The sequence below is a fragment of the Pieris napi genome, chromosome 17, assembly GCF_905475465.1.
Source record: "Pieris napi chromosome 17, ilPieNapi1.2, whole genome shotgun sequence".
Classification (NCBI taxonomy): Eukaryota; Metazoa; Arthropoda; class Insecta; order Lepidoptera; family Pieridae; genus Pieris; species Pieris napi.
In genome coordinates, this window is record NC_062250.1 from 4,700,137 (window position 1) to 4,988,494 (window position 288,358).

General features: G+C 33.2%; 18 protein-coding genes across 21 annotated transcripts; 11 read left to right on the forward strand and 7 right to left on the reverse strand.

The window, feature by feature from the left end:
- Positions 1 to 4,929: 4,929 nt before the first annotated feature.
- On the reverse strand, positions 4,930 to 6,568 carry LOC125058115 (achaete-scute complex protein T3-like). Its single transcript, XM_047662155.1, has 2 exons — positions 6,512 to 6,568; positions 4,930 to 5,538 (listed from the first exon to the last, which is right to left on the reverse strand). Exons 1-2 carry the CDS (start codon positions 6,566 to 6,568, stop codon positions 4,930 to 4,932), a joined length of 666 nt encoding a protein of 221 aa, XP_047518111.1.
- A 44,725-nt stretch (positions 6,569 to 51,293) lies between these two features.
- On the forward strand, positions 51,294 to 58,567 carry LOC125057994 (protein yellow-like). The gene is given in 5 exon segments (XM_047661985.1): positions 51,294 to 51,415; positions 51,484 to 51,713; positions 56,984 to 57,172; positions 58,184 to 58,368; positions 58,371 to 58,567. Coding segments are annotated over 4 exon segments (684 nt in total). The 5' UTR covers positions 51,294 to 51,415; positions 51,484 to 51,487; the 3' UTR covers positions 58,455 to 58,567.
- Positions 58,568 to 60,931: 2,364 nt separating this feature from the next.
- Positions 60,932 to 76,738, forward strand: LOC125057884 (proton-coupled amino acid transporter-like protein pathetic). Its single transcript, XM_047661815.1, has 8 exons — positions 60,932 to 61,224; positions 64,284 to 64,434; positions 64,907 to 65,028; positions 66,080 to 66,164; positions 67,679 to 67,923; positions 68,552 to 68,764; positions 70,184 to 70,353; positions 76,444 to 76,738. Exons 1-8 carry the CDS (start codon positions 61,142 to 61,144, stop codon positions 76,695 to 76,697), a joined length of 1,323 nt encoding a protein of 440 aa, XP_047517771.1. The 5' UTR covers positions 60,932 to 61,141; the 3' UTR covers positions 76,698 to 76,738.
- Positions 76,739 to 78,856: 2,118 nt separating this feature from the next.
- On the forward strand, positions 78,857 to 86,560 carry LOC125057851 (proton-coupled amino acid transporter-like protein pathetic). The gene is made up of 8 exons (XM_047661769.1): positions 78,857 to 79,085; positions 80,015 to 80,165; positions 81,358 to 81,479; positions 81,937 to 82,021; positions 82,632 to 82,876; positions 83,787 to 83,999; positions 85,204 to 85,373; positions 86,292 to 86,560. The coding sequence occupies exons 1-8, from the start codon at positions 79,000 to 79,002 to the stop codon at positions 86,540 to 86,542; spliced, it is 1,323 nt and encodes a 440-aa protein (XP_047517725.1). The 5' UTR covers positions 78,857 to 78,999; the 3' UTR covers positions 86,543 to 86,560.
- Positions 86,561 to 91,478: 4,918 nt separating this feature from the next.
- LOC125057953 (proton-coupled amino acid transporter-like protein pathetic) lies at positions 91,479 to 112,118 on the forward strand. Its single transcript, XM_047661919.1, has 9 exons — positions 91,479 to 91,655; positions 101,744 to 101,878; positions 103,070 to 103,220; positions 103,955 to 104,076; positions 106,210 to 106,294; positions 107,662 to 107,906; positions 109,143 to 109,355; positions 110,095 to 110,264; positions 111,764 to 112,118. Exons 1-9 carry the CDS (start codon positions 91,618 to 91,620, stop codon positions 112,000 to 112,002), a joined length of 1,398 nt encoding a protein of 465 aa, XP_047517875.1. The 5' UTR covers positions 91,479 to 91,617; the 3' UTR covers positions 112,003 to 112,118.
- Positions 112,119 to 114,287: 2,169 nt separating this feature from the next.
- On the forward strand, positions 114,288 to 125,576 carry LOC125057893 (NADH-cytochrome b5 reductase 2). Of its 3 annotated transcripts, none has more exons than XM_047661831.1 (6): positions 114,288 to 114,602; positions 115,177 to 115,399; positions 115,901 to 116,019; positions 116,338 to 116,542; positions 122,497 to 122,691; positions 125,296 to 125,576. In XM_047661831.1, the coding sequence occupies exons 1-6, from the start codon at positions 114,585 to 114,587 to the stop codon at positions 125,466 to 125,468; spliced, it is 933 nt and encodes a 310-aa protein (XP_047517787.1). In that variant the 5' UTR covers positions 114,288 to 114,584; the 3' UTR covers positions 125,469 to 125,576. The 3 variants fall into 3 exon arrangements, with proteins under 3 accessions (XP_047517787.1, XP_047517788.1, XP_047517786.1); XM_047661832.1 differs by lacking the exon at positions 114,288 to 114,602 and adding an exon at positions 114,705 to 114,824; XM_047661830.1 differs by lacking the exon at positions 114,288 to 114,602 and adding an exon at positions 114,972 to 115,104.
- A 2,012-nt stretch (positions 125,577 to 127,588) lies between these two features.
- LOC125058009 lies at positions 127,589 to 132,837 on the forward strand. The gene is made up of 4 exons (XM_047662003.1): positions 127,589 to 128,621; positions 129,036 to 129,113; positions 129,595 to 129,748; positions 132,464 to 132,837. The coding sequence occupies exons 1-4, from the start codon at positions 127,827 to 127,829 to the stop codon at positions 132,625 to 132,627; spliced, it is 1,191 nt and encodes a 396-aa protein (XP_047517959.1). The 5' UTR covers positions 127,589 to 127,826; the 3' UTR covers positions 132,628 to 132,837.
- A 345-nt stretch (positions 132,838 to 133,182) lies between these two features.
- On the reverse strand, positions 133,183 to 135,591 carry LOC125058010. Its single transcript, XM_047662004.1, has 4 exons — positions 135,407 to 135,591; positions 134,954 to 135,094; positions 134,702 to 134,855; positions 133,183 to 134,046 (listed from the first exon to the last, which is right to left on the reverse strand). Exons 1-4 carry the CDS (start codon positions 135,462 to 135,464, stop codon positions 133,923 to 133,925), a joined length of 477 nt encoding a protein of 158 aa, XP_047517960.1. The 5' UTR covers positions 135,465 to 135,591; the 3' UTR covers positions 133,183 to 133,922.
- A 1,171-nt stretch (positions 135,592 to 136,762) lies between these two features.
- LOC125057944 lies at positions 136,763 to 138,581 on the reverse strand. The gene has a single exon (XM_047661907.1). It carries the CDS (start codon positions 138,312 to 138,314, stop codon positions 137,346 to 137,348), a length of 969 nt encoding a protein of 322 aa, XP_047517863.1. The 5' UTR covers positions 138,315 to 138,581; the 3' UTR covers positions 136,763 to 137,345.
- Positions 138,582 to 138,841: 260 nt separating this feature from the next.
- On the forward strand, positions 138,842 to 153,371 carry LOC125058092. Its single transcript, XM_047662130.1, has 5 exons — positions 138,842 to 139,043; positions 148,777 to 148,948; positions 149,739 to 149,852; positions 150,090 to 150,245; positions 153,133 to 153,371. The coding sequence occupies exons 1-5, from the start codon at positions 139,041 to 139,043 to the stop codon at positions 153,333 to 153,335; spliced, it is 648 nt and encodes a 215-aa protein (XP_047518086.1). The 5' UTR covers positions 138,842 to 139,040; the 3' UTR covers positions 153,336 to 153,371.
- Positions 153,372 to 155,539: 2,168 nt separating this feature from the next.
- On the reverse strand, positions 155,540 to 159,454 carry LOC125058095. The gene is made up of 4 exons (XM_047662134.1): positions 159,346 to 159,454; positions 157,892 to 158,014; positions 157,404 to 157,580; positions 155,540 to 156,719 (listed from the first exon to the last, which is right to left on the reverse strand). Exons 2-4 carry the CDS (start codon positions 157,950 to 157,952, stop codon positions 156,508 to 156,510), a joined length of 450 nt encoding a protein of 149 aa, XP_047518090.1. The 5' UTR covers positions 157,953 to 158,014; positions 159,346 to 159,454; the 3' UTR covers positions 155,540 to 156,507.
- Positions 159,455 to 160,547: 1,093 nt separating this feature from the next.
- On the forward strand, positions 160,548 to 162,835 carry LOC125058094 (protein lin-9 homolog). The gene is made up of 2 exons (XM_047662133.1): positions 160,548 to 160,749; positions 161,081 to 162,835. Exons 1-2 carry the CDS (start codon positions 160,731 to 160,733, stop codon positions 162,766 to 162,768), a joined length of 1,707 nt encoding a protein of 568 aa, XP_047518089.1. The 5' UTR covers positions 160,548 to 160,730; the 3' UTR covers positions 162,769 to 162,835.
- Positions 162,836 to 162,926: 91 nt separating this feature from the next.
- On the reverse strand, positions 162,927 to 166,541 carry LOC125058093 (nuclear pore complex protein Nup50). The gene is made up of 3 exons (XM_047662131.1): positions 166,406 to 166,541; positions 166,091 to 166,326; positions 162,927 to 165,949 (listed from the first exon to the last, which is right to left on the reverse strand). Exons 2-3 carry the CDS (start codon positions 166,253 to 166,255, stop codon positions 163,430 to 163,432), a joined length of 2,685 nt encoding a protein of 894 aa, XP_047518087.1. The 5' UTR covers positions 166,256 to 166,326; positions 166,406 to 166,541; the 3' UTR covers positions 162,927 to 163,429.
- A 9,502-nt stretch (positions 166,542 to 176,043) lies between these two features.
- Positions 176,044 to 189,152, forward strand: LOC125057682. The gene is made up of 12 exons (XM_047661479.1): positions 176,044 to 176,410; positions 176,496 to 176,528; positions 176,683 to 176,748; positions 176,827 to 177,221; positions 177,557 to 177,694; positions 180,149 to 180,272; positions 181,347 to 181,430; positions 182,053 to 182,107; positions 184,138 to 184,239; positions 185,012 to 185,170; positions 186,910 to 187,166; positions 187,819 to 189,152. Exons 1-11 carry the CDS (start codon positions 176,333 to 176,335, stop codon positions 187,164 to 187,166), a joined length of 1,491 nt encoding a protein of 496 aa, XP_047517435.1. The 5' UTR covers positions 176,044 to 176,332; the 3' UTR covers positions 187,819 to 189,152.
- Positions 189,000 to 190,246, reverse strand: LOC125057683 (malate dehydrogenase-like). Its single transcript, XM_047661481.1, has one exon. It carries the CDS (start codon positions 190,179 to 190,181, stop codon positions 189,189 to 189,191), a length of 993 nt encoding a protein of 330 aa, XP_047517437.1. The 5' UTR covers positions 190,182 to 190,246; the 3' UTR covers positions 189,000 to 189,188.
- Positions 190,247 to 190,374: 128 nt separating this feature from the next.
- On the forward strand, positions 190,375 to 191,723 carry LOC125057942 (malate dehydrogenase-like). The gene has a single exon (XM_047661902.1). It carries the CDS (start codon positions 190,423 to 190,425, stop codon positions 191,455 to 191,457), a length of 1,035 nt encoding a protein of 344 aa, XP_047517858.1. The 5' UTR covers positions 190,375 to 190,422; the 3' UTR covers positions 191,458 to 191,723.
- A 21,680-nt stretch (positions 191,724 to 213,403) lies between these two features.
- Positions 213,404 to 271,922, forward strand: LOC125057882 (LIM domain only protein 3). 2 transcript variants are annotated; one of them, XM_047661812.1, is made up of 6 exons: positions 213,404 to 213,643; positions 264,234 to 264,392; positions 265,093 to 265,265; positions 265,985 to 266,110; positions 270,469 to 270,619; positions 270,963 to 271,922. In XM_047661812.1, the coding sequence occupies exons 1-6, from the start codon at positions 213,638 to 213,640 to the stop codon at positions 271,098 to 271,100; spliced, it is 753 nt and encodes a 250-aa protein (XP_047517768.1). In that variant the 5' UTR covers positions 213,404 to 213,637; the 3' UTR covers positions 271,101 to 271,922. The 2 variants fall into 2 exon arrangements, with proteins under 2 accessions (XP_047517768.1, XP_047517769.1); XM_047661813.1 differs by lacking the exon at positions 213,404 to 213,643 and adding an exon at positions 254,078 to 254,138.
- Positions 271,923 to 277,753: 5,831 nt separating this feature from the next.
- On the reverse strand, positions 277,754 to 279,895 carry LOC125057628. The gene is made up of 6 exons (XM_047661399.1): positions 279,786 to 279,895; positions 279,652 to 279,719; positions 279,364 to 279,585; positions 278,952 to 279,122; positions 278,719 to 278,886; positions 277,754 to 278,418 (listed from the first exon to the last, which is right to left on the reverse strand). The coding sequence occupies exons 1-6, from the start codon at positions 279,814 to 279,816 to the stop codon at positions 277,849 to 277,851; spliced, it is 1,230 nt and encodes a 409-aa protein (XP_047517355.1). The 5' UTR covers positions 279,817 to 279,895; the 3' UTR covers positions 277,754 to 277,848.
- Positions 279,896 to 288,358: the final 8,463 nt, after the last annotated feature.

Consider the following 288,358-nt stretch of genomic DNA (forward strand, 5'->3'; position numbering starts at 1 on the left):
TTGGCCGGAATGGGGAAATTCATCATAATGATATTTCAATTTTTTTAAGTGATCGCAACGTATAGTCACTTATAATTTCAGAAACGCGATTGTTGTTGTTGATGTTTCATTGTTTGTTTTATACGATATGTAGGTATTGATAAATATAGCTCCTTCCAGAGCTAGGCTAGGCCAGTCAACGAGATGGAATTTTTAACTAACGCTTTCTCAAATAAACCGAGACTATTTATTTTATGAATATATAAAACAATATGAATATTCATATCCACGGAACACCAACAGAGTATATTGGCGTATCGCAATTAAAATTTACGACGTTCAGATAAAAGTTAAAGTTGCAATATTTGTGTATTAACGTGTTCTATCAAAGATATAAAAACGATCTAATGGAGTATAAAAACCAATGTCGGTTTACCTTTGATGATATTTAATAAAACTCAAGTACCCGCATGTGGTTAAATAATTTCTAATCTAACTAGTTGAAGCTGAATAGCAACGTTAAATATCGAGAAACCGACAATTTTAAAGCATAAAAAGCTTTAAAGGAAATAGAAAAAAATGTGGCAAACTGAGATAAGTGTTAAGTATTTGATGTTGTTCGTGCGGAAATCGTTCTCGAATTGCATCAAAAAGCGCTATCCGCTATTTTTTTGCTTAAATAAGGCATTTTGCTTAAAATATTATAACTAGCTTCCGAAATTTGTATCAGATATCAATATTTAATGGCTATCGTAAGACGATACTTTATGAATTTGCGGTCAAGTGAATCTTTTAGTAGTAATCAAAAATTATAATTGCAAGTATTTGTTCATGGCAGCTGCTAAAATTCTTAGAAACAATTCATTCAACAGATTCGTATAACTATGTTAGGTTTAAGAAGCAAATTGCTTATAATTTTTCATGTACGTATAACTTACAAAATCGAGTAAGAAAATAGGTTTTTAATATATTTCTAACTACATTTAGTTTCTAGAGAGACACACTTCAAATCTGCATATCTCTTGCAAGAAACAATAACTATTTAAACAAACCAAAATACATTTCAGCATTTTAAGCAAAAGAACCTCGATGGTGCACGATTCGTGCATTCACAAGTTAGTAAGTTCCATAAATTAAATTATTAGAATTAAAACATTTTACGTTCTCATACTCTAGGACATTTGATATAATGTAAAACCTTTGTACTATGTTGTAAGATCTCACCCGCATCTCAGAGCTGCCGGCGAAGGAAGCCGATATCCGACAATTATTTATGTTAGCAGGCCTGCTTCAATAAAGTTGCATCAATTGTTTGCACTAACTAGAACAGGCAACTACAAGCAATATACAGCGAACTGTGCGATTTCTCATACAAAAGAGTTCAACGCGAGCGCCGCTGCTTTATTTTTATTCGTATTGAACAATGATTTATTAGTACCACAGTTAAGTATATATAAATTGTATCATTGAATACTTTATTAAAATATTTTATATCACTTTTGTTGAACTGGTTTTCTAGAGCATTCTATCGAGTAAGTTAGTAAAGCCCAAATCTAAAATAGAATTTACGAAATTATTAATTAAAAATATGATTTTAAACATTAGTTTAAATCGTTCCATTATCGCTCCCATCTAACAAAACACGATTCTAAGTGAAAGTAAGAAATTAATTAAAATTTTACAAATGAATAAACCTATTGAACGCGTTAAGGCAGTTAATAGAATTAAAATAGGCCAGGTAACAGATATAAACAATAGAGAAAGCCGAACGATATTAGTTAACTTTTCGAGAATGTTTTTGGGAACATTTCACGTGTTCGTGATAATCTGTAGCAAGTATTGCCTTGAATGAAAACTAATTTGTATCAATAACCTTATTTTTTCAACATCATAGACAATATTATAAAAAATGACAAGGTTCAATATTAGAAATAATGAACCTGTCTTTGTCATGATGTATGTATGAAATCTTACTTTAATTATAATATATAACATTAATTTAAAATAATAATATAAAAGAATACATTAGTAGTTACTATGTTCGAAAAGGAGTGCTACGCAGCGTTTTCATTCTATAATATACTATATCTACTACAACTTTTTTATCATTACAATTATTAATCATCGATAATTTATCAGCATTAGGACTTTTTGCAATCCAAAAGAATCATGTATAACAACACATAGCAAGGAATTTAAGTGTAGCGTGTAAATTTTAGTAACATACTATTTATTAATTTAAACAATTATGAATGGTATTGAAACATCGCTATAAAACTTTATCGTTAAATTTTGCAGAAAATCACGAACGGAACAAAGCTCACGTGCGCCACAAAAAGCTTACGCCACAAAGCAAATCAAATTCGTTTCATTTTTAGTTTCCGGAATTTGGCAAACTACACGTTTTTGTTAACAAACAGGAAGCTCGAAGGAGGAAATAAGTGTTATTTGATTGAACCAATGTAATCTCAGGCTTACGTAGGTGATCACGATTTTAGAGAAATCAAAAGTGATACTTTTAGATAAGGTATTTTCTAGATACATTTTTTTTTAACTTTTAATTTATTTATTAAAGTTTACCATATCATAGTACTAAATCTACGGCATATTTATAAAATCTTCCATCTAAAATGTATGAAAATTGAAGTAAACATAAGTGTAACAAAAAAAATATTAAAAAATACAATTAAAATATATGTACAAGATAAAATAAGCATAGAATAACAACGTCCTGGTGGACAGAAAAACTGTGTCCAGTTTGAGTTTCCACCAGACCAACTTATTTTCTATTTAAGATCATGTATATAATAAATTTAAAAAAAAAGTTACTAGAAATTTTTGGTAAAGCAGAAAAAAAAATCATCAGCAAAACAGCGAATTAGGTTCAAGACAGGCACCCAACAATGTTTTCTCTAAAACCAATCATAACATCATACATTTGATAAGCAATGCCAATGAGATGAAAAATCAATATTTTTTAGCGTATATAAGTTCTAGAATAAAATTATCCTTTAATATCTGTTTTGGGGCAGATAGTGACCACATTGCTTTCCCATCTTTCTTATCTTCAGGCCACGTCCAATAGCTTGTGCTTCACCCACAACTGAGTCTCACCAGGATTGTTTACAGCGGTATTCTTTTTCCTGAGGAATCCAATTAAGTGCATCTAAAATAGGATATCAGAACATAATAATAGTCTATGTACTTAATGGTTTTCTTTAGTTAATTAATCCCAATTATACGATAGTAAACTGGACTACAAAAACACAGCCAATTGCACTCTTTTAACTAAATATCTCTTTTGTTTCTTTCTCTCAAATTGTGTTTATGCTCTGATGAAAAAAGACAAATTAGTAGTTAAAACAGTGCAATGAGACTGATTTATTTATTATGAATAAGGAACATGGTATTTCGTTTCGCAACCTATTCGATATATTCTAAGGTTTAACTATATAAAATTACCACACGAGATAGTAAAAAAAATCTTGATAATACGCAATAATTAGGCGCTTGAAGCTATGTTGTCACATCACGCTAATTCCTAATGTGTGCTGTCAAAATAATCAAAATCTAGTAGGCCAGATTTATGCCTAGAGCTTTCGATAAGCCGAAAACTTGAATCTAAAACTAAGTGTCACGTACACGGTGTCTCATTTTAAGTCTATTAAAAATGTGCTTTGCCAATATTCATATGCAGTAATATTTATTACAAAATTTTAAGGCATTTTTATTTATTACTATAACAATAATCTACATTTTTCTTAGGATTAAGTATTAGAAGAGAAACTTACAACATACTATATCGATACAATTTTATCCGAACTTGTTACTAACACTTATATTAACTTAACTAGAAATACTAGAACCTAGAGTGCTAGAAACAAAAAAGTCCATTGGTGTACAGTTGGGTTCGAACCTTAATATGTACGTGATTAAAAAATTTCTCCCACAGCCCGTAATTAAGATTAGGAATTATTTTTATACTGTCTTTGTTATAAAGAATAACTAACTGTAGTTACTTATAACTGTAACACAGCTTCCGTAAATCAACAATATTATTAGGCATAGCTTTAATAAGATAACATTTTTACTCTAACATTGAGCAATTTCTTTGTTTATTTCTAATATTACTACATCGCTTTCATAAGATCTTGGCGCTCGTATTTCGTAGTAATCAAGCCCATCGTTATCACTGACCGTTCTCACTCGATGCGAACTCCTTTGTCGCTTATCTGAACCTTTTATTCGCACATGTAAATGCATTTAGCTCCCACCTCTTATCTCAGTCGACACCATTAATCTTGTATAACAATGCATCCGCGGTGTGACCACGTCTTAATCAACCGCCACGTGATTACGTTTGCATATAAACCGATAATTCGATTGGCGTATAGGACACAGTTTCGTAGATCGAATCGAAATTTAAATTAAAGGTCCGTAGATTAAGATTAAAGATCAATAACAGATTCGCTTTGTTTCCTCTTAATTAGGATTTCGAATCTCAGGTTATCATTTATTTTAATGGTATATGTAGTGTGTACTTTAAAGTCATAAATTCAAAACTTTATACATCCACTAATAATCATAAACAAAATCTCAATCTGTCCTATGCTAAAAAGGAAAGTATTCTTATTATACAACAGTAGTTTAGTAAAATTGTAAGTTAAGTAGAAGTTATTATATCAAGTACCGTTAATATGTCAAATGGGAGAAACTAGTAGCCCACGACACAGGAACGATCTGTTTGAACTAAACATTATTTCTTATTATGTAAAATAAAGTTAATTTCTTATTAAATAAAAGTGTGCAAATAAATTTTATATTATTTATTTAATTCAGTTCATTCACCATAAATTATATTTACATAAGTTTTATACATTTGTTTACAGAATATATTACTCTTTTTTACAATATTAATATGACTAGATAACAATATATATTAGTTTATCCTCACTTCGCTTGCCACCACATTTCATCTATCACCCCACTGTCATTCATAACATATTCATTTTGATATGTCATTTGTGGAGCGTAGTATTCATTGTTAATTGAATATGCTGACGAAACACCTGATGAACACTCGGAATTCACTGGTGAAGGGATGGAGTCTGAATAGGGCGAGGTTCTTCCAGCGAAACCTTCATCAACATCATTCGAGATGGCGGCGTCCATTGGTGTGTTCGTAATCCCAAGCGAAGCATCACTATCTTCAATTAGGGTTTCTAGGTACCTGATGTATTCCACTACCATACGTAAAGTGTCAACTTTGCTAAGCTTCTTGCCGGTTCCACGCCGAGCGCCACCAGCTAGGGCGTTGATGACAGCAGCGGGCAGTCTCTTTCTCAAAGCGTTGAATCCGTCGTTCACTTGTTTCACTCTATTGCGTTCGCGAGCGTTTCTTCTAGCGATAGAAACCGCTTGGGGACCGGTGTACGGGTTGTTTTTATAGTTATATTTCCTTGGAACTCGATCTTCCATTGCGTCTAGGTCTTCTGAAGGCGCGATCGGAACGTATTTGGGGAAATCGTTCTTATAAGACACGTAAGACATATTAGAATTCTTAGTGAGGTAAGGTTATTCGATTGAAGCAACGTTGTGAATGAAATCCCTTGGAGAGAGCGCAGTTATATAAGGGTGCAATGCTCGAAAAAAATGAATAGATTCCCACCCCTATACCTTTTTTCTTATAAATTTACCTGGGATGGTAACAAAAAATGGTTCGATATGTTCAGAAATGTGCGCGTGCCCATTTATGACAGTGACCAGTACTTGAGATTTCAAAGGAAAAAATGTTGTGTGATTTGAATAATTATTATTGTTAATAACGTAGGAAAGTATTATGTGAGACTTCGTATTCGTTAAATTGAAAGAAAATAAGTTTGTGTGCAATCAATTTTTCTTTATCACATTCTATGATTGGAACTTTTAGATTACCGTAACTCAAAAATCAAGTTTATATCTATAACGGTGATGTTTATTTATTCACTTTGTTGCTTTATAACATAGCCTTATCGCTCTCCGCTTTTATTCGCTATCGGTTTACGAAGTTATTAATGTTCTTTTTCTATTCCTCTCAGTGCTAACCACTAGAGAATTTCATTTTGTGCCCGTAGCATTTAAAATCTCATTTTACCAAAAAATCTATTGAAATTCTAAAAGAGCGATGATCCGTGTTCTAAATATATATACATATATTGAAGACATATATTAAACGTCACAATTGATTAAGCAAAACGTTAGTGTTACTCATAGGCTTTTCGATCAAATTTTAGAAAATTGTATAAAGATATGTTGAATTAAAACCATTCGTTGATTGACTTTATCACACAGGTATATCTAAGATACTACCAACTGAGCATTCTGATCATATGAGTTGTTAAATGGCTGATTAAAGTATAAAATATTATTGTATATTACATTTATTTAAGCTTTCTGCCTCCGTATATTTCGAACACCTATTGTTTCGTGGTCCTTGAGAGCTCCATCCCACCAACGCAGCCTCGGTCTACCGGATTGTGAGTTCAGTAAGGACCTTGGGGTTCTGTCGTCCGCCATTCGGTGCACATGTCTCAACCACTTTGTATTTCATGAAGACAATATTGGCGTCAAGGAATACGCCAAACACCGTCGTATGTTTCTATCCACCCAAAATAATTATCATGCATGTTAATTACATATTATGAAAAATTACATGAAGATTCATAAAGTACACATTAAAATCAGCTGTTAAAGAACAGCTGACCGCACCTGACCAGGACTTTTTTCTATTCCAAAACCGTTTTCTTTTAGTAAAACAAGTGAAACCTTGCACAACACAGCTTTATTTATTACGGTCAACTTAGAATTAGACAAAGTATTTTTATTGTATTTTTACTTTGAACAAGAACCATAGCAAATTTTATTAAATATTTGAAAATTTAACTTTATACCTAAGTGCATAAGGTTTACATTATAATTTCGTGAATAACGTTTACATTATTTCAGACGCGATGGGCGGCAGAGCCTTCAGTGAATTTGAAGCGGTTACATTAATTTAGAACTAAGAGTATCGCACTTCAATGGTAAGGGCCTACTATTGTCATATCCCTCGTGACAATAGGACTATGGGCCTTGCCATTGAGACAGAAGAATGAATTGTTTAGAAGCCTTCAATCATTCCATTGACGGAGGCGCTAAACTCATTTTAATAGACTTCGTGTCGCCCTCAAGAAGCAATTCATATTTAATTTTGTCCCATTGATTCTCTTCGGTCTACCTGACATTGAATTTAAAAACCTTTAATAGTTTTTAATAGTGCGTGTGCCGAATTGATTTTTAAGATATATCTTTAGGGAAAAGAGAAGAGGTTTACATACATAGTATAGTAAATATTTCTAAAAAAAATAAACATTTTAAATTTGGAATTTCTAAAAATCAATAAAAAACAAAACAATATTAAAAACAAACAAGGTTAAGTTTTGAGATCAATAGATGTTGCTATTTATACATAATAATTAATACTGTAAATATTTAATTTTTGTAGGTCAAAGATAAAATTATGGAGTGCGTAGTGTAATAAAATATAAATATTCTTCCATCCATTATGATATCAATCCAAGGCTAGACCTATATTGTTTTAGAAAAGCTTGGTACACAAAGAACATATCAGAACAGTGTTATGGCATAATTACGTACAAGCGGAAATATATTTTTTATTTTTTAAGACTAATGAGGTTTCAAACGTGTCCAAGCAATCGTTTTGTGTTTTTTACTAGTATGATATCATGTGTATTAGAATATACTAAATCTCAGTCCGACGGCTAGTTACGAGTTTACTTTTAACGACCCTTCACACACACACATACTCATAAAAACAGTTAAAACATATCATAAGAATAACGCTAAATCTTCCTTTTAATTCTATGAATGTTCGTAATCTAAAAACATAAATTAATTCGGACTAAATTAAGGCAAAACACAAGCGTACACCTGCTACCACATAACTGTCGTTTGGTAATAGCTTTCGCCATCATTAATATGTTATGTTAAAGTTCGCGTTTAACATCCTAATCCTAATGTTATTAATGTCACGTTGATAAATTGTGCAAATTTTAAATCACTAGTCCAATTTACCAATTCGGTTTAGAACTATTTATTTACAGATATTTAAAAAAAACAACCCTTTAGGAGGCTAAGTCGCAGCGTTAGTACTCTGTAACTACCAATATTTATTAGCGATGTCTTTATATACAATTGCGATATAGTTGTCACAATATTCGTAACACTGATGTCGTAATTTTGGAATCGCTCGGGCCAAAACCTCAACAGTGATTGATTGCAATCGCTTTATTGAAATACAGAGTACCTAGGCATATTTTTGCATCTGTGTCATGTTCTTTATTAAAAAGTAAGAGCAGCTTGTGCCACACCTTGTCGATTTGAGCCGGTGGTATGCCGATTTCAGAATTGGTGGCGGGAATAGCAAGATTAGTATTGTTGATTATTAAACATATGGCTAACTCGTAAAATACATATATAAAACTATAGGATATCTAAAGACTAAACTAAAGAACTGTAAACTGTAACCGTTAATACTGTTTATAACGTATACGTCAAATAAGTTGAAAATAAATCATATAAAAATTAGTATTTTAAATATAGTAGAAATTAGTATATCCACTTCCAGTCACTTTTCGAGTGGCTTGATCCCTTGGCGTTGCGTAGAGATGTGGGATCTGTCTTCTAAATCTTAAAAGGCCGGCAACGCGCTTGCAAGCCTTCTGGCAGTTTCAGTCCATAGGCGGCGGAATCATATGATTTAACATCAGGTGAGCCTCCTGCCCATTTGCCTACTGTAACATAAAAATCCTACCTCACGCCAGATACAATTCATATTAATACAAAATAATGTCTCCCTAGAGCCGTATAAATTCTCACATGTTCCATATTCAATACCATCCATCATTTTAGCGTCTTCCTGCAAGTGAATTCACAAAATGTAACAAAATTGTGGGAGTGATATGTCAGGACAATGAATGGAATAAAAGCGCCACGGGAGTGCTCACAATAGTATCGTCAAATAACATTTAGCCCACACCTTAGAAAATCGCAAAATAGAGACATCTCAGACGTACAATGGGAAATAAAAGACCAACCTATAACCGAACGATAATTACAACCTTTGTAGTGATATTCAAAACCAACACAAAGAATAGGCGTTTTCAGTTTTCAGTATCTAATTACCTGTTACTTACTTGTTGCTTACAGTATTATAGAAACGTCAGAGAAATCTTATATTAATAGTTTAATTTAAATTAATTAATAAACTTATAGAACATTCATTATCGGGAATAGCTGGGTGGTTAGTTACATCATAATAAATTCTAACCAATGCAACTTTATCTGAAATCGATTTATATTACAACATTTTAACATAAATAACGTAAAGAATCTTTGCAAATATAACTGAACTACTACTCATTCAGACCTTGATATATTCGATAGTGCGCAGATAAATTGAAAAAAAACCTTGTTAAGTGTCTATCTAGTACATAATCCGCATTGTAAAATAAAAATTACTAGTAAAAACTACAATTCGAAGTGTAATATTTTTATTGTTAGTAAAATTTATGTACACCATAATTGTCATGTTTTTTAGAATAGATATCTTGTAACATCCTGTAGAAAATGCATTATATATTTAGTGTACTTTAAAAAATAAATAAAGGGACATTGTAAATTAGCATGAGTTTCAGTATTGCCCGACGCACACAGATCCAATCTGCATATGGGCAGTGAACTCGTAATAAACTCATACACAGGATTATAGACAAGAAGCGATCGCTTGACAGTTCCATTACTGGATCGATGTGTAGCTAATATTTATACACACACGATCCAGCAAATACTCAGCCTGGTGGTCCTTCAAGTACTGGAAATGTCTTTGATCGATAAAGTTGTAGGCTTAATTACTAAACTGGAACTGTAACGAGTTACAAAAGACACCGCGAAAGGATTATGGCTACGTATCTAGCGCTGGCTTTGGAGTTTTTATGAGGGACGATGTTTTTAAAGAAATTTTATTGATGTTTTATAGAACACCTTTCTACATAGAAACTAAAATGTTTCTATTAAAGAATTTGACTCAGACACGTGATTGCATATTGTTTAACATTGTATTATTTTCGAAATATATATATTTATTTTATACATATTTTGTATATATTTTTTTGACACGGCCCAACGCTACATTGAATTTCTTATTTATTGGCTTTTTGTTGTGGTTTAGATAAAACTAGATGAGAATTTAAAATTGTATTTATTTGCGAATTAGTCGTTTTTTAATTACGCTCTCATAATTTTGAGTATTGTTGTGTATGTTGAACTATTTCATTTAAAGTCAAAGTAGTTGTTAACAGCCTAACCTCCTTTTCCTTACTAGGATTGTCTGAAAGAGATCGCGTGTTAGCGATAAGGGTTTTTAATTTCTGATACCTAATGTACCAAATATGTAATACAATAAAGTTAATAAATGCATCTCTCTCATTCTTCCTACACTAATTCTTTTCAAGAATTGTGTGCCTTTTTCATTATTAAGTTCGAGTCAAGAATCGATATATGTACTCAGTGTCAACGGCTACCGAATCGTTGCCTGTGGTACAATAAATTATATTAGTAGAAAATCTTTGACTTAATATGCATCACACAGTAATGACATACACGAACCAAAAATGTTGTGTCTAGCTTAGTAAAAACTTACTATACAGAAATGTTCTAGAAATTGTAACTATATTAAATAAACGTACACACATCTAAGGGTGAAGAGCATAAAACCTATTTGGCACAAGCCATCCATGTATGTGAAAGAATACACACCTTGCCGACATGTGTGCAATCCTTTCGCATCTGCCGATCTTGCACTGATTTTTATTTATGAATAATATGACGAATTATGGCTACGCTTTTATCTACTACCACCTTTCCGGATGTAGATTGACATCCGACGTTTTTACTTGCAAATTCAAATTGCTGAGTCAACATATTGTAAGAAATTGTGTCGCCATTAAAGACTGGGTCTCAGATTTTTGTATGTTGCGTGATCATTTGTTTTCTTCTAATAGCAAGTAGGTGATCAGCCTGACACAAGCTGTGTGATTGTTTTATTAACATGAGTAGGTACTGTTACTATATATAATATCTTAAAAGTTACACAAACACAAGAAGGTTATTAATAAATTTTTCAAACCTAAAACCGTCCGTCCTAAAGCGCCCGAACCCCGACTATGAAAAATCTAGTGTCGCCACAACCTTTTTAGCTTTCTGTATCTGTTTTTTTTCTCAGGCAAGGCATGTAGGTGATAAGCCTTCTATGACCATCATTGTTTTGGGTCTAAGACATGCCGGTTTCCGAATGATATTTTCCTTCACCGCACGAGTGTTAATTGTGTACAAAAAAGTCTATTGGTCACAGCCAGGTTTGAATCTACGACATCAGGGATGAGAGTCGCACGCAAGTCACTAAGCCAAAGCTCCAAAGTGTATAATGGCAACGTATTGTAACCTAAGTAAATATTTGAATGCAATTTCGACTACTTTAGTAATGTGATTTAATATGCTTTGAAACCGCATAATGGCCGCACGCCACCTATCAATCCTCCGCGGGGATGCCTTAATAAGGTTACACGCATGACATTGCCCACATAATAACACATTGTTGTGCAACATTATGTCTCTATTGAGATGTACCATCGTTCATAGTGGCTATATTCTTGTCACTAATACATTTTTTTCACGACCCAAGTGGTATTAGAAAGTTGTAACAAAATGCCGGTTAATGAAAATTACTGATTAGGCCATAAATTGATTTTAAGTGTTAATTTTGTGCAGTTAACCTGCGTATCACTCCCTGCAGTGAGGAGCAAATTTGATTCCAATTAAACACGACTATAAAATCGAGTAACAAAATAAGGCACGAAACATGAGAAGTGGTAATTATGTCTTATTTCCTCGTTTGGAGTTTGATTTGTTAGGATTTTTTAATATATGCAAGTTTTGTATTCATATAAAATTTATTAAATAACAGTGTCTAAAAATATACAATGTACAGTTCTCTAAAAGCTTTTAGGGTTTCCTGAGTTAATCTTGGCTTTAAAAGTCTGTTTTTGCGCTTACAACCTTTTGATACTATAGCTATGAATGGGTTTTACCTAAAAGCTCGCTGTCGGCTTCAGGTCCGACCGTAAGTTCAATTACCGGCCAAATTCAGGTTCAACGCAGACGCTGATCACCTTCTGTCCGAAAAATATATAACCTAAGTATTCATATATGTTCGTAAAAATCACATCGAAAGCCTTAGCACGAAAAAACATATCATAATCGATAAATTTATTAAAAACGAATGCATGGCCATTAAAAAATTATTTACAGGTGTCTCGGTGGTAGGTTCTACACATTACAACGGAATTAAATACAAAATCAAGATATTAATATGTACAAATGTATTGACCGCTATGCGTTATTAATTCAAATTTTATGGGCACCAAATAGAATTGTGCTACCTGCAGGGTGGCCAAGCAATTTATAAATGTCGTTAAGAAAACTTACTATAGTGGCACTAATGAAAAATGATAATTAACATGAGAAACGGTAGAAGTTACTCAACCTTTTTCAATCTTTCTCCTATTCATGGTAATAACATCATAATTATAGAAATGGTACTCTATCGAATTTAACGTAATGAAATTACAATATTTTTAATATTAATTCGTTTCTATTTTGATGTTAGAGTAATATTATGTGCGTTTGCGTATTATTGGGATTTGCATCTGTGACTACTGGGTTTTTGATTAAATTTTTATTTTTTTATTTTTGAAGTTATACTTCTTTTGGTGCTTTAGAAAATGATGAAAGTAAATATTTACGATGCGCGCACACACCGGCACAATAAAACCGACACCCTAAAATTAGTATAGTCAACATTTTAAAATAAAAAATGTCCATTTCCGTAATTATGTAGTAATATTTTTTTGTGATATTTAAATAAACTTTATTAAACTAGATAATGCGTTATAATAAAACTTTCAATGTATTAATTAAAATACGTTTTTTCTATTGTTACACACTAACAATAGTTAACACTAACAATAGCTTCTTTCTTCAAAATAATATCTCCGTTACAAATAAAAACAAGTAACCAATTATTAGGTATGCAACTGGTGGCTTTATCGCTAACAATCGATCTCTCCCATGCAACCCTAGAAAATAACTAAAACAATAAATATAATGGGTAATGCAAGAAGTGCATTACCAAATCACCTATGATTTGACATCTCTATCTTGCAAGTCGTTAACTGTCTACCGAAGCCGAACATACACAAAATAGAGGGTAGGTACACGTTAAAAAAACCTCTTTTGAGTTAATCATAAATAATGATGCGATGCTTATAATTGATCTAAAATCTCTGCAAACTTCTCAATTTATTACACACAGGAACAATAATTCACGTCAAGCAATTAAACAAACAAAATTACTCGGTAAGTGTTGAGTCGCAATCAGTGCCGAAGTTTTCACACCAATACGTGTTAACGATATTATAATTAGCACCTACGCCTCGTGTTGATTTAGACAATTTACGAAGCCTTTAAAAACGAATGGTAATTACTCAAACTGAATAAAGACTTTAAGTTAACAATGTTCTTGTCCGTTTCGAAATGCATTTACTATGGAGCTGCTAAAATTTATTTTCAAAATAACGAAAAGTGAAAATTCATTTTTATAAGATTGTACAGGATCGCTTGAGAACGTTACTTATGATACGATTGAAGTCAAGACTCAGAGAGATTTGGCGATAACAGCTGTATTTAAAAAATACAATAACATATGACACTGGAACATAGAAATTAAAAACAAAGGAAAAAACACATAAAAGCAAGAAACAGAAACATAGGCAAACAGCAAAAATAAAACGTAAATTTAGAGAAAAAACTAAATAAGAACTTATTCATCATATTTATTATATTAAATTTGATTCAATATGTTTTGGCATCCCTTTCGTATGCTTAGCTGCTTTCACCCTAATCCTTAGCGTGGAGACTTGGCGCAACTATGATTACAGTATGTAAAAAATATCGTAGCTTTACTTGAAAGTTTCACTCAACGTCGTCCAATAAACGAAGATTAGCTCATCAACCGACGGAGCTTTTCCTAGATTCTCTTCTGTCTTAGACCCGCCATGGTTATTATCGCGATGTTTTCCTTCATCGTACGAACTATGTTAATTGCACATATTAAATAACTTATAAGCAGTAAATACTCGAAAGAACGCAACTAGACTTGCAACTATATAATGAAAGCACTGTAAAAACTACTTTAAAATAAAATCATGATTATTGCAGTGTTATAGGTGTTCCTCGAAGATTGATTCAACAAAAGTCATTCATAAAATGTCAAAGCAACTTCACGCATTCAATATTCATGTTCATGTAATGTGATTCTGATGAGCAAGAAATGTTAAGGGCACATAAGAAGACATGACACTCCATCTGTAACAAACTTTGGGCGATCAAACAATGGCTCGGGCCAACCCTGGTTTTTGCTCTCCATTGAAGATATGTCGGTCAGGTAATGTAGGTATTTTAATGAAACGGTTAATGAAACATATTGATTGGAATGTTATTGTATACATCTAAAATTTAAAAGCATACATGAGACGATTTTAAATTTGGAATTCATTATAAATATGCCGACAGATCTGTTTGATAAATAATTTTTACAGCGTCTACACGATATTTCACTTATTTAAAAATTTAAACAACATCGTTAAAATATTATAAGTATAGAACATCCAACTGCTATAGTATTGCATCGCTTAATCTATAAATAATAAAAGAAGAATAATAATTTAGCTATTCAAAGGGGGAATGCTGGCAGTATCTTCGGAACCTTGTGTAAAGGGACTCCTTTTAATAATATATTTTAGTTATTTTTTATTATTTTACACATATAATAAAATAATATATCTCTCTCTTTTAAATCAGCAGTTGAGCATCGTGGTCAGCAAGGCATCAGGAGCGGACTATCTGTTTCCACCGGTTTCTGTCAAGCGCCTCTCTCATACAGTGTACAGTTTTGAGGACGAAGAGTCTTTCAATTGATAGGTTCATCTGATTGGTGAACGGCCCCGTGATCTTTTGCCGACTGTGTTACTAACCACGATCAGTTTTTAAGTTCTCATTGCCTCTGCGCATTGTATAGATAAAAGTATATAAGAGTAAATAAATATAGTTTAAAAAAACTATAAAACACGCTTTTAAAGCACATCAAACTAAAAAGTGAAAAATAATTCCTTATTTAGGCTGAAAATGGTAATGAACAAAAAATACTGGTTTTATTGTGAAAAAGCGTGGGTTGCTCGATAGACGAAAAATGTGGCACAGGGCGCACAGGCCACGCTTTTTTTTTTACCATTTTCAGCCTAAATTAGGAATTACTTTTCACTTTTTAGTTTGTTGTGCTTTAAAAGCGTGTTTTATAGTTTTTTTAAACTATATTTATTTTCCACTTTTTAGTCCTAGCAGCAATACATGTTGTCTCAATTTAATCGTATTGCTTTGTGGACTTAAAAAAAATTTCATTGTTTTTTCGAGATAAGTTTACAAAGTTTGAATTAAATCTGTCCGTTTAAAGGGTCAAAATCAAGTCCGAAGGACACAGGTCGGTTACATACATACATACATAAATACATACATACAGGTGAAACTAATATAAAGCGTGTAAAAATGTTTGTCTTTTGCGCATAATACAAACGGACCAGACATGATAATCTTAATATGAAGTTTTTGACAATTACTATTAGTATTTAAAGTCTCCTTCTTATATATATAATTTTTAAAGCATCAGCCTTCTTTGTCTATCCAATATAGTTTTTGACAATCTATCCGCCATAAACTTACTTACACAAAGCTGAATTTTTTAAGTATGAGAGAAATGTGCTATTAATTGAATAACGATTTCACTGACATTACTTCCATACTTCTATTACAATATACCTCAACAATCATAACTCAATTATCCCCAAGCAAGTAAAAAATCACTTTTACTAGCGATGTAATTAGTTTCAGTAGAGTTCGTGTTTACATCTCATAACAAGCAAGAAGCTATTAACCTAAAGTATAGCAGGTACATTATTTACGCTTATACCTCGCGGCTGTTTGGATAGTAAATGATGTATCCATTTCAGTTCGGATCATCTCTCAGATATCAGATACGAAATTAGTGCTTTTAAAACAAACAGCCATTTGCATATCTGGATCAGCGCCGTTTCTTGATTTTAAAGGTGTGATACAATCTATTAGTTTTGATACTAGGCAACAAAGATTTGTTAAAATCACATTATATACTGTATGTAATTATTAGTATTTGGTAAACCAGCACTGAAGATTCCACTAAAATGCTGTGTACATATCTAATTGGACTTCAGGTTTACAAATAATGTTTGGTGTGTATAACTGTATGTATTTAACCAATCTGATGTCTGTTTCTGTACCTTAATTGTAAAAATAAAAAAAATAAAAAATATATAATATGTATATAGATTAGTACTTTTATAGCTAAAGGGTTGTAAGATCATTTTGATTATATCAGTACATTAGACCATATGATTATATTTTAGTAATGTTATATAGCAATGTTAATACGGGTGTAGGAATGGCTCCGTTGTTTCGGAGCCAAGAATCATCATAGACTGGTAATCAATCATAATTCTGAATTGTTAGACATAAGTAAAAATTGTGTGTTTACGTAAGAACTATAACTCTAAGTATAATTTTTTTACTAATTAAAAATAAATATAAATTAAGATAAGACGAGTTTATAAAAAATACAACTAAAATAGATGTACATTAAGTAAGTCGTGAGATTATAAATATTAGTTTATGTTGTTCAAGTTGAAGCATTTAAAATTACGTAAAATATATTTGTAAAATGTGTTTCAAAAGCCTAAACACGGATTAAGATAGAACGGTCGCGCAACACTGTTATTGTTTGCCAAAACAAGTAAGCTGGCAGGATAAATAATAGCTTAATTCTACGTTTCTCAGCTGAGGTGGCTGCTTTCTCAGCTTAATACACAAGGTAAGGTGGTTTTAAATGCGTGGTAATAACCACTTGTAATACAATAGCTCTTCACGTTCGATATTCAAATTTGTTGAATATACAATTTGAATTTCAATTAAAATGCACGAATAAGGTTTTATCGCTTTAAAAATATAAAGATCTTGAAAAATCTCTTGAATAGTTTTATGTTGTTTTTTTAAAAAAAAGTTATGTCATGTACACAGCGGCTAGAAACACCTGAAACAACTGCATTCAAACAGGCAATAATCACAGTACTTTAGCAAAACAAAAGAATAATTATTCCTAAGCCGCGATGTATCAAATTAAGACAATTTAAATGTATCAAAAAAATATATTTGTCTACGTCTTCACAAATTTAACATAAGAATTAATACCTAAAACTCTTATCCTAAATATATCTTGCCGTTAGGGAACCAGACACGAAATACGCACTAGTTTTTGGAATTAGTATTAGATTAAAATGTGCTTTTAGGGAAATTATAAAATACATAAAACCCTCATTCATAATCGTTATATAAACATTCCATAGCTACTGTAGCTTTATTCTTATGTCGTGGTATGCATGTATATGCTTTGTCATGTTATTAAATGACAAAACATTATGTATTTAAAGTTGTGTAATGTATAATCAACCTTGACTCTTTAGGAATATGTATTGTTTATTTATTTATTATGTGTATATATAAGTAAGTAAGTAATAAGTTGCTTCGTGTAACCCTCTCCAGTAACACTTTATAGTGTAGTGAAGACAGGGCCACCCATATAGCACCCCACGCGGTGGCCTCCTGGCCACTGTGACGGATTCCCGACACGCCCCTCATTTGTTATACAAATTTTATACTAACCTCCGAGCTAAAGACCGCGCAAACTGAATGTTTCAAAGAAACAATCGGTATTTCTCCGTTTTTTTAAGTTAAGATGAGCGATAAAGGCTGATAATCAGTTTACGTATTCATCTCATCCTATACGGTTGACCTATATTTTTAATTAGAACACTTATTTCGTATAAAAATCAGTGGCGCTACAACCTCTTTAAGTCTTGGCCTCAGATTTCTGAATCTGTTTCATGATCACTTTTAAATGTAATAGGCAAGTAGGTGATCAGCCAGTGCCTGACACACGCCGTCGACTTTTTTTTTGGGTCTAATACATGTCGGTTTCCTCACGATGTTTTCCTTCACCGTTCGAGCAAATGTTAAATGCGCACATAGAAAGAAAGTCCATTGGTGCACAGCCGGGGATGGAACCTTCGACCTCTGGTATGAGAGTTCAGCGTGCGACTAGGCCAACACTGCTCTACTTATTTCGTATGCAATGCATTTTTTTTAGATAGGTTTCCTGCTGTGAACTTACAATTCATACTTCGGGAGGTTTCTTTACTATCTTACAGTTTTTAACCTTTAAAGTAACAATTGCTAACTAAGTAGCCTTTATGGGTAATTAGTTGAAATATTTATCATATTACAATTAGTCTAAATAGAAATTTTAGCAGTATGGCCTAGTCTCTAGTATACTCCAGCTGCAATACGGCGCTTGACGCTCGTCTTAATGTTTGACAAAAAGATTGCCAATTTGAATCTTTAATCCAACAAATCCATTGGTTGGATCACATACTAAGCACACTGTTGAAATATTGAATCCAGCAAATTATTAGGAGTCAAGTGAAGAATTTCCATTTAATTTACTATCGCCCGAGGACAATAAGCAATTGTTTGGCGGCGACCAAGATTAAGACGCGAATGGATTGTATACTCCCTCAGGGTTTTGGCTACAGTCCTTGATTAAATAAACCTTCAAGTGAACGTCAGCCCGCCGGCTCAGTGCGTCACTCTGTGGCATATAGCACTTGTTCCACACTTTTATTTTATTCAATTTGTATGATATGAACTTCTGATTTTGTTGTTTTTCATTACAATGTTTGTTTTTAAGTACTGTAATATATCTTGTCGCCTACAAAATATATCTTAACAAATAAATTGTGAGTTTATCGATACTTAATGTATTTATAGGAGTTCATGGCATGGTAGTTCAAGGTGATGGGATGTCCTAAAAGCCATTGGGATCTCACCACCATAATTTGGGGCTTGAAGGAGTCTCCATGTGAGAAATTAACAAAGCAATATTCAAATCTGATTTATAACATTTTTTTTTAAAAAGACAATTCACACCAATTTTAGGTAAATTGGTGTGAATTGTCTTTTTCCCATGCTAAGCTAGTGAAGCTTGTATTATGGGTACTAGGCAACGGATATACATACATATTATAGATAGATAGACTACTAGATTTAAATACATATTTAAACACCCAAGACCTAAGCACAACACCAAATGCTCACATCGAGGTTTGTCTCAGCCGGGAATCGAACCTGGGACCCATGGATTCGCAGTCAGGGGTACTAACCACTAGACCAATGAGTCGTCAAATTTGTATTACAAACACTATTTTTACATATTCATACTTTATCACGTCAGCAGTGTCAGCGGTTGATCAATGTTCAATGACGTATAGACACAATTATGTATTAGTTTTGTATTCTCAGTAATAAACCCACTCAACCCACATAAACGTGGTGAACAGTCAGTAAATAGCTGATTATATTTAGACATTGAAACAAAAATAATTCTCCACTTCGAAATACTTAGCAATTTGTAAGACAGCAAGAGCTATTTGTCTATAAAGATCCACATTTATCAGCGATGCCGGTGCGCTTGATTCTTCAACTTCATTACAATTTACGATCCAATTGTTAAATGACCATTTTTTTACTATTTATAAGTTATTTCATATACGTACCTTGAATATCAATAAGCGTTAGCTATTTTCAAATATCGTAAGAAAATTAAGCTCATATTAGTTGCTGTAGACTAATATGAGCTTAATTAGAATCTAATATATAAAATTCTCGTGTCACAGTTTTCGTTGCCATACTCCTCCGAAACGGCTCGACCGATTCTCATGAAAATTTGTGTGCTTATTGGGTATGTCTGAGAATCGGACAACATCTATTTTTCATCCCCCTAAATGTTAAGGGTAGTCCACCCCTAAATATTTTATTTTTATTTTTAGATATTTTTTTCTGTTTTTATTTTTTTATGATACAGCATTAAAAAATACATACAACCCCTAACTTTCACCCCTCTACGATCAACCCCTATTTTTATACATGATATACATGGCAAAACGACGTTTGCCCGGTCAGCTAGTTATATTTTTAAAATTTAACAAAGGAATATCTCACATTCGTTATACTAAGGTCCGATTTCGTTCCACTAAAATTATGACTTAATAAAATGCAGCGTGCACCGTATTTCATTTAATTATAAAAGATTCAGTGACATCTGACCACCATTATATTTAAAACGCGACGTTATTAAAACTATTAAATGCTTTTAAAACTGGTCGTATCTGGTGAATAAAATTAATTACCTAACCGTTTTCCTAATCAAGTTTTAATTTCAATTAGTTTAGATAAAATTGATTTTATATGCACTTAGGAGAGCGTTTGAGGTAGCAACCTGTGATGAGCTTTAAGTAAAAAGCGTTTAGAATATAGATAACTGTACATTAATGTGACCATAATAGGTATTTAAAGTGGTTAATATCTCAAATTAGCTATTTTATCTTATATCAAAGTTCCCACAGCGTAAAAAGGTCAAACACGTTAAATCCAAAATGAATAAAAAATATGTACATTTTTATATATTACGTAGTGTTGCCCGCCACTTAAGTATACATTTATAACATGTGTGCTTATAAGCAGTAAATGACTCTTAATTATTTAAATCACTTAATGGCATATATAACGTATGTGTACTTCTGCGCCTTGCTATATTGCCACTTTTATAGTCCAGTCTACAATTTTGGGTCTGTCACACCTGTTTCCTCACGACATATTTCTTCAACATAAGGTAAACTAAATATGAAAGTTGTAGCACATAGCTTAACACTGGAACATAGCAGTGTTGGCCTAGTGGGTTCAGCGTGCGACTTTCATCCATGAGGTTGTAGGTTCGAACCCCGGTCTTATCTTGTGGAAGCCGGCGCGCCAGATCTAGAAACTTGACGGCGTGTCAGGCACAGAAAGCTTACCACCTACTTGCCTATTAGAAAAAAAACAAATGAACACGAAACAAATACACAAAGCTGTGGCCAAAAGCTTAAAAGTTTGTAGCGCCACTAGATTTTTTATAGTCCAGCTCGGATGCATAACGTAGGGTTTGGAATACTCACTTAATTTATAAGCTAACACATCTTGTGTTGCTATATATATTGTAACTACCTACTCATATTTTTAAAGAATCATATTACTGGTACAAAACTACTTCTATATGCACATATTAAATAATATCATTTTAATTTAACGGTTATTCGAGATGATGGTAAGTTCCATAGAAGCTGAACATCATAAATCTAATCGAAGTGTCGTTCGACAGAGTTGGAGACCATGAATGGGATGCGGTATGAGAGATGACCATACGCATGTCCAACCCTAACAGGACACATTGACAACCCATATATAAAATGATATATGGAAGCCAGAACTGAAATTGAATTGACTTTGAGCTTTGAATATGAAATGCGGTAACATAAATTTTGTCTCGTAATAACTCTGCTTATAGACAAGAACAATTATGATACATTATTTGATTCACTGCTTTGGAATGATTTGTTTACATGATATTATTGGAAGAAAGAGAACTACTGAATTTTTTTATTGTATATCTCGCTTCTGTCCCGTTCTGAAATTTTAAATGAGATTTGCAGGATTAACATTAATAATAAAAGCTCTGTATTTCATACACTAGTTAAAATGAAATACATTAATTATTTTATCATATGTCCTTGGTATCTGCCTGCCCTTTTTGGCTCCTTCAATCCTCTCTGTCATTTGCTGACAGGGTTTTATAAAACATAACTTAGTAAAGAAGAACACCAACTTTTAACAGACAAGGATCAATGGTTTTTCAGGTTCATTCAATAAATTAAATAATAAAATTAAAATAAGTATATGTGTACTATTTCTTTCGGAACGTAAATACAAATCTATATTTCGGAGCTATAAAAACAGAAAATAGATAACAATATAACGATCAGTTACGAAATACTCTTTGCGGATTAAATAATCGTCAAATATTCTGAACATACAGCAAATAAAAAATTCTTTTGTTTGGTATTTTCCCGAACGATGACAAAAATTAGGAATTCAATATTTTGAGTTGTCTTCGCACGGATCATTCAACGTCAATTTGAGAGTTTTAAAATCGATCTCCAGCTTTAAGGAAAAAATGACAATGGCATTAGGAAACTCTAATGATCTCCGAACATGGGCATTTTAATCTCGTCATACAATATTGATGTTTTTAGAATTTATAGCCGGGGCTTAGATGAATCTCAAAGTCGAAAGTTTATTAATGTGTGAAGTCACCTCGACATTCCCTCGTGCCATATTTTTATGTACCTTGTGTTCGTTAGCAAAATACTTTAGATTTCAACTTCAGAATACAATTGAATGATCCTCAATCTACTGATATTTGAAATAATGAATTCCTTTGAAATACACCTTAGCTCCATAAATTTGTGAGACAATTTTATAAACAGTGCATTGTTCCGTATACATTTATTAACGTAATTCAATAGTAATAGAAGAAAATAATACTGCAATGCTTGGCTAATATATTCAAATTAAAGTTTCACATTGTACTCAAAAAGGAGTCGACTCCTGTCAATGGTTTGTCTTTAACGTCAGCTAAAAAAGGCGCCATTCACAAACGGTTTCCAGACTTTTAAAAAATACTTTAAATATAAATGAGTCAGACTCAATAGTAGACACGTCCAAAATGACTTTAATCTGAGTAACGTCGTGCATTGGCTTCCAAAGCACGTTTTAGTTCGAATAAGATTTAATCTTAAGACTTAAGAATAGAATCTTCAATGTCTCGATAGCTGAATAATATACTGAAGTGTGTTCATTGTTACTTATGATCGCATGCTAAGAATATTTTGAAATCCCGCTGCGTTTTGTAAATGTGCCTAATTGTAATAAATCAAGATACAAATTATTCGATTGATTTAAACTTCCATAATGCGTAACAATAATAATCGGCGTATTTGATACATAATTAATTATAGTAAGCTATTAAAATAACAAAGTATTGATTGAATATTTGTGGTGCATGCAAATTCAATAAAGATGCCGTGCAACTTAAACATTTACGATACTTTAAGAGGCTGTTTTGCACCCGACCATTGTTTCTCATGAATCTCGAGAAAATTGGGCGTTTGCTACAGTTCCTTTTATTACAATTTATGAGTGTATTTCTTTTAATAAATGTATTTAGCGAATAACACGTGACGACAGCCGCTGCGGGGATGTTTCAGATGCAAATTATGGCAATCTTGACACCTACGAGGTGCTAACGGAGGTACAACCTACAATTTACGAAACGTGTGTTAGCACCAAAGGGCGCTGCCGGCGAATATTCCGACACTTATTTTATACACACTGTACTTATATACTTTTTCTTATTGCCCTTTCGTCGATCTCATTATACATGATAGCCTCTAATTTCCATTACGACTAAAAGGACTCAAAAATTTGATGGGATCAAAAAAGATTTTATCACAACGATATCTATTTGAAAGCGGCCGATCAAGGGACCGGGACGATGATACGCAACTGTGTGTAATACAGTCGAAGGTAGACTGGTACGCAAAACAATGGCCACAACAATGGGAAACGATTGATCGATTTCGAAATCAGCCCCGCAATCTCGGCTCGGCGTAATCTTGCAAATATTTATTATATGTCAAAACAATATGCCGAAATGGAGGGCTTATTGTAGTTTTTACAAATGTGTCTGGTTCGCTCGGAGCGCTCGTTAGTGTGAAGTACGAGGCATTGTGGGGGGACAATGGGGGGCGGAGAGAGCCCGCGGCGGCCAGCGCCTGCGCACCGCGTACTCGACTGTATATCCTATACGGTCTAAGAATCGCAATAACGCTATTTTATTGAACATCAATATACAGCTATAAACACACTTTTAAAAAATCATTTTACGCGAAAAATTTGCGAACACATACAATACAATGTAATAGTGGGAATCCCGAACGTATGTTTTGATAAACTTTTTCGTAATAGGATTTTTGTCAACATAATTAATAATGACATGAATCGCATACTATGACATTACGAGTACATTGCTGGGAACTTTATATAAAGGTTTTAGTTTGACAAAATTCGAGGTATTTATTATTTTTCTTAATAGTTGAAAATTCGTTATATAGCGGTTGTTCGGAAAAAATGGTCGTAATGTAAAGGTATATTTTACGTTGACTCTTATGGACAATTCAAGGGGATTACAAAAAATTTGTTAAATGGAGAAAGTCGATATATTTAGGCACATTATATTAAGGTTACACTGTATTAATATGTAAGCGTTTATACCACCATTTTCGTGTCACTGAATGTTGCATTTTACCAGTATCAAAATTATTAAAACGTTGTTAATAATATTAAATATTTGTTCAATTACACATAACAAGATTCGATCGAGAACTAATTGAACTGGAATGAATAAAACTTTTAATACCCAACGTAATCGTCGGCGAGGCACCGGTTAAATGGATAATATAAGGGACATACCTCGATTCGTTTTAATCGCAAGCGCATGTCGAGGGTGGATAAAGATATAATCATAATATTCAAGTACCGTTGGTTCCGATGGTAATAAAGACCACGCGTACAACCAGGATTTTACGACAAAATAATATTCTTTAATTATAATGGAGCTTCTTAAGACGTCACACGCGACGACTGTATTAAATTTTAATGGATTATATGTTGCACCTGCGCTTATCGGCTGCTTAGCCGATCACAGCGTTTGTGGAATCCGCAATCTTTCTAATTAAGGCATGATTACTTCTAAGAGAAGCTTACATTTGGTGGGCACTTGAAATTTCGAAATGTCAGTGTGAAATTAACTTATTACTAAACGGAAAGAGTGCATTTGTAACATTCGTAATTCATAATTGCAAGCAAAGAATCTTAACTCCAAGGGTACTGCAAACATTAATGTATATATGTAATTGATATAATACAGAAAAGCTTTCGTATTAACTACGGTAAGTAATTATGCTATTATGCACACCAATTGACCTAGTCCCATGCTAAGCTGGTGAAGCTTGTGTTATGGGTACTAGGCAACGGATATACATACATATTATAGATAGACATATAAATACATATTTAAACACCCAAGACCTAAGCACAACACCAAATGCTCATCACATCGATGTTCGTCTCAGCCGGGGATCGAACCCGGGACCCATGGATTCGCAGTCAGGGGTACTAACCACTAGACCAATGAGTCGTCAAGCTTGTTTGTGACCTATGAAAATATGATAACATTTTCATTACAGCCTAGGAATGTTTGTAATTCCTCAAATGATATATTTCTGTATTTTATGTTATGACAAAGAATTAGTCTAGCTAACGGTAACGCTGCCCAGTATCTTCGGAACCTTGCCTAAAGAAACTCTTTTTAATTATATATTATCATATTATATAGATAAGAAATGTACATAACTATTTAAGCTTGTTTAGTTAATGTAATTAAATAATAAAGCGTTATTTTCTGTAGCTTTTGAAGAAATCAGTTTTCTTGATTCATATATGCTTTTTCGTTGACACTGCTCTGTCGGAAATCGAAGCCACGCCCTGGGTTTTTTTATTAACATTAATTATTGCTAAGTACATATAAACTAAAAGTACAGAAAACACCAAAATTTACTAAGGGGTTTAACCTTGGTGCCTGAAGGGCTACATAGTACTAATTTAAATTCCTTATAAACTAAAGAGGTAAAAAGAAATACAATTAATAAAAAAAATTGGGTTACACTCCATTAGCTTACAAACTTATAGTACAGGTGTGTAATAAATTCGAAAAGTTTTGTCGATTTGTCAACAGGCAAATAAAAATGTAAATACTTACTGTCACTGATTTTATTAAAATTCATATCTTTTTTTTATAGAACAGGGGGCAAACGGGCAGGAGGCTCACCTGATGTTAAGTGATACCGCCGCCCATGGACACTCTCAATGCCAGAGGGCTCGCGAGTTCGTTGCCGGCCTTTTAAGAATTGGTACGCTCTTTTCTTGAAGGACCCTAAGTCGAATTGATTCGGAAATACTTCTATAAATTTCATAAACAAAATTACACACATTAGGAATCTATTTCTATTCCTGATATTGTTTTTTTTAAAGTCACGACAGGTAGTTGCGCAATTAAAACGTAGGTCATTATAACCGCCGCGAGGTCCATCTAGTTACCATCACTGTGTATAAATTATATAAAAATAAGCACGTCACGAAAAGGACAGTTATATCATGGTTATTGGGTATTAGAAAGTGATGGGTGTAGTGGCAAAGGCAGGTGTCACGAGACATCTGCTGGCGTTGAAGCACGTGTCTTAACCCTCTAAGTCCTCTCCTACTCTTAGACTTACTTAAACGTAGCGAAAACGTGGTAATTAGGTAATTTTACGATCGAATTTTCTAGATAATTACAATATGTGAGTAAAATTACATACTTTTCAGGCTAGGTGAAAGTCATACGACTTTAAATGACAGTCACAATTAAGTAACGCAAAATTATATAGCAAAACTTAGCTTCAATCCGTTAAAAAAAGTGTTTTCTTTAAATGTGTAAAAGTTATGTTAATAAAAGACAATATTATTTCGACATATTTTTTTATTATTTAAGAGGATAACCTTGCAATATAACGTATTTATATAAAAATATAATTTAACAGCGGTTAAAATTAAATATTCTATAATCCTTAATTAGCTATTGAATGTTTAAATCACGCTTGTGTCACTTTGCAAGTAAAGTGAGATTATCTTAATAACTTACTAAAACGTTTGTAATTCCTTAAAAATATCTTTAATAAATATTAGGATTATTTTTCTTATGAGCAATGTTGGTCTCTCAACCATCGTAAGTGTGAGCCCAAATGAGTGTGTAAAAGTGTACAATAGACACTACACACGAAAATAATACTTGCATAAACACCAATAAAAATATTGCATGGAAATCAGTACGTCTAAGATCCACAAATCAAAGTTTGTCAGGTTAATAAAAATTATTAATAACAAAGAAATCTGATATATTGACGATCCCAATTTACTAATTACATATAGTTACGATAAATTCAAATACATGATTAAAATTTCTTTGTTTTTACACAATCATTAACTGGCAGGTTAGTTAAATATTCTTCTTTAGGAGATAACAGTGGGAGCCAAGTATATATGACGTCAAAATACGTATCATTAATAAATAAGCCTTATAAAGCCACTGTTAAATGGTAGTCACTATAAATTTATACTCTGATCAATATCTAGGATCTTCGGTTTAAAGTTGGCTTTTTGTTGCAATTCCATATAAGTACTAAAATGGTCATTATAAGCATCAAGGCGTAGGACAAATTCGTGTTTATATTATTGTGGTATCTACTACCTCTAACTTACGAAGGTGAGGTGTCGATCAATAATAATGTTACACTACATACAATGTCTAGTTATGAGCATCTGGTTCATCAGTATAATACTCGAAACAGAAGTAATTTAAGCGTACAACCAACCAGGCTCCAGAAGATAAACCACTCCTTTTATGGAAATTGTATTCGTTTTACAACAAACTCCCAAGCGAAATTAGAGAATTATCACTAAATAAATTCAAAGCCCTCGTTAAACGGAAATTAATCAATAAAGCTTTTTATAAATTTGACGAATATTTATATGATCCTAATCCTTGGGATTGATTTGCTCCAGTTCAAACAATTTGAATGACTCAAAACTTAGCGATTAAAAAGAGTGGCGGAGAGTTTCTTGCCAGTTCTTCTTGCCCGCTCTACGTCCTTGACTTGCGAACTGGTAGTAAATGTAAACTCAAGTCAATTTAACATCTTTTCTGTTGACGTTCATAAGTGCACTTGTTTATCTATATGAATAAAGTTATTTTGAGTTTGAGTTTGGGCCCGGCAAATCAGGGGTCACTCTAAGGAATCACTCCCAGTCCCGGAAATTACTGGTTTACAGCTACAGGTCCACTGCCACTCATCTACACTCATCTCTCGTTAACAGCCAAGAGTGCAGGAAAGTAGCGGCTTCGGTGTACTATCATATGTTTTCTGTTGGAATACATGCTTCATATTAGCAAACTTTTAATAATATTAAGAGGAACAAACATCTCAAACAATTAACTCGAAATTATGAACATTATTTAGCATATGTATAAAATAATGCCTGATGTTTTTATTAGGGCAAATGTTTGATAGTAAAATTTAAATAAAATTTTGCATCAGGCGTTTTTTGTTATAGAAATATTTTCCTGCTAAGAATAATTATAAAGCAGTTTTTTTAATAGTTAAATATGTTCTTCCATGCATTTGTTACTCATGTATTTAAACGTAAAAGTATGGATACTATTATCATAAGTAATCTAATAACGAACAGTATTATTGGTATCAATTAATAAATTTTATAAAACATATTTCATACTTACAATCAAGTATACAGAATTTACAACTTTCTTAACCTAGAAAGTAATAAAATAATTAATTAATTATAGTAATTTTTCCTTTCCTTCCCTTTGGAGTAGAGACTCTTGGGCCGTGAGGTTCAAGTGTACAGGCGCTTATTAAAGATTTAAATTGACACCAAGTAGATAGTACCGGTGACCCCAGAGCTGGTTCTTTCCTGGCTCAACGAATAAGTATCGCAATACAGCGATTAAATGCTGCAAGCGTTAAAGGTACACCGCCACAGGGACCTTTTAAATTTTGTTTTGATTCTCTTTTAATTATTTTTATAATTGATATATATACGTATATATTTTAAACATCGAATAAGAAAATATTAAATTTTCATGTGTTTCCGGTTTGAATTCCCCAAAGTTCTTGCGTGTCAGGCACGCGTCTACAACATTCCAATCATGACAGGTTTCCGACTAAGGTTGAATTATTGAAAACAAGCTTTAATGTAATTCACAAATTCAATATCATTAAACTGAAAAAGGACATTGCTATAATTTAAATATGAGAATAAGTAAAAGTGCATCCTGTTTACGTTATTTTTTTGAGGTCGTCGTACAGATAACATATTATGAGTAAAACTTATACTTCTTTTCTTTTTACACGCTTTATGTATCACCTGTATGTATGTAACCGACTCCTTCGGACTCGATTTTGACCCACTTTTAACGGACAAATTTAATTCAAACTTTGCGCACCTGTCAAAGATCGATGACAATGCAATAATCCGAAAAAAAAATGAAAAAAATAAAAAAAATTAACTAAAAAATAAATAATAGTTAAAAAAAACTAAAAAACACGCTTTTAAAGCACATCAAACTGAAAAGTGAAAAATAATTCCTAATTTAGGCTGAAAATGGTAATGAACAAAAAATACTGGTATTATTGTGAAAAAGCGTGGGGCGCTCTGTGCCATATTTTTCGTCTATCGAGTTTTTTTAAACTATTATTTATTCTGACGAAATTCTATTTACAGTCAAAGCGAAAAAGACGAATTTAAAGAAGACTAGTTAAAGCAGTGCAACGTGAAATTAGTAAGGTGTAACCTTTAATAAATTATTGATGTCATATATTAACCAGGTCTTGTTGCAGCTGGCCGACGGCACATGGACTCGGCAAGCCCATGGAAGGGAACTTTGGAAGAGGTTGGAAGCGATATCATGGAGTTCCAAAACTTAAATCTAGAGTTAAGAATTTGTATTATAATTATTAATTTTTGTTACATTTTTGGAAATAAAAGCCTTTATTTTTATTATGAGAGCAATGTTGGCCTAGTGGCTTCAGCATGCGACTCACATCCTTAAGGTCGTGGGTTCGATCCCCGGCTGTGCACCAATGGACTTTCCATGTGCGCATTTAACATTCGCTCGAACGGTGAAGGAAATCAACGAGAGGAAACCGGCTTGTCTTAGACCAAAAAGTCGACGGCGGGTTTCAAGCACAGGAGGCTAATCACCAACTTGCCTATTAGACAAATTATCATGATACAGAAATAGAAATCTGAGGTCCAGCCCTAAAAAAGGTTGTAGTGCCACTGATTTATTTTTATTATTATTAAATACTAGCTGGCCTGGCGAACATCGTACCGCCTAACAGTCGATTCTTTATTTTTTTAAATACTTATTCTCCTATTCGGGACATCGGTCTAGCTAGGAAAAAAGAAGAAAGTTGATAAGACAACAAATACATTATGTCAAAAAATAATAATTTACCTAACCGGAACCCCTCCACTAACACTTGAACTTTATGATATAGTATTAAAGTTCAAATTGACTTTTAAGTATTATTACGAATATTATGTATGGGAATATAGAAAAGTGTTGTTTTTAGACTTTATCACTCAATTTTTTTAATTTTTCTCTCCGTAAGAACCATCCTCGTACTTCAAAGAATATTATAAAAAAAGAAATGGCCAAATCGGTCAAGCCGTTTTCATGTTATGTCGTGACAACGGAAAATGGGTTTCATTTTTATATATATATATATATAGATATTTAACCTATTTGGAACGACTTCAGTGGTCAAGTTCCTGATTTGGTAATGACTTAATCCCGACATCTTGGCAGTAACAAATATTATAACAAACTGATTATTTCTTGTACAATATAAACGTATACTAGAAATAAATAAATAAATAAGTAAATCTATATCGTCAATTGTTAAAGCAACTTTACAGATAATCTGTGTTTTTCGCAAGTTCAACATTGCTTGTAAAAATATTCCGTTGCGACTTAATTAATTGTGCAAAGGATATATATGTCAATTATATTTCGAGTAAGTGTATTTTTGACATTCTATAAATAAATATTTTACGCAATTAAATAAGTTAACAATTACGCGATAGTGGAACGGCTTAAATTAAAATATAATTTTATCTCCGGTAATCGATGATTACTGTCGAAAGACTTTAAGGTAAATTTGGTGTGAAGAAACAATTACGTCACAATATATTTCACAATCGAAATATATATTCCAATTTTTATACAATACTAGCAGACCGGCCAAGCGTTGCTGTGGCTAAGTTTTTTGTTATATTACATAGTGCTAAAGTATTCAATTGAAACAGTAGGACAACACCAGTCTTGGGGACCACCATGCTTTTTTGGTGGTTATGCCATTAAATTGTAGCTTATGTGAAACGTTGGTAATTTCAACACAGCGCCATCTGTTAGAATTGTGAGTATCAAATAATAAACAAAAGTTTGCAACAAAATAATATTGCGGGTATAAATTGAGATGTAAGCTATCCTATCTTTTAAGTTAGATCAAACTGCACACGGTGTGCAAATTTGATTGGAATCGGTTCGGTAGTTTAGGAGTCCATAGCGGACAAACAACGTGACACGTAATTTATATATATTAAGATATGAAACCCAAACATTTTTTTTTAACAACATACCAATGCGGCAACTATTTACATGACACACACAACAATGTATACATAGAAAAAAAGAACACAACATTAAACAGTAATAGATTAAGATTTTTACTAAAATACTACCTATTTTTTACAATAGGAACTGACATGAAGTAGTCCTTTTGTCAGTTCACTAAACAGACAATTTAAAATGTCTGTTAATCTACGCAGTTCATTAATTATTTTCATACATTATGTCATGTGTGCCTTTTTCGAGAGGTTAGTTTTTGCTGAACGAATAGTATCGGCTGTCGATGTCGCACCCTTACGTAACCATGAGGCACTCTGAATCAGGCACTGGAGTACTGCCGGATTGTTTTCTTTTACCTTCTTATTTGTAATTAGTTAACTAAATATATCTATGGTAGGTAATACAAGAGATAAAAAAATTGTCTGTAAAGTCGGTTTACGGGCGATAGTTTAAAGTGTCAACACTTTTATTGAATTATCAGTATTTTGTATGGATACCAAGAAGGAGTGGATCCTCAGACGCATAGGCCAATCAAGTGGAAGAGAGAAAGAGTCGACGCAAGCGTACGACGTTACGGGACAATGAGCGTAACGGGACAGTGAATCATGCTTTTTTCGTGCGTGCAGTCTGCGTTCATACGATTTATTAGATATCGCGTCAATAATTATCTAACGATATTACCTACCTACCTACCTTATTTGAAGAAATTGACGTTTTTGCGTTAAATATTTTGCAATATTTATCCGAAATTATTTATAACGTTATCGATAAAATTCTTTTATATTGTCCTAATAAGGCTAATCATACTCCGCGTAAAGGACTGTATGCTAATTTTGCATTTATGGTGCATCCAAATATGCAGCGTCATTCAATTGACATAATTTGCATTGACTGTGCGCCATTTTGTATGCCAGTGAGTGAAAAGTTATCTGTTACAAAGATCTTTTCGTAGTTGAAAGACAGTGCGTAGATGTACTGTATGCGTTACTAAGCTACCAATAATAAACCTTAGTTGTCACTAAATAAGGTCTAATTTTAAAAACCCTTTCAGCAAGGACGAATTAGTTCCAATTTCTACCACCTGCCAAAACAAATTTGTCGCGCTGTATTTATATTGATGGTTTGTCATCACTCAGTGCTAGGTGCCATACAAATGGGAATTTGCTCGCATTTTCAGCGACACTGTTTATTTTAACTTCTTTATGAGAATTCGAAACAATGGTGAGAGACCCTACATGGTATTGAATACTGCCTATTTTGTTGAAAATTGATGGTCGTATTCACAAGGCTGAAGATTTATAATGTGTTTCTGAAGCTATCTGTATCTGTTTTAAATTATTTATACTTGTTAGACTAATAGTTAATTATGGGGTTAAACACCGATGTGTCTTGGCCGGGTTAGCTTTAGCAAAAATATATTTTACTGGGTGTCAGCAATAAAGTCTTAATAATAATAATATAAAATAAAATCCATTACAATCCGATTTCTCATCAAGTCTAGGAAATATCGAACCCCGCAATTAGGGGAATATTCTGAGTCGAATACGCTAAGGATGACTCCTGTTTGTCAAAAACTTACTGTACACACCAATGTAATACATAGCTCTAAGGATGAGATTAAGTACAGACTTAACACTAAGTACGACTCCCGTTTGTAAAAAACATGTCATAATTCGTGTTAAGTTTTGTTCCTGAAGTGCCCACTCTGAATCACCTTTTAACCCAATATATTCACTATTCATGAAGTCCCTATGTACCATTTGTGTATTAGGGCCTGCAATGCACATCATATTAAAACGAAGCCTATAATGATTATTGCAGATAGCGAAGTTTATACCTATATATCAAATATATATAAAATTCACAATGTCACAATGTTCGTTCCCATACTCCTCCGAAACGGCTCGATCGATTCTTATGAAATTTTTTATGCATATTCAGTAAGTCTGAAAATTGGCTACTATCTATCTTTCAAACCCCTAAGTTAAATAAGATAAGGGGTGTCCATCCTATTTTATTTTTTTTTAAGAAAAAAAAAAATTGTTTTTATTTTTTTATGATACAACATACAAAAATACATACAACCCTTAATTTTCACCCCTTTACGATCAATCCCTATTTTTTATTATTGGAAATAGTTATTTTTATTGAACTAAAATAATGATTCCTATAAATAAAATACATGGCAAAACAACTTTTGCCGGAACAGCTAGTATATATATAATTATTACTTTATTTACTATTTTATTGTACCAAGGTTTTTAATTATACCAATATTGCTTTGTCAGTTAATCTACTATAAATATCCAAGTAAATTAACACTTATCACATTCATAAACATACATTTAAAACCGAAATTTCCTTTTTATATATATTAACCTCGGCTTATCTGGTCACTTCTGTAACTAATCTAAGCATGTTGTCTTTGTGATCTATAATTATGCTCTCTCGAAATGTACCACCTCAAAGATCGCGTCAACACTGCTCACCAGGACAAACCATATTATTTTTAGTCCACATTTCAAAATGGCCGTATTTGATTTACAACATCACTAATTGGACATTTATTTCTTATATTAAAACATTAGAACTCAATGAAACGTCTGAATGGCACGCGTACGTTTTTTAAATTTCAATTTCAAATAAGCACATATTATACGGTATGTGAATCCGCAAAGTTTAGGTTATAAAAACCGTTAATTGGTGTTTCGAGACTTCAAATGGATATTTTTTGGTGTCCCTAATCGTAAATTTAATCAAGGGCAAAACATTATGCTCTTGATTAGAAAGCAGGTGTTTGAACTAATGAGGAGCTTTTAAAATTGCTGAAATTTGGCTTTTAAACCAGCACACGTAACTTGACAGGAAAAGCTACTTTTTCCTTGTGAAAGAATAGAGGAGAGTGACCAAATATGGAATACCATTTTGATTTTTAGGCATAATTTCCACAAGTGTTATAAATAAAAAACTTTTTGTGGTAATTATTAACAATCATATATTTGCACTTAAGTTTGTAGTAAGTTTAGGTTTTATTGATTAGTTTAAGGTAAGAAAAAGTTTAAGAAACTAAATAACGATTTAGGTACCTAAATATGGAATAGGTACCCCAAATATGGAATACTATAAACACTATCAAAAATTAACCTTTAAAATACACGAAACTATTTGGAAACTTGGTATAATATAGAAAGGTACATAATTTTTTTAGAAAAATCACAAATCCAGGTCATCCATCCATCAAACTCTGGCACAGCGCAATCATTACATGCCCAGAGTCCACACATAAGATACTTGATCCATGTTTCCCCATGAGTATCATTCGAAAACAGCACACCACAGAAAATACACTCCGAATTTTCAGATTCTAGAGCTGTATATCCTATCAAGGCATCGGGTTCACTGTCAGCATCAAAAAGCATCACCTCCTCATCATCTAAATTAGGCTTAGTCTTCTGTTTTGGTTTTTTTCCTTTTGATATTTTCTCATTCTGTTTTTTGCCAACACGACAGTTTTCTTTCCGAGTGTAGTAGCTGCGGCTTCTCCTGGAGAAAATTAGTTTTTCTGACATAATCAAAACAAAGTAGATCTTGACACATCATAGTATTTTCCAGCTTTTAAATAACCCATTTGTTTCTCTCTTACTAATTACTATTACTTCCGCCATTTGCTCTGAATCCATTCTTTTCGCTTTTCTTTCGAGTTGACGCCCGCCATTTTGGTAAAACATTAAAAAAATATATAATTAACAAAATCATCATGTCAGCTGATACTTCAGAGAACCAATTATGGAATAGTCCATAATTGGATACTGTGATCTGTCCATATTTGGAATTTCCAACGATTTCAAACTGACATTCAGATTTTTATATTTAAGAAAGTAATATCATCTAATACCGCTAAAACATACAAAAGAACGTCTAAACGGTCTCTAAATGCTATAAAATCAGTAATGTGTGCACTTTCTTTACGAAAAATAGTAGCGACAAAACAAAAAACTGTCACAATGACGAAAGCACTTGCTCAACTGACATGCTACAACTTGTACGCGTAAACGGGAGTAAATAGAGACAGAAAATCATTGTTTATTGCGTATGTGAGTTTGCATTTGGGAGAAATAGGGGTATTCCATATTAGGGATACTATCCCATATTTGGTCACTTTCCTCTACTATTCTACGTATGAAAGTAGAAAATTGCTTCCTTCATTATTACGCTTTTGATACTACCGAAAGGGTATGCCTTTAGAAGGCCAACGGTACACTTTGAACTATTGATACGAAACACGTTTTATTAAACTACTAACATATTTTTAATTTAATCATGGATCTTTTTAGAAGGCTTGCTAAATGGAAGATCTTAGCTTAAATATTATGAAAGAAATAGAAAGAAGTGTTATGTCCCTATGAGCATGATTTAATTGGGCAGGTACACTAGTTTTTTTTTGTAATAAGGTGAAAATGCGCTGACGCAGGCCCGCGCCATAGTCGAGGATGACGCGGGGACTGTGGGACTAGGTCTACACTCAAAGCCCTCCGCTATTTAGAGGGTTAGCGAGACCCCACCAACTTAAAACACCTCAGCCCTTCACACGCCCTTAAGATGGGCCCGCCAGGTCCGCCAGGCATTTTACCCACGGGACCTGGGCTTATATCAGATATAGAAATTTTACAACCTTGAACCACCGGCCAGTCTACGGTCATCCCCAGACCTCTCCCTCAATCGTTCAGCAGCCTCCTTCAGTATTACATGCTCACAGAAGGAGACCATTGCACTCTAGGAGCTTCACTAGACTATGGTTCTACGTAACATAGTTTATACAGTAATAAGGTAAAATATCATAAATTAATCCATTACAGGGAATTAAACCGCAAATTTCACTTTACCAACAAAATTACTTCCACATTAGCTCTGATTAGTTTTACCAATTGATTTAACTGCACATTCAAATAAAACAGTTATCGCTAACCAGATACTGAGCCTCATGAAGTGACTCTTTATCCAACATCTAGATAAATTTGTGTGAACTGATGGATTATGCTTACTATACACACTATGTGGAACCACTGAAGAATTTCCGTTCAAGAAAAGAACGTACCAAAGTTTAAAGGCCGGTAACGCACTTGCGAGCAATGTGAGTGTCCATGGTCGGCGGTATGTATTAATGCATTTTTAAGTTCATTTAAATGTCATTTAAATAAAGTCTGAGAAATGTTCGGATAATTTCATATTGTTGAATAAATTCGACAATTAAAATAAAAATGTTTGTAAGTTATAACCTCTTGTCAATGTTATATTTTGAGTATTTCGCGTGGTATTGCATTTTTTAATTTAATTATTTGAAATAATTGCACTACCGCACGTAGGCGAGGCGTTCGATATTAATTAATAAACATCGGTAGCATGAGAAAAAACGCAAGTGATTACCATAAACCCGTCTTGTGGAACATGACCTCCGATACAATTGTAAAGAAACTCGTTTCACCGCAAAGGCAACGTTCGATAAGGTGCCACGCCCTGAAGATGTAATCAAATAGTATAATTACAACACTTTGGCCAGGCAACAAAATTAGTAATAATTAGAGCGCCACACGCCTGAATTACGTAAATAGAAGGTTTTACAGTTTCAGGTGAACAACAATTTTTATCACCATTGTCCAATGATAGGGACAATAACGGGCCAATGTCTACTTGATAAACATCTTTTTGTCCTAGGCGCGACAGATGTGCAGAGGCTGTTTCAGCACAGAGGAATCAGTCACCCACGTAGTTCTGGAATGCGAGGCTGTGCAACGTGCAGAAATCGAATCCATGAAGACTGCGAAGTACCCAGGAGAGCGTCTAAGTGTCTATTGAGAGTCTAAGTGCGGAACCTTAAACCATACTTATCACCATTGTCTTAAACAATTGCCATTCGCTATAAGCTAGAAATGGGTGTTAGGTTAGATCAGGGATAAAATTAAGTTAATTAATTTAAGTTAGTCGCTGACCTAGATATATTAGACAGTAGAAAACCTGACCTTTTTTTTTTAAACAGGGACCCTACATCCAAGCCTATCAGGCACTCAATCTCGCAGACATGTGACCGAGTGGCTAAGCAGAAGGGGAGTGTCGAAATCTCCCTTTTCTTAAAAAGGGGAGTGTCGAAATCTCCCTTTTATTAAAAAGGGACATTATAAACTTAAAGGGTTGGCGAAAACTACTCCGGAAATATCGTCATAAAATTTATGGGCGCTACCCGCGTTTCTTCTCGTGCTATTTTTAATGAGAGTTTAGTTTTTTTAATCAAATCAAATCAAAATCTATTCATATAGGTAACACCATGTACACTTACGTCAAAAAAGAAACACATATTAAATGCTTCTAATTTTATATTTGCTGCCTGTTCTTAAATCAAGGGCGTAGAACGGAAGAGAAGAACTGGCAATAAACTCTCCGCCACTCTTTTTAATCGCCAAGTTATTTGTTTTACACAATGTTTGTAAGGAGCTGCAACCATTACACCATGTTTCACATGACATATTAAGTAATTAATAGTTAATTAATAATAATAACAAAAATTAAAAACAAAGATTTGTCCTCTATCATATTACAAATAATAAACTTTGAATTGCTTACCATTTTTAAATTAAGTGGAATGTTGACGAAAAATATTAAACTATATAATGAGGCTATAAATAACCGTTACTCATTCAATTAAGAAAATAACAAAAACAAAATGAATTTCGTTTGTCGAAATTTCGCATAATAAATACCATAATTTAATTTTTTTCATCGATTTATATTTTTTCACCTTGGCGAATAGCCCTGAACTGAACAAACAGTGGGATAATTTCTGGTAATACAGAGCGTGAGAATTGATCTAAATAACTTAACAGAATGTTTTAATTTTCTTTAACAATAAATTGGACTGTCAAAAGTAAAGTAAAGCTGACCCGGCAAACGTTTGTTTTGCCATGTATATTATTTCTAGGAAACATTTTTTTAGTTCAATAAAAATAACTATCTACAATAATAAAAAATAGGGGTTGATCGTAAATGGGTAAAATTTAGGGGTTGTATGTATTTTTGTATGCTGTATCATAAAAAAAAAAATAATAATAAAATAAACAATATTTTTTTGGGGTGGACATCCCTTATCACTTAAAGGTTTGAAAGATAGATCGAGACGTTTCGGAGGAGTATGGTAACTAACATTGTAACACGAGATATATTTTATATATAAGATGATATTGTCTGTAACTTTAAGAAATGTAACTAGTAACCACACGCGAAAATACATTTTCTGAGACAGAATCGTGTGTGATAAATTTGATGTTTATAACATTAAAGGGTATTAATTAAATTTTCAGCAACAACGTAAAGATAGCATTTTTTACAAAGGTAAATGTTCGGAACGATAATAAAGATTAAGCAGATTGCTAAAATACGGAAAGGCGTATATCTCCGACAAGTGCACGGGGTTCGAACCTAAGACCTCCTAAATGAACGTCGCACTCAATATAAATATTTTCAACGAACGCAAATTGCCATTTTGATCTATTAATAATTCACAAATTTCTTGAAATTAAGAATTGATAATAATCAATTCAAATCGCCAACATGCCGCTGCGCATACGCATACGGCATTCCTATTAGGAGTTTTGATAAATTATAGTAGTAATAATCATTGATTTGCAAGAATATGGTACAAAAATTTTATGATGGTTTTAGTCATTAATCATGGTTTACTCAAAAACAATGATTCATTTTTAATGTATTATCAAGCTCATAATGTCCTACAGTTGGACAATTCGTTTTCATTCGTAAACAAAGGTAAATAGATATGTCAACAAGTCTCCAAGTACTGACCTTGTATTTTAAGTGGTCCACAGTTTTCTACTACCGTGTGATATTGTGAAACTTTCTAGGCATTGCAATCATTAGAAAATAGTTGATGTAACATGTCAACACGGGCATGTAACGAAGTTAGGCACTAATGGAATTTTGTCGGAATTTTTAAAACAGCAAGAAGGAGAACGTAGATGTCAGCCCTGGTACTCTGAAATCCCAATAGAATCACGACTTGGAACCACGTCGAAACACCAATTTATGGAGTCCCAATGTTGTTTTTGATTTGCTATTTGAAAAGAGTACCGAAAGTTTTTTACGCCGGCTTTTTCTCTCGGCCTACACCCTCTGTCTTCTTTGCCGATGAGTAGGGAAAATTCAAATTTAATGACGTGGAATAAGTGATACATGTATCTTATGTTCCATAATAAACATATTTTATTTTTATTTTACAGAGTGCGTATCACATATCTTTCTAAAGTAAAGCGGTCAATGAAAAATTCAACATAAATTCACACGCCGAAATTATTTTTTGTAGACAAGTGACTTGAATTTACAAACGTTAATTAGAATAAAATGAAGAGCTCGTTACGTCATACGCCTTAATTATTCATTTCATAGATAAAAATATAAAATATTTCGCGAATTATAATTAGACTTTGATAAGCTAATTGAATTGTTATGTAATCAAGCTGTTGTTTAAACAGACTTTGGTACCACGTTCGGGTGAGTTAAATATAATTTATATAATAATAACCGTTAGTACATAACAGTGTTTGAACTCTCTCTTTTAAAAACAATACAGAACAAAAAATAAAATAAATTAGTGGCGTTTCAAATTTTTTAGGTCTAAGCCTCATTTCTGTATATCTTTCATTATCATTTGTGAATCTAATAGGCAAGTAGGTAGGTGCGAAAAAATTCATTAGTGCACAGCCGAAGATCGAACTATCGACTCTAAACTTTTAAATTAATCGTGTAAGTACACAAAAGTATGTTTTATTATAAAATTGTCCCAACGTTGTCAATAGTTTTCCTTTTTAATAGAAGCGTTTTTAGCACTGTGACCGGATTTAATTTATTAAATTTTCTTTTCTTTTAACCATGAGATGCTTAAGCATACCAAAGACAATTAATGCTTAAAATTGTTAGAATTAATCAAAATAATTATAAATGTTTCTTTAACTTTACTAGAAGGTTATGGATGACCAGCTTACCACTTAATTGGTAAAATTACTAACAGCCCTGCGATTCTGTAACTCACTTTTCGAACTCACACAGCAATTCTTCTTTCTTATGAATTTGTTACCAGGTAAGCGATTTCCGTTAAAGTTTTTCTGCATTACTGGACGTGCGGTCTTACTTTAATGACATTTATATAAGTGAGAAATATTTTAATAATGTATCAGTAACTTTATCCAAAACTAGTGCATAGTTCGATTATGATTAATCATCCATCATAACTGAGTATGTCCTATTTATTTACATATTCAATTAGGAAAACATTACGAAAATTGACAAATTACAACCTCAACGGACAATGATGTATTACTATTAACTTGATAGATTAAACTAACGAATATTATAGTTAATTGAGGAAGAATGTTTACAACAAGGATATGAATGATCGAAAAAAATCTTACGGTTTAATTTCTTTAATTATTACATTTATACTATATTATTTTATATTTAGTTAAATTCAGGTTTAAAGAAACATTATTTAATTTATTCATTAATCATAGGTAAGCTACAGCCTTATAAATGTACGTATACTAAGCTTAAATTGGTAATAATTTATATTAATAAATGAATGGGTGTAATACGGACAATTTTGTTTTATACGGACTGAACAGAAGGGGACAGACGGATTGATAAGAAACGACGATCCAAATCGTGATCTGTTTATACGCTGAGTGCAAAATTTATTTATTTATTTACACTTCGTTGCAAATAAAAGAATCACAATACATAAAAATTATAAGGGATGCAACGGGCGGCCTTATCGCTAATAAGCGATCTCTTCCAGGCAACCCTAGTTAAGAGAAAAACTAAAAAAAAAAGAAACATGATGCGTGCGAGAAGTGCAGAATCCTTAATCTAAAGTAATACAAAAAAAAAGAAAAAATATTAATAACAAACTAAAAACTTAAAAGCTAATCTTACAAATACATGAACAGCGAATAGTGATGTAAAAGGAAACATAAGAATTCATCTTAGTTAAATTGTCTTTATTTTGTGTCGTTTTAAATGTACTAAAATAAACAAAATAATATATAAATAGATGATATACTACATAATATATTACCATAATAGATGACTACAACCTTTTATTCTGATTTTTGTATGTATTTATTAACCTAAAAACAATTTAGTTGTATTAGTTTATACGTATATTACATCCAAGTGTATTTATTTTAATTCAAATTCCCAATTATTCTTACTTACCGGTAGAATGCTACTGCCATCCGGTAGCACTCTGAGATGAGTTGGGTTGGATGTACCAGAAGTGGTATAGCAGAAAGTAATTCAGTTAAGTTAATACTCTTTATCAGTGTAACAATTTAACTCTTAAATGTAGAAGTACATCCAATGTTGGAAACCAATTTTAGCGCAACATAAGAGAGCCTACCTAATACAGATTTTTAAATTATTATGTATATATTATTGTGTATTTTCTGCTAATTTAGTATAGTAATAATTTATATTGATAGTGATAATGATTAACAAATACGATATAAATAAGAATTATGGTGTCCATTACAAGTAGGATGTATCAGTCGTATACGAATTATAGATTTTGGATAAATTATCTATGAATGTAGCAATTACGATTATTTTGAATATAAAATTTTGGTATAAATTTATTTAATGCCTAGAAACTATGTAATCACTTGCAAAGCCAGACCAATCAAGTAGTAATAATATATGTTAATTCTGTTGGAACTGGAACTGACCACTGAAGTATTTCCGAACCAATTCGACTTAGGGTCCTTCAAGAAAAGAGCGTACCCATTCTTAAAAGGCCGGCAACGCACTCGCGAGCCTTCTGGAATTAAGGGTGTTAATGGGCTGCGGTATCATTTATCATCAGATGCCTGCTGCCCGTTTGCTCTATAAAAAAAAGGGTGCGTGTACTTATGTACGCGCGTAAGAAGTTATACTACTGTGGCATTATTAAAAATAGTTTTTGATTGCATGCAAATAATTAATAAGAATGAAATAATCAAAGACTTCAAATAAATATTTATTATTATTCTCTTACATTAAGTGTAACATAAATTCTATTATTATTCGAGTGTTGTTTTTAAATTATGTCCAATGCATCATCTTTCGTGGGCAACTTCATTCTGTAAATTTTGTGTCACGGTGCGCGCGCATCGTAAATTTAACTCTCATCAATTTTTCCTAACGCGCCTAAAGAAGTATAACTTCAAAAATTCGGTAGTAAACAGATAAATGCTTATCGTTCCTGACTTGTTTATCCTCTTTTATTGTGAACGGCAATTTACTTAATACGTAGTGTAAGTAACTTTTGAGTAAACTGATGTAATATTGTTATTCTTTTAAAAATGCTTTACTATACACTTGATTACGAAAAATACCAGTGGCGCTACAACCTTTTACGTCTGGGAATATGTGTATCTGTTTCGTAATCTTTTGTTTTTTATCATGCAGATAGACAGCATTCTGGCACACACTGTTGACTTTGTGAGTCTACGGCATACCAGGTTTCGTTGGTATGTTATCCTTCACCGTACGTGCAAGTGGATATGACCAGAAAGAAACTTCATTGATAAATTTCTAAAGCTTTAGCGTACGGACAACACTTCTGCATACAACTCTTTGGTGACTTACATATACAATTAGTTTTTAAAACGCGCCATCGATTCCGCCTATTCAAGTTAAAGACATACAACCAACGGTACTGATCACACAAGTTTTGCCGCAGTGGATTCTTGTCGTATCTTAACAGGTTCAGGGTTAGACAAAGTGCTGCCTGTCCTTGTAGCAATACAACTTAAAAGACGGTGTTACATTTCCTGACCGACTGTCCAATGTATAGATACGACTGGTTGACACTGAACAAGCTATGGTAATAAAAGTAACAGAGACGAACTTAAAAGAAATAATTAACAATAGATTAAGAGGCATCTTTTTGGAATTTGCTGTAAGGGTCATACAAAAAGTTGTTAAAAGAAATAGGTAGTAGTCTTAATCATCTGGGTTACCAACACTATATACGTAAGTTATTGAATACTTCCGACGACAACATAGTCGGGGAATTAGCTAGAAAATATACGTACAATAAATACAAAAAAGAACTGCCTTGTGATTCTGTAACTCACTTTTCGAACTCGCACAGCGGTTTTCCCAAATCGCAATAAACAATAAACTACAAGCTCCCTCCTTATCAGATTGCCAAATCGTAAAATGACTGCTTCACGACTGATTTGAGCTCGACCGCCGCTGCAAAAACCGCTGTGCGAGTTCGTAAAGTGAGTTACAGAATCGCAAGGCTGCTCCACATAAAAATTGCCCTGCATGCCAGTTCACCTATTCTACATGAGATATAGTGAAAAATGAACTTCCGAAGAATATTCGAAAATGCACTGGCACATTAAGGTTTTAGTCAACGGGTAATGCAACCTCTGTGTTGCTATTAAAATGTAATTACAATTTGTACTTCAATTAATTAGTAATTAATATTGCCCTTTCAGTATAATGTATTTTTTCTGTCCTCAAAGTATTACAAATATAATCGAATAATGCTAACTAGTTAATTGATAAAGGCACAATTTAACCTCGATTGTGAGCATCGACCTTTGCTGCAATTGTAAAAGCTGTTTTCTGCAATTGATCACAAACTTATGGTAGAAGATTGAAAGGTATAGGGGGCATCGTTGACTTGTAGAACCATTGACTATCCGGGAAGTCCTTAAGTGGCTGAAATTAAGGAGTTTATACTATATATATATGTATATTATATCATCTTGTTTAGATTTCCGAGAATTAGAGGGAGAGAAAAAGGAAGATATGCAAGGAATTTAATGAATTTAATTATCATTAAAATATTAAGTGTCGAAAATTAATACAATTTTTTTTTTTAATTTATTTCTTCGGTTTCGTAAACAACTTGGCTTTACGAAATTTTAATTTTAAAAATAGAATTTGTATAAGGTAATTCGTCTCAATCGCTCTCTCCCTTTTCTTCGACAACGCTGCACATCTTCGTGACGCTAATATTATTTTGATTGCGTTTCATCCGTAAAATTTATCCTCAGGCGCCCAAATAAGTTTCATTTCAAAAATCATTCAAATTATTCAATCAAACAATTTTGTATACAAGCAAACATATAACCATTACAACGATTCATTTTTAAACATTTGATTGCACACAAAACCGCAAAATTAATGTTCTAAGCTCTCCAAAAATTCTGTATTACCACATATGTATTCGCAAATTTATTTTCCCAAACAATCTACAGGAAACCACTGAAATCAGATCTGCGTAAGTAGACATTTTAGCAATATGGTGCAATTAAATGGAATACCAATATTATGTACTTAATTATTAATGAATTCCGAATGTCCAATCAACTGCGCATGAAAATGGGTCAATTATATGTATGGAATGATATCAGTCGATTTTATAAACTTGTTATTGATCTGTTTACCATTTACCACATTAGAAATACTGATATATTATATATATGTATATTGAACAGGGCTACACGCTCTCTTCTAGACTGTTGGTGTCCATTTAAAAACGATTTAGCGAAAATAATGACTTCCGTATGTCAACATTTAATGCATTTTTCACGTCCATTCAGGCTTAGTGATTGTATCTTACATTTAGACTCAAAAACAGGTGGAGAGTGTGAGAATGCTGTCTAGTATACTACTACTACTAGTACTTGTCTACTATATAAAAATTAGTCGGGTTTTCCTTCCTGACGCTATAACTCCAGAACGCACGAACCGATTTCCACGGTTTTGCATTCGTTGGAAAGGTCTCGGGCTCCGTGAGGTTTATAGCAAAATTCAGGAAAAATTTCAACAGAAAAGCGGGATCATCAAACGAAATGTTACATAAAACGAAGCCATCTGGTGGCGAAACGGAGTTCGCCGAGTTTGCTAGTCTAGTATAAAATTACCAAAAAACATATCTGTTGTACTAGTTAATATAATTTTAAACCAATTTATTATAACACATTTTAATTATTTGTGAACTTTCCTTCAGACACTTCGATGGGTATTGCTTCCCTTAATTCTTTCCTAAAACAGTTTTTCAATTAAGGCTCTTAGTTTTCCAAAATTTATTGCTATAAGAGAAATTTACAAAAGATTTTCTCGGAACAAACAAACATATTTAATCAAAATAAATGAACATGACACATTCGGAATTGTACTCGTACTAATCCTTTAATATAAGAGCGTACCAATTCCTAAAAGGCCGGCAACGCGCTTGCGAGCCTTATAGGTTTTTGGCGATCGTCATTTGTCATGCGATGTGACCTTATTTGTCTGTCCTGTCATGTTGTCCATAGTGCTTTACTCGACTACCTTGCAGATAATACATTTCCTTTGCCATATCCCATAGCCTTGATAAAGTTTCATAAGGTTTTTAATTCACTTCAATTAACTCCAAACGAATATATTTACATATCAGCCTACGCAATTCGCTACATTAATAAATATTTCACGACATTTCCGTTTTAATTATTAAAACTTTTAAGGATTAGAGATAAATAAGTGTAACGCTTATCTAAGCGTGAGATTCTCAACGAAGGTCGTACTTTTGAATCCCGGCTATAAATTTGAATATGTGTAATTAACACTTGAAAGGTTTCTGGGGAGAAATGGATGAAGGAAGCAAATAATAGGTCCATATAGAAAGATCTGGAGGAAGTCTTTACACTAAAGGGGTTCATTCAAACACTAATGGAAATAATAATAACTAACCTGGACTAACTAACAGCCATTTGATTTGGAAATTTTATAGTATAAAATTAAAGTAGCTTTCTGATATCAATAAACACATGCTCGCGTTACGTACATATAACTTGGTTAAGTACATAAGATATAAACAATACCTATTTTTATTTCAGTAAATATTTTCAAGTCTTACTAATAGAATACAATCTAAATCATGGTATATTTGAACCACTGTGGTTTGTATTAATGTAACAATAGCAGTCATGTCAGGAGACCAACAAATACATATAAAAATAATTCTTTAACTTGTTTTTTATGTTACTAAACGTTGTAGCAAGTTACTGGTTTAACGCGAATATTAGTACCTATACCATGTCTCCTAAATATTATTAGGTAACAAGTAAGTACCTGTAAAATGTCTGGCTAATGTAGCTTTAATGTTGCAACATTAAATTATAGGGCGATTTCTAAATATTACTCCATATTTCTTTATACTGTTTAAACTAGTGCTTGTACATTGCCCTATATTCGCACCGTCCACGATCTGGAGCAACAAACACAGATAACAGTAGACTGTAATGATCTACAAGGCATCTTAACAAAGCACAGATCATGCCTGGAACGGTTCTGCTACAAGAGTATGAAGTATGTGAAGGAGGCAAACAAAAATGTAAGGCCGGATCTTGCAATTACGCCCCGGCTCGCCCATGAATATTGTTAATAATAATATTACCGATGTAGCTGAGGCGTATCTTGAGAGACACGCAACACGAAGTATGGTTTTAATTTATGTATCTTTATAGTAACAACATGGAAAAAGTCCCTGTAGACAATAGCAAGGTAACGAAAAATAAACTGTTTATACGAAATATGCAGTGTTGGCCTAGTGGCTTCAGCGTGCGACTCTCATACCTGAGGTCGTAGGTTCGAGCCCCGGCTGTGCACCATTAGACTTCCTCTCTATGTGCGCATTTAACATATGCTCGAACGGTGAAGAAAAACATCGTGAGGAAACCGAAATGTCTTAGACCCACAAAGTCGACGGCATGTGTCAGGCACTGGAGGCTGATCACCTACTTGCCTATTAGATTTAAAAATGATCATGAAACAGATTCAGAAATCTGAGGCCAAGACCTAAAGAGATTGTAGATTTATTTTTATTTTATTTTATACGAAATATGATAATCTTGTCGACTATAAAATACTATATCTCTTTAGCGGTATTGTCAAATATGATTATTTTGTATGTCAACGAATTTGTTCGACATATTAAAACCTAAGAGAGATACTTAATGACTAAAATCCACACTGAATTTATAATATATGTAAATAAAATCAACGAACTTAATATTCCAATAATTGATCTAAATACAGCATAATGATATATTTTCATAATGTATATTTGAACAAGTTCTGTATAAATCGATCAGTTTTGCGCACGATTATACGGTATTTCCGCTCTATTTCACCTACTTTGCGAAGGTCGCAGGAGTTTGACACATTCAGGTGACAAGGCGAGTTTCCTGTGAATAAAACAGCTGCAATCCTATCATAATCTTAATAAATATAAATTACGTGTAACGTTGTTTGTCCGCTATGGACTCCTAAACTACTTAACCGATTTCAATCAAATTTGCATACCGTGTGCAGTTGAACTAACTTAAAAGATAGGATAGCTTACATCTTCATTTATACCCGTAATATTTTTTTATTGCAAATTATTTGTTTATTATTTGACAGTCACAATTCTAACAGATGGCGCTGTGTTGAAAGTACCAACGTTTCACATAAGCTATAATTTAATGGCATAACTACCTAAAAAGCATGTTCCCCATGGGTCCCCATGACTGGTGTTCTCCTACCGTTTCCCTTAAATAGTTTACTACTATGTAATATAACAAAAACTTTAGCCACAGCAAAGCTTGGCCGCGTCTGCTAGTACACTTATAGTATTAATTCAATGACGGTTCTATCCTCTATAGTTCTTGGACTCATATTTCTGCATAGGTATGGAGCTTTCGATATTACCCTACATAAATATAACTATAGCGATTCCCACTACAATATTATGTTTTCGAATCAAGTTTCCAAGTTTGCGACATCAGCCTTGCGATTCTGTAACTCACTTTCGTACTCTCACAGCGGTTTTCGCAGCGGCGGTGGCGCTCAAATCAGTTGTGAAGCAGTCATTTTACGTTTTGGCATTCTGATAAGGAGGGAGCTTGTAGTTTATTGTATATCAGAATGCCAAATCGTAATATGACTGCTTTACGACTGATTTGAGCGCCACCGCGAAAACCGCTGTGAGAGTACGAAAAGTGAGTTACAGAATCGCAAGGCTGCACTTGCGAGAAGTTTAAAATTGGTTTTCCTTCAGGTATGGAAGAAGACAGTCCAAACCTTCTGGCAGTGTGAGAGCATTGGGCGGTATCATGTTCAGATGATCCTCCTGACCGTCAAACGAAGATAAGAAAAAAGTGTGTGGGTACCCTGACACACGTAACTACTTCCTTTTTAGGCGCTGTTTCCCTCAATATTTATTACTTACTGTTAGTGATAACTGCACTCAAAGAAAGAACTGCCTAATATTATGTAGTTATTATTATTAAAGCTTTATTAATCCATACAACAATTGGTTAGTTTACATTCCTTAGAAATTAGTATTAGTTAAGTTAGTATGAGTTTTAAACAAAATTTAAGTTAGATTTATTTTTATTTTTTTGGTGGTCTAGTTTTTGTATGGCCCCTTTTAGGGTAAAAGCCTCCTCCATATTTTTCCATTTCTCTTTGTCTTAAGCAACATTCATCCAGTTTTCGCCGGCTAGTTCTAGAATGTCATCTGTCCATCTTTTCCTTTGTCGTCATATACATCTCTTTCCAGTAGGTCCAGTCCATTTAGTTATTTCTAATGTCCATCTTTTATCCCGCGCTCTAGCAATATGACCTGCCCATTTCCATTTAAGCCTTAGAGCTTGTTCAAGTGCATCTGTAAGTTTGGTTTTTTTACGGATGTCAACATTTTTTATTTTGTTTATTCTCCTCACCTTTAGGATGCTTCTTTCCATTGCATGCTGGCAAGACAGGATTTTTCTAGTTGTTTTCATATTATGTAGTTATAGTATTGTAAATATATGTATGCCTTTATACCTAAATTAAAATATGTGATGTATAAAACATAATACATCTCAAATTTATTATGACGTAAAATCGAAGAACCTTTTTTGCCTCATGAGGAGGATAACAGTGTTGATGTATCAACAAGAACGAAAATCACTTAAACATCGCAATTAAAATAGACACATCAAACAAAATATTTGGGAAAACCCCACCATAATTGCTGGTTTAACCATTTATTAATTTGTGTAGATTAGGATTGGATCAAAGGAAACATTCGAAGAATAAAACGGAATAAATAAAGTTTTTTGGTATAATTGAAAAACGTTGTATGCAAACTTTTTTTTATAGAATAGGAAGCAAACGGGCAAGAGGCTCCCCTGATGTTAAGTGATGCCGCCGCCCATGGTCACTCAATGCCAGAGGGCTCGCCAGTGCGTTGCCGGCCTTTTAATTTTATTGCAATTTTTTTTTGTGTTTACAATAAAACAAGACTTGTGTGTTTACAATAAAACAAGACTTAGGTAAGATTCGGAAACAAGATCAAGTCAAGTCTCTTTTCTGAAAAACTTTTACTCTAATAGCTTTTACGTTTTTATTAAGGTACCAATTTACAAAATTTGCTGTTGCCACCATCAACGACATCAGTTTGATTAAGAGCAACTTTCCACTTCCATAAGATCAGAATTGTCACCACCTAGAAATGCCTGAAGATCAAGGTCCACAGATCAGGCGCAAGATACGTTAATGACATTAACAACTAGACAAAACGTTATGAATTAATGTTCTCCATAAATTAATCAAAGTAGGGACGCAAACCCCCAAAGTGAATAGGTATACACATTCCAAATTTGAACTCTGAACAGTATGTCATTAGGGTGCGTCCACATCTGGCGAATGCGCCGCGAATGTGCAGCTCGCGAGCCGTTTGCGTACTGCGCGCGTGCAGTCACGGCATATTCGCCAGATGTGGACGCACCCTTAGGCAAGCGATTTAACGTCTCGAGCGATTGGAGCGTGCTTGTAACACGTGGGTTCAAACAGTGAATGCCCAACCAGAGAGCTATGAATGCAAAAGACTCTTAATTCATGACAATAGAAAAAAATTGCCAGTGTATAAAACTATTAATTCTCAAATCCAAGTTTACATACAAATAAATAAATCAGTGGCGCTCCAACCTCTTTAGGTCTGGGCCTCAGATTTTTGAATCTGTTTCATGATCATTTTTCAATCTAATAGGCAAGTAGGTGATCAGCTTCCAGTGCCTGATACACGCTGTCGACTTTGGGTCTAAGACATGTCGGTTTCCTCACGATGTTTTCCTTCACCGTTCGAGCGAATGTTAAATGCGCAAATAGAAAGAAAGTCCATTGGTGCATAGCCGGGGATCGAACCTACGAAATCAGGGATGAGTGTCGCACGCTGAAGCCACTAGGCCAACGCCTGTTATATTATAATTTATAAAAAATCATTCCTATTCTTATTCCTAACCTTGGAAAGATAGTTATGTTTAAAGGGACCTATCTAGTTAGAAATAAACGTGAAAGTAATCACTTAATTCTTTGATTGATGAATGTTATTAGTTACCTAAGTGGTAGAAATCTACTCATCAAATTTGCACAACACAAAATCCTTTTTGCCAACGACAATATTGCTTTATTTCAAAACTCTCAACTCCATTATAAATTATTAAATGTCACAAGTAACAGGGATGCTGATGATCAGTTCTTATAATATATAATCAATTTACTATCATATTTGTAATGTTCAGTTTAATTAAATATATCTGCAAAAGTCCGAGCGTAAATATTTTTATTATATTATTGCCGATTGCGTAATAGCTCTGTGGATATTTCCTCGGCATTTCTACGCGCTGGTAGGAGAATTAACTTTTATAAAGCGGGGCTAATTCGTAGCGCTTTAGTTCATTTTAAACAGCTGAAGCTATTCGAGCTGTGTATATTGTACGTATTATAAAGTGCGTTCATAAGCGTAGTACTAGACGTTTTTTACAGTAAAACTTTGTTTACAGAAATATGTTGGCGCGTTTTCTTATACTCGGCTGCCTATTGGCCACAATTTCTGCTACTGTAAAACTGCGTGAACTGTACTCCTGGAATGTTTTGGACTGGAATTACCCTGATCCGTACTCGAAGCAGAGGGACCTTGAAAGTGGGGCCCTGAATCCTAAAAATGCCCTTCCAGTTGGTATCGAGAGATGGAGGAACAAGCTTTTCGTCAGTGTACCTAGATGGTTTCCAGGTATGTATTTACTGTGTTTCCTCCGTACATGTCTGACGGGTTTATGACCTGTCAAGTGACCAAACATTTTTGATTGATAAAAATTTAGTAAATAATATAATTCTTACTTAAATAACTGGTTTCATGTTAAGCAATACTGTCTATGTACAAAATGCCTGCATTTTAGTAGTTAATTTAAAATCCCTAATCAACAAAAATATAACTGACTCCAAAATTCACTAAAAATTATAAGAATATTATTTGATTTAATAAGCTTTATTACTAATAGAATTAAATATGTCCAGTGCCGTTTATTTATATAAATGGGGTATGAATTAGTATTAATTACCTAGAATCTATTAATCTCAGTACAAACCCTTTCTATAAAATCATGTCGCTGCAAATCCAGATCATTATCACCTCGTTCAACACCACAGCAGAACGGTTCACGAAACGAACCTCGTCCTTTCGTGTCTCGAAAGAATTAGTAAATTAAATTTTGTTGGATATCGTTACTATGTGATGAAATAAAAACAAAAATCCTGTTCCATATTATTAAATATTAGAATTAAGTTCTTACTAAAATAATATTTACTTGAAGTTTAAAAGGCAATTACAATTAATTTCATTACTTATTTTTGCCTAATTTGCATAAAAAAATATTATATAAATGTATTAAATATTATTTATGCAAATTATTATTCGCATGGATAACCCTCTGATGGGCCTTGGGCAGACACATTTCTAATTCTCAGGGTTAATCTTCCCTTAATATCTTTATAGACAGTATCATTAAATGTTATTTCATTATATACAAGTTACATAAAAGATAACTAAATATTTTTTGGCCTAAACAGTTGAGGTATCGACTGAAAACTAACGCAAGACAAGCCATATGCGTTGACCCTGCCAATAGCCCATGCCAAGCTCTCTTTGAATTTCCTATTTCTCTTTAGTAGTAACTCAATAGAATATATTTCTGCTTTTATCATTTAATATATAGAAACAATTAATATTTTGCAAAAGAATCAAACCTCCAAGTTCGCTCGAAAACCAGGCGTTGACCTGATTTGAATTATTAATTAGTTACGCGTTCTCAACCTCAGACACAAATTATATATTTATTAAATACGGAATTAAGATACTGATATGTATTATTTAATAACGAGATAACATCTATATAGGTGTTCAATAATTAATGTAAATAATGTAAATACGTATAAGGTAAAATAAGTTATTACGTACTGGACGAAAAAATTACATTCTTTTTTCAAATTTAAATTTCGAATATTATATAATTGTTAACGCCTGAATCCATTAAAGGAATTATTAAAGGAATTATCCATTAAAGGAATTAAGAACGATGTAATAGGGTGTATCAACAAAAGTATGATGTAATAGGGTGTATCCCTATGAAATAATTAGACATAGACATAACATTTATTACATATGAAAACACACACACATAAACACACAAAATAACAATACTCAAAGAAAAAATAAAATAAGACATATCAAAAACAATAAAAATAAAAATAAAAAATTCCCTTTTCCCATTCGGTTCGCTTCAAGTGTGCAATGTGTGTGTGCTGTTTGTTGTAATTAAAAATTAATGTTTTTAAATCTAATCAAAACTTTTCTAGAAAAATGTATATGGATCTGGTACAAAATTACACTTGGTGCTGCTTTTTTAGTTGGTGTGTTTAAAAACTTGAGGTTTCTTAAGATACTAAAATTTTATTGAAAATAAATAAGTTCAAACAATGCCGGCCCAGTGACTTCAGAGAGCGACTCTCATCCCTTAGGTCGCAGGTTCAATCCCCACTTTCTCTATATTGCACATTTAACAGTCACTCGTATTGCGAAGGAAAAAATGGTAATTTCCAATTATTCTCTAAACGTAAAAATAAAAAAAATAACTAATTTTACTTGGTTTTTGTAGTTTTATATATTCTAAAACCATAAGTGATTATGCCATTATACACTTTGCGTAACTGACACACTAAAGGAGCTAACTAGGTAATTAATTTACTCATTATACATAGGCATATATAAATTATGATTATAAATTTCTAAAGTACTGCGGCACTATTTCGTAAGATTCAAATCAAAATGTCTATTACGAACTTGTGACAAGCTTTCGACAAATACATGAGTCAGTAAATCTAGCGAACTGTTTAGAAAACCTTTACTATATAGCCCACTAACCGGTTTGATTTTCGGACAAAGGAGTAAGTGATACAGTAATCTAAGCACGAACAGTATGAAAGATTAAATGTATAGAACGGAATTCATTATTTTTTATATGGAAAATATGTTTGCACATTTGAAAAAAATATTGTACATGTTGTTAGCAACTAATATTTTTATTTTTAAATAATTACATAAATATACATTACTTACCTACTCTAAAATTTCTCGGTAAGTGAATTCTTTGAGAAATAAAGTATCTTTGAACCGAAAACTTAGGGCTCCGTGGGTCAAGCTGGAACTAAACATACTTGACGAAGCTAACCCTAATCTTATTTGATTAATGTTTGAATCAATTTTGGATAACTTAGCACAAGTATTTATGCGATAATGTTTTTTCATTGCTGGCTTCTAAATAAGGTCTAGGGATGGTGCCTTATACAGAATTCTGAGTAAGGAGGAATTGCCTAAAACAAAACAATCGTGACCCCTTGGATTCAGCAATGGTTCTTTTTTTTATTTATATAATAGGGGCAAACGTGCCTAAGTCAAAAAGAGATTTATTTTATCTTTTACATTACTCATATAAAATTGACGTTCTGCCGGAATTCTCTAAGGAATCTCCTTCCCGTTTTATGAACTAAATCCTCTGAAAGGTAAAATGATATTACTAAAATCTAAAATCATAATTATGTAATAATATTATACACATACTGTCTAGCATGTTTTAGGGTTTCTAAGTCCTTCCTTATCTGGTATAATAAATCTATTTTTTATATATGTATACAGTGGAATCCCGATAACTCGAATGTCAAGGGAACGACAAAATATCGAGTTAACGAGTTTTCGACTTAACAAGAACTTCTAGACATATGATTTAACTGCTGAAATTTCGACTTACGGATTTTCGATTTCTAAGTGTATTTTTCGATTTGCAGAGTCGAATTTGAATAACAATAAAACTTAAGTTTTGAAGGTTATATTTTTTATGAATGTATTCATTCATTGCGCGTGTACAAGACAAAAACAATATATTAGAAGCCAAGAACTCGAAGATTCATTTTGGATTTAATTGCTATTATTTTGGGGAATTCCCAGTATGACGTCATGATATATTTTACTTACTACGACTTACAGTCTCCTTTTTGAAATTCGAGTTATAGAGTATAAATATGTATTATCAATACTTCGTAGGAAAATAACGTCTTTTTCGAGTAACAAAGTCTAAATAATTCGAGATATCGTGTATCTAGGAGTTCAGCGGAAGGGAATGTCAATTTTTTTCGACTTACTGAGGATTTCCACTTAACGTGGTTCGAGTTAGTGCGATTCCACATATGGAAAAAAACCCACCATAACTGCTGGTTTAGCAATTTATTAATTTGTGTAGATTAGAAATGCAACATTCGAACAATAAAACAATAAATTTTAAAGTTTGTTGGTATAATTGATAACGGTTGTATGCACAACTTTTTTTTTTTAAAGCTAAGAAGGCAAACGGGCTGTAGGCTCCGCCAGGGACACATTTCTAGAAGGCTCACAAGTGCGTTGCCGTCCTTTTAAGAATTGGTACGCTCTTTTCTTAAAGTTATAGGTTATCATTACTTACGTAGAACAAGAATTTGGAATAAGAACTCCAAAGCAAAAACTGAGTACTGGATGCAATAAATATTATATATATCTGCCAATAGGTGTTACAGTAATCTGTACATGCTTAAATATAATCGAAAAACGTACTTTTATGCAAAAAACACATCAGAAATAAATAAAGTCGGGAATATGCATCGTTCGAATAAAATACGTTGTATGAAAAGCCGATATCTTGTACTAGCTGTCAAAAAATGAAATTATTGTATTGACGTATATGTACTTGATTTTTTCACAAAGGCCCTCTTAACTTCACGACTATGAAAAAATGTACACTTGCTAGTACTTAAAAGAAACTCAAAATGCAATCTAAGATTGTATTCGCGAATCGCACAAAAACCTAATCACGATTTGCCCAACCCAATAATTATAATAAACACACGCAATGCATATTTGCTTTAGAAAATTGCTAGAAGTGTTACAAAGTGGGTATACTGTCGATACCGGTAAACGCAATTATTATGTATATACATCGTAAATTGCCCGATTATTTCATCTGTATTATACGGGAAAAAATATTTTTGTTTGAAATAAACTATTTCACAAATTCTTTCATCATTAGAACGGTACCTACATTATCTCTGAATAACTAGGATAAATAAATATTTTGTTATATTTATATATTTATATATATATATATGTTATATATAAATATATAACAAAATATTAAAAAAGTCTTGCCGGAAGCTAGAACAGTTCGTTTAATTAAACATTTTAAAAGTTGCCTAAGCTTTAGAGGATTTGCAGACGAGTTGAAATAATAAATAAATGGCAAATTAATTATTGATTGATGACCTGATCGAATAGTAGAATGTTTTAAATTAATTAAAGGCCGACAACGCACTCGCGAGCCCTCTAGCAGTGTCCATGAGTATGGCGGTATTACAGAACATTAGATGACCCGTTTGCCCCTGTTCTATAAAAAAAAATGTGTTTTCTTTAAAAATATTAAGAATGCAAACTTATTGTTTTGGAAATGATTACTGAAATTTTTTGGCCAATTTAATTGTCATCAAAAATGCTTTTAACGTATTTAACTGTATTGAATAAATATGTACTCTTTATAGTGATTTGTGTATGTTGAAATAAGGATTTATAACTAATATAGATTTAAACTTGAAAGAATTTGTCCCTAATACATACTTTTGTTCGTTGACAACGTATTCGTATTTTCATTAGAATTTTACATAAGCGCTGAATATGCGCTGCGATGACAAGTCAACCGACAATCTTGAGACAACCTTCATTTTATTTTAACTAACTCCCTTATTCATAAAATTTCAGTCGAATAACACAATTTTAATTAAAATCTACAAAAACAGACAAATAGTTAAAAGAAAATTAATAAAAATGTAAAATGCAAATGCAAATAGACTGTTTTTATGGTTTATAAGTGTTTATCATCATTGTCGATACGAAACTAAAATTTTAAATAATTTTTATTCAATTTACAGGAATACCAGCCACATTGAATTACATATCTCTGGACGCACCATACGAACCATCACCAAAGTTGACACCATACCCAAGTTTTAAGGAAAATGAGCTTGGAAACTGTGAAACTGGTCTGACCACTGTGTACAGAATTAAGGCAGATAAATGCGATCGTTTATGGGTTTTAGATGTCGGTACCTACGGCTATGGTAAGGTTCTATGATTGCTATAATAATAAGCCTATTATTTACTCTAAAACTTTACAGTGAATTTACGTTTCACTGTTTATGAGTTTGTGGGAGCAGATTGGCCTTAAGCATGCGGCTCTCATCCCTGAGGTCGTAGGTTCGGTCCCCGGCTGTGCACCCGACTTTCTTTCTATGTGCGCATTTAAAATTTGCTCGAACGATAAAGAAAAACATCGTGAGGAAACCGGCTTGCCTTAGGCCGAAAAATTCGACGACGTCTGGCACAGGAGGCTGATCATCTACTTGCCTATGAGATTGAGAAATGATCATGAAACAGATACAGAAGTCTAGCGCCACCTTTTTTCTTCTTTATGGGTTTGTAATATTAGAAACTGACTTAAATTGCTTTAGATTAGAATAAATCCGACCGTGGGTAAGTGTCTCCTTCATTTCCTTTCAATGTTGTCTGTTTTGGGTTTGGTGCAGTAACTTTCTGCCAGCAATAACTACGAGATGATTGCTATATATTATTTAGTACTACAGTCAAAATCTATTATTACGACATCGAAGGGACCACTCATATTTGGTCGTAAAAACCGATAGTCGTAACAGCCGATGACGTTGTTATTAAGTACCTAATATATACTTATTATTGAATGTGTGATTAATATACTCATGCATAAAATAAAACTACATTTTATTTTTTCACATGAAAATTATAATAAAAAGATATTACGTACATATTATTATCATTTTTCTATAGTAACAAAATCTGTTTTTTTTTAAGGCGGTCTATAGAATTCAGCCGGGACCTTTGATTTTGGTCAATATAACCGGTATGTTGTTGACGATGTCATCATAAACGGTTTTGACTGTAGTCTTAATTTGTGTTAAGTTTCTTTGTATAGGTACATCATTGATGCTTGTTTGTTCTCGTATTTAGGCCATAAATTAAAGAATGTTGTGTCACGTATCTGTGAGACGTTTTAATCATCATTTCTAGCATAATTAATATTTTAAATTCTGTTTCAGATCCGAATGTTACCAATGTCTGCCCGTATGCGCTTAGCGTTTACGACTTACACACAAACCAAAGACTTAGAAGATACGTCTTCCGGCCTGAAGATATCGTACCAACGACCTTCATCGCCAACATAGCTTTAGACGAAGGTGACACCTGTGACGACTACTTCGCCTACTTTTCCGACGAACTGGGCTACGGTCTGATCACTTACTCTTGGGAACAAAACAAGTCGTGGCGATTCAGTCACGGATTTTTCCTGCCCGACCCCTTGGTTGGTGACTTCAATATCGCCGGCATGAACTTCCAATGGATCTCCGAAGGAATTTTCGGAATTTCCGCCTCACCAAAAGGACCCGATGGATTCAGAACTCTCTACTTCAGCCCGATAACGAGCAACACAGAATTTGCTGTATCAACGCGTATTCTTAGGGATGAAACTAAAGTGAAAGGCTCTTACAAAGATTTCAAAGTTATTGGATCAAGAGGTCCCGATACTCACACAACCGCTAAAGTAGTGGATGATACAGGTGTTCAGCTATACAATTTAATTGATCAAAATGCCATTGGGTGCTGGAACACGCAACTGCCAATGAAACCACAAAACACAGCTGTAGTTGATAGAGATGATGTTTCGATGATCTTCCCGTGCGATGTTAAAGTTGACGAAGGAAGAAACGTTTGGGTAATATCAGACCGGATGTCCATATTCTTAGAATCTGAATTGGACTACAGTGATATAAATTTCAGAATTTTCACTGCCAACTTCGATGATCTGGTGCGTGGAACTGTCTGTGACCCAAGTATTACAACATATCAACAACCAAACTATCCCAACACTATTCCTCTCTATAAAAACTTCCCTTCAAGTACACCACGAGTTAGAACAGGTTTTACATCTTCGCTAAACTCAGTAGGTCCACAGAAGTTTATAAATGATGCCAATCCAACTTTTAACAACTATAATCCCCAACAAAACCAGCCCTATTTATTCCCTACTGCAAAATCCCTGTCTACAACAAGGAACCCCTGGTGGATCACAAATAATTATTCATATTAAGTTTGATTCAAGATTTTCATATAACGATGAAAATGAATGAATTACACCTATGAAATGTCTGCGGAATATGGAGTTATAGTTCATATGAAATGTCTTTAAATGGTTTAAAGGTGTCAACCATAATGACACTTCACATGTTACGATAAGCTTAGTACTAATGTTGTTTTGTTTTTAAATTAATCTTTAGTAGTCCTTACCCTTTGGAGTAGAGACTCATAGGCCGTGAGGTTCAAGTGCACAGGTGACCCCAGAGCTGGTACTTTCGTCGCTCAACGAATAAGTATCGCAATACAGCGAGGAAATGCTGCCACGTTATAGGTACACTGCCACGGGGACCAAACTTTTTAAATTTGTTTTTATTTTCTTTAGTTGAAATTGATGTAAATACCAAAGACAGTAAAATGGGTTTTAAGTATCGTGAAGACCAGATATAGTATGAAAAAATTCAATTGACATTTTATATGAATTATAATTCCTTTTTGTTTGATTACATATTATTTATTTGTAGTACATATGCTATAAAAATATAGCAACAAATGTTACTATAAAATCCAAACTGCTTTTTGTAGATAGCAATTTTTATACATAAGAAATTTGTATATTTAATTATGATTGTAAGAAATATATAATTTATAGTGCACCCTGAGTTTTAAATACCTATCCCATATTCCTCCACATTGGGTAGAAACAATAATGTGTTAATTTTTTCATTATTCATTATTTTAATTGAACCCAGGAACAACTAAAATTGACCAAAAAAGATGAAATTTACTCTGATTATAAGATTCGGATACAATTTTCCTTGCCGCTCCAAGGTCATTAATTTTATCACTTGCAAACAAATTTTCGCTTCAGTCGATAAAATGTTATATTTATTATTTAAATTTCGAAATTTTTACCGTTTTAACATGTTTTTATTTTTTTATTTAAAAAAAAAAAGGAGCAATGTTGACATAGTGGCTTCAGCGTGCGACTCTCATATCTGAGGTCGTGGGTTCGATCCCCGGCTGTGCACCAATGGACTTTCTTTCTATGTGCGCATTTAACATTTCGAACGGCGAAGGAAAACATCGTGAGGAAACCGACATGTCTTAGACCCAAAAATTCGACGGCGTGTGTCAGGCACTGGAGGCTGATCACCTACTTGCCTATTACATTTAAAAATGTGTGATCATGAAACAGATTCAGAAATCTGAGGCCAAGACCTAAAGAGGTTGAAGCGCCACTGATTTATTTATTTTAACACGTTTTAAAAACGCACTGTACTGGTTTTTAAGGCACTGGAGTCCTCCTTAAAGAATTGAAAACATACTTAAACGTTTAAAACGAAGCAGGTTTAAGATACGTCTCATTAAGAATATATACACATATATGAGAAAATATAGTAACTAGTACTCGTAATACAATAATACATTGGGCATGCTTATAACTTATTAGATAGAAACACTAATACATATTTTTTTAATGAAGGTTATATAAATCAGAGATGTGAAATATCAAAAAACACGTATACTTCTAATGAAACCTTCAATCCTGCTATCTCGTAAAAACTTTATCAAAGCCATAATAACTTTATTGCCCCTTCTTAATATTTAATCCGCTGAATAAATCAAAACAACTTCAGCATACATTTCATAGATGTCATTGCTTGTTAAATAAAACGCAGACAGCGCTTGATAATTTGCTTGACGTTAGTCGCAGAATTTCTATACATACGTAGTGTCAAAGTTAGCGAGGAAACAACGTATTCTGTCAGCACATTATTGAATGAACACGTCAATTAACGTCGTTCCAAATTTAAATGAAATGATTATTACAATTAAAACCAAATCAGTCAAAGAGGTTTAAATTAATTTACCATAGTGATTATTACGTGTCTAATCACGGCTGTGAGGCTACAGAAAAAGAAATGAGTGAAAAAGTTAATATGTCCGAAACGAAGGAAGGTGAATATAATCCCTACGAACACAGGAAAGTCCTCAAGCCCAGTTCGTAAGTAATTTTGATGTTAATTTAATAAGTAATGTTAACCGTTGTACCTACCCGCAAATTAAAAAAAAATTAAAAATAGGGTATCCCGGTGTCGGAACAGGTACATCAATTGCCGATGGCTCTTTCAAACGGGTAATAAAAAGGGGCAGTCGTGGTCCCAATAGGCATAACTATGATCAGGACCTGGCCTTTGTTCTGTTTGCAGACACACGCTTGTCCAGTTCGTCTCCTGTACGATGTACTCGTAATCCCTGAAACCGGTTTTGAATATTTCACCAGTCCATAGATAAATTTCATTAATATAAAGTTCAATAATATTTATTTCATTAATACAAAATTCATTAATATAAATTTCATTAATTAAAAATTCATTAATACTTTTCCGTTTACACGCGAAGGAAATCAACAAAAAATATGTGTTTGAAATGTTTTGGAAATTGGATGACTAATTGTTGACCTCCATCAATGACATGAAACTCTTGAATATAATTTGTACGTTTTATCAAAAAACATAAGCATTGTGTCACCTAACCGCCAAATAGTATACCTATTCTCAATAAAGGTTTACACTATGGAGTATATATGCATGATATTCTAAAAGAATACAATTCCATAAACAATAAATTCTATTCCAAAGCTATTTCTAGTTCATGTTGCATTCGGACCTAAAATTATCATAACTATATAATCCATCAATGCATAACCTAAATACCTGTTAGGTACCCACTTATTTTTATCGAATGCCTTGAAAGTAAGCCTTGAAATATGTAAATTAATTAACCACAATATATAATAATGAATTTAAGGTTGCACTTTAACTATAACCACAACAGTATGAAATTAACTAGACTGCGCCAGCTAATTAGACTAACCAATTTATTTTGAATTTCATTGAGACATCAGTTTAAACTAAATAAAATTACTCGTTATACAAAATCGATATGCATATATTTAAACGTGCTTTCGTATCACATTTGACAGTTAGAGGTCATAGACGTTACATATTAGGGCTGGCCCTCAGCTAGTAACTAAGTAATGATGGTAATGCGCTAAGGACTCAAAAGCCGTATCAGCGTTCATGAACACTCTAAAAGCGAGGCAACCTTATTTTTTATTTATTTCGTAATCCTACAGCTAACATAAATTATATATAACTAAAAACAATTATACTAAAGATATAGCCAAATATGGAATACAATAAAAAATGATTAAATAATTTAACTAAGTAATACCAAATTCGGCTGTGTTGTGTGATGGTGTGAAAGTGAGGGATTGTACGTGAGGGTGTGTGTGTGAAGTGTGCTCATTATGCATAATGAGCACACTCCACACACACACATACACACACATAAATAACCTGCAGGTTATTTAGCGCTTTGGATATTCTTAATACCTACTCCTTTAAAGCATGTTCCGCGATAGCTTAAACAAATCAAGGCTTGAATAGTGGTCCTTGTATATCCGGGCTGCGCGATACAAAACTGAGTTTTCATTGGTGCCTTGTAGGACATGACTATAAGATCATTTTGTAAATATAATCTTTTTTTTTTTATTAACGCAGCATGTATGTATGGCTATATGTATATGCAAATAAACCATAAAGATTACTGTTATATTTTATATGTTAAGGTTACTTAAAGAATTATGTCCTAATGGTAATTAGATTAAATTGTTTATATAGCAATTATGTAATAGATAAGTACATCTTTTCTTTCAGCTTAGGTTATAACTTTCTATCACTTTTACAAGATAAATATTTATAAAATAAACAGTGTTTTATAATGTTTTTTGGTTTGGGCGTAATATTTTTGTATCTGTTTCATGATATTTTTTTTCTAATACTTTTTTTTCTAATATCTAACACCGCCATCTTTTTGGATAAGACAGTTTCCTCACGATAAGGAAGCCTGAAACATATCGTTCGAAAGATATAAACCGCCAGTTGCCCTTCTTTTCATTTATTTATTTTAATTTTACTGTATTACTGCTACGAATAATAATAAATCATATTTATGCGTGGTTACAAATAATCTATGCTAAATTATTGCGTATCTGAAGTCAAGTGGCCTCATATCGATATCCGTGGACTAGCAAACACTAAATATAATATTTTATCAAGTAATAGCTGTATTACACAAACTAGACAGCTTAAATTGAGAATCTAACGCAGTATATATATTTTACTTATCAGATCGTCCCTTGTATGTTTCATTTATTAACACTATAAAGTAATAGTATGAATAGTAACAAGATATATCAATAGTGATAAAAGGGCCTGGGACTATACTAGTGCTAGACGGGCTACTTCTAATTAATTTGCGATATTTGTTTTAAAATAAGTGTTGTTTGATGATTTGCTATTTTAAAAGAGTACCGAGAGTTTTTTACGCCGGCCTACTCCCTCTGTCTTCTTTGCCGATGAGTAGGGATGTATCATGTATCTTATGTTCCATAATAAACATATGTTGTTTTTTATTTTTTATTGGAATTTAACCCTCATTTTATGTTTTGTGTTTAATCTAATTGAGCAGTGTTGGCCTAGCAGCTTCAGCGTGCGACTCACATCCCTGAGGTCGTAGGTTCGATCCCCGGCTGTGACTTTCTTTCTATGTGCGCATCTAACATTTGTTAAAACACGTGTTTTCATTTTGTTATCATTATACAAGTGCGATTTTATTTTTACAATTGTTATAATTGTTGTTACAATTTTATATGTGCGTCTGAATTATAATCAGAAGTGATTTAAATTGAATATTTAAATCAATACTACTCAATATTAGAAAATAATAATAAATATAAATATAATATTAATAAATATTTATTTATTTAATTTTTCAAATGTAAACTGAACTTTATTGACTTTAATGACTCCTTTTCCAGTCTTTGATTATTTAATTGTAATTATTTGCATGCAATCAAAAACTATTTTTAATAATGGCAAAGAAGTATTACTTCTTACGCGCGTACATAAGTACACGCACCCTTTTTTGGCTTACTTATAATTAAATACATTTTTATTGTTTACAATATAATTTGTCATTATTTCATCTGTGTTTCAGGGATTTCAGAGCTACTGCAAACATCATTAAAGCATCTTTGGGTTCCGGCCTCTTAGCTGGCCCACTCGCGTTCTCCAACTCTGGATGGGCAATTGGTATAATAGGCACCTTCCTTATTGGTATCATATGTGGGCATTGTATTCATATTCTCGTAAGTTTATATATTTAATAATACAAATATATAATTCTACGTATGTTTATTTTGTGAATCGATTTTATTTGTATTGAAATTATCTGTATGCCACAAAATAACAATGTAAGATTTGCAACAAGATTTCTCATTTTTCTTGAAATTATGATTGAATTCACACATTATGTATATCAAATAAGCATGATTTTCACTTTATAAATACTATGAAATAAATTGTTAATTTAATAACACATATATATACCTACAAAGTGGATAAATAGAAAACTAAAATAAATTTGAAAAGTTTTTTTAAGAAAAGTGGCAGTGTAGGTACGTCGTTTAAATATTAGTTTTAACATAATGATGAAAATATAACACTATTTCAGCTTTCAAAATCGATAAATTCTCATCTAAAATCGTAATTTGTTCCCGAAATAAGTTCTTATTCCAATAAATATTTTGTATGTTACATTTTATTCGATTTCCATTCAAGGTAAAAACTTCTAGAGGCTGTTGTAAAATAGAAAAGAAACCTCAGTTAAACTATGCCGAGACTTGCGAGTCTGCCTTCGCAAATGGACCTAAATGTCTACGGCGCTATGCAAAAACCGCCAGGTAATATACAATTTGAATATTTAATATCGATTTCGTAACAAATATCTTACATTATTAGAATTACCAACTAGCCCTGATTGAGTTTGGGATCATAACTTACAGGCCTTTAATAACTTTCGACCACTTTATTGCTACATCTTCTTCTGAGTCTTCATTACTGAAGGTCTTACCTGCCTTGAAAACCCCTAACTGATACGTCGACTTGGTGCGTCCCTATCCCTATCCTCATGTCTTCGGGCATTAGGAATTTGGAGACCCATAATTGGTCAGACCAACGGGCAGGCACTTCACCCCGACTTCTCCTACCATCACTCCTCCCTGCCCAGTTTGTTGATTGGCCAAGCTAACTTATTGTTCCATAATTAAGTAAATGCTTTAATTCATACTGTACAGAGAACTTCTTAAATAATTTTTCGGAATTTTATTTTTTTATAAGTAATCTTACAGCTACAGTAGCAAAGCCAAAACAGATTTTATTGCTAAACAAAATATAAAAAAACATAAGTCAATTAAAACACATATACATAAAGTACAAAGTACATAAGTACGTATTCGGATTAATACCTGCAGCTGAGTTTCATCATCGGACGTCGAGGCAGAATACGATATTCCACCCGTATCACCTCGACGTCCGCCGTTTCACAACTCAGCGTTTTTCAAGGCAGTTTTTTCCGCACACCACCACTATGTGGAACCAGCTGCCCACTGAAGTATTTCTGAACCAATTCGACTTAGGATCCTTCAAGAAAAGAGCATTGAGAGTGTCCATGAGCGGACATCACTTAACATCAGATGAGCCGTTCTATAAAAAAAAATACATAAAAAACAAGAAAACTTAAATTAAACATTTTCCTACCTGTATCTAGGTTTCTCCTTAGTGGCTTAAGCGTTCTTTCTAACCTATGGTTGTGTGCAAATCCCTTCTGTGCACAAAAACATCAAAGAAACAAATGCAATCCCACAAGAACCACACAGGGTAGTCCACTGCATTATTATTATTAATTTGATACTTGGGAACTAAATAAATAGATCTACACTTTTTTCATTACAGCATTATAGCGGAGTTTTCGCTATTATCAACTTACGTTGGCGTTTGTTGTATTTACACAGTTCTTATATCGGATTCTATCAAACAGGTTAGTAATTACAATATTATTCTAGAAATCTTTATTTAGTTATTTAAAGATTTTTTTTAAATTTCATATATCTATTTAAATAAAAATGAATTGCAAAATAACTTGAAGACGGCTGGACCAATTCGAGTCTTTTTTTAAATTTGTTCTTGAACTCTGAGGAAAAGTATCTATGGGGAGGAAAGTAAAATGTTCCATATGTAGCCACTAAAAAGGTAGTCTAATTAAAAAATCATATTAAGGCGTAACGAAGCTAGGTGGAAATAAAATACAATCTTTGATCCCATTAGATATTTGCAATATCAACGACCTTATTATAAAACGTAAAGCAAGCTATTTCCATGGTTACCATTATTTTTATGTGGAAATAATATCGTAACAAAGGTAATTACACTAACCTATCCACGTTTTATAAGGCCGTAAATCAGTGTCTATCTCGTTGTCTAGGATTCCGACATCACACTACGAAAGAGAAATCAGACAAAATATTTAGATTAAATTTACCCTTAAATTTGTACATACTCTTTTCAAACTATGCTCAACTATTCTACGGCACTTTAGGTCACGGGCGCGTATAAAATAATCAAAAAGAGAAATATGCAAGCGAATAATCCATTAAAGTGTATAGTAAAATGCTAATAAACTATGAAAAGGAAAAAAATATGCGCTCGTCTTACAGAGTCTTACTGCCTTTCAAACTAAACATTAATAACTTATCACTTCTATCATTAAAATGCAATTATTTTCCATCCGAGATTTAAGGCTGAGATTCAGATACGTTATTGTAAGCCAAAGTCCGGGCAAAATCAGAGACACTTGTCAAACTTCGCGAAGTCTACTTTCTATTGTTTTCAGTAATACTTTATACTAATCTGTGAAGTCATATAAAATGGTTGTAATTTATTCATTGTAAAAATATGTTTAAACATATTAATATGATCTGAGACTAGAACTGTAAGAAAAAAGTAAGTTACTAGTTAAAAGAATTATTAACAAATAAAGTAGAAATAAAAAAATATATTTAAAAGTTTTATTTGTGTAATTTGTTAAACATTACATATTTCATTATTATATGTATTTTTAATTACACAATTGTCCGTTTGTTGGCGCCAGTTTCGCATTAGTCTCGCTCAAGTTGCCGATTTCCACATTTGGCTCAAATAAGCCCAAGACTTCAAGCATTTCTGAATATTGTGTATGGCAAACTTCTTGAGCATTAAACAAGGGAGTGGGGGAAAGTTTGCACATCGCGGGACACAAACGTCAACTGATTTACCAATCACGTGATCCACACGTCACTATCCCGCCGCCGCGCACCATAAGTGTTACCTAAAAATCGCTTGCGCAGGCAAGGACATTTGTTCAAGATGTTTGCCAGTATCTGTATACGATAGATTTTGATATACAAAAGTCATATTTAGTTTCTAAATCTGACTTTCCCTAAACCCTAAGAACCTTATGATTTTGAGTCGAATGAGCTAGCTGCAACCTAATGGTCATTTTATCTTTTTTTTCAGTTAATAGATAGATACGTACCTGGCGTTGTTCTACCCGTAGAGTATTACTGCTTGATTACATTAGTGCCATTATGTTTACTATGCCAAGTGAAATACTTGAAATGGCTCGCGATATTCTCGTTGCTGGCAAATTTGTTCCTCGTCGCAACCTACGTGATTTGCCTCTACTATATATTTGGGGATGAGATAAATTTTTCAGACAAGAAAATCGTCGGTGACCCGGCCAGACTCCCAGCTTTTATGTCGTAAGTACTTTAATACTAGAGATATGAGACTGCAGGAATGGCCAGTCTAACCACTGACTGGCCCCATCCATTTAGACTTTAATATTGAGATTTTGTTATTAAGTTTACCTTTTTTGCTATTATGTTTGTTATTTCAGCCCTGCGATTCTGTAACTCGGCGGTCGCTCTCAAATCAGTCGTGAAGCAGTCATTTTATGATTTGGCATTCTGAAAAGATGGGAGCTTGTAGTTTATTGTTTATCAGAATGCCAAATCATAAAATGACTGCTTCACGACTGATTTGACAGCGACCGCCGATGCGAAAACCGCTGTGTGAGTTCTAAAAGTGAGTTACAGAATCGCAGGGCAGTACTCATGTCAACTCCGTTAGTTTTATTAAATAAACAAAATAAATTACCCAGAAATTCGATTTCGTCGTTTGTATTTCATACAATAAAAGTACGTCATATTGAGCCAAAGCCCATTTTTTTTATCCAAAATTTTGTGTTTTAAACGTCAAATAAACATTATTTTTTCTTAATTTAGCTGCAGGCTGATGTTAAGTGATACATGCCTGTGGAAACTCACATTGCCAGAACACTCGCAAATGCGTCACCGACCTAACAACGAATAACTAAACCTTTTTCAGAACTGTTATCTTCGCAATGGAGGGAATTGGATTAGTGATGCCCGTTGAGAATGCGATGAAGAAACCTCAGAACTTTCTTGGTTGCCCCAGTGTTCTTGTAGTGGCGATGTCTGCCATTGTCTTCTTTTACAGCACCCTTGGGCTCTTCGGTTACTTCCGATACGGGGACCTTGCAAGGGGATCCATCACTCTTAATCTTCCTATAGATGACTGGTGGGTTATTAATTTAAATATTAAAAAAAGTTACTCTTTAAATTGACCTAACCAAGAATGAAACTCATTACTTAGAATGAAGCACAAACATTGTAACGGTCTTACATTTATCTTGAATTTTTTTTTTTAATTTGTCAACTGCATTTTATGTTTTTTTGTGTATTTGTTTTGATATTATTATAAATGTAGCTGTGGGAATACTGGAAATAAAATAATAGACACAAATTTCCCTGTTGAAGCGAACTAATATATACACGTGGAAATTATTACTACACAAACCAGTGACCAAAAGTTTTTTTTTTTTTTTTAATCTTTGGACACGATTTTATTAACAGACCTGGTAAATAGTTTCAAATGTAGACATATAACCGACCAACCATGGCCATTCAAAATAAAAGATTGATTATAATATTATGTTCAGGACAATATAAACTTAAACATATGTAGACTCCATCTTTAACGATTCGTACTAAATAAAAGTATACTTTTCTAAGAATTATAAGCAATATTATGTGTTTACCTAATTCCATATCTAAATACAGATTAATCTGCTAAGCTTATACTTCAAGAACCACTCCGACATTGTTATCAGATATGTATTAACATTCCACTTTTAATTATCACTAAGAGGCGTTAGTGTAATTCATGTTCAGTTACGTCCTTGATGAAAGAATACACTCATTATTTAGATTATAAGTGTATACATTATTTATTCGTCGACTTAACACTAATTGAGGCATCGTCTTCGTGATTCAGAAAAGCCTATATCAAGGTCAAAAAGGTCGTAATGGACAACTTTCGCATTCCGTTATGATGACATTATAATTTTTGACAAAAAAGGAACCAAATTTACAATAAATCATGGTCATGACATCGAATAGCTTGGATTTAAATAGTTACTGAACGAAAACTCTGTTGACCTGGTGAGTGTGGAGGGAAGGCATTGGATGCAAAGCGTGGGGAACTAGTCGTACTGGGAGTCGTAAATGTGGGGGAGAGGTCTATGTCCAGCAGTGAACGTTAGACCGAAATGAACGAACGAATGATAACTAGTCATCACATTATTGTATGTCTTCCTCGTGGTCTTCATTACTGAAAGTCGTGCCTATCTTGAAAAGCTAACTGATACGTCGACTTACTGCCTCCACAACACTCTATCCTTGTCTCGAGGCATTAGGGAACCTTCACCATTATGATGATGTTAATTGCAACAAAGAGAGAATCCATAGATGCACAGCCAGGACTTGAAAGCATGGCTTCTGAGTCAGGAGTCTCTTTATTAAACCAAACATAATTTACTAACCACAGATTAATAGTCTAGATACAGTAATTTACTTGTCCAATTAAACATTTTGACTATAAATCTTTAAAAAAATAAAAACGTTTTCCATCCGTAATTTTTTGTTTCTTTCCATCCAGGCCTGCGATCTGCGCCAAGGGTTGCATAGCTCTGTCGATTTTCTTCACTTATCCATTACAATTCTACGTTGTCTTCGACATATTTAAGAGATACACAGATCGTCACGTCAAAGACAATTGCAGAACTTTTATTGATATCGGAGGCCGAGTTCTTGGTGTTTGTTTCTGTGGTATGTACTGCTGATGTTTCTTTTAAATTTCTAATTATCTTTTATCGTTATGGTATGTGGTTAATTGTGCCTTAGTTGTGTAACAAGTAGTTAGAGATTTTTATAATAGTGAATTTATTATCAAAAAATATTTTTTTTATGATTAATGATGACAGCACATAATGGTCATTGTATAAAATCGCGAACCACAAGAAAGTCTACACTTCTATCATTAAATAGCATACATTCAACTTCTTAGTTTCCCCTTTCGCCTTATTATTTTCCTTCGCCTTATTACGGCATTTGTGCCTACTACCACTATGTGGAACAAGACCGCCGAACCAATTTGTACTTCAGGAAAAGACCGTACTAATTCTTAAAAGACACTCTCGAGTGTACATCACATCTACATTAGGTGACCTTCTTGCTCGTTTGTTGTTGTATATACTGTAATTTATATTATTTTTGTACTTTTACTATCTCATAATTGAAAAAAAAATGCGAGCATACAAAGTACATAATGTCAGAAGTGAAACTTCTTTGGCAAACAAATTTTTAAGTCTTGTTCATATTTATACAAACTTCAGATTTCCGTGACTTAGAGGGAGGGAAAAGGAAGATATGTTAGGAATTTAATGAATTTAATTGTCATTAAAATATTAAAAGTGTCAAAAATTAATACAAATTATGAATTTAATTTTTTTAATTTATTTCTTCCATAATAAAAACACGTGGCATTATAATTTACAATTCGTCATTTTTGTTCGTGAATGTTCATTCGTCATGAGATTTCAATAAATTATTTTGCATAAGAAATAAAATACTTGACGGCGCATTCCTAGCGCCATGTTAAGAAATACTGCAAATATTGGAACGAGATTTGACAGTTGTCAAGTCTGGCGGAGCGTCGTATCGATGGTCAGCGCGGCCATGTTGAAATCGTTTGGAGTTTTTCGAACGTCAACGGCGAGCGCACCACGTCTGCGACGAATCGCTTTTGTTCTAAATAATCTGGTGTCTTTTTGTTACAAAACTAATTGAAAGTGCTTGTTTAAGAGATTTCCTAATGAATAGTAAATAGATTTTGAGTTTGGTGACCAACATTAAAATTATTAAGACATGGCTGATTCTAATAATGAAGGGCATCCGCCCATATCAGAAGTGGGATCCCATGCGCTACTGACCGTGCAAAAACAACCACCTGACTAAAATAGCGCCTTGAAGTTGTTAAGTAATATGGAAATTTTACTTACTCGGATGTTAGCGACAACGCAACCACCGGTGGCAACTGCTAATGCCCAGTCTAGTACAGTGAAACTCGTAGAGTTTAATCCGGAAGACGCAGACGCGGATATAGAATGTTGGTGTAAGATTACAGAGCTCATAGTACTGACTAAACATTTAGAGGGCGTAGATTTACTAGTGGCTCTTACCAGTGCACTGAAAGGGCGCGCAGCCTCGTGCTTGAACTACTTTGATGAAATATTACGTTTTCAAATTGAAACAAAGAAACTGCAGCAGAAGCTGGCCTGCGCTTATGGAATATGATCGAAACTATACCTAAAACCCAAATGCGAGAAGATGTTATAACTGGCTTCGTCATATCGGTCTTATGTCAGAAGGATGGTTTGATACGCCGTGAGCTAAACGCATATACTGTCACTACCAAACCTCAGCTGTTTAGAATCTTAAGAGGCTTATCTCTAAAGCGAAGATCGGAGGTTACTGAAATCCAAGAGCCTGATTTCAAGCGACCTAGAATTGTGGACGCAAGATTTCCTGATTCTTCTAGGATGACAGCAGGATCCGTCAACTGCAACACGTGCCCCCGAGAAAACTTCTACCGTAACCTGTTATATATGCGGTCAAGTTGGACACATAGCAACAATTTGTAAAGAAAAGGAAAAAAGGTGGTGGATCTACTGCAAGGTAATAGGTCAATATCTGCGAACAGTGGCTGTCGAGGGGCACCTTGAGGATGTCATCTGGTGAGTCAGTCTCCTTTCTTTTTGTTTGATAGCGGATTGTCTTGCTCGTTGATAAAAGAGAGCTATTATACTAAGTTCCCAAGTACTGTGCGCAATGATCTTGTGTATCTTGCGGGCATTGGTGGTGATGAAATAAAATCTACGTCACAGATTTCGAGTGAGGTTAATTTTGAAAATTTTATAAAACTTGACATTTCATGTAGTACCAGACTCATGTCTTACGGACCCTGTTATAATAGGTAGGGACATTTTAGAAAACGGTGTGAGCGTCAAAATTAATAATGATAATTTGAAGTTAATGTTTGTGAGGCGATTGTTACCCAGCCATACTTTACTCGGATAGATACGGATTTGGCAGCTGATGATAGAGATGCCCTTATTAGACTATTGGACAAATATGCTAGCAGTTTCGTGGATAGTGTTCCCCGTAAACGCGTGAACACAGGAGAGTTAGAAATTGATTGATAGGGGTCTACCCCATAAAACTGTTCAACGACGCCCATATCCGTAATACCATTATACAGATGCTTACCTTCGAACCAGTTCTGATGATCTTTAACCCGGACTTACCCGTTGAATTGCATTGCGACGCTGGCTCGGAGGGATATGGGGCGATCTTAATACAGAAAAAGAAAGACCTGCCCCATGTTGTAGAATACTTTAGCCGACGAACCTCTGAAGTAGAGTCCCGCTACCACTCATACGAACTGGAAACGCTGGCAGTCGTACGAGCGGTAGAACACTTCCGGCATTATTTATACGGCCGACGTTTCAAGGTTTTCACGGACTGTAACTCATTAAAAGCATCGAAATCTAAAACTGACCTAACCCCACGTGTTCATCGCTGGTGGGCATTTTTACAAGCCTACGATTTCGATATCATATATCGCGAAGGTCGTGGCATGGAACACGCGGATTACCTTTCTAGAAATCCCCTGCCGGACCCCAATAGCTTAATTTCCGAGTCACAAGTCTCTTCAAAACCTACAATTCAGATAGTAAATTTTGTAGAATTACATCACGGTTGGCTTTCTGTAGAACAGAAACGTGATGCAGAGGTCCAAGACTTGATCAACAAGCACAATAATAACGATTTTCCTGAAACGGTTGGTCAGACATATGACGTTAGGAATGGCATTCTTTATAGGAAGGTTGTAAGAAACAATATTATATCATGGCTGCCAGTCGTCCCTCGCTCCCTAATATGGACTTTGATTAATCACGTTCATAACGAGTTACAACATCTGGGTGGTGACAAAACACTGGACAAACTGTACGAACAGTACTGGTTCCCTCAGATGTCCAAGTGCGTTAGAAAATTTATTGACTCTTGCATTGTCTGCAAGGCATCAAAAGGTCCCTCAGGTACTCAGCCTGTGCAGCTACATTCTATTCCAAAAGCTCCGGTACCGTGGCACACGATTCATATAGACTTCACCGGCAAACTAAGTGGAAAAAGTGACCGTAAGGAATATTGTTCAGTAATTATTGATGCGTTCACTAAATACGTATTATTAGAGCACACCTCATCATTAGACGCAGCTAGTGCGGTTCAAGCCATTAAAAGTGCCGTTTGCCTTTTTGGAGCACCTAAGCGCATAATAGCTGATCAAGGCAAGTGTTACGTTAGCCAGGATTTCAAGAACTTTTGTTCAGAACATAACATTAAGCTGCATTTTATAGCAACTGGCTCCAGCAAGGTAAACGGGCAAGTCGAGCGTGTGATGCGCACTTTGAAAAGTTTGCTAACGATTATCGAAAACGATCCCAATAAAGCGTGGCGTGACGAGTTAGGTAATGTGCAATTAGCGCTTAATAGTACTAGGTCTACAGTCACCAAATTTACGACAACTGAACTCATGTGCGGTATCCGTTCTCAATCTCTAGGTATGTCGAGAATTAGGTGTTCAAGTCCAGATTCAGAACAAGAACAGCGAATTGACGTAGAGTCAGCTAGGCAAGATGCGTCTCTTAACATACAAAGGGCAGCCGCATCCGATACTTTACGATTTAACCAGGGTCGAGCTACTATCAAGCCATTTTCTAAAGGCGATTTCGTATTCATCAAAAGTTGTGAACGCAACCAAACCAAGTTAGATAGGAAGTTTAGGGGTCCTTATGTAATAATCGCAATATTAGATAATGACCGTTACGAGTTGAAAAGCATAACCGGTTCACATCGTACTTTCAAATACGCGCACGAGAACTTGCGTCCAGTACCTCGGGGCCATGACGGGTTAGTTGAAATATCTACTAGTTTGATGACTGAAGAAGAGGCCATGACGGCGCCGAACGATGTTGAACTCGATAATAGTCACCTCGACAGACCGAATGTTTGTGATATATATTGACTGCAGGCTCCGATACACTGTCCGCAGGATCAGACACGCTTACAGCGGAGTCTGATACCCTAAGTAACATTTCAGATCGCGAAATCTTTGAGCATGAGGTCCGTATTCACGCAGAGCAAGACAGTCCGTAACTTATAGGTATGTGTAATCTGTAAGCGCTGAAGTTTACTTAACTATGTTGGCATGATTAGTGAGATGAGTCATTGAATAACGTGGTGTGTGTGTGTGTGTGTGAAGGTGGTCGAAAGGATAATGTCGTCCGGGCCATGCAGCTGATAGCGGCTGGTCGTAGGGACACATTCATCCGGTCCAACCTTAAGTGTTCGTTGGTCGAAAGGATAATGTCGTCCGGGCCACGCAGCTGATAGCGGCTGGTTGAAGGGACACATTCATCCGGTCCAACCGTAAGTGTTCATTGGTCGAAAGGATAATGTCGTCCGGGCCACGCAGCTGATAGCGGCTGGTCGAAGGGACACATTCATCCGGTCCAATCTTAAGTGTTCATTGGTCGAAGGGACAGTGTCGTCCGGTCCATGCACGAGTGGCTGGTCGAAAGGACACACCCGTCCGGTCCAATCTTAGGTGTTAATTGGTCGAAGGGACAGTGTCGTCCGGTCCATGCACGAGTGGCTGGTCGAAAGGACACACCCGTCCGGTCCAATCTTAGGTGTTAATTGGTCGAAGGGACAGTGTCGTCCGGTCCATGCACGAGTGGCTGGTCGAAAGGACACACTCGTCCGGTCCAAATTGATACTGTGAGTATGTTTGTTAGATAAAGAGTGTAATGTTTGTTAAGTGATTAGAAAAAGGTGCCGTCCGGTCCATGAGTGGTCGAAAGGACACACGCTTTTTTTATTCTGATAGTCATAGTTGTATGACAGTAGCATTACGTCTAGTAGTCATAGCTTGTCAGGTTGGGCGAGCGGGTAGATTTACTGACACCTGTCCGATTGATTGTGTCACTGTTACAGGACTGCAATCTGATGCGCCCGAGGACGGTCGAAAGTCAGTCCGGCCGTGACGGCGCATTCCTAGCGCCATGTTAAGAAATACTGCAAATATTGGAACGAGATTTGACAGTTGTCAAGTCTGGCGGAGCGTCGTATCGATGGTCAGCGCGGCCATGTTGAAATCGTTTGGAGTTTTTCGAACGTCAACGGCGAGCGCACCACGTCTGCGACGAATCGCTTTTGTTCTAAATAATCTGGTGTCTTTTTGTTACAAAACTAATTGAAAGTGCTTGTTTAAGAGATTTCCTAATGAATAGTAAATAGATTTTGAGTTTGGTGACCAACATTAAAATTATTAAGACATGGCTGATTCTAATAATGAAGGGCATCCGCCCATATACTAATATTTCATAAATTCTCTTTACGAAATTTTAATTTTAAAAATAGAATATATATAAGGTAATTAATGCCCTTCTTACTCTCTCTCAATCGCTCTCTCCCTTTTCTTTGACAGCGTTTTTACGCTGCACATCATCGTGACGCTAATATTATTCATCCGTAAAAATTTTACCCTCATGCGCCTAAAGAAGTTTCACTTCAAAAAATTGGAATAGACAAATAGTGATGGTAATTTATATATTTTAATTGTCTCATCTTCAAACGTGCTTTAACCTCATAACAAGTATGTTATGAGGTCATCTTGCTACATCTAATTATAATCATACAATGAAACCTAACTCATTGCTTACATACAATGTTATTCCTCTTTAATCCATTCAATTATATACATAATACTTTGACATTTTAATAATACATTTCCAGTTGGAATCGGCGTAGCGCTACCGCTACTGGAACAGATTATAAATCTCGTGGGAGCCTGTTTTTATTCAATATTGGGACTGATTATTCCCGGAATAGTGGAAACCGTATTCCGCTGGAAGGATCTGGGATTCCTTAAATGGGTTTTGCTGAAGAACATTTTAATCGTCGCATTTGGTTTTACATGTCTGATATCTGGTTGTACAGTGACTGTTATGGATATTATCGAAATACTGCACAATAAAACTGTGATGTAGATAAATTAATTAAAATTAAATTTATTAAATAATTATTTATGTATGTGCATTTTATTCCAAACTAAATGTTCCCGCGAAATTCGTTTCGCCCTAATAAGATTTTGTTACTTACCCTACCTTTTTAGTAGCTGCTTCTCAACATTTAATTTTTTTTTAATATGAAATAAAATGTAAAATGGAACAGTATCTATGCTACGGCATAGAGACAGCTCGATTTTCCAGAATATAAACTGGTTTACGCTTTAATTTTTCTCTCCATAAAAACCTTCCTCAGAGTTCAAGGAATAAATAAAATAAATATGAAATTATTTTTTGACACGATCGATCACCCCTTCATACATTTTGGCGGTGATAAACCGCTAGATAACATACTTAAAATGTCGATATTAATAAAGATCCGAAAATCCGTGGCTGATTTCAATAAATGTTATTCTTGAATATCTTAGACCAGGGTCGATAATTTTTGAAACCAAAAAAAATTACAGTAGGGTGAAACCCATTTGAAAAGCAGGGGGGATCAAAATGAAAGGAAAAATAAATTACGGTCGATCTGTGGGAAGGGGTGGGGGGGTGAGTTTTAAGGGTAAAAAACGGTTTATCTCGATTTCCGGCAAAACTAAAAGTCCTATCGAAGAAAGTTAAATGGCAAAGTTGTAGGTAATAAAAAGATCTAAAAGTTTTGTTTTCACACATTTTTCACTTAACCTCAAAATTGGTGTGAAAAATTCAAAAAACCAAGTTTTTGGTTTTTTATTTTTATCTTTTACAAAAATTTATTTTTTTAAACGAAATTTGGTGAAAACTTACTTTATTATGTCCCAAATATACTGTAATTTATTTGATTAAAAATATTTATTTTTTCACCTTATTTTGAATTAATATGGAAAAAACACCCTAATTTTCAATCGAAAATTCTGACGTCAAAATTTCAGCTTTTTTCAAAAAGTTGGTGTGCGTTCAGTTCGTTGAAATCTCTACTTTCCTATGGTAAAAAATATAAATATATATTACCATAGTAAATCTTCTCAGAAACTGCAAAAAATCGGATGCAGTAACGCCCAGACCCGTCATCCCCTTCCCTACTTCTCTATGAAATACGAAAATTTTAGCCCATCTAAAGGCTAAAAATTTTTTTTAGGTCACTCAAGTATATATAAGTTATCTTAAAATAGTAATAAATAGGCATCTAATTATAATTTAAAGAAGATTCAAATTTTTTTTAAAGGCTATCTGCACTGGTCTATCTACGCTACAAAACAAATCAAATGTAAAGCACCGGAAGACATCGGCAACTAAAGTCTAGACGAAGTTAATAAACTGTATTTTTTGTGTCACTGACTGTTAATGTTTTTTTATATAAATGTAATCATTTTATATTTACGTTAAAATCTGCATTTAAAAATTCGGCTTTCTAAAAATGTATTACACTTTATAACTATTCTTACGAAGTTTTAAATTAAATTGATTTTAAAATATTGAAGCGATCAGATCTGAAATAGACATTCTTTGGCATACTTACTTTGCGGATTTAAAAACTACATATTCCACTAAAAATCACGATTCCTACATTATATTAAAGTTCCACTCGTATACTATCCAATAAACTTTTAAAAGTGCGTCAATAAGAACATTACTAAAAACGATTTTTTTATATGCCGTCGTTCTACCATTATGCGCCGTTGACTTTTTGGGTTTGGACTAAAGCAAGGTTTCCTTGCAATGTTTTCCTTCCCCGTACTATTTAATATTAAATGCGCATAAAGACCAAGGTTGTATAGAAACTCAGGGATGTAAATTAGCTGATAGCACTTTGGCAACAGTGTGGCTGTTTTTCGTGTTTGAATGTACTCAAAATGTCATGTGTCAAACGTTGTGTAGAACAAAAAACTTGGCGATTAATTGCGATTGTGTGAGATTATTGCCAGTTCTTCTCTTCCGCTCTACGCCCTTGATTTGAGAACTGGCAGTAAATGTGAAATTAGAAGCATTTAATATGTATTTCTTTTTTGGCGTTCATAAGTGTACATTGTGTTACCTATATGAATAAATAATTTTGATTTGATTTGAATATATTTAACCAAAACCTTCTTGGTACAAAGGTATTTATTTGTCCGCAAATCATTTTCCATTTGATACTCATCATATAATTTAATTCAAGCACTGCGGTTTCGTTTATCTTACTCTTATCAACGTTTTAAATACTGAGATTATAACAATGAAACTCTTATGTTTAATCAAAGCTTGTCATTAACAGCCTTGTGACAGATAAAATATACTCAAATTGTGTATATGTAATAGTGGTATGGAAGTACAGAAAAGTGAGAATGGTGAGGTACAGGATGAGGAGTATAATCCGTACGAGCATCGGCAAGTGAAGAAACCTAATTCGTGAGTTATTAGCGGACCTGGCTGAGCATAGCTAAACCTTTTTTTTAATATAGCGATCCTACCTCGAGATTGAAGCGTTTTAATGGTGAAAGAATTTTTGAAACCGGTGATGTTTATTAGTAACAACATGAAACATACAATACTTCTTCTTTATACTACGTTATAGATTTTAGAAATATTAATAGAAGCGTTAACATGGAGATTTATTTAGGAAATAATTTTGAACTACTTCCAATCAATATAGAAGTTAGCAAATTAGATACAAAGTTATGAGGTTCAGCTTCAAATTTTGGGGTGTATGTATGCCACAAGTACGATGACTTATAGTCTGTCAATTGCATTTTCTATATATTGATAATTCCATGTTAGTTGTGAAGAACACACACATATACAACTAATGAAGCAGCCCTCAAGAATAGAATAACATTTCCAAAGGCCGGCAACGTATCCACTTTATTCAATAGCTTTCTCATTTGCCTCCAATCCCATAAAAGAGTTAGTCATGGAGGTTGAGATTTGTCAGAGGATAAATGTATTTTTTTTACCATTCCCTGAAAGATCGGCAACATACCCGCTAGTCCCCGACGTTGCAGGTGTCCATGGGCGGCGGTTATCACGTTATTCAATGTGACATGCTTGACTCGTTTACCTCCTGGTCCCATTAAAAAATGTAGGTGATATGGAATGGCTATAACACGGGGGTTAAAACTAACTTGCTGATTGCTACATTTAAACATCTGTTCACTTGTTCTGTTCTGTCCTGCTTCTGTAGCTTCCCGTTTATTATAAAAAATTTGCTGGAAATAGAACTCAGGACTTCCGATTTCTACGCATCGAACAAGACGCGATGGTGCAGTCCAAGCTTGATATAGTAATATCAAAAGCTTTGATAATACTTTTAGAAGATTAAAGCACAATTTATTTTTCAGTGATGTACGATCTCTGGCAAATTTACTAAAAGCCTCATTAGGCTCTGGTATTCTAGCTATGCCTCTCGCCTTCTCAAATGCTGGATGGGGCTTTGGCATTATCGGCACAATCATAGTAGCATTTGTATGTGGACACTGCGTGCATATATTTGTAAGCATACTAATTGTTTATTTATACGAACTTAGCTGAATACTTTATAATAACATACTTGAATATTAATATACATACCTATAAGTACTTTTACTTCTTTAGGCGCGTTATGAAAAATTTATGGAAGTGAAATTTTACGATGAGCGCGCACCGTGACACAAAATTAACAGAATGAAGTTAGTGGCGCATGTTGGCACGCACGCCGCCTCTGATCACTGTGTATTTATATTTATAATATTTATCCACATGCTTTGAGTTTCAACACGTCTTTTCATTTTGTTTTCATTAAACAAGTGCGAATTTTATATGTGCGTCTGAATTATAATCAGAAGTGATTTAAATTGAATATTTAAATCAATACTAATTAAAATAATAATAAATATAAATATAATATTAATAAATATTTATTTATTAAATTTTTCAAATGTAAACTGAACTTTATTGACTATAATGACTCCTTTTTCAGTCTTTGATTATTTAATTGTAATATAAGGTTTTTACTACAAGTTTGTCAGTTAAATTTCAAATACATAGAAATCTCAAACAAAATTATCGTTCTTTCGTTGGCTCTTTCAATGCCAATACGTTTTAGCTTATAGATGGTCATGGTACGAAAAAATACTATTGACTTAAGAAACCTAAACTCATCAGCATTTCAACTGGGTTGCTTTAAGAAAGCTCATGGCATGGCCCCCTGAAATTGAATTACTTACCATACCTTTTCGAAGACTAAATTTGATACGGGGTTAAGCACAAATGAGGTAGGCACTCCACATTTGTATATAAAACTATTGACGTGACAACCTCTTATAATTCGATGGAGCCGGCTGCACGCACGAAAAAACATGACTCATGCGGCGTTACTCTCGCTCTGAGGCGTTACCTCGCTCTGAGGCGTTCCATTTAAATTTGACATAATTGTATTTATGCCTACAAATAAATGTAACTTGATCAATTCAATTGTGATTTCCATTTACCTATTTCTCTATATCCATTCAAAATACCTATCAAACAAATTAAATTAAATTTTTTTTGAAAAATGCAACCATATTTTTTTATGACGTTGTCACGTTCAACTATCGTCAGTAAACCGACTTTACAGACAACCGATTTTTTTTAAAATTGCGGATTTTAATTTTGAATCCGAAGTGAATAAATAAGTAAAGTATATAACGCAGCTAATGTTTTACAGGTGACAGTATCTCGAGGTTGTTGTAAAGTGCTGAGAAAGCCTCTTTTAAACTACGCAGAGACGTGTGAAGCAGCGTTTTCCATTGGACCGAAGAAATTTCGACGCTTTGCGAGATTCGCTAGGTAAAATTTGTTTATACATGGTAAATAAAGCCTTTATTCTATGAACATTGGTTACAAAAACTTGGTAAGAAAAACAATTGCTAACTTTTTTTTGTACTTGCAAAAGTACCATGGTACATAACCAACAACGAAGTTCACTAACAATTTAATATGAGAACTATCAAAGAGGAAATCCGGAGACTGGCAGCTAAATACAAAGAGCGGTTAAGCTGTCACCCAAACGAACTTGCTCGCCAACTCACCATTAGACAGTATGTGATCTCATAGCCATAGGGCTGATTGCAAATACCCGCAGTTTTTTTTTTAACAACCAGTTTTATGGCCCGATTGTCTGACCTCCCTTATTTTATCCCATTCTGTCCTGGTCTTCATCTCGCAGACCCTGCCCATCTTTTTACTTGACGTCTTTAACATGACCTAAATAAATTATGCGCAATTAATATATTAATTTTTTTAGAGTTTTTGCTGAAGTTGCTCAGTTATTGACTTATCTCGGAGTGTGCTGTATTTTCACTGTTTTAATTGCAGATTCTATAAAACAGGTATGTTATATTATTACTATGTAACAATAATTAAACTTAAGCAGTGGCTTTGTAATGTGGGTTCGATTCTTGGCGGATTAATATTTGTTTTGTTATGACACATAAGACTGACTATAACACTATAAACAATATCATAGTTCTTATTGTATGCAACAAAAATATTTATTTATTTAATTTTTCAAATGTAAACTGAACTCTATTGACTATAATGACTCCTTTTCCAGTCTGTGATTATTTAATTGTAATTAATTATTTACATGCAATCAAAAACTATTTTTAATAATGCCAAAGAAGTATATCTTCTTACGCGCGTACATCAGTACACGCACCCTTTTTTTTTGAGTGAGCGACTGGATCATTGGCCAAAACATTAAAAAAAAAAAGCAATTGACAGGTCTGTGATAAACACTTCTAATTATAGAGAGTAGGGAGGCCCGGTTTTCAAATTATCGCATGATGGCGAGCAATATACTATTCCTTCAACTTAAAATTACGGAGATATTCAAATTAACAAGTGTTAAAAAATCGAGAGTCTACATATTAACGAGATTAATCACGTTCTTCATAAAGAACTTGTTAAGTTCAATACTGTTATTCTAATACCTTTCAGCTTTTCGATCGCTACGTAACATCTGCAATAGTACCAGTTGAATACTATTGCCTGGCGATTCTAGTACCCCTGTGTATAATGTGTCAAATAAGATACTTAAAATGGCTGGCCCCATTTTCATTGATCGCAAATGTTCTTCTAGTAGCCACATTTGCAATATGCATCTACTATATATTTAAGGATGAAATAACATTGAATGGTAGAAAGGTGATCGGACCTGCAGCTCGCTTGCCAGCTTTTCTTTCGTAAGTATTATGACAATGTTCTATTATCTATATAATATAAATGAATCAAATATTACTAAACACAAAACTCAAAGACGGCTGGTGCAATAATAGAGATTTTTATTTATTCCTTGAAATCTGAGGATAAATGAAAAATTTAGTTTTATTTCAAACATAGGTTTTTATTCCGAAAACCTGAACAGTCAATATTAGCATATAAAAATGTTCCAAATGGTATCTAGGTACTAAAAGTTAGGCTAAGTAAAAACAATATTAAGATGAAGTTCGCGGGGGCAGCAAGTCATCAATACAAATTAAATTCCATAAATTAAAAAGAATGTACAAATACCCCTTTTTTAACAAATACCACCAAAATACACCCAATAGTATTAACTAACAATTACTTATTTGTATTCATGGGTCTATTACTAAGAGAATTGAATTAGTTAGGACGTGATCCTGTTATGCAAATTTCCCAAGCCATTATAGACATATTTATCATTCTCGTGAGACAATTCTTGTGCTTTCGTGCATTCCAGATTTAATTATGTAAAAGGTCTACTAATTCACACTTACAGGAAGTTTGTTCCGAATTTATAATTACTCATTATTTCACACATTGGCTCTTGTTCAGCACTGCGATTCTGTAACTCACTTTTCGAACTCACACAGCGGTTTTCGCATCGGCGGTCGCTATCAAATCATTCGTGAAGCAGTCATTTTATGATTTGGCATTATGAAAAGGTGGGAGCTGGTAGTTTATTGTTTATTACGACTGATTTTAGCGACCGCCGATGCGAAAACCGCTGTGTGAGTTACAGAATCGCAGGGCTGTCCGACTACTTGTCTTGAACTCATCAACTTCATAGTTTAACAATTAGTTTGCTTGAATCACGTTACAAACTTCTTATTCTCCCATATGTTTTAAAAGAACAGTGATCTTCGCAATGGAGGGAATTGGCGTTGTGATGCCGGTAGAGAATGCTATGAAGAAACCGCAACACTTTCTGGGATGCCCCAGCGTTCTGGTAATAGCGATGTCCTTCATCATGATGCTTTACACCATCCTAGGTGTGTTTGGATACTTCAGATATGGCGATGAGCTAAAGGGTTCCATCACTTTGAACCTGCCTATTGATGATTGGTAAGAACGTCTTTAACGAGATAATTTAAAATTGTACAATTATAGTCCTTTTCATGAAAGAAGTCCCCCAGACGCGGCGCTGCAATCGCATAACGTAATGTTACCATTTATGAGTAAAAAAATTACCTATTTTATTTACATTTAGCAGATGTAATTTATCAAAAAATATTATTTTCTGCATACTTCGATGAAACAATATTTATGTTATGTAAAAAGTATATTTTTATTTACTTATATTAGCGGTGTTCTACCTACTTACAGGGAAAAGATGAGAAAATAGGGTAAAGAAAAGCATTAAGCAATACAATTTTTTATTCAGAGTTTTATTGCATAATTGTTGGGTTACAGTTTTTTTTGAAGTAACGCCGCTATTATACCTTCGTTTGTAATTCTTGTTACAGTTTTCTCTGACACACCTGCAATTAAATTATAGAATTAAAAATAATAGTAACTTTAAGTTTATAATGCTTATGTAATATATGTTTTAATTTCAGTTACCTAGTTTCATCACGTTATGTATTTATTCAATTTTGTCGCAAAAACGAATTTATATAATAAAAGTCCCATCAATACAGCAAAAAATTATTAAACGGCAACTCTAAAAAGTACCTGTTATGGCGGCAACTCTCTTCCGAACATTGTTTAGTGGTATTAAAACACCTTGATTCTTATGTTCCGCTTCACAGAACTCTTTCACCTTTAATATCATTTCTCGAGCCGAATTTTTTACAACTTTTGGCATTGTAATCAATCTTCAAAATGCACTAAACTAGTTAAAAATTCACAAAAATCTACCACAACAAACGAACTTGATAACATCGACGAATGACAACATTGCCGACCTGTCAAATTTAGTTCCAAAAATTACCGCGGGACTTCTTTCATGAAAAGCACTATACTTAAAGTTTTTCCTTATAATTCGTTAACTCTAAGACAACTCGCTTGACTGTCCTGAATCGTCCACTATTAAGATAGACATATTTAGCGTTCAATCATATTCAAGTTCCCCTCTCGCGAGGGGAGGTGTTTAGGCCCGTTCTGGAACTGCCATACCCGTGTACATCTAAGTAAAAAAGGCTTTAGTTAAAAAAGTATATAGGTTGCAAAACCCCTATAGGAATATTACTTTTTAAGATTTTGTTATAGTGTTAATAGATTTAAATTTAAAAAAATCTAGTGTTTTGTATTTTTATCTTTTTTTCAGGCCAGCTGTATGTGCAAAGGTTTTTATAGCTATTTCGATATTTCTCACATATCCTTTACACTTTTACGTCGTTGTCGGAGTGCTCACAAGATTCTCAGAGCCCTACGTGAAGAAAGAATATAGGAATATGTCACAAATTATGGGAAGAACTGCTATTGTATTGCTTTGCGGTAAGGATTACTGTAGGCGTTATAAATAGAAAAATTGTATGAAAACGAATATTTTTCCTTATATATGGGATTCAAACCCACATCGACCATATGCTTTAATTACTATGTAGATGGTGTTAATGAATTTAAAAAAAGTGCGTGCGCACAAAGTACACATGTCAGAAGTAAAACTTCTTTGGCAAACTAATTTTTAAGTCTTGTTCATATTTACACCAAGCTTTAGATTTCCAAGACTTAGAGGGAGTGAAAAAGGAAGATATGTTAGAAATTAATTGAATTTAATTGTCATTAAAATATTAAAAGTGTCGAAAATTCATACAAATTATTATTTTTTTTAATTTATTTCTTCGATGATAAAAGCACGTGGCATTTTAATTTACAATTCGTCATTTGAGATTTCAATAAATTATTTTGCATAAAATATAAAATATTAAGTATGTATTTCATAAATTCTCTTTTTTTTATTTAATTATATCAGGTAATTCGCCCTTCTCACTCTCTCTCAATCGGACTCAATTGCTCTCTCCCTTTTCTTCGACAAAAACGCTGCACATCTTCGTGACGCTAATATTATTATTATTGCGTTTCATCCGTAAAAAAATTACCCTCATAAAAAAAGCTTTACTTCAAAAACAGTGGCGCTAAAACTTTTTAGTTCTGGGATTCCGATTGTTGTATTTGTTTCGTAATATTTTCATACAGGCAAATGTCATCAGTTTTCTATGAATGACACACCGTCAACTTTTTGGGTCTAAGGTATGGTGTTCTCGCGATGTTCTTCTTCACTTTAAACTGTGTTAAATGCGCACATAGAAAGATCATTCATGCACAGCCGGAGTTCGAACCCACGAGCTCAGGGTACACTGCAACATTCTTTTAATGTATTTAATTAGTATTAAAAGATTTTTTTCCTTCTAGGAGGCATTGGAGTAGCACTACCAATGCTAGAGTACATTACAAATTTCGTTGGCGCTTTATTCTACTCAATTCTCGGTCTCGTGATACCAGGAGTAGTAGAAACTATTTACAAATGGAAGGATCTTGGAAAGTTCAACTGGATCCTATGGAAAAACATCATAATAGTCTTATTTGGAGTATTTTGTGTTATCTCAGGATGTGCTGTTACTATCGGTGATATTATTAAAAGACTTAACAATCCTTTAGTGTAATAAAAGTGTTCATCCTTATATTATAAGCTTTGTTATGCAAGACAAACTTCTTTTATAAATAAAGTGAGTAATACTTAATTAAAAATTATTTTCAGCCGAGTCCAACTTATAACTTAATATTATCTTCAATAAACTCAATAAACAACTATAAATAGTATGTCTAACGCAAGGACTCATCAGTACCAATCTAGTGGATATTATGAAAAAGATGCAGATAATAAGAATTAGTAAAAAAAAAAGTGTGTCAGAAGTGAAACTTCTGTGGCAAACTAATCTTTAAGTGTTGTTCATATTTATACAAATCTAAAAGTTTAGTGTTCCGATACTTAGAGGGACGGAAAAAGGAATATATGTTAGGATTTTAATGTATTTAAGTGTCGAATAATAAATAATAAATAATAAATAATAAATAAAAGTGTGTGTGTACAAAGTACACATGTCAGAAGTGAAACTTCAGTGGCAAACTAATCTTGAAGTGTTGTTCATATTTATACAAATCTAAAAGTTTAGATTTCCGATACTTAGAGGGAAGGAAAAAGGAAGATATGTTAGGAATTTAATGAATTTAATTGTCATTAAAATATTAAGTGTCGAATAATAAATAATAAATAACAAATAATAAACAATAAATAATGTGACGGTAAATTTTTATTTTCCAACGCCGATAAAGAAGTTTGACTTCAAAAAGGAACATGGCGCGTAACCGAAAACTGTGACGCGTAACGAAAAATGTTACACTAAAAATTCCAACCCCGATAAAGAAGTTTCACTTCAACAATTTTCTTATAAAACGCAAAATAAATTATAGTAGAGCAATTTTTTGCTCCCGTAGAGCAATTTTTTGCAGCTGATGACCTCAGCCCTAGTTGCGTTTGATAAACGACTTTTTGACCACCTTGTATACAGGTACCAAGCAAGAACTCTGGCGACGAAGTGCATAGTGGTCTTAATGAAAGAAAACATACTATATTGACAGGAATGTAACAATGAAGTGTTACGAACTGCACGTGGTCATTTGCATTCTATTTAATCAATCACTCATTCATATTGTTATCATTACACGAAGAATTAGAAAAACATTCTTAAAGATAGACTCGATTCTAATTTCAATTCAAGAACTTTCTTTATTAATATTGACAAAACGAACTTGCTATATATCTTTTAGATATATAATATAATCGAATCGTCAATTTTGAATCAAATTAGGAAATTACAATTTAAGAGCCAATCTATTGAGCTAGTCCGTTTAGTAAAAGTGAAATTAGCAATGTGTAAATATTCTAAAAAGTTTACCATACATTGCTTATTCATGTTTTAAATCAGTCGTTAGTCGAAGTCAATCCAGCATTTTTGTAGTTGTTTTCCGACGTTAATCAAACGATGACGACTCTGAGTACTGTGGGAATTTATTAACAATAATATTCACACTTTATTCACACCACAACAAAACAAAATAGGAGAAAATGGGAATAAAAGAGACAAGGGATGATACCCCCTATTATTGAAGTTATATTTCTTTTGGCGCGTTAAGGAAAAATAATAAGAGTAAATTTTTACGATGCGCGCACACACCGTCACAAAAAACCGACACCCTGAAGTTAGCTATAGTCAACATTTTAGTTTTTTTGAAGTTATTCTTCTTTTCGCGCGTTAGGGTAAAATGATGAGAGTAATTTTTTTCTCTTGTTAGTATCGTTTTTTCTACAAACGTAGAATAAGACGAAAGATAAAATGTTTCAGAAGATTTTTATCTTGTACACAGTTTTTGTAAACGTAAAAAATATAATACAGAACTTATATTAACTTTGTATAATTACATGCAAGATAAAAATAACAAACGGGTCTATCGATACAATATTGTTATTTCATTCTTCAACGTATACTCTGCGAGGTTTGCACGACTAAAGGCATAGCATTCCACGATTTTTCCATAGTTTTCCTAACGAAAAAGTAAAAACGTGCCAATGATGACATTTCTGTTGAATCCTATTAGGCACAAAAACTATTATATTATTATCTATTATAGAACTATTCAATAAAATATACGAAAATTTCAGCTGATCTATGCGTTTGATACGGAAATTTTCACGTCACGTAACTATCCAGTGTTAGAGCACGTTAGTCTTAAGTGCTTAACAGTCGTAAGTGATAAAACACGAACAGTGTGTCTTCCCCTCAATAAAGACTGTAAGTAGTGTTATTGGGCACTTTCTTATGTTAAAAATCCTTTTTAGTACGTAACCTTATTACTTTTAAAATACCTATTAGTCTTAAGTTAGGCTAGATAATTTTCAATGAAGAGACACTTAAAACATGACTAATGGAGCAATTTTACTTAATCTAGAATGAAATATACAAACGAAGAACAGAAGCAGAACCCGGAGACATAAACTAGTGTTTTAAAAGTAGGTTATAACCAGAACCGTGTAATTCCTAGGCGTAAACATAACTCAAGCATAACTAATGGAGTGTTAAGACACGATTGGAAAATAATTGGAAATAAATATTTGAACTAATGTAAATATGTATTATTTCTATAATACGTTCATAAACCAATCACCTGCAATTCAGTTTAGAAGGAACGGAATAATAATGAATAAGTGGAGTTTGAAAAAAAAAAGAAAAAAGTTTTAGTACAAATAATAAAAAAGGATGTACCTATAGTTAAAAGACAAAGTTCACTAGCCCTAAACTAGGATTCATTATTTGGATTTAAGATAAACATTTCCATCGCACATTACATTTGTGTAACTCTAGCGGTTTTGGCACGCCAGAATAGCTCGCAGATGGTAGAGTTTTTCCTACTTACTTGATAATTTGGACAATTCACACAATATCTTTATAAATTGTTGCCTATATTGTGTTATTCTGATCTATAAGCTATATTGATGTAAAGTTTCATTAAAATCCATTCAGTAGTTTTTACGTGAAAGAGTAACAAACTTACGAACTTTCGCGTTAATAATATAAGGAGGATTTAAGGCACTTAAGTTCTACATAACATGATAATCTGTGTAAGTACGCAGAAAAATATACATTCTGTGGTCATTCTTCGATACTCAAATTCCGACAGAACGGAGGTCAGACATGACACTTTAATATTTCTGGTTCAGGGGCCTTAGTCAAAATGCCTTAACAGTAGTGTATGTAGAAAGTCAAAAACTAAATTTGTCTGGAAATGACAGTTCGTGTCGAAAAGTTTTCATAGTTTTCATCAATTTAGTTTTTGACTGGGCTGTTTTTCCTTGGAAAAATCGCAACAGTATTATATTTTCCAGCTTTCATCCCTGAATGATACCTCAACATGATCTGCAGTTGAACATTCTAACCATTAAAGATAAATTTGATAGATATAATCTATAGAATATTTGTGTGATATAAAGGTGCGATTTAAGCGGTGAGAGCAGAGTCGTTAAGGGTGACCTTCAACTGTGTCACTGCGGTCAAACCCAGTGCCCCATGTGACCGACATCTGGTCGACGATGTAGGCAAAATATATAAAAGAAAATTATCTAAGAGAAAGATACAACCTGATGTCGAGAGTTATAAAAGGTTGTTGCGCCACAGGATTATTCAGCTTTAATAATAGGATCCGGCGTTGTCCATGGGCGGCGTTTATCAGTTTATTCAAACTAGGTCTTCTGTCCCATTAAAAAATATCAACACGTGCCACAGACCTTAAATGATTACTCTCAAAAACGTATTAACCTAAAAAAAAGTAACTGTAATTACGGATCTTAGCGATGTAAGCACATAATATGTCAGAGATTAGACAATTAACTTAATAGGTATACTAGAGACAGACAATTGCATAATTTACACAATGTAGTACACGTGTAGCAGTCTATTTCCACCGAAATATCTCGTCCATTCCCTTAAGCCCTTGACACAGATTACATTGTAACATATAAATTAAGCTGTCACGTGAAAACTCGAAGCATTAACATCTTTCATTGTGGCAGTCTTTAAGCTGTACAAATTATGTAGATTAGAAAAATAATTATGTAAGTCATAGCTGATAATGCAGTACGTAGTGTAATTAAAAAGAACATTTATATGGTAAAATATGTGACGTGGTTATTTTCGTACATAAACTTTGTATGCTATCGCTGTATAATGCGGTATTTTTACGACGTTTAGATGATAGCCTTTTTTTTTAAATTAATCTTTTTTAAATATTTCGAGCAGTGTGCGACTCTCATACCTGAGGTCGTAGGTTCGATCCCCGGCTGTGCACCAATAGACTTTCTTTCTATGAGCGCATTTAACATGTGCTCGAACGGTGAAGGGAAACATCGTGAGGAAAACGTGTGTCTTAGACCTAAAAAAGACGGCGTGTGTCAGGCACTGGAGGCTGATCACCTATTTGCCTATTAGATTTAAAAATCATCATGAAACAGATTCAGAAATCTGAGGCCAAGACCTAAAGAGGTTGTAGCGCCACTGATTTTTTTTTAAATATTTCGAGATCTCAAAATTTGATCTTACTAAAAAACTTTGTACTGTATCAAAATACTTTGCGACGGACGTGATACGTCCTCGCTAGTCGAATTTGTATGGAATTCTCACGTGACCAAGTAAACTGGTTTATTGCGCGGCTCATCTGTACGGCAATGTACTTCTTACGTCTGAACAACCAGTAACCATATGTTTACCTATTTTCTAAGGAAACCCCCGAGCCATAATGAGAAACGTTGCAGACAGGGATTATTTTTGTGAACCTAAAAAGTTCCTGAAGGTTCCTGAAACAAATGATAAAAATAAAGATTTTTTTGTATAGAGATAATCTTCATAATAAACGCAGCGCTAACGCCAAGGAAGTACTTAATTACCTGACTATAATCTACTAGATCAATAAGCACTCGTGCCAAATTACTATTTAAAATGAACCGCCAGCTTTCTTGTATTTATAAACATTATTGCAAACTCGGCGGGAATCGTTTAGTATCTTAAAGCCGGCCACACGATATGCGCGTCTTTAGTCGTTACATTTTTTAATTAAATAAAATGAGATAATAATTCAATAGTATTAGATAGTATTAATGTTTAATTAATAGTGAGCAACAACTGTGATCATGTCTAATAGTTATATTATGAAGGAATTTAGCTCGACGTAAGTATCAATTGAAGTTTTTCGTTGTATGTTCTTGAGATTTTACATAAATGTCTTAAATGTATTTTTGTTAATAACGAACCTATTTGAATATGGTTTTCTACTATTTATCCCATTAATAAATATAAGGTTTGATTGATAAAATAATTTCTTAAATTTTAAGTACTTATATTCGATAATAGTAATTTTGTATAAATTTCAAAACAGCCATTTACGATCTTAATGATATGGAACTAAATCTTCAGATGAGTCATTAACACACCTATTTAACTATTATTTCGATTATTTGACCTTCAGGCTCATCAAAAACAAGTTAACTAGGTTTTTGTAATGGAATAGTTTGATAGGCAAATATTCGATCATGAATGTTGTGTCAGAGACCTCATCTACCTATACTGGTTTAGGCGATATAATAATACTTCGTAATCATGGGTATTTATTTGCAAGTCAGGACAAAAATTTCAACTATTTATTTATATTTATAGAAATAATAATTTAATTTGTATATCATACTGAAGTTCTATGATTATTCATGTTAATTTCATAGATTTTAGTATGTTAGGCTAACTTTGAACATTTGTTACATAAAACACATTAACACAACAACATAGTAATCAAAAATGTATGTATACATTTTAATCTATATATATAAAAATGAATTGATGTTCGTTAGTATCGCTAAAACTCGAGACTGGATGGACCGATTTGGCTAATTGTGATCTTGAAATATTTGTGGAAAATCAGGGAAGGTTTAAACGGTGGGAAACGTAACTAAAAATTAAAGAAACATACTAAAAATGACAGTTGATTTTTCAAAAAAAAAAACATTCTTAGTTGGGAAATTTGTTAAAAAATGTTATTGTAGATGCTTTCGGAAATATATGTTTCATAGTATTAGTATTTATATTTATTTCACAAGTTTTGACCCAAATATATGTTGGTGAAACAAAGTTCACGGGGTCATCTAGTAGGATATAAACATGGGGTTGGTATTATATTTATATATATCGTAAAAATAATCACTTATTAGACTGTGTCTACTCTCTTAACATATTGAAAGCGAAAAACACTAGTTTAATTCTCAATGAAAGTTCAATAGGAATTTTAAACTTGCACTTCTGCCCTGTTATTGTTTGATCTAAATACTTTAACTAATTTAGAACTGGTAGGCGTATGCAATACGAAGCTTCAATGAACCTAAGCCAAAGATTAATCGTGGAATTAAGAATAACTAACCTATGATATGAACCCATGATGGCGCTGGACCGGGCACATGACGAGAGATAACAAGAAATGGACAAAAATTATTACAGAATGGCAACCATGAGATGGAAAAAGGAAAAGAGCAAGACAGAGAAAGAGATGGGCATATAAAGAGAATAGGAGGCACAACTTGGACAAGAAGAGCTGACATTAGAAAGCAATGGAAGCAGCTGTGATCACCAAAACCGGCACATCTGATTATTTAGATTAAGTTAGATTATGTAACTTTAAAAACTATTTATATATATTATACTGGGTGTCAGCTTAATAATAATAATAATAAACCTGTGATAGGGACTAACGTGGGTTAGTTCTGACACAGATATTTAATAGTACAAACAAAAAATATACTTAATGTTGCGATCTTGACACATTTCGCCAGAATATTATCTATGTTATCCTATGAGAATAACATCTAACACAAAATTTTAATTAAAGAGCGTAGTGCCACAGTTTTAATACGCGGCATGCCTTTTAAGTTCTGTCTTTTCGATATTTCCCGGCAATTTTGAAATTGGAACTGTTCTATATTCGAAAGTGTTTAAATTTTGAATCTCAAAACAGTTGAAAGTATCGATTGGAATCTGTCAGGTTACGTACGAAAATGGACCTTTCTAAGGAAAATGTTCGTGCAATAATTTTCTACAACTTTAGAAGAGGCCTGACACGACTTCAGTGTCTTGAAGAGCTAATATCTGTGTTCAGTGATGAAGCCCCATGTCTGCGGACTGTCGAACGCTGGTATTTAGAATTCCAGCGTCGACATACTAGTGTCAGTGACAAATCTCGCGAAGGACGCCCAAAATCCGCCTTCACTGAAGAAAACATCATTGCTGTGAGACAACTAGGTAATTCTCGAAGATCGTCATGTGACGTATCAAGAGATAGAGGCTCTATTAGACATCTCAGGGACAACCATTCAGAAGATCTTGCATGAAGCGCTTTGTGTGAGAAAGCATCTGCTTTCCGACGATCACAAGGCGCCCCGCGTCAGATGGTGTAAGAAAACTCAGCAAAGGTTTAACCGACGAGAGTCAAATCACGTCTACGACATCATCAGTGGTGACGAATCTTGGATCTATGCCTACGATTCTGTTTCCAAACAACAATCTACAGTCTGGGTCTTTCAAGACGAGCCAAAGCCTTCGTTCTCGAAGCACTTCAAAGAAGATGGTGGCCACGTTCGTTGGAAAAACCAGCCATGTTGCGACTATTGTAGTTGAAGATTGTAGAACAGTTACCGCAGAGTGGTATACCACAGTTTGTTTACCACAAGTCATCGCCAAACTTCAAAAATCTAACTCAAAGCGATGCATCATCCAGCACCACGACAACGCAAGCTCACACAGCGCTCGTCAAACAATTCAGTATTTGAAGCAGGAAAAAGTAGAAATTCTTGACCATCCTCCATACAGTCCTGACCTAAGTCCTAACGATTTATTTACATTTCCAAAAATTAAGAAAAGTCTTCGTGGTCAAAGGTTCCAGTCCGGTGAAGAAGCAGTCGACGCTTTCAAGTCAGCCATTTTGAACACCTCCACTTTAGAGTGGAATAAATGTTTTCCTTTTTGAATTTTGAACACCTCCACTTTAGAGTGGATAACTGGTTTGAGAGAATGGAAAAGTGTATTAAGCTACGTGGTGAATACTTTGAAAAACAATAAAATGTACTATAAGGTTCTAGTTGTGTTTTTTTCTGCAAACGACAAAACTGAAAAGGCATGCCTCGTAAGCGATGTTTTTGCGCAGCAAAACAGATATTATTCGTATGTATACATGAGAGTTTTTTTAACTAAAGAAATTTACGGACCCGTTTTAAATAATAACCGAAACAAGTTTTTGAATAAACGTTAAAATTATTTAATTGGCAATTCGGTGCAATATATAATAATTAAATAACAAGAGGGCAAAATAGTTCAGGTAAAATAATATTTTAGTAATTTCGTCTTCCAAAACATACGTATGACTTGTTAACCATGCACTCATTATATTTATATTGTCCAAACAAAGAATAAAAATATTTGTTTGGTGTTGCATTTCTCTTTCACCTAGGCACATACATAAATAAAATAACATATCATTTATTCTCGAGTTCATGATTAGAATGATAGAGCAATTTACAATATTATCATAGATAGATCTTACCTTAGATAAATTATCATATAAGTCTTTTACAACTTTGTGACTTGCATATAGTTATAAAATTATAATTATAAAACCGTTTTTGTCTATTTATATAAAAGGATTGCCTGAACTCGGGATTCAGCCAATCCTTGTCTTCCTTCAGCATTCAATGTTAGATTGTAGTGATCGAGCGAGTTACTGGTACTCTAACTCCCGAAAATTCTCACAGATCTCCACTTGCAATGGTCCACTTAAGAAAGGACCATGAGAAACGATTATGGGAACTTAATTTAGTAATAAAAATGACGTAATAAGAAAAACCGCTTTCATCAAACAGGCTTACACACTGACGCAAAGTGAATGAGATGTCAATTAGGTTTCGGTCAATATATTTAAAATTAGAATGTTTTTAATTTTTTTTTATTATGATCAGGAATCTAAGATATTATCTGTTATTTTTTTTTATAAAGACAATTCACACCAATTGACCTAGTCCCATGCTAAGCTGGTGAAGCTTGTGTTATGGGTACTAGGCAACGGACATACATACATATTATAGATAGATAGACATAAAAATACTTATTTAAACACCCAAGACCTAAGCACAACACCAAATGCTCAACACATCGATGTTCGTCTCAGCCGGGGATCGAACCCGGGACCCACGGATTCGCAGTCAGGGGTACTAACCACTAGACCAATGAGTCGTCTGTATATATTTGTCTGAACATATTTTATAGTCGGAGTTTGCCAACGCGCGATTGCCGTGACAGTGGGAAATTAGCTGAGCGAAATCCAGTCTCTCAAGGAAAATTAAACATATAATACGAAATACGAACGGTAAATAACAGTTCCCCGAGCTATATCACAAAATCTTTGTGTAGGAGCGGAATATAATAAAGTGCTATTACATAATTTATATAATTTTAAAATTAAATACACAGAAATCCTTTTTTTCGACTTTATTATTAATCCATTACACGAATTACAATCTAGCCTATACAATAATTATGGCTAATAAGTAATATTATGTTGACTTAATTTTCTATAATACTAGTGTATACATTAAGCTAATAATAATAATTTATTTATTGCAAGAATATGGTACAAAAATGTGTAAGGTGGTACAATCGTAAGTTCCCATATTCTGCCACAAACAATGGCGCGCAAATTTGTCTTTAAAGGAATTTTACATTATTAGTCATATGATTTGGTCAATTCTTATATTATTTGTATCGTACATATCATATCATACTTTATTAAATGTATATCAACTACAGTGTCTCACGCAAATAATCATTTATTGAATAATATTTTTTTTCCAAAAGTAATACACCAAGTCACTTTAAAGACTCTAGTCGGAAGATCTTTTAATTATTTTTACAAATTATTGTAAACATTAATTGCCATACAAAAGGTGTTTTTCCTAAACAGTTCCAGATTGGTTTTTGGCACAGCCAATTTCTCCCCATGTCTACTTCTTCCTTCGACTTCTACATTCGACTTTAAAAAAAGTATGTTTCTGTGCACGAATATGGATATTTCCAAAATATAAATAAAGGAAAGGGATAGTACTTAAACTAAGGTAATGTTCAGTAACAGTCTTAGTGTTCTATGATGTTTTGACATTATTATAGTATAAGATCCCGATATACAACGACCTTCACCGAGATGCTTATTTAATGAAACGTATTTTATATTTAATTTAATATGTCAATAAATATAATCCATATGGGTTGCCTAGCAAATTCAAGTCTTTCAAATTCGTTTTTTTTTTATAATTTGCATGTAGTAAATTTTTTGAATTTTTTTCAATCAATATTTTTAATCAGGGTAGTATTATATATGTATCACTATAACCTTCTTTTTTACTAAAGATGTATATATACTTTAGTGTCACATAAAAAATATACACATAAATAATTAATTTATTAAAAACAACCTAACGTTTGCATATTCTATGGGCTTCATACTTTCGATTGGTATAGAATTTATCTAATAATCATACCGGTGAAATGTTTAAAAAAATTTTTTTTTTTAAATTAATTAAACATACTCTGGACTGAAATTTGCTAGGCAACCCATATGGATTATATTTATTGACATATTAAATTAAATATAAAATACGTTTCATTAAATAAGCATCTCGGTGAAGGTCGTTGTATATCGGGATCTTAGACCATTAGCTGAACTTTATTTTAAACCAACATGGATATGAATCTTAGCACTAAAAGCGACAGGAATATGTGGGATCTATACCACCTCGAGTAGTACCAACATGTCCCGATCATAGAGGCCCGTGGTCGTCTTCGCATTCTACCTACCAATTATTAGCTGCATTCAGAAACACTACAATTTCAAACAACAATATAATTTACTTTTTTACTCAACACACCACACTTGCATGATCCATGAAAGATAATGTTAATTAATATGCAAATAAGTTGTTATAAAGTAAACAAAATTAAAGTGCCTTAAAGCGACTGCATACCTCCTAATCTGATACTAAATTTAGTAAAATATTTACATTGAGTCAAGATTACCAAAAAAGGTAATTTGTATTTTAAAATTATACTGGGAAAAACAATAAAACTATTATTATTAAGATATAGAAAGCTTTCCTAAATATCTCTCTTTCTCTTCAGTTAATAGCTCATGTCTGAGCGTCGTGGTCAGGTCAAGATTGCAAAAAAAGCTAATTTGTATTTTAAAATTATTCTGGGAAAAACAATAAAACTATTAGTATTGAGATATTGTAAGCTTTCTTACTCTCTCTTTCTCTTCAGTTGGTAGCTCATGTCTGAGCGTCGTGGTAAGGTCAAGATTGCCAAAAAAGGTAATTTGTATTTTAAAATTATTCTGGGAAGCAATAAAAACTATTAGTATTGAGATATAGTAAGCTTTCTTACTCTCTCTTTCTCTTCAGTTGGTAGCTCGTTGTGGTCAGCAAGGAAACATTTGGAGTTGACAATCTGTTTCCATCAGAAACCGGTCCAGCGTCTCTCTTATAACAGTATACGGTTTTGAGGACGATGGGTCTTTCACTGAATCGGTCTACAGGGTTGGTGAGCCACGTGATCGTGTCTTCTGTGTTACCAACCACGATTGGAACTTGAGGAATTATTCTATATTTTTAATAATAACACGGCTAAAAGAGTTATTAGATATAATATTTGTATAATTAGGGTGTAAATATTTACCAATAAATTCCAATTAAGACTACTTTTAACTTTAAACCCTTTATTAATAAAACCTTAATCTATGTTCGCATTCTGGTCCCTACACTAGGAAATTCCTGTGTTTTGGGAGTCCAGACTCTTAAAGTCACAATAAATTAACATAATATGATGAATATTGTTAAATATTATAATGACTAGGAAAGATTAATTGGATTAGATTGGAATGACAGCAGTTGTAAACGAATTAAACATAGGTACAAATTAAAATATTTTCATTAACATTATTTCAATTATAGATAAACTTTTCTTTATTCTTACAAAAAACCTACATTAAAATGGTATTAATAATCGATTATTGTATAAATTGGTTTATTTAAATGCTAAGTATAAAATATAGTTTAACTTAACCACCTGTATAATCACAGGTGTCTAATAAACAACTACTGAGGGAATTAATAAATACCAACAAAAAAACTATTATAACTATGTATGTATATTGAAATACACCATTTTCAAATAGGCAAAATCTGTCAATAAAATTTATAATCATGTCGGAATTTGCATATAAGATAATCTATTACCGGAAGCGTCTAATAATAATAAATTCTAAGATTTCTCTTCCTTCCTACATAAGTCATATTGTATAGATAATTAATTAAAGCTGAAAGGGGCTTAGGTCGAAGTTCATACTATTTCATTACGTAGTACATATATATATACTCGTATACGCTTTATACTGGAGGCCCGGTTGCGCTGCCCGTCCATCTTTTATTTTAAAACCGTATATTGCGAATTTTATACGACGATAATCACTAATTGTATTTTTATTATAGAGTTGAAGAGTTTGGTTCTATGCGGAAATCTAAAGAACTTCAAGTTCACATAAAATTCTTTGGTTGTTTGATAGTCAATTTATGTAGGAATTATAGACGCGCTCTAATGAATTGACGAGGGTTTAAATATTGCTTTCAAAATACCGGTTCTATAAAAATATGTATAAAATAAAGTGTAGCATTCATGTAGAAACGAGCAATAACTATTGGTATGCAATATTTGCGCTTTCAAGAAAACTAGTACTACTCGTATGATTGCTGTTTACAATATTCTTGTGCGAAGTACTTTCGTACTTCTTAGTAAGTTCGTAAGTGCCCCATTCTTTTTCATGTGTCCTTTTTTTCGTAAGTTCGTAAGTAAGTTTTTTATAATCCCTTTCACTGTTTACATATGTTTTAATTGCTTTATTTTGTTCCATTAGTTTTGTCTGAGTAATTTTATATCTTATGTAGTTTTTCACTACTAGCGCTCACCTTTAAAAAAAATCTCTTGATAATGGCCTGGGAGGGATCGCCGCCAGTTGTCCTTTTTATAATTACTTTAATTGTACTGTATTACTACAACGAAGTGTAAATAAATATTATGGAATAATTTAAGGTCGTGTGGAACCACCATTATGAGGTTCACAGTAAAGGGATAGAGGGCAAAAGCGTTTTCGTTGGCACTTTTCTTTTAAAGGCAACTTCGCTAAAATATTCCTATAGTGATCACCACACTACAACTTAAACACTTCAATGCCGTAGGGATCTGCTGGTTCTTACAAACTGCGCAAGAATATTATGCTATACTCATCTCATGTCTTGTTTAAATTGAACATTTATTAGAAGTTAAACGTGAAACGTTGCTAAAAAGCGGTTACATTTTTTATTCTCATTGCTCTTAGGGATTTACGCTCCTCTAAACAGAATGGCTAGAATCTGCTGCAGGGCCCGAACAATCATGTAAATTTTTCGTACCGCCAATCCGATTATAGGCAGGGTATTCTGTTATCAGTCTCTTAACCTAATAGAGTGATTGTTTTACTTTATTTTGTAACTTTTATCTATGTAAACTTGTTTATTACATATATTATAAGCATTATGTTTGTGCACGCCGTCTGCACCTATTATCGAGGCCACACATTGGTTTTACTGTGTGTAACTTGTTTCTTTTTTTTATTATGTGCGACTGTTGATGAGGCTTTAAATAAATAGATAACGATTTACAGCTTAAAATGAGAACACCTATTATAATTAACCTCATTAATTCCTTGAAACATTCATCAAACTGTACATTTATTAGATTTTATTGAAGTGAAACTTCTTTATCGGGGTTGGAAAAAAATTTAGTATAACATTTTTTCGTTACGCGTGACATTTTTCCGTTACGCGCCATCTTTTGAAGTGAAACTTCTTTATCGACGTATGGGAGAAATTTTGTAGCAGGTTACGCGCCATGTTGCTTTTTGAAGTCAAACTTCTTTATCGGCGTTGGAAAAAAATTTACACTCATTTGTCACATTTTTCGGTTACGCGCCATCTTTTTCTTGTCCCTACCACGGTTGATCCGAAGAGATTCGAAGCCATTAGTAACAAAAATATATAATAACGATAACAATGATAGTAATACTAATAATTCTATTACAATTAATGAAATTCTGTAATAATCTTAGAACTACATAGTAGTACAGTAATAAGTTAAAATGAAATAATTGTATTTGTATTCATGTCTATGATAATAAAAGCATTTTGTTAAACTTTATCTAATTTAACTTTATTTAACCGATTTCTGTAAAGTTGCATATATGTAGTAGATCATTTTTCGAAAAATAAGGTCATAAAGAAGTTTCACTTCTTACGTGTGTACACCTAGTACACGCACACATTTTTTTTTCAAGGACCTCTATGGAGTATAGACCTCCTCCAACTGGCTCCATATTACTATATCTTGAGCATTTTTCTCAAGCTCGTCAGAGGGCCACCTCTCTTTCTTTTCCCTGGTGGGCCTTTCCACCTTATTAACCTGTTTGTCCATCTGACTTTGTTCGTGCGAGCAGTGTGGCCTGTCTATTTCCACTTTAGTTTATGCAATGGGATAGTGCATCAAAAACTTCTTATCTAGTCCTTTCGTTTTAAATTTGGTACACTACGTTTCATTCCTCGTTCACAAGTTGTCATATTTTGTTTGTGTTCGAGTCATATATCCATGATTGACCGTAAGAAAGAATTGGTAATATACACGTGTCTAAGACTTTCTTCTTTAAGTATATTGAATAGGAACAGATAATCCAATACCTATGAGCAGCGTTGGCCTAGTGGCTTCAGCGTTTCTCATTCCTGAAGTCGTAGGTTTGATCCCCGGCTGTGCAACTATGGTCTTTCTTTCTATGTGCGCATTTAACATTCGCTCTAACGTTGATGTAAACTTCGTGAGGAAACCGACATGTCTTAGACCCAAAAAAGTCGACGGCGTGTGTCAGGCACTGGAGGTTGATCACCTACTTGCCTATTAGATTGAAAAATGATCATAAAACAGATTCAGAAATCTAAGGCCTGGACCTAAAGAGGATGTAGTGCCAATGATTTTTTTTTTAATCCAACACCTATAATAGCCCTAATGTTTTATTATTTATAAAAACTAATAGCCTCTACTCTTACTTACGCCCATCACCTAGTCCTACCCACTGATCCATAAAGATTTCTTTTTCAGGGCAGTCATAACGGAAAATGGGGATTTTCCGTCGACAATGTCAGTAAACACAATCAATACAAAATGTAAAGACACAAATAACGAAGAAAAAGGGTATGACCCATTTCAAAATCGTAATCTGGATCAGCCGAATTCGTAAGTACCCTCACATTTTTTTATCGCAAAAATATTGAATTGTTTTCGGGGCCCTTTTAATGCAATATATATATATATATGGTTTAACCTCTTATTTACCGAGCCCCAAGTTTGTTAAGTGTTACTCAAAATATAATATTGTATTTTCGGACAATCATCATGTTGCAAGATGATTTTCAGTTGGGTCGATTTTTAATCCAACTTTAGATCGTAAATGCTTCATGTAATACAAATGATTATAAGAACTATTTTATAACCACACAGTATAAAACCGCAAATAAAACACATCCTTTTACTAAGACAAGGTCATGAATAGTATCATACTAACAAGTTTTTCCGGTACTTATTGCAGAGAAGATATTCCATGTACTTTTCAATATTAGTAAAGGATATGACGAAATTTAATATGTGATTCATTATTCCATTTTATAAATAAAATAGACAGAAAATCATATAGCACATAATATATGTATAAAATAAAAATAAAAATAAAAAAATAATATATTATAAATTTGTTTTGATTTTCATTTTATTTATTTTTAATTATTTTTATTATTACTTTATAGGTTAAGAAAATTGTAAATACTGTATTTGTGTAAATAAAATTAATATATGTATAATAACATCTAGGTACTTTGGACATAATCAAAGGGAGTTCAATGCAAAAATTTATTCGAAAATTTCACGGCTTTTTTAAATGAATACACGTTAGTATGAGGAAAAGCCACCTCGGGGAGGAATTACGTTATTATTAAAACTGATTCTCTAGTTTGTGACGTATGTTATATATACATATGTATTATGTGTGTATGTATGTATTTTAAAATATACTTAGTTAAATTTACGTTGCCCATTCTGGTATAACTAAATAAAGTCACTTTAATTATTATTTCTTAATTAATGGATGGTAGTTTTGTAATACACTATGTCTACGTTAGTTATTATTATTTCCATTACTTCGTGATCTGCAGAATGGACCCCTATTAGGCGTCCTGAACTTTCCATTTGGATCTGTTCTTTGCTCCCCAGAAAACTTATCTGTCTGCCTATATCTTCTATGGTCTTCCCACGTTTCTTTTTCCTCGAGCTTGGGCAACTTTTATCTGTACCTCTTGCAATCTGGTATAACTATGAAGCAGTAATTAAGTGTCAAGCAACTGTCATCATTATACACATTGAAATCTTTTTCAGAGATATAAGATCATTTGCCAATCTTCTCAAGTCGTCATTAGGATCCGGTATATTGGCTATGCCAGCTGCTTTTAAAAATGCTGGATCCATCGTCGGTATCTTTGGTACAATTATACTGGGATACATTTGCACACATTGCGTCTATTTACTGGTAAGTTTCGCTTAAATTCACATTTAGTTCCATCAATATTACATCAATTCCACACTTTTACTGGAGAAGGTCGCTCCGTAAAGCCTGCGAAGTGCCCAGGAAACTTCTGAGCTTCTGGAAGAAGTTAGGTTGGCTTCCAACCATCAAGCGTCACCTTGATGGTTGGAAGTCTTCCTCGTTCCACTTCACTAGACAATTTCTTTTGCGAACTAGCGAATTTTGAAATCGACTCCCGGGTGGTCTACTCTAAAATAAAGTCTTCCAGACAACCAAGTTGTCGCAGTTGTAGCGACAACGGACTATTATTAACTATTTGATATATGACTTATCGGAAATTATTCCCACTGAGTACACTATTAATATAAGTCAAAGGCAAAATTTGATTGGCATTATTATGTGTTAATTAAGGTTGTCTGTTTCTAATGCATTTTGTTTTTTAAACTACTCTTTTGTCACTTTCTGTCAAATTATATTTACGCTGTGATGAAAAGAGTCAAAGATATTACACCGGTGCAATTGATTCCAGTTAAGTAGGTTTTTACGGATGAACTGGTTATGTTTACCTTTCGCTTTGGATGGCCCAGGTGACAACGGAGATTGGAACTAATTGTAATTCCAAGTAAATAAAAACTTATAATTTGTATAAAATGTTGAATATTTCGCACATCGTAGTAGGATTCAGACGGGTTCAGTGACTTTATTATTGTTACTAAATAGTGTGTCTTATTCCTTAGGTAAAAACGTCACAAGATGTATCAAGGGTGTCAAAAGTACCTTCCCTAGGTTATGCGGAAACTGTTGAAGCTGTGTTCGCTACGGGACCACGACCTTTGCGGAAATTCTCAACAGCGACCAGGTATAACATTTATTCATGATTCAACAATAATAAATTAAGTGAATAAGCGGAAAATCACAAGGCAATATACAGTAAAATATTTTTAATCGTTTTAAAGAAAAACTACTTTGTTAAGCCTAAAAGTAATGCTGATACGATAATTACCTTTTAATTACCCTTTAACAGTAATTATTTGTTGTTATATTATTAAACTGTAAAAAATAAATAATTGGTGCTACAACCTTTTTAGGTCTGGGCCTCAGATTTCTGTTTATTTTTCATGATCATTTGGCAATCTAATAGGCACATGCCGTCGACTTTCTGGGTCTAAGGCAAGCCGGTTTCCTCACGTGGTTCTCCTTCACTGTTCGAGCGAATATTAAAACCGCACATAGAAAGTCCATTGGTGCACAGCCGGGGATCGAACCTACGAGCTCAGGGATTAGAGTCGCACGCTGAAGCCACTAGGGCAACACTGCTCATCAAACTATAAATTCTTATTTATAAATAAAACAACGACTTATAACATGCAATCAACTCGTTCTTGTTGTCAAAATTAGAACAAATCAATTATATATCAATATCGTGATAAAAATATCCGAATGACATCTACGGAAGTCGCAATAAATAAAAGATACCTAATTATATTGGTTACCAATGTCAAATTGATAAAACCGTTAATAAGGAACACGTTCTGAATGAAAACGAAAATTTCGTCTTCAGTGCAATTGTTTTAATAATTTTACTTATTTGATCTGTGAGCCTAGTAGGTGACACATGTGTTCTCAAATCCCGGTAACTGGTTTCAAAGGATTTAACTTGTATGCAATTTTATGGGGAAGGTAAACGTCGCGGGGAAACCGCCACTCAGACTAAACTTTATTACGAATATGCTGTTGTGTTCGCTAATAAACGCTTAAAAACTCGAAATTACAATTTTTGGCAAGGCATACAGACTATATAGAACAATTTTATTTCAAAATTACTTTTATTGCTCGTTCAGACACGGCGGGAACCGCGCGATTGTCAGATCGTGCGGTTCTGTTCAAACAATGGCGGTTAGTTAGCGATCAGTTTCAAGATGGAAGTCGAAGAGGAACTGCGTGTCTGTAATTGATACAGAAAACAAAGAAAAGAAAGAAAAAAGCAGATTCAGAGAGAATCGACTGACACATGGCAAATTTGTATGTCCCAATTAAGAATGTCCCAATTTAAGAATGTTTGAGAGAAAATTTTTTGACTATTTGAGAATGTCAATAAAACCTTTTGATGAACTCATTCAACTAATCAGGGAAGATATTTCAAGCTCTGAAACACATATGAGGCAAGCGTGTCACCAGAAGAAAAACTCTCCACTTCATCAATAAATAACTCAGTGTATTATTTTTTTCCAACGTGTCTTCACAATCTCCAAATATCTCCACCAACTCTTGCCAAGCTCGGTTCTTGATTATTTTATTTGAATAATCATCACACTGAATATCCCATATTGCAGGTCTCTTCTCCACCTCATCAATAAATAGTTCAACGTCGAAACGATCCATGGCGAACTCACGAGCTGTGGACGTGCTTACCGCGCGGTAGCCGCAATGCAACTGAACGCGAAGTAAAGACTCCATAGTAATAGAAATTTTATTGATATTCTCAAATAGTCAAAAAAATTTCTCTCAAACATTCTTAAATTGGGATATAGTATTACAAATTTACCATGTGTCAGTCGATCCTCTCTGAATCTGCCTTTTCTTTATTTTCTGTATCAACCACAAACACGTTAGTTACTCTTCGACTTCCATCTTGAAACTGATCGCTAACTAACCGTCACTGTTTGAACAGTCGCCATTTTTGCGGTTCCAACAGAACGATCTGACAATCGCGCGGTTCCCGCTGTGTCTGAACGAGCACGTAAAGTAAGAACAATTATTCGAAAACAAATGAATATTATTGCAATTTAAATTTCTAGTTCACAATTCTTAAAAGCGCAATAAAATTAATTAGTGAAGAAGTTTTGAAGTTAATATTAAAGTCTATAAAATTGGTATAATGTTCGCTAATTACTATAATTAATAATATAATTCCAAGATTTTTGTAACATATTATATTACATACCTTAACGGTATCGTTTTAATAAATAAAACAGTATGTTTATTATTTCAGGATATTTATAGATTGGGCGATGGCTCTGACAATTCTTGGCGCTTGTGCAGTGTATGTTATATTACTCGTCGACTCAGTTCAACAGGTATTTTGGATGATAGACAACACTATTAAACTATACAGTGTGTATTAAAATCATGTCAAACATCAAGGTCATTGTGGAGATCTAGTAACGTGTCATATGTCGATAAAATCTACGGCCATATTGGATATTAACGATGAAAGTTTTGATAAAAACTTATGACTAAGGGTCCATCAAGAAAAAAGCGTACCAATTTTTAGCCGGCAGCGCACTCGCTTAAAATCAGGTTCAGGCCCGTTTGGTAGTGTTCTCATAATATTAAACCTGAATAAAGCAATCGATTTCGGCTTGGAATTTATAGAAATCAAGTAATTAATGTACAGTCAAATAGAATATGTAACTAATAATTAAAAATATTACACGGTGGTAAATGGTAATAAAGTTTCTTTCTTTTCATGTAAGAACGCACCCTAATTCGTATTATCTATTAATCCTAGTCTATGAAATAGTTTATTTTTACCATATAAAATCATATTTACTTTAATTTGAATTATTGAATTCCATATTCTATAATTCTACAACAATAACTGAATATAAAAAATGCTTTGTAGAAACTATTTAATAATTACATTTGTAAAATTTAATAAACGGCAATAAAACTTAAAACTCAGTCAGAAAATACCGCCTTATAATTCAGTTTCAATTCAACGATAATATGCTATATAACATCATCCAGATCTCGTACGACCCTCTAACGATGTTTTTCAGGCACCCATTACTTTACAAAGAAACATAATCCAAAGATTATATTTAGTACATTTAACAAGCCCTGTATACATTGAATATTTGTTTGCTTGGTTATAGTAAATAATCTGGCACATTAAATTGGGAAGTGTATACAAACAATTATTTATAATTACTACGTTCAATTCGCTACATTCAATGTGTTAGATGCTATATCTAGATTAATTAGGGAAAAGAATGTTGTTTATGTGTGAACACTGTACTTAGAGTCGGCTGTAATGAATAATAACTACAATTAGTAATTATGTAGCATATAAAAATTTCAATTAAGAAAATTAGTAAATATATATAGTTCAGTAAATTGCAAAGTGATATCATCAAAACATTTCATCCTTGAGGTTGAGACCCCGGTTGTTGACTCAGGGATTTAATTTTCTATGTTCCGAAAAGTTCGGGTGAAGGAAAACATCGTGAGGAAAACGACATGCCTTAAACCCAAAAAGTTGACGCCTGCCGGCGAGTGTCAGGCACAAGATATTTTTAATTGGAAATATGGAAACTGTATCAAGTAGTAATTGCAAACGAAACTGAAAAACGTAAAATAGTCCATTTCATTTCTCTGATCTTAATATACTAAAGGGAACAACACAATTTGAAACTTAAATTTATTTGTGTTATTTTTTCAGATCGTCGACTTTTACTATGAAAACAACAGCTTGAACAAAGGGATGTACTGCCTTATGTTTTTAGTACCAATTCTTATTTTTACTCAAATCAAGAGTCTTAAATACATAGCGCCGTTCTCGGGATTTGCCAACATTTTGCTGGTGTTGACATTTTTAATTTGCCTGTATTATATCTGCGATGAATTCCCTCATTTTGATTCACAACCAAAATCTATTGATATTCAACGTTTGCCATTATTTATTGGGTAAGTGTTTTGAAATGTGTGCATTTTTGGTTAAAACAAATATAATGGGAATAGAGCGAATTAATATGTAATTTATTCTCTAAATTACTAATAGTATAAGATCCCGATATACAACGACCTTCACCGGGATGCTTATTTAATGAAACGTATTTTATATTTAATTTAATATGTCAATAAATATAATCCATATGGGTTGCCTAGCAAATTTCAGTCCAGAGTATGTTTAATTAATATTTAAAAAAAAAAAAAATATAAATTGCATGTAGTAAATTTTTTAATTTTTTTCAATCAATATTTTTAATCAGTGTAGTATTATATATGTACCACTATAATTTTCTTTTTTACTAAAGATGTATATATATATACTTTAGTGTCACATAAAAAATATACACATAAATAATTAATTGATTATAAACAACCTAACGTTTGCATATTCTATGGGCTTCATACTTTCGATTGGTATAGAATTTATCTAATAATCATACCGGTGAAATGTTTAAAAAAATATTTTTTTTTTAATATTAATAAAAATACTCTGGACTGAAATTTGCTAGGCAACCCATATGGATTATATTTATTGACATATTAAATAAAATACGTTTCAATAAATAAGCATCTCGGTGAAGGTCGTTGTATATCGGGATCTTAGACCATAAGGAAGTGTAGTAAGTACTCCAAAAGGAATAACTGATAAATTTACACAGGAAACCAGTAATTTTTAGTTAAATATGTATCCTACTATCCTAAGGTTCTGATAAGACCATAAAAACTTTTTGCGTTTATGAAATTCGTTCATAATGTCAGCTGTTAGCATTCATTTAGTGTCTTATTTGTCTTCAGCAAACCCTTATCTTTGAGGTGATAGGTTCGAAACCCGGCTGTGTACCAATGGAGCGTGAGTGTAAACATTTGACACTCACGTGGAGGAAAACATGCAAGGTTCGGCATGACTTAGACCCAAAAAGTAAATTCGGATGATCACGAAACAGATTCAGAAATCTGAGTCCCAGACCTAAAAAGTTTGTACCGCCACTGGTCTCTTATTTTTAGGACATTAACAGAACGTACATAATCTTGTTTCTGAACTCTTCTACAGCGAAATCCCATTACGAGACGAGAGAATTCTCCGAAGTGTCTTAAATACTTCAAGTCTACTTAAAGTTATCTACCATTTACTAACCCAAGCTATACGCTGTGTTGCCATTTTGTCAAACTTTTAATAGGTGACTGTTTCAGGACTGTGATATTTGCAATGGAAGGTATCGGCGTAGTGTTGCCTGTGGAAAATACAATGGCTAAACCACAGCATTTTCTTGGATGTCCTGGAGTTTTAAATATAACCATGACGATTGTAGTTCTTCTATACATGATTATGGGCATTTTGGGTTATTTGAAATATGGAGAACACGCAGCCGGTAGCATAACATTGAACTTGCCAACAAAAGAAATGTAAGATTTAAGTCGTAACTAAAAAAACATAAAGTCCAGTCCTTTGAGGACTGTTTCAATGGCTAAAAACTGATTATTTATTTACTATTTTATTAAAATAGTAAATAAATAACCTACTAATAAAATCTACCAAGAAACTAAAATTATGACGATTAAACAACTATATGTCTATAGCACCTGTATCCTTATTAAAAAAAAATTAAATAACTCTCTACATAGTAACTTATCATTTAATAAAATCAAATACACCACTACACGCAATACTCGTCGAGCGAGTTTGCTTATCTTGCCAAAGCCGCGCACAAATTATTTAAAGAGATGTATTAGGTATGAGGGTGTGCAATTGTTTAATCGGTTGCCGTCTAAGGTTCGTAACATTAGCGTGATTGATCAGTTCAAAAGGGCATTAAAGATACACATCAGAATGGGACCATTAGACTAAAATTTGGCTAGCTGATCGACGGCGACGTGTATCTCGTTCGTATATACTTAATATTAAATTTCTCATGTAAATAAAAAATAATTTTTGTAATGAGAAATAAAGTTCTTTAAACATTAAACATTAAAATATATAATTAAAACTCAAATATAAAAAAAACAGATAATATTTATTACCGTCTATTATAATTGCATCGTCCATTTTGGAAATTTGTTTTGTCGTGAACGTATGAATTCACAGCTGCACTAATGTACATATACTATATTGATAATTTTAATGTATAACTTTTTTTTATTACAGACCAGCTCTCATGGCAAAAGTATTTATAACGTTAGCGATATTCTTCACGTACATTTTGCAATTCTACGTACCGATGGAAATTGTATGGCGTAATATTAAACACAGAGTAACGCAAAAATACCATAATCCTGCACAAGCTATTATGAGAGCTGTATTTGCAGTATTGACAGGTAAATAGAAACTTATTATCTGTACTACTAGGCTCAAGGCAAATGGAATAAAATTTACTAGAATCTATAAGGAGATCAAATGGCTAGTGACTTTCAAGGGGGCGTCAGAAGCAATAGAGAATCGAAAAAACCTTTTTTTGTATCGTTTATTTGTCGATGTCGATTGTCGAGCAGTGTTGGCCTAGTGGCTTCAGCGTGCGATTCTCATCCCTGAGGTCGTAGGTTCCATCCCCGGCTGTCAACCAATGGACTTTCTTTCTATGTGCGCATTTAACATTCGCTCGATCGGTGAGGGAAAACATCGTGAGGAAACCGACATGTCTTATACCCAAAAAGTCGACGGCGTGTGTCAGGCACAGGAGGCTGATCACCTACTTGCGTATTAAATTGAATGATCATGAAACAGATTCAGAAATCTGAGGCCCAGACCTAAAGAAGTTGTAGCGCCACTGATTATTATTATTATTATTATTTGCCGATTACTCTTATAACTTAATATCGTTTAGTTACTTTATTTACTTGTTGTTGTATATTCAAGATCGTGTAGAAGTTTTCACTTGCTTTAGGTATACAAGTCATACTTCACCTATCCCATATACCTACTTCGACTGGTGTCCTGACCTTGAAAATCGGCTCGCGACGCCCTTGGTGACATTCAATTCCATCAATTTCCGTTGAGCAAAAGATGGTTTTACTACATATACGGCATACATTTACAAAGTATTTCCGAACCAATACGAACCAATACGTCCTTCAAGAAAAGAGCGTACCATTTCTTAAAAGGCCGGCAACGTACCAGGCAATGTGAGTGTCCATGGGCGGCGGCGGTATCACTTAACATACGGTGAGCCTCCTGCCCGTTTGCCTCCTGTTACATAAAAAGTGCAAATAGTTCTGAAGAAAAGGAAACTTGAATATGTCGGACACGTCTTACATAACAGCAAAAAAAGTGCGTACGTACAAAGTATACAGTCAGGAGTGAAACTTCTTTGAGAAACCAAATTTTTAAGTCTTGTTCATATTTATACAAATCTAAAACTTCACATTTCCGAGACTTAGAGGGAGGGAAAAAGGAAGATTTGTTAGGAATTTAATGAATTTAATTGTCATTAAAATATTAAAAGTGTCGAAAATTAATACAAATTATTATTTTTTTAAATTTTTTTCTTCGATAATAATAACACGTGGCATTTTAATTTACAATTATTCTTACATTAATAAAATACTAATATTTCATAAATTCTCTTTACGAAATATTAATTTTAAAAATAGAATTTCTATAAGGTAATTCGCCCTTCTCACTCTCTCTCAATCGGTCTCAATCGCTCTCTCCCTTTTCTTCGATAAAACCGCTGCACATCTTCGTGACGCTAATATTATTATTATTGCGTTTCATCCGTAAAAAAAAATCCCATGCGCCTAAAGAAGTTTCTCTTCAAAAACGCTCCTTCAACTAATCATATAAGGGAAGTATTTTTTAAAATTTCATAAATTTACAGTTGCCGCAGCAGCAACACTTCCTCGTTTGGAACAAGTGATAGGACTGGAAGGCGCATTTTTCTATTCCTTCCTAGGGCTGATCGCGCCCTCACTTATAGACCTTATATTCCGATGGGAAAGGGGCCTTGGATCATACAACTATGTAATGTATAAGGACGCATCCCTAATTATCTTTGGAATATTCGTTCTAGTAACGGGAGTGACACAGAGTATTAGAGAAATAATGAGGACACTTTAAATTAGTGTTTTAGTTATGTAATGTTTTAAATTTTGTAATAAGTGTTCATTGACTGAAGAGAGCAAAGTATAATTTTGTATGGTTGTATTATGTACTTAATATAACATTTATCAAAACTTGAATGTATTTTATTACCATATACAATTTATCCTTCCTTTCTTTTCCTTTATTAATTTGTACTTATTGTTTATGTGCATTTAACGTTCGCTCGAACGGTGAAGAAAAACATCGTGAGGAAACCGGCTTGCCTTGGACCTAAAAAATAGACGGCGTGCGACAGGTACAGAAGGCTGATTACCTATTTGCCTATAAGATTACTAAATGATCAAGAAACAGATACAGAAAACTGAGGCCGAGATCTAAAAAGGTTGTAGCGCCATTGATTTTTTTTTTACTTATTGTACAATGCACTAGAAAATAAATAGTTTTCATAATGTATACCTAGTTTATTTTTCTCAATATAAAATTCGATTGGAGTAAAATCAGTGAGGTTACCGATTAAAAATACGCCAACGATTTCCACACGAATTGGCATACTGCCACAGGGACCAAAATTATACATTTGTTTTACTTTTCTATTTATCCGTTTTTAATTATTATTATTATCTATTACTATGTAGGTTAAGAATATAGTAACTTGCTATGAAAATTTGTATTATAGGTATATGTATATATATTTACTATTGTTTAGTACTGTATTTATTTATTTATTAAGGAAACAAAAAAGATACATCTCTTTAAAATAAAACATAAAATTAACACATTGAATATATCCACAAAAAATTTCACTGATAAAAATGAGATAATAGACAATTGAAGAAAAAATAGTTTTATGTATTTTTAAAGTTCATATTTAGATATTAAAAGTGCCATCATGAGACAAAATAATATATGTATTTAAGCAAACCACTTCACGTCTGGACTGTTGGGATAGAGACGACGGAGGTGCTACTCGGATACGTTACTATGGTTACGCCTGAAACCCCTTACCGTTTCCCTCTAATTCCAGAATTTGTTAATAGAAATTTAAGTATAGCACCATCTAGTGGCAAGCGCTAAGCGCAATAGAAGTGTATGTTATAGATAAACACTTGTAGTGTTTATCTAGCTGATTTGCTTAATACTATCTACCGATACTTTTTTTTTTAATTTGGATGCGAAATATGAAATTCATGTATTCTTATTTACATTAGATTGTTTATGTTATGAAGATATGAAATATATTTTAGCAAAACTTCCCATTGATTGAATATTGAATTTTTCCTCAGATTAAATGAGATATGGATTTATGTTTAAGTGTCGCCATCCAACTAAAACCAAAAAATTCGGTATTTTTATATTTATTTAAACATTGCTCATAACTTGAATTGTCTTTGATATCCTTATGCAAAAGCTGAATATTTAAATTGTGTACATACATCTACATATATATCGGATATAGAGTCAACACTCGACATTGTAGCGCACTAGCGCTACCTGGAGATGGGTGTGCTAACTAATATACTACTAAAACGCACATATGCATAGAATTTTTAAAATACCATCGACCAATTCATAATGTTATTTGTCTTTCCTTTTTACTTCTGTTGTTCTTCTTTCCATGCTGTTTTGACAATTTTGTATTCTATTTCTTAGTTATTATGTCAATGCCCACGTATCGTAAACATAATATGCATATATACAAAACAAAGCATAAGAAATCAAATACATAATATATGTATGTAATAAACTGATAAATTTATGAGTATACTTACGAGAACTTAAATCTTCATACACAAAAACTTTTTCACGTAGCCATTTTTAACAATTTCCAAATATGTAGTGCTAAAAACTCAAAGGTAAAACGTAAAAGAGAATCTCCAAAGTCCGGAAATGAAGCCAATTTGTAAGAAATAATAGGAAATTTTTGAAACGGTAAAAAACACGGAAATTTAAGGTTAAAAAAAGGAAAATTGAAATCGTTAAAATAAATAAAAAAATTAACTGTATATCACTGCCATCTACTGCAAACAGTGCTTAATAACGCTAATAAAATTACACATGTATGAAATCTTAACACACTGCTTGAAATGTAATTATGTAAAGAAATAAACTAAATTGGATGATAGTATACAACGAACAAGTAAAACTGATAAATTCAAATAATAATGACTATTAATTTTAATAGGACTACTTACATATTATTATAATTATGTATGTATTTAAAATGACAAATTTCAATTTACTAGAGTAGTGACCCGCGAATTGCGAAATGTGTTGACTCAGTTTAATCACAGTTATTCCACAACACAATGAGTTTCTTCTATTTATTAAAAATAAATACAGGAATACTTACATGTACAATAGCTTAATATTTCAGAACATTTTCTTTGCCAAACCTATAAATATACTTTTACTAATTACAGTTTCAATCTTACAAGTTAAGCATAACCTATTCAGTAGGAATTCGTATTCTCCAATCTTCACAAGATTCTTCGTGAGTTAGTTTCCTGATTCCGGGAATTAGGATTATATAATTCATAACATTGTGAAATCAGTATTTGAATCGAATATATTTTAAAGTATGAGATTACTCTGAAGACATGAATAACCCTAAAATCGTAAGTTTTTACAATAATTATGATCTTACATACAAATTAGCTCTATCGAATTAATTTAATTCCTGATTCATGCTTTATTTAAAACGATTAACCAATCATGCTGATTGAATTATCCGTCTTATCGCTTTAAATTATCTTGATTGTATAAGGACAGGAAAGGTGTGAATTTTCAATTTATTATACATTTCATTGTAAGTTATAAGATCCATAACGATGTCTGTGGTACGTGAATAACTAATTAATACTATTATGACATTTCTCTCATTGCTTTGAGTTTGTAAAAGAATTCTTAAATAGTAAAACCTTTTAAATATGCCATTACACACATAAGTTAGCAATTAAGGCAAGATAACAAAAGTCAAGGTTCAGATTTCACTTGTGTTACTTTAAACTTCGTATTTCATAACCAATTATATCCTGGCCAAGTCAGAAGTGTTGTGTTTATTGTAGCAAAATGAGCAATTTAGAGGTTGCTCTGAATGATGTGTTTGAACATTCATCAGTGTGTAGTTATATTATTTATTTTTAATTGTTTTTTACTTGAATAAAATAGTAATCATTAATTATTTTACAGGTTCTCCCTATTATAGCTGGAGTAAGTGTTGTGGTTGTGTTAGTGACAGTTTTAGCTAACCTAATATGGGGAAGGAAAGCATCCACACCAACAAAGAAGATAAACCCTGTCACATTAGTTGACTCCAATGTAAAGTATCCCTTACCTCTAATTGAAAGGGAAGAAATTAGCCACGACACAAGGAGATTCAGATTTGGACTTCCCTCTCCAGATCATATTCTAGGTAAATTTATTTGGAATTTAAATTTTTTCTTCTTGTGATTGACCTTCTATGAAAAATATAGGAAATTCATTTAATATTATGTTAATTAATTTTTTGTTTGTCCTTTGCATGACCTTACTTACTTTGTTATAGAGTAAGACATTATATTTATTTCATAATTACTGATTTGGAACCATTAAATGTATCTGTTCCGTCTATTTCATAGGCTTATACATATAGTAGTTCATTCTTAGATGAATCTATGTTGATTGGAAGTTAGTTATTTGTAATTTTCATTTATAGCAAGTAGTAGAGAAATATTAATTTAAACTCTTTATTTATATACAATTTTTTTAAATATGGAAATAAAATAGTAACCATGGCAACAAACCCACACTTTAATCCATTGTATATAATAATGCTGATTGTGTTTCAAGTCATTCTTTAGTGTTTGGCGTACTTGAATTAAAACCAATAATGATTATTTTAGCTTTTCTTTAATTAATATGAGTAAAATTTTAGGTTTGCCAATTGGCCAGCATATACACTTATCAGTAAAATTACAAGATGATCTTGTTATTAGAGCATACACACCTGTAACCAGTGATGAGGAAAAGGGATATGTTGATTTGGTTATAAAGGTTTGTACATGTTTAATACATGAAATGATTTTTAGAAAAGACAAACTAAGCAAGGACAAGTTTTAGACTTAGTCCTATCAAACTAAACAGATTTTTGGTCCATCTGAATGAATACCAATTTGAAATGAGGAACTTATACCATATTATGTATAATATTTTTCTTTACTCTAACTAAATAGTTACTATAAATATTAATTATGTAATATGTTAGATATCATTGAAATGACATTAAAGCTGTCCTTTAAGACATAAAAATTTGAATATGAAAACCAAATTATTATACTGTTAAGGCATTTTATTAATTATCTTTTTTTACAGGTTTACTTTAAGAATGTCCACCCAAAATTCCCCGATGGAGGTAAAATGTCTCAGCATTTGGAAAGTCTGAAAATTGGTGACACAATAGATGTCAGAGGTCCCTCGGGAAGGCTGCAGTATGTTGGTAAAGGAACATTCCAAATTAAGAAGCTAAGAAAGGACCCGCCTACTACAGTCACTATGAAGAAACTCAACATGATTGCAGGTATACTATCATCTTGAATATCAATCAGCCATTTAAAAAAAACTTCTAATTTGAAATAATTGAAAAGTGTCACATATTGTTACCATAAAGCATGATAGAGATAGTGAAAACTATAAGGGAATTTTATTATAGAAACTCCGGCTTCACAAGAGTTCATATTGTCATATCTAAATAGTGTTATTTGTTTTCATCATCAAACAGTGATGTCAACTACAAACAAGTCATAGATGTTTCTCATAACTTATCTGTTATAAGAAAAGGTTATACCGCATTCGGAAGAAAAATTAGAAAACGCTCTGGGTTTAATTTTTTAATTTATACTTATATAGTGATATTTGTTTTAATTCACAAATACTTATTTCGTTTTTTTAATAGAAAAAATTACTAAAAGAATCATTAAAATTAATAAAAAAAAATAACATTCTATGTTCGAGCTTGACATAGTATTTTTTTATTATATTACTAACTATTCCTATCTATTGGGTTGGGGAAAAAGTCTTTTCGCATTACAGTATGTATGAACTTGTAATAAAATCTCTTTGGCTATACTATATGGATCTGGCTGGTTTTGTTATCAAGGAATGTTGAGATATTAAAGAAGATAATTCCAAAATCAAATTAGGATAATGTTTGTTTTTTATTTATTTTTCGTACCGTCAAGATGAGTGAACCGAATGAAGAAATTCGATACATTTATAATTTTCCTCCAAAAAAGGTCGAAATACAACACAAGCCTCGAAATAAATTTGTGATGTTAATATGGCCCTAGCACAGTGTCTGTGACAGTAGCACACATTTGGTTTAAGCGTTTTCAATCCGGAAATTTTGATGTCAAAGATCCAGGTCGCTCTGGTCGCCCTGTAACGGATAAAATGGATGCCATGTTTGAAAAAGTGGAGCAAGATCGGCATATCAGTAGTTAAGACGTAGCTGAAGAACGGGGATTTGACCACAAAAAAGTTTTGGTGCATTTGGAAAAAACTGGGTACACAAAAAAGCTCAATATTTGGGTACCTCACGAGCTCACTGTAAGAAACCTAATGAACCGTGTACACATTTTTGATTCTTTATTACGACTTAATGGAACCGAACCATTTTTGAAGAAGCTGACAACTGATGATGAAAAGTGGATCACGTATGACAAGAACGTGCGAAAAAGGTCGTGATCAAAGGTCGGTCAGGCTTCCCAGACTGTGGCGAAACCCGGGATAACTCGCAACAAGGTGATGCTGTGTGTGTGGTGGGATTGGAAGGGCATTATTCATTATGAGCTGTTACCACCCAGACAGGACCATCGATTTTGAACTCTACTGCGAACAACTGATGAGATTAAAGCAAGAAGTTGAGAGAAAGCGGCCGGAATTAATCACCAGAAGGGGTGTGGTTTTTCATCATGATAACGCTAGACCTCACACATCTTTAGCCTTTTAGCAAAAACTTAGAGAGCTTGGCTAGGAGGTGATAATGCATCCGACGTATAGTCCTGACCTTGCACCTTCAGATTTCCACCTGTTTCAGTCTCTTCAGAATTCTTTAGGCAGTGTCAGGTTAGCATCACGAGAGGACTGCCAAAACCAATTGTCGCGGTATTTTGATCAGAAGTCCCAAAATTTCAGTAGCAATGGGATCATGTCCCTACCTAAATGATGGCAAAAAAATATCGAACAAAATGGTACCTACATACTTTAGTTAAATGTAAATAAACTATTTTAAAAAATGTTTTGAATTTTCTTAAAAAATGCGAAGAAACTTTTTCCCCAACCTATTATTTACTTGCTGATACACATTATGCATGATTATATAATTCCAAAAAAGTCATAAAAATTGATATCAGATATCTGACACATTTTATACCTAAAATCTTTACCATTTTTATATGAAATGAATACTGAATTCTACATTTAAATACATTATATTATTATACATTTGAAAAAGTAATGCTTATATAATATTAGCTTTTATCTTCTATGTAATGTATATTGTATTGACATACACTATAGATTAGTGAATACCACAGTCCACTTAACATCAATATCACTAGTAAAAAAATGTTATCTCATCCTCAAAGCCATTGTTCAGAATTACAGATAAACTTTATCTATGGTCCCTTATCAGGAGTCCTTTGAAATTATTTATCTGTCCAGTTCAACAGACTTCAAAAATTTCTTTGTTAATTTTGAAAAGTTTAGCTTTAGCTTGAAATTTTTTTACGATTTGATGCATTTGTTAATGCTTAAACGTGAAATGTTCAAGGATGAATATTATCACGTTTTTGTTTATTTAACTGTTGATAATTATTATTTGTAAACATTATTATTAAATCGTCATCATTATTAAACACAAGTTATAATAACGTTAAGTCATCATGATGGCTATATTTTTTATCAATGTTAATATCGAATTATTTGATCAAATGGGTTCATAATTACGCAATAACATATCGCTTTATTCGATTCATTAGGGTCACAAATTTTAAGCGAAAAAATATTACAAAGAATATTATTTTAACTTCAAATGTGTGTGTATTTTTTACCCACTTATAAAACGAATTATCAATTCGTCATATTTAAATATATAATATAGATAGGTATAATAAAGATTTTAACAGCAGCGGCCTAGTGGCTTCAGCGTGCGTCTCTCTCTCTCCCCCTCTCTCTCCACCAATGGACTTTCTATGTAAGCATTTATTACTCGCTCGTACGAAGGAAACCATCATAAGGAAAACGGCATGACATCCAGAGTCGATGGCGAGTGTCAGGCACAGAAGGCTAATCACTCACTTGCCTTTTAAAAAGATACTAGGAATGTAAGGGCCTTAAAAGAATGTATCGCTTCGAATTATTTAATTTATGCAAAACTTAAATGTCGTGTCTGCGTCATGTGTGAAACTGTATGTTTTCCTCATAATCCACACATATTTGTTCGCGGAATAACCCAGTTTAGTTATGTTCAATCCATAAAAAAACACTGGGGACATTGCTGAGCGCAGGAAAACGCGTAATTTAGTTCTTTTATAATATTCTATTATATCTTATAAAATACATATAAGTTATATAATCATGTTATACATTTTTGCTAATGTCGGCTAAATCTGTTTAAGAGTAATTTGTTAATCTAATAGGCAAGTAGGTTATCACCTACTACAACTGATCAGTTACATGTGCCTGACACGCGCCATCGAATTTTTGGTTCTAAGGCAAGCTGGTTTCCTCACGATATTTTCTTTCATCGAGCCAATGTTAAATCCGCACATAGAAAGATGTGCACAGCCGGGGATCGAACCTACGACTTCAGGAATGAGAGACGCACGCTGAAGCCACTACGCCAACACTGCTGTTATGGGAAAAACCAATAATAATTTGAAGAAAGAATTTATCCCGATAAACGGCGAGATAAATTACCCTAAATGTCGTAGTTAGAAACCATGCAGGCTAACTTAATAATTTATTGAAATGTCTTAATAAAACAATGTATACTAGTATCTAGAAAATACAGTTCTAGGCTTAAATAATTGTGACACAAAAAGTGATAGTTTTTGTTACCTGTACTATTAATATAATATCTTTTAAGATACGTAGCAATCAGAATCATTCGATAATAAAAACTTCGCCATTGTAAATCATCATGCAAGGAATAAAAATAAATACATTTAGTTGTATTTTTATTAGATATTGGATACTAAAATTATTTAATAAACTAAACAATGTTGGTCTGACATGTCAAAATGGTGACGGTAGTACCAAGTTAAGCCGCCGGCCAAAAAAGTATGTGGTACTGTATGTGGGGTGTGCTCATGATGCAGGTAATTTTGCGCTATGGATATTCTTAATACTTCTTTTTTGACGTGACAACGTCTTATAATTCGATGGAGTCGGCTGCACGCACGAAAATACATGACTCATGCGGCGTTACTGCGCTCTGAGGCGTTCCATTTAAAATTGACATAATTGTATTTATGCGTATAAATAAAAGTAACTTGATCAATTCAATTGTGATTTCCATTTACCTCCTTCTCTATATCCATACAAAATACCTATCAAACAAATACTTTTTTTTTTTTTTTTTTTGAAAAATGCAACCATCCCATCAATATTTTTTATGACGTTGTCACGTTCAACTATCGTCAGTAAACCGACTTTACAGACAACCGATTTTTATGCATTTATGTGGAATTTAAAGTTTCCGACTTAATCACAGTCGTCATTATTCATTAATTAGCATTATAAGCCCGTACATTTTCGTAAGATATTTAAAATAAGCTATTTAACCTTCCATACACCAATTAATCGTTGTATTATAATATTTAACGATTTTTATTACATAATATTATTTTTTATCAAAAAGAGTTTTTCTTTTAAGATCTCAATCAATCATATAAATACTTTCTATAATCAGCAGAAGGCAAGCGTTTTACGATATCGTTATTATTATTATTTTTATCTGTTTAGTTTTAGTTTATTATTTTCAATTTTTAGTTTTTATTTTTTGTTTGTTATTTCTGATATTGAAATATATAATAATTCAAATAAAGTATGTATACAATATTTAAAATTTTATTAACCTACAAAGTAATAATAAATTTAATTAAAAATTTCCCTGTGGCAGTGTACCTTTAACGCTGGCAGCATTTCCTCGCTTTACTGCGATACTTATTCGTTAAGCCAGGAAAGCACCCGTTCTGGGGTCACCGGTAGTATCTACCAGGCGTCAACTTAAATCTTTAATTAGCGCCTGGGCACTTGAACCCCACGGCCCAAGAGTCTACTCCAAAGGGACCAAAATCGAAGTTGGAGGAAAGACTCTTACATTTGTGCCGTTTATTATTTTCTGCCTGCTCTGCGGCCGCCCCAGCTGTTTTTCTTGTCCGAAGGAGACGGGGCAAACATGTCCACACAAGTAGCATCCCATACTAAAGACCGTCCCATTTTCCAAGGGATCAACCCCATCCGGCCGCTTGCCATCAACAACAATATTTAGATATGTTATTAAGAATTAGTACGTAAGGAGTGTGGAAAAAAGACGTAGTGATAGGGATACGAAAGGGAATGCGTAGGTGGTTTGGCCATGTAGAATGGATGAATGAGAAGCAAGGCAGCCGTGGATGGTGAGATCCGGTTGGGTAGGCTGGTCGTATAGTGAAGAGACAGGTGAAAAGTACCCATAAACGACGAGCATGGTTAATGTCATGATAGTGTTTGAAGGTTATTTTAGGACTGTAGCAAGTGGAGGATCCGTGCTCCGGCCTCTCTCTATCCCTTCGGGATAAAGGCGTGGCGTTATAAATAAAAATTTAGTACTTAAATAATATTTGATTATATTGATTACGATTGTATTGTATCTATGACACTAAAATATGCAATATAACGAAGTATTTTTTCTCGTTTCACTTTGACGTCCGTTGTTCCAAAAATGAGCGTTTTTTTAAGGCAGGGTCTCAAGTATTTATGAACCAATTCCAGTTATGGTCCTTCTAGAAAAGAGCGTACCAATTCTTAAAAGGCCGGCTACGCATTCGCGCACCCTCAGGGTTTGTGTCCATGGGCGGCGGTATCACTTAACATCAGGTGTACCTGCTGCCTGTTTGCCTCCTGTTCTGTTAATAAATACCTTAAGCAAAGAACAACCAAATAATTTGAAAATATATTTATTTATAGAAAGTTACAATTCTATTCTAAAATACATGGCAATTACGGTGAACATATTAAAAAATATATAAACAATTAAAACATATGTAAAAGTCACATTACATTATCACCAAAAAAAAAATGTCTTTTACGTTCTACGCCATTGGTTGAGAACTGGCACTAAATGTAAAATTAGAAGCATTAATATGTATTCTTTAACCACTCTTTACATATAAAGAGTGGTTTACAAAAGAATTTGTAATCAAGCCACTGGCCTAAATTTATATTTCGTGAAAGCAGTTACACAATACAAAATAACTGGGTTTACAGGTGGTACGGGCATCGCGCCAATGTTGCAACTGATCCGTCATATATGTCAAGACCCGAATGATTCCACGGAAATGAGGCTATTGTTCGCAAATCAGACGGAAGAAGATATTTTACTTCGGAACGAGTTGGAGAATTACCAACGGGATCACCCTGAGCAATTCTGTTTGTGGTACACCTTGGATAGACCTACTGAAGGTAATATTCTTTTCTTTCTAATCTAATTCCAACCCGACTGATGATTTAAGCGAACCGGGATCGTTTAGGACAAGATACCAGTTATATTGACCAAAATCAAAGGTCCCGGCTGAATTGTATTAGGTTCTTAATAACAACGTCATCGGCTGTTTTGACTATCGGTTTTTACGACCAAATATGAGTAGTCCCTTCGATGTCGTTTGTCTTTGACTGTATTAATAATCACAATTAAATTAACGCGTATTCCGTCCCCCATATAACGCGGTATTTCCCCCCTATAACGTGGAGTATACTCAAGTTATATTTCTGAAGTGTGAAATTTATAATGATTTGTCAAGTCCATAATTAGTTTTGCGTATCTTTGCAACTGTACTGTGTTATAAAATTAAACTAATTAACTTAGTTAAATTTGTGTTCCTAGCTTTTGAAATGTTAGGAAAACGAGTTTATAAGAATATTCCTACAACGTGTAATCCTATAACGCGGTCCGGATCTACCGCATTTAAGGGGAGATTATTCTACTGCGTTTAATTCGCTATATTTAACGTGTTAGATACTATATCGTATTCAGCGAAGAGCGGTTCCTGTTGTCGACGACCAAACCCTTCCCAATCCCAATCCGATGGCTTGATCCCTTGGCATAGAGATGTGGGTCACTCTGCATCTTCTACCACATTTACCGCATAGACGAAGACATTGTTTTCAAGCATGCTACGTTATAGTTGATCTGTAACCGCCTTATGTCACGTGACTAAAAGAACTCAACTTTTTAAGTTATTTGATTCCATAATGGTTTTAAAATATACTCTCAATAACTAATTACTCATTTGCCTGTCAAATAGCAAAATTAATTAGAAATATTTTTATAGTGAATATAAATTATTAATAGATTTAATACAGACCTAATCTATTTGATAACGGTATTACGTGACATGTCCAATGTAGAATGAATTTATGATTGAGATAAAATAACATCGAACCAGACTTTAAAATATAAAAATCCGCAGCAAGTGGATTTTTTTCATGTGTTTATATATTTTATAAACTTTGTCAAAGATAAAATAAAAATGTATTCACGGGAAATTCAAGTTTATTCGTATGCTGGTTTGACACCAATTTAGGGTTAAAGTCTGTCAAAATCCATCTATTAGGTACTCTAAAGTATTTATTTATGAATTAATTTAATAAAAAAACATTTTTTTACTAAAGCAAAACATTAAACAAGTTAAATTAATAAACTTAAATTATTCTCTATAATCATACCATATAGAACTTACCAAAGTTTGTCGTGAACGTTTTTGAATACGATTATGAAAACATGGCCGCCACTCGGCTCAGACCCGACTTCGATCAATAATGACTATGTATAGCGCTTTGTCAGTGAACTTTATTTGAGGGTTTTCCCCCCAAATTTAGAGGGAAACAAGATGTCCATCCAAGGAGTATTTCTAAATTCGCTAGTCCGATGGAAGACATCTTGACGCTATAATATTTCGTACATAAAATCCGCACTATTCTTAATATATATAAATTACGTGTCACGTTGTTTGTCCGCGATGGACTCCTAAACTACCGAACCGATATCAATCAAATTTGCACACCGTGTGTAGTTTGATCCAACTTGAAAGATAGGATAGCTTACATCTCAATTTATACCCGCAATATTATTTTATTGCAACATGTTTGATTATTATTTGATAGTCACAATTCTAACAGATAGCGCTGTGTTGAAAGTACCAACGTTTCACATAAGCTACAATTTAATGGTATAACCACCAAAAAAGCATAGCAGTCCCCATGACTGGTGTTCTCCTACCGCTTCCCTTGAATAGTTTGCTACTATGTAATATAACAAAAACCTTAGCCACAGCAACGCTTGGCCGGTCTGCTAGTATATTATAATTTACTGCAATTCTAATTGTATTACAAATACTATTTGGTTTTTTATAAGTATTTAAATCGGGCTGAGACACCCTTTTAAGCTGAAAGCTTTATTAAGCTTTTAAATAAACTCTAAGGGGCCGTCTCCACAAGCGAGAGAATCGCGACGAGTCCGCGTTTTTATCGTCGGGTAATCTCCACGAACGAGCTATTATTCCGCCAGCGTATCGTCGCGATTCGTAACGGAATCACAGCGTATCCGCAACGACTCGTAACGGAATCGCCGCGTTTCTTTGACAACGCGTTGTGCTCTTATTTTGTTCAGTGTTCATTTAGAGTTCAGTGGTGCCGGACGAGACCGAAATAAGTAGTGTCTAAATCAGTCAATAAAATAATTATTTACTATGGATGTATTGTTTTTATTGATGTATGGTCACGCACGTCGCGCGCTCTCTGCGAGAGCGCCACGTTCCGTGGCGAGTGCGCGACGTGCGCGCCACCGGTAGCGACAGGCTCGCAGCGATGTAATGACGTTTCGCGCGCACTCAACCACCCGTCGCATCGCCGCGTTAAGATCGCCGTGTGGAGACACGTTCTATGAGATTGTATAGAAATGCGTGGCAGGACGATTGTATCGTCGCGATTCTCTCGCTTGTGGAGACGGCCCCTAAGCAATCCACTGATTGCAAATTTTTAATATTATATAATACATTATATTTCCAGGCTGGAAGTACAGTACCGGTTTCATCAATGACGAGATGATTCGCGAGCACCTATTCCCTCCAGGCGATGACGTCATGGTACTTATGTGCGGGCCACCACCTATGATTAACTTCGCCTGCAACCCGGCCCTGGATAAACTAGAATATCCAGCGGAAAAGCGATTCGCATACTAAGATGTGCATTCCATTCACCAGAGATTAAACTGACTGGTCTACGGGTAATCAAGAAATAAACGTGTGTGTACTTATGTACACGCGTTAGAAGTTATACTTCTTTGGCGTGCCAAATTAAAAAAAAAAATATCTTTCGCCTTATTCTACGTTTGTAGAAAAAATTTACTCTCATAATTTTGACCTAACGCGCCAAAATAAGTAGAACTTCAAAAAACCTAAAATGTTGACTATATTTAACTTCAGGGTGTCGGTTTTTTGTGACGGTGTGCGCGCGCATCGTTAAACTTTACTGTCATACTTTTTCCCTAACGCGCCAAAATAAGTAGAACTTCAAAAAACCTAAAATGTTGACTATAGCTAACTTCAGGGTGTCGGTTTTTTGTGACGGTGTGCGCGCGCATCGTTAAAATTTACTCTTATAATTTTTCCCTAACGCGCCAAAATACTAATTCAAAGCCGGTCAACAGCTGACCGGTTCCTGTTTATCACATAATTATTTTCTTATGCAAAGTTGCGCCATCCATAGTAATTGAGAGTTAGAGAATATAGTCGCTGCAATTTCATATAAATGGATTTGGTTATCTCTGGTCGAATAAATGGGACATTCAACATAATCGTTCAGAAATTTGTAATTTTTTTAATGCATATAAAACACGAACAGCCTTGCGATTCTGTAACTCACTTTTCGAACTCACACAGCGGTTTTCGCAGCGGCGGTTGCGCTCAAATCAGTCGTAAAGCAGTCATTTTACGATTTGGCATTCTGATAAACAAAAGGGACCTTATCAGAATGCCAAATCGTGTGAGTTCGAAAAGTGAGTTACAGAATCGCAAGGCAGAATATGGATTAGGTCTATATTACTTTGACCTGCTTTCGTTGTCAGTTAAAAATAACAGGACAATTATTGACCGCCGCTAAGACGTCATTTTGGCCCCAAAATCTTGGTACCAAATAAGTTACCGGCCTTAAAATACATATGACATAGTATTTTTATATTATATGTGTTTCTGTTGTATTTTTATTCGTATCTAGAACAATTATTAGCTAAGGAGATTAGTTCTAAGTGTTTCGAATGTTTTATAGACAATATAGATTTCTGTAATAAATTATGATATTACATACAGGTTTTTATTTCAACATTTTGCTTTATTTAATACTAGTAGACTCGGCCAAGCGTTGCTGTGGCTAAGATTTTTGTTATATTACATAGTAGTAAACTATTCAAGAGAAAAGGCAGGAGAACACCAATCCACCATGCTTTTTTGGTGGTTATTCCATTAAATTGTAGCTTATGTGAAACGTTGGTATTTATTTTGATAAGGATACGTACCTAGGTACGAATAAAGAGCCTTTTCTAGCGGTGTTATTTTAATAAAAGGACGCTTATTGTGACGTAATTATAAAAGATAGAGACATATGTACTGTCGCGACGTTTTTTATAGATAGTGATGTGTCCTGAAAAATTGTATTACATCATTTTGTTCTATCATTAATAGTTTTCGCAGCGCACACGATTGAAGGAAGTTTTTTGTTAATTTTTTTTACACCTTGGGTTACATAGATTAGATATACATAGATGTACAACTATATAAACTGACAATCGAAACGTTGCCGCGCATATTTGACAGAAAAAAGTTTACTTTGTGACAATTCAAGTTTCGTCCTTTGCCTTTCCCATTATCCATTCCCTTCATCTCCTGCGGATAGAGGACAAGTCTTTGTTTTTAATTTATGTTATTATTATTAATTACTTAATATGTCATGTGGACGTGGTGTAATAGTAGCAGCTCCTTACAAACGTTGTGTAAAAAAACATGGCGATTAAAAAGAGTGGCGGAGAGTTTATTGCCAGTTCTTCTCTTCCGTGGCTGGCACTAGCACTAAATGTAAAGTTTCATATTTCATATACATTTTTTTTTACGTTCATAAGTGTACATTATGTTGCCTATATGATTAAATGATTTATGACTTGATTAGGGATAAATTATTATCATCATCATGAAGTTTCGTCATGTTCACAAAAATTTAACTTTGTCGACTATTTTATCTTTTGTTCTCATTATAGTGTAAGTGCTTGCTTCTATATTATTGTAACGTGTATGTATTTTAACTAAAATATAAAGCAATTACGAAAATTGCTTTATGAAAGGGATTCAAGGACTCTCACTTAAGGGCTTAATTTGAACTAAAAGCATTAGCTGATAACTTAACAAAAGTGTTTTCTTAATTATTATAATGGACTTGTACAATTATGATATTTTATTCGAGTCATCAAAACAACAAATGAGCGCGTTTTCTGAATTGGTAGTTTGCGTCAAAATTGTTGAGTCGATATAAATACGCGTCCAAGTTAAGCTATGGCTAAACCTGAATTCCTTTCGAAAGATATTTTAGATGAGGAGTATATTAAATCCTTTGAGCCTTTCCATCATCTCCAAATGGCACTAGGATCGTGTCGTGTAAATATTCGTGACAGATTCGTAAGCTCACCGACTACCGCGCAAAAGATTTTCTCTGTCTGTTGTGTTATCATCACATTGGTCCTATACATATATACCACTACATCATACTTTATTCGATACTACGATTTCGCCGGCATCTACGTCACAAGTATCATTAGCATTGTCATGTATTACATAACATTTTTCCTTCACATAATTCATGTAAGATTTATCAATTGCAATAGTAACCCAAGATTTTACATTCAACTTCAAGAAATCGACCGTCTCATGAACGTAAACAAAAATGAGAAGTTAAACAGAGTCTTGTATTTGAATAACGCGGCATCAGCGGGCGTTTCAGTACTTGTATTACTGATGGCATTTTGTTTAACAATGTATGAGAATGCACATTTTTTTATGGGAATCGTTGGACTTCTATACAGTGTTTTAACATGCATTGTAGAATGGATGTATTGTGCAGATTTGTTAGTGTATTTCTTTTTAAGAATACGGTTTATCAATGCAATTATTATCAATCATCTTCAGGGTACAGTCGGTCCTTTGAAACACAGGGCCATTAATTTACCTACATATTATTTTATACGTTGCTTAGCCTCTGAAACACATGATTTTCAGACTTGTTGTGTTGACTTGTACCTTAAAGCTCTGTTTGAAGGATTTACATCATTTCAAAACCATTACAGGTTTCAAGTAAGTAAATAGGATATGTTTTATTTATCTAGCAATTAATACGGTCTGAATAAGTATAAAACGAAACTAAACGTGCATTACGCAGTGATGCCAACTCCCATAGAATGAACCCACTAAAACCAACATCAAGTCTCCATAAATATCGATTCAAAACCTGTTATGTACCTACTTATGTTGAGAAGTAATTTATGTAACCACGCTTGGAGTTTATATTTAGTTTGGTTGTTGGATTCTAGCCTTAATCTAAATTTTCTAGAATCGTCCGTTTTTAAAGAGAATCTTGTACAAAGTACCTCCTAACCCATCTTGATTACCCCTGCATCACATACGTCATTACGTTTATCCAATCACAATAAAAAGCACTGTCGTCATTTGTTTTTAAAATTCTAATGATTACAATGGTTATTTTTACAGATGCTTTTATTTTGTAACCAATTTGTACTACTATCTTTGCTGACATTTGAAATCGGATTGGGAGCACTTCAATATAATGTAAGTGAATTATGTTAAGGAATCACTGTAAATAGAAACGAGAAAAATATTAATTGAAAGTACAATCAAGCGTACCTACATCAAAATATTTAAAAAAATCTTAGAAAAAGGAATAATTGGGACCAGTTTTCCCTCCTTGCACTTCATTAACGATCACCTTTCAGTACGACCAATGGGGAAGATTACTGTCAAATAGTTCCTTGTAGAGGGCGCCAAATGTTTGTTGCAAGGGAGCTGTCAATCTCCATAGTAAATTATAAAACTTCGCGATATTTTACATGTTGAAAAACTTGTTTTAACCAGAAAGTAGATCGGATTCGTAAAAAAAAACGCTATAAAATAGACGGAGATTTTTCGACGATCAACTGAATGGAACAAACATACAGCGCCCTCTACAGGAAAAGTTTCTAGTGGTCTTCCCCATTGGAATTATACCCACAGCCTAGGTTTAAAAACAATCTCCTAATTAACCTTTTTGCAGGCACTTCGCTGGTCGGAATTAATAACATTGCCAACAATTTTAATTTGTAATACACTACTGGCGATATTCCTTTGCATTCGTTGCGAAGTATTTTACCGTGAAACAAAAAAGACGAAACGTTTATGTATTACCATGATGTCTCGATATTGTGATGGTGAGTTGTTCGTTTGTATTGAGCTCGGTGTGGTGGTTACTTCCCATTACAAACATTTTGTAAAACATAAAACAAGGGGATTAAAATAAGTGGGGGCGAGTTTATTACCAGGAACTTTACTCTGACTCTGAGAGAGCAGTGTTGGCCTAGTGGCAGTGGCGGATTTACCAGCAGGCTGAGTAGGCTGGAGCCTAGGGCGGCAAATTTTAATTTAAATTTTTTATTTCGGTTTAAAACTTAAAAGAAAAAAATTATTATACACACACATAATACGAATTTCGAAAATTGGAGAGAAATTAAAATATTTAACAAAAATCTAAATATTCTCATATACAGTGCTAATTAATAAATATTTCAACATCTCTGCATGAACAATTCCTAAACGCTTTACTAATTATACATTAATGATTATGAACTTTTAGAATATCGCGATTCGATATTATAATCGAAATTTAGTAATTTTTACATATTACATATATTCTTCACTGATAACTACTATAATTTTTTCTCCGTGTACCTAATAGAATGTGATCTGCTTACCCAATTCAATCGATATAATATCGATGGTCTAATAAAAATACTGACTAAAATTGACTAATTTTTATTAAATAAAAAACTAGTTCAATATCTTATAGAGATCATATTAATCAAATAACTGATAGTTGAACGACTGTGACTTGACAATAAAAAAATTCCCTCCACAAAATATGAAGTGAGACAATTTGCTCATTAGAAAATTGATACATTTTATCAGTTAATTATTTTATTTGCAGTAAGAAAAGTTTGGAAAATCCAAATGAGCAGGCCTTAAGCGCTCATGTCGTACACGAATTATTTAAATTAATGTTTACATCAGTAGATTTGATAACTTTTTCGCAAAGCAAACAAGTATATTAAAAAAAAATTGAAGTGAAAAAATTATTTTTTCGAAAGTTATCGTGTTTACTGTGAACACGATCATCCAAAATCCATACAATATGGCATTAAAATTACTTCCTTTTAAATAAAAAATAATTAATCATAACCGAAAAAATAATTTTTATAAGCTCAGCGATCATTTTTCTTTCCGATAAGTTGCTTTTTAAATAATATTCATGTACATCATATTTGTTAGGTACGGTTTAATGTGAGAAAACATCGGATTTAGATTTTTAGGCAAGAGTAGAGCATACCTACTACGCGCTTCGCACTTAAGCCTTAAGTATAATATGTAATAAAGAAAAGATATATTCATTGTATTGCTATTTAAAAACTGTGAGTGTAATAATAAATGTTAATCAACGTTCGCCAAATGTATGTTTTTTACGTAAGCTTAATTCATATTTTGTAAGTATTGTATAGTGTTAAGACATACCTTACCTTACTTTGAAAGTGGTATACGATTGAGATATTTTTTCCTTAAAATAATGTTTTTTGATAATTCTTTGCTGTAAAAATAATCAAGGATTTAACACGGTACCATAGTTCTCAATAATAATAACTATAATAACTAAAAGGAAAAGTAACGAGGATGATGGAGCACAAATTATAAAGTTGAAATTTTATAAATAGAAAATTGATATGATTGTGGACTAAGATATCAAAATTTAGAGGCGGCAAAAATTTAATAGCCTACGGGCGGCTAATCTATAAATCCGCCACTGCCTAGTGGCTTCAGCTTGCGACTCTGATCCCCGAGGTCATACGTTCGACCCCCGCCTGTGCACCAATACATTCTGTCTATGTGCACATTTAAGATTCGCTCGAACGGTGAATGAAAACATCGTAAGGAAACCAGCTTGCTTTAGACCCAAAAAGTCGATGGCGTGTGTCAGGCACGGGAAGCTGATCACCTACTTAGTACTTAACTATTAGATTGATGAAATGAAACAGACAGTAACAGAAATCTGAGGCCGAGACCTAAAAAGGTATACACTAGTATTTTTTACACGCTTTATATTAGCTTCACCTGTATGTATGTATGTATGTATGTATGTATGTAACCGACTCCTTCGGACTCGATTTTGACCCACTTTAAACGGACAGATTTAATTCAAACTTTGTACACTTATAAAGAATCAGCGACAATATAATAATTTCATAGGTTTATCTCGAAAAAACAATGAAATTTTTTTAAGTCCACAAAGAAATACGATTAAATTGAGACAACACGTATTGCTGCTAGTACTAAAAAGTGGAAAAGCGTGGGGCGCTCTGTGCCATATTTTTCGTCTATTGAGCAACCCACGCTTTTTCACAATAAAACCAGTATTTTTTGTTCATTACCATTTTCAGCCTAAATTAGGAATTATTTTTCAATTTTTAGTTTGATGTGCTTTAAAATCGTGTTTTATAGTTTTTTTAAACTATATTTATTTTTACACTGTTACTTCCAATCTCCGTTCTCAATAATATTTCCGATCATCCCAAATTTGCGACATCAGTTCGCAAAAAAATTCTGCTACGGATATTCAGAGAACTACATCGAACTTGCATACAAAAAGGTCAAAGGAAGTTACAATGTTCGTCATGTCTGTTCTTCGCCCTTGATTTGAGAATTGGCAGAAAATGTAAATTTAGATATTTTATTAATTAGCGTACATCATAAAATATTATATTAATATTTGATTTTGCTTATACTTAGTATCACAAAGTGGTTTATACTGCTGTGCTTTTTTGTATCCATAGTGTATACACAAGCAAGAAGCACTAAGACGCTGGTGTATATTGTTTCAGGACCTTTAAGAGATAAAGCTAAAAGGATCTTAAAAATCATTGAACAAAGACCGGTCAAATTCAACGTGTACAATATGTGGTCCATGAATGCGTTAACAGTTATTAGAATGCTTAATATCGTTACTACAATGATGGTGGTCTTACTCCAATTTACGTTTCTTTAAATTATGATATTATGGAAAAATTTGAAATATTAGCTAAAAGGGTCACCAGATCTAGAAAATAGTAAAATATATTATGGTCTTTGATTTACAAGCAGTAAATGTGGTAACGAAAAATTTACCCTACAGAATGCGGTAATTTAGTGTTGCCATTAATATTTCTTCATTAATTTTTGTAGTCATGGAGAAACATTGTTCGGTGATAAATTGGGAAGCAAAATATGTAAGCAGAGAATTAGTCGATTTTTTTGTAAAAATAATAAAAAATGTGGTATTCTGAAAATCAAGTTTAAAGGCATTCTTAAGCCACTTGATTTTTAGTTTATACATAATATTATCTTAATGAAAATACTTATACTTTCACTTCTAAAAAAAATCGACTAACTCTGGTCATATATTTTTTTTAATGCTATTTTCGTTCCTTAGATATGTAAACTTTTTTATTAAACGGTAGAATTTAAAACGACAACTACAGAGCATTAAAGAGAGATTATGCAAGTTACTACTTAAGTATTGCAAAAAATAATATTAGTGAAGATACATACAATAAAAGTCTGGTAATATTTAAAATCAATATTTATTTTCTATATCAATAATGTTTGTACAAAAAGGACACTGATTGGACGGATTCAATTGTATATAACTACAATAGCTTACATTAAATTGTTTATTAAATGTATATTATACCTCCAAATTAAATGTAATTTATAACATATTAATATTAAACAGTCTTCAGTAGAAATGGACTGGGCTGATTATTATTCAGGAACCTTACCGTCAACTTGCCAAGCATTCATTTCTCCTTAGAAATGGACCAGAAAAGTAAGAGTGGTGTTCAGGTTACAGAAAGCGTAGTAGAGAAGAACCAAATAAGTTATGGTCAGTTTGTCTGCTTAGTTTGGTCTTCACAAATAAAATGGAAAGTCATTGGAGGTGTCATACATTAGAATAAGATGATTATGTTAACACAACACATTTATATCCCTTTCCAAAAGGCATTTTAATTATTTTTAAAAATATACACAAAAATGTGTGTATAAAATAAATCCATTTTGCTTGGATACAATAATTGTATTCTTATTTTGGAATGTAAGTTGTCTAATAAATGGACATTTAAAATCAACTAGAATTAAAAATGCATTCTGTACAAAAATATGTAGAATAAAAATACTTGTTGATTTAAGAACCTATGCATTGTTACATTTGAAATTCAGTCAGATTCACTGTGTGAACAATGATCACAGTTGTGCATCACTGCACAATATTGTCTAGTCTATAGGCTGATCTGCATGGCTAGGTCAGAACAATGCTTTGTATAGAAAATAAATAAATATTGTTGAAATGCTTGAATTCAACATAGTAGCACTATTGCATCTATGGTCCAGGAAACAAAAGCACCAAGTTGTTTCATCATACCATTCTCTGCAAGAATAAACACAAAAATTATAATACATAAAACTAGTAAATTATAATCTACTTCTGATTCCTAAAATGCTGGCAACACTTGCTTAGCGAGTGTCTGTGTCTAGTAGGTCTAGTCCTAAATGGACTAGACTATTCAGTTTTATAAAGAACAATAACAATTATTGTTCTTAATCCTTAGTAGGAAGTTTTTGGTATCCCAAGGATATGATACAGACACATTTCTAGCTCTTAATGATCAGGTTTTTTTTCATGAAGGGGGCCTACAAAAACATTTTAAGCAATAAATTAAAAGTATACATATATATTTAGTAGACATGAAATAATAAAATATAGATTTGTTTGACTGATATGTTTTGGAAACTACCCTTTTGTGCTTTCCATTTTTAACTGGAATCTTACCAAAACATGTTGATAAAACTCTGTGTGTAGTATAAGCAAATGTATCAAAAATAATGAAATATTCTGAAATTATTATTCAGTACACTTTGATAAATAAGTTAAAATTTCATTTAAAAAAAATTCTTCAAATTGTCCTAAATCTTTAACTAAGCAAATAATTAATGTAAAAGAGAGCAAAGGTATATTCCAGGTAGATAAGAATATTTTTTATTTAAAGCAAATCCCTAGAAACACAAATTAAAAAATATTTTACCTCTTAATATCCAGCTCTTTTATAGTGTTATTAACATAGTTTGCTAGGTTAACATCCTTTGCAGCTGCTCGACAGCCTTCATATGTATCAGCAGGGATGTCTGTTCGGAATGCTCTGAAGTTGCTTAAACAGTCTCGTGTTATTGTTTTTTGAGCTGTAAATATACGTTTTTTATTTAATAAAAAAGCTTATATTAATGATAATTTTACTTTTAAATCATATACTAATTAAACAAGATTTTTTTTTAATTACCTCCTTTCCTTTCTATAAGTTTTACACAAATATCTTCACTATCGGGACATGGGTTGCCAAGGTAACCAATTCCTTTCCAATTGAAAGGCTCCATGCAGCCAGGTATTGCAGAATTACATTGATAGCACCATATTGCTGTACCTAATATAATGTAAAGGTGAGACTGTTAGTCATTAAAATAAAACATTAAAAACCTAATATACTAAACATTGTATTCTTAAGAAATTTCACTAAAGAGAATAATAAATATTGTTAAAACCACACACTATAATGCAGCTTTTACTTCTACTAAATTTTACTTCTAAACACATTAGTTTAGCAGTTGAAATTCACCGATTTTGAGTAAAAAAATACTTTTTCTGGAAGTATTGGAATACAAAGTTATATTAAAGAAATAAAGTTTGCCACACCCAAACTTTAAATAATAAATAACGTGTAATTATGTTAACTCACATTCATGAAGACACAAGGCAAGTAGTAAACCAATCAATAAATGTACGCCTTTCATCATTAGAGCGATCAAGTTTATAATGATACTATATATATTCAAGTTGTTTGTGTACTTAAACTTTTTAAAACAATTATCATTCGAAAGTCGAAACAAACATAAAAGTTAAAACAGTAGTTAGTGATGTGCCAAACTTCCAAATGACTATCCGAATCAGTGTTGCCAACGACACCGGGACTGATATCGCCATTTTTCACAGCATAAGTAGCCTAAATGCTGGTATTTTTTCCTATCCTTCGCGATAATGCTTCACATATTGCCGTGTTTTCCCATGCTTTTTTCACAGAAATGATGGCTTTGAAATTACTTGCTACACGCACTGGTTATGTTGAAATTGAGGAACAAAGTGACAAAGCGAACGAAACGAAAGGCACAAAAACATTATCCCGAATTTAGTCAGTGTAATATAGATAATTGCGGTAGTCACTAACAGCAATATAGGTAGGTACATTGGACAGTACTACCTCCTAAATTTGGTTTCTGGGTATTCTCCGCCCGGAAACTTACTACTTTAATATCTCATACAGATATCTTAGTGTTAGTGACTATGATTTTTAATAAAAGTAGCTTATTTGCGATTTATGACATATCCTTGAATTAGCCTAATAGGCGACCAGTCGCCTTTCAGATATTTTCATGGCCAATTCTGGTCCTGAGTAGCCTAAATGGCGATAAATCGCCTATGTTGACCACACTGATCCGAATCCCGAGTAACGTTCGAAATTTGCATCGGATCGAATCCATAATCGCCGCTGACTGGTCGATGCAATCAACTGTTTATATATGTACCGGATCGTGATTAAAAGTTAGACTAGAGATTTGTCAATATAGTATAGGTATGTCATTATTGAGTGTTCAAAGTAGGTACATAGGTATGAAATTTTCCAATTTAACCAATATAATAAACTTGTAATATTTGTATAAATAATTGTGTAATATTTCACAACTGTATTTTAAAATTTATTAAAAATTGAAATTAATGCAAACGTAAATAGAACTTTTTATAATTTTGATAGTTAACAATACTACTTAAATGCAGTAGTTTCATAAATCAAAAGCGTAATACTTTATAATTATGATTTAAAATACTTATAAGTAGACACTTTAACCTCCAATTATTGTGAATTTTCATGCAACCATACTTATTTCAAATTAATGTCAAATATTAGTTATAATAAATGTAGTTATTTCATGCAGTTTTTATAAAAGATTTTTTGAAAGTACAAGTTTCTATGCACTTGGCATAGAATCTTGTACATACTAAAAAAAAAATCTTAGAAACTATGATTATTCGGTAACTTTCCGATCGGATAAGAAAGTTCGGTAAAATTAATTTGATTATTTTCCTCCAAGTGTCCTAGAGCAGCGGGCTCATTTCTGTGCTGCTACTTGCTAGTGTCAGGCCAGCAGCACCCAATGTGTTCCGATCTGCTGTCACATTCAGATTGACAATATCTAATTGGAATAACTATTAATATGACACGCTAACTTTGTTGTAGAATTTAGAGGCAGGCATCGCTTCAACTGTGCCACGATTAACTTGAGAAATTGATAACAAATCTTATATTTTATATGCAACGTCTCTAAATAAAATCTAATTGTTGCCACACGGTACTTTTTTTCAAAAAGGTTACACAAAGCCAATTTCGAAAGTGTCTATAAATCAAAAACTTTAAAATACGAAAGATGTTGATAAAAATTCGAAGTTGGTACAAAACTTTTTCTTTTCTTTTAATACATGAATATATTCAAATAGTATCCTGCAAAAAAATATAAATTTACAACTTTCCAGAATTACTGTTCTCTAAAAAAGTAGTGACAAAGAAGGCCTGGCTACACACATCAACTTTTAATATAAAGTGCATATGCATACTGATAAATTTGCTATGGTTCCTCAGCAGGCGCTTGATCTTCTGGTGGTTGTAATGATGCCATAAGCATTAACAAATCCTCTTTATTCAGATCTATGCACATAGTGCCAACAACATCTTCAATTCCTATTGTTCCATCATTGCTCATGTCTACTTCTTTAATTAAATTATCCAATTGTTTCTGAGGCATTTTGTAACCAAGCTTAGAAAGAGTCTCTTTTAAAAATTCCCTATCAATAGTTCCGGTTCTGCCTGGATCCATAACTTGCAATGCCGTCCGTAATTCTTCTTCAACTGGGAAGTCTCTTTGCCGTATAGTTACCATCTTCAAAAACTGCTCAAATATTATATGACCTTGAGGATGGGGTGGTCTTACACAATATGCTATCAACTCTTGTAATTGCTCCGGCGTAACAGTCATCAGCATCAGACATTTTAGCATATAAACTAATTCTTTCTCAGTTATGTATCCGTCAAGGTCGGCATAAGCAGGTGTACAGTTTTGATAAAAGTCCCAAAGTTGCTCGATTTCGGCCAACTGCTCGGGTCTCAATTCAAAAGGTGGTTTTAGAGCTTCCTTGGAGTCAGTTAAATCGTAAGGCGCAGTGGGGTCTGGAGGTGGCTCTTCAACGTATCCCTCTTCTTCTTCTTCCACTGCCTCTTCGACAGGTGGAGGTGGTTCTTTTTTCTCAGTTTCTTCCCCTTCTACATGCTCTCCTTCCAATTCTTCGCCCATCATTTCCTCCCCTTCACCCACAACAAGCTCTTTATGTTCCCCAAGTAATTCATCTTGCTCATCATGTTCGCCAACCACCGTTTCACCTTCAGTTCTCTCTGTAACCTCTCCCTCCAGTCCTTCCTGATCCTCTGTTTGTTCATCGGTCCTAGTTTCAGTATCAGCCTGACCTTCGACATTATTGTCGCCTTCTTCAACTTCTTCGCCTTTTGGCTGTTCTTCGCTAGGTACATTTTCTTCTTCCATATTACTTCACAATAAATTTTATCGTAAAAACACTTTATATACTCACAGATTTACGATAAGAGACTCATTCATACTAAAAATTTATCATTGCGTGGTGCTCTTCCAAATTTCTTGCGAAGAATAATTGTTAAGTTATCAGTTATTTTATCATAGAGGCTTAAACTTACAATCGTAAAAAAATCTAGAATATTTATAAACTCTTCTAAAAGAACATATCGAATATTGTCAATGAAATCGAACATTTAAAAAAATCATGTATAATTCATAATAATCAACAAAACATAAAAATTGACACCAGTCTTGTCCATGACTTTTTTATTTTTCATACAGAGATATAATATGTACACAGAAAACATTACTATTTACTATCATTAGTTTCTCACAATTTAAGATTTTTAAATATCTACTATGACGCAACATTTTATGATAATCTAGGAAAATGCAAAGTTCGCATCCTCCCACGATGCAACCGTTTACTTTCATAATAACATTGAGATGCATCACGTGCTTTCGCGAGAGAAAGAAGCTACATTGGTGAGCGGAATGTCGTGCCCGTGGTTTGCTACCTTTGGATCCTACAGTCCACACGCGTCACTCCTTTTAGTCTATACTCTATGCATAAGACGAAAATCGCGGTAGCGTACGCATGCGTTCTGTATTTAAATATTTTACGCGCTCTTACCACTAAATGGTAGAAGCTCAAAGTTTTGAAAAGTGATTTTTAAAATGGTAAGTTTCACACTTTTATCACGGAAACGTTTAAATCAAATTCAAAACTGTACAATATTGCATTATACATACAATTAACAGTAAGCAATTATAATTGTTTTAAAGGTTTTCATTTCGAAAGAAATTTATGAATTATTTGTGAAGTACTCTATATCTCATACAACATACAATATCTCTCATTACGCATTCTTCAAATAAACGTTCAAACAATCAACAGCCTACTACTATATGACAATAATAATACCTACTTTTTAATGCATTAAAGTAATTTTATTAAATCGATTCTTTCTGGATATATCACCTACCCATTCAAGTTACCCCGTAACTGATATGATAATTGCGGGCATTTTTGTATAATGGGTCGCGATTTTCCCATGGTCCGCGGAATGCTTTGAAGTGTATTGATTTATTGAAACGTTCTTAACACAATATTATTTTTTTTATTAAACCAACCAAATTAGTGTATATAACAATAATACTTCGGGTTAGTTCTTTCTCGGCAACTGCGTGTAGAATTCTGCTTTATAGCAGACTTTCTGCATCAAGTTTAATTAAAAAAGTTTTGCAATTTCATCAAGTAGTGGTGCATTGCCGTTAGTCATTTGTCTTGCGGTATCTATGAATGAATTTTTCATTACCATTCTTCATGAATTACTTGTAGATAAGAACACTAGGGGTAATTTAGACTCGCGAGGTGTGGCTAAGTCTGACCCCGGTAAGTCATAAATGTATTTTGACGTTCGGGAGTCGCAGTTCTAGTCAGGAGTAACTTAAACGGAGGTCGATTCTCGAAATAATAGTTCTTTCGAGTTCAGAGGCACAGAACCACAGACACAAAATGTGTCTACCCTATGCCGAAATACTAAAATAAACATCATGGGATATTGAAACACAGTAGATGCTATTTAAATATATGAGTAATGAGAAACGATAAGTTATTAAGCATATGCCTATACATTGGAAAGTTGGGTACTTAAGTGATCATAATACTAATATTTTCATTACGTGCGTGAGAAGTAGTCAAGAATAAACTTACGTGCGAATATGCATGTAACTTAGATTTAAGGAAATTTATAATTATTGAGTAGTAAATTTATTTAATTCTAAATGTCAACCGCGTTAACAGTTTTTAAATGATCCATAATATCATTACCTTTATTGATTTAAAAATAATATTTAAGCTTAACGAGTAATAATAATAATAGGCCGCTGTTTTTACCAGGATCATGAATCGATCCTGAGCTAAAGTAAACAGTTACCATACATAAAAATAGTGTGCCTTTATTTATCCACATCTTACTGACATACATTAGGTATACAAAAATACAAATATACAGGATGGCCAAAAAGTTGTGGATCAAACGCAACTAGGGGATAGATGAGGTCATCAGCTGCAAAAAATTGTCTGTATAATGTATAATATACATAGAATTTTATTTTTTAAGATGAGAATACGGCAGAAGGTCTCCTCCAACTACCACTGGAATACCACTCTATTTTATTTTTTGCCGTCATCATCCAATTTTGGCAGCTACCCTTTCGACCTGATCGGCCCATCGCTCTTTTGGTCTGCCCTTTTTTCTCCTTCTTTTTGGGCCGGTCCATTATATAACGCATTATACAACACGTTAAAAGCATATAATCAAACGGTCAGTATTCGAAGATCCAGCTTTTCCAGGTGAAAGTGCATTGAATGCACTCGCTGTTTACCGACTTTGTATATGTGTGGCGATCGATTATGACACACTTCCGTGATACAAAGCTTATAAAAAGAATATAAAGCATTTATTTCACGTAAAAACATTATCGCCGTTCACTATATTTTTGTGAAGTACAAAAGTAAAATGCTTTATAACTCGAATTATAATCAAAAGATAGTTAAAACGAAAACTCCTTCGTACTATATATTACATTATACTATACGTATCTAATATAACATATATAACATAATATAACATTATTAACAGACGTTTTTATTGTCCGTTGGGTGAACTGACAAAATGTTTACGTTTACAAGATGTTAAATTAATTAAAAATTTACATTTACTACCAGTTCGCAAGTCAAGGGCGTAGAGCGGGTAAGAAACTCTCCACCACCTTTTTTAATCGCCAAGTTTGAGTCATAAACATTTTTAAACTGGACCAAATCTATCCCAAGTATACCAATCATTTAAATAATCGTCAAATTTACAAAAAAAAATATTGATTAATTTACGTTCAACGAGTTTTGAATTTATTCAGTGATAATTCTCTAATTTCGCTTAGGAGTTTGTTGCAAAAACGAATACAATTTGCATATAAGGAATGGTTTATCTTCTGGAGCCTGGTTGGTCGTATGCTTAGATCAGTTCTGTTACAAACAGTTGTTTTAAAATCGTTTATATTTTTTTGGACATACAACAAGGCTTCAAGAATATATTGACCAGATAGTGTCATAATTTTTAATTCCTTCCTTATTCCGTCAGTTCCTGTTCTGTAAGAAAAACATTATTTTGTAAATAAGTCAAAAACAATATTTTACTGTTAATTTGTGTGTTGTTTTTATCTGTGTATGTATTGTTTTCTATGTAAATAAATAGATGTGGCATTGGAGTATTCTGTAATACAAGCCAATTTCTTTAAAAAAAACGTTAACAAAAAGCTTAGAATCATGAAATTCATCATGAATCATGAATTAATTAGAGCATTGTTGGCCGAAGCGTGTTGGTCGTGCGTTCGAATCACGTCTGTGCACCAATGGTATTTTCTTTCTATGTGCTTCAATTAATACTCGAACGGTAAGGCTATCATTGTGAATAATGTCTTAAATCTAATACATGTGTAAGGTACAGAAGGCTGATCTACTTGTCTATAACAAAATTGCAATCTGTGGCCCAGACCCATATAGGGTTGTAACGTTACTGGATTACCACTATATAATTATTTAACCCCCAAAATGAGTAAAACATGACGTATGATCACAAACAGTTATAGAAGAACTGGGAAGACTGACATAGGACTCTTTTACTTAAAAGGGTATGTGCTTATAACGAATGAACGCATTGTTATATTTAAACTAGCTGGCCTGGCGAACATCGTACCGCCTAACAGTCGATTCTTTATTTTTTTTAATACTTATTCTGCTATTCGGGGCACCGGTCTAGCTAAGATAAAAAAAGAAAGTTGATAAGACAACAAATACATTATGTCAAAAAATAAAAATTTACCTTCCCGTTATTAAAGTTCAAATTGATTTTATGTATTATTACGAATATAATGTATGGGAATATAGAAAAGTGTTGTTTTTAGACAATTTCACTGAATTTTTTTAATTTTTCTCTCCGTAAGAACCATCCTCGTACTTCAAAGAATATTATAAAAAAAGAATTGGCCAAATCGGTCAACCCGTTTTCATCTTATGTCGTGACAACGGAAAACGGGTTTCATTTTTATATATATAGATAATATATATACAAAAAACAATGATTATTTTAGTAACGTAATATGAATATAACATTTCGATCATATTTCAAATGCAGCGGCTGCTCCAATTGTCGTGTGAAAGGATCGGAAACCTTGCGAACCGTCACAGACAGGCTCCATAAAACCACAGACTAAACTCCTTGTACTGTTAAAAAATACTTATTACTGGTCAAAATACGTGTGATCATAATTTTGGATTTAGTTTAAATTATCTAAATTTAAATAAACTAAACAAACCCGTGAAACAAAAACAACAGTTTTATAATTTTACGTTAAAAATAAATAGTTGAGATATTGTCAAAATTAAAACTAATTAATCCGAAAACGGCCATCTTCAAAATAGGGAAGGAAAGGGTAGCTAAGTATTTATGAAGAAGTCTCGTCTTCTAGACTTCTGGTCACTTCTTATTAGTTTAGATATTTCAACGACCACCGCGGTCAAATGTAGTAATTTCTTTCTTTAAGCCGCAGGGTACAGTTCGCTAAAAACGTAATTTGTTTAGCTTAGCACAGAAGCACTTAAACATATAGAAACAAACAGGTCTTACCTGACCTGTTTGGGGTCGCAAATTTTATTTAAATTACATGAAAACTCTTAAATTGAGAAAGACCTTTATATATATATTACACGGAAATGTCTTTCGAAATTTAAAGTTCATTGTATTAAAGATAAAATACGCATTGTGACGTCATGCTTCCGCAATTAATATATTTTTGAAACATTTCATATAGATTGTATGTAGGTGTCACTACAAGTTCTTAATAATCTGACATTATGATAATTAATATGACATTAATCGCTCTTAATATCGAACAACCGAACTACAGAACATAAAAGTAATACTTAATAACCTTATAAAATATAATATAATAAAATTATTAAAACGAATAAAAAGAAAAATATTATTTATTATATAGATTATATCAAATTCTTAATACAAATTATTTAGTAATCTGGGCAAATTTTTGCAATAGAAATACAAAAGAATTATTTTTATGTGTGTTATTTGGACCTGACAACACAATATGCGATATAAAACTTGAAATGGTGTCGTAAATATATGAATAACATGAGTATAACTGGCTTTTATTGTAGGTACAGTTAACAATAGAAGTTATGAGAAGACAAAGGTCAAAAAATAAAACAATTATATGGGTTCTTTGTGAGACCTATAAAAATATTCATAAAATAATATAATTCATAACCTTACTTTGAACACACTTATAGTTTTAATGGACCTAAAAAATTAAGGATATATTCAATAACTTTTATTTGTGACAAATTAAAACAAGAAAATTTCTATGAAAAATAAAGTTTATTACGTATATAATACTGAAATTTACACATAACGTTCCTCAAAACAAACATAAACTCCTTTTTAGTATAATTTACTTATTTTAAGCTTAGCTAAGTTCCTGGATAATCGTTACTCAGTTAATCAGTAACTATGTACAGTTAAAAAAATCATTGAGATTTCGAAATTAATCAACTAATTAATCGATTTTAACATCCATTACAAAGTCCTTGATGTCCCGTGATAGTTTCGTGACGATTTGATCATGACAAATACAATTCGTGATGTGTAGAATTAAAAATACGCGCTAAAATCGTTTAGCTTTTAACCAAAAGCATTCCGTATCGAGAGCACGCTTGCGCAATAATAAATTATCGTAAATCGGTACATCGGTAATTATGGAAGCCTTGTCGACAGTCACGATTGGAATCTGCTTTGATAACTTGTCTGACACAAGGATTGTTAAACCTAGTATCTAACTAGTACGTATTTAGGTTTAAAAATATATATGTCGCAGCCATCTATTTTAATTAGCCGTTTAATTAACAGCCTAGCCGTTTAACTAGCGGCCTGAAATATATTCTTAGAAGCACTTAAAAAGGGTGTAAAAGTTATTAATTATAGTGCAAGTTGCAAAAAGATCATACAAAGAATACATAGCACTTTGTCACACTTTTTGAGCGATGATTTTGAATCGAATCTATGATTTTGTCCCTTTTTAGGACTATAAATTGTCTATGGCATGTAAATTTGACAATCATTTTTGTTAGTCTATATTTCGGGAACAATTTATTCACTAAATTTTGGAAACATATCATGACTTTAATTTTATATTATGTATTCTTTAATAGTAAGTTTAATTTTAGGCACAATTAATTCATTAATTTGTTATTATGATCGCGATAACGACTGTTCTGTAATGTTTTATATGCTCCATAATTAAATACCAATTATAGGCATTTATCGCATTACGATCTATATTTACCAAACGAAGGTCACAATAATGGGATCATCATTTAATAAACCAATTTAATTACCACGCTTAATTGAACAGCCTCTTTATAATAAAATCAAGGCTTCTGCGCAATTCAAATATGATCACGCGTTCAAAATTTCGTGATTAATTAATACAAATATTGATGTCTTATGTATGATATGTATAAAATGCTTTATCAATTGCGATCACCCCGATCGATTAATACAAATATAACTGTATTGATTATTGAGTACTATTATATTTAATATGTTGTCATTAATATTCTTCTTAGTTCTTCGTGGTTAAGTTATAGTCCACAGAAAAGATTAATAAAGCTAACAGAGTAATGAAGACACTATGGCGTGCTGCCTAAAGATTTCCGCATTAAAAATATTTTTTTTATTGTCTGTGACACTAGATAGCTATTAGAAATGCTATATTAGAAATTATGGGAGTAAGACTAGTTCTAAAACAAAATTTGCCCAAAGGGACTACCAAAGTTATTTAGTAAAAATAACGTATCGTTAAGTGAAAATTCCTAACCTTATTCTTATTTTTATATTAACGCAACATTGAGTTGAACATCCATTGTAATGACCTAACCTTCGTTTAACGCGTTCAACAAATCATATGCTCCCATAATGAATTTTATTGTCATGATAACAATTTATTTTAATAGTAACATTGAACGTCATGTTAAATTAATGTTGTTTAGTGCCTAATCTTTTTTGTATTAAAGTTTTTTTTTATAATAAATAATGTATATTATAACATTTATAATTATTTGAATACGTAACGATTCTTGTTTTCGAAATAATTTAGCGGGTTGTCCGTTGTATAGGAAGACAGAATCTCTGCATACTATGCTATATAGAGGAATAATCTTTTATAATTGAGGACCTCTTAATCTGCTTCAACTAAATTATCAGTAGACAAGTATCTGTTGTATAAAACGTCGTGCTCCTACACAATAATAACTATCTACAAATAGTAGCAGGTTATACTACTATAAGTAATAAGAAACTTTAACTACTGTGTGGTCAAGGTTTGACAGATATTGTTACGAAGACCTGATTCCCAATAGAATTACAATTCACATCTCTAGTCAATACTTTTACAATACTGAACCACACTCTTAGTTCTTTGTGTAGTTCATTCGTCCACTGAACTTTGATAATACGTCATAGCTGCTGAATTAATGATAAAAAAATATTGGTTGTTTGTAAAGTAGGTTTACGATCGAGATGTTTACGTGATAACGTCTTATTGGTGATATAAGTTTTTGGGAAGTAAGGAATTAATGAAGATAACAATTTTTTCAAATTTTAAATTACATCTATCGTTTTATTCACACTTTTGATGATAAATTTCGGGTGTAAAATGACAAGTTTACTTATTCGACTATGATATACATTTTTCTTCATACATTCACGGAATGACTGGCAGCGCTCGAGATGAGACGGGAGATCGGTCCGTCTCTCTCTCGTTATACCTGCGATCGCGCTCGTGAGGTTTTGGTGTGACACAAGTTTCTGAACATGTCACCCGACTAAAACGATTTTAAAGACGTTATCACGACAAAAATTAAAATAACTGAAAAAAATTCATAAATACCTATGTCTGCCCCTTTTGATTGATACCAAACCCGATAAGTGAGATGCGGCATAGGTACTTAAAGTGACCATTAATTCTTTTACTCAAAACGGGACATTGGTTTAATTTAGGTCAAATAATAATTAGTCAATGTAAGAAATGTTTTTTTTAAGTTATTTAAAATAATAATAATAATATGATTTATTTTATTTAATAAAAAATAAAATAAATGCGCACATAGAAAGAAAGCCCATTGGTGTACAGCCGGGGATCGAACCTACGACCTCAGGCATGAGAGTCGCACGCTAGGCCATCACTGCTCATTAAAAGTGTTCATTGCGATTATAGAAAAAAAACAGCACATCCTAAGTTTGACATCGTGATGTATTACACTTAGCATAAGGCTAACAATGTTCCATCAGTTGGAAATTCTAATGATTTAATACATTATTTGTAAGGCATCATTAAAGTAACACGATCGTTTAAGATTTCGACATTTTGCAGATTCGATTGAAATGCATTTCCATTGTATCCCACGGAACTTACAAAACAATATGCGAAATCTATACAGTTAGGCTTAAAAATATATTTTGAAACCCAAATCTAGATTGTATCATATAAGTATAATTTTTCGGAGCTCTTCCGTAGTAATATACAGATATCGCGGAATAGGAAATATTTATTAATAACTAGCTGGCCTGGCGAACATCGTACCGCCTAACAGTCGATTCTTTATTTTTTTAAATACTTATTCTGCTATTCCGGACACCGGTCTAGCTAGTAAGATAAAAAAAAGAAAGTTGATAAGACAACAATATTTATTTTTTGACATAATGTCAAAAAATAAAAATTTAACTTCCCGGAACCCCTCCACTAACACTTGAAGTTTATGATATGGTATTAAAGTTCAAATTGACTTTTAAGTATTATTACGAATATTTTGAATGGGAATATAGAAAAGTGTTGTTTTTAGACTTTTTCACTCATTTTTTTTTAATTTTACTCCCCTTAAGAACCATCCCTCATACTTCAGGGGATATTTTAAAAAAAGAATTGGCCAAATTGGTCCGGGCGTTGTTGAGTTATGCGCTTACCAACACATTTTGCGATTCATTTTTATATTATAGATTGATCGATTTTAAAATTAATACGATTTTTTTTATATATGCCTATAGTCTATGTCCCACAGTAACTATCATTTATCTACTAGCTACTACTGTCTGTCTCAATACATTACAAGCCGTGGTCTGGAGAAAATTATGACTAATACTACTAATGATCATCTTCTATTAAATTTATATTAAATATATAAATTACGCGTCACGTTGTTTGTCCGCTATGGACTCCTAAACTAGTTAACCGATTTCATCACTCAAACATATCAAATAATAAACATATATTATTGCAAAATATTTGTTTATTATTTGATAGTCACAATTCTAACAGATGGCGCTGTGTTGAAAGTACCAACGTTTCCCATAAGCTACAATTTAATGGCATAACCACCATAAAAGCATGGTGGTCCCCATGACTGGTGTTCTTCTACGGTTTCGCTTGAATAGTTTTCTACTATGTAATATAACAAAAACCTTAGCCACAACAACGCTTGGCCGGTCTGCTAGTTATCTATATTATATTAAAAATGTTACGAACTAGTCTCATAAAAAATATCAAAAACATTGTAATCTGTTGTAATCTGTCCCTGGGTACTTGTTACCAATTTAGACCGAAATATGCTCACGTTCCGATCTAAACAATGCCATATTAAGTATACATTTTATAGATAAACATCAATTTTACGTTGAAGTATTTACATCTACAATTGTGTACTTTGTAAAAAGACTCAAGGTTTATTGCGAAACCAAATAAAACTGTGTTCCTCCTCCTCGAACAGTCTTACTGTCATCCCAAAGCCTGATGTTGAGTTCATTGTTGATTAAAAGCTCAACGGTCGCATAGCACGAATCTGTCTACGTTGATTGACGCTGTGGTGTCTCGGATCTATTACATTTTAGCTTTATATAAGCTATATTAAGCTAAAACCCAACCAACAAACTAAACCAAATATAAACTCCAAGCGTGGCTATAACTGAAACATCAAAACGCTGTAATACTCCAAGATCGAAATTTTATACGACTTGAATATATGTTTGATACGTATTTAAAATTACCTCTAAAACAGAGTGTACAATAAAAACTTTAGGGGTTTTTGAAGTTGGTTCTAGAGGTAACATTCTGAAGATGGTATCACTGACTAGAAGGATCACGTACAAGAATTCCCTTAAAATAATGCATAAATCCACACAAAAGAATTGCCGCTGTCAGCGGCTACGTTTTTAATTGCATGGACACGGCTTACTCTAACTTTTATTAGGTACATTAATATAATTTTTTCCTTTTATTACAGGAACTCACCTTATCGATTCTTCTCTTCGTCTGCCAAATGTTGCCAGCTGTATTCGCCCATCAATTCATTTCTCATGTTCACGTGACAACCCCAGCTCACAGCTATAGTCATGGAGTTGGTGATCCAGTGTCTATCCAGAGACGTCACGTGACACCCATAAGGAATTTACGAAGTTCGTATTCTTCTTATTCGGTTTATTCGTATCGTCTATAACACTGGGTTCGATTCCTGGTAAATCAATATTTCATTCGGTTGGTGACATATTCTCTTACTTCCGGATCATGTTATATTTAATTCATGGTCATGATTAAATATTATATAGTGGTGATAATATATAGGTTGACTACTAAATCAATGAAGCAGACATGCCTCATGTCCCAGTTGAGTTACGGTAAGATGAGTATCTTTGATTATATATTTATTTATTTATTCAAGTTTACCACATCATATTACATTATATTAATATCTACGGTATTTGTTACAAACTATTTTATCTAAAATGTATGAGAATTTAAACAGAAATGTTACAATTAAAATATTAATAGATACAATAAAATATACTTACCTGAAATTTTGTTAAGCAGAAAAAAATACCAGCAAAACAGCGGATTTGGTTAGGATATACCTACCTACGCACATAACAATGCTTTTTTTTTTAATTCAGCCTACTACCGTTTATATCCAGCTCCGAATAAGAACTATTTAATCCGTTGTTATATAATATTATCAACGTATAAGAGTATCAATGAATATAAATTTACTATGAAGTTGAAATTTTATATAATTTATACTTATTATTATTTTTAATGTTACTAAAACTAAGTTATACCCTTATTGCGTACAAAGGAATACCATCTCATTAATATAAAAGAATGACTAGAATATTCACCACACGGAGAAGACTATATCGCCTAAATATATATTTAAATACATAATATATTATTTTCATAAATTTTTTACAGTACCCCAGGGGACCCAAGCGCAGCTAGGATACTCTCGGGAACGGCCATCCATTCCGTTCCACGTAGAAGAGACTCCGAGAAAGTTACCATGGCAACAAAACCTACGCAATGCTGGTAACTATAAAACCATTAACGTCTAGTTTACGTATTAAACCTAACTTTTTGTATTTCTTAAGATTTTAAATAAAATTGGTTTTCATTCGTTGAAATTATCTAATATATAAAATTATCGTGTCACTATGATGTAAAAAACCTCAATTAACTCTAATTATATATAAATATCCGTTGCTGTGCCTGGTCCAAACGCACGTCAATAGATGGCGCCTCTAGTCTTACAATATATTTTTTCAGAAAAAATTCCTCTGCTACCTCCATCTCCGTACAAAGTGGACTCGGCAGATCCTGAATCCCTCTGGCCTGAGGGATTATTTCTACCACCGCCACCTTTGCAATTTGACATACAAAGAAGGTCGAGCCAGATTGAAAAATCGAGGCCTACAAGTGATGGTAAAGAAATAATACATTACATTGGTGAATTGCGAGGTGGAATGACGTTCCCTTACCTTTTCTCAGAACCGGAACGCGTTCCAGTACTTTTTTAGTAGAACTAAAAAAGCAGGTGCAAATGATAAAAATGTGTGTGATCATAATCGGGAGTTTTTACACACTTATGGTGTACTACACAATAATAATATCTTTCTGATTTTTTTTTATGTTCGTTAATATTTTTTATAGTAAGAATAAGAAAAAATAAAAACTTACATGGAAAAAATAGTTCGCTGAAAATAGGACATTTTTGCTCTCACTATGCGTTTCCTTACTTCTTATTTTACCATACTACATAGTACATATACATCACCGCATGCCTTATTTTCGCACTGACTGAAAGAGACTTTATGACCGCAACTCCTAAAAAGCGCTCGAAAAATGCGAAGCGGAAGTTTTATTTATTGTTTTAACTTAGTGCCTACTTAAAGGTCTATTTTTTGGACTGCACATACCTTTTTTTAACGTGGAAAAATACCACATCTGCGGGTGAGATTCAGAGTCCTTATACCCGAAGTTTTACATATGTATGTCAAAAAGTGTTCGAATTTGACATACGGAACTCACACTTACCATTAAGCACTAAGTTCTGAATCTTACCTTCTTGTTTTGGTACGGGGCCCGGTTAGTGATGCCAACATAGAGGGTTTCCCCGCCAAATTTAGAGGGAATCAAGATGATGGGTGTACTTTTTTAAAAACGCACGTTTTATATACAATTTATATTAATGCTCGAACCCAACCAACAAACTAAATCAAATGTTCTCTAAGCGTGGCCATAACTAAGAGCTCAACGGTTAGAAATGTACGAAAAGCTCTAATTATGTAGAAAAAACAATATGCCAAGAGAAGTTATAAAAACCAAATGTAAAGAAACAAAAGTTAAGAAATCAAATCATTAATATATATAACATCTATTTTATTTTACTTGAAAGTATTTTTAATAACTATTTGAAATTATCTTTCAAACCGAGTGTTCAAGAAGAGTTTTAGGGGTTTTAGTTGATATTTAGGGGTAATTGAAGTAGAAGTGGAATATTTTGTGGTGCCATCACTGGGCCCGGTAACAGTTTCCATCTTCTTGCGGACCGCCCATACCAAATCCATTTTTACCGTTATTTTCTTTCAGTTTTTAGGCAATCGCGATTAAAATTTATTTGTAAAAGGACCGTTAGTTGAATTTGAAGTATTAGTATGATTCATTAATTATGCGGTGGGCTTGTGGTTTACATTACTTTCCTTATCTCATCTTCCAACAGATAACGTTTTCAAAACGTAACTAGTTTTTTAGATTCTAAGCTCACTTCTGTTAGGTTTTTTTAAATTGTATAACGATTACGTTACTATATCTACCATAATTAATATTTCTATTTATGGTTAGTTTATATCGATATAGTTGATATATTATTGTATTTAATAATTAGAATATACAACACTTCTATTGTAAGCCTCATGATGTACCTACACAATAAATACGAGTTTGTTAAAAATCAGGTAATTTAATAAATAGATGATTTGTATTATTAATATCTTAAATTAAGAGTACTCAAAATAGATAAAATTTATATATATTTAGGGTATGTTTCACAATGTATGGATAAAGTACCAAATAGCTATGCAACACATAAATTATTTGTAAGATAAATTGTGCTATTTGACATTCATCGGACTCATAGCCTATGATGGACTTTATGTGACGAATAGCGCTATCTGACAGTCGTGAAACGCAACAATAGTGTTTATCCTACCAATAAGTAATAAATAGCTAATTTGGAACTTATCCGTACATTGTGAAACAGACCCTTAATGTAGTTTTGTAAATAACAGTTTTATTGACAAGCCCCATGATTGGATAATATTTCTCGAGTAGTAACGCGGGGAAATGTCGGCGTTAATTGGTTAAGGTGATATCAGACGGTTCATTTTTTGTTCATTTTCACCTTTCATTCGGTACATTTCACTCGAAATGAAATGTCTGAACAAAAAATGAAACACGAGTGCCGAATGAATTCATTAGTGAACCGATCCAACAGTGTTGGATATTGGCATCCGGTATCTTTCATTCCCACTCCGAATGAACGAGAAATGAACGGTCTGAACACTGAGAGAACGTTCATTCGGATTCGGCCATTTTGTTTCGAGTCCTGTAGCCGACGGACATCACGTTGTCGACGAAGTTATAACTTTTTTTTGTGTGTTATTATATTGTTTTTATGCGGCAAAATGGTGTTCAAGTGGAACGATCAAAATACATTACTTTTTTTTTTAAATAAATTTCTTCTTTCAATCCATGGTCGCACCCACCACCGTCGACGTTTTCTTTGCTTCTTTTTTGTCAACTCTTTGATTAAATGATCACAAATTAAACTAATTCCAAGACGTACGACTTCATTCGGTGACATATTTAAAAGAAAGAACAATGAATGTTCATTTCTGTATCATTTCGTCTAAGCCGTGTGAACATAGAATGAAAAAAAATGAAGCATTCACTCGAGTGAACAATCATTCGAGTGAACCGTCTGATATCACCTTTAAGGTCGGAACAACCAAGCGCGGCGCTGAAAATATAGAATATTTACCAAATCTACTTTAAAACGACATCCTGCATTACTGGCTGGAAGAGGCCTAACATTTCTATATTTGGGATAAAAATACTACTCATTTTGTTTATTTCGGTAGACAACAACAAAAATAAATTTAAAAAATGCCATAAACGGCTTACCCTAGTAAATATGGTGTTTGTTCATTCCTTTAGGAGGCCTTTGTTTGATAAAAATCATCAATATTTTGCTAGAAATCCTGATGTTCTGAACTTTTATATGTATATCATATTTATACTATGTTTTCAGATGATTTCTTGGACCCATATCTTCTTCAAGGCTCCGAAGCAATATTTGCCATAGAAAAAACAAAACACCACGGAGAATTATATTTTCACGACGTACCTCACATACAATCATTGCTGACCAACCAACAGCATCGCGTGAAAAATAACTTAAAACCCCATCGTCTTGGAAGTATACGACATACCTGGCCGTTTAACCGCATTTAGTATGTACGAAAATTTCAATAAATTACCTCCATTAAATATTGTATGTTTTGTTTGCCCTCCCCGAGGAAGAAGACAGAAGTATCCCGAACCATCGATTTTCGAATAGAACTTGCGTATGTCAGTCAGTCCCTCTGAGGCGTTCCATTTAAGGCTTGAAGTGCAAGCGAGAACGCAGAACGAGCGACAAAGAGGCACAATCGGCCTCCGCGTTCCACATCTCTCTCTCTTTCCTACTTGAGTGAGCGATGCGTCCGCATGGACAGCTGCTATACAATAATACATTTACATGTTTTCGTCAAGTATGAAGTGCAGTGTTTTCAGTATTTTCTAATGAAGTTGTCACGTTCAACTATCGTCAGTAAACCGACTTTACTGACAACCGATTTTTTTTTCTTTACACATAATTATTTAAAAAACTGGTGTAAGTTAAAATCCGTTAAAATAACTGTTGAAGTCGAGCTTTCATCAACTGTCATTTTCATACAAAGGTCTATTATCCATAGACACCGATACGACCTTCCATGGATAGCTTGTATCGACAGATGACTATTACAATCCGTCGATGGGTTATTGCCACACTTGTTACAACATTTGGATTACTATCTCAGATTTTCATACTTTTTTTTTACAAGAAACACTCTCAAACTATGCCAAATTTATTTTGGTATCAAATTTCATGTCAAAAACTCAAGTTCTTATTTTGTTTTAAATAATATAATTATTTACTATAAGTATCATAGATACTATATTATTTAATGTATTTCTAGTAGTATATTGCGTTTTCCAATTACAGCACTAGAGCGCATTATGCGGCATAATGCTCAACGTTGAATGTTCCAACTACAGCAACGCTTCGCACAATTGAGCACTCTCAAAACTAATGCTCTCGCGTGCTTCTCGCAATAAATACCAACACAGTGACAGAAAATTGACCAGTGTTTTTCTTTAAGTTGGCATTTATCGAAATTTTCGTTAGTAAATATTATTTATTGTTGAAAAATTTGTAAGGCTTTCGTTTCGTCGTAGATTTTGAAAATAATTAAAGTTATTTCAAACTGCTAAAAAAAATAAATATAAGTATGGATGAAGGTATAAATAGTTACTTTTTTTATATTCCACATTTAAAATATGAATACAATTTTATTTTAAAATTCGGATCTGTAAACAAATTTATTTTACAGGATTATACTTTTGTAAACATTGCAATGGTTTTGAAAAGTATATATTTTTTTTAGAAATCATTAAAAAAAAATTACTCAAAACGTAAATGATGTAAAGTTTACCACATTATTTATACATTAATGAGGTTGCTAACTCTATTCAGAACATTTTTTTTTCAACACTGACTTAGCGCACTCTGCTGATGCATTTGAAAACTAATTCACGTTCCAATTAAGCTTCAGCATTATGCGGCATTGTGCGGCACTGAGTGGCATAATGCTCTGTAATTGGAAAACGCACATAGTATATCAGGAATAAGATGACACCAAAAACGCCACAAATTTCATTACTTTCTGGCTGTTGTGCACATGAATTTGAAATAAAGTAAAAATAACCTGTTTTTCTAAAAAAAAAATGATATTTTGGGTATCACTTGGAATAATTTTTTTAAATATTTTTTTCTGAGCCCTGTACAGCTGTCCCGTGCGGGGTTCAAGGATTATCCATTCTTTCTGGGACACCCTGTATAATCCTTTAATTTTCGCAAAAGCTAAGCTGGCATTAAATTATGGACTAAAATTATTTTAATATTTGTTACTATGGTGGTAATTGCTGTTTGTATGATTTAAATATAAAAATACTATCTGACCCGGCAAACGTTGTTTGCCATGTATATTATTTCTAGGAAACATTTTTTAGTTCAATAAAAATAACTATCTAGTATAATAAAAAGAGGGGATGATCGTAGATGGGTGAAAATTAAGGGTTGTACGTATTTTTGTATTCTGTATCATAAAAAAATCAAAACAAAAAAATTTGTCTAAAATTTTTTTTTTGGGGTGGACACCTTTATAACTTAGGGGTTTAAGGATAGTAGCAGATTCTCAGACTTACTGAATATGTATAAATTTTTTCAAAAGAATCGGTCGAGAATTTTATATATTAGATATATTTATGAAATTAGACAATTCAACTTACTGGAACCGTCAGATACAAATCAAATCAAAAATTATCAAAAATTAGAAAGTAGATAAGTCAACAAATACTAAAAATCTTTTATTATAAATACACTTGAACACATCAAATTGCTCCTAATCTATTTACATATTTTTATCTATAACAGTAAAAAATGCTTAAGAAAATATTTTAAAACTATCACAAGAAATGGACGGAGTATATCAGATCTCACAAATAGCTATTTAACGAGTAGTTAATGACATGACCTAAGTTGTTTTATTAAAATATTAGAAGATAAAAATATAATTAAGATTATGAAAGTTACAATAAGCTATCAGTGTATTGTTTCTTCTAAATGTGTTTTCTAACATAATCTAAATGGTCTTGAGAGATTCTTGGGTTCAAAGAGTTACACAGGAACTTAAATTGAACATTAAGCTGGTTTTATGACAATACAAATATTTCCGTAAAACTTTTTGCATTACAATAACTGAAATAATCAGGAAAGCACCCTTATCCCTTTTAAGAGATCTTGTCCAGGTGACTACTATATGGTATAGTTATGTCATAATACTATACCAAATAGTATACTCCATATACATACTCTTAGGGTATCATATACCCCATATGGTAGGGACTGTGACTTTTGTATGTCAAGATTAATATTTTTGGCATATGGTAGCCCTACTTATCACTAAGTCTTAAGACTTAATTGTACCCTTGCCGTCTTTACAAGATTTGAGATCTAAGGATCATGCAAGTAGCAATAATTGAATAGAATGATTACCTGTTTTAAAAAAGAAGTTTAGACCACTATTTGTTTGACCATTCTTGAGTTTAGTTGTAAACAATTAAAGAGGAAAATCTGTTTTAAAGATGACACAAAAACCACTTGTTAAAAGCCATTCGCAACTACCAAATAGTGTAAAGGTATACAATTAAATTGAGTATCAACATATAAATTCAGTAATGATATTAAGTACATATAAAATATCACAGAGTATTCATATTTTGAGCCATTACAACAATTCTATTCAATCTAAAGGGAGAAAGACTACATAGCAGCTGTAACATTGTAAATAAGAACTAGAATACTTATGAGGAGCATAGAATGGAATGAAGTAGCTTTGTCTGCAGCGTTACAAAGGTCCCCATTACAGAAACACATGTACACTTTTCTATGGTTCCACATAGTGTAAGCACATCTTTCCTCATCATCGCTTGGAGATCTCTGAAGACACATTCTTTGTGTTGCCGCACCATAATCTGGAAATATGTTATAATTGGGAGAAGTACTCAAACCATGATTCTAGCATACAAGGTCTTACTTTTTTTTTTATTCACTAAATTAGATAGTATAAATATTCTACTTTTAGACCACTACTAATAAACAAAACACTTAAGATAGCCACTCTTTTCAATTTCGTTACAAAACTAACATCTTCTAAACACATCTATCATAAGTATGGCCATTGCTTATATTTATTTTACTTTTGCTTTCCAAACTTTGATGTTACGACGTGTTATTTGTAGAATGCTTTAAACATGTTCTTTAAAAAGACTCTACAAGCAAGCCTTATTGAGTCTTTTTTGGTTTTTTAAAATATATCATTATTTAACTAGTAATAATTTGATATACAAACAGATATTTAAAAGAAACTTAAAAAAAAGAGATTAGTTTTTATTTAGGCAAGTAGAAGAATATAAAACTTAGCAGATTAATTAAAATATTGTAAGAATCATGCATCTATTTTATCTTCAATTCATTCAAGTTTTAAATTATTTATATAATTTCAAATCTTCCAGTCTTCTCGTACATTGCTTATAATACGTTCTTTGACCATTGTTAAGAACAGTTCAAATTATCCAAAGCAGAAATTTTGCCTAACTCCTAAGCCCATAGGCGCAACAGATAACATAAATAACTTCACATTTAGCTAGGTAACTTACCATCTGTCCTAAATGCCCCTGTGGTACCCTCAATCATTTTTCCACACCATCCAGAAGGGCATGCAACAATGTGTATCCCTATCTGAGTCTCTGTTTCTGTAACATTTGTTGGAAATGGGTCTCCACATGACCCAAGTTCTCCTCTTGATCTACATCTCATACACCTCTTGTTTAAACCTGAAGAGTAAGATCATACGTCAGCTACTTATTCCTGAGTTTATAACTATGTCGCGTAAAGTTCAAGAAAGACATTTCATTAACAATATGTCACTGCTTAATCTACTTTCAATAAACTTATACTTACTTTCAGTAAACTTACTTATGATAATTGATAAAAGCTATAATGCAAAGTCAATTCAGATATTATACATTAATGTTGTTATAGTATTTTGATTTCTACGTTAAATAAAAAATGGATGTGAGATAATACATTTCACTTTTTACCTTGAAAACACATTCGTGTCATAATAATATATCATACAACTCACCATTAACAAGTCCGATAAAGAGAAGTCCCATAAAACATATATTAAACAATATCTTTTTCATGTTGCTTCATATATAAATTATTATATAAAATACTTAAACATTTTCAATTAGAATTATAGAATCAGTGTTGCCAACTTAATTTTAACGAACCCACCAATTTTGCCGTCGCAACCCACCAGAAAACCACTAAAATCCACACTAACTAATAAAATAAATGTAAGTGTGTTTGTTTAATTATCCTTTTTTCACGCCGAAAGGAAATATAGGATCGATGTGATTTTTATGTCCGCAGATAGGAGGAGGTTAGGCAAGCAGCCGGCGAGCACTATTTTTTTGTTTTAACCGCGGGAATCACATGTTTTACTGAAGTAAACAGTAGTCTATGGACTATGTCACTCTTTACTTTAGATGGATAGCATACAGCTAGGATATATTTTTTGACAATAATGTTCTTTTATTATATATTGTAAATTGAATTATAAAATTCGTTTATTTTCATTACAAAAAAACTTATAGAAGACATACAAAATCGTTAAAAATCATCTTCAGCAGAGGATTCCTCTGCACCTTCTGATTTTAAGTACACTTCTTTCGTTCCTATTTTCTGGACTACATAATTTGGCAAGATGTAATTATTGCAACACTTTCCTTCGCGTTTTAAACCTGCGCGGATTGTCATAATAGATGACAGTAGATCTAGCTTCATTCGGTTTCTGTGTTTTGTCTTCACGATATTCATAATGCTGAATAATCGCTCTACTTCAGCATTAGAGTGCGGTAAAACTAATAAAGATATAGCAAACGTGGCTAAATCTTCAAATCGGTTTTCTCCTGCAATGTCTTCGAAATCCAGCACCTCGTACCAAAATTCCAGCCGCCTCCAGCTGTACTTTCCACCACTTCCAGCCAGTCCTTTAATTGGGAGTCCCGTAACCAACAATCACGGAACTTTTGCGTATATTGCGGTTTTGGCATTTTGTTTTAAAAATAAACTAAACATTTGCAAACAAACAAGGTCGCTCCGATGCATAGCATAACCAAAACTACTAAGTATCTGTGTTGTGTATTTCTATTTTTGTGCATGCATACGAAACGAATCTCATTAATTCAAATCAAATTTGACCCATTAGACATACGAATAAAGTCCATAATCAAAATAATTTAAGAAATTGATAAACTTGTTTCGGGAAATTCCCGAAAATAACGAACGTAATTTTACAGAGTTGCCTACATAATGACAAAATATTCCTTTATAAGGTAAACGTTTTCGTCTTTTCCTGTAAAGATATCAATCGTGCTAGTGGTTAAATGTCGTAGCATACCACCGAATGAAACAAACTAAACCACTAGAAAAATCCACTAGCCACTAAAACCAAAATTCGCCCGCTAAAACGTATATCTAAACCACCAGATCTAGTGGAATATCCACTAAGTTGGCAACACTGTATAGAATATTCAATATTGAACACGTCGGGATTTTTCTTTAATGTTATTGTACAATGTAATGTACCAACTACCAGAGACTAGAAAGTCTAACTAGTTAATCAACAAGTTACAAAAGTCAGCTCAACATCAGCTGTCACATGTAGATAATAATTAATAGATATCCCACAAAGAAACACTATAAAAATGTGGAACAACCTTTCCTCTTAGTTATGAAGTAATCCTGAAACCTGTAACACTAGGTAACTGTTTTATTCGAATGTATTTTGTAAATGCCTACGTGCATGCTATATATATTGATTATTAATCGTTAACGTTTGATAAGAAAGTCATTATGTTAACCAAGAAAGTACTAATAGACGGTAGATATCGCACAATAATAACATATTGAAGAAGTCAATTAATAATAGTAGATATTTGTATATTATAACATAGAGATTTAAGAAATGTTTATAGAAAACAGTAACCAGTCGTCAATCAATCATACAAAACTTTTTAACCAAAAGTGAACGTGACACGTTTCCTAGTTCCCAATTTTTTTATAGTATGCGTGACTGCAAGATTTTTCAAAATATTTTTTTTTAGACATAATATTATTTTACAAAATTTTCGCACAGGCACTAAAAAACTCTATGAAGTTAATTTCGTCAAACATCTTTTTAATGTTTTTGGGTTAGGCTGATTTGATTTAAGATTGACTGATGAAATATGATTCTAATAACTGAAATTAAAATCAATTATTCCAAGGCCTAGTCAAATGATCTTTTCTCAGCTACCATTAAATAAATAAAAGTAATAAATAATACACAGGACAATAATTAAATATCTCTTATTTTTGGACAAAGCACTATTGAGACCGGTACATTTTGTGGGCCGTTATAATTAAGTCTTATTGATTGTTCCAAAAAGCTAAAATGGTTGAATTTGTTGGGCGCGTATTATGTGTAGAATAATCATGTAGGTAACTAAATTGTGTTTCAAATTATACAATTGTCAATTTATTAGGTACTTATATAGTCGGGTTCACATATAGAAAGAAATATGTTAAGTTTGTACTACTTAATTTTAATAAACTCACAATTTACTAAAGTACCATCTTTTAATATTTTCTAGGGACGCCTATAAATTTCTGTTATCAGTTTGTCTACTGTCCAACACAGCTTTAGCTCTACTATTACTATCTCTGATCTCATGGCTTGGCATTATTCTCATGGCGCATCGGAATTCGGATAACCATTTTATACCCCATATTTTTTAAATTGAAGTTTTTGGTACTACCCCTATGCTCTATGTCAGTATCAGTAGTTTTTGTTTATATTTGTGACATTTACTGTGGTCTGTGATCTGACACGGCGGTGGCGCTTTCTTCTTCAAAATCAAATTTACGACGTCAACATGGCGGATAAGTGGGAAAGTAAGTTTGTTTAAATATTTTAGCTAAATATTTATATGCTTCAATCCACAAAAGACTTGTAATTTATTATATACCACTTTACCCATTTTAAATCTCTGGGTGTTTTAATAAAGTGTTAACGGATTTTATTAACTGACAGGGGTTTCGTATTCGTTAAACACAATATTCAAAATTTGAAAAAATTTAAATTTGCTGCAGAATTGTCACAATTAATTAAACTATTTTTAAATCATCTGAACTTGTTAACATCGACAGTTAATTTATATATGTATTGGTATGATTAATTATTAAGTCATTACATTACTAAAAGATTTTTTATTCTCATCAACAGCGAAGCAACCTGTTGAAAAACCTACGAAATTACTAAATGTGAAGGATGAGCCTATGGATATTGACTTTCCCGAAGAAGATGATGTTCCGCCTGCGTTCGGCCCTGCTGCACTTGGACTGCACAGAGTGGGTACTCAATTACCGCCAAAACCAACGCCAAGTGAACCAATGCAAAAGCTTAATGCTAGAGGGATGCCTGCTCGCATACGCAAAAAAAATCGATTCATATTTGTTGATGATTTTGTAAATACTTCTCCTCCTAGACAGTCTCCTAAACGTAGCCCTAAAATACTTAAAACTCCTTCTAAAATATCCAATTTCAAAAAACAAAAATCACCTTCTAAATCTCCTGTAAAACCTCAAAAGTCCATTGAAAAAAATGAAGAAAAGGTAGATATTGCATCTCCAGATCCCAAAAGTGGACAAAGAATTGGTATGAGACTAAGAAATCTTTTAAAACTACCTAAGGCACATAAATGGGTTTGTTTTGAGTACTTTTATAGCAATATAGATAAAGCTTTGTTCGATGGAGAGAATGACTTTATGATTTGTCTTAAAGAGTCTTTTCCTAAATTAAAATCAAGTAAATTCTCTAAACTGCAATGGGCAAAAATAAAACGAATGATGGGTAAACCTCGTAGGTGCTCACAAGCCTTTTTTGAAGAGGAAAGAAGAGAATTAGAGAGAAAAAGGAGATTAATACGATATATTCAACAAAGGAAAACATCAGACATATGTGTCAAAGATTTACCTAATGAGATTCCCATGCAGTTAGTTGTTGGAACAAAAGTAACAGCTCGATTACGTAGACCACAAGATGGACTATTTACAGGTGTTATTGAGGCTGTTGATACATCTAATAATACCTACAGAATAACATTTGAAAGGCCTAAATTAGGAACACATTCAGTCCCTGATTATGAAGTTCTATCAAATGATAATCCTGATTCCATACTTTTATCCAGTATAACACAAAAATTTAGACCTCGTCCGTTACAAGATGCATTAAACTCATACCAATTATCATTAACAAAGAATAATCAAGGAGACCCAATGATAGGGTGCAATGATATTTTAAATCAAATTGATAATACAGTTGGTCCTTATCCATTTGGTTTTCTGGAATTAATTGTAAAACTAACAAAGATATTGCAAATAAAACGTAGTAAGATCAATAAATTGAAGGATTTAAATAGTGAGGCTGAAAAACGAAAATCTTTTGACCAAAAAACACCTGAGGACTTTGAAAGGAAATATGCTGCAATTGTAATTGAGCTTGAGCGAATGAACATGGATTTGCAAGGATATATCAATGATATTCAAGTGTATTGCCAACAGATAGCTCCAGGTCCAAGTCTAGCTGCTATGTTAGCACCATCTCACTTAAGAGAAAAATGCCGTGAAGAAGCTTCTGAACTAGTGCAGAATCACAATAATGGTGCAGTAAAAGATAGAAATACAGTTGACCTAATTACTGACTTAACAGCCCTAATGTTACAAGTTAAAAGCCTTTCAAATTCAGATCAAAATGCTTATGAACTAAGTGTTTTGCAAGGAACAATGGAACAAATAAAATTGAAATTACCACTAAAATATCAAAAAATATTTCAAACTAGTGTTGAACCTCACATGCAAAGAATTCAAATGGGCTTAGGTCAAATATCAACAAATAGCTTGATTGTATCATAATTTAAAATATGTATGTCTTATGAAGTATCTTGTACAAAGTTAAATTATATTTAAAATTGAAACAATATTTGTAGTTGTTAATATATTACAAAAATATGTAAAATATTTAATACATATAAACAATATGGAATAATGATTATTGTTTAAATAAAAAAATATTTGGAATATTGTATTTTATTTACAAAAAAAATCAAATTATATGTATTACATAATCATATCATAAATCACTTGTTCAGTAACAAAACAATAATATTGTTTCACAACAGGAATTCAGTCCATACTGGCATATATCATACTTTCTCTTAATTTTAAATTCATAATTAAGGTGAAAATAGAAAACCCGGGCAGCCAGATTTACAGAATTATGGACACAGACCCATTCCAATTTAGCCCTTTTTGTTACTGGCTAATATACATTACTATGTGTGTAATGTATAATTAAATTAAATTATGTAATTGGGTTATAAATTGACATCTAGTTATTAAATTATTCTTGAACATGCAATAAACTACTTATAATTTATTATTGTAACCGGACACTATCCACTATTTTTTAATTTCCATTTTGGATTTTATGTTCTGGATAGCCAAGGTCCCTCCAAGATAATCTGGAATGTTTGCACTGGGTATTCAAGTTATATACTAATCTGATCAATTAATTCTACTGTTTATAGTTATTTAATTTTTCTAATAACTCATCTGCTTCCTCTGATGTCTTTACCCTAATAAGAACAGGTGTTGGAGGTGGTTTCGCATCAGGTGTGGGAATACAAACTAGCATTACATTATTCTTGCCCATACGTTGAGTAGGTACAGATGAAGCAAGAACTAAATTGAGCAAAATGTTTCCTAAAGATGTATTTGCTCTCACTAATAGTTGGTGCTTACTGGTATCTTCAATTTTTTTTATATACAATGTACCTACACCTTTGTCAACAAAGTTACCATTTTTTTTAACAAATATCTTACACTTTCTGTCAAAAACACTATTTTCTTCCACCATTGGTGTGTATTCAACTTTAGGAGGTTCATCTTCATCTTCCTTAGTGTTAGTAACCTCATTACTCTCATTTCTTTGTATATTTGAATTAAAACTAAAAGGTTTACCAGTGCCAAATGAGAATTGTGAATTGCTATTATTATTAGAAACAATTGGTTTTGTTGCAAATAATGAGGTTGATTGAGGTGAATTATTAATGCCAAAGGTAAATCCGCCACTGCTTGTAGTTGGTGTTGAACCAGCTACTGAAGAACTTCCAAATGAAAAGCCAAGTTTTGGATTTTGAGCAGTACTTGAAGATGTTGTGGGACTCTGCATTTTTGGCACATTACCAAAAAGTGTACCCATATCTTTTGCTTGTGTATTATTAGATGCAGGAATTCCAAATACCATATTTGAGGATTTCTTCTCTTCTGGTGTTGAAATTGTAGATTCATTAGTAGTAACAGAGGTATGAGAAAGTATATTACTTGCTTGTGCACCAGTACTCCAAGATGTTGTGAAGCTCTGTGCTTTTTCCACATTACCAAAAAGTGTACCCATGTTTTTTGCCTGGGTATTATTGGTTGTAGGTGTTCCAAATACCATACTTGAGGATTTCTTCTCATCTGGTGTTGAAATTGTAGACACTTGAGAAGTAACAGAAGTATGAGAAAGTATATTACTTGCTTTGGCAGCAGAACTTGGAGATGTTGTGAAGCTCTGCACTTTTGTCACATTACCAAAAAGAGGACCCATGTCTTTTGCTTGTGTATTATTAAATGCAGGAATTCCAAATACCATATTTGAGGATTTCTTCTCTGGTGTTGAAATCGTAGACTCATTAGTAGTAACAGAGGTATGAGAAAGTATATTACTTGCTTTTGCAGCAGAACTTGAAGATGTTGTGAAGCTCTGCACTTTTGGCACATTACCAAAAAGAGAACCCATGTCTTTTGCTTGTGTATTATTAGATGCAGGAATTCCAAATACCATATTTGAGGATTTCTTCTCCTCTGGTGTTGAAATTGTAGACTCATTAGTAGTAACAGAGGTATGAGAAAGTATATTATTACTTGCTTGTGCACCAGTACTCGGAGATGTTATGAAGCTCTGTGCTTTTGCCACATTTCCAAAGAGTGAACCCATGTTTTTTGTCTGGGTATTATTGGTTGAAGGTGTTCCAAATACCATACTTGAGGATTTCTTCTCATCTGGTGTAGAAATTGTAGACTTATTAGAAGTAACAGCTGTATGGGAAACCACATTATTTGCTTGTGCAGCAGATGGTACTTTAGGATTACTTTTCAAATTCTGTGCGAAATCACCTTGAGCTCCATCTGTGTTAAAATATTCATCTTGAATATCTTTAAGATATTTATCATAGTCTTTGAAAATTGGAGAAAGAGTACAGGTTGGTGAATCATCAACATTTTTTTTAATCCATTTATAGAAAGATATATTTAAGCTTGCCAAGTTTGTATAATACTTTATTGTCTCTTCATCAACATTTTTATCACACTTTATAGTGATAAATTGGGACTCATCTACGGTATCTTTCTTTTCAGTTTTATTAGTTTCTTCAATAGATTGACACTTATTACTTAGGGAAGCAGATAATGTATTGGAAGATGGTGACATCTTAGAAGATTTTTTAGGAAAAATGTTTTCAGCTTGGTCGCTAAATATATTATTTGTTGTTTGTGATACAGGGTTACCAACATTTCCAGAATTTGGTTTAGTTAAATAGTTCAAATTGTTGATTGGTGTTGACGTAGTATGACTTTTGAATGGACTTTCACTGTTTTTAAAATCTGTTTGATTTTCTGCAACTGTAGATTTGGTTAAACTAGAAGTTGTTTGCAGACTTGGATTTTCCAATTTTGTTGGTCCTGGTTTAGAGACGTCTGATGGTGTAAATAACCCTTTACTTTGATTGGTAAATGTCTTAGATGTAAAAAGAGATGATGATCCCACTTGATTATTGACATCTGTATTAGTTATGTTTTTAGATATATCTGATGGTGTAAATAGTGCTGTACTTTGATTTGAAAATGTCTTTGATGAAAAAAGAGATGATCCTTCTTGATTACTGACACCAGTATTAGTTGATTTACCATTAGTTAAATTTGCCAAAAAGTCAAAGGAAGTCTTTTGTGTTTTATTGAAGCCTCCAAAGCCACTGAATACACTTTTCTGACCCTGTAATATCAAATATACCATTTTACTAATGTCTAAGTATAATCAATAAAACCTTTTGTGTAATTTTTAGTAATTACTGTGAATTACACATGTACTGTATGTTAATGAAAAAGGTGAATATCTATAACTTTAAAAAAATACCTCGCTAGAAGATACGTTGGATCGTCGTTTAGCGGTCCTAATAACACGTTTTTCAAGAACTTCTTTTGATGCAATTTTAAAACCTTCGCTTTCTTCCGGTTCGTCATCTTCTTGATCCCAGTTGTCGTGATTTAATTCAGTCGTAGCTTGCCGCTTCGCGGACATGATTGAGATTTTTACAAAATAATTAGATTTTTAGAAGAGGTTTAGTCAATTTTGTATGTTAACGTTGAACACTGTAATAAACAAAATATTAAGTCTATTACTACAAAAAATTACAAAACCTACTTGCCGACTATTAATTATTAAACGTACAGTATTAAGTTTAAAATTTTTATAGATAAATTTTAATGAAGTCGGTCAAACAATATCAGAAAAATGGAACCACATTTTCCATTTCGTTTGGTTTTTTTTTTATTTAGATAGCTTCACGCAGAGCATATTGCCACAGACAAAGGTAAAGAAAACGAAATAGTAAAGAAAATGAATTTTACATCGAATGAAAATTACATCGGATAAAGAATAATCAGCAGGTTATAAAACTATCTCCAATAAAAAATACTACATTATGGAAAGGAACAGTAATTAATAAAATATAATATATTATATCATATAGAATACGATTTGTATGTTCTTATAAAAAAATATAAAAAAAACAATCGATTAATTTACCGAGAATGTCACATCTCTTATAACCAATAGAAAAGTAGAAAATGGCGGATTGTTTATAAATTTCACAAAACTTTATTTTTTTTAAATACTTAGACGCATTTCCGGCAGCAAAAATTACTTGAAGGTGGTCCAATCAAGGTGCCCCGAGACTCCTGCATAATCAGTATAATCAGATTCGGGCGACCGATTTTAAGGTCCAACCCCTGTCAGGGTAGTTAAAGCTGTTATCAAACTCAAGGAATCAGAAATTATTAAAAAAAAGGGTGCGTGTACATATGTTCGCCCGTAAGAAGTTATACTTCTTTGGCATTATTAAAAATAGTTTTTGATTGCATGCAAATAATTAATTACAATTAAATAACCACAGACTGGAAAAGGAGTCATTATAGTTCAGTTTACATTTGAAAAATTAAATAAATAAATATTTATTATTATTCTCTTACATTAAGCCGTGTAACATAAATTCTATTATTATTCGAATGTTGTTTTTAAATTATGTCCAATGCCGTAGCATCTTCCGTGGGCAACTTCATTCTGTTAATTTTGTGTCACGGTGCGCGCGCATCGTAAAATTTCACTCTCATCAATTTTTCATAGCGCGCCTAAAGAAGTATAACTTCAAAAATATTTAATATTATTGATTTCGCTATTACGGATTAATACCTGATACACTGCATAATATGCCTCTGCCGTAAACATAGAACAGGGTTTATGCAGAATAAAACTTGAAGAAAATTTTGCTTGTAGATCATATAGAGCAGCATGTACATAATCACTTGCTTTGCTCCCATCAGTGTAGATAACATAGTATATTGTATTTTCGTCCAAAAATTGAAGCATTTCCGAATTATTGTTTATTGTCTGTTGGACTATATTAATTGGATGTGAAATACACTGATAAGAGAAAGAGTAACATGGCTATGGAAACTGTTTTCTAACTTTGGAAAAACTATTGGCTATTTCCAGAAATATATCGGACAGTGTTGGAGAATTACCGCATATAAGACCTTGTGCTGTTGTTAATGGTCTTCTTAACAAAGAGTCGATAGTAGCTACTTTCTTAGATATAAGCTCAGCTTATGACAATGTTCTTATATCGGTTCTTAGGGGAAAATTGCTTTACTTAGATGTACCACCGATTCTGTCAAACTTTATTATCAATATGCTCAGAGAAAGATACATTAATTTATTTATCGAAGATGTCAAACTATCCCGGACTGTGTGGAAAGGATTACCACAGGGTTCTGTGCTCAGTCCTTTGCTCTACAACATCTACACATATGATTTAGAAACATCATTGCAGGCATCAGCAAACGTATTACAATATGCAGACGATCTTCTTATATACAAATCGGGAAAATCGATTGAAAATAATTGTCAAGCTCTAACATCTTCCCTTTCATTTTTAAAATCATGGCTTAATTCGAATGGTTTAGACTTATATGTATCCAAGAGTAGGGTTGTGTTGTTTTCCAGAATGCGTAGGCCTCCCCCGGTCCATGTAAAGTTCAATAGTGTTTTGATTCCCTCGACTAATGACGTCAAATTCTTAGGAGTAGTTCTAGATTCCAAGCTTACCGGTGTACCCCATTGTGAATATGTAACTGCAACATGTGAACGTAATTTGAATATTCTTAGATGCTTATCGGGTATCTGGTGGGGAGCGCATTCACACTTCTTAAAACTGATTTACAACGCCATAATCAGAAGTGTAATGGATTACGGTACTTTTCTGTTGGAACCAGGAAATATTTCTGGTTTAAAAAAAATGGATAGTATTCAGGCTAAAGCAATGAGAATAGTCCTAGGAGCTATGAAGTCAAGTCCAATCAACTGTATGAGAGTCGAGTGTGTAGAGTCTCCATTAAGCTTACGACGGCAATTTCTGTCTGATAAATTCCTATTCCGTTGTATCCAATTCAGTAATCATATCCTAACACCTAAACTGACTTGCCTGGCATTTTTAATCCCCAATTGTAGTTATTGGAAAAACAAACGCCCACCATGTTTGGTTGAAAGTTACAGAAGATTTACTTATTTTGAGGCTCCTACTCACCAAGCGACTTCTAATCCATTGTTCAAATATAGTTATGATTCCCTTGTAATCTCTCCTGATATACATATACTAGCACAGGTCTTGTGAAAATTGAGCAAAACCAAAAGTTAACATTTAACTATATTGTTGACACCAAGTGGCCACAATGGCATCGAATATTTACAGATGCATCTAAGCATTCCAAAGATAGCTGTGAAGGTGTTGGTGTACTGCACTCTAATTACAATATTGTTCAAAAAACTAAGCTCCCTCCTGAATCCTCTGTGTTCACTGGCGAATGTATTGGCCTTGTTAAAGCCATAAAATACATCCTTCTACTAAAACTTCAAAAAACTGTAATTTTTACAGATTCACTGAGTTCTTTGAATGCCTTAGCCCGGTTCCCATTTGGATCACATTATCAATTCCCTGTCATTTCCGAAATTAGAAACCTGCTATTAAAATGTATAAAAGAAAACTATTCCGTATCGTTTGCATGGGTTCCTGGTCACTGTGGAATATCTGGAAACGAGAAAGCCGATCGTTTAGCCAATGAGGCGGTGGAGAGTGGAGATGTAGACATTTTTAGAAACTATGCGCATGACTTGATGTCTCTTTCAGGGATTTATCTCAGGAATTCCTGGACTGAATCCTGGGCTCAAGATAGTTCAAAAGGTCGCCATTATCGTACTACTCAACCTTCTATACCCAGTAAGCCCTGGTTTTGCAGACTGAGATTCGGTAAAAAAGTTACAACAGTACTGTCTCGTATGCGACTGGGACACGTCTGCACCCCAGCTCATCTTACTAAGTTAAATATTAATGAGAGCCCTACGTGCGATTGCGGATATGATGTAGGTGATTTAAATCACATCATATTTGTTTGTCCTCGACGCGACCGGTCGGTTCTTCTCGAAGGTCTCATTTCCCTCCCAATTCCTTTCCCTGCATCCATATCATGTTTACTTTCAACATTGGACCCACATGTATATAAACTTTTAGCAGCTTTTATCTTAAGTAATAATATAAAAATTTAGACAATATGAAGTAAATATATGTAAATATGTTTTCTTACACTCCTTTTTTATGTAGATTTATAAGAATTGATCTTTTATTTTATAGATTCATTATTTTCTATTCCTAAATTCCTTTCCAGACGATAATTTTATGTTTTTACCCGTTTCCCTGTTTTTGACCCTGGGCCACAATGCACAAACCGTGCGGGCCAATATTAAAAAAAAAAATGGTCTTCTTGGGGATCTATCTATATAAGGTACAATTTTCTTTATTACTTGAGTGTTGTTTGATGCTATTAATTTGAGACAGTATCTTTTAGCAAGTAAGATTCGCCTCAAAATGAAAGGCATCACTTTTGTCTCAACTTCCCTTATGGGAGTTGAGCACATACCACCAGATATTATTCTTAAAGCCTTATTCTGCAATATGTCTAATTTATTTACATGAGAACTATTCATATAAGCGAGTAAGCTATAATCTAAGTGACTTCTAACAATACTTTTATACAATATTGACAATATTTTAGGGTCTGCACCCCATGTTACACCACAAAGTAATCTGATAACATTTAGTCCTCTGTGAGGATTTTTGGATATAATATGTTTAATATGTTTTTCAATATTTATAATTCAGTTTGTAATAAGGCAGACGCATCTCGCTCATCGCCGCAGTCCGATCGTACAGAGTCTACGCCTCCTCCTTCATCCGTATTTGGCCGTTTTATTGAGGCGGGCGGGTGAGACCAGCCCCCCTCGTTTATCTCCATAACCTCCAATGCTATTGTGCTTTTCAGCAGCTAATAGCAATATTTAAATTCACTTTAACTGTAAAAAAATCTCTATTTATAGAAAATAAAATAAAATTATGCTTTAAAGTCAACCGCGCTTTTTCAAGGTTCCCGCCAGAATCAGAACCAGAGATCGATGCAATATTAAAGATAACAGTCAATGCGGATTGCAGAATAAAGATTATGTTAGTAATTTATCAGAGAATACTATCAACAGATTAAAAAAACACAGAGTATGTTTGTAGTGTTAACTTTTGTATAATTATATCTTGATCTGTGGAATTATCCTTTAATTTTTATAGGGATTCTGGCGGGAACCTTGAAAAAGCGCGGTTGTCTTTAAACTTTAATTTTTTTCTATAAATAGTGATTTTTTTATAGTTAAAGTGATTTTAAATATTGCTATTAGCTGCTGAAAAGCACAATAGCAATGGAGGTAAACGAGGGGGGCGGGTCTCACCCGCCCGCCTCAATAAAACGGCCAAGGCCTACGGATGAAGGAGGAGGCGTAGGCGCTGGACGATCGGACTGCGGCGATGAGCGAGATGCGTATCTGCCCTATTACAAACCGAACTATAAAAGACTTTATCCAGAAAACTCAACCAACACAGACTTTAAAGTGTATGTGGAATCCACAAACGACGATAGATTGGGCAACAAGAGCCCTATATATTTAAATCATATTTTCGCAATGGACATAAAAGGTGTGACGGGCATTCAGAGGGTGAATGCCAATAAAATAGCAGTATTATTCAAGCAGTATAATACGGCAAATAATTTTATTAACAATACCACTTTTCTGACAAAATATGAAATGAAGGCGTTCATACCGGCAGCGCAAATTGAAAAAACCGGCATAATTAGATTTGTTCCAGCGAACATCTCTAACAAAGAACTATATACTAGACTTTCTTCGATATATGAAATAGTGGCAATAAGAAGGTTTACAAAGAAGGTAGGACAAGAGCGCATTGCATTGCAAACTGTAAGCATCACTTTCTTATCTAATGTACTGCCTAATAATGTACAATACGATCTATTCTCGTACAGAGTTTTCGAATACATTCCACCTTTACTACAGTGCTATAGGTGTTTTAAATTTAATCATTCAGCTAAGATTTGTAATGGGAAACAAAGATGTAGTATTTGCGGAGGTGAACACTTGTATAAGCAATGTGATAAACCAACTGAGATCAGCTGCATAAATTGCAGTGGGCCTCATCTTGCGATTTCTAGATTATGTCCTATCAAAATAAAGAAGATTAGTGAAAAGAAAAGCAACATTTCTTATGCAAGTGTTGCCTTAACAAAACAAGTTACCACCAATGAAACAGATTTCCCTACACTCCCTCCACCAAAACCACAACTTGTAAATAGTAATGTTATTGTAAATAAGTCGGATGTAAATAAAGTTAAAATAGTCCCTTCTAAGGACCTTAAAAATCTAATAATTTCCAACAACGATGTACTTATGGCCCTAGTGCAGACGTTGGTGGAATTAGCCAATAAAGATGACAGTACACCCACGAATATGAAAACTATAAAAGATGCATTATTAAAAAATTTAACATAATGGATTGTGTAGGGCCTAGTTCTACACAATCCAAGCTACGTATTGTTCAGTTTAATATTCAAAGTGCAAATAGTAAAAAACCTTTATTAATTCAATTTTTAAAACAACAAAATATTGATATTTGCCTTCTAAATGAGACATGGTTTAAAGATAATAATTTTAAAATACCAGGATATAATATTTACAACAAAAATTCAAACAATGCACATAATGGAGTTGCAATACTAATAAAACCATACCTTAAGTATAATATATTAAATACTAGATTTTATGAAGATATACAAACAGTTGGTGTATCTGTATCAACTGGACATAGTAGTTTAACAATTCTCTGTATATACTGTCCACCTTCAAGTGGGCGTATACGATTTAATAGACTCCGTTACATTATTAATGATTTACCAAAGCCCATATTTATGAGTGGTGACTTTAATGCTCATCATATTGCATTTGGTTGTCAGTCAACCAAAAGTAGAGGTCAGGAGTTATTTAATTTAATTGATGACTTAGATTTGTGTATTTTAAATGATGGTAGACCTACAACCTTAAATCGCCCTAGACAAACTGCTTCTGCCATTGATGTAAGCTTCATTAGTGGCAGCCTCGCACCACTATGTGAATGGTCTGTACATGATGATACAATGGGAAGTTACCATTATCCAACAATAACAGAGATTTCATTAGATATAGATAAATATCATCTCAATTCCCCTGTAGATAGGTTTATATATAAAAGAGCTGACTGGGAAACATACACAGATCTTTCAAAAACAATGTTTAATGATTTGATACTTCAATCACATGATCCTATTTCAACATATAATTATTTCTGTTCTCATTTAGATACTCTTAAAGAAATGTCAATTCCAAAGCTCACTAAAACAAATACTTTCATAAGCAGACCACCATCTCCTTGGTGGAATTGTATATGTGAACAAAGTGTTATTGCTTCATATAATGCGCTAAAACTATATAGAAAAGAACCTACTATTGAAAATTATATTAATTACAAAAGAAAAGATGCCCAGAAAAAGAGAACAATTTCAGAACAGAAAAAAATTGGATGGAATAACTTATGTAACACTTTTAATAGAAATACTCACATAAGTAAAATTTGGAATTTATTAAAAATGTTCAAAGGCATAAGACCTAAGAATAAATCATATACAGATGTGTTTATATCTCCACTCTTGGATAAATTATCAGATAATAGCAACTTAATTGAAGTAGATCAACTGAACATTGTTTTTGAAATCAACAATGATAACCCAAATTCAAAATTTTTACTGGATCCATTTTCATGGTCTGAATTTTTAACAAGTTTGCACTCTAGACGAAATACAACTCCTGGCTTAGATGATTATCCTTACATTGTAATTAAAAACTTAGATGTTTCTGCCCAAAAGTTGTTTCTTAACATCCTCAATTTGCTTTGGAGTAATAAATGTATTCCACAGTCATGGAAAACACAATGTGTTGTCCCAATACTTAAGCCCGACAAATGTCCTGAGTTTGCTAGTTCTTATAGACCAATTTCCTTGTCATCCTGTCTTGGTAAAATATTCGAAAATATGGTGAAAGTCCGTCTCGATTGGTATGTTGAATCTAAGTGTTTCATTCCACCTATACAATTTGGCTTCCGTAGAGGGCGTAGTAGTGCAGACAGTTTCACCTCTTTAATCTCTGACCTGAAAAATGCAAAACATAGAAAATTAAACACAGTTTGCGTATTCCTAGACGTTCAAAGTGCTTTTGACAGTGTTGATCCTGGTATACTAGTTCAAATCATGTCTAGGTTGGGTGTGCCCGGGCACTTATGTAAGTGGATTTTTAATTTTTTGAACAACAGAACAATCTATGCTAGGCATAACAATATTCTATATGGACCCAAATGTGCCTCGAGAGGTACAATGCAGGGTGCCACACTATCTCCATTACTGTACAATATATACACAAGTGAAATTTGTAAATATGTAAATAATAGGAATGTAAATATTTTACAATTTGCTGATGACATTGTATTATACAGTAGTAATTACAACTTAGAGATTGCAATAGATAATATGAACAAATCCTTATTTCAACTATTACAATATTATAATTATCGTTTACATTTAAAAATTAACCCATCTAAAAGTAGTGTTATGTTTTTTGGCAATGAAGCCTCAAATTCAAATATTATTTACAATAATGAAATTATAAATAGAGTCACTTCAAAGAAATTTTTAGGAATAATACTAGACCCAAAACTAACTTTTGAAGAACATATTAAATATATATCCAAAAATGCTCACAGAGGACTAAATGTTATCAGATCACTGTGTGGTGTAACATGGGGTGCAGACCCTAAAATATTGTCAATATTGTATAAAAGTATTGTTAGAAGTCACTTAGATTATAGCTCACTCGCTTATATGAATAGTTCTCATGTAAATAAATTAGACATATTGCAGAATAAGGCTTTAAGAATAATATCTGGTGCTATTTGCTCAACTCCCATAAGGGCCATGGAAGTTGAGACAAAAGTGATGCCTTTGATTTTGAGGCGAATCTTACTTGCTGAAAGATACTGTCTCAAATTAATAGCATCAAACAACACTCAAGTAATAAACAAAATTGTACCTTATATAGATAGATCCCCAAGAAGACCATTAACAACAGCACAAGGTCTAATATGTGGTAATTCTCCAACAATGTCCGATATATTTCTGGAAATAGACAATAGTTTTTCTAAAATTAGAAAACAGTGTCCATGGCCATGTTACTCTTTCTCTTATCAGTGTATTTCACATCCAATTAATGTAGTCCATCAGACAATAAACAATAATTCGGAAATGCTTCAATTTTTGGAGGAAAATACAATGTACTATGTTATCTACACTGATGGGAGCAAAGCAAGTGATTATGTACATGCTGCTCTATATGATCCACAAGCAAAATTTTCTTCAAGTTTTATTCTGCATGAACCCTGCTCTATATTTACGGCAGAGGCATATGCAGTGTATCAGGCATTAATGCGTATTCGCGAAATCAATAATATTAAATATTTTTTAATAATTTCTGATTCCTTGAGTTTGATAACAGCTTTAACTACCCTTACAGTTAAATTCAAGTCTAATTATATCCTTTACTTCATTAAACAAATAATTCAACAATATCACAATAACAATATTCAAATTTTCTTTCTATGGGTACCTTCCCACAAAGGTATCTCTGGCAATGAAATGGCTGATAAAACTGCATATGAAGGAGTTAATGCTGTTGACGTTAGAAATACAATGAATGTTCCTATGTCCGATTACTTGCAATGTATTGACCAGAATATTCAAAATTTGTGGTTAGAAATGTGGAAGAAAGATCAAGATACGAAAGGAAAATGGTATGGAAGCATACAAGTAGACTTACCTGCAAGACCTTGGTATCATCGTATGCCAGATGTTCCTCGAGACTTTATTACTATCATAAATAGACTGCGTTTTGGTCATAATACTGCACCGTCACACCTTGCTCGACTCGGCATTATTGCGAATAAAACATGTTCACATTGTAATTCAAGTGATGGAACTGTGGAACACATTATCTTCGATTGTCAAAAATTTTTGATCGACAGACTAGTGTTGGCCAGTGAACTTAGTGATGTTGAAAATAAGTGTGATTTATTGTCCCGCCCGCCGCCTTTAAAACAATTGTTACAAGACGAACTTACTTATAAGCACATCTACAATTACATAAAAAATACAATAAAAACAATTTAATGGAATATGCTCATAGGCGTAACATTACGTCTATGAAAATTAAGAGTTGACCTAAAGGTTGTAAATGCCAGGTCATAAAATCCCAAAAAAAAAAAAAAAAAATTAATTTTTATATTTTTCGCACAAATGTTTGACTTTTGAGTTTTGAGTGAACATTAAAATTGCTGTGAAATTACTTACGTCTATAATTTAGTTTTTCGTTTTGTGTTTAGTTTAAAGTCTTCATAAAACTAGTGTAAAGTATTATATTATGACCTTTATTTGAATTAACTAAACTTTAAATTCAATTTACAGCAAGTATTAGCTAAGTAAACAGCGTGTTATTTACGATTAAAGGACGCGTGAATAAGAATTTCATTTTGTTAGATTAAAAATTTATTCTTAATAATTTTGTGTTATAACTATGGAAGTATCGAATGAAATAAAAGAAGATATTCGACGAACCCAAACATTGCTAAAAAATGCCATTCAAGTACATCAGGTATTACAATAATATAATAAAGATACAATAAAAAAATGGTTTTAATTGTAAATAGATGTTTATTGAAGTTATATTATTTTTTCAGATCTGGGTAGCGCGTCTACAAGAAGACGAAAGTGTAAGTTCAGTTTTTTATTTGAGATTATATTTAGTTTCACTGTCAATCCTTATTCATATCATGTCAAATGTATAAACTAACTATATATATAAAATTATTTTTAAAAAACCTTGATAAGTTTTCCTGTATTTCATATATAAACATGTTTTTCTAGAATTCAGACTTAAAAAATAAAGTAAATGAAGCTGAACAGGAAATAGTAGCTATAGGACGCTCCCAAGTAAGTATATTTGAATTATAATATTTTGTAAAATATTTTAACATAATTAATTTTTAATTCTTTTTTATTTTGGTTTAGAAATTAGTGGTGGATAGACTGCGAAGAGAATTAGAATTGTATCAACAAAGACTTAGAGCAAAAAATAAACAAGTCAGTATAGACAAAGACAATAATTATATTGCTCAACAACTACGTGATCATCAATTACAATATAGAAACAGGAATCGAACAACATCTCTCCTCAAACCCTCAGTTCTTAATGAGATTCAAATAAAAACTGAAAACACTAATGAACATCTTAATGTGTCAGATACAGAAAATGAAACAAAGCCACTTGACCATGACCAAATAAACAATGATGATGTCCACTGTAAAGAGAGTTTTGTGAAAAATTTTCCACAATTGCAAAATTTAGTTCACAGTGAAAACAGCAATTTTGAAAATGCGCTGAATAAAGTTAAGGAAGTTTTTCTGTGAGTATGTTTATATTTTTGTATGTTAGTAATTTATAATTTTCTAGATCTAGATAATATTTTCGTTGTCATGCTGTTGATGATGAAGTCATGTTTTGGGCAAAGGTTACAATTAAATTTGGAGACCTTTGTATGTCAAATCCAATAGTAGGTTTTTGACATATGTCATCATAGCATAAGCTATGTTTTGACTTGAAGCTTGTTTAATTCTTCTATTGATGATCATAAGTATACATTGTTACTCATACTACAAAATTAATCAGATTTAAGCTAAAAATTTATATTTCCACATACTAGTAAAAACAGGATTGATTCATATTCCTAAACTGTTTAAGGGGAACAAAGTTTGACGACAATGACTGGCCAGATAGGACGGATTCAGATTCTTCAGCTCTTAGTGAACCATCACTGGTCTCGTCACCACCCCCTTTGCCCCAACCTGGTGAGCCAGTGTCTAAAGAAATATTCATGAGGTAAAAATTTTTCTTTAAAAAAATTTTCTTTGTATATATAATCAATAGTTCTAACCAATAATAGATTTATATAATCTACAATTTTTGTATTTAGGAATCCCATTGACAAGCAATATATAAATTTCATATATTAGATTATTGGATTAAAAAAATAAAATCAGTGGCACTACAACCTCTTTAGGTCTTGGCCTCAGATTTCTGAATCTGTTTCATGATCATTTTTAAATCTAATGGGCAAGTAGGTGATCAGCCTCCAGTGCCTGACACACGCCGTCGACTTTTTGGGTCTAATATATATCGGTTTCCTCACGATATTTTCCTTCACCGTTCAAGCAAAAGTTAAATGCGCACATAGAAAGATCGAACCTACGACCTCAGGTATGAGAGTCGCACGCTGAAGCCACTAGGCCAACAGTAGTGGATATAAATAGAGGCATGCTTTAGACCCAAGAAGTGGACGGTGTGTGTCAGGCACAGAGGGTTGATCACTTACTTTTAACTTTTTAAGGTTGTTTTTGCCATGCCACAACCATCTGGAACCAGCTGCCCACGGAAGTATTTCCGAACCATTTCGACTTAGGGTCCTTCAAGAGCATACCAGTTCTTAAAAGGCCGTAAACGCACTTGCAAGCCATGTGTCCATGGGCGACGGTATCACATCAGTTGAGCCTTCTGCCTTACTTACTTACTTGCCAGAAATCGGAGGCCCAGACCTAAAAGGCCCATTAGTATATGTACATAGCATAAGCAATTCTTTAAATTTTTGTTTTATTGGCCAAATAGCAAGCGCTTAGTGTACCTTCCGTATGTCAAACAAGTATTTTTGTTGAACAGAATTTTATCAGGTATTTTTGTAGAAAGAGGTTGTAGTCCCGAGTCTAACGCCCAAACCCAATAATCAATCCACAATCTCAGATTGAAAACAATCTGCGATCAGACCGTTAGTCTAGTCGACAAGTTGAAAATGGAACAAAATAGAGATACTACTCCTAAAATTATGTGCGATAGCTCATTGGATCCGGAATGACGTGCCTAAAAGCGTGTATTAGCACATAAAAAATTGCAAAAGTTATAGACCATTAAAGATGAAAAAATAATGGCATTTAGTTTTTTGCCAATATTTAATAAACTATTAATATTTAAGAAATTTCAAATAAAGATTCTGAAAGAGGAGGAAATTTCCAACAAAAAACTCCTGACTCCCGGAACTCGTATCTTCATTATTTATAATGTTAATTTAACGCTAAAAATAGGTCTGAGGATTCGCGCGTGGCGTCAAAAGCGACTACGGCACATTAATTAATTTATTTAAGGTATTGAATATTTTTTTTTAAATTTGAAAAAATTATGGTGTGTTCTGAACACTATAATTAATTTATTCCCGTTGAAAATTTTACTTAAAGTTAATTTTTCAACAAGTTAAATAATTGTTAACTAACGAAATTTTCTCGAACGACCGTCTTAATTGTAAGTGAAAAAAAATGTTTAAATAATGGTCGTAAAAATATTTCGCTTCGTAGAGCCTTTCTTACATACATACTTAACAAGATCGTGCCATAAAAGTTAAAAAAATATTTATACTTTGTTTATAACAATTTTTTTACTTAAACAAAAACTTAAAAATCCATGTAATGATGTTAAAAAAAATTTTTTTTTTCTCAATCATCATATAATCGTTTTTTTATTAATACAAGATATTTATTAATTTGCGAAAAAAAAAATTCCCGCCATTTGTTGATAAATTTTTTTTAAACAAATTGATTAAATCAATATTTTTAAAAAAATATTTAACACAACTTTATTACATTAAAAATTTTATGATTTTTAAAAAAAAAAATTTTCCTTAATAACAATTTTTAATTGTTTATAATCGTTTTTTTTAATTTTCTATTGTTTAAATAATTAGTTAAGAAATTTTTTTTTTCCTAAAAATCATAATTGACAGTCTTCTATAAAGTAACAGAAAAAAAATTGTTTTTAATCAACAATTCTATTGTTTATTAACTTACCAATTTGTTATAAACAAATATTCAACTTTTGTTTATTTTTTTTCTAAAACTTCTAAAATTAACAAAAACAACCATATATAACAAAGTATAGAAAAAAATTTTTTGTAAATTTTTTGATTATCATGAATATTACTTTTATTTAAAATTAAAAATCTGTTAAAATAATTAACTGTTGAATTCGAGCTTTCGTCAATTGTCATTTTCATACAAGGGTCTATCCACAGACACCGATACGACCTCCCATGGATAGCTTGTATCGACAGATGGCTATTACAATCCGTCGATTGGTTATTGGCACACTTGTTACAACATTTGGATTAGGATTACTATCTCAGATGGTGGATTATAGATTGAGATAGGTTATTGGGTTCGGGCGTAAAACAATCACAAAAGCGCCTTATTATTACTTAATAATTTTCGTAACACGAAATATTTAAATTTCAAGGGCCCTTGGATTGGTGACGCCTTCACAAAAGGAGTTAATGGAGAAAAGATTAAATGAATGTCGTAAGAGATCGACGAGTGCCAATAGAAGTGATTTTGTATACGGCAGTTTTGATATGATTTCTGTAAGTATACTCTGATTAACATACAGCGAAAGAAATATTTTTTAAGAATGTGGTCAAGTGTTTTAGGGAGCGTTCAAGTATTACGTCACCCTCCCCCCCCCATGTAACGCGCCGTAACGTTTTTCTGTACCCAAGTATAGTAAAACGTTTCGTGACCACCTAGTTACTCTTTATACCTAAAAGTTACCATTATGTGGTGTAAAGTACTGGAAAGTCGAAAATAATATTAAAACTAACGCGTAATTCTATTCCCGCCCCGTATCGTAACGTTTTACAAAAGGACCCCCCTCCCCCCAAAATTCGTTACGTATTACTTGAACGCTCCCTTACATAGATATTATTCATAGTTATTGTTATCAATACACAAGAATACTTTTATCTTAATTAATAAATGACACTGGGTTCCACAGACGGTACATTAGTACATGGAAAAAATATTTTTTTAATATGTTTTACGTTATGCCAATTTGAAATAATTTGTATGTTTTGATTATGACTCTATGCTCTCTTAAGTTTTTCGCATTAACTATTGTTCAAATAAAATTCGAAAGTAAAATCGTTATTGTATTTATTACAGTTTTACAATATTGGTAAATTACAATATTTGTGGTATTAGAAATAATACAATAAAAATAAAAAAAAATGGGGAAAAAAGTTTTTCTAAGGGAGCGTTCAAGTATTACGTAACGCAATTTTTGGAGATTATTGACCCCCCTCCCCCATGTAACTCGCCTTAACGTTATTCAGTACCCAAGTATAGTAAAACGTTTCGTGACCACCTAGCGACTCTTTAGTTACGTAGGTGGTGTAAGTCGAAAAAAATATTAACAATAACGCGTAATTTAATCCCCGCCCCGCATCGTAACGTTTACAAAAGGACCCCCCTCTCCCAAAATACGTTACGTAATACTTGAACGCTCCCAAAAACAAAAAAAATTCCAAGCCTTTTTTTACAAATTTACATATCGTAATTGCTACGAGTCTATCTAAATATCTACTATACACTGTAGTAACATCGCAAATACCACTGTTATACAGGAATCCGTTGTAAATCAAATATTTATCCATTTTCAGAAGCGTAAGAAACTAAACCATTTTCCATATCTCCAAAACCACAACGACCCGCCCCAGACCCGTTCAGCGAAACTAAGGAAACAGGTAATATTTTTTTTTTTAAGCCATTTCCACCAATTGACCTAGTCCCATGCTAAGCTGGTGAAGCTTGTGTTATGGGTACTAGGCAACGGATATACATACATATTATAGATAGATAGACATATAAATACATATTTAAACACCCAAGACCGAAGCACAACACCAAATGCTCATCACATCGATGTTCGTCTCAGCCGAGGATCGAACCCGAGACCCATGGATTCGCAGTCAGGGGTACTAACCACTAGACCAATGAGTCGTCAATTCTGTCTAAATATTAAATTATTTATTTTTGTTCAAAGTTACTTCCGCGATCTTAATCTATAGCTAAATGTTTTTCGGACTTTTGTATGGCGTTTTTTACGACATATTACGTCATTAGAAGGCCTAAACATCGAATTATGTTAATTATATAATAAATTTAATTTTAAACCTCGTTAAGGAGGTTTTAATTATATACGTACGCTTCGGTGACTTGTATTGGTAACGTAACGATTATTTTAATTTATTACAATTTTTATACACGAAATACTTTTGCACGTTCCTTTATTGTCAAAGTGACAAGAGTGATGACAAAATATACACTATTTTGGTAGTACAATTTGACAGCAAGTTTTCATTACAGAATCAGAGCAAATCATCGCGGGAAGGCTCGCCATCAAGTTCCACAGATATTAAAGGTAGGTAAAAACCACAAACGTAACATTCAAGAGCGTTTTTTGACATTCAAATCCATGTTCTAAATCTTAAAAACCTCAATTACAAATTGTCAGCTGTCAAAGAGCTAAACATACAGTTTGACGTTTGCAGTTGTCAAGACGAGTTCCATTGAGATTGCGTTCTGAAAAAAGGAGGACACAAATATTAAGCACGATTTTATTATTAGTATCAAAAATACTTAGCGTGACGTAACTTAAATAGCGTTCGTGGTGGCTTTAGGATAATTGATTAAGCCAATCAGAAAGTAGACGGGCTCTGATTGGTTGAGGACAAACGATCGTCTTTTGTTGAATGAATTTGACGAATCTATAATTGATGATTCATTTATTAAGGCCATAATATAATATTTTGTTTATAAAATTATTAGATACATCATTCGAAACCTTGCCAAAACTATTACAGAATTAATAACATAATTTATGTATCATTTAACAGAATACATATCGTAATTGCTACGAGTCGATCTAAATATCTACTATACACTTATCTTAAGACGTTTTTTCACGTATTCATAATTTTTAACCAACTGCAAAAAACTGCATAAAATATTACTTGAAAAGTGTAAAATAATGTCAGTAATGAAAAAGCATTTACATATATATTGGTTGTCAATTATTTATGGGTGCGTTCAGAAATTCATTTTGTGTAAACTAAGGAAAATATATCAAGCTACTACATAAACAACAAATCAAGGCACATTTTAACATTGAGTATTGGAATTCTGTATTAATTTCATCAATTAAGTTCTAGCTGAACCACGATATTAATTTACTGTCAGGCGGTACGAAGTTCGCCGGGTCAGCTAGTAAAATAATATTTAGAAAATCATAATACCTGGTCACTCACTGATAAACAAGAAAACAAACTAAGAGTATGCCAGAATAGTATCGAAAGGAGTGTTCCAGGTCTGAAATTGAAAGAAAAAAACTAAAAGAAAAACAAAAAAATAAAAACTAGAAGAAATAAAGGACATGACGAAGTTTAGAAATGCTGTTACTTTTGAAAGATTGAAATGGAAATGGACAGGACACATTATGAGAGAAGGAATGGCTTCCTCGCTATGACAAAAGAAGATGAGGAAAACAAATAAAAAGATGGGAAGATGATGTGCGAAGAGTAGCTGGCCCTATGTGGCTACGTAAAGCTAGAAACAGAGAAGAGTGGAAGCCCTTTGAGGAGGCCTATGTCCAAGGACAAGCTATAGAACAGAAACCAACCAACCGGCTTGCCGATTAATTATTAGTATTTAGTGTTAATTTTTGAAGTGAAACTTCTTTAGAATCGTTGTGATTTCAAACCGGATGCAACGAAAAAAGCGACAGTAAAAAGAGACAGACACATAAATTAATAGGATTTGGCGTGGGAGAGAGTGAGAAAGCGACAGTAAAAAGAGACAGACACATAAATTAATAGGATTTGGCGTGGGAGAGAGTGAGATAGGAGGCATTATACAGTGTATAAACTTTAAATTAGTGTGTATTTGAACATTTTCTGAAATAAAAAAACAGATTTGATGAAAATTAAATAAGTAAGTCAAGTAAGTAGTTTAATTATAAAATTAGAATATTTATCAATTTTATTTACAAATCATTAGTTATAGAAACTTTTTGAAGTGAAAACTTCGTACTACACTTAATTAAAAGTTTATACACTGTATAATGCTTCCTATCTCATTTTCTCCCACGTTGGATCTTGTGAATTTATTTCAAACTTTTATTATTTTAGTTTTTACCAAATTAAAGATTGATATTAAAGTTATAAATAAAAATTTAACATTAAAATATAAATTTTTTTAAAGAAAAGATCCTACATTTAGATAGAGAAAAAGTCTAATTTACATATTTTAATTATAAAAACTTTGTTTTTGAAGGTTTCACTTCTACCACGTGTGAATTGGACACATGATGTTTTTTATTTCACATTTGTATGTATTAATAGGTATAAGTAATTACAGCAATAAAGGCTTTTATTATTATTTTTATACTTTCAGCTTGGGGCAACAAACCACCATGGCTATCAACACTCCCCACTGGATTGTCAGTAGAACCTGTATTTTCTACGAAGAAAGTATGTCATGGGTGTGGGAGAAATGGTAAGTATACTAAATACCTATAAAGTTACTACTAGGGTAATACCTTATATGTCAAAGTGGCAGAGAGTTTATTGCCAGTTCTCATCCATTTTACGCTCTGGTTGCAATTTTTTTTATTTACTGATGTTCATAACCTACATGATTTTTGTATGTATGTACTTAAAGAATTCCGTTTTTAACTTATTAGTACAATTTTCTATTAGAATCTTTATACACTATATTACTAAGAATCCGTTTTTTTTTATAACTGACAGTCGGTATTACGTAACGATTTTGGGGAGGGGTATTGTAAAACGTTACGATACGTTATAGGGGCGGGGCTTAGTCGTTCTTTGTAGTAAGCGTTACGTAACATTTACGAAGTATTTCCGATCCAATACGACTTAGGGTCCTTCACAAAAAACAGCGTCCCAATTCTTAAAAGGCTGGCAACGCACTCGCGAGCGTTTTTAACAGTTAGCACCATTCTATAATTTTTTTTAATAATACTAATCAATAAAAAAGGAATTTTAGCATTTTTGCGGTACTTTACGCCACATAATTGTGATTTTTAGGCAAAAGTGGTCACTTGGTGGTATGTCACGATCACGTAAAACGTTACAAATGGGGGCCCCCACCCCCCATTTGTAACAGAAAGTTTGTTTTTACAGAAAAACCCGTTACGGCGTGTTACATAATACTCGAACGCTCCGTTAATAAATAATAATAATATAAAAATAGTCATTAAATATACTAAAAAACGTCGGTCGAAATATAGTTGTACATGTTGCAGATGTGCCGTCCCTGCTGGTTTGGTGTAGCGCGTGCTCCGTGTGGCAGCACACGGGGTGCGGGGTGGGAGGGCGCTGTGCGGGGTGCCGCGCCCCTCTGCCCGAGCCCACCGCCGCCCCCTCGCCCCACGCACCCCACGGTCACAAACAGCTCTATACAGGTAAAGTTCCGTTAATGCACTCAAGGTTTTCAAGGAGACCTTATGAATAGGTATATACAGTGTAAACTCTATATAACGACACTCAAGGGATTGTGCATATTTTAATGTTACAGAGAGTTTTCGTTAAATGAGAAGTAGAAAAAAAAAGTGAAAAATAATTCCAAATTTAGGCTGAAAATGGTAATGAACAAAAAATACTGGTATTATTGTGAAAAAGCGTGGGGCGCGCTCTGTGCCATATTTTTCGTCTATCGAGCAACCCAATTAAAAGCCAACTAAAGAGCAACCAAAAAAAAGTTTTTAATTTTTTAAATATTTTTTTTCGGATTATTGCAGTGTCATCGATCTTTGACAGGTGCGCAAAGTTTGAATTAAATCTGTCCGTTAAAAGTGGGTCAAAATCGAGTCCGAAGGAGTCGGTTACATACATACATACATACATACATACAGGTGAAGCTAATATAAAGCGTGTAAAAAGATAAAGTTTATTTCAGAGTAGTGTTAGTATGCTCTGCTAACGCTTTTGCTGTACCAGCAAATATGTTGTATTTTTTACTTATTTTATTTATATCTTGCAATATTGAGGCATCTTTGTGATAAAGTACGTGCAAGCAATCCCGATTTGTAGACAAACTAATTTCTCAGAAAGTTTAGAACGTATGATGTCGACAGTCGAGTTTATTACGGGCTAACAATAAAGACAAAAGAACGTACACAGTTCCGCAGTTTTAACTAATTTTGCAACTTATAAAGTACTTTTTATTAATTTAATTGTCGTTATTGAGGGTGGGTGTAATGCTATGTAGAGTGTATCATTGTATGGTAGACAAGCTAAACCAACCAAAACCAATTGATTTCGACGCTTTAAGGGGATTTGTCGTTACATAGAGTTTACACTATATTATGTTCTTTGAGAAGTCTCCCTGACAAACAAAGTAGCGGCTTTCAGTAAAAGTAACTTCTGATTGGTATCTCATTTTTTAATTCAAATAGTCCTGAGGTAACGTTTTGGACAGCCGATTGTTTTATTGAAAATTATTTGAAAATATACCTTGTTTATATTTTGGAACATTCACGCACTGAGCAGTATTGTCCTAGCGGCTTACGCCCGAACCTAATAACATATCTCAATCTATAATCCAACATCTGAGATAGTAATCTTAAACCAAATGTTTTAACAAGTGTGCCAAAAACCAATCGACGGATTGTAATAGCCATCTGTTCAGCCATACAAGCTATCCATGGGAGGTCGTATCGGTGTCTGTTGATAGACCTTTGTATGACAATGACAGTTGACGAAAGCTCGATTTCAACAGTTAATTATTTTAACAGATTTTAACTAACACCAGTTTTTAATTAATTAAAAAAACTGTTTGTTATGTTTCAAACATAACATGTAAATTTTTGTTATTTGTACGGTTTTATTTACTTTATTTGGTTTACATTGATTATCAAATATGAGTGAAAACTCAGTAAAATGGAACGACAAAAAGCATTTTATCCGTCGCCAAAAATGGATTGTCTTCGTAGGGTTTCGTTATTGGGATGCAGATAGGAGATCGATCGACTGTCACGGTCTGATTGTTACCAATCTGAGATCTGAGATTGTGGATTGATTATTGGGTTCGGGCGTTAAGCGTGGGACTCTCAACACTGGATGGGATGATCTGAGAGCACAAAAATTCTCCCAACACAATTTTAAATTAATTGTAAAAAAGTACCTTTATTAAATTTTATAGATAAGTTAGCAGAACGCAAACGCCTTCAAGAACGGAACATTGAGCTCTGCGTGGAGCTGCGTAAACTAGAAGCTCGCGCTGCATCATTGAAGGAAAACCTCGACGAGCATAACGCAGAGAAGAGACAGCTTCTGGCTGACCAGATCAAGACGCAGAGGAACCTTCAGAAATTGCTGGACTTCATCAGTCAGTTCAAGGAGACGTCGGTCAGTGTCAGTGAATCGGGGAGTGAAGTCAGCAAGAGTAATGAGGAATAGGTAATTGTAATTATTCTAACGGCTCCAATAAAAACAATATTGAAGTTTTTTTAGTTTAAAACAAAAAAGAAAAAGTGAAAAATATCACATTTCCACATATTAATTTACATTAAAAAAGTGTGTACTTATGTACACGCGTTAGTCGCTATACTTCTTTGGCGTAACAAGATAAAAATCTTTTCAAAAAATTAAAATTTAATCTCATAATTTTTCCCTAACACGCCAAACAGTATGACTTCAAAAAATATATATATCTAATATATAAAATTCTCGTGTCGCGGGGTTTGTGGTTAAACTCCTCCGAAACGGCTCGACCGATTCGCATGAAATTTTGTGTGCATATTGGGTATGTCTGAGAATCGGACAACATCTGTTTTTCATCCCCCTAAATATTAAGGGTAGTCCACCCCTAAATATTTTTTTTTTTTAGATATTTTTTTCTGTTTTTATTTTTTTATGATATAGCATTAAAATACATACAACCCCTAACTTTCACCCCTCTACGATCAACCCCTATTTTTTAATTATAAATGATATACATGGAAAAACGACGTTTGCCCGGTCAGCTAGTATAATATATATATCTACATTTTTCTTTCTGTTTCATAGTATTATATATGAGTAGATTATTAACAAAAAACATTTGTTTCAGATATTGTGATTCCAGTGTTACGTATTATAAGATTTGTTGATTACATTTAAGTTAATGATTCGAATATCAATTCTACTTTATTTGTCAAGTTTTTGATTTTAGAATTTTATTTAAGTTTCAAATGTTTTAGACTTAGGGAAATTACGAACGAGCTAATACTATAGACAAACATAGCCTTCAAAAATTCATCCATCGGAAAAAAGGGCATAAGTCAAGCGGGTTTTTATATAAAATGGGCGCTTAAGACGTTATTTGGATATCTAATGCCTTATTCATAAATCGGATAATTGCGCCGTTGTAACTAAAGTACACTTCAGCTGTTTTTCTTCACTTTAAACAGAATATGAAAGAGACGAAAGTGTATTTTAGTTAAGTGTAGTTAAAGCAAATAAGATCGTCGTGTAGATACAAAAAATCACCAATATTAAAAATATGTTATGTGGGTACCCACTTCTGTACATTTTTTAAAAATACGAATGATTAATTTGATTTTTTTTTATTTAATCTGAATAACTATAAGCTACCAATTATTGATTGTCTACCTTCAGTCTACATTTTATAAAAAAATATACAAATAATCGCCTCATGCCCCCTCGGGAGCTTTACACACTTGCTCGTAGAGGGCATGTGCTATTTTGGAACAGAGTTCTATAGTATTGCTTTTGGTTATCAAGGAATAAATTAATACGCCTATATAAAACGTGGAAAAGAAAACTTTGTGTTTGTTGGTTGCCATATTTATCTTTCACTACCTAATAATGTGGGCATGTAGAAAATTTCAACTGAAAACTTGTTTTATTATCCTACCAAAACAATTTTTGTTTAATACCCTCTTTTTTTAGAAATTATAGCCAGATATTTAGTCTTATTTTCGGGCACAAATTTTTTTAAACGTATCAATTTTCAATTCTGTATTTAAAGCTTTGACCAAAGAGTATATTCACTAATAACCATAGATAACAACTGGTACTGTCTTTAGTCTACGTTTTATAATAAGGCAATTTAAATTCATGTTTCTGTCAAATTATGTTGACTTAGACAGGAATGACAGAGTTTTTTAAATATAAGGCGGTGTTATATTAGTTAATCAATTTGTAAAGGTCCATTATTTTTGGAAACAATTTAAGGTTATTGAATTACATAATCAGAAATAGGAGAAAAGTGTTCAAATAATTCTTAACTAGAAATAAGTAGTTTTATTTTATACTTTTCGTAAGTTCGTAGTACAAATTTTAATGAATTTGTAAAAATTGATCTCTGTGATATGATTAAGTTTTTAATGAAATATTTGTAAATCCAAGGTTTTACGTTAATAAAATCGTATACGTTGGCAATTTGTTGTTTTAATATCGCAATAAGTCCATCAAAATTCATGCCAATTCCAATATTTTCTTGCCCATAGATACATCCTTTCGTAATAGTTCAATGCTTCTTTCTAGTAATAGACACTCATGGTTTGTGATATTAGTATATCTTTTCATCTCGCCATAACCATTTTCAGTAACGTCTACTAAACCAGCAAAGAATGATGTCCCAAAATCGTTATTTTCTACTAACGCGTTGACAGTCGCTTGTCGTCCATCCAATGCCTCCAAAATGTTTCTAGTAAATACAAGCGCTCCATATGCTACTGATAATGAAGGAGACCATTTTGGTTTAGCGTTCGAGATCACACTCTCTACCTTACGAACCTTATTGACATATTCATGTATCTTCTTATCTTCCATTGTGCATTTTGGCTGCGCTTGAGAAGTCAACGGTACTATCGTTTTGTTCGAGTGCCCACAAATGACAGGTACAACGCAATCTATCGGATTTATATTATTTTCGGCGGCATATATCGTTTGGGCACGCAATGCGTCGACAGTTGTAATGCCAAACAGTTTCTTGGGATTATAATCACCGTGGTTTCTCATTATTTCAGATGCCATAGGGACAAGAGTATTGAGTGGTTCAGTGACGATCCCAAAAAATGGCAATGGACTTTGCTTGGAAACTTTTTCAGATATCATTTTTATAAAATTTGCATTTTTGTTGAACCACTCACTTTCTGTTAGGCCTGGCTTCATAGGAACCCCACCGGCTGCAATCACGATATCTGCGTTTTTAAGTGCTTTATCCAGATTTTCTTCGCCGATGTAACTGTGCAGGGTGCATCGGGCTGGGACATGTGATAGATCTAAAGCAATCCCAGAAGTCTTGGGCAGTTCATCGTATACCACTAGTTTTCTGATGTTAGGTTGGGTTCTCAACAGAAGGCTTATAGTTTGACCAACCTCGTTGGCACCACCCACTACGGTTACATGGTAGCTTTTACTTACATTGGAAGCAAATAATTTGAAGAATTTCTTTATAAGTATCATTCTGTTTGTTATTATTTTTAAATTTAGTGGAATTTTGGATATTATTGATACATCACGTCGTTGTGGCGACTTTTCAAATGATGACATTTATAACCTTTGAAAATTGACATTTGATGTGTAAACATAAAGTATTTATGAGATTCAATTCTTCTTTTGTATTTATGGCCCTTACCTTGCTTTATAATGATTATTGTTGACATATATTTGTAAAGTCGGTTTTAAATTCTGTGAAATAAGCAAAATGTTTTCACGAGGCCTTTCTCCTGCTAAATCGTATTTTTCAAAATCATGCATCTTAAAAGAACACAGGCGAAACGCCCAAGTGTCCATAATTGGAGCGGCTAATGGAATTGGTTCAAATTTAGCTCTGCTTTTGAAACGAAATAACAATATTACACGATTAAATTTATATGACGATAGCGAAGAAGTATTATCGATTGGGTCAGATTTATCTGAACTACCGGGAGGGCCACGAGTGGCATCTTACAGCGGATATAGTTTCCTTCCAGCATCAATTCGGTCATCTCACTTGATCGTGATGGTATCTAGGATACCCAGGAAGCCCGGGTACACACGAGATCAAATGTTAGCAGCGAACGCACCCGCCGTTCATAGACTGTGTCAAACCATGGCCGAAATAAATCCAGATGCGGTGTTAGCTATTTCAACTAATCCCATAAACTCTATTCTACCGTTTGCTAGTTCACTGCTGTTTAAGTACTGTGCATATGATTCTGCTAAAATATTTGGAATCACCCAAATTGATACAGCTAGAGCAAGAGCATATGCGGCGAAGGCTCTTAATGTGAACCCTCGTCACCTTCACGTGCCAGTTATCGGCGGTCATTCCGATGAAACAATTGTACCATTGTTTTCAAGTATGACCCCCACTCATTACAAGCTGGATTCGTCTCAGGCGGATACACTTACAAAATTGGTTAAGAAATCTGGCATGGAGGTTATAAGACACAAACATGGTGTCGATTCCTCCACTCTGGCAATGGCGTGGTCCATTAACGAATTTGTAGAAAACATGGTAGAAGCATTATATGGTGGCGCAACAGTGGTTAATACTTTCACAGCAAATCCCCATTTTGGTACCAGATTCTTCTCGGGACCCACGAAAATCGGATGTTACGGAATTGTAGAAAGTTGTGGTGCGAATTTTCACATGTCTGAATACGAGAGAGTCATCTTGGGTAACGCTATTTCGCAATTAAATAAAGAAGTTGGTCTCGGTGAAGAGTACGCTCGAATGGAGGACGGTAAAGTTTAAAATTAAATAAATTTGTGATATTTTACAGAATTTAAATGAACCGACTTATAAATAAAAGTGCTTTTATTCGACGAGAAAACAAACAGGATAATACTTTAGAACAATGTTAGTAATTGGAGCTGACGTGTGTGGATCGTAAACGACCAATATCGAACAAATAGCGCTGTGGGGGCACAAAGCGCCCATCGGAGTCTCTTCTCATTCAGAAAACGATGTAACTACCGTTCCAGTGCCTCGGTCACTACCAATTCAATATAGAGACGCGATCATACTGTTAATAAACATTTAAAATAAAACTAAGTAAAAAAATGTTCTTAACATACGAAGCATATTTTAAAAATGATTTCAAAATTTTATATAGCCTAAAAAGTACACACGTATTTAAACTTTTACGTTTATAGTTTACAAAAATTACCTATATATAACGCTTAATTAAATAATTTATAATTTATTACCTTATTCAAAAACATACACATAAAAAAGGTTACAAAAGTTATAAGGCAACGGGCGGCCTTATCGCTAACAAGCGATTTCGTCTAGGCAACCCTAATGTGGAACTATAAAAAAGAAACGCCAACACAGGGTAGAGTTCAAGAAGTGCATTATTAACAATAAAAAACTCAACGTTACTAAAATAAATTAAAGTAAAATCTAAAGAAATAATAAAAATATATATAAACAAAAATTAAAAGCCAATCAACTGTTAACTGAGTCACATTAATTAATATATATAAGCAGCTAATTACGATTATATAAATCCTGAAATAAAATAATCGGTAAGAAGTGTAAGTTCTCAAACCTTAAGTTGTCCGTTCGAACCTGTCGGAGCACCAACTGATTTTTGTTTATGAATTTGTTAATTCATTCGCTCGAGGTATCCGGTATTTGCCTAAGGTCACAATATAATACAGATAAATGTCTACCCCATAGGGGAGCTAAGTGGCTATATATAAACGCAACGTGATGACACACTTAACATATAAATAGTAATATAATAGTCAGTGTAAACCACGCGTTGTCGGTTAACTTTAAGATAATCGGAGGTGGTTCGCGGACACATTACATCCAGTTTAATGTCTTGAGGTCTGACCGTGCTATCTTCGAGACTCGTAACGGTGATTAGGGTGAAGACATTACCACATAAGGATCGCAGCGTCATTTAACTCCATACGTACCATTTCATGATATGTATTTCAATTTGTTGATGACGGAACTTGGATTACGACATCCTTTTGATTTAATTGCTATTACTTTTATTATAATACATTATTATAACGGTAAGTCTATATCAGGGATAATTTAGAATTCTTCTAAGGAGTGAATAGGTCCGTGGTTTTTGAGTTTATTCGTTATGTACTAAATAAAGTAATTCTAATAAATAGAAATAATAAAAAAATAATCTAATTCTACAGACTAATTTGAATTATTATATTGGAGACATAGAGAGTACTAATCGTGAGTACTAAATAATGATTTTTTGCTGTGAAATATTTATTATTTGTATGACATCCGCGGAATTGAACCTGAGGTCTCGCGTTTGAATATATTAAATAAACTAAAGGATTATATTTACGGAAGTCGAAGATAAGCAGCGTTTGCAAATATAAGTGTTGTTAAGTAGGTTAAATATATATATAAAAAAGCGGACCCGACAGACGTTGTCCTGCATATTTCAAGCGATTAGGATATTAAAGTATGAAAGTACCGACTGCAGCGCCATCTGCTGGGCTTATTTGTGAATCTAAACCATCCAGGGCTCCACCCAAATGCATACAAAAAATCTATCATATCGGTCCAGCCGTTTAAGAGAAGTTCAGTGACATACACACGTACAGTAGAATTATATATATATGTGTAAGCTATCCTATCCTTTAAGGAAGATCAAACTGCACACAGTGTGTAAATTTGATTGAAATCGGTTAAGTAGTTTAGGAGTCCATAGCGCACAAACAACGTGACGAGTAATTTATTTATATTAAGATAAATCGCAAAATATGTTATTCAGCGCACAACTCGAAGACGGCTGGACCTTCGAGTTTTGTTTATCTCTCTCTCTCTGAGGAAGATTTTAATGGAGAGAAAAATTAAATCAAAATAGAAAAAAATAGTTTTATTTAGTACTTAGGTTCTTATTCCGGAAAAGCGAACAGTTGTATGTTCTATGGGATATATCAAAAAGTTCCATATATTGATATGTAGCTACTAAAAAGTAAAAAATCGCAGGCGAAACGAAGTTCGCGTGGGAAGCTAGTAAAGCTATTAAAGGCTTTGTATAATGATCAATAGTTATCTAGATGAAGGTTACCAATGTTAACAAGAAACTTATTAATCAACGTCTTATTATAAAACTTAAAAACAGGTTTAAAGTGTCTAGACAAAAACTAGACAATAGAAATCTTACTTCTAACTTTATTTTTAAACGACTAGTATTTTACCATTGTAAAATGGCAATAAAACAAGATCAAATCGCTCGCTTCCATTCTTGATTCTTGAGTTTCAAAAGTATGTAAGTTGAAATCGCAAGTCGTTATCTGGCCAAGTTGTTTGCTAAACCCGCCAAGAATTGCAAATAGCGATAATTCTAACTACGCTAATAAATCAGTAAGAGCCGTTCAAGTTTTTTCCTCAAGGGTGCACCTCGCATTGTTGGTGATTGATCGCTCGTTTCTCTACTTAAACTTACGAACATGTGTTGGAAAAGTTTACACGGCATCCTTTGACACGTTCCAAATCCATATTAATTTGTTATTTTGAATTTGATGGTTGCAAACAAATATGCACTTTGTAAATTCTTTAATATAATCTAAGTACGATAGACTCATATAAAAAAGGATTGTGTGGTTTTATGAAACCACGGTAAAAGTGAAACTTTTCTTCACATTATAGACATTTAACTAAAATTTTTTGGAATAATTATTCTATTAGGGGTATAAAAATCGCTTTATCAATCTTAATTGTATACTTGGAAAATTGGAATGATAATGGGAAATAATAAAAGTAGACTAAGTCTCCAACTAATATTTTTATTGAACTTTGTGTCTTAGAGAGTACGACATACATAATACTTAACAATTATTTAGATTATATACACATATTAAACAAACAAAATAGCGTGGAGCATTGGCACAAATGTCTATACACTACACTGTCAGCTGCTGCGAAAAACTAGGCGCCGCCATATTGGCCTTGGCTGCTATGACGAGCGCCTTTCATTTTATCCCTACTCCGCGGCCGACCATCACGCGACATGCAACACACAGACGTAAAAGTTTGAGACGATGTAATAAAAGTTTCACTTTAACATTTGCTAAAAATGTTGAATTAAAGAAGACTTCTTCAATACAAAGAGTCGTGAGTTGTGTGCTGCTATATTGCGGGCTACTCGATTGTGAGGAAGATGCATGGATCTGGTTAGCGCGTCGCCTTAAGTTATTTTCAGACATGTATATACTTTCTATAACATATTTTCATAAGATTTTATAGTCCTCCTAGGAACGTGTGCGATAGCAAGAATAAAATAAAATAAATAGAGAAAATAATTAAAGAGTCACTACACAACAATAGTGTTAAGTGTGTCCACAATAAATAATCTCCCCGATGGGATAGACATGTATCTGCATTTTATTGTTACCTTAGGCAAATACCGGATACCTCTTTGTTTTCTTTAACAGCAAGCAATTAACACATAAACAAAAAAAATCAGTTGGTTCTCCGACGGGTGCGAACCGAACCTTAGGATTGAGAATCGCCTAACACGCTTACCTCATTATTTATTTCAGCGTTTACATATTGCGTAATATATAGGTACTTATTGTAATAATATCATCGATATAAGCGATTCAAAAGTACGACAGAACTGTCTAACCCGAATCAGTATGCACAATATATTAAACTATAAAAAACAACTTGCAGAGTTCAAGGAGTGAATTTGGGCATCAGATGTCATTAATTCTATGTTGTAGACATTCGTATGAAAATAAATTAGGTTTCGATGACACCCCAGGGAGCTGACCGCCGGAGCCGCTGATGGACGATATATAGCGGACGATAATTGCCTTTAATTTATAACTGCTATTTGAAATATTGATTTGGGCTAAGACTTTGTCTTGGAATTAGGTCAAAGCCTTTCTTGTTTAATTTATTATTTTATTGGTGAAATTGAAATCAAATTTCAGATCTCTTGGACATTCTTAATTAAATATCTGTGGACTTTGCCCCCTCATGTGTTTATAGTTCAATGGATTGTGTTTTCACAAGAATACTTCCTGTTAAATTATAATGATGACCAAAGGCAAACTTTCTGCGTCTGTTTCAATAAATAGAGTTAGAGTTTCAGATAGGAGCATTGTTTGTAACTAAGTTGCTACACATTTACAACATATTTCCTGCTGTTAAAAGGACTTATAAATGATTAAATGAAAAGATAGTTAAGGTCACATAACATGTTATAGGCAGACACATTTCTGCATCCATTTATAATCTAAGTACACAAATTTTGTAATGAATTATCTCAAAAACTACTAGACTGATTACACAATATATTTTACCACTATTCAGTAACATAGAACATGCGCAGAGGCGATGAGAACTTGGAGAAACTGATCGTGGTTGGTAACAAAGAAGGTAAAAGCTCACGTGGCCGATCACCAACCAGATAGACCGATCAAGTGAAAGACTCATCGTCCTCATAATTGTTCACTGTCATAAGAGAGGCGCTGGACAGAAACCGGTGGAAACAGATAGTCCGCTCCAGATGCTTCCTTGCTGACCACGACGATCAGACATGAGCTGCCGATTAAAGAGATAGTAAAATCTTAATACATATAAATTACGTGTCACGTTGTTTGTCCGCTATGGACTCCCAAACTACCGAACCGTTATCAATCAAATTTGCACACCGTGTGTAGTTTGATCTAACTTAAAAGATAGGATAGCTTACATCTCAATTTATACCCGCAATATTATTTTATTGCAAAATCTTTGTTTATTATTTGATAGTCATAATTCTAACAGATGGCGCTGTGTTGAAAGTACCAACGTTTCGCATAAACTACAATTTAATGGCATAACCACCAAAAAGCATGGTGGTCCCCATGACTGGTGTTCTCCTACCGTTTCCCTTGAATAGTGTGCTACTATGTAATATAGCAAAAATCTTAGCCACAGCAACGCTTGGCCGGTCTGCTAGTAGACTATATTTCCAAAATATTTTTAATAAGTAATATTTAGCTAGTTCTCGGCTTGGAGGCTATTTATAATTTGGACGCAGATTGCATTGATTAACAAAAATTTTCCCTACATTATTTGCTCTATAACTTTTACATTGAAGTCTTTAATAAAAGGTAATTATCGGTAATAGCCGTATTGCTACCGTTGCGAGCGGGTACGGTATAATTCAATACCCGCTATAATTAGCGGTGGCATGGCATCCAATTTTACAGCAAGTACTCGTTTCAAACTCTGCATATAATAATATATTTTACTCGGATGCAGTATTTTCTGTAATTCATATTTTTAAAATGCTAACAAGCACCTTACTTGCTTACCTCAAAGATTTGATAATCTTAATATGCAAAATAAATTCAGGTTCGAATTCGAGAACGGGTGGGCCGATGTTTATGGCTTTTTATTTGTTGTATTTGTCTCAGAATCAAAGAAATATCATATAAAAAAGTTCATAGGGATACCATAAACTCCTCAAAGGTTTGAATCGGCAAGATATATCCACAATATTCGGATAGTGGTGTATTTTACATTTTTTTTATGGCTTTTATTTATGCCAAGTGGGCACAAGGTACTTCGCCAGTGTCGAGTAGATGGAGAAGTCACGAAGGAGATTGATCGGTAAAAATAATAATTTAAAAAAAGTTGAAATACGATTGTTACTTTTAAGACAGCATAGACAACACAAATATGAGTATTTATTAATGGTATTTAATAACATTATTAAATACCTACTATTTCCTATTTACATATATATTACACTTTAATTTTATTGCTTTCTATATATTTACATAAAAATCTACAATATGGACTAAACACAAACATTAACAAACATTTAACACTTAAAGGACGGGGGACTTTAGGGGGAAGAACGTCATAGAGAGGATAGGTTAGTTTGGGACAATTATTTTAGATTTTTAAATGTAGAGTTATGTGAAAAGATATTGACATATATATTGTCAAATATTTATGCGTGCGTTCAGAAATTTATTTTGTGGAAACTAAGGAAATTTCTTTAATACACAACAAATCAAGACACATTGTATGTAACGTTCAGTATTGCAATTCAGTGATAGTAGTGAACTTAGTATTCATTGTATTACTTTTATAAAATCATAAATTCATTTCAGCTAATTTCTAACACCACATTCATTGACTGTAGGGTGGTACGTAGTTCACTGGCTTTATTAGCTTCATTATATTCCAAAAAGCTTTACACACTTAAAAAAAAACCTCCAGCCAGTGTGGCCTTGTTCGTTTCAATTTAAAGTTGAATCCCTATCAGTAAAACGATTAGTCGTGAATAGTTTGCGGTTTGTGGTCTATAAATTTTGGATATGAAAAGCTTTGCTCTTGGTGCAATGTCAGTTGCATAATGTCCTATCACTGCGATCTATGGGATATAAAGAATGACGCGTGCGCGGCGCGTGCGACCAGTGATAATGGGTACAGCGCGTTTGATAATGCAGAGTATAGAAATCATAGACTTGTTTTTTTACTTTCACAAATAATGGACGTGCGTAAAGTCATTTTTTTTTAAGACATTTCACACCAATTGACCGAGTTCCATGCTAAGCTGGTGAAGCTTGTGTTATGGGTACTAGACAACGAATATACATACATATTATAAATAGATAGACATTTAAATACATATTAAAACACCCAAGACCTAAGCATAACACCAAATGCTCATCACATCGATGTTCGTCTCAGCCGGGGATCGAACCCGGGACCCATGGATTCGCAGTCAGGGGTACTAACCACTAGACCAATGAGTCGTCTTTTTTATTATTTATTGTACATAAAACATTTATAATATTTTTTTATTTTTATTTGTTTGATGGTCAGTTTGCATGTATGTATTCTCTATATTAAACTCTAAATAAACTTATAAAAGTGAAATTTGAAAAACTGAGTGTCGGTATCTGTAGTGATTTAGAACAATTATAGCTTTCGTAGACAAAAACAAATAATGTTTACTTTAAAATTGTTTTATTACATAATCTTTGGATACAAGCCTTTCAGTCAGAAAGTTTTTTCTACTTTTATTTTATTTCTACTTAAAAAATACTTACATTCAAACACAAATACAATATATCCAGTTCTGGTGAAGAACTGAGGAAACGGTTAAGCGAGATCATAAGCAGAATGGGTGACTGCTGGCGGAGGATTGTTGGTGATCACACATCAAGGCATGCCTCCGTGATCTGAAACAATTTTCAGTCTACAGTCTAAGTAACTTTTCTGCACTTCTCGCACGCATGTTTCTTTTTTATTTTTTTTAAAGTTTTTCTCTTAACTAGGGTTGCCTGGAAGAGATCGCTTATTAGAGATAAGGCCGCCCGTTGCATCCCTTATAATTTTTATGTATTGTGTTTCTTTCATTTGCAACGAAGGGTAAATAAATAAATAAAAAAAATAACTCCGGAAGTCCATGACTGAATTCCTGTCTAACATTTTTAGCTCTATAAAAATCCAAAGAAGTAAATTGTGTGTCCGCGAATAAATTATTTTCGATTCATCGTGTCACTGCACTTCGAGACCCACACCCTCTAATGTGTTTAATCCGAAATGATGCGTTACTTATGGTTTTGATCCCACTTTAACGAATCTATGGAATGAGTATGCGATAATATTTGTAATATTAAAATATTTTTCACACGCATTGGCTATGAACTCAATCGGCAATCAAGTCACGCACACGGTTTATTAAATTTCCATAAGGTAAATTTAATTACAGGAGGCAAAAGAACAGGCACTTTGAATATCCGCCGCCCATGAACACCTGCAAAGCCAATGCCGGCTAGCGGGTCATCGCAGCCCATGGAAATGGATACCCATTTTAGTTGGTGCGTTGCAGGCCTTTGAAAGAGTAGTATACTCTTTTTTCACAGTTGGAGGTCGTATCTTCCGAGGAAGACCTACACCGGGAGTCGATTCCACAGTCCGCTAGTTCGTAAAAGAGAATTAAAATACTTTAACCTACTAATAGTACATAAAATAACTGTGTCATCACCATATTGTTACTTATAAACTTAATAATATATCGAATTAAACTAAAATCGTCCAAAACCCCCATACAATGAGAACATGATCCAAAATTTACGATATTCTTTTGTCCCCTAAAGCATTATTCTGGTGTTAATATGCAATTGGGATTACACTCCATTAGTTTTGGCTTTAGTATTGAACCACAAATAAATAAAGATTACGTCAACTACTAGATAAGTGTCGTGAGAAACTTTTTCAAAGTATTTAGATTATCATAATTATGTTGTGGGATAACGCTCGAGTATAGTCCAATTATTATATTTTTATTTATTTATTTGTTTGGGAAACAAAACAGGTACATCTCTATAAAATAAAAAAGTTAAAAAATAACACATATAATAAATAGATTGGATGTATCCATAAAAAGTTTCACTAATAAAAAATATGATACAGAGCAAAGCAAAACAAAACATGACACAAGAGCAGAGAGAGAGTGTTAGAGCAGTGTTGGTCTAGTGGCTTCAGCGTGCGACTCTCATATCTGAGGTCGAAGGTTCGAACGCCGGCTGAGCACCAATGGACTTTCTTTCTATGTGCGCATTTAACATTCGCTCGAACGGTGAAGGAAAACATCGTGAGGAAACCGACATGTCTTAGACCCAAAAGTCGACGGCGTGTGTCACTGGAGGCTGATCACCTACTTACCTATTAGATTTAAAAATGATCATGAAACAGATTTAGAAATCTGAGGCCAAGACCTAAACAGGTTGTAGCGCCACTGATTATTTACAAGGCCGGTAACGTACGCGGCTGCGCTGACTTTTTGGGAGTCCCGTTATTATTATTCATAAACTTAATACATATATAAATGGAAAATTTATTAATTATCTAAATAAAAGCGAATTTGTGACGCAAAACATTAAGCATTCTAGCCTGTGATCTCTTCAGGACATTAATCTTAGATCATACTTATCATTTAATTAGATCCGAGCGCCCTTGCGGCTTCAATTTTATTTTATAACGTCATACACACGTCCCCTTACAAAGAGATTTAATTCTCTCTATGTGATCTGTGTGGGTATAAGGTGCAAAATAGCGTAGTACTTGTGAAAGCTAGTGATGCGCCCCTTCGCCTTGTTTAATACTCAATGCTGGCCACTGGTTGTGACAAATTAGTAGGGCTGGTACGAGTTTTTGATCAAAATTTAATATTGAAATCTAGAACACACGTCTGTTATAAATCTCTAAAAAAACACAAACCCCTTATGTAAATAATCAGAGTATTAATAGGGCTTTTACTCAATTCAGTTTTTTTACATTTTCTATACTCTACCTTCTACACATAAAAAATCTTCCGATACGTAAATTTATTAAAAAAACTATTTATTGACTAAAATTTACTTAAGTTTAAGGTTCGTACTTATTATTTAAAGTAAGGGCATTTTAAATCCTCCTTTTATGGCATCCATATTTTTTATGGCAAGAATGGTTGTTAAATGTCAATTGTCAAACTCAAACTCAAAATAACTTTATTCATATAGCTAAACAAGTACACTTATGAATGTCAGAAAAGTAAATTAATTGTAAATTTACATTTACTACCAGTTCGCAAATCAAGGGCGTAGAGTGGACACAAAGTACTGGCAAGCAACTTTCCGCCACTCTTTTTAATCGCTAAGTGTCATTGCAGTGACAAATGAAATGTGACGTGATTATGGTGCAACTTCAGAGCCTATAAATGAACGGTGTATTTAACACCAAACCTATAAATAATGACGCATTTTGAGTTTATTTTGACGTGATAACGTCTTTAAAATCGTTTTAGTCGGGTGACATGTTCAGAAACTTGTGTCACACCTAAACCTCACGAGCGCGATCGCAGGTATAACGAGAGAGAGACGGACCGATCCCCCGTCTCATCTCGAGCGCTGCCAGTCATTCCGTGAATGTATGAAGAAAAATGTATATCATAGTCGAATAAGTAAACTTGTCATTTTACACCCGAAATTTATCATCAAAAGTGTGAATAAAACGATAGATGTAATTTAAAATTTGAAAAAATTGTTATCTTCATTAATTCCTTACTTCCCAAAAACTTATATCACCAATAAGACGTTATCACGTAAACATCTCGATCGTAAACCTACTTTACAAACAACCAATATTTTTTTTACTAACCTCAAAGGATCATACAGCGAAATTTTGCTTATACAAACATCGTTAGACGATACGTCAGAGCTGTGCCATCCCTGTACAATTCTAAACTGCATTTAATGTCTTGCGCCTTCCCGCCGGATATTAAGCCCCAAACTTAATCACGTCCCTCTTACAATGCAATATAGTTGAAAGATTTTTTTGTATAACTCATTACACACCGTTAAATTCCCACGAATTCGATCTTTTTTATAGTTGGTTTTTATTTTCACAATTAGTTTCGTGAAGTAATGCGTTCACGCTGCATAATTTCTACTTCGTTTAGTGAGTTCTATCATTCAATTTTTATAATTGAATAATGTGCTTTTATGACGTCATTCCATTCAAGTTACAATGGGTAATATGCATTTAATTTATCTCTACGTCATATTGTATTGAAGAAGGAAGAAGATTTAAACCATTATTATTGCGTACCTAATACAGATATTATTCAAAAACAAATTATTGTTTAAGTTGAAGTATGTTTTTTAAAGAAAAACCCTTGTTTTAAATCGTGCTATGTCAAGTCAAGTCATTATAGTTAAATGTATCATAATATAAATTTTGCGTACACATATTATATTATTAACTATTTTTGTTTCAAAAGTAATTTGTTTAAGTTAATTTGTATTTTTAAGAACAAACCTAGTTTTTGTCACTACAGAAACCAACTTTTCTTAATGAAACAATTGACGATGTGTTTGATATTTCTTAGAGACAGAAAGAAAATATTCTATTAAATATATGCAGAAATCTGAAAACGAGTCTTTATTTATCTAATTCTAAACTGTTCAAGCTCATTACTTAAATTACATATTACATATATAGCTACTATATAAATATATACTAATAATCTAGTATAAGATACATTTCATTAAAATATATATTTCTTGTATTTAAACCAAAATTAACTTAAGTAATTCAGTTAGACGAAACGCCGAATAAAATATAACTTTACCGCAACCATCTGACGGTGGAAAAGAAAAAACGGAGCGTTTCAAAAAAGTAGATTTTAAACTGCGTTTAAATTTGCATCAGCGTTCGTGATGTAGATGAGTGACGTCACGTGTAGCCATTTCCCCCGCGCCTAATTGACACCCCACACACCCCAGGGGATGATTTTTCTTTTTGTATAACAATGTATGAGACATTTTTATGAACTTTTTAAAAAAGGAATTGACTCTTGCATATTCTGTGGAACCTCGCTTCGAAATAATTTTCAGGTAAATCCAAAATCACGGACTACATATGTAAAATATTGGTTATATTATATATATAGGTTTCTGTATCTGTTTCATGACTTGTCAATCTAACACGCAAGTGGGTGGTCACTGATCAGCCTCCTGTGCCTGACACACGCCGACATTTTGGGTCTAAAGCAAGCCGGTTTGTTCACGTTGTTTTCCTTCACCGTTCGAGCTTAAACGCACACATAGATAGAAAGTCTATCGGTGCACAGGCGGGGATCGAACCTACGACCTCAGCTATGAGAGTCACACGTTAAAGCCACTAGACCCACGCTCTTAGGATTCTTAAAGAAAGTTTAAAGCTTATTCTTTATCTAATTCAATGTTTAATACTAAATATAAAGAAGTCAATCGATATATATTCACTTACTGTAACCGAACGTGTAATACAAACAGTATAAGGGTGAACCGCCTTCTTATTTGTCAACGTACCGGCTCAGTGCGGCACAATCTTAAAATCAATTTTCATTTATTCGCAGATTATCCGAATAAACCGCTGATATAGACTTAAGAAGAATATAGAGAGTTGAAGTATAAGTTTTCATGTTTGTGGTATTCTTATGATTAAGACCAAGGTAGGTAGGTAAATAAAAATTTTACTGCAGCGTTAGAACAAGCTATTATGGGTTTTATGTTTTAATAAAAATCTTGATTGCTTGAGATTCTGTTTCACTGTTCGCCGAGAAACATGTTTCACCAATTATTCAATCATTAGAACGAACTCCACCTCATAGATATAATTTTGTAAATATTCCAACAATCAAGTAACTTCTATCAATAAAAGATTAATAACACCGTAATCATATATCAAAATTTATAGACATAACATAAATTTTATAACAAACGAAACACACATACAGAAACACACAAAATAATAATAATAATCAAAAAAGAAAAATAACAAAACATTCTGGAAAAAAAAGAAATAAGGTACATTTTATGTTTGTAATATGTTTGTGTTGTGGTTGTAACTGGCTCAGCATTATGCTCTGGAGCAGACGTGTTCCACAGCTGGTCATTCTGTCAGAGACCGCAACAGTTACTTTGTGCCTCAGACGCAAAATAGAAAAAGAATGTAATAATAATAATAGTAGAAAAAATAATAATAGTAAAAAATTAACAGAATATACCGACCCAAAGTTCTCATAAAAAATTGTATTTGACGAATTTCCTCAAATACAAATAGTACTTCCATCAGTCATTTTTAAGTTAAAGTCTTAAGCACGCATTCACTAGTCGGCCATGAACCGTCTATGTGTTATTTCTTCTATAGCAGAGTAAGTCGAATGGTCTTGGTCGGCCAAAATCTTTACAAATGTGTGCCGTTATCGTCCGGCCCGATTGACCGTCCGTCCTGCTACACATTTCTCAGCCTGAAAAATAACGGATTTATTTAATTTTATGGCTATGCCGCGTGCTGAATGGACGATTGGGCCGGAACGAAGGGGCCGCTTCATATGTTCCTTTTTGATACTTAGTTTGACATTTCTCTTATTAGACTTTAGTAACGATTTATTATTTAACATGTTTGTGTTTGTATACAACATCTTTCAATTTACTGATTATTTAATATATGGAAACTTATTAATCTTACACTCAACGTACATAGTAATAATCAAAAACGGATAAATCGAAAACTTAAATAAATTTTAAATTTGGTTCCCGTACCAGTGGCAGTGTACCAGTTGCCGTGTACCAGCGGCAGTGTACCAGCGGCAGTGTACCATCGACAGTGTACGAGGGGCAGTGTACCAGCGGAAGTGTACCAGTGGAAGTGTACCAGCGGAAGTGTACCAGTGGCTGTGTACCAGTGGCAGTGTACCAGTGACAGTGTATCAGTGGCAGTGTACCAGTGCCACAGCCACTTATTCAAGTGTACTTGCAGTGTTAGTTATTTGCTATTACTATTATTTATTTTTTTTACGTTGTTATATTCCTACCTCATTGCTGTATATACAAAGAGTCCCCTCGGAAGTTGTGTGCTGCGATATTTCGGGCTAATCGATTATGAGAGAAAATGGAGGGATTTAGTTAGTGCTGCGCCTTCTAAAATTCTCAACTCTTATGCAAACGAATATCCTTTCTATTATAACATATTTTCATATGTATCTGATTGTCCTCATGTGCGATGTTTGAGAGCAAAAATGTTAAATAAAATTTTATAAAGCAAAAAAGCGGTTCTTTATACAATCACCATATAATACAATTTTTTTAAGTGGTATTTATTTTTAAGCTTTCCCGTAGCATCTGTTTGTAGGCTAATTATGTATAAACATAATAGTCTCTCCCTCGTGTTTACCTTTCCCATGGCAGAGTGCTACGGGGTACTGATCTCATTAATTTAATCTCCGTAGATAATATAACGATTTGTCATGTTTTGACGAACTTAAGTGTAAATATTAGCCGACAAGTAAAAAATTACACATCGATTTACAACCTCCCTCTTCGGTTTTGAAGTCGGTTAAACTTTGTTCACGGCGGTGTTAGCTTTTGTTTTCTTAAAGATAAAAATCGTTTACATATTTTAAGGTATTTAGTATCTTGGGGACCGTTGAATACTACGTAAGCGCTATGGGGGTTGGGGTCTTTGATTTTCTTATTTGGTGATTACGTTAACAGTAATTATTTACTTTGTTACTCATATTACCCACACATTGTCTATGCTTGAAAACGAAATGCATTTTCGAGGATTCCTACAAAAAATTAATACCTTTATGTACTTTTATTTTTCAGAGCTTTGCTTACTTTTGCTGACAAGAGGAAGGGGGGGGATAAATTGCAGTAAATCTGCTTACGTAATATTTGACCGGCCCCTAGGACTAAAACATTGTTTATGCAAAACAAGAAACACACGAACAAAGTGTGAATATTACGCATTTAATTTCAACAACATTTTCAATAAATTCATCTTAACAGCATAATAAAGAAGAAATATAATTTTTGGTTACACATTTAATATATAAAAAGCATATAAATCTGTGATTATGGAATGTATTTTATAATAGTTTTTTATGTAAAGCAATATTTTATTACGGCATCAACAAAAACTAAGGTCAGTTAACGATTGTCGCGTTGAAACTCTCGATTATGAAATGGAAAACTAAATGTGGTTTTATTTTGTTTATATTCTTTTGTGTTCAATTTCTTGTCAAATTTCCCTTAAGAGAATTTACGTAATCAGCGTTTATTTTTTTCATACATTGTAAGAAATCTATTTGATTAAGCAATAAGTGCTTCCGCATATCTAAGGTACTGGATTCGATTTTGCCAAAGCAATAATCGTTTACTTGTAGGGCAGATCACCTACTTATAAAATTAGTTTTTACTTTGAATATTGCGTTTATTTTGCTTTTTGCCTATATGTGTTCTTTGCTTTAAATGTTTTCCATTACTACATTTAAAAAATATATTTCTATGTTTTAATAATTTAATAACTTTGTTTTAGGACTTATCTGTAAAATTGTGTGTACACAATGATACATTATTGTGACTTCAAAGAATACCTACTTACTATAAAGCTTGTTCATTGTCCAAAACTCAATAGAATTAGTATTAAAATATCACTCGTTTTAAATCCAAGATTTGGAAAGCCTAAACACAATGTCATTGCCACAAGCGAGCAAAAAGTTTCGATTATAGGGACCTATTTTAAGTAAGTTTTTTGTTTCTAAGGCAATTTTAAATTAGATCTATCCGATTAACTAAGGTTATTTCTTAACCTTAATTTTTTATCACACTTTTTGCATTGTCACCAATTGCATTAATCACGAAAAACACTCCGCTATTTAAAGGTGAATTGCTAAGTAAATTTAAATTTATTCAGCAAATTTAAACAAGCTTAAATTCCGGGTGTTTAAAACAAGTAAACAAAATTCAAATAACTAAAACTTGGCACAGACTGCTTTCCATGCCATCATTTTGGTATTATTGTACCCTCTTGATCCGCGAAAATTATGTATTCCTTGCGAACCGGAATCTTATTATGAAGTTTATCTCAGAATTTGTTGCCTTAATATAAGATTAATTATGCATAAATAAAAACCCAAAGATACATCATGTTACTCCAATATTCAAAGATACATACTGTCTCTTAAGAACTCTGTTAGTATTTTGATTTGTTGATATTGTTTTTTATAATGCCAATTAGCAATAGCCGATTGAAAAAGAGTCTCCATACTTGCATATACTTTACGTACCTTGTTAGGAAATAGGCAGACCCAAAATCGACAGCGTCTTAGGTATGAGGAGAATGTTTAATAGAAGTTACGCAGAAATGTCATCTTCATATATTCGGACTTACAACAAACCATGCGATTTCTTTAATGCAAAAAGTCACCTCTCAATTTGCGTGTTCTGGTTAGCGCTGCGCCTCATTTCTAGCGTTATCATGTCATTTTCACGTGTATAATTTTATAGAACAGTGGCAAGCAGGCCCGAGGATCACCTCATGTTAAGTGGTACCACGGACACTTAATGCCGGAGGGCTTGCGGTTGCGTTGCCGGCCTTTTATAATTTATTTCTTACATATTTCATGAATGTCCACGTTTTAACATGTATGATGTTTGCATATATAAAATGAACAATAGAAAAGTGTGAATTTACGTTACACTGTAAAAATCTGAAAACGATAGGAAAGATTAGATGAGATACGAAACAAATGAAAAAAAACCTTTTGGAGAAGTTCTTACGTGACCCGCCAACCAAAAAATCTATTAACAATGAAGTTAATGGTTTTCAGTGTAGTGTTCGAGGGGAATTCATATAATCGGTGGTCTGTCAAGTTCGTAACATAGAAAAAATCTTTTTTTCATAGAATTTGATTTTATTAGATATCAAAATGTAATAAGTTGCCTTGTGTAACTAAAGGTACCAGATGCCCACCTACGTATATCCGAACCATTTGGATTTAGGGTCCTTCAAGAAAAAAGCGTACCAATTCTTAAAAGCTCAGCAATATGAGTGTCTATGGGTCTATCACTTAACAACAGGTGAGCCTCGTGCCCGTTTTACTCCCTGTTATATAAAAAGAAAGAGAGAAAAATACTTATATAGACAGCTGATGTATGTACGTATTAAATATTTTTATTTATTAACACTTCAGTACAATTATAGAAAAACAAGTAACATAACACATAAAAACAATAAGGGATGGAACGGGCGGCCTTATCGTTAATAAGCGATCTCTTCCAGGCAGTAAGGAAAAAACCAAAAACAGAAATATGATGGGTAAATTGCAAGAAGTGCATAAACAAAACTTATAAAAAAATATAGAATTACCAATTATTAAAAATAATACAAAAAAAACTAAAAGTTAATGGATACCTGAATTACAATGCAATACAAAAGAATAAGAAATACAAGAATTACAAAAGTCACGATTGAGCAGGATAGGGTATGGTTAAGAAATGTTCATGTAGAAGAGCTAAAAATATTAAATACCCACTATTTAAGACAAAAGCGTATCAAATCTTCAAAAGCAACGTTCTGTGGCTGTTCATAGACGGTATCACTTAACATCAATAGAGCCATTTTAGTTTCATCTTGTTCTATATAACAATTTTGTAGAGTATCTATGTTTGAGCTGTGTCTGTTGTGTCTATCTCAAAGCTATCGATGTTTTAGCGAAGGGTACTATCATGTCTTGGTTTGTTGACTTGCGGTACATTTGATTCCATATGACAAAAACATTTTGGATTTTGAATTACGGAAGATAGTTCGCGCTAAGATCCATGTTTACTGTATTTCATAGACCTATCTATGTATTTACCTTTTTCCCGAATGTGTAGGAAGAATTGTTTGGGTTGATCCCTCCTGCCTCTAAATTTCACCAGCATCATCTTGATGGTTGGAGGTCTTCCACAATCCGTTTCACAAGGCATTTTCTTTCGCGAACTAGCGAACTGTGGAATCGGCTCCGGGGGGGGGGGGGGGGGGGGGGGTCTTCCCTCAGAGATACGACCTCCAAATGTTCAAAAAGCGAGTCTACTCCTCCCTCAAAGGCCGGCAACGCACCCACTAAAAATGGGTGTCTATGGGCTGCGTAGACTGCCCTTTTTGGACGTCCCGCAAGCTCGTTTGCCCCCCTAGGGTAGAAGGACTCCTTTCTCCGCAATTAGACTCGTGGTTGGTCCGTTGTGCGTAGTTTGCCCCCCTATTATATATATAAAAAAAAAAGAGACGGATCTCCACTTCCTGCGGCCCCTACCTCTCTCTATTCATCCACTGTCGCGGCTCCTTGCATGCTCATCGATTATAGGTACTTATGACCTGTCCCTCTTTTATTACATGTAATTAATATAACGATTCACAATACACATAAAAACTTTCAATACTATTCAGTAGCGTATAATTGTATTTCTTGAGCGTATCGGAAGACTAATCGTAAGCTTAACGTGCGCGGTCGGCGACACCATCAGTTTCCATCACAATGGCCATACACAATGGGCCAAAACGTCTCACAATAGTACCCGTTTACCCCACAACACTGACTCAATGGTCAGACGTCTATCCCTTAGTTGAAAAACTCGGATAAGAGTGATTAATTGGTTTAAGTTGGATTCAATGAAAGCCGATGAAAACGAGCCAATTTTTGTAGAAACTTTAATCTTTGGGACGGTTAATAGATGAGAAATATATCTAATTTATTAAGGTATTATAAAATTTTGTAGCAAACATTGACATTTATTTATAGCGATAGATAATAAATACAATATTTTACAAAATTGCCATAATATTGACCGAAAGCGTAAAACGCTAATGAAGAATCGCCAAAGCCTATTTTGAGGCTAAAAACAAATCCTACTATAAAAATGGTGTCGAAAAATTGTATGACCGCTATAATCGTTGTATCGAAGGAATAAAAATATAAAAATATTGAATAATAAAATTAAATTCTATCAAAAACAAAGATTTCTATAATATTAGCCTACGAACTTGTCAGCTCACCTGTAAACAAACGCACATATAAAAAATAATCCGCGATAATATAAGATATATCTCGAATTATCCACAACTATTTGAAAGGCCAAACTAGAATCACATATGGGAAACGAGTTTATTTTACAAACTGTAACCCTTTCAAGACGCTAAAGTGACAAAAAGGTGACGAAAATGCGAAGATTGTAATGATTTGTTTGGTAACACGTTTCGAGTTACAAGTTACAGAGCAATAAATTAAGCGAGTATAGAAATGAATGCGTCAATGTGAACCATCGCCCCGCATGGGTTTACGCGCGTGGCTTGATAGTGATGTTCGTAACAAATATCGATGAAAAAACAAAATTTAGATCGTGATTGCCAGACGCACTCATGCGTCTCTATACCAAATTATGTTACTAAATAAAGAGAGAAGATCAATGGTATAGTTAAAACAGTGTTATAGGTTGTTATTTCTAAGGGTTTTCTGTAAACCAGATCAGAAATGACCCTTTTCTATATTTTTATACTTTGCTGATAGAATAAATAATGTAATCAAAATTTATTGTAGTCCATTTAAAGAAAATTTGTTGAACAATAAAGTGTACTGTTGTTGTGTGTTGTGTACTGTACACGATTACTGTTAGATTATTAATTGTATTTATTAATTATTGTTCGTCATTAATTCTAATAACTGGATGGACTTGAATAAAACTATCTCCTCATAAACGTAAATGTGCCATTGCTTTGACTATCCGATTTTTCACTAAGCTAACACTGTTTTGTTGCGATAAAATATCTTTAGATTTATCGATAAATATTTTAATTAGGCATCACTATGGCAGGGGTTCGTTGAATGGATCGCAAATTGATACAGAAGTCAGAGCATAAGGCGTTTACTTCGATTTATTTAGATTTTTGACTATTCAATATTCATCTCATACACATGTTTTACAGCTTCCTTTATTACTAGAAACATGATTTACAATCAAAGGTATACAATGCTAATCAACCTTATGGAAAAAAAGTTATAAATAAGGAGGAAATCAAAATAGTATTTACCGTAAAATTTGTAAATTATTTGTGGGTCTGTAAAAGCTAGGTCACGGACTCTTTAGTGTTTTGTTTACAAAAAATATTGCTCTATGGTGTTCAGTGTTTTATAATCTGCGTTAAATGGCGGCAATCTATAGTTTTAGCAATTTGTATAATATATTATGGTTATAGACGTATAATACTGTAATATAGGTATTTTATATGAATTATTAAATTAAATATAGGTACATTGTCTATCAACATCAAATTGAATAATTTTAGCTTCATTATGAACCTTCATTGTACACATAATTTGAGAAAGAGGACTAAGTCAATTGTCTCTAAGACTAATTTTGTTTTCATCTATGCGAGATTTTACAAGTCATACATGTTTAAAAAAGGCAAGCGAATTGTTTACCTCATTTTTCGGGATTCTTTGAAGTCTTTACAAAAGAACAGTTTTTGGTCAACTCTTGATTTCGTTATGATAATTTTTACATTCTAATCACGTTCTACTTGAGTCAAATTTAAGTACAACAGTTATAAATCACATTTAATGGCGTTCTTTGAGCAGGGGTTTAATTGATTTAATATAGAGACGTATGAAAAGACGGCTAACAAGTTGCACAAAGGGTAATCCATTTTATATTCATGTCATAATTTATTACTTTCTTGATTGTGGCATTGGCACTGAGTATTACCATTTAAATATTTGACAATTGACAAGACCACTTTAACAAAATTCTTTCTCCCTCTACTTTGTATGTTAGATTGATTCTACGATAGACTAGGCACTACGGTCGAAATACTATAGCCTGCGCCATAGGCGAAAAAAAAATAGTTAGGTTGAAGTAAGAAGTATTAGAATTCACAGAACCTAACCTAAACCTAATAATTTATTTCATGTCAGTGTAATAGACAAGATCTTCTTCTTACAGTGCCATCTCCTTTCGAAGGTTGGCGATCATCATGGCTACTCTAATTTTGTAGACATCTGTACGATTACTTGGTGCTTTGACCAAACCATTGCCTAAGATTCTTCAACCAAGATGTGCGTCTGCGGCCAGGTGTCCTTCTATCTGCCTCTTAGCCTGGTATAATTAGTTGAAGTAGCTCGTATTTTTTGGTGAAGATACTACATAATTTAAAGTAAAGTGTCTTCAGTCTGTATTCTTATTTTTGATGTGTAATTAAAATCGAATTAAAAAAAATAATATAACATATAATTGAAGTATATAAATACTCTTGCATCCGTTTAATATATTGTTTCTATATTCGACTTTTTAAACACAAGATTCATAATAGAAATGTAAAGGTCAATGAACTTAAGAATACAGTGCAGTTTAGCATAAGGGTCCCGTCGGTAACGGCTTGGTGTCAACCTGTTTTATTGATAGTGGCTGATAATCTTTGCTTTCTAGAATTAAATTAACTTACGGAATAACTAAACATTCTTTTCGTAAGTATACTATACATAATGCCGTAATAAAACGCGTAAATTTGTTCTATTTTAAAATTATTAATATTTTTCGCTTGACATGAGCCATTATTCATATGTCTCATCTAAAATTAATCGTCTGTAACTGCTCATTGTTTAAGATAGTGGAAGTATTATTTTAAATTTATTAGTTATACTATAAATAATATTAAAATGCAAAAACGTCTATAGCTCATATAATTAAATGTGAAATGCAGAAATACTAGTATATATATTCATAAACGTACTAAAAATCTGAAATTATTATTAAATTTGTTTTCCTTAACATTCTTTTCCTTATATTCATTATACTAACGTTATTATCCCATCACAGTTTAATCAGTCCAGATAAACAATTTCTTATAAATATGCGTTAATACTTTGAGACTTATTAATATTTCTAGACTTCAAGCAATTAAAAATAAAAAGCAATTTCGTCATTAACGCGTTAAGTACCAATTTCATTTCAATATACAACGCTTAATGCGGGATTTTATCAATTTAACGAGTAGTTTATCTTATTTTATAGCATTTAGACGCAAATATATCCGTAATTAGTAAAAAATCCACTTTGTTATCTATTCGCATTACAAGGTACCGTACAAAGCTCTTTAAATTACATTAAACGTCACCCACACATCGTTAAATAGTTAAAAGCTATCGTCCGATTGTAATTAAATTCAGAATCGTTTTTATTTAGGCCTAAATGCAATACCGCACGATCTGCCCACTTACGTCGCTAAGCGTTGTTCCAGACGCAAAAGGTTACAAGTGCGTAGCGAGCTTCGCGTGAAAAGCTCCGCAATAGTGGAGCTTACGTTCAGGAAAAGGAAAGGCACAGTGCCACAGGGGCGCTATAGCTGGCTCATTCATTCGCTTCCCAGCGGCGGTGGCGTGTGCACGTTTCGTGATACGCGATATTGTTCAAAGACGATCGCGAAAAAACTTTTAGTGCAGTGTCGAATGTTCTTTGTACGCACTTGAATATGAACAAGATTCTCTTGTGCTGTGAAATTAACTAAGTGAAAGACTGATCGACGGCTGGAGTATTCTGAAGAGGCTAATTAAGAGCTAGGCTAATTGGCGGGCCGGCGTTTCATGAAGGTGAGCCGACTTTTATTTCCGTTCAGCAATCCCTCTAATTGCGTCAATTAGTGTAATGCGGCGACAGCTTTGAAGAGGCCGCTTAATGATCTCCATGCTTGCTGTGCAGCCTTTGAAAAACTAATGAAAATAGTCTAATACGAATTGTGTCTGCCAGCGGAATAATTAATACACAGTAACCGTCTCACCCTACCATTTCATTTTAATACCACCAGTTGTTTTTGTATAATAATTGAAGGTGAACTCAAAATAATTGAGAAATAGTTTTAAATTGGAAATTGAGTTTTTTGTATATATTTGGAAATAAGTTGATACATTTGTAATTATACAGTACACTAAAGCAAAAATAGCACTCGATTATATTTAAAATATAAATTTAATTTAAGACTAAAGTCTAATAAGAATTAATTCTATACACAACGTGCAAGTTTTTCTCACAAAACAAATAGTTTATAATAATTGTAGAATAACCTACCTAACTAATTAGAATAGTTCAACAATTAAAAATATAATTGGAAACCATACATAATATTACTTTAAGTAAATAATAAATCAAACGTAAAACACAAAGTACAGATTATAAGATTAATAAACAACAAAGATTTTATAATTTATTTTCATAATGCGAGTAATAATTAATAAGCTAATAAAAATAATTGAAAGCTATGAAAATATTATTGAAATTGCCAATTAAGCGTAGTAGCAATTCTTTATACACTAATGAGCTCCCACAGATAATGTTTCCTGTTAATTTGTGTTTTCGTATCCATTTTATATCAGTCGAAGTATTTTAATTATCATTAGACGAACTAATGAGGTGATTTGCTTTTGTACAATTCACGTCTTGTATGATTAATATTTCTCATTTGTTCTACCAATGACGCTTATTAAAAGGCTGATCATGTCAAATTATATTAACCTTATCTTTGATCTAAGATTAATATTTATACAAATATAGGTAGTGGGTCATTCTTTGATGCGGTGGTATGCTTAATAAAGGATATTATTGAAATTAATAAGTCGCGATGTTTGTAGACGCCAACTTTTGTAACTCTCTACCATTAACATTCGTCGAAGTTTTATTTCGCTTGTACGATATCGGTTCAGATTATGTCATTGTACGATGATTTAAATCAAATTATTCAGTTGAATTAGGTTTAAATTTATCCTGAGATTTATCTGTTAATATAATAAAAACTAAACCTCGTTTATTTCGAATCTTTGCAAATGGTCACCACAAAATATTAAGGTTTGTTATATATAAATTTGTTTTTTCTTGTTACTCGATATCCTAACTTCCTTCAGTACCATTCGGAAACCCTTCCCGCTTCATGTTTACCAAAGTTTTCTATCCATAGCTTTATTTTTCCATTCGCTTCTTTACCTCACACCAAAATTATATGTTAAATAGTGGAAGACATGTTTAATTAGAATTCCTTATCAGCATAAATACAATAAAGATACTAGGCGTAGCCAAGGCGAGTATTTTTTTTAAGTTGAGTAACGTAACAAATTAACCGGCGAGAATCGACCGATAACATTTAATTTATTCTTTTTTCAAACCTCGGCTTCCTATGTTGTCCAGCCAGTACCAATTCATTGCCCATAGAGTCCGTACCTACGGACCGTACTTCGCGCAAACACACACGCAACTTTAACTCTTCAATTAACTTAAATTGTGAAACAAAAGAAAATCGTCGAAGTACTGCTTAATATTTGTTTATAACAAAGCGTAAATACGCGGACCAACCTTCTCAATTTTCAACAATTTCATCAGTAATTTAAAAACCGAACGAATAGTTTTATATTCTTAAAAAATGTTACTCGCCGAGCTCGTAGCGTTGTACCGAAAGCCAATTAGAATGGCGTATCCTGCTTGTTCATTCTCTAATTAGCAAGTGCCTCATTAGAGGTACATCATAGGCCAAAGAGAGTGCCATGCCTCATTCGTTTTAATTATAAACATTGCCTGGCTCTTATAATTACTAGCGACAATTAAACGACGGTGTTCTATTTCTTATCTCGCTGAATAATGGCCATTTATTTTGAGTTTACTCATTAAATTTGTGAACTTACAATTAATTTAACAGCTTGTTTTGTAAATCAATACATTTAAATATAAATTATATGTAAAAGTTGATATTGAATATGTTAGTCTCTAAATAAGTCCGAAAATCTCTTTTAACCTAAAAGAGAAGAACTGGCAATAAACTCTCCGCCACTCTTTTTAATCGCCAAGTTTTTTGTTTTACACAACATTTGTAAAGAGCTACAACCATTACACCATGTTCCACATGACATCTTAACTAATTATTAAATATTAAAATAAATTAAAAACAAATATTTGTCCTCTATCAGCAGGAGGCATTACTATTATACCATAGATAAAATATGTAATCCTTATTGATATGGTCTTCCTTATTGATAATTTGCGGTAAATAATAAGTCAAAATTTAAATGTTCGAACTTTTTCTCCTAGCGTTTGTTAAAAAGCTAGCTTTCCCTATCCCAATTGTATAACTATTACGAAAATTAACAAATATAAATGAGACATGAATTAATATTTTAAATATAAATTATACATACATTCGATATGATTGTTAATCTCCAGTGTCATCTACACTGACTAATCATAATCAAAAGGAACGCTGTTTCGTCTTTTGTTTTTATCTAAACATGTTTTCTAAAAACACGTTTGTTTACACTGTTATTAAATAGATAAATTAATTAGGCATACATTGCTACTGTATAAAATTTGTTGCATACAAATTAATTTCAGCCAATTAATATACCCGTTTTAATTAACGACGCTGTTAGTATAAATTAATCATTGGTCCGCTCATGATGACCGCGTTTCTAATATTAATTACATAGGATTATTATGTGTCAATAAATAATCACGTATTTCATATAGTTAGAGCAGTGTTGGCCAAGCTTCTGCGTGCGACTCTCATACCTGAGGTCGCAGATTCGATCGCATTTAACATTTGCTCGAACGGTGAAGGAAAACATCGTGAGGAAACCGACATGTCTTAGACCCAAAAAGTCGACGGCGTGTGTCAGGCACTGGAGGCTGATCACCTACTTGCCTTTGCCTTTAAATTGCCTTTTGGTAGCTGTCCCGTCCTGTAAGCTATGGGAGTAAAAGTCCTCCGTAACACTTAACTGTATAAAATCTTTAATTATGAAGGTTATTGGAAACAGAACGTGCGTTTCAAAACCATAGTTTTATCAAGACATTATTAATATATTATGTAGTTTAGAATATTTGATTTCCGGATGCATATTTATTTTCGTGAGACCCAAAAACTTACGTGTTTCAGGCACATAATGTTGTCAATTGTCAAAAATATTGAGCCGCCCGTGAAGAGTTAAAATTTTATATCCACTCAAGCGGATATAAGTCGATGAATATTGCGTTATGGTTTTAGTTTCAAGTAATCTCAATCAGTTTGATTAAAAATTTTACTTAACACTTGGAGTTCCGACCTCGCCCAGCTTAGGTTACATTAACTTAATCACGCGACCGTCATTTTAAACCCATTATTACTAAAATTGAGCTTCATTTATTTATTCTCATTAATTTTTTTTATAGATTCATTTCAATCAAATTAAGAATTTCCTTTCGTAAATTACAGTTTTGTAATTTTCTTTCACGTTTCAAAACCAGAGCGGTTTTACAAAGTATATTGAAAAATTAATTGTTCCATTTTTAAATATTAAATCTTAATACATATATATAAATAACGTGTCACGTTGTTTGTCCGCTATGGACTCCTAAGCTACTCAACTGATTTCAATCAAATTTGCACACAGTGTGCAGTTTGATCTAACTTAAAAGATAGGATAGCTTAGCTTGCATCTTAATTTATACCCGCAATATTATTTTATTGCAAATTATTTGTTTATTATTTGATAGTCACAATTCTAACAGATGGCGCTGTATTGAAAGTACCAACGTTTCACTTAAGCTACAATTTAATGTCATAGCAACAAAAAAGCATGGTGGTCCCCATGACTGGTTGCCTACCATTTCCCTTGAAGAGCACTATGTACAATAGAACCTTATAAAACCTTAGCCACAGCAACGCTTGGCCGAGTCTGCTAGTAAGTATTATATAAATTTTATTCACGACTAAAATTAAATCTAGAACTTGTTTTTGTTCTTATTTTAAATTTTAAAAATGGAATCGGTATCTGATGGATTCCTTATGTTAGCTACTGTGGTACAAGATATTGTCAGACTACTACTTAGTATACATTAATTATACTTGTTGTATTACACCTACCTAATTTATATGCTAAGTATTCACTCATTAAAAACACAACAAGAATTGTAAATAATTTTCCTTCAATTTAAAAGTGACATCAGCATATGAAAACTTAATAGTAACTTTCATTTTAAATTGTTATAAGTTTTCTATGTAACTAGTAATTAACATAATAAGGCATTTTAATAAGGGAAATTGACATACGGCCAGTGGCGACGCGGTAGGGTTGTCATTAGCGATTCTCTGACGCGGGGTCACCGGGCCCACTAATTGGTCCGCTCCATGGTTTTCTCTTTCCTGTATTGCAAACAAATTAGCACAGGCAACACTTGGCGGACTAGGGTTCACACATTGCGTATATTAAGTTAAAATAAATCCTCTCAATTTGTCTAGAACAAAGAACGATTTAAATTTGTTAGCAATTGCGCGTAAATAATGAAAATTATAATATATACAGCACTTTATACGCTTAACTTGGAAGTAACTGTTATGCAAATGAAACATTAAACGACAGGAAGTTGCGTACCAGAGCCACGTGTTGCGTCATGAGCGCTAACATCTCCTTTAATTGAATAATGGGTAAAATCAAGAGTAAGAGACGTGTTGGTAGAAGGAAAACGCCATTCGCAACCTGGCGCAGGAGAAGACAGGCTTCACGACACTGACGGCCAATCTCCAGCAATCGAAAGGCACCAGAAGAGGAAGAAATAATTAATATATTATGTAGTTTCAAGACTATTTATCATCTGTCATTTTATAGTGGCATGTAGTGACCTGTCTATGGTAGCTAGAACAAACGTCATTATATAAACGTTACCTTACTCTGTGTAAGTTTAAAATTCCCGTATAGTCCTTTTCATGAAAGAAGTCCCCCAGACGCGGCGCTGCAATCGCATGACGTAATGTTGCCATTTATGAGTAAACAATTTACCTATTTTATTTACATTTAGCAGATGTAATTTATCAAAATATTATTTTCTGCATACTTCGATGAAACAATATTCTGTTATGTAAAAAGTATATTTTTATTTACGTATATTAGCGGTGTTCTACCTACTTACAGGAAAAAGATGAGAAAATAGGGTAAAGAAAAGCAATACAATTTTTTATTCAGAGTTTTATTGCATAATTGTTGGATTACAATTTTTTTCGAAGTACACGCCGCTGTTATACCTTCGTTTGTAATTCTTGTTACAGTTTTCTCTGACACACCTGCAATTAAATTATGAACAATTAAAAATAATAATAACTTTAAGTTTATAATGCTTATGTAATATATGTTTTAATTTCAGTTACCTAGTTTCATCACGTTATGTATTTGTTCAATTTTGTCGCAAAAATGAATTTATATCATAAAAGTCCCATCAATACAGCAAAAAAATATTAAATGGCAACTCTAAAAAGTACCTGTTATGGCGGCAACTCTCTTCTGAACATTGTTTAGTGGTATTAAAACACCTTGATTCTTATGTTCCGCTTCACAGAACTCTTTCACCTTTAATATCATTTCTCGAGCCGAACTTTTTACAACTTTTGGCATTGTAATTAATCTTTAAAATGCACTAAGCTAGTTAAAAATTCACAAAAATCTACCACAACAAACGAACTTGATAACATCGACGTATGACAACATTGCCGACCTGTCAAATTTAGTTCCAAAAATCACCGCGGGACTTCTTTCATGAAAAGCACTATATATAACTTATTGATTGAAAGCGTCATATGCGCCGTTAGGTTTAATGAATATCAAGCGCTGCGTAATTTGTATTACTCATGATAATTATCTACATATCAAGCTAAAAATACCACTCAATTGACATGTTAATTACTTCCTTCCTTATCATTTCGGGAATAAAAAGTATTTATCGCCAGCCCTGAAGGTCACTAGTAATTAGGTTGTAGTCGGTGCTTGTTTTTCAGCGGCGGTTGCGCTTCCTCTTGTTACTTATTTAATTACAGGGCTGTCTTCTACTTGCATTAAGCTTTCGTTGAACATGCTGAAACAATATCAGCGAATATTCTAGAGCTTTCTATGTCATTACGTTTATAAATTATCACGTAAAATATCTAAGATCCAAAACGCGGTTAATCGGTTGTCTAATCTGTTCTTGCAATTAATTAATATTTATCTATGAATTAAGAAACAGGTAAACATAGATATTTAAATCAATTCATCAGTGTTGGCCTAGTGGCTTCAGCGTGCGACTCTCATCCTTGAAGTCGTAGGTTCGATCTCCAGCTGTGCACCAATGCACTTTCTTTCTATGTGCGCATTTAACAATCACTCGAACGGTGAAGGAAACCGACTTACCTTAGACCCAAAAAGTCGACGGCGTGTGTCAGGCACAGGAGGCCGATAACCTACTTGCCTATAAGATTAACAAAAAGTCATGATACAGATACAAATAGCTGAGCCCCGGACCTAAAAAGGTTGTAGCGCCACTGATTTAAATAAAAATCAATATTTTTATTTAAATCTATTCACAACGTTAACACGCATTACTTTGGTTAATATTTTTGATAATTCAATTCTTGTAGTACATATCATAAATATAAGCCACTATAAACTTTTTTTTATTATTTTATAACATAAACACATCTAATCTACATTTTCTAAAAATACCCATAGATTATGTACGTCTAAGTAGAAGTCAATTGTCAAACATATTAGCTAACTTATCTTTACGGCATAGTTTACATAATTGGAAAGTCTTGGTACATTGGTTTGTGGCCAGATAACCTCTTGGCGTGACTATGACGTACTGTTTGTATACAAAACCATTACGTCTAATGGATATAATAATCATTTATTTCCAAAAACAGTTTACATAACAATAACATATCCCAGACTACATGTACTGTGAAGCAATATCGGGAAGCATTAATTAAATAAAAAGTTAAATGGAACCAAATTAAATTAATATAATAGCTTATTATAAACTTGCAATATTTTATTTTAATTTTAATTGTTATTTGTGTTAGAGCAGTGTTGTCCTAGTGGCTTCGGCGTGCGACTCTCATCCCTTAAGTCGTAGGGTCGATCCCTTTGCTCTTTATTTTTTGCTGATGACGGAAAACGAAGAATAGGCCGACAACGTAAAAGGAAGGATGAACTGAAACTAACAGCAGGTTACAAGTGGAGAAGAGTCGCAAAGGATAGAAAACAGTGAAAAGGGTTAGAGGAGGCCTTTGCCATATGGCACTATGGACTCCGAGATATACTGGAGTGGAAATATATTAAAGACCACAGATCACAGAGTTTAGCAATATAAAGGCTATATTATTATTATTATTTATCCTAATTGCACTTATAAGTTTATGCTAATTAGTGTACCCTAATTGTGTAATACCTAAGTATTTATCCGTCGGAACGCAAAAGATAATGAAAATTAATGAAATATCCCTTTTTTATATAGCTGTTCATTCTTAGACCTTTAGAAGAACTAGTCCATAATTAAGTATTTCTTTTATTAATTACGGAGAAATATCGTGAAAAACTTTAGTCTTTCAGTCATCTGTCGACATACACAAATACTGGGTGGAAATTTTTAACACCCAAGCATTTGTGTAAGGAAAGTAGTATATGTACTTACTTTGAATTCGAAAATGTAGTCCGGATCCGAACCAGTTATTTCCGGTTATAGAAAAAAGTCATATAGTTTTTGCTAGCTACTGCATTTCCATATTTAAATTATTCGAATAATCTTAATTGATCGTAACAATATATTAATAAAAAAATAATAAAAAATTTAAATAACACGACTAATTGGCGGTACTGTGTTAGCTCGGATGCAAATACTCTGTTATTAGGCAGGTTAATTAAAGAGTTATCGTCCGTAATTAACCGGTTTCGGTACAGTACGTGTGCCCATAGCTCACAAACACCAATTAAGAAATTCCTCTTCATTAACTCAATTAGACTTATTTACGTCAAAGGTCGTGTGTTTACGGAATTAAAATGCAAATATTATATTTTTAAGCGACGACATTTTAAACTGCTTTTGCAAATTTATTATATTGTATGTTTTTTTGTAAAGGAAAATTCAAACGCTAAATAAATAAAACTGGCACTTATCGTATTGTGGAGTGGATTTGTAATTTAATTTACGTTTCTTATAAACATAGTTTGCACATTTTGAATTATTATTGTTTTTTTGATAGTTTTTGTAAAACAACATTTTGTGAGGAATCTGAGCAAATTAAACTAGTTATTGACTGCGTGATGCGTCATAGGTTGCATTATGCTTCTAATTTTGGTTCCCATATAACTGTTCATCCCTCATTTTGTTTTAGGTGTAGAATTGTTAATCAGCCTATTCAGCCCTTACACTCACTCATTCTGCTGGCTCTGCGATCCAAAATATCTTTTTTCTATAGAACAAGGTACACAGGCAGGTAATTCATCTGATGCCCATGGGCTCGCAAGTGCATTGCTGGTCTTTTAAGAATTGGTACGCTCTTCTCTTGAAGGGCTTTAACTCGAATTGGCTGCCGAAACGAGAAATTTCTAGCACTCCCTGTGCCACTCCCGTCAATGGCTATTTAAATGAGACTTAAGTATAAAAAGAATCATTTATTTATATATTTCGTAACAAATAACAATTATACGAAAGATATAGCCAAAGATGGAATATATAATACATACAAAAACGTTCAAATAATTACGAAAGGGAAAATACTTATTGGCTGTGTTGTGTGATGATGTGTATGTAGGGGTGTGCTCATGATGCATCATGCAGGTTATTTAGCGCTTAGGATATTCGTAATATTCGTATGGATAGCTTAAACAAGCCGAGGCTTAAATAGTGGTCTTTATATGTCCGGTCTGCGCGATATGAGTTTTCGTAGTTGGTGTAATACATGATTTTAGTTTATGTAACCAAATTTGATGCGTGATCCAAAATATTATTACTCGGCCGATCGTCACATTTTTTGGTTAGACACTTAGTTTTACTTCGGTTATGTTAGACGCATTTTTATTTTTTTTATACCTTTTTGTTATTTACTGCCCTCTAACAATTTTGACCAGTAACAGAAATGAACATAACATAACACGTTTTACGTAACTCCAAAAAATATGAGCTCCTTCAACTAATCATACAAAGCAAAGTGGTAAGTAGAAGGAGACCTGGCCGCAGACGCACGTCCTGGTTGAAAAACTTGAGACAATGGTTTGGTCAAAGCACCAAGTCATTAGAAGCGCGGCATCCAATATCAAACTAGCCATGATGATCTCCAACCTTCGCAAGGAGATGGCACTATAAGAAGAAGAACAGAAATGAAACAGTTGGTGTTGGTGTGTGTAATACCAGAATTCTTTGTAAATATAACGTAGGATGCCGCGACCCTCAGCGGGTTATCTGTATTAAGAACTATTGACGTCAAATATGAAACGTATCGTTGTCAGCGTCATTTGGTTTTTATAGGCCCACTGATAACCCTCATTAAGTTGAAAAACTCTGGCCATCAATGTGTTATCAGCTAAAGGACTTTCCGTAGATAATTAATTAACTAAGATAATACAAGCGTACAACATTGATGAACTGTGTTTTTAAGATCAACGATATAATATTACTTTAATGGTTTTGAATTATAAAAGGGACAGAAGTATGTATGTAAACTTGTAAACCCATAAACTCGTAACTCAGTTCTTCTACCGTAGTGAGATCCTACTAAAAGAGCTTCTATCCGAAGTTATTACGTAATTAGCTTAGTCTTGGCCTAGTGGCTTGAGCGTGCGTCTCTCATCCCTGATGTCGTAGGTTCGATCCCCAGCTATGGACCAATGGACTTTCTGCCTATGTGCGCATTTAACATTCGCTCGAACGGTGAAGGAAAACATCGTGAGGAAACCGGCTTGCCTTAGACCCAAAAAGTCTACTTGCTTATCAGATTGACAAATGATCATGAAACATATACAAAAATCTGAGGCCCAGGCTTAAAAAGGTTGTAGTACCGCTGGTTTTTTTCTTCTTCTGTATCAGTAGACATCTAAAGTGCCACTTGTTTTATAGTATTCAAAATGACAGCCATATTACGTAACATTATTTGGTTTAATCGCAATTTTAGCTTTAAATTACAACTCGACGGAGTAAAAATACTTCAATATATATTTTTTAATAAGCAGTTCTATCAAAATATCAGGTATTAGAGTGAATATTAAAGGTATGGACGTTTGAAAAACTCCAAAAACTGGGGAGCCGAAAGTCGAAGTAAAAACGTCTATTTATTGGCCGTTTCGTTTTGATTGCTTTCAAAGTATAGTCAAAGTTTGTAACGATGCCTCTTCGATACGTTTTATGCAAATTTCGTTAAATATAGGCTGGTCACACTTGTTGTAACTTGAGAAGAGTGGCCATAAAATAATTTTATATAAACGTGCATTTATTTTAATCAAATTAAGAAGCTTAAGAGATTTCATGGAAATAACAGGTAATTGTTTTTAGGAAAGGCGAGAATTGACCGATCAACAATGAAATTCACAATAGGGTTAATACCCTCTTGATAGAAAGCGCTCATTTCCTCTCGGTACTTCATTGGAGTAGCAAACATCGGTCGTTATGAACGGGAATGACGTTCGACGCCACGGCAATTTGAGCGTTCAGTGGTCCGGCGCGCACTAACACTCCACGAAATTAGTACCGATACATATCCTATTATTGTTTTATACTGTAATATGTTAGCTGTAGTTTACCAATAATGGAGTCTATGGCTCTGTCGTAAGCTGTCAATATGTCGAATACGAAGCCGACACAATTGCTGTCTCATGTTTGTACTTCAGTCAAGGCAAGGAAATTCTAAATTTGAAAGATCAATATTCTTTTTTATTAAGAATAAGGTATGTACTCTGTAGTTTATGTTGTTGCTTTAGTCTGTGCACTTATTTAAAATAAGAACATTCCAAACATTTTGATAGATAATTAAAGTAGATGAAAAATTGTTTCCGGTGATAATATATAGAAAACTGCCTTGAACTTTCGCTGTATAGATGTTGACATTTTGTGATAATTAAACGCATTCCTTGTCTCGCGTTAAAAACAATTATTTTGACACACATAATTGCGAAATAAACATTCTTGAATCAAGATTGCTATTCGCTTAAGTTACGCTCGTCGCCTGTGAACGTGATTCGTATGGAGTCGGATTTGCGTCGTTATTAATTCCGTTAAATTGAAAGCCGATCCGGTGGCACCGACTGCAATAATTACCAACCTGTTTCAACCGCGCTATATAATCAACATTACTAAGAAATTGTTTTTTAATGCATAGCGCGCAAATTAATTTGCATGCACGAATCATCTTGTAAGACTATAGTTTCTCGTAAGTATTATTTACTAGTTATTATTTATTCAAAGATCGATGGCAAGCTGTAAGAAAGTAATAGATAAAATAATTAATAAATAATACATCATTAAGAAGAAACACTAAGGTAGCAGATGTTACAATGAAAATATAATGGCAAGGTGAACAGAAAAGTGGAGCAAAAAGTACTAAATTGGCGACCAAGTTCCGATAAACACAAAGCTGCTCAGTTTAGAAAAAAACAAACCTCAAACAGATACACATTTGAGGCACAGACCTCAAAGGTTGTAGGTCCACTGGTTTCTTTTCCTTCTTCCTTAGGAAGTTAGCCAGTCTTCCATAGCCTTTCCATGCTGGTAAAAGAATTATGTAATTACGTAAAATAATAAACAGTCATAGTTTTTATGGCATTGAGCCTTTTTTGGTGTTTTCCTTCACGATGAACCACTAGGCCAACACTACTCGTAGCTATAAACAGTCTCTATTTAAAGTTGTCCATTTCAACACATAAATAAAAGTATCAAAAGTCAATCCGTAGCAATTTCGTGTATGAAAACGGAGCTCGATTCAATTACAAGCGACCATATATCATCGCAGCCGACGAACGATGTCGACTTGTTATTTCCACGACTAATGTTTGAGAACTATTGCGTGACCCCTAATTCAGATTTTTCTCTACAAAGCTGGAATGACGGCGATAAATTTTGCAACTTTTTCCCAATTGTATTGCAGTGAGAGAAAGACCTCCTTATATAGTATCAAACTCTGTACATTGTACATAGTAATTAAAAGTAAATTTAAAAAATCGTCGGACATTAATGTTCAAACTTCGGCAGGATCTACTACTCTACTTCTCTAGAGTTTAAAAAAAAATTAGTCTATTAATGATTATTATTTGATAATTTAATAATATATTTTAATAATGTAATGTTGTCGTGATAAAATAATATAAAAATTGACTATATAATGTAATAATGTAATGTAATAACTACTATGTAAAATTCCACCTATTACGAGTAATTATGTGAGTCAAATTTGCACGCCATTATGTGTGGCATAATATGCGAAGTGTCGATTGTACCACCATAATATTTTTGTACAATATTCTTGCAAATAAATTATTATTATTATTAATCCTATAAAATAATATAAACAAAGACTTAAGCATAAGATTCTCAGGAAAGCGTTATAAAATACGTAACATTATTCGCTTTTAATTATTTTACAATTGCAGATTAGATCTAGCATGCAATGAATTACACGGATGTATTAAATAATTATAAAATCAAACTCGTAAACCCGTTAAAATGTATTTCTATTAACAATAGTAAATCACTGAAAAACCCTTATAAAGGGGTCGATATTTACTTCACCTAAATCGTTTCCTGGTAAAAGATTTGTATTAAGAGTGGAAATGGGCGGAAAAACGTAATGCTCTAAGTGTATTAAAGTTGGTTTCCGCTGCGTGCCACGCCTGATGTATGGTTGCGTCGACAAATTGAAAACAGTAATGGACCCGCGAACCGGGCGTTGCACACAGTACACTTTTTAAAAATGGAACATTTTTTGACACCTGCATTACTAGCGTTTAATTATGGAATTCTTTTAAAATTTGACACAGAGCAAACAATAAAATACGCATTTATTATGTTTGAAGTTACAATAATACAGGCGAATCTGTGAATATAATGTGCATTTACACTCAAAAATAGTAGCGGTATTTCTAAGTAAGTATTCAAAAACAAATCCGTATTTGAACAGTGTAAAAGGTGCTTTCTATTAGAATTGTATTCAATATAGTTCCGTTCGCGCAGAAAATGGTTTGGGGACGCGTGAGCGCCCTTCGCTCGGAGCTTGTTTTGAAATTAAATTGATCTTGTGCGATATTAAATTATTTACCATTTCTATTAAATCAGTACATTTTTGTACTGTGACCATTGGATGCATAATTTTAACGTCATTCTATGTGTGATAAATTGTAATAAAAAGGTATTTATTTTAGTTTTATTTGTATAACATATTTGATTCCATTCAGAGATAATTAAAAATAAATAAAATTTAATCCTATTCTAATGTCAATTAAACCTAAATATAGTAAAATAATTATTAAATTGATGTATTTTTACTTTATATTTTGGAGGTGGATTATATATATAATAAACTGATTTTTGTATCTAAACAATAGAATTTAAAATAATTCACGAAGAAACGATTCCATAAACTAGCATTAGCTAAAGATTACCATAATAGCTTTCCACAAATCGAGTCGAAATAATACGGCAAAGGGCGGTTGTCCCTAACAAATAGTTATATTACATAAATAAGGGCGGAAGAGTTTAGTCGATACCAATCTGCGGACAGACCCAAGGGTTATTGCGAAATAAAGCGACCGGTAGCTATTCGTACAATTCACTATGAGTAGTTGGATAGAAATGTTGGCACCGAAAGTACGTGTAACAAATCAATCGTATTTTGAATATGAAATTAGTAAGGCCGAACATTAGCCCCAACACAAGCTTGCTTAAATTAAGGGGTAAGATGATTCTTTTCTTGTATTCATTAAGAAAACTGAAACCATAAGTCAAAAAATTCAACCGTCTTTGGTTTGAAACTTATTTATCTATACCGTATTACCGACAGCTTGCTCGCTTGTTTAGAAACCGTTTTACCGACTATTGTAATATAGAAATATTGTACTACTACTTTCTCTTTCTTTAAGTATTCTTACTAGCCAGTACTTAAAGTGGGAACACAAGAAAGTTTTATTTCTTTATTGAGTAAGTATTAGGGAAAAACAATGGTATAAAATATTTTAAAATATATTACAATTTCATTATAACTCAATCAAACAGCAATATAAATCATAAAAATAAAGCATAATTTCTTTTTCTTTCTTAAAGTAATATAACTAGCCAGTAGCATAAGTTTTTTGTCTGTGGTTGACATATATTGGATCACAAGAAAGTTTTATATCTTCATTCATTTCAGATGAGATAAATTATTTGAAAATTTATTTCATTATAACTAAATCAAACAGCAATATTAAACATAATATTAATTTATTACTCAGTCATTTAATGTTTTCAATTCCATGTAGTCTTATTAAATACGAGCAATAATATAAACAAATGCGATATATGAAAAACGATAGGTACTCGTGGCATCGTTAATTTAAGTCCGTTTAAAATTAGTTTTACATTTAAATTGTTGTTATCTTAGCCGGAGCCATGTTAGTGGTAAATGTAAAGTATAGTTTGTGGTTCGCTATCGTGGTTACTTGATATTGAAACGCGTCGCCGCCCACGTTAAGTCCTAGGGTTGACATCTTTCACAATTAGGTACATCATAAAATTTCATATGAATATTAACGTTTTCATACGAAAATGTGCTCTATAATGCCATTTTTAACGTGAAAAAATGCATTATAAATTAATTTATAAATCTAATTTTATAGATGGCAACCCTAGCAATACGGGTTGAAGTTACACTTCTATCCACCGTATCCACGGTACAAATTGAGCCGTTGACACACGATACGAATATTGCCTCTGTGATTTAATTACGCTTCACTATTTTGCTGCTATAAAAGTATTCCAATTTCGAACTATCTGTTGGTATTACGTATATTTTGTTTTTAATAAAGACCTACGTACGAGCTTTTGATTACTTCACTGTTTTTTATAGGTTTATTGAATGTACATGTAATATCCGATCGTCATTTATTTAGGACCCAATAATAAACGAAACGGCCATGATGACTGTCGTACGGTTTCCGCTGAAAGGGTTAGAAGACTTAAAACACAAGTAATATTGAGACGGTCAATCGAGGATAAGATCGCGTAACATCGCATACAAAATCTCGGCTCGAAAATAAGAAATGCAATCTTAAAGCGAAATCAAACAAATAGCTCTTCTGCAGTGACCGTTTCAAACAGTACGGGATCCAGCGAGGGAATCCAATCAACGAAACTAGTTCCACTGATGCCTATCGCTTGTTTCACATTCTAAGATTTGTTTCTCGAGATTAAATCAAAGGCGAATTACAGTGGCGGCGAAAAAGAAATATGGCGAGTCCGGCCCGCGCGGGGTGTCCTGCTGAAATTGCTTTTCAATCCCTCGGACTTTGGACTTGTAAAGAAGTTATTACCTTCCTACGAGATAGCGGCGGGTCCGACGATACGGATGTCTTTTTCATATGTAATATTCCTTTGCGTTTTATTAATAGAAAATGGTTTCGGGACACTGCGGTTCTCACTGATATTAAAATGCCTAAACGGATATTCATAAATTGAGCTATTGCGGGCATTTTTATTGTATCAATTTAATGTTTCTAAACCATTAATTATATTGTTATAGGACAACTTTTAAGAATGAAAAGAAGGTTCGAATTATTTATCAAAAAGTAAACATGACAGGCACATCACAAATACAGAATATGTAAAAATTATATATACAAGTTATAATTATAAAAGTGTCATAATTGTTTCACAGATAAGATTTTTTTATAATAGTACGCAACTTATTATTATGTATTATGTATCTCGTATCTCCATAACGTCTTCATAGCACTATTGGTCGCTTGGCTTCTAGATAATTCGATGGCTCTCATTTTTACTCGGGGAAAAGTTTTTACGTTAGACTGAGTCGTCACTCGTCAATTAATAGTAACACACATAGAAATCCACCTGACAGTATCCCATAGGACCATACTGTTTAGACAATGTGGTCCTATACATAATTATATTTTTGTTAATACAGAGCAAACAAATGTATAACTATCGTAGTCTGTGAAATGTGACAGCATACATACATATCTATAGTCTATCCGAACAACTGTCAAGTTTTTTCGTATGAAGTTTGACATTTGTTACCACTCAAGAAATACGATTACGTTGTCTTTCATATAAATAGCAGCAATGCACGCTTAATTAAAATATCTATTTCCATTACAGTTTTAATCCGCAGTCAATAACCAATACAGTGTTATTGAGTTATGAATCGATAAATATCCATACCTCATATCTGAATACGTATTGTTCAGTACCTGTGCAATGCCGTTTAATAATGATGCCTACTCTAATTAAGTCCACTACACCAATGTTTGGAATTAATTAGTGTATTGTTTAATTGGCATCTCTTGTTATCTGTTTGTTTGGATTATTTATTCATTAGTGGTGTTTGTGACAGCTGTTGCTGAGGTGGATATAATTTGTATTGATGATACCAAGTTTTGTTAAGATTCGTCTTAAATAAGATTGTAGGAAAGGACTCCTTTTTATTACAAATAAATACAGCTACAATCACTTAAAATTTAGTATTGTATCTGTATTATATATTTATCTCTTAGTCTGTAGCTGTACCTCTTCGACGTGAATGCACAGTTACTTAAAATTAGAATTTTATGCATATTTTTCTTTTTTATGCAAGTTGACAGTTGACAGTCATCAGATGACGGTTTTTGGTCAGAGACATGTCATCTTTACTGTGTTTTGCTTCGTTACAAGCAAGTCTAAATTAAGCATAAGAAGCCATGACAAAAACCAAGGATTCGAATTTCTGGATATCAAAAAGTTAATTGTAAACATATTCAATATACATATCTAAATTATTTCAAATGAACAAAAGAAACACATTTAAATATAAAAGATTTTAATTCCTTAACCCAAAAGGCAACTCCCGTTACTAACCTAGAAATTAAAAAAAATTGAATGATTAGTGACAGTTAGGCAAATGGGCGCGTGTCAGCCACAGCGCTGCGCGGGACAATATGGGCAGCACAGTGCTTGATTACACCTGTCCATCACGATTAATAGAATATTGTGAGTGATTCAAATTGAATTAGCTCTCCATTGTGGAATTACCCGTGTATGTTTCGTATGGAGTATTGGTTTTGAATATTTAGTAGCCAATTTAGATCGAGTTCCTATTGTGATTTTGTAATAGACCTATGTTTTATGGATTCTCATTATAATTGCAATGTTACGTTTGTCTAATTAGGGCTGAGGTATTTTAATAACCGATATTGTAGTATGCGTGAGATATTTATAGCTAAATTCAGTTGGGCATTGTGGCTCTGCGCCCTTGACTTGCGAAGTGGTAGTAAATTTTGAATTTATTTAACATTTTTCTGCTGTCGTTCAGTGTACTTGTTAACCTATATGAATAAAGTTATTTTGAGTTTGAGTTTGATCTTAAGGTGTCGTATAACCGCGCTTCCGTGTTCAGTTCCTGTAAAAAAACATAATGAGTTGGTAAGTTACAAAGATTTAAGTCCTCCCCTTAAAAACAAGAAATGTGAGTCTCATTGAGAAGTTATCGCTTTGAATAGAGATTTTGGTCGGTTAGTTTAAAAAGTTCTCCATAGATCCTAAAAAAGGATTATCATATATTTTGTTACAGGTACAAAATACTCTTTCATCAATTGTCATCTAATCTATGTGTTCTAACTTATTACAGTATACGTTACTCAGTATACGTTGCATTAATAACCTTCTTTTTTTGAAGTCAGTCAAAAATCGGTCCAATCGGTTTCAATGAAAAAAACAGCAATTTCAAAAGCTAGAAATCTGATAAGAAACTATACTAAACGACTTACAGTTTTAGGCAAAAATTACATAAAGGATTAATTTCGTGTGATTTGTACAGTCATTTATCTTCCATAGACAGTATTAGTCTATGAACTTGTATACCTTTCACAAAAACGTAATAGATATGTTTGTCAAAGTTATTTTCCCCTACAGTTTTCCGATCAATTGAATACCAATAGTTAGATTTAAATACAGCCGGCCTATGTTTAGCCAGCTGCCGTTTGTTTAGGAGTATATTGGTTAATGGTTTTGTTAAATTTGTTTACGAATGCTTACAACTCAATAATATTGTTTATTTAATGCTGAATTAGTTTGTGTAACGATGCATTTCCTTTGTTATCAAAACATCATAATTAATAAGGCTAAATGTTGACGCTTGAATTACTGTATATCATATCAAATTATGCAATGTTTTTATATTTCATTAGTGGCTGTGGATAAATTATGTCATCATACTCTATGGCGACGCAGATTTCAAATTTGACGAAAAGACTCCCTCTCCACACATTTTGTTCGTGAATCGTGATAAATATCTAATACTTTTGCATAACTAACAGTTTTAGCCTATAAAAATCTATACGTATTGTGCTTAATGACAGCTAAATTAAAAATTGTAAATATTCTCAATGTATTCTTGTTCTTTATGTGATATTCAATTTAAATCAACATACAACCCTTATTTGTAAGAACTTAATCAGTCTAAATGCAGTCCGCACTTTCGTTTATTTCTGTCAAATGGTGTTTAGGCTGTTGTCAAATGACCTGAGTAACTGGAGTGAAGTTATAGTTAAAAATGTAAAATTTGTCAGATTTCGTTTTTATAAATAAGGGGGTAATTATTCTAATTTACTATATCTATTTGGTTAGAATTATTTTTATTTTCAGATGCTATACATATTTAATCCACTGTTTATTGCAGTTTTATTCATATTTTACAAAAATATTCAGTTCGAAATCTGCGCTGTTTCGTATTTCGGAAACTTAATTGCTCAAAAACTTGATCCATGTTGTTACCGGTACAAATTATAGAAGCACTGTGTAATAGAATACGGTTGTTAGACTAATTTAGATAGAAGATCATCCACGTAATTAATCCACTTACCAAGAACGGCCCGCTTTGAAACTGGATGCTCAACTTCACAACTTTGCTTAGAGCTTATATGCTTAAGTGACGATGGCAACAAAACAGTTTGAGAATGTACTGAAGCCTTTATAATATCTATGTATAAACATAGACAATATCACAATCAGTCTTTGTATTACGTTGAAAATTCGACAAGTCGTTATTTAAGTTGCTTGAACGAAATAATTGATTATTTAATTCTAGTGGTTTATATTCTACGAATTATATGTTAAATAAGTTTTATAAATTATTGCTTAAAATATAAATATGTTTCACGGAATAACCGTTTGTTATAAAAATCAAGAATAAAGTATGTTCATAAACGTCACAATTATAGTATTATACTTTTTCCATTATATAACTACATCAAAAAACAAGATAATTGTCATAGCATTTAAAAATGGAACAAATAACTAAACGCATTTCTAAATTGATGTTATACAAACCCGGTAAAACCGGCAACGCCGCATCGTGTTCGGTACAAATCGCAACGTGGGCGACGTTGCCACTTATAAGTATGAATGAGACGTCCAATGAAGAGTTTTAGTGGTTGTGATGTCGCGCGCGTCGATGCGCCATTAAAGAATTCAATATGACAATAATTTTGCAACAATACATTTTTTTGTGTATATTAAATATAAATTAAAATAATACTATATTAATTGGTGGGTTTGCATTGGCCTACGTTATTGTTTTATAATTTTTTAACAACAATATACAACGTATTGTTTTTCTGACTCGATATATTGTTGACATACATATTATTGAAATTTGAATTGCGCCAAAACACCACGCATCTGTTACAAAGACAAGGCCGCCACAGATAAGAAAAAAAAAAATAGTAGATTTGTTTTGTTTTGACGTTTGTATATCGAATTTTACGATGTAGATAAAATATGATCAGTCCAGTATATACAATTGCTTATGAAACAATAAATTACACTGTTTATACAACTGAATTCTGCTTAATCAATTTGTGAATTTTTGTAGTAATTAATTGGAACAAAAAAACAAAATGGAATTTAATAAATTTTTTACAGTTGTTGAAGTTATGAAACTGTCAACCGTCAAGTTAACCTGCGTGGAATTTAACCAGTATTCATAAATGAACTTAATATGACGGTTTTACATAACAATAAAACCGATATTATGTGCCGAGAAGGAAAACATACAGCATTGTATAATGAAGAAGCAATGTATACTTAGCCATGAAGTGCGATACATACCGAGTGAAATAGTTCCGCTTAGATAGAATAGATGGCGCTGTAATCGCTTCAACTTCATACTTATCTTAACCAGCTAGGACGTTGTCATTTCCACAGTCATAGAGTCTTCACCAGGAAGAGCTTCCTACAATGCTGTATGTTTTCCTTCTCGGCACATAATATCGGTTTTATTGTTATGTAAAACCGTCATATTGATGTGCCTCCGGAAAACATACAGCATTGTATAATGAAGACGTGTTTGTTATCTGCTGGTGGATGTATAAAGTACAGTATAAAACACAACGCTATGATGATTATGAAGAATTAAAGTCAGGGCTTTAGCTAAAGCCGTTATTGTTTATATAACTATTTTATTTACTTGCCAATATTAATCAAAGCATAAGTATATAGCAATTATTATTCTTAGTTACGGTATAAATATAACTATATTGATTTAGATGTACAATTAACATAATAATATAAACTTCCTATCATAACAACAAGGTATTTCTATAATTACGATGGTGCAAATCTATTAAAGAAAGAGTGATGAGTTTTCTCTACGAGAGTCTATCTCGCGGCAGTAATGATTAAAGAATCTATGTATTTGAAGATTTCCAATTACCCCGTATAATAAAAAATTTCATCTATTGGTTGATTTTCGACCTAATTATTTTGCTGTTGATGGATATAAAAATATTGTTTAGATTTTTTACTTGAGATCTTCTTGTACCTGTTACTCAAAGCAATTTTTTTTTTTTTAAAGACAGTTCACACCAATTGACCTAGTCCCAAGCTGGTGAAGCTTGTGTTATGGGTACTAGGCAACGGATCTATATACATATTACAGAAAGATAGACATATAATTACATATTTAAACACCTAAGACCCAAGCACAACACCAAATACTCATCACATCAATGTTCGTCCCAGCCGGGAATCGAACCTGGGACCCATGGATTCGCAGTCAGGGGTACTAACCACTAGACCAATGAGTCGTCAGGACTAACTGAAGTCTCACTAAAGTGATAGGGCATATGTTTTATCGTGGTGTGTAGAAAGTTTCCATGTTGACTGGCGTCTTGAGTGTCTGTCTTAGATTCGAATACCGGTGTTAAATAAATGTTACCACCATCATCCACGAATTGCTCGTCAGTAATTTCTAATAAAGTGAACCCTGCGGCCCAATGCTAAATGCAATACTGTGGCTGTTCTGCGAGCCGTATCGAATAAAGTGACCCTAGGAGGGTTGGAAGAAAGCCAGTCTAGTACTATTCGCGGACGGATGATTTCACGACTTTTGGTTTAGCTACTCCTAATACCCTGATGGTGTGTTTAATAATAAAATTTGAAAATGTTTGTTGTTCTACATGGGGGTCCGCAAAAAGTTAAAATTGCCGATTTGCGAACAAGGATGGTTGATAGGATAAATTTCTGTTTTGGCTTTCTGTACTGTCTAAGTGTTTGTTTTGTAAGATTACTTATAATTAAATAAATAAATTTTCTTTTAGAAAAAGTGATATTAAATTTTTTGCAATATTGGCTGTTTGAGGGGATTTTGGGTTCACTTGAGAGTTGTCACACCATGACAGCCCTCTTTTGATTGCGGGTAAATAAGTGGACAGGTGGAGTGACCAACTTTTCAAAAGTAGATCTTTTTCCAGTGTGGACCAGTCTTTTATTTGGGCACCCCACCCCCAATTTCCCAAACTTTTAGGGTCAATGCTTGTATTTGTGGAGGAGACAGTGCAATTGTCGTATCTAGGAGTGTCTGCGATAGGTGTTGAATTTCGTGGGGGTGATCTAGAGACCTGGATTTCAGGTCTTGCAGCCAGAAACCTCGCGGCCAATCTGAAGCAACTATCAGATAGGTTCCCGTCGCCCGGTTTAGGTGTGCTAAAACTCAGGGTAACAGACTTGGAGGGGGAAACACCCATGCTAGAGGAAGAAGGTGCCACTACGCAGCCTTTTTCCCCCTTTATAATCTGTCCGCTATGATCACCCTGGTAGGTAATGTACCGACAGAGTTATGTTGAATGTGTCCGTCAGGTGCAATAGTTTGAAGGTTAGTGTAAGTAACCCTATCGATTTTGTTCCACCTTCTGTTTGAATGTATACAATCAGAGTTTCATTTGTCCGATTGTATTAACACGTGTGTGTTTTGTAATATTTTTACATTTATTTTTATTGCGGCTATCACTGCATATAAGTCCTTTTTGTTGCAGTGCCACGTTTTCTGTTGGTATGACCATTTTCCTGACAAGGTTCCCGTCAAGGGGATGTGGCCCCCCCAACCCCAATCCGAGGCGTCCGTCGCTAGGAAGTGGGTTGCAGGTTCTTTGTGTATAGGCGTCGTCTGATGAGTAGCTCCGAGCCACCACATCAGTTCCTGCCCTACAATCTGAGGCAGCAGTTGACCTCGACGGGGTCGGATCTTGTTGAATTGTCGCAGAAAGATCTGTACCTGGCGACAGTGAAGCCTCCCGCGGGGCACGACAAAGTTTGCGAAGTTTACTTGCCCTAGCAAAGCTTTGTAACTCGCGAATACAACGCATAACTATGGTTTTTGCGCTGTATTTTTACCTTGGGTAGCGACATCACATTGACCATAGTATTCCAGCGAATTCCAAGATATTCTAAATTTTGGGTTGGTACCAATACGGATTTTTTGGTAATTGAATTTCCAACCTAGGTGTTCCAAGTGTCTCACGGCCTCCGCGGCCTGAGAATCTAACTTGGAGGGTGTTCCAAGTGTCTCACGGCCTCCGCGGCCTGAGAATTTAACTTGGAGTGGTCTTGGTTGACCAGAAGGTAGTCGTCTAGGAAGACTAGCACTCGACATCCCTTCGCACGTAAGGTCTCCGCGACCCAACATGATACTGCAGAGAAAAGGTGTGGTACTGACGCTAGCCCAAAAGGAAGGCAAGTCATGTTTTCGTATAACTGCCCTTTTTAGCTGAGCCTTAAGAAAGGTCGGTGTGATCTCGCTGCCGGTAGATGGAAATAGGCTTGTGATAAATCTATTTATCATCCTGTCCCCTGGTTGAAGAAAGTCTGGGACTAAGCCGTGGGTGATCAACCGAAAATGTTTTGTCTTTACGAATCGGTTTAGATCTCGCAAATCTACAACAGAACGCATCGTGCCGTTGCTTTTCCTGCGAATAACCATTTTGGATATAAAACTGGGGGTTTTGTTGAGAACTGTTTGTAGGATACCTTGCTTGATTCAGGAGTTCTATGATTATCTGCGATGTCGTAGGTGACGGTTCGGTTGCGTATTGACTTACTATTCGATTTGTTGGCATTAACAAAGGCGGTTTCTTGTACAGATAACAGAGGTATGCGGAATCCTTGAATTATGTTGGATAGTAATTTTTTTCCGTCATTGTTAGATAACGGGTAGTTTTAAAGTTGTTTATGACTATCGATTTTCCTGTTAAACGTTCGCATCGTTTCTTGTTTTAGGTGGGTATTACGAAAATTATTTTTTCCATTTTGTGCCTGGTGTCTGTATTTGGATGTAGACGCTTACGATTCTTTGTATCTAGGTTTAAAAAGCTCTCTTACTCTTGAAGGTTGCGGCGGAGATAACCAGAATTGCGGCCCACCGAGGGATTGTATTAGGGACGCGAGCTTACTTTTGTCAAATAAAAATTACTCGCTAGGAGGTATATTCCTAAGCGCAGTTTGAATACTTTTGTCCGAAATCTTACTTATTAATCTTTTACGCCTAGTTTCTATACATTCCGCTCGTTCGCATACAATTTGCAGGGTTTGTTCATGCAATTTGTAAGAAGGTGATTCATTACCAACAATATAGGGTATTTTTGTGAAAAGATTTAATCGCGGATTTTAATTCCGTTGGGTTATTACGAGTCCAGTTTATGATTTTTTGTAATCCAGATTGTAGTAATTCCCTTTGACATAGGAGTTTTAAAAGCTTAATATATTATTATATTTTAATATATTTATTTTGTAATTTTTTTCTTTTTTATCGGCCTTCTTAATAATCTTTTTATCAAAAAATTTCGATTTTCGGGTCGACGGATTAATAAAAAATGGCTATAGTAGTTGGTCGGTCAGTGGGTACCCTCGTCATTGACGCACTGGCGTTGACATTTAGTACATAATATCGTTGATGCATTATAAAATTTGTGAGGAAACTCACCTGATTATATAACGCGTCGATCATGGGATCGACCGTTACCTGTGCTACTCGTTTCCTTTTCTTTCGTGGCGGTCCCTCGCGCTCCGAGTCGCTATCAGACGCGCTGCTGGTGCACGTGGAGTCCTCTTTGTCTTGTTCGCGACCTTGCTCGACACTTTTTTAGACTACTTGCCTGATCGGCCCCGGCGGCGGCCTTATCGGCATCGTGAGTCCATTACGCACTTGTGATGTATAAATAATGCGTATTAACACTAAGAAAGACTATAAGGTTTTAAGTCGTTATTGAGTTGTTTCGGTTTCGACCGCACGCGGCGAAAGTACACAACGCTATGACTGTGGAAATGACAACGTCCTAGCTGGTTAAGATAAGTATGAAGTTGAGGCGATTACAGCGCCATCTATTCTATCTAAGCGGAACTATTTCACTCGGTATGTATCGCACTTCATGGCTAAGTATACATTGCTTCTTCATTATACAATGCTGTATGTTTTCCGGAGGCACATCAATATATAATTAAAGGAAAAATTCTACGAAGCACTAGGCAGTATGGTCGAAAAAAAAAATCAACTAGTATTTTTTTTAAGTGTGTATTAAACACACAAAGAAAGTTGTCTCTTGTTTCTACGGGAATTCTATCTTTGTGTACATAAATTAATTCGCCATGAGGACGTGAATGCTCGCTAATGAAGAGAACAACTTTGATCGAACGCCGAGGTATTTGTTAATCGCATTGCATTGTTATTTTTAACTCGACTATACCTACTTAATTTGTTTGAATAGTTACTACTTCAGACAATCGATTGAACTACTGTTTTGTCTTTACAAACTAAAACTAAAATCTTAGTATTTTCTTTTTAATTGAGGCAAGACACACAAAATAAATGAACCTGAACAAAAATGCTATTAAATATTTACTGTAACTACTAATCTAATTCGCTGGAAATCAAACTGTACTGTACTCTAAATATTAAACATATATTAAAATGCAGATAATAATTTCGTAATACTTCATACAGAGAATTTTTGAAATAATCACATTGAACGTAATAACAGTAGCGAAATTAAATTTTAATTACAGGAAATCGAATTAATTTTGTAACTAATTGCCACGATCGAATCAGGTTTACATACATCATACATGCATGGGTCGCAGGTATGCATCGATTTAATCAAACGATCCAATATTGTGAGTGTATTGTGGCAATTACACTACTTCAGTCGGCTCAGGTTTTAACGAGACTTGGCCACTATGACCCCTAACATCCAATACATTTTTGCCGACTCAGACTTACGTCTCATGGTGGCTGTACACACTCGTCGAGACACCCCGAGACAGGCCGAGTGCGAGAGTGTACAGTAGAGCTCTCGTCTCGTCTCGCTTCCTCGCAGTTGGTCTCGCCTCTCTCGGTCGCCTGTCGGTGTTTTGCGCACGAGTCAAAGGGTCCGCGAGTAAAACGAGAGCGACCTGTACACACTCGTTCAATTTTGGATAATATTAAAACTTTATGATTCTAATTACCAATTTCTGTTGCGGTGTATAGTGACCATCTTCTTCTTCGCCATGGCTTCGTATTTTTTTTAATGGTTAATGTGAAGAAAATTATAATAACTCATTGCACAAAGACAAACAGCAGCAGCGGTTGCCACGTCCATTATTAACGGTGTTTTAAATACAATTAACGTAACGAGTGTGTACAGGCTGCGCTCTTCTCTCGGTCCTCTTGGTCGAGACTCCCGGCGAGAAGCTCTCGCCGAGTGTGTACAGCCACCATCATAATCATACCCTAATGGAACTGAGGGATGAGAATTTTAAACAATAGAAGTGAGTTTGTGTCGGACAAAATGATTCGTCCTGCTTTGGAACTACTTATCTCTTGATATCAGACGAGCTCAGTCTATAATTTATTTAAGAATATTCTTTTTGAGTATTTATCATCTGCCTTGTAATTAGCTACTTATAGCTAATTATGACTCATTAACCCCAAAGTTGGCTTTAAATTTTTCTTAATATTATTTTTTTACTCTTTATTTATTAAAGTTTACCACATCATACATAATTCTGTCTACAGTATATGTTACTAGGTATGTTTTCTAAAATACATGACAATTATGGTAAATATGTACAAAAAATTAAAAAGTAAAAATTATAAAAATATTACACTTCCAATTTTACTAGTAGATTTTAGCTCCATCAAGCTGGAACCCGCTTTAGAAAAAACTTGATTTTTCTAAATTTACTTTTATCTACAAACGATGCTAGTGAATGTAGTAAACTTTATTTTTTTGTAGTATCATTAATTGCGCCGAAAAAATAATTAATACCGCGCAAAGCAGGAAATATTACAAATAATTCAATAAAAAACTTTGAAACGGGTTCTAAATTGTTTGTAGTTTATTGTAGTGACAAAAAAAATTATTTTTTACCCCACTTTATTAAAAACTACGGAATAAATGCTAAAATAACGGAACTATGCAAAAAAAAAGACACCGACTCAAAAACTATAAACGATGCTCATAAATGTAGTATACTTTATTTTTTTGTAGTATCATTAATTGCGCCGAAAAAATAATTAATACCGCGCAAAGCAGGAAATATTACATATACATACCCATGTAGGTACGGTATGTTTCCAGTCCCCTTTTAGGTACTAGGCAGGTTATTTTATAGCCATTCCTTAACAACTTCTGTGTTACATTGTAAAAAATACTATCTAAAGCTACGGTTTACTAGAAAAGCGGTGCCGTAATGTAACGTTGGGTGACGTCACGCATACGTTGTCTATAAATAACATCGGAGTAGGTTTTCTAGAGGACGTTGTGTGTCAGCGTAACGTCAAATAGCGGTGCTGTCATTTGCATGACGGCCGTCATAGCGGTGATAAACAACAGTTCAACGTTTTTCGCGTGTAGCGGTGCGCATATTTAATTAATACAATGACTTGGACGAGCGAAAATGATGAACAATTAATTGATTTTGTTAAAAATCATGAAGTTTTGTCCAAAGAGTACAGACAAGCTCAGATGAAGCAAAATTTGTGGAACGAAATTGGAATAACACTTCAAAAATACGGTCGCACTACTTTCTAGGAAACCACAGCTTGGTCACGTTATTATTAACAACCGTAAAATGACGGCCGTTAGTTAACGGCACCACTTTTCTAGGAAACCGTAGTGTCAGAAACAAGAGCGTTAATTGAGACTCCAGTACGTCAAAAATGTACTGTATTTTGCGAATTAGGGGAGTCACCGTCCTCATAAAACATTCGTGGTATTCGTATTAAAGTATTAAACACATTAATTTTAATATAAAGTCCAAAGTCCATTTCTTATTAAAATTTATCAGAACAAAAATAACAAAGACAATCACATCATTAGTATAATTCAAGAACGTTTTTACTTACATGTATTTCTTGGAACTTATAAATTGCATTGTTATTGTATGAAACAAATGATTGGTGCAGTCTAGGAAATTTCTTAGGTTTCATTGAAGCCTTACAGGTAAGAGGATCAGATCAACTAGCGCGTGACAAAATGCAGACAATATAATGCGACTTAACATACAATGTTGACGTGTATAATTAATAATATTCACTAAAAATATCTAGGCCTAGTGGCTTCAGCGTGGGACATCTCTGAGGTCGTTGGTTCGATCCCCGGCTGTGCACCAATGGACTTTCTATGTGCGCATTTAACATTCGCTCGAACGGTGAAGGAAAACATCGTGAGGAAACCGGCTTGAATTACCCAATAGTCGACGGGTACTAAATTGACAAATGATCAAGAAACAGATAGAATCTGATGCCCATTAGAACAAAGCTGATTTCGTAATAAAAACATTTTATCATACGCTTCGAGTGCGTGGGCATTATCCAGTGGCTCTTCTACCATTATGACTGTATAGAGTTATGTTTCTTACGAATGGTGAGCGCCTAAAGTATAACAGGAAATTTCACATATCATTGATATTCCTTATAAACACGGCTTACATTGCATAAGTAATTAAATTAAAATTATTAAAAATAATTGTATTACTCATACGACCTTTATAATTTTATGCACAATTTTTCCGTATATGCAGTCTGTTGAAAAAAGTATGTGCATCAGATTTATGTATCTGTTTCGTTATCATTTGTTTTTCTAATAGGCATTCTGTGCTTGATTTTCCCGTATGCTTAAGACATCATTATAAGCCTAACTTAAGACTAATAAGTAATTTAAAACTAAGCTAATTTACTAAAAAGGATATACATGTATAATATAAGAATGTGTCCAATAAACTTAGTTACTCTATTAAGACACTGTTCTTGACTCATTTTTTTATCCAGACCACCATGTGCTTTAAAATAATAAAAAAATAAAATGTATTATCTTACAGGATAAAGTTGTATAATGCTGATTCAAATAAAACGTGTCGCGTGAATTTATGAATGAATTTAGTACAATTATTTCTAAGAATCACTATCGTGTTTATTGTTAGTTGACTATTACTCATTATTGTGGTTTAACAGAAAATACATTAATTTAAATGGCTAAATTATTTTCCTTTGTTTATTAACTTCAAGATGCATTGTCATTGCTGTCATTGTAAAGTTGTGAAATGACGTACATACATTTGTAATTTATTTTATTTATCACGATTTGGAATTTATAAGAATAAGGATGATATTTTTTCATATAAAATATTTTCTTTGTAATCAACAGTAAGTTGAACTAGTTGCTCTATTTCCGAATCAACCAAGGAAACGCACTTGCTAACTTCTGGCAATGTGTGTCCATGGTGGCGGTATCACTTAACGTCAGATGATCCTCCTGCCCCTTTGCCTCTCGTTACTTAAAAAAAATGTCTGAAATTTAATTTTGTTAAATGTTCTTTTATAGGATTAAATAATAAAACAAATATAGCCCGTACTCGCCCACAGGAAACTTTATACAGAAGAAAGTGTACTACCCACACTAGTAATACTACATTGTGGGTAGCTGCCCATTCTTATACATCATTCAAACAAGTCTCTCGCATTAATCGATTCAAATGAACCACAGTACAGATTCCATTTTCAAAATATGACGTTATAATCACGCGTTCATATAATATCAAACCACACCGGTCAAGCACTGCACCAATAATACGCTCAATTAATTAGCGCACCGAGTGACGTGTTCGACGTACTTACCTAATTAATGTCCCAGAACCGAGGCTACAATAATACTGTTATTATAATACCAGTGGCTGCCACTGATTGAGTTACACACACTAACGTCTAATGAACAAGTAAGATTAACGCGACGATAGATATAGTGAGGTGTTTACGACTTAAGAAATAAAAAGGTGCGAATTGCTGATATATCCGCTAGCTACTTGATGTCATCATTCATAGATTTATTTCTGATTTAGACTCGAAGCCAATGGAGAAGGATTAATATTAGTACAATATGCCGTCAATAATTCAACTTCATCCTACGAAATTTAAGGGGCGAGAGGGGAGCAATTTAGCAGCAATTTTAATAATAAGTCCCTGGTATTTCTATTATAGCCGGGAGGCGATCAGGTGGGTCCCCGCGAGGGGTTTAATAACTGGCGATTAGCCTATTGGATTCGCTATGAATGTTTGCTATTTTTTCTATATTGCCTCAACGCACGTTTAAATGAAGCGGAAATTAAAAATAGTTTGTTTACTGAATGCAATCTTCTATGCGTTTATTAAATTGCTAACGTAATAAGTGGAACGGTTCGAAGCATTGGATAAACTTGGCGGACATGTTAATGAAGTGATGTGGTTTTGCAATATCCGTGTGTTTCATCTACCTATGCATTCCTGTTCAATTAAATGGAATATTCCCGTATTACGCTAGTTGCAACGATACATTTATAGATGCGTTTGGGAATTTATTAAAAAGTTAAAAAGACGTTTAGCCCTACAGCCGGTCATGAGAAATTTTAATTAAAAGTGATAGCGCGTAAGGTACAGTGTGTGCCCATCATGGGTGGGGTGATTTTTAATTATTAAAATTTCCACGCCGACGGCGGTTGCCTATATTGCTTTGATGTAGGGCCCGTACAGTGCCACTATTAGTAGCACACATTGCATTATTTAATACTATTTATAGTAGAGGATAATAAAAAACAATTCAATTAAAACATATACACATTTCTTCAATATCAAAAGCTAACTAATATACTCCTCCGAAAGCTCGACAGATTCTTATGAATTTTTTTATGCATATTCAGTAAGTCTTAGAATCGGCTACTATCTATCATTCAAACCCCTAAGTGATAAGGGGTGTTCACCCCAAAAAAATTATTTTTATTTTTATTTTTCTATGATACAGCATACAAAAATACATACAACCCCCAATTTTCATCCCTCTACGATCAACCCCTATTTTTTATTATAGAAGATAGTTATTTTTATGAACTAAATAATGTTTTCTAGAACATAGCAAAACAACGTTTGCCAGGTCAGCTAGTATCATAATACATGTAAAAGTACAAGTTTAAAATTTTAAATATGGAACTTAATAATGGAGCTGCTACAGTAGCTTAATCGAAATCATACGCAGGCTGCGAAATGAAAATAACGGTATGTTTTAATTTCCCTGCGAGTGACGGGTCACGTGCCTTCCCCCCTGTCATCATCACTGCCTGGACAATTAGCCAACTCATGAGATTAAATAAGTGCACTGAATATTTGTTCTATTTTTTATTCTCTCGAAGATGGATTGGAATATTTTTTGTTTTTATTATTTCGGGAAGATGTTTTGTGTATTTTTTATAAAAAGCTGGTGCCGCGACTTTGTCTGCGCAGGGTTAAAATAATATTAGTTCAAATGATGTAGCGTTAATGACATATTTTATCGTCTTTAAATATCAGACGCGATAAAAGTATCTATTTTCATTTAGGAATCAAGTTGTATAACTAATTGACTTGCACATAAGATATAGATATATACTGTGGCGGGCTTTTTTGTAGGACTTTTTAAGATAAATATTTCCATCATACATTAGATATGTGTAACTCTAGTGGTTTTGGCAGCGCACGCAAGAATAGCTCGCAGATAGTAATTTTTTCCTATTTGCTTGATATATTGGACAATTCACACAATATCTTTATAAATTGTAGCCTGTGTGTTATTCTGATGTATAAGCTATATTATTGTAAAGTTTCATTGAAATTCATTTTGTAGTTTTTACGTGAAAGAGCAACAAACATCCATCCATACTTACTAACATTCGCGTTTATAATATTAGTAGGATTTGATGCGGTTAATTGAATAATTAAATAATTTGAATGTTGCCTGATTAAAAAATAATGAAATCATTCAAATCGCGTGAGTATTAAAATCTATTATTTTTAATCTTAATTCTTCAATCAGTGACGTTGATTTCTTTGCATTTGAAAGATCACACGAGCGTAAAATTAATACGATTGTTGCAAGTGTTATGAATTTATTGCGAATGGCAACCCCGAAGCATAATGCATGGATTAGGAGCTCGTGATGCATAAGTGAAATGGGCTTCATTCATACCTATTGAGGCGGGTGGCAATATTAGATGAGAATATTTCTATCCTTACTACAAAAGTTAGTGTACATTTCAAGTAAACCTCGTTTCATCAGGGCATTTATTTTCCGAAACAATATGAGAAGGGGTTTGTAATAGCGTACCACTTTTTAAAAGGCAGACAACGTACTCGTGATTATGGGCAAGTATTGACGTAACAGGTGAGGGTGTACGACGTATACGGACCTTTTCTATAGTATGTAAAGCTGGGCATTATATAATTTAAGATTCATAGAACAACGATATTATATATTATAACTAGCTGATCCGGCAAACGTCGTTTTGCCATGTATATCATTTATAATAAAAAATAGGGGTTGATCGTAGAGGGGTGAAAATTAGGGGTTGTATGTATTTTTTAATGCTGTATCATAAAAAAAAGAAATTAAAAATGTTGTCTAAAAAATAAAAAATAAAATTTAGGGGTGGACTCTACCCCTAACATTTAGGGGGATGAAAAATAGATGTTGGCCGATTCCCATAGATACCGGATAAGCACAAAAAATTTCATCAAAATCGGTCAAGCCGATAGTAGTGTAGTGTTTCTGTTTTGCGAGTTCATTCTCAAATAAGTTTTACGCAAAGTAACCTCTTGTAAATATAGCTAATTTAAATACATATACAAGTTAAAATAACGTCCACAACCGGAGGTCAAAAGTCGTGCATACAATAGATGCATTGCGATCCAATTAAAATTAATTAGCTTCAGAAAACACTGAGCGAGCAACAAATCAATGAAAGATATAACATCGGAGGATAGCATTGTTGTGAATTTAATTCTAAATAAAGTTTAATAGCGGAATACTTTTTCACTTGTTTATTGAATCATTGTTACTGTATGTAGGTCAGGAATAGAGGACTTTTTGCTTATACGAATTTATTTCATTATAAGTAGGTACAATACTTTATACGTTCAAATCAAATTCAAATTTACATACAATCGAAATCAAATTTATTTTGCGTTATTTTTATGATCGTGACTCGTGGCATAAAACAAAAGGTAGACAAAACAAACGATGAAAGGATTCGTTTCGTTTGACTGTGATTGGTCGACGGTGGGTCGTGTCACGTGATTAGAAATTTAAGGAAACGTGGCATTGTTACATCGTTTTACAATACGTTTTAGGTTCACATTTTCAAGGAGCGCTGGAAGTATCTCGATTCGGAGGCTCAGACACATTTTGGGTGTGAGCATGAGGTTTTTTTTTCCGTGGGGAAATGTGTTAAGCATACGCTCCCACGGCACGGTTGCCTCATGGTGAAGGGTTATGTGGGACTAGCTGCTGTTCATACCCACTAAACCCCACGGCGCCATCAGCAATTGCCCGAGGCAGGTCATGGTAACTGCGTAGCCTTTTCCGCGTGAAATCACGGTCTTTTATGGCCACGAATGATGTGGAATAGACCTTGGCACAGTAAGGGCCATTCACATCGGCCAATTCGCCCTGATTTTTAAAGTTTCCTTAACATCTTCAATCATCATCATCATCTTCTCCAGCCGCACTCTTCATTTCTGAAGGTCGCGTTAGTATCCGCACAACTTGAACATAAATATTAACAAATAATTATTGCTTTTGTATAGATTCTAGAATATTCCCGTGATGGTTGAAGTATATAAATAGACCATAGACTGATCCTTTATTAGTCTTGAACTAGTCACGGCATTACTATTTCATAGGGAACTTAATGTCAAATTCAATATAGTTTTGTCATACTGCGCATAAACCTGCTCTTTAGATAGGTGACAATTGTTCATAATTTTGTATGAAATAAAATAAAAATCCTTTTATTTCTTGCAAAATCAAAGTCAAACTTAATACTAAAGACATTTAAAAAAAAACAAATTACATTAATTTTTATCTGTACAATATAATATTCTAATTAGTTCGCAAGAACCCCTCGAGGAACCTCCAAGAATCTCTGTCATCACACTACATCCAGCTGTAGCAAAGACAACATGACCTGCCCAGTTATTCCTGTACCTACCACATAATATCACTCAGTCACTTCGCGGCCCATACCCGTGCCCCCTCTTGCCAATTGTTGCCTTTCAGCTGCAACAGGTCCTCCTCCACTCTGTCGATCCAGCTGTACCTAGGCTGCTTTAATAACAACAAGTTATGTAAAGAATTGTCGCCGAACATGACCGCAATATATGTAGTACTAATTAGCTACGCAAAGCAAAACAAACACTTGCTTCCGTCAATGTCTTGGAGTTTATAAAATAACGGTTATTTTCGTTGTCAATTTATCATTGTACTAGGCGGGACGTTAATCATAACGATTGCCAAAACCCGTGTTCGTCTGTGATTTATGGTATTGTATAGGTTGTTAATTACATGTACTGATGTCATTCAGGTCACGCCTAATTGACACTCCTCTCGTGAGAATCGTTGGTAACCAACTCTCAGAATAGAACGAATTTCAATTAAAATTTTAATATTGGCTATGGTACGCGAGTACAGATTAAAATTAAAAAGAAAAATTAACGGAAACGCTAAATGAGATTACTGTATCTATAGTCGCTGGCCGCGATTGCTAAAAAGCACTTCAAACGTCAATTATGTAAATAATGTTATTACATTTATATCTTTTAACATTAATTTGTATGACTTAATTTTTTATATTATGATATGATATTTTTAATAAAGATAATAATTACATACATAATTATTTACGACTACTTAAATCAGATATATAAATTAACTAATAAAATCCCGGTATTATTGTGCGTAATAAACTCAGGTGTTGTAACGTATAAAAAATCTCGGCAATTCAATTAACTGGAAAGCCTGTGAGGGCAGGGCCTAATAAACATAATATAAATAATCTGTGGCGATAAATCTGCAGCGCTTTATGGCAGGAGTGGGTTGTCACTCTGTCTAATTAGCGCTAGTGCTGCTGCTTGATAACCCATTAAGCGCTGTAAGCACTTTATAACGCGTTGAAGTTAATAACCGCTAAAACGTTGAAGCGATGTAGCGTTAGTTTAACACTTATTTAGTACGTCCCAACATTAAATTGTATAATATTTGTCTAAATTTTAAATTGATTTTTATTAACCTTACCTAAGAGATTTGTGCTCAAAAAATCTTGAAGCGCTGTAAGCGACAATGTTGCTTATAGTCGTCAAAGCACTCTTCATCAGGCTTAGTTAATTATGAGGACATATCAGTTTTATTATAATTACTCATTTTAATGTAGCTGCGCCTAACACATGTCGTGTCTGCACAATAACGTCGCTCTCTAATTGAATTCCTCGGCGTTGGTTTGCATTTTAATATTCAACATTATTGTACCCTATACATTTATCAGTCCCTGTCTCAAGAATGCAATGTTTGTGGATCTATTTACATTCTGGCGCTATTGAAACCTTCGTATTCGATTTAGTACATCATTCATGTCTATGAAAGATCATATCCTTTGTCTATGACACATCTTTGTCTAAATGTATTATACTCTTTGGCTAGAATGCAGTGTTACTACTAGACCATATTTTGCTCTAGGACCATAGATACGAATTACAGCTTATATAGACTGCACAGAACAATGCATACAGATAGTTGAAACGAGGCCGATAGGCGAGGCTCTATAACGCAGGTGTTACACGAAGTGCTGGTTGAAATTCTCTCATCCGGTATCATATGCATGCACCATTACCTCCATAATTTAATTAGTTTCGAGTGATCATTTCATTAATAGAGGCGATATTTGGCGAGCGCTCTCGTACGCCCGCGGCTTTGTCAATTTTAATTAATGCCCGATAGGTAGACCGAAATGTTGAAATTCTTCGTTAATTAGTCAGCCTCGAGATTTCTAATAATTTAATTAAAGAGTTAATAAGCGATACCTTATGGTATTCCTGTAACGCGGCGGTATTCGATACTGACTATGTATACGTGATAGATTTGCTTCATTATGAAGCTTCATTACAGCTGTTTAATATGAACACTAGAGTCTATTATTATAGTTAGATAATTCTTTGAGCTGTTCTGACAGTTTTGATCCAAACTCTCGGCAAAATATTACATTGAAATACAGAAGCTGTCTTATTAAAGTGTTTAATGAAATATGCTGAGAAATTTACGTGCTCTATACTCTACTCTATAAAATTCATAAAAAATATTAAAGACTAGATGACCCGGTGAACTTAGTATTACCTACATGTATGTGTCAAAATTTTTAAAACAGACTAAATAGATCGGACCGCACGCTATGGAACACAAATATCTGAAGGTATATGACAACCAAGTGATAGGTATAAATATATGACAACATTATTGTATTTCTAAATTATTATATAATAATTATTGTTATAATTTTTTATTTCTAAAAAGACAAAAGACGTCAAATATTTCAACAAAAATTCAACTGTCACTTCTTTACTTACTATTTATATTTCCCATTAAATCTTCCCTGAACTTCCATAAATATTTCAAGATCATCAGCCAAATCGGTCCAGCCATTCTCGATTTTTATCGAGACAAACGAATAGCATATTATATATATATATAGGTACAAAATGTCACTAGTAACATACATTACTATATACTGTTATGGTAATGGGTGTTTAATATAATATGAGTGTTGCAGACAAAATTGCTTTGATTAGGGCTGTAATGAAACCGTTTTCTTGGTAATACTGAATGTCATACCGTTCACCCTTTTCAGACTGAATGTCAACTACGTCATTGGAAAGTAAGTAAAGGCTTACTGGAACTCGTACAGTTATATATTGTAAGGAACTACATAATAACCTATAAAGGTAGTATTTAAGGTACACAGCCACAGGGACCAAACATTTTAAATTTGTTTTAATTTTCTTTTATTAATTTTTATGATTATGATTAATAACAAACGTTATAATATTTAATGTTTGTGTGGCAATATATTTAAAACAAACCGAGACATAGAAAAGATACTATAATGATTGTCTATTGTCTAATATTAGAAAGTTAAATATTAGGCGAAAATCAAAGCTAAAGATAAGTTTTAAAAAAAAGTGTATCACGCGCCCGTTTTTAACGATAACACTAAGAAATCACGTTCAATAAATAAGACTATTAATTGGGAGATAAAACGTAATAAAAGTTCTCTGATTTTAATTACAATCTTTTGGTACACTTTACGCCTCTTTGGCTTTGGAATTGTAACACTATCATTACCAACGCTTATATACAGGTAAAGTTAAATATTAATAAAATCGTATGTGCAACTATGTAAACATATGTGGGTAGACTAGACAAGATAATATCCGATGTAACGACATCGTAGCGAAGCGGTCTTCCCGACTCGAACTTCAAAGGAATCTCCGAGCAAACATTGGATAATAAAATATGCTAATATTTTAGTTTCCTGTCCTCAACGGATACTTTGAGGTGCAATTAAGCTTTTAACGCAATAAGTGCATGTCAAAGTGTGTGGGAATACCTTAGCATGGAAGATTCTCCTAATTTTATGACGCAACGACAAAGCGATTTAACGATATTAACCGTTAACGGAATTTACAAAACCAAGTAGGATTTTTATTCATTTTATACAAAAAATCAGTAATTGTGCGATATCGAAGGTTCGACTGGCTAGAACTTAAACACTGGCGCTTGTTTTTTTTTAAAATGAGCTTTATTACAAAGCAATAAAGACGCTAATACAATTCACGAGACCTCAATGTAATATAGACAAGATACAAGTTTAAAAACGTGGATCTCGTTCCACGCTTGTCAGCGATTTCATTAAACTAATTGATACGCTTCGATTCGTGAACTTTGATTATACTTTCGTGAGGTTCGATTTCTCGCATTTTTGTGTAAGATTTATTATACGCTCATTATGTGGTGATAATTTGTGAAATTTTCTTTTATATAATAACAATACATTCTTAATACATTTTTAAGTTTCTCATTATGGAGCTGTATTTATCGAAAACAAATAATAATTACATTTTTTTTTATTTATTTAGTTTATTTTTTCGCTTTATTAATTTTATTAGATAGAATTGTAAAACAGCGATAGACAAAATCTACGCGTTGTCTGTGATCTTGATTCAAAAGCCAAACTTACAAGGCCTGAGAGAAACATCCAAAATCTTAAAGATTTTAATTTTTGACGTGCATAAAATGGTGCTGTTTTTCTTCCGACTACAATTGGTGTTGTATTTATATTAACATTGTTTTATCACGATTTACGATCTTCTAAGGTCCTACAAAAGGGCGATTTTCAAAAGGCCACAATGCACTCGCTTGAAGTATAAGCGTTATTTATTTATTTTAATTCTTAAAAATAAATAATTCTGCTATTCGGGACACCGGTCTAGCTAGTAAGATAAAAAAAAGAAAGTTGATAATACAACAAATACATTATGTCAAAAAATAAAAATTTACCTTCCCGGAACCCCTCCACTAACACTTGAACTTTATGATATGGTATTAAAGTTCAAATTGCCTTTAAATATTATTACGAATATTTTGTATGGGAATATAGAAAATTGTTTTTAGTCTTTTTCACTCAATTTTTTTTATTTTTTCTCTCCGTAAGAACCATCCTCGTACTTCAAGGAATATTATAAAAAAAGAATCAGACAAATCGGTCAAGCCGTTTTCATGTTATGTCGTGACAACGGAAAACGGGTTTCATTTTTTTATATATATAGATTAACGGCTCACCTGATTTTAAGAAATACCGCCCATACACTCACATTGCCAGAAAGCTCGCAAGTGCGTTGGCGGTCTTTTATGAAATGGTACGCTCTTTTCTTGAAGAAACCTAAACTTTGACCCTAAGCTATTTTGGCGATGTCAACATAGGTGAAACTCTTTTATACGGTGATAGACAAAATTACAGTAATTAGTGAAATTATTCAAATTGCTTTAACAGGGCTTGTTATTTTACTGAAGTACCGTTTCCCAGAATTGTATTACAAAAGCCAATTATTTCTTAAATGCACTATAATAAGAGCAATATGAGAAGTGCACTGTCGTAGTTTATTTTCGAGATTGCACACGTGCTGTAAAAAAGTAATATTATTTTTCAATTCCCATACAAAGGTGGTCGGTACGCGGCGGCAAATTGGTTGTATTGTCAATTTGGGCAGTGCGTGCCGACGCGCAGATGAAATGTTTATTTTCAATTTCAGCCATTTTCCCGCCACCGCTGGATTAGAATTTGAAACAGCTATGAGTAGCCAATATAATCTCGAATAGTCGGCACATATTACACTATATTCTGACGATTCTGCTATGTTTTTTCTGGATACTACATTTCTGTACGACATTGCCGATTTCCTCCTGATAAACTTTTCTTAGTCTCGTATAAAATTTATTGGAGGCTTTTAAGAATTATATATCTAAAATATCCTCATAAAGCATTTTAAATATTGGTGAAATCTGCAAATATACATTCTAAAGGCTTTTTAAATTTCAACTCTTACACTTTGAAATCAATTTTCCTTTAGTTTTATGATTTATGAATCGATGTATTATTTTTCTCTCGTCGTGTTTGTTATGATTGCTAATCACATTAAATCTTATATCTTATTTGTCTTAAGTGTGGCGAGCGTCGCAAGCAACCAAATAAAAAAAAGGGTGCGTGTACTTATTTACGCGCGTAAGAAGTTATACTTCTTTGGCATTATTAAAAATAGTTTTTGATTGCATGCAAATAATTAATTACAATTAATTAATCAAAGACTGGAAAAGGAGTCATTATAGTCAATAAAGTTCAGTTTACATTTGAAAAATTAAATAAAAACCTAAATATTTATTATTATTCTCTTACATTAAGTGTAACATAAATTATATTATTATTCGAATGTTGTTTTTAAATTATGTCCAATGCCGTAGCATCTTCCGTGGGCAACTTCATTCTGTTAATTTTTTGTCACGGTGCGCGCGCATCGTAAAATTTCACTCTCATCAATTTTTTATAACGCGCCTAAAGAAGTATAATTTCAATAAAATTTTAACATTACGTAATATAAAATGTCTTGTTAAATAATAAACATGAATATATAGATAAAATACTATAAACACGCTTAAAAATATGACATTCCTACAAAATACAGCTAGCAATTTCACAAACATCATACAAGCATTCCATAAATGCTTAATTAGTGTAATATAATATTAAATAAATGACACAGAGCACTAATTAAGGTTCTTATCAACGGAAGTCGGCCGATAGACCTCATTCATACAGTTTTCAAAAGGAGTATGAATTGTTTGCACGTCTACATACCAGTTTCATACACGTGATAGAGTGGATTTAATCTGTGAACTTTGGATTGTGAGTAGTTTTTATTTAATACAAAAGTTTACCTTTTAGTCTAAAACGTGCGTAAATTATTAATAATAATAATAAGTTAGTAATTTATTAAATCTATTGAATGTTTTGCTAATACTGTGAACAGGGACAAAAAGCCCTTTTACTAATCAAAATGTATTGGAGCTTTATAATATGGATATTAGATAGGTAGATAGTACATAGAGCTGGTCACTACAGAACTGATGCTCTCCTCACTCAACAATAGCGAGTGAGGTAATGCTGCCAGCATTAAAGGTATACCACAGGGGCCAAACTTTTAAAATTAATTTTAGTTATCTATTTATTAATTCTTAATTATTATTACTATGTAGGTTTATTACAATACAATTAAACGTGTATTTAATTTTGTACTAAACATTGCATAATTCAAGTTATTACAAAATGCATTTTAATATTTGGATTTGATTCATTTAAACAATAAACTGTTCGTGATTTATCTGATTTATGTTAAATGAAATTGACACAAACCGAATTAACAGCTAATAACCAAATAATTTTCTTATAACCCAGCCCATTGTGAATGTTATTTAATTAATTTCCCGCATAACTTTGATTAAAATATTTCTGATATTGCACAGCGTAAAATATAGATACGCTTTCGAAATAAATTCGATACTATTTGTGTTAGTGAATAAAACAAATCACCCGATTCAATAATTAAATGTTTATCATAAAACCGGTATGTGTCAAATACAAAAATCAATGACATGTGTCACACAAGGCCGATTGACTTGTCTATGAAACAAAATCTTAGAAACGGATGCAATATGAGTCCAAGATTAAAGCGCCGCTGGATTATTATTATTTATAAGTAAGTCCTAGTTATTAAGAAACCAGGTAGCACTTGAAGATGTCGTCATCGTAGAAAATTAATTGAGATATCGTTTGCGTTTAAGATATTTATCATTCAGGTTGCCCCAAAATTTTAACTAAATTTAAATTTCCCTAGACACCCCAGTTTTGGCCAAAACTCACTGATGTCCAGATTCTGATAAACGAGCTAGGTCTGGATATCCATAGTTGCCCCCTTCACTCTTTAAAATCAATTATTTAAATATCCTTTAGTTTTTATAATTTACTAGTAGACCGGCCAAGCGTTGCTGTGGCTAAGGTTTTTGTTATATTACATAGTAGTAAACTATTCAAGGGAAACGGTAGGAGAAAACCAGTCATGGGGACCACCAGGCTTTATGGTGGTTATGCCATTAAATTGAAGCTTATATGAAACGTTGATACTTTCTACACAGCGCCATCTGTTACAATTGTGACTATTAAATAAGAAACAAATATGTTGCAATAAAATAATATTGCGGGTATAAATTGAGATGTAAGCTATCCTATCTTTTAAGTTAGATAAAACTGCATACGGTGTACAAATTTGATTGATATCGGTTCGGTAGTTTAGGAGTCCATAGCGGACAAACAACGTGACACGTAATTTATACATATTAAGATGTATGTTTTTTTCTCTTTGTAAGTGTTTGTCACAACAAAACTTGTATTTTATTTCCTTTACGCACCAATGTATCAGTGTGCCCAGCGTAAAATAAAGTAAGTCCTAGATAATAATTTTTATATAAGAATCTATTTTAATCAATAAATATCCTTAACCAATGTGCCACAGTAGAAACATGTTACATTATTTGTTGGAATACGGTGAAAATAGCAATCCCATAAAAGATCATAAATAAAACATTGTATCCGATACCTCCCGATAGCTATTGTCTAAGCTAATAAATGTTTAATAAGAATTAGGTAAAAGTAGCACTCCCTAGATAGTGGGGATCTTCATTTGCTGTATTAGTGAGGGCTGCATAATGTCAGAATTGACAACGCCAAGGGTCCTAATAATTTTAATGGAAACTAATCAAATTCCACTCCACTATCTTTATTGATTAATGGAAATAAATAAGCTTATTCCAATTTCAAACCCATCGAATAACGCCGTATCGACGCATTTATAAATCGAATGAATTTATAATCTTTATCTCTAACAATTTATTATTAAAAACTCGTTCTATTAGAGATAAATTTACATTCGATATTTAATTGAGTTAACGAGCGAATGCACTCCAATAATGGAAGTTAATTATAAAAGGCAATTGATTTAAAAGGAATGGTGTCGTGGTCGCGGTATGAGTAACAGAAAAAGTTTTCAATTTCACTAAAAGGGACTGGTTTGTGTCTCAGAAGTCTTGTCTGGTTATCGGCTTGTAATGTATGAACTTACTCGCCACGGCTTTATTTTATAACTCACTTCACGTAATAGGCCCCGAGTTTAATTCACTTTACTCCGCGTACTAATTTAGCTTGTGATCTAAAACGTGCTAATCGAAGCGGAGAGCAATTCCATTGCAGAGGTTTTTTTTTTAATTTTACCATTGTTCATGTCTAAACTAGGTCGACACATTTTTTAAGCTTAGAAACTGTTTCTTATTGTTGTATTACATTTTGTATTGAGTCTAGATATAAAACCTCTAAAAATCGGCCTGTCATGTCAATAATCTGTCTCTTTTCATAACAGCGTTAACACGATTTGACAGAAAGAGACGAAAAATACTTAAAATAAAATATTTAGATTCCTGTTCAGCATTATTTCTGTGGTGGATAATAATTAGAGCATTGAAGCAGAGTTGGCCTAGTGGTTTCAGCGTGCGACTCTCATCCTAACTCGAAGGTTGGATCCCTGGTCATTCACCAATAGCCTTTCCATACGGATTTAACACTTGTTCGTACGGTAAAAGAAGACATCGTGAGGAAACTGGCATGCCTTTGCCTCAAAAAGTCGGCGGTGTGTGTCAGGAAGACAAGAAAAATCAAATCATCACGAAAGTGACAGAAATCTAGGGCCTAGAAAGTTGCCTTTTTTATTTTATTACATTACCAATTCATTCGTATTTTCATTTAAGCACTGTCTTATTAACAAGCATCAAATTTATCTCCATAAATCTATCTATAAACATGCTCGATAAATTATCATGAAGATTTAACATCAACCATCAAAAGATTCTTTACGATCAATGGTGACTGTAGTAAGTTTGATAATTAATTTGAGACGTTTATTTTATAATGTAATAAAAGATCGGGAACGTCGGATCGATTTTTGTTATGGTTGCGTTTTATCTTACACGACGATATCATATTATGTCATAAGATCTGTCTATAAACTTAGAATAATCATAATAACATTTTATTTGCCACAAACAAGACTTATACAAACATATATGCTAGGCCTGGTGTATTAAGTACTATATGTCAGTAAAAAAGTACATTTTGGTTGAAAAATTATCGAATGAAGTTATGTTTCTTTAAAATGAAAAAAACTTCAGTATTTTTTCTAGGTGTTATTAAGAAGCATTATTTATATTTAGTATACGTATTACGTATCCAGTATCCTTAATGAATTGATTGGAGATTTTTACCTTTACATACTTAATTATTAAAAACTTAATTAACTTAATGACACTAATAAATAGTGTATGCCCAAGTATATACTTGATACGGTATCGCTCCGCTCACTTTGATTAATGAAACACTTAAAGCAATTGGAACAATTTTTGTATTAACTCTCATTAATACAAATTATATGGCAGTAACGGAATTAATTAGTATTTGGAATTATACTTAGTATACAGAAATCACTATATGGTGTAATGTACATAGAGTTGTCCTAGATTTGGAGGTCAATACCTATTCTGAACCAAATAAAGGTTCAGGACTTTCAATTATCATTTACAAACGGGTGCTTAGCTACTTTGGCAATACATATTGCTAGCAGAGAGCTGGCCAGTCTCGACGCGTTGGAGGAGTGATGGCAGGAGATGTCGGGGTCGATCGCCTATCCATTGGTTTGACCAAATTAAGACAATTATGGGTCTCAACAACTCTAATGCCATGAGACAAGCTGGTAAAGTGATGTGGAGGCAGCAAGTCGACGTATCGGTTAGGGCTAGACACGACCTTCAGTAGATATTTAGAAGATATAGAAGATTCTGTTTCGTTGGAAGAATACAATAGAAGTAATGTTATATGCAATGGGATACTGCTGGCTTAGGTGCTATACATACATATACAGGGTGGTCAAAAATTAAATGTGCCAAAACTTGTAATACAGGGTCACTTTTCGGTAGAGTCATTTTTTTTCACAGTGGGGTCCGAAGTAAACAAAAAGTTATGATTTGTAAAAAAATTATATCGTATAACTTAATACACTCAAAGCACACCTATAAATAGTATGTCTAACGCAAGAACTCATCAGTACCAATCTAGTGGATATTATGAAAAAGATACAGGATGTAGATATTTTCGAATTTTAATAGGAATTAGTAAAAAAAGTCAATTTTCTTATTAAAACGCAAAATAAATTATAACTCTGTAGGGGTTGAGCTTAGAAACCTCCCGAAGAACAATTTTTTGCAGCTGATGACCTTATCTATCATATATTTGCGTTTGATCCACGACTTTTTGGCCACCCTGTATAAGCCAATAAAATTAAATGTATGAACAAGGCGGCATTTTTTGAATCGTGGTTAATTTATTCCTTCCCAAGTGTGATAATTGCACACAAAAAATATACATATATGCATATCCGATGATAAGACGACTTTAGAGTCGAGAATCATGCTTACTCTAAAACTAAACCATTTGTATGATAAAGTATGATATCTTAAATAGAAGGATATCTACCGGTTATAAAGCAAACTTTATAGTTTTGTTTTGGCAGTTTTGACACTGACTCTATTTGTTTCTAGTTCTGAGGAAAGTTTCTGGACGTGGAGTTTAGCCTTAGGGGCTGTTTACTGCATCTAGTTTCAAAGTTTGTGATATTCATTTGAAATATCAATAGATGTATGTCTCGTTGAAGATCAGTTCTAAAACAATAAGAATTGTTCACAACTCATCTGTGTTGTAAGATAAAATTGCCCGGATTTTTATGTCGTATTTTTTTTCTATATATTTTATCTACGGGATTTCGTTCGCGTCTACAAAGTAAATGCACTTTTTCTTTCATTGATTAATCTAACAAACATTCCATTAACTAAAAATTATTCCTCTATTGTAAATAAGCGTAAAGCTAAACAATTCATAAACTATTATTCTCCAATTCTAGTGAATTGTCAATGTTGGCGTTTGTGGGACCGCATTGTCCTCCTTGAGGTGGCCGGGTGACAGGAGACACCTGAAAACAATAAACACGAAATTGCCACAATGATCGGCCCTCATGATCAGAGCAACGACTGTCAGACAATAGGGCAGATTACGCGATAGGGGTTTAGCCGAATAGCAGCTAACTCGATTATGCAGCCATCCGTGATTGTGTTTGAACCTATTAATGTTTGAATTTCGTTATATTATTGCGCCAGCCGGGCGATGCCGGTAATCCGATACGACATTAACGATAAACGAATAATGATTTCCGTGAAACGTGTAATATGGTGAAGACAATGGGTAATTATAAAGGTTTGTACACGTGGTACAAATATAGCTTTGAATGCAGACGAGACAGGGGTGCGAAAGCGTCAGCGCAAGATTAAAGAACAACTTAAAGGAAAGCAATCTGCTAAATAAGTGCCGCTGTACTTAGACGGTGTATGCTCTACTTGGATCTTTAGTTTTGATCGTTTGAGATTTACATTTGTTTTAATTTATTTAAACTTATCTTATTATAAAAAAGACAGATGGAAGAGGCCTATGTGTCACAGGACACGCTGACTACCTAAAACGGGTCAAGTGTCGTATTAGATTAAGTTTTATATATGTATTAGAACTAAGTGTTTTTTATGTAACATAAATAATTGTTATTACATTGGGTGTCAGCAATATAGGCTTAGTAATAATGATAATAATATTATAAAAAATTATATTAAACTGTTAGAATTATTACATCTAAAAAATTAATTGACTCGAAAATGGAATCTTTTTATTTCGAATGACAATGTCAAATAATACTTTACTTTTATTAACAAAGACAATATAGAATATAGCCAAAAAGGTCGTAAGCATCGTGTCAACAGTTATTAGCTAGCAACAAAATATTCAATATTTATGTAGCTATTCAAGTTTATTTTGAATTTAGTTATAGTCGCTTTATTTTATTTTTGAAGTTATTAAAAATTGCTGAGAGTGAAATTTTACGATGCGCGAGCATCAGACACAAAATTAACAGAATGAAGTTGCCCACTGAAGATGCTACGGCATTGGACATAATTTAAAAACAACATTCGAATAATAATAGAATTTATGTTACACTTAATGTAAGAGAATAATAATCAATATTTATTTAATTTTTCAAATGTAAACTGAACTTTTTTGACTATAATGACTCCTTTTCCAATCTTTGATTATTTAATTGTAATTAATTATTTGTATGCAATCAATAACTATTTTTAATAATGCCAAAGAAGTTTTTTTTATCTACGACATATGTAAGATATAAAGAGCAGAGTTTATTTTAGCGCAATCCACATTAGAGATATTAGTGTAGGCGTTATAGAAATGAGGTAGAGCACAGTTTAAGGTAATGGCAGTTGTTACAATTATTTAGCTCGTCCCGTTATTCCCGCTATTTCCGCAGGTGTGGCAATCATATTGTTTCCGAGGGAGCTGCCTCCCTCATTCTTTAATCTCGCTGATGAATTATGATTAGCAGAGTGCACTCAATTCTATTAACTCTCGTCTCAAACCATTGTTTGGGCAATGTAATTATCCCAATCGAAATTTATGTCTCCCAATAGCATTTATTTATCGAAGCGTAACGTTTTATTTTAATGCAGTTTGCATTTGTGCATTAAAATTTTCCGAAACAAAAACCTTTATGACCCGTCGTGCCGCGTAATAGCTCACCGAGGGACCACAAACTCCGATTATCCAAACAGAGAGCTTCCAAACAGCGTTGTGAAATTTTAACGTATAATTGATTATGAAGTTGGCCACTAATGGGCGAAAATAGTTTCTAATTTGGAGTGTGGCGGTAGCGCGTAATTGGTCTCGGACCGTCTGTTAATCATTAATATCGGTGGCCGGCTGTTCTCAGCTCCCTTGTGGCCCGAGCAGCATCATCTGAAGTCTTCATTAGTTCTTCATTAGCTGAAGTCTGTAACTCAGACCAACGTTTAGACTATTTTGCGTGTACGTAATTGATGATAACTGAGAGAGTTCTTTATCCAAAATACCTTACAATTCTCCATACGAAACACCTTTATTTTATAGATACTTTATCGCGATACTTGGGTTATCAAAGTAGTGAACATGTACGACGGCATTTTGATGTCTTATTTATCTCAACATCATAGAGAACAAAGATTGATTTTCTATGTTTATTTATTTATTACAGTTCACCATATCATACATAATTCTATATCTACAGTATATGTTACAAGCTTTCTTTCCTAAAATATGTGACAATTATGGTAAACATACATCTTACAAAAAAATTAAGTTATAAAAATTTGAATTTCACGTCCAGATTCGATTTTAGTAGTAATTTTTTGCTTATTGTTAAGCAAGTATATAGCAAAACAGCGGATTAGGTATCAGCTAGACTCATCATTAGAATGCTACATTATCCCTAAATAACATAGGCTAAATTTATTACCAAAATATTTTAAAAATTACGTTCGAAGCCGAAACGAGTATGTCTCACAAATATCGCAGTAAAAACGATGATTCCTCACATAAATATTTTACGTTGGCGCTATACTACACCACAATACTACCCGTATCACCTCGACGTCCGCCGTTCCACAACTGAGCGTTTTTCAAGGCAGTTTTTGCCGCGCACAACCACTATGTGGAACCAGCTGCCCACTGAAGTATTTCCGAACCAATTCGACTTAGGGTCCTTCAAGAAAAGAGCGTACCTATTCTTAAAAGGCCGGCAACGCACTCGCGAGCCCTCTGGCATTGAGAGTGTCCATGGGCGGCGGTATCACTTAACATCAGATGAGCCTTCTGCCCGTTTGCCCCCCGTTCTATAAAAAAAAAAAAAATACTTCCAACTCTTGGTGTATCTTGTTGAGTGACACTGACGTGGAACGGTGGAGATAGTTTTGTTCCCTTTCAGGGCCGTCCGTTAAATACTAATTCGTGCGTATTGGCATTCGAAAGTCAATGCTAATGGAAGCCGTGAGCTTTTTTGTGCCTAATCTGATCTCGCGTTCGTTACGGGTTGTTTTCGAAGTGCCGTAGCATGTTGCTGTCACCGTTCCGTTGTAATTATTCACGATGGTTCATGGCTATCTTTTAAAAAATGTTCTTGCTGTGAAATTTGTTGCCATCTCAATTACACAAGAACTACGCCTGTCACTGATTTGTGTACTAACGGGTAATTGAATGATGCTAGAACTCTTTGAACATATAATATTGTTGAAATTAAAGAAGTTTACGAATAACTTTTAAGTTTGTTTCTTACAATGACGAGGTAGACAATTTTTTAATATTCTGAATATTTATTTTGCCTATTATTACACGCGTTAACACAAAACCTCTATAACAGAATTTCATCGCATAATAACTAATTTTATTATTAATTAATTAAATGTAGTTAAAACATACACTGACGTAACTTACAAATATATAATAAACTTTTAATTTAAAATTAAACAAGCCACCACAAAATGGGCGAATATAACGAAAGTATTTGAATTTTCGAAATACTTGTCATTCAATATAAGCCTGATTAGTTTCAGAGAATCGCTGACACAATTTGAGTAGACCAGCGTGTTTCCGTTCAATATCCGTGTTCATTATTTACGACCGGCGATACGTTCTCAAAAACATACAAAAATCGTAAGCGGACATTCGTCACGGACAATGCTGCATATTGTGTTGGCGGAGGTTTACTCGTCGAGCTATACAAACACTTTACTACTGTGAAAAAAAATAGAGAATTTAATAAGGAATATGTTCTACTACCAACCTTATTACGAATAATGATTTTATTTTAAAAGAACAGTTTGCCCTATATAAAACGGGCAGGAGAGATGCTAAATGACAGGGATCCCGATTTCGCGCTTTTAAGAGTTTGTAGGCTCTTTCCTTGAAGAGCCCTAAGTCGATTTGGAGATACTTCAGTAGACAGCTGGTTGGATGGGTTGTAATAATAAATTTATTATAAAATAATTATTCTATTAAAGCTCTCCGAAAGCCCATTAGGACCAAAGCCTTAGAAATATGTTTATATGTTCGAACTTTGGAATGATTGATTTTGTATTAGTTATGAATTGACAAAGTATCGTGTATACAAGTAAAAATTGTATTCTCTAAAACCTTATATTGTCTTGTACGTATTATATCTTTATCATAAACAAAACTTATTTTCATTATGTCATATACAAAGCTGTGTTGTTTCAATGTATTTGATCCAATTATTAATTAATTCGCGGAAATGGAAATATAAAACATATGTTGAAAATCAAACTGGCAAGGGTTGCTATAATTAAATAGTTGCACCTGTTACAGCGTAATTTAATTGAAAAAATTTCGTATTTAAAGTGTTAATTAACCATGACGCCGTCCGTTCGCGACTTTATTGCCTGTCGCGGTTATGTTTTTTGACTTCTAAATTACACTTTTTATCACGATATTTAATCTGTAAAATGGTTTTTGAGAGGCATTGACACTATTTTAAACAAAATTATAACGTAATATAAAATGTGATTATTTCGTGTTAAAATTAGTGTCTTAACAAATTTGTTTACCGCTTAATTCAAGAGTACTTAGGGTATAATATGGAGCCGAGACGGTGCGCTCTTGGAAAAATGTTATGTCAAAAATACATTGGATTTAGAGATATATAGCTCGCGCGAAGTCTTCAAAAAAACTAAAATTTAACAACATATTTCCTTTTTTTTTCATTTATAACATTAATAATGCCCAATCGGATTTAATTAGATAAGTATAGTTTTCAATACGTAGTCGCCAAGAGTATGGACATTCAATTCATGCGCGACATCTATGGTTCTTGCCATCGTACCGGCAATAATCAATATATATATATATATTTATATAATAAACATTATCTCGTATGAAACAATAATATATATTTTCTTGTTATAGTGCGAGAGGCGTACGCCGCAACAGTTAAGCGGGCGCGGGAGCCCCGGGCTGGGCGGTCAAATGCTTGCCATGGATGTCACGAAGGAGGCCCGAGCGTCACCCCTCCCTGCTAATGCACAGGGTGGCACGGCTGCGCCGACGCAACCTCCTCAACCACAGGTACTTTATTCAACTAAATGGTCAGAGCTCTTAGGAGCAAACCTTATAATGAGCGTCTGAAATAAATTGATCTTACTGATTTGGGAAGTAGGCGATTAAGGGGTAATCTCATTGAAAAGGCCAGCATCGCACTCAAAGGCCCTCTGGCATTGAGACTGTCCATGGGCGGCGGTATCACTTAACATCAGGTGAGCCTCCTACTCGTTTGCCCCTGTTGTTCTATAAAAAAAACCTACAAAATCTTTACTGGACACTATAATGTTCCAGGAATTAAGAAGCTTAATTTAAAGTGAGATTTGTGAGGTGGTTGTTTAAAATTGAAGTATAATACAAATTCCTTAAATAACTTAAATTCCTTAAATAACTTAAATTCCTTAAATACTCAAAACGAGTAGTAGCTGACGGAAATAGATTGAAATAGGCTGAAATAGGAAAGTGCACCCTCTTTGAAGTCTTTTAAAATAAGGTTGGATAATGTAATATGTAAAATGTAATGTAATCTGCAAATACGCGCGTATCAGACTATTAAGCTGCTAGTGTGTTTATCTACATAATAATAATAACATTAACAGCCTTAGATTAGGATTATACATTTTGTTTATAAATTAAACTGACAGGGACTGTCAAAATCCTCATTTGACAAGTTGACAAGTCTCTGCCATTATACAATAATATCTCAAATGCATATATTTTGTCATAGATCTGCGCGGGATGTAACAAAGTGATCACTGAGAGATATCTTCTCAAGGCGTTGGACCAGTTGTGGCATGAGGACTGTTTGAAGTGCGGCTGCTGCGATTGTAGACTTGGCGAAGTCGGGCACACGCTCTATACTAGAGCTAATCTTATACTGTGCAAGAGGGATTACTTAAGGTAAGATTATTGAAGAACATATAAACAAAAAAGAGCTTTTAGGTAATAAGTACATGTATTTTAAACAATAATAATAAAACAGTGGCGCTACAACGCCTTATGGATCTTAGCCTCAGATTGCATCTGTTTTGATAATTTTTATTTTAAAGACAAGTAGGTGATCAGCCTTCCGTCTGACACGTGTCATCGATTTTTAATAATAATTTATTTATTGCAAGAATATGGTACAAAATGTTAAGGTGATACAATCGTAAATCGTTCGCATATTCTGCCACTCAAGATGGCGCGCAAATTTGTCTTAAGGAATTTTATATTATTAGTCAAAGTCAATTCTTATATTATCTAGTCTATTATACTATATACATTAAATCATTAATTTTATATCAATAACGGTGTTTCACGCAAATAATCATTTATTGAATAGTAAATTTTTTCTAAAAGTAAGACACTAAGGCGCTTTTTAAAGACTCTAGACGGAAGATCTTTTAATTCTTTTGGTAATTTATTGTAAACTTTAATTGCCATACAAAAGGTTAAATGCCGATTCCTCACGATGTTTCCTTCACTGTACCAGTGTTAGTAGATAGACAGAAAGTTAGTGCTCAGCCGGGGATCGAACCTCAGGAGTAATAGTCGTACCTCCTCCTACCAGGGCAACACTTTGAAATAAATGATATCACGTCAGTATTTTTGTAATTTAAATAAATTATTTATACCAGGTTATTTGGAAACACTGGCTACTGCGCTGCGTGCAATAAAGTTATTCCAGCTTTTGAGATGGTGATGCGTGCGCGCAACAATGTCTACCACCTCGAATGTTTCGCCTGTCAGCAATGTAATCACAGGTTGGTATTATTTTATGTTTGACGGCTTTTAGTCAGTATAAACATTGTATTTATTCCAGGCATTTAATTCCGAGATTAGGCTACCTATAAATATGGTTTAACTAAAAAATATATTTGAATTTTCTGCCCCAAGTACTTACAGATGTTGAAACTTCGTTGAGTCATTGAAAATAGTAGATATGGCAAATCACATAGTCTAACTAAAGCCCATTTTTCTTTAAATACATTTATAAACATAGAATTTGATATCGCAAACGCGGCGTATCGCTTATAAAATCATTTATTTTTGAAAACAGGCGACATTTGTTCGCTTAAATTATCTTCATTACAATATAGAGCCTTTTTAGTCTCACTAACCTTCATGAAAAAACTATAAGAGCATCGCGCCCATTGTTGCTAGTGGCTTTACGTAGCACACTTAATTTTCTCACCTGTCAAAAGCGATTGCGCTCCTGAAAATTGAACGGTCGCTTGAGCAACTAGCAATTTTTATAAGCGAGATAAAATATTCAGAATAATGTGATGAACGAAAGGGACAGGTGTATTGTGTTGCGGGAACGTTGTATGGTTTATTCAACTCACGGAGAAACAAAGAGCGTGATCAAATTTTCCGCTACATAAGAAAGCTCACGGAATAGAGAAACGGTTTTTAAACACTTGCAATTGTTTAGTGTAAATCATTTTGGATGAGGGGATTTATTGTTTATGTTATCTATTAGCTAACGTTAACATTTTTCTTTCAATACAGCTCAGACCTCGAAATTAATTCACGGAATTAACAGGTTAATGAATAGTTAGTAGCGGGAAAATGTTTGAGTATTTTTTAGATTTACTTAAAAGTATTTTTAAGTAAAAAGAGAAAAATATGTAACATGATTGATTTTTTGACACAATGACACATTGACACAATGATTTTTGATTTGACTTTTTTACGTTCTAACGTTACTTTAACTGCGTTATTTTTTAAGACAATACTGTTAAATCAATTATAAAAACAAAGCATAGTTTAATGTTACATATATATCCGTATTTTTAATGATATTTTGAAGGCATTATTCTTAAAGCTAGATTGTAGTGTACATAGGTGAACATTATTGGTAAACAAAGATAAACTCTTTGATTTCCCAACGTAGCCCGGTTATCAAACGTGAGCGATGATCTGTCGAGCTCAAAGAGTGAACTTATGAAGTTATCGATACGAGTCTAGTCACTATGAACCAATAAACTACGCTTAATATTCCCTAGGATGTTATTCCCGAAATCTTTTGGGAACCAATCACTTCATGATTTAGAACTAAAAGGGAAATTCCTTTTTTTTTTAAACCGCCAAACTTTAACGCAACCTTTTCCTCTCTTATTCATAAACATTGTATGAACTTTAAATAGGTATTACAAGTCCTTTGATTATAGCTATTGTAAAAACGTGACAACATTTAGCAAATTTATTAACATTTTTTCAGAAAACAAATGTAAATTTTCTGCCGTTCCTAAAAGATTTCTACACATAATTTTTGAAATTTTCTTTTTATTAATTTTTAATTATTTTTATTATTACTATGCAGGTTAAGAAAATTGTAAATACTGTATATTTGATTGTTATGATCACTAATAAAAGGATAAATATCAACAACTAAAATAATAAAATCCGTACTAAACAACAGCATTCTATGTGTAAAATACGAGGTAAATTTCTTTTAATAGTTCTTGAAGAACTATTAAAAGGAATTTTATTTATTCATGATGAAATAATTTTATACGAATATTTAGTAATCCTTTATAAAGCTGTAAAATATAAAGCAAACAGATGTTTAATTGATCAATTGTCGAGTTCAATTTTCCTTCGCACATTGAATATAAGATGAAGCCTCTATCCTCACTTGTGTTGCTTAAATAATAGAAAAGTCGCGAAGATTGGCTCCTCTGAATGGTTTATACGTCACTGGTGGACCTTTCCCCCGTTCAGATCTCGAGTGACAACACCGAATTGTGTATTCATTTTAATGTTACACACAATATTGGGTCGAATCTTTTGGGAGGACTTAGCTGGGATGTTTGACCGGATTAAAGTGTTAATGTAAAAACGTAATTGGCGAATTGTTGTTAACTTTGTACACACAATAAACTCAATAAAGCAATGTTAGACTTGTTAAGGCTTGTGCCCTGAGGTAGTGTGTTTGTTACGCACTAATATATTTTTGTAATAGCATAATTAACATTTGCTCATATAAAGTAAAACATCGTAAGGTTAGAGTGAAAGACTCAGAGAGCTGTGTACATAATAATACATTTTATTTTGCGAATCTACTCCGAGGTAGAGGTTTTCCCTGGGAGATACGACCTTCAACAGTTTGAAAAATTAAGGAACTCCTTCCTCAAAGGCCGCCAACTTACAGCTAAAATGAGTACCCTTGGGCTGCAAAGACTCTTTTTGGTTGTCCAGTATATAGGCTATTAAAAAAATCTATCGTAAAAAAAAACAGTCTTGGCTTTAATTATGCTTAACACTATTTTTAGTATACTTTAATAATAATAATTTAGCCTCATTTATTCCTTGAAAAATGTACAAAATATACACACACATAAAATATATATATTTTTTTTTTCAAGGATCTCTTAATGAGTATAGGCCTCCTCCAATACTATACACTAAGGCTGCTTTTAATTTACGACACATTTATTAGATATAGCTGCATTTCATACATAGGATTCGTTGATATTGTAGCATCTGTTTGTTTAACAATACAGATGTATTAATATTACTATTTCGACGGATAGCTGAAATCTGAATCCAATTTGCGGGCTGTCCGACCGGCCGGCAGGTATCACGGAATATCGCTAAACGGCTAAATAATTTAGTAGCAATCTGACGGCGCCGCGGGCGGATTCCGCTATCGGACTTCACTACTGCGCTGCGTCCGATGAAGTGACGTTTATCTATATCGTATTACTTTAGGTGCTACGTCCAAATAATTTCTAATTGGATTTACTTCAACGTGAGATTGTACATATAATGGTTGATTATTTTCACACGTTTAAAGTTTGTATTGAATATTTAACCAAACAGTGGCGGAAGAGTTTATTGCCAGTTCTTCTCTTCCGTTCTACGCTCTCTGAGAAAATTAGAAGCATTTCATACATATTTATTTTTTGACGTTCATAAGTGTACATTTTGTTACCTATGTGAATAAATGATTTTTTAAAATGTTGAATTTTTACACGTTTTATATTAGCTTCACCTGTATGTATGTATGTAACCGACTCCTTCGGACTCGATTTTGACCCACTTTAAACGGACAGATTTAATTCAAACTTTGTACTCTTATAAAGAATCAGCGACAATATAATAATTTCATAGGTTTATCTCGAAAAAACAATGAATTTTTTTTTAAGTCCACAAAGCAATACGATTAAATTGAGATAACACCTATTGCTGCTAGGACTAAAAAATGGAAAATAAATATAGTTAAAAAAACTATAAAACATGCTTTTATTATATTTTTAATTTTTTAAAGGTTTCATGTTAAAGTAATAGCTTCGTAGAGCATGATTTTCAAAGAGATTTGTTACAATGTCCAATGTTAGGATACGTCCGATTACACGTCAAACTTTACGGCGTCAAAAGGGGGCGCGAACAAAGCGCGCACCCACTCATTAAAATGATTTCGTTCTACATCTTTTCCATTACGCGACAGCAGACAAAAAATAGCAAAATAAGAACAGCCCCCAAAAAACAAAAGTCGGGAATGGAGAGAACAGGAAATAAAGTTAATTAAGAGCGGCGAAATCGACTGAGTTGCGGTGGAAATTGGCCCTTTAAAAAAGAGGCATTTGTAGCCGAGGTATTGCGCTTAATTTTTGTGACAAGTGAAACAAAAGAGTGAAGAGCGGGTGGGTGCGGAAAGACGGGGGGGGGGGGTAGATAAGGGTGCTATCACCGGAAGTTGGCCGGCCACTGGCGACTGAGTCGGAGGCTTTGTTTGCCACATTGAAGGATGCTTTTGCGTGACGTTATCGCTCCTACTTCGCGTTGACCTCTACTACCGTTACGGTAAATTTTATTTCCAAGACGTTTTAGGTTGTTTTGTGGCACCGAAAAAAACAATGATAAGATTTGATAACATCTTAATGGTTTTTACAACCCTTAACCCCTTACCATTTTTATACCCTTCGGATATTTGTAAAAACGTATAAAATTTGAATGTATTTTCAACGTATAAAAATTCGTTTTAAGCAAAATTGTTTTGCTGCTTTGTGTTTTTTAACACATTTTTTTATTTAATAAATAAATTATAAAATTAGAATTTTGTTTTTATATTGACATTTTTGAAGTATTTCTAAATATAGATATTTTGTTCTAGGTTCTGTGTGGGCGACAGATTTTACCTCTGCGAGAATAAAATTCTGTGTGAATATGACTATGAAGAAAGGCTAGTCTTCGCGAATATGGCTTACAACCCACCACCCCTAGCTCATCTGAAACGGCAGACAACGCATCTTCCACCACCACCGGTAAGCATATTTGTGATGTTAAATAATAAAACCCTTTTATTTATAAACCTATAGAAAATATTAATTGTATTAATTAGTTGTTTTATTTATACCTACTAAACAATTAAGATAACATTTTCTGATTTTTTTAGCTTTTTGTTAAATTAAAATTGTGTGTTTTTAAGTATTTGTTATTTATTTAACGCTTGCAAAGAAAAAAAACAGCCTTATAAACCGGAGATAAAATATCGTACTGTACTTACGGTGTATTTTTATTAAAAAATTGTAACCATGGAAACAAATATCGTACTAACTTTACACATTTTATAATAAGTGTTATACTAATAAACATATTATACAACAGACGAGCAGTGCAATGGGCGGATTGATAAACGGTTCAAGCCGAGCTGGAGACCTCAACAACAACATGTCGGGCTCCTCTCCAGCCCCCTTCCAGGCTCCCCCACACCTCAAACCTCTGGGACTCTCAGCGACCAGCTGAGACTATCGCGTCTGAGGCTTACACCCGTATGCCAAGTACCCAAACTAACTGAAACACCCAAAGAAAACCAGCAATGAATTGTGACAAAACAGTTGTGTCGTGTCGAAACTTTTCGTGGTAACAATGCCAAACGTATTTTATTTTGCCAATAGATAGAATTTATGGTTAAATGTATTTAGTATGTTATAAGGTGATCTCATAAGGCAATTGTATTAGAATAAATGTTACGGGAAAGTTGGAGAGCGGGAATTACTGTTATGACGTGTAAAAATGACGTTTATTCATAAAAAATGAATCAGTGTTATTACTCACTTAAAGGATATTTGTCTCTTTCCATCATATTGTGTTGATACTGTGCTGAAAAGCGACAAATAAGGTTTTGAGAGTTGCTATATCGCTATGATTCTATGAATTTTAGTCACTAACTAGTTTAAGAATATAAAAACTAAATTAATTTCGAATAATTTCAGTGGCTTAGCCAATATTATGTTTTTCACGCTCCTGCGTTATTATTTGTATAATTGTATTATAACTGTTAAGTTTACAAAACATTGTTATAATGTTTTATTTATGTAAATATTAATACGTAGTCAATAATTGGTGTATAATATATAGTAAAATGCAACATGTTTATTCAATATAGTTCAAATTAGTTACTTAGTAATATTAATGGCTTGATATACCTGTTTCCGCATTTAATTAGGCAAATATGCATTCCTAATTAATAAAGAGTATTCTTATGTGTTTCTGTAAATAAACATGTCAGGTTCACCTTTAACCAATGATATGACCAAAGAAGTAGATTAAAAACATTGTTTTAAACTTACTGGTTTTATTTACATAAGCCCCTTATAACGATGGAGTTATTTTGATCTTTTCCTAGGTTTGTCTTATATTTAACGGTCAAAATAGACACAATATCATCAGTCATCACTTATTAATGGAAACTAAAGATTTTTAAGAATAATAATTGTCTATTAATGTTTTCATGGTCATAGGCACAGACTATGAAACATTGTGTCCAATGATGTATTGACATTGACATTTCATACCATAGACTTTATAAATAAAGAAAAAGCATTGGCAGTAGACATACCATGGCATGGCATTTATTATAACGCAAAATAAAGGATGTACATTACGAAAGAGAAAGATCAACACAAACTCGTGAGTTTCCCGCCCTTTGTAAGTATAACGCACTCTGATATAATTATTATCTTTGCCATATTTAACTTAAATAGCAAACAATTAATGTGCAAGGTAAAAAATTACTACACACATATTTTCAAAAAAATACATACATCCAGCAGCATTATGAACTACCAACGCTCAAGTTGACATTTTAGCTTGAGAAATGAGTTAGAATGCGAGCTTGTCGATTTCCTCGCAATATTTTTCCTTTCGTACGTGTTGGTACTCGTATTTTAAATTTAAACATAATAAGATTTGATACCAAATATATATCTTTATTATACTATCACTTTTGTATGCTATAAGAATAAAAAACAAAAGACAATTAATTACGTTTAACTTTCAATAATATCAAATTGACTTGACACGTCAAATTTGACTAGTGTGTTTCCCGCGCTTAGAGTGAAGTGAATTAATATACACAAATTGTTTTGTTGCACTGGCAAGTTAATATCCTTATAATGAAAAACGTAATTATTTCATTTTTGAATATTAGATTCGAACAGCATAAAATATTATATAAATTATTTCTAATTTTAATTTTATTTAGTTTAAAAATAAATATTTCTTTTGAACATGGTTTGGTAGTGTCGTTATTTTTTTTGTATAATATTGCAGCATCATCATCTCTTAACTGAATTTATTTCTAAAAATGTGGACTTAACATAGTACTTTTATTATTAATATATACATATTATGAATAGTAACCATGGTAACAAACTGGGTACAATGTGTTATATAACGTAGACTTCGTTTTACTATTAGGCCGCTAGTAGTGTTCTAAATTTGAAAATATAAGAATTTGCCCACAATATAAATAAAGGAAACATGGGACGCCGAGCGCACACCAATGATGGCTTCTTGCAATAATTTCCGTTTTCAATGATCGCGTTTTTCTTTTTCTTATCACCGCACGAACTAAGATGGTTGGGAATAAATTGAAATACAAAATTGATTGTTGACTTTTCCCGGTCGCTTTATTACTGCCATAAATGGGAAAGAGATTGAAAATTGCCTATAGACGCGACAGATTTGATGATTCCGTTTATTCTCTGATCGAATTTATTGTTGTATGGTTATTTTTACTTAACCTAGATTCTAAACTTTATTAATGTTTCATAATTAAAGAGCAGTACTCAACAGCTTATTACTGCAATGATTTGTGAAACGTTTTAACCGTTCATTTATAATAAAAATAGTGTTTATTTCGTATATTAAAAATGAATTGACTATAAATTAATACATTTTATAGCAGATTTACTTTCTTAAAATGTATATATTTTTTAAATTAAAAAATAAACCTGTTTGGACGAGGTTATAAAAAAAATCAGTGGCGCTATAACCTTTTTTGGTCGGCCTCAGATTTCTGTATCTGTTTCATGATCATTTGTCGATCTAATACGCAAGTAGGTGATCAGCCTCCTGTGCCAGACGCCGTCGACTTTTTGGGCCTAAGGCAAGCCGGTTTGCTCAAGATGTTTTCCTTCACAGTTGGAAATGCGCACATAGAAAAGGTAAGGGTACCTTTCGATAAAAGTCTTTTAGGTGTGTGTGAGCAGCCTATCGTTTTTTTTTTTTTTTAAGACAAGTGGTGTGAACACCACTTGACCTAGTCCCATGCTAAGCTGGTGAAGCTTGTGTTATGGGTACTAGGCAACGGATATACATACATATTATAGATAGATAGATAGATAGAAATATAAATACATATTTAAACACCCAAGACCTAAGCACAACACCAAATGCTCATCACATCGATGTTCGTCTCAGCCAGGGATCAAACCCGGGACCCTGGATTCGCAGTCAGTGTTAGTAACCACTAGACCAATGAGTCGTCAAAAAAAACCTAGTTAAGGAGTGGGTAGGAAACTAAACATAAGCACTAGCAAATATTTTATTGCGCGCGAAGAACGACCGGCGCTACCAATTGTACGCTACACATTGTCGCTATACAAAGTGTGTGGTATAAACCCCTACAGTCTTTTCAATTTGATATTTAGTCTAACTACTATAGATTAATTTAAATTAAGAATCTTAAGTTGTAAATTACAATTTATTTTTATGCTATATACTTAAAAAAATGTATGCGTGTACTAGTGTACACACGTAAGAAGTGAAACTTCTTTATGACCTTATTTTAAGAAAAAAATTGGTTAAATATAGTTAACTTAGATAAAGTTTAAAGAAAGGCTTTTATTATCATAGACATACATAGAATAGAAAAAATAAATAGAATACAAATAATACAATTATTTCATTCTACATTAAGATTATTACAGAATTTCATTAATTGTAATATAATTATTATTAACATTGTTATTATATATTTTTGTTTTTAATATAAATTTTATACATTTTATGAACGCACTACAATATGCAATAATAATGATTTAAAAGCATAATTTCTATTTATAACTAAATATAATAGAAGAGTTAGGCAAACTTCACAAACAACAAATCTTGCAACTAATCAATAAACTGGATCCGAAATCGCAGGACAAGAAAAAGATGGCGCGTAACGTAAAAATGTGACGTCACGTGACGTAATTTTTTTCCAACGCCGATAAAGAAGTTTCACTTCAAAAACGTTGCTGCAAAAAAATGTATAATGTGTTGTTTAAATGCTTAACAGTTGAATAATTCGATGAGATGAGTTAACGACACTTTCAGTTTTTCACCCTCGAGGGATTTATCCATGGAAATAGCTTTGCCGTGACCAATTAAGTGAGAGCTCCTACGAGCTACGAAATTCCATTTAATACTATACAACGGAAAACAAGTACGAGTCTCACGAAATGGTTTTATCCAGTGGGCATCTCTTATTTTTATTAGAGTTTTAATTATCAAAAGTTTTATGAACTGCTTATTCCTTTTTACGAGATTGTTAAATTAATTTCTTTTGTTAGCAACTCATTTACAATGCTTAAAATTTGTGAGACTTAAATGGCGGGGTACTTCCTCGGAGATTCGCCTCGTTTTTGTTCTGTCTGTTTATATCAGTAGTTTATTTATAAAATATATCGTCATCTTTTAAAATGCAGTGTAAACTCTCTATAACGACATTCGTTATAACGTAAAATTAGTTTGGTTTAACGCAAGACCCATACATTAATTCACTCTTTACAACGCAACAGCCATTCTCTATAACGAAGAAATATTTTCATATTTAGACATCAACAACATATTTAACTGTAATTGTTTTTATAATCAGCTCACAAAATTAACCTTTTAAGAAAGACACCTGAGGTCATAAAAAGCCGTCTCAGTTACTAAACGCACCATCGTCACCTATCGCGTTACGTCAGGCAAAGTTAACATTGTGTTTAGAATAATTTACCTATTGATAGTAATAAAATTAGAAGTTATAGTAATTGGTTAAATTTGGTTTCTTTTTCTCTTTGTTCCTTATAACGAAAAATTCTCTATAACGAAAATAATCGGTATAAAGAGTTTACTTCCGAGTATTGTTGCCCGATTAGATTTAGGGCATTTATTAGTATATTATAATTTGCATTTTATATCTTTCAGCACTCCCAGTACTGTGCCGCCTCCCGCCAACTACTGGCTTTCAGCTGCATTGGGTCCTCCTCCACTCTGTCGATCTAGCGGTACCTAGATTCTCCACCAGCGGAGTGAGTGTGTGAGTGCGTGTCCTACCTTTTATTGTATGTATGGTGGACTTACCTTTAATAAATGGCTTAACTAATGAACGTTTTAAAGCATACTTATTGTCTAATTAAGAATAAAGCAGCTCACAATACCATCCAATTATCACTCTCTATATACCAATAGGTCAGATATACACTTAATACAATTTGGCGCACTTTTGCTATCAAAATTACACGGGAATTATAAGAGAGAATTTGTTATAGATTTTACGATGTTTGTATGTATATGTGTATGTTTGGATATTTTGAACAAGTGACGATCCTCTGATATTGAAGGGATGAATATGTTGACACTATAAACAATGAAATAAAAAACCTGAAAATGGCTTTTATTAGGTAAAAGTTTGGAAGGTTATTAAAAATTTTGTGTTAGATTTACGCAAGTCCTCCACGTTACAATAAAACTTCTTATATACCCATAAGTGCGACGTATTTTAGAATTCAAGATCAACGAAGGACGTGTAATAATATAACAAATGTAAAATTCTCGTTATATCCGTTAAAATTCGTTTAAATAACGAGATTCCTTTGTGTTATGTTTCAAATTTTAGGTTTCTTTTATCCTGTAAGCTGGCGGAGTACTTTGTAAATTTAGCTTTAAAATATGCATAACAGCTCCCAATGCGATCTTCTTTCTGAATTCAAACACATCGGATCGTATTAAGACACATTTCAAGTTTATTGAGCTTTGAAAGTTTTAAAATTGTAGAACACTATTTTAAATTCAATTTTAGTCAAACCCAAGTTTGTCTTGTGATATATTTTTAGTCAAATTTGGCAGATGTGTATAAGTGTGTCGACTTTAGATATAAAAACTAGTATATTACTTTGAAATAACAATCACTCTATACACAAAACTAAATGTATTTTATCATGAAATTTCTATTTATTAATGGGCGTGTTTGGCCGAAGTAAGTACTTACTAAATTTAGTAAGTCACTTACTATGCTTACAAAATTTTCGGCCGGGACACAAAATAAGTGCTAACGCAGTAAGTATGGCTTAATATACGACGCCATTTTGCTTATTGTTGATGTAAACAAAACGGACAGGAACAGACCTGTCATTGTTCAGATACACATGCACTCAATATAATATTTCTTCCAATAAAATATTTCTCATAAAATTATCCATTTGAAACTATTCACAGATATTAAATTATATTCCTAAATTTAGTACTGTCAATTATATTCAGTCTATGAGGTTATGTACGGGATATGACATAAACCGGTGTTTTGTGTTATGTTAATAAGCCAGTAAGTCTGTCCTGGCCGAAAAGCGCTACAGTCAGCTTGTAAGACTTTAATTTTTTTATGCTTACTGGCTTACTAAGTTTAGTAAGTACTTACTTCGGCCAAACACGCCCAATGTTTAATGGATTTGTTCAATTTTGATATTCTATTTTTAAAACGAAATGAACTGACATAATAATATGTCAGTTAGAAAACCGTTAATTTAAATTTCATGTACATTTTTTCCTTATTTCTATTACAGTTAGACCGTAAGCTAAGAGATAATACGTACTAATTACAATACATTACGTATTGCATATATTAAATAAAATTATGCTTCGTGCTTCAAAGTTTCAGAAGTGGTATTTATATAGTTAAATATGTTCCGGTCTGGCAAAAGCGCGTCAAAGTTTCCAAATAAGTAGAATTAAGTAAGGTGCAAGCTTAACGCCTCTGCAGTTTGCTCTAATAGCATTATCAAGTTTCCAGACCGTATTGGGAAAATACTTGAACATAGTTCTGGAATAATTTTAACCTAATATCAGAAATTATAGATCATTAATATGAATGACATTTATATTACGGAATGACAAACAACTAAGTAATAGAAATAAACTAAGTAATAGAAATAAATTAAGTATTTATATAAATAAAATCTTATGCAAAGTTAATCGCTACCCAAAAGAGAATTGGCAATTGAGTTGAAAAAGGCGTCAAAATTGCTGCCGAACTCTTCTTCTTTATAGGCTGCTTTTGAGCCTCTACGTTAGCTCTTCGCATGTTTTCTTCAACTGAACCAGAATTCTCAGTCAGAAGAGGTTGAGTCTCGGCAGATGCTAAGGTTTCTGGATTATCCTCCACAAATATAGACGTAGACGTGAGAGTTGTATCTTCGAATTCTTTTGCGCTAGTTGCGGTAGGCCCTTCAGGACTCAATTCTTCCGAATCATTTTCACTGTCAGAAGTTGATTGTGTTATTTCCTTTGTAGTCATTTCTTGAGAGACCAACGCCATTTGTTGTTTGGTAGTAATTTTTTCTGAATCTTTATTTATGACAGTACAAATTTTCTCACACTGCTTCTCCTGGCATGTGTCTTGTATGCCACACGATATGAATAGTACCCAACCTGAGAATACTTGAAATAGGTAAGGTTCCTGGCATCCTTTGCTGTAGGTTTGTATTCCACATATATTACTCTCACATACAAGCGGACCACCTCCATTTCCCTGGAAATACCATAATAAAAAGTATGACAAAATTACAGCTTAAAAATTCCTGCATGCGGTGATCAATTAACTGTCATATAAACCAAATAGTTTTCAGATAGGATGTTCAGCCAACTGAAGGCATTAAACAACTTGGAGTTCATCAATATACGCCAAAAAAAAGACGTTTTTTAAGTTGTAAAACTGACGGATAAATCTATAATTTAATTGTGATTCAAATTGTGAACCTACATTTTTTAGCCTTAATTAAAACAAAAGCTAGCTTTTGTGTTGGTAAAATTACCAGAAAATTATACATACAATGCAAAAATTTGGATCGTAGGTGACGTTCTTCTTATCATCAATGTCTAGTGCACAGACCATGGACTTCTCTCTATAGTGGCTTCCACACTTTGCAGTTGAAGAGGGTATAATTTCAACTGGTATCAGTGTCAGGAGTTTGTCCATTGTCTTGTTCAAAGTGTTTCGCTGAAAAGTATGAGAATTAAAATATTTGAAGTAATCATATTTCTATATGTAAATGTATTCCTTACCGCATACACAAGACTAAAACATTCCTTGTCGATGATATCCGACTTGTGATATATTGAAGTGTACGCTACTGCTGTAGTCAAATTAAATGGAATCAAAGTTTTCAATAAGGAAATATCGCTGAGCCACCACTCGGTGGCACTAAAGTTGTAGGGGCGAATAATCTGGATTATCTGAAAGCATTAAAATATTATTAATCAAGCCTATAAAAGTCAAATTTAAACCATTATTCGAATACACAGGTGACGAAATTTCAAAGATAGATTTTGCTAATTTGTAAATTTTGGTGTCAAAAATTTTCAACTTTACTTTCTTTAAATTTCTAAGTCTAATCTAGATCCTTAAAAAATCGGACTTAAATTAATTCGTTCAACGTTGCCTGATGAATAGTAATTTTTTGCCAATATTTATTACCTCACTTTCTTGTTCATCTTCGTCTTCATTAATACTAAAGTTGCTATCAATAGATACACTCCCAAGTCTAGCAACTAGTGTTTTCTCTGGAAAAGCCATCGGTGCTTCATCATTTTCCAATGATGATGTTATAAGCCTATCCGGTTTCAATAAGATACCGGCTCGCGTCACTCGTACTCCATTCTTGTCTACCACTGAATCATCCGGGTAATATATAAAGGCCTGGTAATGTGTTATTATTAATTATTATAAGTTATAAATGTTTAAAATAAAGTATCACTCACTTACCATATACGGAAATTTCCCCTTTTTAATTTCATCATTAGCTTCCGACGCAACACTTCGTAGAAGAAATACTGGAATTACAAGTAAAGCTTATAATGGCAAAGATAAATTGTATCTGCACTTATGTGAAATCTTACCTGCCGATAAGTAAATAATTCTCAAATGCATTTCAAATTTACGATTAAAATTTTATAATAAGTTACAACACGTCCTTTTGGCGTACCAATGTCAATGTATTTTGAAAGAAGAATATTGTATTTTCTTATCGATATGGAAAGAAGCGAAAAGTTTTTATTGACTTATGTAAATCTGAGGCTAAAACCAATGGTACCAATGTAATAAGTAAAAAAACATATAAAAACGTTATTCTAAAAAAACATAGGGTAATAGTCAAGAAACCTTTTTATAACGTTACCTAAGAGTGGAGTATCTACATGCAGAGAATATAAACAATATTTAAGCAGTTTGACTACTTTCATAAATAATTACTATTCCACTGAATATAAAAAATTTGATTTATAAACTACACGAAGTCTGTTTATTAGTAATCCTATATTAGTGTTATTAGTTATGTCAATGACTATTGATACATAAGCCTTAGTTTGCCTATAGTATTATCAACAGATTTTTTTTTAAAGTAAAGCACTGTAAGCCATTTGTGGCTTAATTACTTAACTTATTACGTAGAAAAAATGAAATATTTAAAAAATACGAAGGTTAAATCGAATTAGATGAGTCATCTCCCTTTACTTTCGCTATCTGAGACGAACTTCCAAGTGACTCTACTCAAAGACATTAATAAGATTCGTAACCGAGCTAAGATGTATTATCCCCAATAAGGCGAAAAGAATGACTTTGCAAATTTAAACTCCTGTTCAGATAAGGTGGAGAAATATCCCTAAAACATCTAATTATTCATGTAAGGGGTGTTTAAGGACGCGTATTAATACGCTCCGAGTGCCGTCGACTTTTGAAAAATATGTTAAGATAATAAAAAGAGCGGTTTATTTTAAAAGACTGCGAACATGAGATGGGCGGGCGCAATCCTGTACGCCGGCTCCACGTCTTTTCTGTTTTGAAATTCGGTAAATGCATAAAACATTTAAAGGATTATTTCGTTTGTTTTTCTGTCTTGATATATTGTAAAAGGCAGTACCTTTTTTTGATTCCTTAACACAGGATTTGATATAGATTTTACAACATTGTAAAACTGGTTTAGACGATTTGCAACGATAGTTAAGTGGTCGTTTGACGATCAAATAAATTACACACATGTGGAACAGTAAAACTTTGAATACCTTAAGATAAACCTCACGAGCATTTTGTGGCTTTAACACATAAGTTCTTGAGATAAAGTTAATAGTGATTAATCTAAAATGAAAAAGATGATATAATATATGTATATATAAGAATGATTCAAAAGATGTTAACACAATTGTCCGAATAAATTGTGCGATTACAATAATAATATCTTGAATTAAATTCTTTAAAAAATCGTTATATATATATTTTTTTTTATTTTGGTATCAATATGCAAAGCGCGATATATTTTGTGACAAGTAATTGTGATGACTGTGATAACTAGGCCTGTCGAAAAGTCGAAGGAATCTTTTCATATTTTTTTTATTTGGAACAGCTTTTTGAAGATTCCCTCGATTCCTCTAGGATGCCATCATCAGATTGATTCTTGGGATATCGCCTATCTAACAAAATCAAAATCAATTCATAAACGACAGAGTTTTTTTTATGTAACAGGAGGCAAACAGGCAGGAGGCTCATCTGATGTTAAGTGATACCGCCGCCCATGGACACTCACACTGTCATAGGGCTTGCAAGTGCGTTGCTGGCCTTTTAAAACATGGTACGCTTTAAGTCAAATTGGTTCGGAAATATGTACTTCGGTTATCCGCGTACTCATAAAAGGATATATATTTTGGTTCAAATTGAGAAACCTCCTTTTTTGAAGTCGACAAGTTTAGGTGAGTTTCATATAATATGTACTAGAGAGATATAACTACGCGGAGGTGATATGAATATTAAACGGTTGAAGAATTAGAAGATTTATACGACGATTCGGAAGTTAGGCGTGCCCCGCGCACTTAAATGAATGTTTAACATTATCTGCAGAGTTTTAAGGGACTTGAGCCTCTTAAACAACTTGCGAAGAAACTTTAATAGACAGCGGCTCTCGGGCGATTAATTCGGGGACGTGGAAAGGTAGACGAGAATTCTTAATGTGAAAGGGTGACTCTAATTCCAATCAGAGTAGTTACTGTGAACACCATTCCAGAATATATAGGGAGGTATGAAAATGGAATTTTAGAAACAAATTATTAAAAAACAGTTTGTTTCTTCCATTATATTACAGTAAGGAGCGTTTTGTATTTTTATATTTTTGAGACGAATAATCTCAAGTACTACTGAAGTGATTACAGGAATTATTTCGTCCTTAAAATGCTTCATTATCCTGAGTAATATATGCTATATATCAGATAAGCCACTAATATGGTAGAACAAATAGCCGTTTCCGGAGCTAGAAATATATATTTTTTAAATTGTCTCTGCACAAAGACAGAATTTAACATTACTAACTTAATACTAATAAGTAATTTAAAACTAATTAGATTACGTACTAAAAAGGATAAAAGCAAGTGTCCAATAACACTACTTACAGTCTCTATTAATTATACTCTGTTCTTGTTTACTATTTTTCTACTTACCACTGTTTGGCACTAACGTGCACTCACACTAATTCACTAATTCGAATGGTTTTCAATTATCTCACTAGAGCCGTGCTGTCAAAAATGAATAGCCTCGACATTCACGTGTCGGTGGAGCCTTTGGTCGTGAGCTCCAGCAATCTTTTTGATTATTGGGTTGACATCCTCTACATTAAGCTAGAAATATATTTACATACATTTTAAAACTATTCCCAGATATGAAAACAAACCTGAAATAAAAGTAGGGTCGTTGACGGCGCAGCGATTGTTTGGCGGCGTCATTTTCTGATGCCCTGTCCCACTATTGTGTGCCGCACTTTATTGAATTTGATTTACGCACCAATTTTTGTAGGCTTCGGTTTTTATTAACTGACCTCGGTGCCGATGTAAACTTAATTGAATCCGCCAACAAAAGGCATCGAATGAAAAGAGCGTCCAGCAGTGTGCGATGTAGATTATAATAGATTTTTCCGAATTTGCATCGGCTTTAACTTACCCGATATTGAATTTTTTCACGGTGGTTGAACTATTGTTTTCACATTTAATAACGTCATGCACATTGGGTTTGCTTTTTTCGTAACTTAATTAACAGGTGCCGGACAGATATGTTGTTTTAAGTTTCTCTTGTCCGCGTAATTTATTGTTTGATTGCATTAAATTGTTCTTACGTATTGTTCTAAAAATATCTGTATATGAACATACTAATTTTTGGGCTCGGTTACCAATGAATCCTGACTTTTTTGGACATGTAGATGACCAATGGTAGTTTTTATAATTAATCATGAATGTACCATTGTATTTGCAAAGAAACGATTTATTTATTTAAAGAAATTAGACTTTTTGTGACTTGTAAAGTGAAGGGTAGACTCGAGGCCAATCTGAAATATCAAATAGCTAAACCGATCAAGTTAAGGCATTGATCTTACCATTCCAGGCGCTGAGGCTTGCCGATCACAGGGGGAAGTGTTACTAACTTGACCTTCAGAAAAACGCGCGACAGAAGAAGTAAATAAAACTAGATATATTTGACATTTAAGACATCAATTCACGTGTTTTCATGAAAATACTATCTGTATATTCATAAAAACCTAATTGTTATTACAACACTATCAGTCAAATTATTTTTACATGTCAAATTATTTTTACATGTCAAATTATGTTAACGCTACGACGGAAATAGTTTAGTGTTTTGTTAAGAGGTTGAACACTGATCAAGGTTTCATCCTAATGGAGTTAGTTTTCATGAAATATTTATTAACATTTCTTTAGACAGAAGAAAAATAAATAAAATACTGTATTAAGGCTAAGTGCAATGGACGGCCTCGATTATAAGCGATCTCTTTCATGAGTCTACGAGTACCTCGGCTGGTGTGGAGTCAGAAAACATGCTCACAAGCCAAGGAGAAAAAGTTTTACTTGAATGATTAATATCTATACTTTTATATATTATTATGTATCGTGCTACTGGATTGTTACACAACGAAATGTATGATATTAAATCCCACAAAAGAAACTCAAATACAACTACAGTACTGCCTCGTAATTAGCTACTTCTTATATATATTAATTGTGACTCAGTTAACCTTTGGATTAGCTTTTACGTGTTGTTTATACAAAAAAAAAAAAAAATTTCTTTAGATTGAGTTTTTTAATAATTTATGCACTTCTTGTACTTCACCCTCTGTAGGTGTTTCTATTTTTTTTGTTCCATATTAGGGTTGCCTGGAAGAAATCGCTTGTTAGAGATACGGCCGCCCGTGGCCTTATGACTTATCTAACCTGCTTTTTTATATATTTTATATGTATATTTTTGTATAAGGTAACTTAGTGTAAATAAATAAATACAGTATAAAAAAGCTATTTTTCAAGCTACAAAATCTTTCATTTAAAAGTAATCTCTATCATTTGACACCTGTAGAAGTCAACTCCACAGACTGAAGATAATGAACATATACTCATAAACTTACTCATTAATCTAATCATCAGTTTTTAATCGGTTATAAATTGTAAGACAGTCTATCCCACTATACATTGTAATATACCTCTCTTCAAATTTTCTGCAACAAAAGCGAATTAAGCCGAGACCAATAGAAAAATATTGGTTGTTGGCAAGAGTTCACCCCTCAAGATTTAATTGCATCACCATTGTTCCGCTTGATTTGATTGTGTATCTTTCTATAGGGTATCTTAATAAGCTTTTGGTATTACAGTATAGTGTTATTATATTAAACGAATAAAACATGTCAAATATATTTTTGATAAAAAAACTACAATATTGCTTTTATAATAAAAAAAACTTTAAGACTGAAATGTATATTACACAATTAGAGTTTCTTCAAAATTTGGTTTAACTTTTTTTTCGTAGGTATCTGTAGCTTGTTTATTGCGCGCGTTGTCAATATTGAATTAGGCTTGTGACAGCTGACAATTTGACTTTGAGAGATGACAGCGGTCACAGATTACTGACACTTGATAGGTGTTTGTTTAGATCTCGATAAACTTCTTTCCTTGTCATTAAAAAGTCTTGTCATTAATCAATGTAATAAGAAACCAAAACTTTGCGATTAAAAAGAGTGGCAGAAAGTTCTACGCCCTAGTTTTGGGAACTAGTAGTAAATGTAAGTTTGGACCTTTTTTTGAATATTGACCTTTAGTGGTGAAGATTTTATTTGATTTGGCATATTTATGCTGCTCAGTTTTGCCTATAATTTAAGTCTCTATAATGCAAATGATTTCCCAAATACGTTCTGTTTACTTCTTTGCCTTTGTTTTACTCATAACGAGCAGAAAAAGGACCCATTCAGAACATCCGAACCTAATTACCCTACCCTCAGTTACAAAAGAGGGTTTCTAATTAACGACATTATGTCAAATAATTTGTTTGAACGTCTTACTTCGTTTCATTCGCAGATTGGATTAAGTCTGCTTTCGGCTGAGTTCGTTTGTTTTATGAATAAAGACGAAATGAACCGTTTGTTTAAGGTTTATGGGTTAAGGATTCGGAATTTTAAGTACATTGATTTGGCGTTTGTTTTCGTAATATTCTATTATTTCAAACGTTTGGCTTAAGGGAAATACTGTACTTATTCTTCCTACATTATTGTTCCTATAATATTTATATTCATGTCATTTTATTATATACTGAAATGAATGAATTACCTACCTACGTACGCTGTTTTGCTGCTAATTTTTTTTTGCTTAACAATAAGAAAAAAATTACTAGTATTTGTTGTTTCCCAAAATTGTCTTATATTTTAGAAAAAATAGCTTGTAACATATACTGTAGATATAGCTTTATGTAAGATATGGTTAACTTCAACAAATAAATAAATAACTAAATAAATGAATTACCTATACATTTGCACTAGTGAAAAAAATAATTTAGTGTATACCGCCCAACTATATTTACTCTATGTTAAATGAACTACATAAAACAAAATTTATTAAATATAAAGAAATCGTACATTTACGCTTCTTTCATAGAAATTGTATTGTAAGTTTTTCTACAATAAAACAATGACTTAATCAAACTTAATCCGTTTTGGTATTTTTATTTGTTTCTTCTACGCTTTATATAGTACAGTTAATAATAATATTAATATTACAGTTTTTTGCGTTCTAATAGATTTAAGTCTTATTTATTTATTTATTTATTTATTTATTTATTTATTTATTTGTATAAGCCTCTGCTTCCTAGTAGAATTATTTTAAATACGAAAATCTTTTTTGTAATACATATCACAGAGCATATTCGTGTTGCCTGTACAGTGGCTGTAATTCGAAGATAGGCTCAACTGTTTTCATAATAGAATTAATTCGTATGTAATTCAGGCTAATCTGTCACAGCTAACAAAGCAAATGTCTCTGTGATTGAATGCAATTAATTGAATGAGGTTATTAACAATTACATATTATATGGTAATGGATATTGTGATTAGCGTTGCGGTAAAATTATAGATATAAATATCGATGCACTAATTAATGAGATTCTTATTAGTAAGGAGTTTCTAATTGGACTAATTGGACGCCGCATTTTCTTATCGATTAAATGTGCGATTTTATTCTTAGAACTAGACTTTATTATGAATAATATAGTGCAGTGTTGCCTTCAGCGTGCGACTCTCATACCCGAGGTCGTAGATTCGGTCCCCGGCTGTGTACCAATGGACTTTCTTTCTATGTGCGCATTTAACATTCGCTCGAAAGGAGGAAAACATCGTGAGGAAACCGACATATCTTAGACCCAAAAAGACAACGGCGTGTGCAGGCACAGGAGGCTGATCACCTATTATCTATTAGATTGAAAAATGATCATGAAACAGATTCAGAAATCTGAGGCCCAGACCTAAAGAGGTTGTAGCACCACAGATTTTTTTTATAGTACGTATGTTGTATAAGCAATATATATTTACGAAATATTATGACTAACAAGCCCCCGTTCCAGTTTTTTTACGGAGAACCGTAGTCAGTACCTTGAAAAATAATTAACTGTTGCGTTCACTATTACAGAATAAATCTCTAAAATCTTTTCTGTATTTAGGTTTTTCGTGCAAATTTTTTCCATCCTTCCACAGAGTTCATTGAATAAATTTAAAAAATATTCCAGGTCCAGCCGTCTTCGAGAACAAAAACATGCTTTTTACTGATATACGTACAACAGAAGAACACTACGAGGTAAGTATAGGGCTAGTTCACTTTTAATGATTTTGTATCTTAAGTCAAATATTTCCTTCCACTTAAAGCTTCCCGGCGTAGCTAGTCGATGGGCGGCGATAGCCACTTATTTCGAAATGTCCTACTGGTAGTAGTAATTCTGCCCACAAAGAACACGCAAAGATTTTCTATACATTTATTCCAACGAGTGCTTGCGTTAAGTTCCCAAAACTCACTATATACACAATATTATTAAAATTTTCCCAAATCAAAAATGTTATATTGCGTAACAATTCTATATTTTTACTGCCAAGGGGTTGTCAATCCTTAAGTATATACATTCATTTAAATATTTTATACGAAAGTTGTAATAAAACAAATGACAATCAAAGAGTGACCATTCCTAGTGCCAGGCGGCTCCAACGAAAGGATTAGCAGACATTTGAATGGCGAGCGGGCGTCTAGTCTCTAATTGAGTTAATATTTGGTTATCGGCGGCGCGCACTCGCCTGCGCGACTAATCCTCTCGAATTAATGACTCAAATTTATCATTATTAATGCCCGCATGAACCCTACCTGCACCTGAATTCATACATGCCATCATAAGCCCCTTTGTTTTATGTTATTTTTAGGCCAACTGATGGCTTAAACGAGCCGATTAAGCTAAACGCGATTTAATTTTATCGAGTGATACAGTTTGCGTTTAGGTACTGCTCGCTAGTGATATTATATTGTTATTAATACATTTAGATTTGGTGGTTATGAACCAATAAATTGGTACGATAATATACAGTTGTGTTTCCAACGTTGAATATATATTAAAAAGTAAAAAACTTTACTGTATAATAAAAAAAATAAAAATGTGTTTATTCATTTGACAACAATTCATTATAATATTGTGTAAGATTTGGAAACCATTTTAAGTAAATTAATACCTTTGTCAGGGTTCCCAGCTCTTCCATAACAAACTTAGCAATATCGATAAAAATATACTATAATTTAATAACATTTTTATGTGTTTTTTCAACTGTTCTCTACACGCCTGTGTGCATGATTGTGTGGGTGTATGTGAGTGAGTGATTGTGTGGGTGAAATGTGTAACAACATATTAGGTCTCAGAAGCATCTCCAACACTACGTAAGGTGTGTTCATAAGCCAGTTCTTTAATCGTATTTTTTGGTTGTAGTCGGTGAGTAGGTAGATATTAAGCGGCCTATTTAATCTAGTATAGATAAACTCTGCCTGCATATTGCGTCTGGCGAAGTCGGTCCTTACGGTTTGACTGACGACCATATCCCTATTTCTTTATAAGAACAGCCTACTATCATACGGGAGCA

Coding starts and splice junctions, on each gene's coding strand:
- LOC125058115 (XM_047662155.1), bottom strand. CDS start 6,568: ATGAAATACAAAGTGGTTGAGACATGTGCACCGAATGGCGGACGACAG. Junction 5,539..6,511: donor GCGGACGACAGAACCCCAAG/GTCCTTACTGAA, acceptor TACCTCACTAAG/AATTCTAATATGTCTTACGT.
- LOC125057884 (XM_047661815.1), top strand. CDS start 61,142: ATGAGTGAAAAAGTTAATATGTCCGAAACGAAGGAAGGTGAATATAAT. Junction 65,029..66,079: donor CGCTATGCAAAAACCGCCAG/GTAATATACAAT, acceptor TTTTCATTACAG/CATTATAGCGGAGTTTTCGC. Junction 67,924..68,551: donor AGACTCCCAGCTTTTATGTC/GTAAGTACTTTA, acceptor AACCTTTTTCAG/AACTGTTATCTTCGCAATGG.
- LOC125057851 (XM_047661769.1), top strand. CDS start 79,000: ATGGAAGTACAGAAAAGTGAGAATGGTGAGGTACAGGATGAGGAGTAT. Junction 84,000..85,203: donor AACCTGCCTATTGATGATTG/GTAAGAACGTCT, acceptor TCTTTTTTTCAG/GCCAGCTGTATGTGCAAAGG. Junction 85,374..86,291: donor TGCTATTGTATTGCTTTGCG/GTAAGGATTACT, acceptor TTTTCCTTCTAG/GAGGCATTGGAGTAGCACTA.
- LOC125057953 (XM_047661919.1), top strand. CDS start 91,618: ATGTCTAATAGTTATATTATGAAGGAATTTAGCTCGAC. Junction 101,879..103,069: donor AATCTGGATCAGCCGAATTC/GTAAGTACCCTC, acceptor AATCTTTTTCAG/AGATATAAGATCATTTGCCA. Junction 110,265..111,763: donor TGTATTTGCAGTATTGACAG/GTAAATAGAAAC, acceptor ATAAATTTACAG/TTGCCGCAGCAGCAACACTT.
- LOC125057893 (XM_047661830.1), top strand. CDS start 115,057: ATGAGCAATTTAGAGGTTGCTCTGAATGATGTGTTTGAACATTCATCA. Junction 116,020..116,337: donor ATGTTGATTTGGTTATAAAG/GTTTGTACATGT, acceptor CTTTTTTTACAG/GTTTACTTTAAGAATGTCCA. Junction 116,543..122,496: donor GAAACTCAACATGATTGCAG/GTATACTATCAT, acceptor CTGGGTTTACAG/GTGGTACGGGCATCGCGCCA.
- LOC125058009 (XM_047662003.1), top strand. CDS start 127,827: ATGGCTAAACCTGAATTCCTTTCGAAAGATATTTTAGATGAGGAGTAT. Junction 128,622..129,035: donor AAAACCATTACAGGTTTCAA/GTAAGTAAATAG, acceptor TTATTTTTACAG/ATGCTTTTATTTTGTAACCA. Junction 129,749..132,463: donor GATGTCTCGATATTGTGATG/GTGAGTTGTTCG, acceptor ATATTGTTTCAG/GACCTTTAAGAGATAAAGCT.
- LOC125058010 (XM_047662004.1), bottom strand. CDS start 135,464: ATGATGAAAGGCGTACATTTATTGATTGGTTTACTACTTGCCTTGTGT. Junction 135,095..135,406: donor TGCCTTGTGTCTTCATGAAT/GTGAGTTAACAT, acceptor ACATTATATTAG/GTACAGCAATATGGTGCTAT. Junction 134,047..134,701: donor AAAGAGCTGGATATTAAGAG/GTAAAATATTTT, acceptor TTATTCTTGCAG/AGAATGGTATGATGAAACAA.
- LOC125057944 (XM_047661907.1), bottom strand. CDS start 138,314: ATGGAAGAAGAAAATGTACCTAGCGAAGAACAGCCAAAAGGCGAAGAA.
- LOC125058092 (XM_047662130.1), top strand. Junction 148,949..149,738: donor ACCCATAAGGAATTTACGAA/GTTCGTATTCTT, acceptor AATTTTTTACAG/TACCCCAGGGGACCCAAGCG. Junction 149,853..150,089: donor ACAAAACCTACGCAATGCTG/GTAACTATAAAA, acceptor ATATTTTTTCAG/AAAAAATTCCTCTGCTACCT.
- LOC125058095 (XM_047662134.1), bottom strand. CDS start 157,952: ATGAAAAAGATATTGTTTAATATATGTTTTATGGGACTTCTCTTTATC. Junction 157,581..157,891: donor CTTTATCGGACTTGTTAATG/GTGAGTTGTATG, acceptor CTTACTCTTCAG/GTTTAAACAAGAGGTGTATG. Junction 156,720..157,403: donor AGGGGCATTTAGGACAGATG/GTAAGTTACCTA, acceptor ACATATTTCCAG/ATTATGGTGCGGCAACACAA.
- LOC125058093 (XM_047662131.1), bottom strand. CDS start 166,255: ATGTCCGCGAAGCGGCAAGCTACGACTGAATTAAATCACGACAACTGG. Junction 165,950..166,090: donor CCAACGTATCTTCTAGCGAG/GTATTTTTTTAA, acceptor TTGATATTACAG/GGTCAGAAAAGTGTATTCAG.
- LOC125057682 (XM_047661479.1), top strand. CDS start 176,333: ATGGAAGTATCGAATGAAATAAAAGAAGATATTCGACGAACCCAAACA. Junction 177,222..177,556: donor AAAGTTAAGGAAGTTTTTCT/GTGAGTATGTTT, acceptor AAACTGTTTAAG/GGGAACAAAGTTTGACGACA. Junction 185,171..186,909: donor TCACAAACAGCTCTATACAG/GTAAAGTTCCGT, acceptor TAAATTTTATAG/ATAAGTTAGCAGAACGCAAA.
- LOC125057683 (XM_047661481.1), bottom strand. CDS start 190,181: ATGATACTTATAAAGAAATTCTTCAAATTATTTGCTTCCAATGTAAGT.
- LOC125057942 (XM_047661902.1), top strand. CDS start 190,423: ATGTTTTCACGAGGCCTTTCTCCTGCTAAATCGTATTTTTCAAAATCA.
- LOC125057882 (XM_047661812.1), top strand. Junction 266,111..270,468: donor TGTCAGCAATGTAATCACAG/GTTGGTATTATT, acceptor ATTTTGTTCTAG/GTTCTGTGTGGGCGACAGAT. Junction 270,620..270,962: donor CGCATCTTCCACCACCACCG/GTAAGCATATTT, acceptor ATTATACAACAG/ACGAGCAGTGCAATGGGCGG.
- LOC125057628 (XM_047661399.1), bottom strand. CDS start 279,816: ATGCATTTGAGAATTATTTACTTATCGGCAG. Junction 279,586..279,651: donor AGGGGAAATTTCCGTATATG/GTAAGTGAGTGA, acceptor ACACATTACCAG/GCCTTTATATATTACCCGGA. Junction 278,887..278,951: donor GTTTTAGTCTTGTGTATGCG/GTAAGGAATACA, acceptor CATACTTTTCAG/CGAAACACTTTGAACAAGAC.